Source organism: Hemitrygon akajei, chromosome 9 (assembly GCF_048418815.1).
Source record: "Hemitrygon akajei chromosome 9, sHemAka1.3, whole genome shotgun sequence".
NCBI classification, from domain to species: domain Eukaryota; kingdom Metazoa; phylum Chordata; class Chondrichthyes; order Myliobatiformes; family Dasyatidae; genus Hemitrygon; species Hemitrygon akajei.
Genome location: NC_133132.1, coordinates 142,554,799 through 142,841,079, shown reverse-complemented (window position 1 = coordinate 142,841,079; position 286,281 = coordinate 142,554,799). Strand labels below are relative to the sequence as shown.

Below are 286,281 nucleotides of genomic sequence, written 5' to 3'. Positions count from 1 at the left end.
AAATAATATTAAATAAATAAATGATGTTCCATCTCCTAGTCTCAGTGCCCTGGTCAATGACGAGCAGCCTTGTCTCCTCATTCAATGAACTGTGCATTTATGCATCCAGAACCCTTTGTCCCAGTACACTCCCTTATGCTCTACCATTCATAATGTAAATGCTACACTGATCTGACTTTCAAAAATGCACCATCTGACAAGTATATTGGCAAACCACTTTTGAAGGAAAATTTGCCAAGAACAATCGTGGTGAAGACCATGATTCCCCATGTTATACAACACGGCATGTAATAATGATGATGATGATAATTATCATTATCCAAATATTGATAGATTTTGTTCCTCAGAATTCCCTCCTGTAACTTCTCTATAACTGATGTCAGGCTGACTAGCATGTAGTTCTCTAACTTGTCCTTGCTACCCTTTTAAATGACAGAACAACATTCGCCAACTTCCAGCCTTTGGGAATTTCACTAGCTAGTGATAAAGGAAATATCACTGCAAGATTGAAAAAGTCATAGTCCAATGCATAAATGCAGAACCTCAGTAGAACCTCCAACATTGTCGAAAGAGAGAGACTCCACTTGAACACATAGACACCACGAGCTGCCATACTGTCTCCCCCTCTGACAGAAGAGGGATCCCACCAGTGATCAAAAGGCCGGCAGTTGACACATTCACCTGAAAGTTTCAATCTTTCTTGTGTTCTAATCCATGATTAATGGATGCTTCAGTTGGTGAAATGGAGTTGAATGTCTCGAAGTTTCTTCACCTCGAGGGTGTTTGAACTCGTAATCGCTTCCCAGAATCTTCCTGGAGACAGCAAAACACTGGATCACTTAAACAATCTCCAAACTGTAAAAAGTTACGGAGAGAAAGCAGAAGAATAGAGTTTAGAGAGGGAAATAAACCTGCCATGGTTGAATAGGTGAATTCTGCTCCTATGTCATTATGCTCTTAAGAAAACTCCTCCAGCTCACTGGAAGGATAAGCAAGCCAACTTCAGCATCCCAGTCCAATATCCCCAGCAAGCAGGCCCTGGTAACTCTCAATTGGCTGCTGGGACTGACTATGTAATTTGCTTAAATGACTGGAGACTTCTGAAACAGAAACACTCTATGGTGGGAGGAAATTACTACAAAGATTGAGAGAAATATTCATGGATGTGCTCAATGCTTTCATGAGGGTACAACAACCCACTGACTCATGGGAACATTTAGCTCGGATATATTAAAAGTGGAGAAGGTTTATTCAGGTTGGCATGAACAAATGGAGGATCAGACTCGATGGGCTAAATGACAATATTCTGCTTATATGATCTTATATTATTGAGGGCCTTGATGCTGTGCGCCTGTAATGCTTGGCAGCCCTGCATAAACAGTGTAACCTTGCAAAGTACACGCAAGCTCACACCATCTGTCACCTCCTGGCTGACCTGTGGAAGGGTCTGAGGTTCCTACATTGGCTTCTTTTAGCAGTTGAGAACCCTCAAGACCAGAGTGGGAACAAGATATCCCTGATACCAGGAATCAGTCTAAAAAACAGAAAAGAAATAATAATATATTGTGTACTCGTCGAGGCCAAAAGTATGGACTTTAAAGTCTTAATATATACTATGTTTAGTAATCATTCCCTTTAGACCCTGAGAGGCAAGAGGCAGAGCAGAAGCAGGAAGATTAAGGAAAATCATTTCTGATTGGCGAATAGTACTTTTCAGAAAAGCATTTCCTATTGGTTAATTGTGAGATACGTCAGCCAATAAAAGGAATGTAAGCTGTACCAGAGAAGTCATTGAGAATGGGCTGGTGTTTAGAGCCTAAGACACAGGAGCAGATTCAGGACATTTGGTCCATACAGTAGGCTCATGTGGTAAGTTAAGAGGCTTTGGCAAAAAGAATCCCAGGAAGGTTCCTTGAATTTTCTTTTAAATTTTAAGAGTATTCAGGTGGCAGTTAGAGCAGTGACATACTCCTCCTGTAAGATGTGGGAGTCCCAGTGTTCCTGAGAACATCGTCTGTTGGAAGTGTGTCCAGCTGTAACTCCTGACCGACAGCGTGAAGGAGCTGGGTTTGGAACTGGATGCACTCAGGATCCTGTGAGATGCTGAGACTATTGCAGAATTGAGTTTTAGTGAGGTGATCTCACCTGAGGCACAGACAGAAAGTAGCTGGGTGATTGTCAGGAGAAGGCAGATCGTGCAAGAACCCCAGTAGCCATTCCCCTTAAGAACAATAATATTGCCTTTGATACTGATGGTAAGGGGGTGGGGAGGAGCAGTGGTCAGGTGTTTAGCACCAGTACTGTAGCTCTTGGGCACAGCAGGAAAGGTTAAAGGCAACACGTACATGATGCACCATCAATAACTCTCTGAGACGTGAGGCGTGATACCGGCTTTTATTGACTGGAAGAAAGAACAAGCAGTAGTTGACCACCATACTACATCCTGGAGACTGAGGGCCGGGCTCAGGCCTCAATCACCTTTATACCGGGGTCTGTGGGAGGAGCCACGGTCAGTGGGAGGGGCCACAGGAGCAGTCAGTGGGGGCGTGTCCAGACAGGTATATGCAGTTCACCATAGTACAATACGCTGGAGGAACTCAGCAGGTCGGGCAGCATCCGTGGAAACAAGCAGACGGTGAAGGCAGAGCTGACTATAGTAACTGGGAATTCAATTAGTTGGGGGGTGGGGGAGATGAACAAGAGATTCTGTCCCCAAAAAAGGGACTCTATACTGGTGTGTTGCCTCTCTGGAGCCAGGGTCCAGAGGTCACAGAGTGTACAAGAACATACACAAAGGGAGAGGGTGAGCAGCTAGAAATCAGTGAGCAAGCCGACACAAATTTCGTGGGTAGAGAAAGGACTGGGGTACTGCAAAGTGACTATAGAGGGCCAGGGAAGAACTTCAGAAGAAGGACCTTGACAGTAGTTGTTCTGTTTTGTAACTTCAAAACATAAAAACTAATTGGAATAAAAAGACAGGAGTCGAAAATGATGCAAGACTTAGTTTGTGATTACTTTAAATGAGGCAATCACGTATCACATGGTAGTGTCATGATGTATGCAATTCACTTATTTTTACATGTAACCTGTAATGAATTATTTAAATGAACAAGATTGCTTAATTAAACAATATTTGCAATATTACTGCATTGCTAAATGATCACCACTCCTCCCTGCTTAGCTATAAACTCTAGCTCAATGTAGAATTCATCTCAACTACTTACACAGTATACTATATAATGCAGCAACTATATACAGACATCTACAGAATAGTAAATTTTTAAATTGTCCCATACAGACCTAAAGGTTTGATCATTTGGAAGGATTTTTTACCCTGGTGGGATAACGTCTTTCCTTACAAGGGTCACTCTGCCTAGTAGGTGAGTCTTGTGTCTGTGAAACAATCTCAGGGGCCTCCTCATGGTGGCTGTAGGATTTGACTCAGATGGCAGGAAGTGGTTCTGACAGCTCTGTGCACCTTTCTTCTTCCTTTTTCTTCTTCTAGTTTGTACATCTTGATTATGACAAGGTGCATTTATTCACAGGAGTATTCTCTTATTAATCCTTTTATTGCTCCCTTTACAATCTGATCTCCCCTCTTGGTTTCCTCATTCACAACATTATTTGTGGATCTTTCGTTTTTTTGGCCTTCCATTCATCCAGCTGTACCTTTGTCTTTGCATCTTTCGGCCTCTCACTGGAAGTTTATGCCATAACCTTAATGCAGGCTGTGGCCAGAATGAACTCAAGTCATTGAACAGGAATGGAGGTGGCCATTTTGTGAGAATGTCCTTGCGTTTGCCATTCTGTGAACTGTTTGATGAACTGGTTCTTGTTCTGGGATAATTTAATCAGAGCAATTGAATATGGGCACAGAAAGTTTCTGCTAATGATCTGCTAAACCTGGGACCATTCTCAAATAAGAAACTGTTCATTGTGTAAAATGGCAGATTTGCAGAGGTACCGTAATCATCTGGGCCCAGTATCTGAGGCTACGTCCACACTAGACCAGATAATTTTGAAAACGCTGGTTTTGCATAAAAACGATAGGCGTCCACACTATGTGTTTTTGGAAATATCTCTATCCACACTGAAACGGAGATTTCGACGAACCTCCTCCTCCTGCGCATGCGCAGGACATGTCTACCGAAAACAAGCAACATGTTTGGTGTCGAATCTCGCCGTAAAAGTGCGCGTTTGTGTAGTTACAGACTAGAAAAACTTAAAACAACAGGCAGCTGTTGGCTGTCATGCAGGAGAACTTAAAACTAAAAAAAAAACAAATACTGGAGCTGACGGAGGCAACCGACAGGGAGTTCACGGACAGATTGACCCGGCTGACGACGAACATTGAAAAACTGACGAACTCTGTTGCATTAATAAAGCACCTTGTTAAATGTATAAAACATGTCTGCATCAGTGTTATCTTGTATTTCCATAACATGTTACATTAGGCTGTTACACATCTATTGTCAGAGAAGTACTTGCATAAATAGATAAACCACCTTCATACGAGCAAGGACAGAAAACAGGGCAAAGTGAGTACAGTATACTTATTTATTTAGTAAGTTATGGGTCAAAGTATTTGGTGAGTACATTTCTAACTCTTCTGGCTTCAGACTCGTTGCCGTCTGTTCTGAAATTGTTAGGTTGCATTCAAGAAAACAATGAAATAGCACGCTGCCGTCTGATAGCGTTTTCAGAAGTCTCCGGTTACTCTGTCCACACTGATCTGCCTGAGCAGCATTTTCAAAAATATCCAGCCTGGAAAGCGTTTCTGAAAAGCTCCGGTTTCGGGAAAACACTTTCTCGGATATGTTACCTACAAAGGCTGCTGTAGTTGCACCCGTGCTTTCGTCACTTTCATGAATCCTCCGAGTAGCATGGTCGTTCCTTGTTCCAATTTGCTTTCCAACCAGAGGCACATAAGTTGGAGGTTGGCACCAACACCTGCTTTTCCTCCTGTGTACCATGACCTGGCAATTGTTCATGGTGTACAGCATGGAGACATACGTGGCACCATCCAGTACCTTTCTTAATTCACTTTCATTTGACCCTATTGCAGGGGATGTGGCATGCAAATGGTGGATGGATCTCCAATCAAGATGCAGTTATCTCAGCCAATCACACCTCCAAAATGCTGAACCTCCTTTTTTTTAACCACATACAAGCCTAATTTAGCTTATTGGTTGTTGTAGTTCACTGTTACAAATGTTATTCCCACAGGAGTTAACTTTTCTCTAGTATAGGTTCTTAGTTGGATATCTGCAGGCTTCAGTTTAGTACCTTTGAAATACCATTCAAACTCATTTTGTGGAATGACTGAAACAGTCGAGCCAATATCCAATTCCATTTTACAGTAATTAATTTGCCATCACTTCTGGTGTAATCCATAGTGCTTGTCTCTTGATACTTTTCATATTGTAAACCTCAAGACTACTCAGTCCTGTGTCACTCACATCATTATCAGATTTTTCATCGACAGCACATAGATCAGTGCTCTTTTTGAAAATGCGATTTGACTTTTTATCTTTATTCTTCCCCGTGCCGTCCATTTACTTTTGTCTGCCTGGCATGCTCTTTGTAGTATCCTACTTTGTTGCACTTTCTGCAAGTTTCACCTTTAAACCTGCAGTAGTTTGGTGTATGTGAGCCCCTGCCACAAGACGGGTAACACAGTTTGTTTGGCCAGGCTGGCCTTGTCTAGAACGTGGCAACTACAATGTCATTATTTCTCTGACTGTAATTTCCATTGATTTCAATTGCTCTTTTAAATATAAGTTGTGCTTCAGTTAGGAGCCACTTTTGAACGCTTTCTCGTAAGATTCCACAGATTAAACAATCTGGGTGTATCATTGAACTAACAATGCTGAGACAATCTCTTCAATTCTGTCACGTATGCTGAAGTTGCCTCTCCTTTTTGATTCCATTTATGAAATCTAAAGCATTCGGCAATCAACATTGGTTTAGGTTTTAAATGCTCCCACATTACTTTCACGGTATCGGCAAAGTTAATTTCATCTGATTTGGTTGGAGCAGTTAAACTTCTAAGCAAACTGTATGCTTTTCCACCCAATTCTCTCAACAAAACTGGCGTTTGTTTTTCATTGGCTACTTCATTTGCTTCAAAATACAGCTTAACCTGCTCAGTATACTATATCCAGTTATCATTTGTGCAATCAAACACATCTATCTTTCTGATGTAGCCGGCCATTTCTGCTCTTGTGTTTGTGATTTTAATCACCCAGTAATCGCTGTTTATGAACCCAAGAATTCATCCATTTCTGCCTTTTTTAAGACTCTTTCTCTTCCCCTTGTAAAAAAAACCAAACATGTTGTGCTTTTTAGAAATGCAAACTTCTTGCCGTATTTCAACCGGTAGGTAGTCGTCTCGGGTCTGTTTTAAAAGTCCCTTGTCACCACTGTTATGTTTTTTAACATAAAACTATTTGAAAGAAAAACACAGAGCTGGGAAATGCGAGTCGTGGCTTTGTTTTACTTTTAGCGAGGCGCACATTTATGGTGGAGTAATTTTATACAGTGTGCCATGCTCATACTTCTACATATAACCCATAATGAATTGTGTAAACAACAAAGAATGTTTATCAAACAATATATTATATATCAATATTATGGAGGAAATATGAAATATAACAACAGAGGTGAACGGTACATGAGCGACAGGTTACATCTGAACCGGAGGGGGACCAAGATCCTGACAGGCAGATTTGCTAGTTCCGTTGGAGTGGATTTAAACTAGGTTGGCAAGGTCTTGAGGGGAGGGGGTTGGCAGTGGGATCCCAAGTATTAAGCAGGCAAATGCGAGGTAGAAAGTGATGTAGAAGTCAGTGACTGCAGATTAAATAGGCATGACAGACAGGAGAATAGCCAAGAATGACAAAAGTCAATCGCGTTAAAGTGCCTATATTTCACTGCAAGAGGTCTGATAGGTAAGGCGGATGAACTTGGGGCTTGAATGGCTACATGGGAATGTCATATTATAGTCATTATGGAAACATAATAGAGGGAGGGACAGCTTAATGTTCCAGGGGACAGGTTCTTTAAGCAGAATAGAGGCTGAAGAAAGAGGGGAGAGACAGATGCATTTTTAAGTAAGCATAACGTTACTGCAGCAGCGAGAGATGAAATTACTGAAGGATAATCCGGAGAGGCTTTATGGGTAAAGCTGAGGAATAATAAGGGCTTGATCATATCATTTTGATTGTACTATCAACCCCCCAAATAGGCAACAGGAATTAGAAGAACAAATATACAGAGAGATTGTGAGAATAATGAGATTGTCAGATTGTCATAGTAAGAAATTTTCACTTTTCTAATAGAAACAGGCACTCTCCTACTGTAAAGGGCTAAGATGGGGTGGAACTTAAGTGCGTTCAGGAAAATTTTCTTGGGCAATATAAAAAGGAGAGGACAAAACTCAATGGGTAATAGGTCAGATAAAGTGACTGAGGTGTCAGTTTGGGGAGAAGTTCGGAACCAATGACCATCAATCTATTAGCTTTAAAATAGGTATGGGAAGGGACAGCAACACACACAAAGTGCTGGAGGAACTCAGTGGGCAGGTAGCATCTATGGAAATGTGTACTGTCAATGTTTCGGTCTGAGACCCTTCAGCAGGACTAGAGAAAAAAAGATAAGGAGGAGAGTTAAAAGGTGGGGGGACAGCAGGGAGAAACACAAGGGTATAGGTGAAACTGGGAGAGAGAGGGGTGAAATAAGAGCTGGGAAGTGGATTGGTGGAAGAGATACAGGGCTCAAGAAGGGGAAATCTGATAGGGGAGGACAGAAGGCTGGAAGAAAAAAATGGGGAGGAGCACCAGAGGGAGGCAAACATGAGGAAATCTGCAGATGCTGGAAATTCAAGCCACACACACAAAATGCTGGTGGAACACAGCAGGCCAGGCAGCATCTATAGGGAGAAGCACTGTCGATGTTTTGGGCTGAGACCCTTAGTCAGGACTAACTGAAAGGAAAGATAGTAAGAGATTTGAAAGTGGGGGGGGAGGGGGGGAATCCAAAATGATAGGAGAAGACCGGAGGGGGTGGGGTGAAGCTGAGAGCCGGAAAGGTGATTGGCAAAAGGGATACAAAGCTAGAGAAGGGAAAGGATCTTGGGACGGGAGGTCTAAGGAGAAAGAAAGGGGGAGGGGAGCACCGGAGCGAGATGGAGAACAGGCAGAGTGATGGGCAGAAAGAGAGAAAAAAAGGGGGGAGGGAGGAAAAAACTAAATATATCAGGGATGGGGTAAGAAGGGGAGGAGGGGCATTAACAGAAGTTAGAGAAGTCAATGTTCATGCCATCAGGTTGGAGGCTACCCAACCGGTATATAAGGTGTTGTTCCTCCAACCTGAGTGTGGCTTCATCTTGACAGTAGAGGAGGCCATGGACAGACATATCAGAATGGGAATGGGACGTGGAATTAAAATGTGTGGCCACTGGGAGATCCTGCTTTCTCTGACGGACAGAGCATAGGTGTTTAGTGAAATGGTCTCCCAGTCTGCATCGGGTCTCACCAATATATAAAAGACCACACCGAGAGCACTGGAAGCAGTATACCAAACCAGCCGACTCACAGGTGAAGTGTCGCCTCTCCTGGAAGGACAGCCTGTGAAAGAGATGATGGATAGGTTAAAAGGTATGAAGGTAAACAAATTTCCAGGGCCTGAATAGAGAAGCAATTGCAAGAGCCCTGGTTGAGTTATTTGCAACATCATTAGACATGGCAGAGGTGCTACTTGTCTGGAGTGTAATGAATATCATTTCTTTACTTAAGAAGGGTGGCCGGAACTATATGCCAGGTACCCTCATATTTTGTGGTAGGTTACAGGAGAAGGTTCTGAAGGCTAAGATATACATACATTTGGAAAGGCAGGTTGATAGCTTTGTGCATTGGACCTCATGTCTTACAGACTTGATTGAGTATTTTAATGAGGTGAACAAGAAAACTGATTATTTAACTTCCTAAAATGCAACACCATGCAGTTATCCATTCCTCGGTCCACTTACTCAGCTGATCAAGATCCCACTATAATTTTTTATAACCCCCTTCATTGTCCACTATTCAAATTTTCCTGGTCAAGACAACAGGAATGATACGAGACTGTCACGTCCATGCACCATGATGATTTTTTCATAAAGCAGACACTGTCCCTATTCCCCTTATCACTGCTGTTCAGTCCATTCAGTGGATCGTAAAATCCTCAGACTGGAGTTCTGTGTCAGGAGAGTTGGGAGTGAGAAATATCTCTGTGAAACAGAATACACAGTAGTCCCTCTAATAAAGCAATCTTACTCTGAGGTCCTCAATCTTGTTTTCTAATGACTGAACATTAGCCTGCCTCAGCCCCAACCAGATTGAATTTTGTTCTGTCCCAAATGTTGGCACTTCATCCCAGTCAAAGTGGAGGAGCAGTGACACTTCAGTTCAGAAACAGCGGTAGGTGATCAGGGGTAAGTTTCCAGCCACAATAAAAACAGTTGATTCATTCAAATAATTCTGTATTTTGTTTCCATCTGAAGACACAGAAGGTGGCTTTTCCAGCAACTATGTTGACAGACTTGATTGAGTATTTTATTGAGGTGAGCAGGAAAACTGATGAGGGCAAGGCAGTAGACATGGTTTATAGAACTTCAATAAGACCTTTGATAAGGTTCCACATGTAGATTAGATGGCACGGAATCCATGGAGAGCTGGCTAATTGGATACACAATTGGCTTGATGGTAGAAAGCAGAGGATGATGGTAGAAGGTTGTTTTCTCAGACTGGATGCCCATGACTTGTGTTGTGCCTCTGGCTGATGCTGGGCCCATTGATGCCTCTCATCTATAGCAACGATTTAGATAAACATGTATTAGACATGGTTAGCATGTTTGTCCACTAAAATTGGAATAGTGGACAATGAAGGGGGTTATCAAAAATTATAGTGGGATCTTGATCAGCTGAGTAAGTGAACCGAGGAATGGATAACTGCATGGCATTGCATTTTAGAAAGTTAAATCCAGGCATGACTTTCACAGTGAATGACAAGGCCCAGGCGAGTGTTGTAGAACAGGGTCTTTGGAGCGCAGGTACTGTACGTTATTCACTGAAAGTGAAGTCTTAGACAGAGTGGGGAAAAAGACCTGTTAAGGCATACCAGCCTTGAGCAAATGCATTCCGTATAAAAGTTGGGAGGTCTTGGTGCAGTTACTCTGGTAAGGTTGCGCTAGAGGGTTGTGTTCGGTTATCACCAAGCTGCTATAGTTAAGATGTTATCAAATTAAAAAGAGTGCAAAAAATTGTGAGGATGTTGCCAGGATGCAAGGGATGCATGAAGAGGTTTTGACTGGTTAGAACTTTATTTCTCGGAGTGTAGGAGACTAAGAGATGATCTCGTGTAAAATCATGACAGCAGCGCATACAGTAACTGGGTCAAAAGAAGTGGCACTGAAAATGCACCGTTTCCTTCTAATACACCAACTCTCCGGCCCGTCCCAGAGCGGGGAGCCTTCGCAGTCGTCGGACAGCCTGCTGCTGATGGTGGGGATACTGGTGCGGCTCTGCCTCTGTTATGCTTCAATTTAGAGGCTGAATTATGAAGAGAACGCGCTTTTGGTATAAAAGTCGTTTGGTATAGTCTTATCACCCTTTGCTCTCCGCATTGATAGGAGAGAACAACAAAAATCGTTACAAAAAAATCGTGTCAAAGCAGTGCGTGGACGTCGACGGTGACCATCAACCCAGCTGCAATAGATTCAGCCATAACGGCAGCGCACGTCTGGCTGAGCGGAACCAATTCCCTCGTATCTCGTAGCTGGGGGAGCCATTGGGCGCGTTGCACGGGTGGCCATTTCTTCGAGTTGGTTGGTACGCGGCTTGTTTTGGTCCGGTGCGGCCTGGCCTGGCGTGGATTTTGACAGCGTCCCGGAGATGGAGTTCGCCGAGCTGATTAAGACTCCGCGGGTCGATGGTGCCGTCCTTCATCGACCCTTCCAGCCAAGGGTAGAGGGCACACTCTGTCTGACTGGTCACCACCTTATACTCTCGTCCCGACAGGACAACAATGAGGAGCTGTGGCTGCTACTTAGCAATATCGATGTCATCGAGAAGAGGTTGGTCCGTGATTCATTCTGTCGGCGCCTAGCTGGAATCTGTCATCTGTTATGTACCCTTCCCTCCCTTCCCTGTCGCAACCCCCCCCCCCCCCAACACACACACAAACACAAACACAAACACACAGGCAGGAATTAGTTCGACTCAAACAAGGGATACTTTCGTTAAGCTAATCTTAAATCTGGGGTTGATAATTAAACGCCATGTGGAATTGGGTTCCAAATCAGCCTCAATCCTTTGAATAGCCGAACACGGAACGAATGACTGACTCCTGTTTCTGTTTCTTTCTTGCATTTAAGAGACCTCTACCGAAAGGAACGAATCCTGCAAAAGAAGTGTTTTTGTTGCATTAATTCTACCTCACTGTATAATTACTACCTTATTGTGCGATGATTTGATCTGTATGAACAGTATGCACAGGTTTTTCACTGTATCTCGGAATACGAGATAAAAATAAAGCAAATTCACTTTTGACTACATTATTGGGATTTAGAAAATTGCCTACTAAGGTTGCCATTGTTATCCCCCAGGTTTTGAGGAATAAAGCTGAAATATGTTGAGTGCAATTTAAACATAATTCATTGCCTACCATTTCCCAGGAGAAAAGTGGTCTATTGGCAACCTTACACCACTGACTATCTACAGGCCTGTATGTCATCTATAAAATATTTAAGATCAATTCACCAACACGTTTTTGCCTGTACCTCATCAACCCATGTGGTTAACTGTTGGAGTGACACAGCTGATGCACATGTGAAGAAAATGCCTGGCAAGTTTCTTGCTGATGTTGAAGTATTTCCTAATCCTTGCTGTTTGGTTCAAATGAGCTTTATTTCATCGTTGGGGTTCTTTCACTATATACGTTGAAGTTCAAAGTTCTTAAAAGATAGCTTGCCACAATGTTGAATTGATTTAGGTATGTTCCATAGGTGCTGGCAGTGCTGGAAACATTCACAGTGGTGAAGTGGTTTTGAGAAGCTGGTGATGAAACGTATCAGCTCTGGCCTGAGAGGCAACTTGGATGTGCTCCAGTCTGCCTACCGACACCACAGGTCCACAGCAGATGCCATCGCTTTGGCTCTTCACCCAACCCTGGAACATCTGGACAGCAAAGATGCATACATCAGGATGCTCTCTATCGATCGTAGCTCGGCATTTAATACCATCATCCCCTCAAAACTAATCAATAAGCTCCAAGACCTTGGCCTCAATACCTCCTTATGCAATTTGATCTTGGATTTCCTCACTTGTAGACCACAGTAAGTTCAGATTGGCAAAAACATCTTCTCTACAATGTCCATCATCACAGTTGCACCACAGGGCTGGGTACTTAGCCCCCTGCTTTACTCACTTTACACCTATGACTGTGTGGCTAAATACAGCTCCAATGCCATATTCAAGTTTGCTTGTTGTGGGCCATATCAAAGGGGGTGATGAATCAGCATACTGGAGGGAGATTGGAAATTTGGCTGAGTGGTGTAATAACAACTTGCTCAATATCAGCAAGACCATGGAACTGATTGTAGACCTCAGGAGAGTGAAACCAGGGATCCATGAGCCAGTCCTCATCAGAGGTGGAGAGGGTCAGCAACTTTAAATTTCTGGGTGTTACTATTTCAGAGGATTAGTCCTGGACCCAAAATGTAAATGCAATCGCGAAGAAAGCACGACAGCACTTTTACTTCCTTAGGAGTCTGCAGAGATTCAGCATGACATCAAAAACTTTGACAAACTTCCATAGGTGCATAGTGGAGAGTAAATTACTGGCTGCATAATGGCCTGATATGGAAACACCAATGCCCTTGAACAGACAATTCTACAAAAGGTAGTGACTTCAACCTAGTACATCACTGGTAAAGCCCTCCCGATGACTGAGCACAAGTACATGAAATGCTGTTGTAGGAAAACAACATTCATCATCAGAGATCCCCACCACCCAGGCCATATTCTTTTCTCGCAGCTGCCATCAAGTAGAAGTTACAAGAGCCTCAGGACTCACACCACCAGATTCAAGAACAATTACTACCCTATAATGATCCCCTGAACAAAAAGAGATTAACTGCACTCACTTGCCCATCCATCGAGATGATTCCACTTTAAGAGCTCTTTTATCTTGTTATTTCATGTTCTTGTTATGTATTGCTATTTATTTATATCTGCATTTGTGCAGTTTGTTATCTTCCTAAAACTCTGGTTGATCTTTCATTGATAGTCTTCTAGTTACCATTCTGTAGATTTGCTGAGTATGTTCACAGTAAAACTAATTAATTAATTTAAAAATAATTAAGAATTAGTTAATGTACTTGGTGTCATGTTTGTACTCTGATAATAAAAAAATACTTTGAACTGTGTCCTGTGCATAGATTTTAACCTAATTCCTCTTTGTAGTGAATTGGTAAATAAACTGGTTTGTTTTGTCATATGTATTGAAGTAGTGTGGAAAACCTTGTCTTGCATACTGTTCACACAGATTGGGTCACTTCATTCCAAGAGTGTTTCGAAGTACTACAAGATGAACTAGAGTCCAGAATGAAGTGTTATAGTTACTGAGAAAGTCCAGTGCAGGTTCATAACAAGGTAGATTGTGAAGTCAAAAGTCCTTTTTATCATACTAGATAGCTATTCAATAGTCTTGTATAGCAAGATAAAAGCTGTTTCTAAGTCGGGTGATATGTGCTTTTAGGCTTTTGTATCTTCTGATAATGGAAGAGGAGAGAAGCGAGAATGTCCGGGCTGGTGGGGTCTTTGATTATGCTGACTGCTTTACTGAGGCAGTGAGAAGTATAGACAGAGTCCATGGAGGGGAAGCTGGTTTCTGTGATGGGCTGAACCGCGTCAACAGTTCTTTGCAGTTTCTTGCCGTCATAGGTAGAGCAGTTGCATCACTAAAAATTAGTGAGGGCCAAAGGGGATATGTCAGATTTCTTTAGCCTCTTGAGGAAGAAGAGGCATTGGTGAATTTTCTTGGCGTGATGTCGATGAGGTTGGACCTGGACAGGCTACAGATGATGTTCACTCCTAGGAACTTAAAGCTCTTAACCCTCTTGACATCAGTCTTGTTGATGTAAACAGGTGCTATGCACTGCCCCCTCCTGAAGCCAACGACTAGCTCTTTTGTTTTGCTGACATTGAGGAAAAGGTTGTTTTAAAGATACCATGCCACTAGGCTCTCTATCTCCTTCCTGTATCTGACTAACTGTCATTTGAGGTGCAGCTTTTTACGCTGACATCTACAAACTTGTAGATCAAGTTTGAGCAGAATCTGGTCACGCCATTATAAGTGACTTAAGTAGGGGGTTGAGGGTGTAGCCTTGTGGGACACCAATATTGAGGTTAACCATGTAGGGTTGTTGCTGCCTATCCTTACTGACTGCATTCTGTTGGTCAGGAAGTGAAAGATGTAGTTGCAGGAGGTGTGGTTGAGTCCCAGGTCTAGGCGTTTGAAGATGAGTTTACTTGGAATTATAGTATTGTAGGCAGAGCCATAGTCAATAATCAAGTTTATTCTAGGTGTCTACTGCCCAGGTGCTCTAAGATGACTGTTGTGCCAGAGAGACAGCAGTAGGTGAATTGTAACAAGTCAAGGCTGAAAGCAGGTGTGAACCTCAGATTGAAGCTGGGAGAGGTTAACACAATGGTGACTGTGGATTCAGGTGCGTTGGAGGCTGTCAGGATGGGTGGTGATCCTCTTCTGTTCAAAACATGTTTATTGAAACAATTATTTTTGTCTATCAACAAATCTTGAATTTTAAACGTAAAAAAAAAATGAAACCGGTATTTTCATCTGTAGTAGACCTTTGGCAAATCTTTCCAGTTTTGCCTCCAGCCCATTGCTTTATTCATGTTCCTCGATTTACGCTTATACAGTGCACATAAACTGTGTAATGTGTATCTACACTATCTGAAAATCTATAAATTTTTCATTGAATGTCACTTTTGGAAAGATGCATTTTAAAAGTGGATAGTGACATATGTCTTGCTCCTTTTTTTTCAGAAGCAATTTCTTTGCCTAATCTAATTTTAGTTCAGGCTTGAGAGTCCTGACCTAAAATCACAATTGCTCTGCCACTTTTCCCTATATTATAGATAGCGTACACAAGGAGCAGTGCGACAGATAAGTGGATGATATTGGTATGTAAGGTCACTAACATTGTTCAAAATAAATCTTGCAGTCTTTAATTCTAGAACCAAGGATACTAGTGCTCTTGAGATCTAATAGCTAAAAATACATTATTTAAGAACAGTGAAAAATTACAAGAAGTTTTTTTTCTAGTAAATGTGTATGTTTATCTTTAGGTTTATAGGAACATTGGGTACCATTACAATTAAATGTAAAGATCTCCGTATTATCCAACTGGACATTCCTGGCATGGATGAATGTTTAAACATTGCTAGTTCTATTGAGGTGAGATTTATTCTTATTTTTGTGTTCCAATTATTATTGATACCTTATTTCTCTGATATGATTTTATATAAAGGATTAGTTTTAGTACCTGTAGTTTTAGTGGTCAATGTAGTATGTATTTGATGAAAGATATTATTTCTTTCTGGTTCAACGTTTACCTTGAATCTAACTTCAGCTCACCCTTATTGCTATTATTAAATATTTCATGGTCTGTTTTAAGTCTGTTTAAGTAATGGCCTCAATATTATGGATAGATTTGGTTAAAATTTGAATGTACCAAATTGGATTGGGAAAGCTGAAGCTTTTTCATTTTGGATTTGAGTGGCTTAGATTCATTGATCTTGCTATAATTTAGATTTCAAGTTCCACTCAATAATATTAAATTGGACTCTGACATTTCATGAGAGTGATAATGTGAGCAACAATTAAGAGTTAAAGAATACACTAATTGAATATACTGGAAAATGAAGATATTCAATAGTTGTACAAGTATTTACAAAGTTTTCTGTGGATAAGTAGTTAAAATATTCCAAATGAGTAGAAATCCAATGTTGCAAAAAGAACTTCCAAGTTCTGTTTAACATCTGTACTATTCATTGATCCTACCATAACAGGGCATCTATTATGTTGCCTTAATTGTCACAGCACTTCTGTTCCAACTTTCTTCCAATACTTCACCTGTCACCAAAACACAGAAAAATCAAAATTCTTTTGTAGCTGAAAAATTATGGTACTGTAGCCTTCTGGCTTTTATTAAATTTTTGAGGGCAGTCAATCTGTGTTAACGTCAATACAAAATACTTAGCATCAACGCAATAGAACTTTTAAGTTGGGTAGGTTGTTCATATGGATACCTGCATGATAGTTTTTAAAAGGAATTGTGTAAGCATATTGAGGTTAAAAAATAAGTTGGATATGGTTGAAGAACTAGATACTGCTTTGAAAATTGATAGGCTAGTGATTTTACTGGATTGACGGACTAGTTTGCTCATTTTCATTGTTAAAATGATGCAAGTACAGTATTAAATTCCATTTTGTAATTCTAAGGCCATAGAGAATTGTTCTTGCTTTTGTGGGAATTGATGCAAATTAGTTAAATGTGTCAGTCCTGAAAAGGGAAAATAACTTTGAAGGTGCTGACTATCATTTTTAACTGACGATTGTCTCCTACCCTCTCTTAAGTATTCACTCTGAAAATGTAAGAAGATTTCTCCCATTTCCTATCTGCATGCCTCTGTTTTTGGACACTATTCCATCTTCTTTTGGAGCAGCACTTCAGGCAGAACATTCTAGACCAGAGGTGTCGAACTCAATTGCACATGGGGCCAAAACTCAAAGCACACTTTAGGTCGCGGGCCGAACAGGATAAACATTTATTGAACACACTAAAACTAAACATTTTTTGAACATAAATATGAATAAAAACAGACAGGAATATTATTCCAGAAAAAATAAACTAAAACTTTAAATAACTTAAATATTTTGCTCTCCATAAAAATATCTCCTGTCAGTATTATACAAGTTAGAAATATGAGCATGCTGCAAAAAAAACCCTGAAAATATAAATAAAATTTGTGCTTTTCAGCAAAAGTTAAAACAACAACAAATCAAAACACTCAGTTTTCTTTGCTCTTATGCCATTTTGTCAGAGCTGGATGCTTGGCATCTTTTCTTGGCAATAAGTTCGTTTAGGTTTGGTGCAAGGTTCTGTGTTGTGGAGATTCTCAGGATGGACTGCAGGTGTTCATCAGTGAGACGACTCCTGTGTGATGTTTTGTTAATCTTCATCACTGAAAAAAGCTTCTCACACAGATATGTGCTACCAAACATGCACAAGGTTCGAGCCGCATGTAGACGGAGCTGAGGCATTGCTTCAGGAATGGAGCGAATAAACTGTACGGGCCCTGCAGTGTCGTACTTTGCCTTTAGTGTCCCATTACACTGCAGCTCTATCAGCTCCATCTGAATCTGTACAGGTGCAGTTTCCACGTCGACGGCAAATGGGTTGCGAAGCAGCTCGAAATTAATTTTTTGTGCTTCAAAGTCACCAAAGCGCCGTGTGAACTCAGTGCGAAGTGCGCTCAGTTTATCAGCAAAGTGCGCATTTGGGAACATCATTGCGCCGACCTGGTTCAACATTACTTGGCAACAGGGAAAATGAGGCAAGTTGCACTGGTGCATTTGTGTCTCCCATAAGAGCAGCTTCACTTGAAATGCCTTCACTGCATCAGACATGTCAGTGATCATGCGGTCACGTCCCTGGAGCTGAAGGTTTAAGACGCTGAGATGTGTTGTTATGTCAGCCAGAAACGCCAACTCACATTTCCACTTTTCATCCCGCAAAACTGTGGAGTCTTTTCCTTTACTGTCCATGAACTGACAGATTTCCTTGTTGAGCTTAAAAACTCTATTGAGAACTTTTCCCCGACTCAGCCAACGCACCTGTGTATGATAAGGAATGTCGGCAAACTCTGAATCTATTTCCCGCATAAAAGACTGAAATTGCCGGTGATTTAAACCTTTAGCTCGGATAAAGTTTACGGCTTGTGTTACAGTGCTCATTACATGTTCCATCTTTAGGACTTTACCACACAGCGTTTCTTGGTGTATGATGCAGTGATATGTTGTTAACTCACCAGTACAGTTCTCCTCCTGCATCTTTACCCGCATCCTTCCCACTAGTCCACTTTTTTCACCGCACATTGTCGGTGCTCCATCTGTTGTAAGTCCAATAAGTTTGTCCCAGGGCAATTTCATGTCGGTTACACTTTGACATACATTTTCAAAAATGTCTTTTTCTGTCGTTGTCCCGTGCATCGATTTAATGTTCAATATTTCCTCTGTAACGCACAAATTGGAGTCCACTCCTCGGATGAAGATAGCCAGCTGTGCAGTGTCCGTCATATCAGCACTTTCATCCACAGCAAGCGAGTATGCAATAAATGGGTTGCTTCTTTCAATCAACTGTGTTCTTAAATCAGTGGCTATCTCACAAACTATACTCAGCAACCCATCGGTTTTGAAATACTCTTTTTTCAGAATCAACTTTTCTCTTCGCCATTGTTAGGGGTTAGCTTTGACTTCAGAATAGCAACAGACGCTTGACGCGGGAATGTTCCCGGGTAGCCTATCGGCAGCTGTTGCGCTGCATTATGGGATCTGTAGTTTGTGTGTTATCAGCGCTTCATATCGCCGGGCCATTAATAATTAAAATAATAGATCTATCTAAAATGATCTCGCGGGCCTTGTGTTTGACACCTATGTTCTAGACCCTAAGGTCTTGCTTTGTAAAGAAAAATAAATCTTCATGTCACTTTGAGCTTACTTGTCAATCACTTTTATTCTGGTTTTTGACCCAAACACCACTAGGAGCAGATGCTCTATATTCACTTTTTTAATGATTTTAAATTTAGGTACTGCTGCTATAATATAATAACAAGAATTAGATATGTGCCATATGTATAAGCAATGGTGAATAAGGTAACACTATTTAACACAATCATTATTACAGTGGAGTAAGTAGCATTACAGAGGCATGAGAAGTACTGGCCAAAGTTAATTGAAAGGAGACACTAGCAGAGATAACTTACTTAAGCCCATCACCTGTACTGGAGCATAACCGCCGACAGCAGCTCGATGGAGTTCTCTGTCCTGGGCCAGTGTTTCAAGTTCTCCCCAGGTGTAGCCTATCTTCTTGATGTATCTTTCCTCTCCCAGGGATGAGGTCTTCGGAACATCTGTTGAGGTTTCTGTAGCACTGGGTTTTATGGGATGGGGTTGCTAGCCCCATGCAAACCTTCCTCCTTTCGTAGCTGGGCTTGGGACCATACATAGTGAAGTTAGCAAAACAGCAATGGCTGGAGTTTCTGAGAGCGATTCAGAGGGTATAGGTTTGGAGGTGGCATGGTTCCGGAGGATTGGAAAGCTGCAAATGTTACACCACTCTTTATACAGGAAAGGAGGCAGAAGAAATGAAATTATAGGCCAGTTAGCCTGTCTTCAGTGGTTGGAAGGTATTGGAGTCCATTATTGAGAGTGAGGTTTTGGGGTACTTGGAAGCAAGTGATAAAATAGGCCAAAGTCAGCAAGGTTTTCAGGAGGGAAATCTTGTCCAACAGATCTGTTGGAATTCTTTGAGGAAATAACGGGCAGGATAGACAAAGGAGAGTCAGTGGATGTTTACTTGGATTTTCAGAAGGCCCTTGACAGGGTGCCACACTTGAGGCTACTAGCATGGATAAAGCAGTGGCTGATTGGCAGGAGGCAAAGAGTGAGAATAAAGCATGTGGACCTTTTCTGGTTAATAGTGGTGTCCTGTAGGGGTCAGTGGTGGAACCACTTCTTTTCACATTGTATGTCAATGATTTAAATGATGGAATTGATAGCTTTATGGCCAAGATTGCAGATGATACGAAGATGGTTTGAGGAGTGGGTAGTGTTGAAGAAGCAGGTAGTCTGCAGAAGGACTTAGACTGATTAGCAGAATGGTCAGAGAAGCAGCAGATGGAATACAGTGTAGGGAACTGTATGGTCATGCATTTAGCGAAAGGAATAAAAGCAAGGGTTATTTTCTAAACGGGGAGAAGTTAGAGGTGCGAAGTGACTTGAGAGACCTTGTGCAGATTCCTAAAGGTTTACTTGCAGGTTGAGCCAGTGATACAAAAGGGAAATGCAATGTTAGCATTCATTTTTAGAGGACTAGAATATAAAAACATAATTTTGATTGAGTTGAGAGTTACTTTGGAAACTGACAAACATCGAAAAAGTTGTCTGGGAGGTGGGAACAGTTTTGGAGAAAAGCACCTTTTTCCCATGTAACCGCCCCACAGTAATCTGACAGCACTGTCTCTTAAAAACATGGGCTGCTAGTTTCACCACGGGAGGCCATTGATAACTGACCAGGATTTGTTTCAGCTAACTCTTGTGTGAGGATGCTTTATCAAACAATCAGACATACAATTATATTTAGCTTACAGTAACAAGATAAACTCGCAATTAAAAAAAATGCTTTTATTTTTAAAAAAATCTTGCAGGAAAAAAATAACTTCTTAAAATTGTGGATCTCAAGCTCTAGCCTCCAACTTTGTTTTTCTCATTTGTTGTAACGTGGTTTCCTATAACATAAAGTTTTTTAGGAATGCAACTATCACATCCTTGAAGTCTTTCGCTCTGCTTTTCACAGTTCATTGTGCTCCTGAGAACTGAAAATTATGCCCTATGAAGTGGTAGTGACCTTCCCATCAATACTTGGGGATCTCCATAACATAATTCCCCACAATCTGGAGGAAAACAACCTTTGAATACGGCTTTGCCAGCTTTTTTTGTCTGTACTGCTGCAGTACATTGACTTTTGCCTTGATAACAAGGTTATTACATGAAACCTTTTTGGATGTCTTTTGGAGGTTCTTGTATGCTTCATTATATGCAAACATCAAGTCCTTGTATGTCATATTTTCCTCTTCATCTTTATCTAATTTTGATTCACCTTTTACCAAACCTATGCTGGCTTTCTGTAACAATTTCACACTTCTACAAATATCTGCTATTTCCATCCCTGAGTATTCTTTCCTAAACACTCCCTAGCACGTACATTAAACTGATCAGTGGCAACCACGTTTATCCCTGTCACCCTTGTGTTACAGCAGAGTGTGGGAGGGGTGGCGTTTGGTTCCTAGAAAACAGTCCATGTTCTGTAATTTTAGGTAATGTGAAACTGTAGTATCTGTGCATGCATCATTAAATAAGTTGCAAAGTTGTCTTTATGTACTTTTTATGGCACATAACTAAGCATGAACTTTATTCAAAACCTCATATTTTTGAATTCTCTGAAGGTGGATTTGTTACACTAGTAGGCTAATGCAGTGCTTTCCTGTACCTTTTTAAAAGAAGTGTCTTAGTTTTTACGGTTTTCCAGTCATTAAATACCTTGACCATATAGATGTCCAGAAGATAATTTCTGTAACAGCCTTCCTCTCTCTCCCTACTTATTCCTAGTTTGTCTGTATTCACTTTTCCAATACTCTTAATGATCTTGGCCCTCCTGTCATTCAGGATGCAGTTTGCTTAGAACTGGTGTTTTATCCACAAGTGCATCAGGCCTTTCCAGGATCATTTTTTTATCAATTTTTCTACCTCCTTGTACTATTTGAATTGCAGTTTCTTTTACTCAGTCTCTGGTATTATCATCATCATGCCGATGTTAAGCAATCACTCGAGCAGTGCAGTGATTAGAAAACAAGGGACAGCTTACCTCGATGCCTTTCTAATCATTCTCGGGGACATCGGTCAGGGTTGTTTGAAGAAATCTCTGCCCCATTATCATCAATATATCACCTGCAGCACACTCGACCACTGTTATACTATGATTAGGAATGCTTACCGTCCGTTCCTTAGACCACGTTTCAGAAAATCTGTCCTACCTGTATACAGGCCGTGGATAAAGAGCAAGACTCCAGAGATAACAGGTGCTCACAGGAGGCAGAGAATTGGCTGTGGGATTGTGGACTGGGCCATGTACAAGGACTTGTCAGATGATCTGAACAAATCTGCCATGGTTGACACGGAGTTTACAGAAGCAGTCGTGGACGAGTGTGTCCCCACAAAGTCCTGGATGAACCAAGAGATCTGCAATCTGCTGAGGGTTATTCGGGTTTAATGACCAAGTAAAATACAACAGGTCCAGGTACGACCTCTGGAAAGCCATCCCATGTGTGAAATAGCAATTTCAGTCAAACTTGAATCACTGAAGAACGCTCAACAACTTTGGCAGGGCATGGCTGTTACACCTCCTCCAAAGTGAAAACAATCGACAGAGGTAACAGGAACATTGCAGTGCCAGATGAGCTCAGTGGTTTTTATGCTCGCATTGACTGTCAAAGCATGAAGAATATTCATAAACCACGGTCCCCAATGACCTTGTGATTTCAGTCTCTGAGGTTGATGTGAAAACATCCTTCAGGAGGGTGAACCTACAGAAAGCACCTGGACAGGGCTCCTGGCCAAGGACTCCAGACCCATGCTGATCAGCTGGCTGAGTGTTCACTGATATCTTTAACCTCTCACTTCGGCAATCTGAGGTGCTCATCTGCCTCATTGACTATTGACTTCATAACAGTTTACGTTCACTGTGATGAAATTTAAGAGACTATTAGACAGGTATATGGAGGAATTTAAGATGGAGATTATATGGGAGGCAGGGTTTAAGCATCAGCCCAACATTGTGGGCTGAAGGGCCTGTACTTTGCTGTACTGTTCTGTGCTCTGTGTTCTATGTTTGAGAGATTGGGATGAAACATATCAGCTCCTGCAGAGGAGTGACTTGGATCTGCTCCAATTTGCCTACTATCACAATAGGTCAACAACAGATGCCATTTCATTGGCTCTTCACTCAACCCTGGAATAGCAGGACAGTGAAGGTGCATACATCAGGATGCTCTTCATTGAATACCACTCTGCATTTAATGCTGTCATCCCCTCAAAACTAATCAATAAGCTCCAAGACCTAGGCCTCAATATCTCCTAGTGCTGCTGAATCCTTGATTTCCTCATTTGCAGACCCTAGTCATTTTGGATTGGTAACAGCCTCTCCTCCAAATAGCAGTCAGCACAGGTGCACCATGAAGTTGTGTCCTTCATCCCCTGCTCTACTTGCTTTATACTTAGGACTGAGAGGCTAAGCACAGTCCAGTGCCACAAGTTTGCAGGCAATACCACTGCCGCTGGCTGAATCAAATCAGCATTTAGGAGGGAGATTAAAATCTGGCTGAGTGCTGCCACAACAACAAACTCTCACTCAATAAAAGACTAAGAAGCTGATTATTGACTACAGGTGGAAAAAACTGGAGGTCCATGAGCCAGTCCTCATCAGGGGATCAGAGGTGGAGAGAGGTCAGCAATTTAAAATTCATCAGTGTTATCATTTCAGAGGATCTGTCCTGGGTCTGGCACGTAAGTGCAATTATGAAGTAAGTTCAAGCTGCAACGCCTAGGGCTATCAGCTTGTGTTTGTCTAGGGGAAAATCCGTCCTCCTGCCAAACTGTGTCTCCTGTTTGCGTAGATGTTGTGTAATGCACACTGGCACAAACTCGCACACACAATATCAGACAGCACACAATGTACATTTTACAGAGTACACTTTGTAAATCTTACTGGAACTAGGTAATTAATAGCTATACAATATAAAAATAAAAGAAAAAGGCGCCAAAACTTATCGGAGTTCAATCAATTCATGCACGATCGTTGGAGCTCAATTATCGAAGCCTTTGGTCCACCATTCGATCTTCCTCGATCTGCCGCCTGCGACCACCCTCAGTGGTCGACCAGAGCGGGTCCAGCACATCCTTCCTCTTCGGTTCTCCTCCCGAAAAGCCCGCCACTGACTCCAGGTCCCCACACCTACAGATAGAATAACGTTGCTTCCATTGTTTAGTTCCTCCGTTATCAATAATTATAACCCAAACATTTCAACTAAACAGAGCATTACCTTATCAGTTACCCACAAAGAAGCCATTTCATTATAACGCTATAGAGAAGCCATTTTAAATATGCAGTTAATAGTTAACATTACAGTTAACTTTGCATTAGAAGTTTGTAAAGATTTGGCATGTCATTTAAAACTTTGTCAAACTTGCGGAATATGCAGTGGAGAGTATATTGACTGGTTGCATCACTGCCTGGTATAAACACCAATGGACTTGAATGGAAAATCCTACAAAAAGTAGTGGATGTGGCCTAGTCCATCACGGGTAAAACCTTCCCGCCATTGTGCACTGTTGCAGGAAAGCAGTATCTATCATCAGAGACCCTCACCATCTAGGCCATGCACTCTTCTCAGTATTCATCAGGAAGGAGACACATGAGTCTCAGGACCCACACCACCAAATTCAGGAACAGTTATTATCCCTTAACTATCAGGCTCTCGAACCAGAGGGGATAATTTCACTCAGCCCAACACTAAACTGTTCCCACAGTCGATGGACTCACTTTCTCATGTTCTTGATAATTATTTTTGCTTGTTTGTTTATTTATTTATTATTATTTTAGATAGATGCTTTATTGATCCCAAAGGAAATTACAGTGTCACAGTAGCATTACAAGTGTACAGATATATAAATATTAGAAGACAAATAGAGAGACTAAAAAATAAGTTACCTCAAACAGTCTAACGGGAGAAGGTCATCACTTCCCCAGCTATAGGTTGACTCATTATAGAGCCTAATGGCTGAGGGTAAGAATGACCTCATATAGCAGTGCAGTTGTCTTACTAAGAAAGTTTTCCTCTGCTCAGCCAAGTTGGCATACAGAGGGTGAGAAACATTTTCCAGAATTGCCAGGATTTTCCGGAGGGTCCTTTGTTAGCCTCCAGTGTGTCCAGTTTGACTCCTATAACAGATCTACCCTTTCTAATTATTATTGAGCGTGTTGGCATCACTTGTGTTGATGCCATTGCCCCAGCACACAGCCTCTTTCTTGGTGCTCCACTCATCCAGGTGCACCCCCAGCTACTTGTAGGTCCTCACCATCAGGGAACAGTGCAGGCTTAGTCCTCCTAAAGTCTTCCTAAATTTTGCAAGGAGGAATGGGCAAACCTTGTTCCATTACATTGTACAAAGCTAATAGAGACTTGTTCAAAAAGACCACTGGCTGTAATGGCTGTGAGAAGTGGTTCAACTAAGTACTGTGTAAAGGGGGATGAATGCTTTTGAAGTTCTGACATTCCAATTTTGAATTTTTACTTTTTCATGCTTTACAATTTTCCCCATTTTTTTGTGCTCTGCTGTGGGGGAAAAAAGAACATGTGATTCACAAATAAAAAATTCTCAGTTAAATTGACCAAAATCCCTGGTTATTGTACTCATTTATGTTAGCAAAAGGTTAGGGGCTGAATGCTTTTACAGAACATTGTAGATGCTGCCTTTCTTGCTGAATTCTCCAGAATTTTGTGTGTTACTCTGGAATATAGAATACTTAAGCAGGTAAAACAACAAAGCAGAGTATTGGTTAAAAGTGAGGCTGCTGAATGCTGGTGTACATAGCTATCATTATGCTTGAACAAGTAATACAGAAAGTTTGCCTAAAGTTAACATATCTTGCATAGTAATAGGGAGTAGAATAGGTTGTTGCAAGGTGAGTGCCTTCAAGATTGAGAAATTTTGTTGCAGTTATACAGAGTGCTAGTAGGACCATACCTGGAATACTATGGACAATTTTACTCTCTTTTATAAGGGTAAATATACTGAACTGGCAGCAGTTCAGAGAGGGTTCTTTGAGTTTCCTGGGACAAAGGCTTTAGCTTGCGAAGGAGGGCTGAGAAGGTTTGCTACACTCCATGGAGTTTAGGAGAATGAGTGGAAATTCTGTTAAAATTGCGAAGGTTTGAAAACGAGTTTGGCAGGATTGATTCTGAGAGTGTTTTCTGTAGGTGTTCAGCTAGGAGACAAAGTTTGAGAATAAGGAGTTGCCCATTTAAGATGAACATGGAGCATAGAACAGACAGCACAGTGCATTCTCTTCAGCCCACAATGCTCTACTAATCTTTCAATGTAATCCTTTGTATGCTTAGTCTTCCTAAAGTCCATCACCATCTCCTTTGTCTTCCTGATGTTGAGCTGCAGATGATTCAGCTTGTACCATTTGACAAAGTCCTCCACCAGGGCCCTGTATTCATCCTCCCATCCTCCATTTAAGCACCCAACTATTGCTGAGTCATCAGAGAATTTCTGCAGATGACTTGGCTCGGTGTTGTATCTAAAGTCCAAGGTGTACAGGGTAAACAGGAAGGGAGCCAATACAGTCCCTCATGGGACCCCTGTGCTGCTTATAGCCATTTCTGAGGCCGCACTAACTGTTAGGTAGTCCGTTATCCAGGATGCAATAGAAGTGCCAACTTGTATTGAACGGAGTTTTACCCCCAGTAATGAGGACTGGATGGCATTGAAGGCACCTGAGAAATCAAAAACCATGATCCTCACAGTGCTGCCCTGCTTATCCAAATGGCTCTGTTCAGCAGATAGATGAGAGCATTGTCGACTCTAGTGTGATCTGGTAGACAAACTGCAGGGGATCGAGGGCTGATCTGACTAGGGGTCAGAGGAGAGCCAGCACCAGCCTCTCTAGGATCTCCATGATATGTGAGGTCAGAGCCACTGGACTAGTCATTCAAGATTTTGGTTGGCCCTTCTTGGGTACTGGGACCACACATGATGTTTTCCACATAGTCGGGACCCTTTCCAGGCTGAGAGTCACACACATCCCTCCCCACAGATCTCCCACCTGGTACTTATCCCTGCAAGCGTAAGTGCTACACCTGTCCCTACACCTCCTCTCTTACCACCATTCGGGGCCCCAAGCAGTCCTTCCAGGTGAGGCAACACTTCACTTGTGAGTCTGTTGGGGTCATCTATTGTATCCAGTGCTCCCGGTGCGGCCTCCTCTACATCGGCGAGACCTGACGCAGATTGGGGGACTGCTTCATCGAGCACCTCAGCTCCGTCCGCCACAACAGACAGGATCTCCCGGTTGCCACCCACTTCAACTCTACTTCACATTCCCATTCAGATATGCCCAACCATGGCCTCTTAACTGCCATGATGAGGCCAAACTCAGGTTGGAGGAGCAACACCTCATATACCGTCTGGGTAGTCTCCAGCCCCTTGGTATGAACATCGAATTCTCCAACTTCCGGTAATTCCCTCCCTCTCCCTTCCCCCATCCCAGTTTCACTATGTCTCCTCTTCTAGCTGCCTATCACCTCTCTCACAATTCTGCCTTCTTCTACTACCCATAGTGCTTTCCCCTTAGATTCCTTCTTCACCTCTCCTGCCTACCCCCCCTGCTTCCCCTCCCCACCCCTTGATCTTTCCTCTGATTGGTTTTTCACCTGGCACCTGCCAGCCCACCTTCCCCCCACCTTCTTTATAGGGCCCCTGCCCCCTCCTTCATCAGTCCTGACGAACGGTCTCGGCTGAAAACGTTGACTGCTCTTTTCCGTGGATGCTGCCCAAACTGCTGAGTTCCTCCAGCTTGTTGTACATGTTGATCTCTAATTATGGAGTTTCCCTAAAACTACTACACTCCTTTTCTTCCCCCCCCCCCCCACTGTAGAATGAGCTGCCCACGCAGGCAGTGCATGCAAGCTAGATTTCAACATTTAAGGGAATTTTGGATAGGTACATGGAGGGTAGGGGAATGGAGAACTATGGTCCATGTTGCAGATCGATGAGAGTAGACAGCATAAGTGGTTTGGCATGGACTGGATGGGTTGAAGGTTTTGTTTCTATGACTCTTCCCTTCTAAGCCACAGAGACAGACTCCGCGCTGGAGATCAGGTTGCTGTGACTTTCCCCGGTGGATCATTCTCATCCCTGCCCCACCCCCACCCCAAAGTAATCAAAATGGTATACTTATTATTGAGGGAATGACCATAGGGGTGCTCTGCACTGGCTGCCTATTGCTTTTCCCTCTCCTGAGGGTTACCCAGGTACCTGCCTCCTGCAAATGACTACCTCACTGTATCTCCTATCACCATCTATCATTTTTCCGTATGAGTCAAAGCTTATCCAACTGCAGCTCCAGTTCCTTCTTAACACAGTCTCTAAGGAGCTACAGCATGGTGCACTGTGTGCAGATGTAGATATAAGAGAGACTGGAGTTCTTCAAAAGTTCTCATATCTCACACACGTTATGATTGCAGCCTGTCGAAAAGTCCCAAAAGCACCCAAACAGTTTTTAAACCTCAAAGTACACTGCAGATGCTGTGGTCAAATCAACACGTACAAAAGCTGAATTAACTCAGCAGGTCAGGCAGCATCCGTTGTTTTTAAAACTTGCACCGTGTCATCAGTGAACAACTTCTCATGATGTTTATAGCCCATTGAAATTTACTTAGACCTTTGATGCAAACTAATTTTCCATTTCAGTATTTGATCAGCCCCAAATGCCTCGCAATCTTTTCCTGTTGATGTGCATTTGGAGTATACCTTTTATATTTGCTGATGGCCCTTTTCTATGCTGGCTTTATTTCTCATTTCCTTTTCTTGCCACTAACATACCACTGACTCTGGACACATTCTCAGTGCACTAGTTATGTACTAACAGGACAAAAAAAACTAACTAGAAATTTACTTAAAACCTTCGCCTGTGCTCACCCAAGCGTGCTCTTACCTCAGCATTGTGAGCTGAAGCCTGACCACTCTAACAGTGTCCTTTCACACAATGACCACTCTGCTTACACATTGCTTTTGTTTATTAGCCCTTGTGGAGTGCCTGAATTGTTAATGATTGCAGCCTACTGAACAGTCCCAAAAGCACCTAAACTCTTTTTAAACCTCAAATTGTGTCACCAATGAACAACTTCTCACAGTGATCTTAGCCCATTTAAATTTACTTTGAAATTTGATGATGATTGATGCAAGGTGCTTAAAATCTTATTGCGTCCTTTGTTTTTCAAACTAATCTTCCATTTTGGTGTCTGATCAGCCCCAAATACTTCACAACCTTTTCCTGTTGATGTGCATTTAGAGTATTTCTACATTTCCTTTTAAATTTGCTGACTGCCCTTTTCTGTGCTTGCTTTATCTCTCATTTCCTTTTCTTTTCACTTCCTCTCCTCTGCTTTCTACATACTGCATTTGGTTGTATGTTAACAACCTGTCATATGTTATTGTTTTCTGCCTCATCTTACGTTTTGTCATCATGGCTTCTAATTTCCTTTCTATTCTCCCTTATAAAAATTTAACTAGACTGTACTTGGAACACCACTTACAGTTATGTTATTATTCAATTACATTTTTACCTGCTAGGCTGATTCTAATTACCCAGACCAGGTCTATTCATATTGAAATTGGCCCTTCTTCAAATGACTACCTTTACTTTGGAGTGATCTGCAGCTGAACATATAGTTATACTAATAAAAACATAATTACTCTTTCTAGATGTTTCTCTACAGATACTTGTTCCACAAAATCTAGTCCATGTTTAGCCAGAAATGTACTGATGAACATGGATCCATCATATAAATATAATTGCGAAGAAAGCATGACAGCACTTCTACTTCCTCAGGAGTCTGCGGAGGTTTGGCATGTCATCAAAAACGTTCGCAAACTTCTATAGATGTGTCGTGGAAAGTGCGTTGACTGGTTGTATTATGGCCTGGTATGGGAACACCGATGCCTTTGAGCGAAAATCCTGCAGAAGGTAGTGGATTGACCCAGTTCATCAAGGGTAAAAACATCCAAACCATTGAGCACATCTACATGAAACATTGCTATAGAAAAGCAGCATCCATCATCAAAGATCCTCACCACTCAGGCCATGCTCTTTTCTCACTGCTGGCATCAGGTAGAAGGTGCAGTTACCTCAGGACTTGCATTGCCTGGTTCAAGAACAGTTACTACCCCTCAACCATCAGGATCTTGAACAATAACTACACTCATTTAAGGACTCTTTTATCTTGTTATTTCATGCTCTTTATTTATTGCTATTTATTTATATCTGCTTTTTTACAGTTATTTTACAATTCACAGTTACTGTTCTGTAGATTTGCTTAGTATGCCTGCAGAAAAAGAATCTCAAGATTGTGGTGACATATATGTACTTTGATTAAAAAATTTGCTTTGAACGTTGAAGGAAGTTCCTATAAGCTTCTTCAGAAACTCACCATCTTAACCCATATATTATTGCATATTTCTGCAATTTCCTTGCATATTGGTCCCTCAAAATTCCTGGAAAATATTTTAAGTAAATTTTTGCTATGTGGAATGCAAATGGTTGATTTGGTATTGTTTATTTACCAAAAATGAATGGAAAGTAGCACACTGTACATGTAGCAGAAGTAGTCTGTAAGTCAGACACAAATGCAAACATCAGTGATGTAGTAACAAAAATTTATAAATCAAATAATGTTAAGTCAAAGAGTACTCTTATCCCAGAGTGTAAAAGAACATTTTGTAATAACTCTAATCAGATTGATTTTACATTTGGTTGTTCCAAGGCACCTTGTCTCTCAAACCCTTCAATAATCTTGATGAAAACAGAATGTCCTTTCCTTTTCTTTGATCTTTTTGAATTGCCTTGTATTGAGGAATATCTAAAACATATTCCTGGCCTTGGATCTGTTACTGCCACAGGATTATAATCCCACATAGTTAATTGCAATTGCAATTCATCAGCCTTACTAAATACACTTAGTATTTATAAACTTGACTTCTTGTGGTTCTGCTATAGTGCAATTTTTGTCACTCATCCCTATTTGCCCAGTTTTTCTTTTTTCTGTGTTGTCTTCTGGCAAATTAGTTTAAAATAGCTCTATAGCACTACCAAACCTTGTGGCAAGGATATTGGTCTTGGGGCCAATGTGTAATCTGTCTTGATGAAGCAGATCCCTTCTCAATGGTCTGCATCCCAGGTATCTAAAGCCTTCCTGCACCATTTTTGGAGCCATGCAATTATCAGGGTGCTCTTTCTACTTTTAAACCTGTTTGCATGTAGTGTATGATTAATACCTTTTGACCTTGTGCTTTCCTTAGTCCAGTTCTTTATTCTGTCGGTGACGTTAATACTGACATAGACCATGACTCATGTCTGATCATTCACTTCCACCAGTATTTTGAGTAAGTATTTAGTGAAGTGTTTACTTTTGGCACCAAGGTTAGTTTAGATCCATTGGGCCAAAGGGTCTGTTTCCATGCAGTATAACTGTATGACTCAAATCCTGTTGACCACCCACCTGTGTAGGACATCATTGAAAGAGTGTTTATGTATTTTAAGCTGTTTGGAATCACTTTGTGGAAATGCTTCCTTAATTTTGAAACTTCTGCTCCTTTTCTGTATGGTTGGTGCTATGGTCTTGACTCTGGCTTTACTTTGGACAAAATACTCTGTATTTGATAACTTTGGGATCTCTTGAATTATCAGCTAACTTGCCTGTCTTATTTCCTTCTTTGTCTGATTTTTGACCTACAGGATAAGCATCGCCTTAATTGTGCAGTTCATATTGGACTGCACTGACACCAGCTACTGTTCAAATTTTAAAACTATGAATTCCCTCCTTAAAGTTGCACAAGACAGATTGAAGTATCTTGGAGTTCCCACATGGTGCAAGTTATGCACTCCATGAATCTGAGAGGCTGTGCTATGTCTCTATTAAATTGACTCAACTAATAGAGAAAATACTAAAGTGCCTTTACCATTATATGCCTTATTATTTTACATGCTGTGAAAGTTTTTTTTTTAAAGTGCTTCTTTAAACTCTGCAGCACCTCTGCTTTCCAATTTCCTTTCAAGTTCTTGCACTCCTGTCAAATTCACTTTGTCTCTGTCTCCCAAAACTCTTTCCAATTCACTTAGCCTCTGTTCGCAAGTTTGATTTATTGTGACTAAATCTACACATAGATGCTTTTACTTATAGGGAAAGTTAATTGGAGAATTTTTTCAAAGAATCTTAATTTATTCCTGGTATTTCGACATTACAGTCATGTCCAGTATTCATTGCTTCTCTCAGATTCTGCTCCATAGATGGTACTGGACAGCCTCTTGATAGCAGGAATACCAAGAAGTCCAAGTCAGAGCCATGGTATATCCATCCACATGATGCCCATCTAGGCTGCAGATTCAAAGGAAGCAGGAAAGTTATAACCTTCTCTAAAGAAACAGGATTGTATTCTTGTCCTTTGGAAAAATAATCAATTTTTAAAAAGACTTTATCTTGATTATATCTTGACTAGTTAAACGACCCTTCAAAATTGGGTAGATAATTCTACAGAAGGCTGCTAATGAAGATAGAATTATCACCAACAGATGTGGAATTAAAGAGAACCTTTCAAAAGATTGACCAGGCAATGTTTTAGGGGGTATACCTCAAATTCAGAGGTAAATCTATCAGGCAGATTGATTGAATATGTAATACGAATATTTCATGTTTTGCTGACAATTATATTTTATGAAAATGTTAAACTTCATAAACCATGGAGAGTAAGGTAATTTAATTTTATGATTAACCCTTGAATTCAGTTTGCTTTATAACAATATTTTTATGGAGAACTAGTTGGTGTATAGTTTTACTTGGCATATAGCAAGTTATTCTTGGGATCGGTTCGTAATACTGCCTTTCTGACTGAGATATTTATCAATATCTCAGTCAGAAAGGGATTAGTTGGTAGGGATTAGTTTTAAGTTCCAAGTGCTCCTATCACATTTTGTCACACTGTAACCTTATCCTTTCAATCTTTCTGAATTATGGAGGACAGCATGTGTATAAATGTCTCTCTCCAGCAGACTTCATCATGATTATCGTGACTCCAGTATTTCTACTATTTTTTAATGTTTCTTAATTATACATATGATTTTTTAATGTTCTATCGCTGAGCAGCAGTGAACCCTTTGATTGGCCTATCATAGTTCTCTTTGGGAACTAGTTGACTTGATCAGCATTTCAGATTTGGCTATTGCACTTAATAATTTTTTTAGAAGTCCCAAATATCTTTGTTCAAGATATTTACAGGCTTGGAGTTTTTATTGTTCTATACTTGAGTTTGTCGTCTACTTGTATTATTGTGTAAAGCTGTTGGCATCTGATTAGGGCAGAGATTCCCAACCTGGGGTCCTTGGATCCCTTGGTTAATGGTAAGGATCCATGGCATCACAAAGGGTGGGAATATTACAGAAGTCCTGTGAGTTGTCAGGATCACTTAGAGAGATTTCTGGATGTTTAGGATAGAATGTGTATTTGTCAAAAATGTGTGTGCTTCTTAGGCTATTTTACACGTCCTAATGCTTTTTGAAAATTGGTGTTTCCAGCATCTAAGTTGAACAGAGAAAATAAAATGTATAATCAAGACCCAAACTATAAACCCCATTTCCAGAAAAGTTGAGATATTTTCCAAAACGCAATAAAAACAAAAATCTGTGATACGTTAATTCACGTGAACCTTTATTTAACTGACAAAAGTACAAAGAAAAGATTTTCATTAGTTTTACTGACCAACTTAATTGTATTTTGTAAATATACACAAATTTAGAATTTGATGGCTGCAACACACTCAACAAAAGTTGGGACAGAGTTAAAATAAAATTGAAAAGTGCACAGAATATTCAAGTAACACCGGTTTGGAAGACTCCACATTAAGCAGGCTAATTGGTAGCAGGTGAGGTATCATGACTGGGTATAAAAGTAGCATCCATCAAAGGCTCAGTCTTTACAAGCAAGGATGGGTCGTGGCTCACCCCTTTGTGCCAAAATTCGTGAGAGAATTGTTAGTCAGTTCAAAAGGAATATTTCTCAATGCAAGATTGCAGAGAATTTAGGTCTGTCAACATCTACAGTACATAATATTGTGAAAAGATTCAGAGAATTCAGAGATATCTCAGTGCGTAAAGGACAAGGTCGGAAACCACTGTTGAATGCGAGTGATCTTCGAGCCCTCAGGCGGCACTGCCTAAGAAACCGTCATGCTACTGTGACAATTATAGCCACCTGGGCTCAGGAGTACTTTGGAAAACCATTGTCACTTAACAGTCCATCGCTGCATCCAGAAATGCAACTTGAAACTGTATTATGCAAGGAGGAAGCCATACATCAACTCTATGCAGAAACGCTGGCGAGTTCTCTGGGCCCGAGCTCATCTCAGATGGACCGATAGACTGTGGAACCGTGTGCTGTGGTCAGATGAGTCCGCATTTCAGCTAGTTTTCGGAAAAAACGGGCGTCGAGTTCTCCGTGCCAAAGATGAAAACGACCATCCTGATTGTTATCAGCGAAAGGTGCAAAAGCCAGCATCTGTGATGGTATGGGGGTGTATCAGTGCCCACGGCATGGGTGAGTTGCATGGATGTGAAGGTACTGTTGACTCTGAGGCGTATATTAGGATTTTAGAGAGACATATATTGCCATCAAGGCGACGTCTCTTCCCGGGACATCCATGCTTATTTCAGCAGGACAATGCCAGACCACATTCTGCATGGACTACAACAGCGTGGCTTTGTAGACACAGAGTGCGTGTGCTTGATTGGCCTGCTGCCAGTCCAGATCTATCTCCTATTGAAAATGTATGGCGCATCATGAAGAGGAGAATCAGACAACGGAGACCACGGACTGTTGAGCAGCTGAAGTCATATCAAGCAAAAATGGACAAAATTTCCAATTGCAAATCTACTACAATTAGTATCCTCAGTTCCAAAACGATTAAAAAGTGTTATTAAAAGGAAAGGTGATGTAACACAATGGTAAACATGCCTCTGTCCCAACTTTTGTTAAGTGTGTTGCAACCATCAAATTCTAAATTTGTGTATGTTTACAAAATACATTTAAGTTGGTCAGTAAAACTATTGAAAATCTTTTCTTTGTACTTTTGTCAGTTAAATAAAGGTTCACGTGAATTAACATATCACAGATTTTTGTTTTTATTGCATTTTGGAAAATATCCCAACTTTTCTGGAAATGGGGTTTGTAAATGGCTTCAGGAACTTTTTAAAAAAAAATAATGCCTGAGTTGTGAAAGAGACAAACTTACAGAAATTTTCAACAAGTCATTAGGCATATTTCTTTCTATACTGGTGAGGGGTAAACAACCTAAAATACATAAACACTCTTTCAATAAAGAGCCTCAAAGATGGGTGGTCAACAAGATTAGATCACAGGAACAGTCCTGGCCCAAGTGGTCTATGCTGACCAAGATACTCCGTCTAAGTTCCTTGCTGTAAGACACAGACCCTGTTGTATCAATAAGCTCTGGGCCTGGACCCCATTGACACATTTTGGCCTGTACCTGACCTTTCCAAATTGGCTCGGTGCTTAGATCAATCAAACCTTGCTCAGGTGGACTGGCCCTGAATCTGCTCCGACTTTGCTCTGTCTGCCCCGACTTCTCGAGCGCGCCTCGACCTAGCCTCAGCTTTGTTTTGCATCCACGTGCGTCAACCCTCAACTTAGCCTCGCTTTTGCTCGCCTCTTCATTGAGTTCATTCACCATATTTTTTTTTTTTACAGAGAAGGTGTTATTAATGAAGTATTTGGCTGTATTTCTTGTTTTGTTAACCACCAGTAAAATGTCACTCGCCTTCAGCAGCACCATCTTAAACCAATGTATAAAAAAATGAAACCATTCCCAATATCCTTTGCTCCCATCAGAATTACAAGCTGGCTCTCAGTTCCAGATTGACAGATACAGTACTGTGCATAAGTCTTAGCCACATAGATATAGCTAGGGTGACTATGTGGCTAAGACTTTTGCACAGTATTATATCCAAGTTGGTGCCCATGACATTAGCATGACTGTGAGCAGGGCATAAAAATGCTTCATGAGGATAAGCTGTATAAGTAGACATCATCATGGAAGATGAAATATAAATTAAGGTCATCCACTTTGGTGCAGAAAACAGAAAAAGGGAATTTTTTGAATGCTGATGATTTTGGAAATATCGATGTTCAAGAAGACTTGGGTATTCTTGAATGAAGCTCACTGAATGGAAATGCAGTAAGGAGTCAAAATGCCTTTTGTTCTGAGAGGATTTGAGTGTAGGAGTAAAGAGATGCTACTGTGATTACATAGAGCTTCAGTGGACATTGTCGACAGAGTATTGCGAGCAATTTTGGTTTACTTTTTTTTAAAGACAGGATGTCATGGAAGAAGTGCAATAAAAATTCCCCAGAATGTTCATTTTATCAACATGTGGACTTTGCTACCAGCAGAGAGAACACATTAGATCTGGTTTACAGTAACATCCATGGGCTTTCAAGGCTGCCCTGGCCTGCCATGCTCCCACCTTGGATACTCTGATCTCTTATCTGTTATGCTAATTCCTGCATACAGACTACTGCCAAAATGAGTCAAACCAGTGCACAAAGAAATCAGGATCTGGCCAGTAGGATCAGCTTCAACATTACAGGACAGTTTTGAAAGCATGGACTGGAGTATGTTCAGAGAGGTGGCTAGCTATGATCAACATAGATGAACATACAGGATCTGTGACCGGTTCTATAGTGAAGTGCATCAAAGATGTCACTGTCATTAACTCCTTAACCATTTGGTCCAGTCTGAAGCCGTGGCTGACAGCAGAGGCACTGCTGAAAGAACAGGATGCTGCCTTCAGTTTGGGTGACAGGATATCTCTCGGATCAGTAAGAGCTGTGCTCTACGTGTCATCAGGAAGGTGAAACTCTCACTCGGTTCAGTGCACAGTGGAGTAAACGTCTCATCCCACCACTGCCTATAAGGAATTTAAACATTCTCCCTGTGACTGCGTGGGTTTCCTCTCACACAAAGACCATTTGGTAGGTTAATTGGTCTTGACAATTGTCCCCTGATTAGGCTAGGATTAAATTGAGTATTTGCTGGCCAGTGCATCTAGAAGGGCCTATTCTGCTCTGTACTCCAATAAATAAATTTAAAAAATTTCCAGTCTTTTCTGTGATACCAGGGACACGTGGTGAATGTGGCAGGACATCCAGACCAACAGACTATAAGACCGCACTGTGCTTCATTTACTGCAATGCCCCTCTTCCTGATAAGTTGAATGTCTACTACGCACAGTTTGATGCATTGAATGATGTGCCGGCTAGGAAGATGCATCTTCCTTGAGGAGCGGGCACTCTGTCTGACCACTGCTGATGTGAGGAGGACCATAGTTAGGGTCAACCATGCAAAGCTGCGGGACTTAACAACGTACCTGGTCACGTACTGAGAGATTGTGCAGCTCAGCTAGCAGATATGCTCACAGACATCTTGAACAACTCTCTGAAACAATTCAATCTCCTTGCAGGCTTCAAGGCTGCCACCATCATCCCTGTGCCCAGTAGGTTAATGGTAACATGCTTAACGACTGCTGTTCAGTGGCACTGACCTCAGTAATAATGAAGTGCTTGGAGCAGCTGGTCATGAACTGCATTAAATCCTGCCTTCCCATTGCATTGGACCTTTACCAGTTTGCATATCACCTGATATGTATTCACAGACGTACAATAGCCCCTGCCCTCTACTCAGGCTTGTCCCTTTTAGAAAATAGTGTTTAGCATTCCAGATGATTATGCCTCAGAAGCTGTTTTTATTGAGTCTCAGCAATTCTCTCTATAACTGGAACTTGGGATTGTTGACTGAGAGATCTCGTACAGTCCATGTTGGCAGTAACATCTCTGCATGCTTAGTCTGCTGTTGTGCGCAGTGTTGGCGCACGACTGTAATGTTAGATCCATCTTTCACCACATCATTAAGTTCAGAGATGAAACAGCAGTGGTTGGCCTCATCAGCAACAATGATGAGTCAGCATATAGAGAGAAGGTATAGCAGCTTGTAGATTAGTGTGAACACAACAACGTGGACAAAACTAAAGAGATTATTGTGGACTTCAGCACTGCTCCCTACTGCACATCAATGGCTCCTCTGTGGAGAGAGTCGATGTACCAAGTTTTTTGAAGTGCACATCATGGGTGATCTTAACTGGTCCCTGAACTCCACGTCTTTAGTCGAGAAAGCAGGGAGATTGAGGGAGTGAGTCTTCCCACCCCCATTTTAACCATATTCTCCAGGAGCAGCATTGAGAGTATCCTGACCTAGTATGGAATTGCAAGGCTGGTGTGACTGCAAGACCCTGTAATAGATTGTGAGGACTGTTGAGAGAATCATCAGTGTCTCTCTCCACACCCCCATCCAAGACAGGGCCCTCAGCATCGTCAAGGGCCCCTTCCATCTGTCCCACAATCTCTTTGACCTCCTACTATCAGGCAGAAGGTACCACAGTACAAGAACAAGGACTGTTTGACTGGGCAACAGCTTCTTCCCACAGGCTGTGAGACATCTACCCTGCTAGTACTCTGTTCACATTATTTATGACAGTGCTAGTAACAGTAATACAATAATATAAGTGAATATGTATTTAACTGTGCGTCATATATGTACTTTATGTCAACTTCTACATCTACAGAATACTTCTATTTGTCTGTGAATATTATTTTATGTGCTGTATGTGATAAATGTACTGCGTTCTGCACGTTGGTCCCTGAGGAGAACTTGAATGCATTATGCCTGTATTCTGCTGAATTTAGAAAAATAAGTGAAGATGCTGTTGAAATTTACAAACTGTTTAGAGCTTGAAGTTAAAAACTAGAGCAGTCTCAGAATGAGGGGTAGGTCACTTAGCAAAGGGAAAGAGGAATTATTTCTTTATCCCAGACGAATGTGAAAGCCGAGTCATTTGGATCATTCAAAACAAAAGAATGTTCAATTCAGGATTTTTTTTAAGTGATTTTTTTGATGCATTTGTTCAATTCAGAATTCTATGACACAAAGCAGACCATTCATCCCCCTAAGGCTGTGCATTAATCCTAATTCCATGTATTCTGTCCCTATACCGTTAATTTGGGGTGCCATAGTAGTGTAGCGGTTACTGTAATACTATTACAGCTTGTGGCATTCTGGTGTCATCTGTAAGCAAGCTAGTGCGTTCCTTCCCATGTACGTGTGGGTTTCCCCTGGATTCTCCAGTTTCCTCCTGCCATCCAAAGATGTACTGGTTAGTAGGTTAATTGGTCATTGTAAATTGTCCTGTGACTAGGCCAGGGTTAAATCGGTGGGTTGTTGGGTGGGATGGCTCTAAGGATCAAAGTGCCTATTCTGCACTGTATCCCAAAATAAAAATAATAACTATTACCCCCCCCCCCCACCCTCCATGTTCTACCATTTGCCTAAGCACTAGTGACTGATTAAATTGCCAGCCCGCATTTCTTTGGGATGTGGGAAGAAACCAAAGTATAGAAAGCCTATATGGTTACATGTGTTACATTAAACTTTAGATGGGCGACACATAAGATCAGAATTGAACACTGGGTCTTGGCAACTTGATCACTATGTGCATTCCTCCAGTTGTGTCTCTCCTTTCTGGGCTGTGTGTCTGTATCAGAGGCTGGCTGTTTTGCTGCTGTTGTTGTGTTTTGTTGTCATTGCTTGAATCACTCTGCTGCACATCGTGTGTATGCCATGTTGATGCCAGAATGTTTGGTGACACTTGCAGACTGCCCCCAGCACATCCTTAGGTTGTTTTGGTTATTAACGCAAACAAGGTATTTCACTGTACATTTTGATGTACATGTGATAAATAAATAAATCTGAATCTGAAGGAGTGTTGATGTGTGACAGAGTGAGCAGGGCAGCACGTGGTATGGATGGCCTTAGTCTAAAAAGTCCACGTTTCCATGAAAACATAATTCAGTTGGTTTGTATGTGTTAAAATAAATGTGTTAAAGCAAAAAGTAAAGGCATTACTTTGTTAAAGATAACTTTCTAGTACGACAATCTCTGTACATGTATATTTCAATAAAATCTTAATTTGGAACGAGTTGATGTTGATACAACAAAAATTATTGCTCTGTTTTATGTTGCTTTATCCAGGCAAACGACTAATCTGAGCAACAAAGCAACATCAGTCTTTTGTTTATCCTTTGGTTTTTAAGATGAGTTTAGCATACTTCAATTTTAGAAAATATTATTGCCAAATGCAGTGAATTAATCTTACCTTCTTCATTTTCTGTGGACAGCCCCAGGGATTTGGCAAGGAGCAGGCTCATCTGACAGGATCGTCTTTAATTTAAGACCAGTTCTGAATGATTATCCCTGTGTATTTCCTAAAACAAGAGGTTGCCTTGCATGAAATCCAACTGAATGGTCGTGAGGGAAGATTATATGTGAAAATAGAATAGCAACAGCAGTACGTGAGCCATTTTTTTAAAAATCAGAAATTTGTGAGTATTATATGATTTAAAGTAATAGACTTTAAAATATTGATATTGGTTACTAAGAAACTCAATTCCTTGTCATGCTGGGCTAGGATATCAGCTGGCCTGGAATCATTTTCAGGTTGGTGCTCATGGAGATCAGTGCTGAGGCCTGGCATGGATATAATGGGCTGAATAGTCTCTTGTAACATAATTTCTATGATAATGCTTTGGTTGCAAGTGCTTAGGCTTTGCTGCCAATAGAAAGAAAAGTGTGAAAGTTATCAGGACACAGGCTATTAAGAGAGAGGTTAAGTGAGTAGACAGAACATCAACAGATGGAATATGGAATATATTCCTGCAGATGCTGGAAATCCAGAATAACACATACAAAATGCTAGAGGAACTTGGCAGATCAGCCATCATCTATGGAGAGGAATAAAGAGTCAAGATTTGGAGCCAAGACACTTCATCAACTTGTTATTCCTCTTCATACGGTGCCCTGAAAATTTATTCAGTCCCTACAACTATTTTAACATTTTAGTATCTCCTTTTCTAAATTTAAAATGCATTGATGTGGGATTTTTTTTGAGCCAATCTACAAAACATCATGTCAAATCAAAAGAAAAATTCCAAAACCTGTCAACAATTTTTAAAATTAAAAACCAAAATTGTGAGGCTGAAAAAGTATTCGTCCCCTTTGTAATTACTACATTAACTTTCCTCAGATGCAATGTTGTATATTATCTTACCAACTCACCCACTTGGTTGATAAACAACATTGGAGGATTTTCAATGCATTCATAAGAATAAATACCTCCTCTCTGTGTAAGATCCAACAGCATGGTAAATTTTCAACAGACCAAACCAAAATGAAGACGAAAGGGCATTTAAGACAAAACAGGGAAATGATAATAGAAAAGCACAAATCTGTGGAAGGGTACATGACCATCTGAAAGTCACTGAACATACCTTGGAGCTCAGTGCAGTTTATCTTGAAGAAGTGGGAAAAAATATGAAAGTACAGAGATACTTCCTAGGTCAGGCCATCCCTCTAAAATTTAGTCATTGGAGAAGAATTGTACTTGTAAGAGAGGCTACTGTGACGCAACAGTCATTCTGAGTGAGCTGCGGAAGTCAGTGGCCACAACTGGAGAAGTTCATGGCTCCAAAATCTCTAAGGCTTTCCTCAAAAAGGGTATTTATTTATGGAATATTGGCAAGAAAGACGTCCTGGCGTAAAAAAAGTGGTATCTTTGCCCGTAAAGGTTTTACAAAGCGTTGCTTAGAAGATACTGTAAAGATGTGAAAAAGGTCTTGTGGTTGGTTGAGACTAAATGGAACTTTTTTCCCTCAATACTAAATGGTACATGTAGCATAAATCTAATGCTGCACATCAGCCAGGTAACACCATCCTGACTGTAAAGTGTGGTGGAGGTAGCATGATGCAATGGGGATGCTTTTCAGCAGTAAGGACTGGAAGTCAGGTCAGGATTGATTGGAAAATGAATGCTGATAAATACAGAGAGATCCTGGATAAAAACCTGTTTGCTTCTGCCAGAAAGCTTAAACTGGGGAGGAAGTTCATCTTTCAGCATCATTCTACCACCACTCCCCAACTAAGCTGGCACAGCTTAAGCAATTTTACAAGGAGGAATAGGCAAACCTTGTTCCATCACATTGTACAAACCTAATAGAGACTTATTCAAAAAGACCACTGGCTGTAATAGCTGTGAGAAGTGGTTCAACTAAGTACTGAGCAAAGGGGGATGAATAAAAACACAAAAATACAACTGCAGATGCTGTGGATCAAAGAATACGTACACGACGCTGGAAGAACTCAGCAGGTCAGGCAGCATCTGTGAGAAAAGAGTAGCCAACGTTTTGGGCCGAGACCCTTCATCAGGAATGGGGGGGGGGGGGGGGAGAGGGCCGAAGCCTAGTAATAGAGATAGGGGAGGGGGAAGGGCTAGAGGCGCCAGGTGGAGAACCAGTCAGAGGAAGGATAAAGGGGGGAGGGGATAAGCATGAAAGAACTGTAGAGATAAAGGAGCAGAAAGTTGAAAGGGGAGAGGGGCAGAGAGGGACCTAGGATGGGGGGAGGGGGAGGGGGATGAATACTTTTGAAGTTTTGACATTTCAATTTTGAATTTTTACTTTTTCGTGCTTTACAATTTTCCTATTTTTTTTGTGCACTACTGTCTACATGTGATTCACAAATAAAAAATTCTCAGTTAAATTGACCAAAATCCCTGGTCGTAGTACTCATTGATGTTAGCAAAGGGTTAGGGGCTGAATGCTTTTACAAAACATTGTAGATGATGCCTTTTTTGCTGAATTCTCCAGAATTTTGTGTGTGTTACTCTGGAATATGGAATACTTAAGCAGGTAAAACAACAAAGCAGAGTATTGGTTAAAAGTGAGACTGCTGAATACTGTCATAGCTATCATTATCCTTGAACAAGTAATACAGAAAGTTTGCCTATAGTTAACATATCTTGCATAATAATAGGGAGTAGAATAGGTTGTTGCAAGGTGAGTGCCTTCAAGATTGAGAAATTTTGTTGCAGTTATACAGAGTGCTAGTAGGACCATACCTGGAATACTATGGACAATTTTACTCTCTTTTATCAGGGTAAATATACTGAACTGGCAGCAGTTCAGAGAGGGTTCTTTGAGTTTCCTGGGACGAAGTCTTTAGCTTGCGAAGGAGGGCTGAGAAGGTTTGCTACACTCCATGGAGTTTAGGAGAATGAGTGGAAATTCTGTTGAAATTGTGAAGGTTTGAAAAAGGGTTTGGCAGGATTGATTCTGAGAGTGTTTTCTGTAGGGTGGGCGTGTTCAGCTAGGAGACAAAGTTTGAGAATAAGGAGTTGCCTATTTAAGATGAACAAGGAGCATAGAGCAGACAGCACAGTGCATTCTCTTCAGCCCACAATGCTCTACTAATCTTTCAATGTAATCCTTTGTCATGAAGATGAGGAATTTCTTGATGATAAGGATGTTGCCAGGATGCAAGGGACTGTGTTATAGGGAGAGGTTGGACTGGCTAAGACTTTTTCATTGGAATATAGGAGACTGTGAGGTGTTCTTATAGAGTCATAGATGTGATGTATGCAGTCAGTCCTTCTCAAGAGTTGGGGAACCAAGAATTGGAGGGCTTAGGTTTAAGATGAGGGGGAAATATTTAATAGGGACTTGAGGGTTGACTTTTACACACAGGATGGCATGTATATGGAATGAGCTGCCCAGGGAAGTGGCTGAGGTAGGTACAATAAAAATTGTCGAAAAACAGTCAGACAGGTACATGGATAGGAAAACTTTAAAAGGTTCTGGGCCAAACATGGGCAAATGAAACAAGTTTGTATGGGTCATCTTCGTCAACATAGAGCAGCTGAGCTGAAAGGCCTGTTTTAATACTGTATGATTCTGACTCCAATAAATATTTCAAATTCTCTAACCCAGAGTGCTGGAGAGCCAGATTCATTGACTGTATTTAAGGATAAATTAGACATTCTTGTCTATGCATTAGGCTAGGTTTATGGGATCAGGTAGAAAATTGGACCTTTGTCTTATTGAATGACTCAGCAGACTTGAGGGGCACGTGGCTTCCAAATCAAATTAAATTTATGAAATATATCTTTTTTTTAGGGAAAGTGTGATTGGTCCAAGCTAAAGGAGACTTAACCTGTTTTTATCATAATATGTAATAAACTTATTTCATTGTCAGTGTCTGGCAACAATCAAAATTAGCAAGTTATGTTAGTGAAGCATTAACAAGAATTAAGTTTTGTGGTTTGAAGTACCTTGTCTAGATGGCTCAATTGCAAACTCATTTGCCTTAGCATTGTAGAATGTTGTGATTTTTTTATACATTTAAGGTAATTATTTACTCCCACTTCCATTCAAAGGGATCGCTGCAGTATTTAAGTTGCATGAGTCAGATGAGATATTAAGCAGGTTACAATTAAGTAGACATGATGGTTAATAAATAACTAACACCAATGTTATCTTTAATGCAAGATCAGGTCACCAGAGAAATGTTATCAAAAGATGTAGCAGGTATTTTAACATTTTATTTAGAGATACAGCACAGTATCCGGTCCTTCTGGCCCAACAAGCCTCACCGCCCGATTACGTGATGCTTCTAACCCGTATGAATTTGGGATGTGGGAGGAAATCCACATGGTCAGGGGAAAATGCACAAACTCCTTAGAGACAGTAGTGGGAATTAAACCCCAGTCACTGGCACTGGAATAGCGTTACACGAACTGCTACGCTACCGCGCTGCCCACAGTGTATCACATGTTGATATTGCATAACTAGGGCTGTGGATTGGGCTTTAAACTAAATAGTAGGGGTTGAGGTTCAACAGATTAGAGAAGTATGAATAAAGTAAAAAAGAAAAGTGTGGATAAAGATAGAGTAAAAGCAAAAGATTAAAAAAAGAAAAAAGTAAAAGTGGAGTGAAGAAAAGTTAAGTGCAAAAGAGTAAAAGATTACAAGATTTTAAAAGCGCCATGAGTGTAAGGGCACTTTATTTGAATGCCTTTGATATTTGAAACAAGGTCAGTGAACTTGTAGCACAAATCAGTACAAAGTAGTATGAGTAAGTGGCCATTACAGAGACATTGTTGCCAGGGTGGAGAGGATTGGGAAATAAATATCTAAGGATATCAGGTAATATGGAAGGATAGGCAGGAAGGTAAGGGAGGTGAGATAGCACTTATTAAAGATGAGATAGTGAGAGACAATATAAGATCTAAGGAGCAGAATTTTGAATCCATCTAGGTAGAGATTAGGAATATTAAAGGGAAAAAAGTCGCTGGTGGAAGTTGTCTATCATCCACCGAATAATAACATTACAATGGCACAGGCAATAAACAGAGAAATAAATATCTGAGGCACGTACCAATGGAATGGCAGTTATCATGGGGGACTTTAATTTGGGTTACAGATTGGGTGAATCAAGTTGGTCGAGGCAGTCTTGAGGAGGATTTCATAGAATGCATCCATGATGACTTTCTTGAACAGCATGTTACTAACCCTACAAGGGCACATGCTATCTTAGATCTGGTCCTTTGACAGACAGACAGACATACTTTATTGATCCCGAGGGAAATTGGGTTTTGTTACAGTCGCACCAACCAAGAATAGTGTAGAAATATCGCAATATAAAACCATAAATAATTAAATAATAATAAGTAAATTATGCCAAGTGGAAATAAGTTCAGGACCAGCCTATTGGCTCACAATGTCTGACACTCCAAGGGAGGAGTTGTAAAGTTTGATGGCCACAGGCAGGAATGACTTCCTATGACGCTCAGTGTTGCATCTCGGTGGAATGAGTCTCTGGCTGAATGAACTCCTGTGCCTAACCAGTACATTATGGAGTGGATGGGAGACATTGTCCAAGATGGCATGCAACTTGGACAGCATCCTCTTTTCAATCACCACCATCAGAGAGTCCAGTTCCACCCCCACAACATCACTGGCCTTATGAATGAGTTTGTTGATTCTGTTGGTGTCTGCTACCCTCAGCCTGCTGCCCCAGCACACAACAGCAAACATGATAGCACTGGCCACCACAGACTCGTAGAACATCCTCAGCATCGTCCGGCAGATGTTAAAGGATCTCAGTCTCCTCAGGAAGTAGAGATGGCTCTGACCCTTCTTGTAGACAGCTTCAGTGTTCTTTGACCAGTCCAGTTTATTGTCAATTCGTATCCCCAGGTATTTGTAATCCTCCACCATGTCCACACTGACCCCTTGGATGGAAACGGGTCACCAGTGCCTTAGCCCTCCTCAGGTCCACCACCGGCTCCTTAGTCTTTTTCACGTTAAGCTGCAGATGATTCTGCTCACACCATGTGACAAAGCTTCCCACCGTAGCCCTGTACTCAGCATCATCTCCCTTGCTGATGCATCCAACTATGGCAGAGTCATCAGAAAACTTCTGAAGATGGCAAGACTCTGTGCAGTAGTTGAAGTCCGAGGTGTAGATGGTGAACAGAAAGGGAGACAGGACAGTCCCCCGTGGAGCCCCAGTGCTGCTGACCACTCTGTCTGACACACAGTGTTGAAAACGCATGTACTGTGGTCTGCCAGTCAGGTAATCAATAATCCATGACACCAGGGAAGCATCCACCTGCATCACTGTCGGCTTCTCACCCAGCAGAGCAGGGTGCAATGAGACAGTTAAAATTAGCAATCTTGTAGTTGGGAATCCTCTTGGAAAGAGTGATCACAGTATGATTGAGTTTTTCATACAAATGGAAGGTGCAGTAGTTTGATCTAAGACCAAAGTATTATGCCTAAACAGTGAAGATTACAATGGGATGAGGGAGGGTTTGGCTAGTGTAGACTGGGAACGGCAATATGGTGAGATAGTTGAACAATGGAAGACTTTGAAAGAGATTTTGCATGGGGCTCAGCAAAAGTATATCCCAGTTAAAAGCAAGGACAGTAAGGGTGGGGAGAGCCAGCCTTGGATAACTGAGGAAATAAAAGAAGGCACCAAACTAAAAGCTCTTGCATACAAAGTCACCAAGAGTAGTGGGAAACTGGAAGATTAGGAAAACTTTAAAAAGCAACAACGAACCACAAAGCGAGCGATAAAGAATGGAACGATAGGCTATGAAAATAAACTAGTACAAAATATAAAAACAGATAGTAAAAGTTTTTATAATTATACTAAGCGGAAAACGGTGGCTAAAGTGATCATAAGCCCCTTGGAGGACGAGAAAGGGGAATTGATATTGGGTAATGAGGAAATGGCACAGGCCTTGAATTTTGTGTCAGTCTTCAGGGCAGAGGGCACGTCTAATATGCCAAAGCGAGATGTTATGGATGTGATGGGAGGTGAGGACCTCAATACAATAGCTATCACTGAAGAGGTAGTGCTGAGCAAACTTGTGGGCCTGAAGATAGATAAGTCCTCTGGTCCTGATGGAATGCATCCCAACATATTGAAAGAAATGGCAGAAGTTATAGCGAGGCTTTGGTGATAATTTACCAAAATTCTCTGGACAGGACCTGGCAGATTGGAAGACAATGAATGTCATGCTACTGTTCAAAAAAAGGATGTAGGCAAAAGGCAGGTAACAATAGACCAGTTAGTTAAACATCTATAGTTGAGAAAATGCTTGAAGCTATCATTAAAGAAGTAATAGCAAAGCATGTGAAAAGAAATGGATCCATCGAGCAGATGCAGCATGGATTCGGCAAAGGCAGGTCCTGTTTGACAAACTTACTGGAGTTCTTTGAAGATATAATGAGCGCAGTAGATAGAGGGGAACAGATGGACGTTATTTACTTGGATTTTCAGCAGGCGTTTGATAAGGTGCTATATAAAAGACTTATCCATAAGATAAGGATGCATAGAGTTGTGAGTGATGTATTAGCCTGGATAGCGGATTGGTTACCTAATAGAAAGCAGAGAGTTGGAATACATGGGTGCTAACATGGTTGGCAATCAGTGGTGAGCAGTGTACTGGGCTGCAACTGTTCATGACGTATGTTAACGATCTGGAAAAGGGGACCGAGTGTAATGTGATGTGTAATGTTCAATGATGATACTACATTGAGTGAAAAAGTTGTACAACAGATACGGAGAGTCTGCAGAGAGATATAGATAGGCTAAGTGAGTGAAGAGGGGTTTGGCAGATGCTGGTAAATGTGAAATCATCCACTTTGGAAGCAAAAATGAAAGAGCGGATTATTATTTAAATGGTAAAATTTGCAGCTTGATGGGCCAGATGGGCCTGCTCTTATTTCTTATGTTCTTACATTAGGTCAGAAGGCCACAGATAAACAATGCTTCAGTCTTAAATGTGGAAAGCTAAATGGGCAGAGGTTAAGGGAAAGGATTCCAAGATTAAATATCTGAAAGCGTGGCCGCTTATAGTGGGATAATTCAAATGTGGAGTGATCATTCAACCAGACTTAGAAAAATGTTGTTATCTTGGGTTCAGAATTGGAATTTTTTTTTTTTTTAGAGAAAACAATCTAAAAACTGGAATGAGAACTCTAAATTTGAAGCTTTTTTAACTGAGGAGGAAGAAGTGGTCAAGTGTTTTTGCTCGTGATAATTTGTAGCAAGATGGCGATGGTGAACCATGGCGACATTCTGCAAGATTCGTACAATACTTCTAAATTACCTCGAATTATTCTCACTGCAATCTGCAGCGTGCAAATATCCTTTAAGCTCAAATTAATGATCTACAGATTTCACAATCTTCTGAAAGATTCAGAACCAATCAGGTATGGCACCTTTAAGTGGATGAAGATTCATCGTCACAGTAAGAAGGAAGGGGGATTCCAAGCCATACTGAAATACAGAGGGGTAAGATCCCCTTTACCCAGCATTTTCTTAGCAAATGTGCAGTTGCTGGAGAACAAAACTGAGGACCTGAGGGCAAGATTGCTGTTATCGGAGGGAAGTGAGAGACTGTTGTGTCCTATGGTTGAATGAGAAGTAGCTTCCTCCTAGCACACCAGACAGTCGATAAGACCCAAAGGCTTCTTGATTTACAAATGGACCAAACTGCTGATTTGGAAAAGGCAAAAGGTGAAGGTGTGTGTATTGTGTTAAAAACTCAATGGTGGCTTCAATTAGACCAGTGCCCATGAAGAATGTGGTAACCTGCCTCAATAACTATCATGTAGTAGCACTTATATCCACAATGATATAAACAGAGGTTATTGATTAAACATATTAACTCCTGTCAGAGATGTGACTTGGATCCAGTCCAATTTGCCTACAGGAGCAATGGGTCCACAGCAGATGTCATCTCATTGGCTCTTCACTCAACTCTGGATATTTAAACAGCAAAGATGCTCTTTAGGATCATCAGGATGCTCTACTCACTTTACACTTATGACTGTGTGGTCATACTTATGTCAGCTTATGACTTATGACACTTATGTCAGCAAGGCAGAGAAGCTGATTGTTGTCTTCAGGAGCAGGAAACAAGAGATCCATGAGCCAGTCTTCATCAGTGGTGGAGAGGGTCATCAACTTCAAATTCTTCAATGTTATTTCGGAGGGCCAGTCCTGGGCAAATACGAAGAAAGCACGGCAGTGCCTCTACTTTCATAAGAATCTGTATAGATTTGGCATCACATCTAAAACTTTGACAAACTTCTATAGATGTGTAGTGAAGAGTATATGGACTGGCAGCATCACACCCACAGGTTCCCACAACCTAAAAACTCACTTTCAAGGATTCTTTACTCATGTTCTTGATAGTTATTGACTTTTTTTTTCTTATTATTTATTTCTTTTTGTACTCGCACAGTTTGTTGTTTTTTGCACACTGGTTGAACACCCAGTTGGTGCAGTATTTCATTGATTCTATCAAGGTCATTATTCTATTATGGAGTATGCCGCAAGAAGATGAGTTGTATGTTGTGACATGGATATATACTTTGAAATTTACTTTGAACTTTTAAACTTGAAGTTTCAAACTAAGTGCAATCAGAAAATATTTTCTAGGTGGAATCAGTACAGGTAAGTGGGCTGAAACTCAACCCTGTGAGAAAACTCTTGGTATGCTCTTCATTCTTTGGTTTCTTGTTCCTACTTGCTAACAAATGAAGGCAGGGTATTTGGTGTTGAAATGCAGCAGCTGGCTTGCAAACTTCAGGGCTCATTGGCTAGGCCTCAGTTCCTGGTTAACCTGTAGTGACATCTGTGGAGATAATGCAAGTGTTCTAAGTGTACCTAAACAAAAAGCTTGTAGAGAATGGAATAGAATTGTAAGCTTTGTGTACAACTGTTTATTAAAAAAATGTTGCAAAAATGTTATGGAATTATTTTGCTGATTGAATTTGTGATTTTTTTTTTCCTCTTATTTTCCTTTATTCAGGCATTATCCACTCTGGATTCCACTACATTAATGTATCCTTTCTTTTTTCGACCGATGTTTGAGGTCTTAGAAGATGGATGGCATTCCTTTCTTCCAGAGCACGAATTCACTTTGCTTTCTGCAATGGTGAGTCCACACTGTCAAAAGAAAATTGGTTGCAAATTCAGTGTATATATATACTCAGCAGGTCAGGCAGCATCCGTTGAAAGAAGCAGTCAATGTTTCGGGTCGAGACCCTTTGTCAGGACTAAAGAAGGAGGGGGCAGGGGCCCTATAAAGAAGGTGGGGGGAGGGTGGAAAACCAATCAGAGGAAAGATCAAGGGGTGGGGGAGGGGAAGCACGGAGGGGATAGGCAGGAGAGGTGAAGAAGGAATCTAAGGGGAAAGCACTATGGGTAGTAGAAGAAGGCAGAGTCATGAGAGGTGATAGGCAGCTAGAAGAGGAGACAGAGTGAAGGTGGAATGGGGGAAGGGAGAGGGAGGGAATTACCGCAAGTTGGAGAATTCGATGTTCATACCAAGGGGCTGGAGACTACCCAGACGATATATGAGATGTTGTTCCTCCAACCGAAGTTTGGCCTCATCATGGCAGTAGAGGAAGCCATGTATGGACATATCCAAATGGGAATGTGAAGCAGAGTTGAAGTGGGTGGCAACAAGGAGCCCTGAATGGTGGTAAGAGATGAGGTGTAGGGACAGGTGTAGCACTTACGCTTGCAGGGATAAGTGCCAGGTGGGAGATCTGTGGGGAGGGACGTGTGGACCAGGCAGTCGCGGAGGGAACGATCCCTGCGAAAAGCAGAGGGGTAGAGAGGGAAAGATGTCCTTAGTGGTGGAGTCCTGTTGAAGGTGGCGGAAGTTGCGGAGAATGATGTGCTGGATACGGAGGCTGGTGGGGTGGTAGGTGAGGACAAGGGGGACACGGTCCCTGTTGTGGTGACTGGAGGATGGGGTGAGGGCCGAAGTGTGGGAAATGGAGGAGATGAGCTGTCCACTGACGTCTTCTATAAACCCACTGACTCCCATAACTACCTTGATTATACCTCTTCCCACCCTGCCAAATGCAAACATTCTATTCCCTATTCCCAGTTCCTCCATCTCAGCCGCATCTGCTCCAAGGATGAGGCTTTCCGTTCCAGGACATCCCAAATGTCCTCTTTCTTTAAGAATCGTGGTTTCCCTTCTGCCGTCATCAAAGATGCCCTTACCCGCATCGCCTCCATTTCCCGCACATCGGCCCTCACCCCATTGCAGTCATTTGAGGTACCACCATATAAATTTGAGAAAATTGTCATTCTCAACTATTGTTTATTCTCTGCTAGCTGCTAAGTTGGCTTTTATGTAATTATAACCAGCTGAACAAAGTCTGTAAAAATTGTCCCGGATTTATTATAGATTCGTTAAGAATTTATTTATCACCAGTGAAAGATGTAAATTTCCTGGTCACTATCAGAATATTTATATATTCAAAAAACTATTGTACTAACTGAGGATTGTTCATTCTATTTATTCAATAGTGAATAAACAGAGGTCAAAGATGTCTGGAAATCTTAAGCAAAGAATGTAGAAATGTATAGCAAAGCTGGTATAAGATGTTGGTCCATTGTGGAAGATGAAAATTGGCAAAGACATGGTGGATTGAGTTTTTGGGTTCTAGGACCTTGTGGACGAAGATGATGGTTTGGCTCTTGGACAGAGCTGGCTAGAGAGTCAGCTGAATAACTAGACTAATGTGGAAATGAATAACAGGTATTTGGACTGATGTGGAAAAAAATTATTGTGAGGATCTTCCCTTGAAAGAATGAGAGCAGCATGTATTCTGTAGGCAGTAGTAAATACAATAACTGGCCAAAGGCATTTGAGTTAGGAGATGTGAGTGAGATATTGAGATGGAAAATAAAGAAAGACTTAAAATGGAATCCAGTTCCAGGCCATTTTATTGGATCAAAAGAAATTTAAGTGCTTTCACTGTCATTTCAGCATTTACCTGGCTGTCTGGCTCAGACAAAAAAGATGCTCCAAAAATGCCTGAATTGCACATGCCCTGCTATGAAGCTGTGTTATAAAATCCATGCTGCCAAATATGGAAAGAGAATTCTTCTGTCCAGCTATTCTGTATGCCTTAAATAGATTAAACTTTGCTGTCTTCTGAAAACATACATTCTCAAACAGTTTTGTTTGCACTCAGCATGCTATTATAAGCAGTTAGTCATGAAATTTGTTGTTTTTAGCAAGAAATAAGATCTTGGGAATAGAACAGGATCTTCTCTTTGTTGGATTGTCCAAGTTTGGTTTGATTCTTTATTTTGAAAAAACATTATTACATTTGGGTTAAGGAAAATCCTGTACAATATTTAAGCTATAAATAATATTAATTTTTCTACATGAATTCAAAGCTGTTTCTTTGAAATCATGCATTCGTCAAAAAAATCACTGCGAAATGTAAGATTATATAATCTTTCAAAAATACAAAAAGTCTGCTGTGAATCTCCTTAAGTGTTTCAAATGAATTGTTTAATTTGAAAATGAGCATTTTGATTTTAAAAATAACTTTGCTCTTTCTAATATCAGACTGATGAATGGCGACTTAGTTACATTAACAAAGATTTCGCTGTCTGCCCGTCCTACCCTCCCATTGTCACGGTGCCAAAGTCAATTGATGATGAGGTTCTGAAAAAGGTTGCTACGTTTCGTCAAGGTGGTCGCTTCCCTGTCCTCAGCTACTATCATAAAAAGAATGGAATGGTGAGCATCTAAGATGGTTGTAGCTTTTGTATAGAAAAGCAAGCTTGAAAGCACACAAGGTGCTGTCATTTTCTAACTATACTTAACTATATTCTTGCATCTATCCACAGACTTGGGATCTGCAAACATTTCCTATTTTCATAAGATAATGTCTCACTGAGAGAAGTTTTCTTTAATCTGATTTCCAAATTGCTTTCATAAGTTCCCTTGACTTACTCCAGGCAAGTGTTTACTGTATTGCTGAATATATTGTATTTTAGCCTAAGCTGTTTTAAATTTTACCCGTTATTACAAATTCTTTAAATATATGAAACCAGTCATCTATTTATGGAGTTTCTTAACTAATTCTAATTAATTAAACATTTGACTTTTCTAAAGATGTTTGCAGTTAGAAGCATTCCAAATTACAGTGCAGTACAAAATCAATATTTTATGTTCTGCTACTATTAGTGTGCACCTCCTTTACATCTGTCATTGCGAGGTAGGGAAAAGGCTGAAGAACAGGACCTCCAAGGTAGTAATCTGAATTACTCTCCATACTACGTACAAATGAATGAGTGGCTGAGGAACTGGTGCAGAGAACAGGGTTTCAGATTTCTGGATCATCGAGATCTCTTCTGAGGAAGGTATGACTTGTACAAAAAAGACAGGTTACACTTGAACCTGAGGGGGACTGATATCCTTGCGTGTAGATTTGCTAGAGCTGGTGTGGAGGGTTTAAACTAATTTGATGGGGGATGAGAACTGGAGTGATAGGGCTGAGGATGGAGATGTTGGTATACGTCTCGATGCAGTGTGTAGTGAGTCTGTGAGGAAGGACAGGCAGATGACAGGGCAAAATTGCATTCAGTGGGATGAGATGAACTGTGACCTGGAGGCAAAATAATAATAAGTATACCATTTTGGATACAGTTGAGGGGGGGCAACCTGCCAGGGAGGGAGGCGGCGGAAGGAGCCACACTGACCAGCTTCTGGAAGGGTAAGGGAGAGGAGTGCAGTTGTGATAGTGGATTAAAGGAATAGGCACAAGATTAGGTGGACGTGATAGAGACACACGGATAGTTTGTTGCCTCCCAGGTGCCAGGATCAAAGACTTCTCAGATGGGTCTGTGACATTCTAAAGGAGGAGGGTGAGCAGCCAGAAGTCGTGGTACATATTAGCACCAGTTAAAAAGGTAGAAATAATGAGGAGGTCCTGAAGAGAGAATTTAGCAAGCCAGGTAGAAAGCTGAAAAGCAGGACATCCAGGGTAGCAGACTCAGGGTTGCTGTCTGTGCCATGTGCTAGTGAGGACAAGAATAGGATGAGTTAGCAGATAAATGCGTGGCTGACAAAATTTGAACACCGGGATGGTATGTTGCCTCCCAGGCGCTCAGTATGAAGATTAGTGGAGTGGCAGGTAGGGTGTTGAGGAAAGAGGTAGGCTGCAGAAGGACTTAGATCGATTTAGTGAATGGGCAAGAAAGTGACAAATGAAATACAATGTTGGAAGATGCATGGTCATGCACTTTGGTAGCAGAGATAAATGAGCAGAGTATTTTCTAAACAGGGAGAAAATCCAAAAATCTGAAATGCAAAGGGACTTTGGAGTCCTTGTGTAGAACGCCCTAAGGGTTAACTTGCAGGTTGAGTCAGTCGTGACGAAGGCAAATGCAATGTTAGCATTCATTTCCAGAGGTCTAGAGCACAAGAGCTGTAGTGTGATGCTGAGACTTTATAAGGCACTGGTGAGGCCTCAGTTTTGGGCTTATGAACAGTTTTGGGCTCCTTATCCAAGAAGTGAAATGCTGGCATTGGAGCGGCTTCAGAGGAGGTTCACAAAAATGGTTCCGGCAATGAAAGGGTTTTCACATGAAGAATGTTATGATGGCTCTGGGCCTGTACCCACTGGAATTTCGAAGGCTGAGGTGGGATCTCTTCTTTCTTTCTTTTTAAATCTTTTTATTAATTTTTAAGCAAACATAAATGAAACATGAATACAAAGTGTTTGAGAGTACATGGTTAATAGTTTAAGTAGACATCCAAATATATAATAATCAATATATATAGCCTCCCAAACTCAGTATTTATGAACAAAAGAAATAAAAAGAAAAAAAAAACCAAAAAAAGAGAAGGAAAAAAAACACTAACCAACATGGGCCATTGCGTAATGTTAGATATATACAGTAATGCCAATAACTCCGAACCTCCATCCAAATAATTAAGGATGATAAAAGTGAGGTTTAGGAAAAGACAATTTAACTCATATGAAAATGTTGAATAAATGGTCTCCAAGTTTCTTCAAATTTAACTGAAGGATCAAAAACAACACTTCTAATTTTTTCTAAGCTCAAACAAGAGATAGTTTGAGAAAACCACTGAAATATAGTTGGAGGATTAATTTCTTTCCAATTCAATAAAATAGATCTTCTAGCCATTAATGTAACAAATGCAATCATTCGTCGAGATGAAGAGGATAAACGACTATTATCCACCACTGGTAAACCAAAAATTGCAGTAATAGGATGTGGTTGGAAATTGATATTCAGAACTCTTGAAATAATACTGAAAATATCTTTCCAGTAATTTTGCAAACAAGGGCAAGACGAAAACATATGGGTCAATGAAGCAACATCAGAATGACATCTGTCACAGGTTGGATTAACATGAGAATAAAATCGAGCAAGTTTATCCTTAGACATATGAGCTCTATGTACAACCTTAAATTGTATTAGGGCATGTTTAGCACAAATAGAGGACGAATTGACTAATAGTACAATTTTCTCCCACTGCTCAGTGAATATAAGACAATGAAGTTCTTCTTCCCATTCCTTCTTAATTTTTTCTGATACTTCTGGCTGTATTTTCATGATCATATTATAAATGACAGCTACTAAACCCTTTTGACAAGGATTCAGAGTTAAAATTCTTTCCATAATGTCCAATGGACATAGTTTCGGAAAAGACTGTAACTCATTAACAAAAAAATTCTAACTTGCAAATATCTAAAAAAATGGGTTTTAGGTAAATTATATTTATTAGATAGCTGTTCAAAGGACATAAAGCTATCATCCAAAAACAAATCACGAAAACATGTTATACCTTTTGTTTTCCATAAAAGAAAAGCTTGATCCATAAAAGAGGGCCGAAAAAAATAGTTAGATATTATAGGGCATGATAAAATAAACTTATTCAAACCAAAAAATTTACGAAACCAAATTCGCAATGTGTATTTGACTATAGGATTAGTTATTTGTTTATTCAATTTAGATAAAGAAAAAGGAAGTGAAAATCCTAAAATTGAAAACAATGAAAAGTCTTGTACAGATTTACATTCCAAATTTACCCATTGTGGGCAAGCAGCTATAGTCGATTCTTGTGTCCAAAATATTAAATATCGTATATTAACTGCCCAATAGTAAAATCTCAAGTTCGACAAAGCCAAACCGTCCTCCTTCTTAGGCTTCTGTAAATATTTTTTGCCTAGTCTAGGATTTTTATTCTGCCACAGATAGGAAGATATTTTGGAGTCAATAATATCAAAAAAAGATTTAGGAATAAAAATTGGTAATGCTTGAAATAAATATAAGAATTTGGGTAATACCATCATCTTAATAGCATTAATTCAACCAACCAATGACCAAGATAGTGGAGACCACCTGGTAGCAAGTTGCTTAATTTGGTCAATTAAGGGTAAAAAATTAGCTTTAAATAAATCTTTATATTTTTAGTAATTTTAATACCTAAATAAGTAAAATAATCTGTAACAACTTTAAATGGTAAATGTTTATAAATTGGAACTTGCATATTTAATGGAAATAATTCGCTCTTATTAAAATTCAATTTATAACCAGAAAAGTTACTAAACTGAGCAAGCAAGGACGAAATAGCAGGAATAGATCTCTCAGGGTCAGATATGTATAGTAACAAATCATCAGCATATAATGATAACTTATACGTCCCCTCCCCACAAGTAATACCCAAAATATTGGGTGATTCATGAATGGCTATAGCCAGAGGTTCCAAAGCAATGTCAAATAGTAAAGGACTTAAAGGACAACCTTGCCTTGTACCACGGAATAACTGAAAAAAAAGGAGATCTTTGATTATTGGTAAAAACCGAAGCCAAGGGTTTATAGTATATTAATTTAATCCATGATATAAATTTTGAACTAAAATTAAAATGCTGCAACGTATTAAATAAATATGGCCATTCAACTCTATCAAATGCTTTTTCAGCATCTAAAGAAATGACACATTCTGGTATTTTGGGTGAAGGAGTATAAATAATATTAATTAATTTTCTAATGTTAAAAGATAAATAGCGATTTTTAATAAATCCAGTCTGATCTTCAGAAATGATTCGAGGTAATATATTTTCTAATCTAGTAGCCAAAATTTTACTAAAAATCTTAAAATCCATATTCAGCAAGGATATAGGCCGATAGGATGCACATTCAATAGGGTCTTTATCTTTTTTAAGAATTAAAGAAATAGAGGCTTCATAAAAAGATTGTGGCAATTTGCCTATAATTAACGCATCTTTAAAAATTTTACAAAGCCAAGGAGAAAGTATAGAGGAAAAGAATTTTAAAAATTCTGCAGTATAACCATCTGGACCTGAAGCTTTACCGGAATTCATTGAAAAAATAGCCTTTTTAATTTCAGTTTCCGTAATAGGTGTATCTAAGAATACACTATCCTCTACTGTTAATTTTGGAATATTCAATTTCCTTAAAAATTCATCTATTATAGAAGAATCCTCAGCAAATTCTGATTGATATAAGGAATTATAAAAATCTTGAAAGGCTTTATTTATCTCTTTATGATCGATCGTCAGAGTGCCATCTTGTTTACGAATCCTAGTAATCTGTCGTTTAACCGATGCAGTTTTCAATTGATTAGCCAATAATTTGCCAGACTTATCTCCATGTACATAAAACTGGGTTCTAGATTTAATTGAGGTGGGATCTCAATGAAACCTTTTGAATGTTGAAAGGCCTAGACAGAGTAGATATGGAAAGGGTATTTCCCATGGTGAGGGAGTCTAAAACGAGAGCACAGCCTCAGGATAGAGGGGTGTCCATTTAAAGTTGTGGAGAGTTTTCTTTAGCCAGAGGGAGTTGAATTTGTGGAATTTGTTACCACAGGCAGCTGTGGAAGCTAGGTATTTTCTACGGTGGAGATTGATAGATTCATGATTGGCCACAGCATCAAAGGTTACAGAGAGAAGGCCGAGAAGTGGAGCTGAGGAAGGGGAACAGAAAAATATCAGCCATGATTAAATGGTGGAGCAGGTTCAATTAAAACCTATCGAATATTGAAAGAATATTCTTGTGAATGTGGAGAGGATGCTTACTATAGTAGTTGAGTCTAGGACCAGAAGACACTGCCTCGAAATAGAGGGCATCCATTTAGGACAGAGATGAGAAGGAATTTCTTTAGGCAAAAGTTAGTGAATCTGTAGAGGCCAGGTCATTGAGTATATTTAAAGAAAAAGTTGATAGGTTCTTGGTTAACTAAGGCATCAAAAGTTAGGGGGAGAAGGCAAGAGAACAGTTTTGAGAGGGATGATCAATCAACCATGATGGAATAGTGGAGCAGAATCGATGGGCAAATGGCAATATTCTGCTCTGGGGTCTTATGATCTCTTCCAGTATACTTTTCCAGATTATACACCATTCTATGATTGAATTCTTTCCAGCATATTTATCACTTGTGTAAAATGTAGTTTGTTAGTTAGACCTTTATGTGCTAAGTAGTTTTATCTAGGTTGCTAAAAAATTGTTCAGGCACGTATCAGATTTTCGGAAATTAAAACTTGATTTCAAAGTCTCTGATATGAGAAGTCATGACAATGGAACACATTGTGTTTGCTCAACAGAAGCTAGGTGTATTCACCTTTTAAAAGATATGTGCACTTCAACAATTACTGCACTTGTGAAGTTCCATAAATGTTTCATCTGACTGAACTTTAGTATTCAGTAGTTAAGTTAAATTAAGAATTATCAATCTTACAAAATGTTTGTAAATCCATTCTAATTATAGTTAATGCTAAAATTTGAAGTAAGTTCCAGTGTTGTTACAAGAATATTGGATTTCACAAGCCCCTTGGTCCAACCTAGATTTTGTTTTACGAGATGATGTCTAAAGCCTCTTGTAGGTTTTATCGTCAGTTATTGATCAGACTAATAACTTGGGCAATAAATATAAGATGATCAAGCTGTGATGCCTACTGCCTTTTTATCTTCTTTCTTGCTTTCCACACAGCCACTTTAGTACTTGCCTAGAATTCATTTATTTATCTGCTTATTTTGTCAGTGATATCTTGATTTGTTTTTCCTGTCTCCAGTGTTCAATCGTTTATCTGTTAAAGTTAACTGGATAAATTTACGTTAAGTTTGAATTTGAGTAAGAACTCAGTATTGCAATTGTATTAGGTTTAAAATGAACTCCAGAGCATTTTAATGTGAAATACAGGTTGATCTTTTGCAAAATTATTTAGGAAACTGTAAATTTTTAATGTAAAAGCTTTACATTACATTTTATGTTTTTAATGTAATGTAAGATCCCTGTTTTCAGGGATTGATCTTTGAACCTGGATGAGTATGCTGTAATTGTTACTGACTTCATTAAAACCTGTGTGGATGAGTGTGTGCCTACAAAGACTTACTGTACGTTCAATTCCTAAATGGACATTGAACCTTTGAACACTACCTCACTTTTTTAATATGTTTTTGCACAAATTTTAATCTATTCAATATACATATACTGTAATTGATCTATAATTATTTTTTCTCTTCTATGTTATGTATTGCATTGAACTGCTGCTGCTAAGTTAACAAATTTCACGTCACATGCTGGTGATAATAAACCTGATTCTGATTCTGAAAGCTTGAAAAGAAATGTAATTCCATTATTGCTGGGGGGGTTTTCGCTAAGTGCTCTGCAGGCTAGGAGCTGGACTGTTGGTTCAGCAAACATTAAGCAAGAAGAATGAGGATGCTTTCTCTTGCTGAGAATTGTGAAGAATTTTTGCCTCCAGATATTAATTGGATAGCTGGTCTGCAAAGGGCAGATAATACTTCTGCCCAGAATCAGCAAAAGCCCACTTAAATAGACAAGAATTGAAGAGCTGTTGTCTGTGCAGAGGGGTAGGGCTGTGCAGTTTCCATACAGATTAGTGGGAGAGTTCCTTTGTGGAATGAATGCCAAACTTAATGGGGAGCAACTACGTGACCCTGTTATGTCTAAGTCTCCGTTTCCAAATACTGTACTTCCAGAACTTGCATCACAGTCATTCATCTGGTTGTGCCATTATTTGCCTAAACTCCAAGCTCTGAAATTTCCACCCTAAATCTCCCTAACTTTGTTTTCTTTTTTGGTCCTTAAAGCTTGTTTATTTAACCAAGATGTTCATCTGCTGTCCAAAGAGACATTTAGAGAGGTACATGAATAGGTTGGTGAATTTGAGGAATTTCTTACCACAGGCAGCTGTGGACGCCAGGTTGTTGGGTGTATTTAAGGCAGAGCCTGAAAGTTTCTTGATTGGACATGATATCAGAGGTTACAGGGAGAACGCTGGGATGGGGCTGAGGAGAGGAGAAAAAAGGATCACTCATGATTGAATGGCAGAGCAGACTCAATAGGCCAAATGGCCAAATTCTGAGCCTATGTCTTGTGGTCTTAAATATCTCCTCTAATAAAAAGGATGTACTAAGCAGGTCAGGGAACACTTGTAGTGTGAGAAACAGGAATTTCTTATGCTTAGACTTTCATCAGAACAAGGAAAAGTTAGAAATTAATAATATTAACTTGCTGAAAAATCAAGAGGGGTGGCGAGAATATAAGGAATGTCATAGGTGTTGTAGATTCTGTATGTTTAATAATCTGTGAATGCAGCAAAGCTCAGATATTTCCAAACTTTCAGTTTTGGTTCCTTGCACAAGAGGATTGTTGTTCTTTACTTCATGGCTATCAGTGTCAAAGAGTTCAAATATGCAGTTAAAGAGGGAGGACTGAGAACACTAAATAAAGGAAATGTCTCTGAACAATTCTAACTTAAGCAGATTAAGTGTTTAATAATTGCAGGTTTTCTCAGAATCTTTCATTTTAAAATTTGAATTTGTAAGAAGTTTTAAGTATTTAAGTAATTGCTTTAAAATTTTTGCTTTATAAATCAGGAGAATATCATATTTCTTTTGATTTCAGCAGAATTTTGATCTGTAGACCACTCAGAAATCCTTTTTTAAACAAATATATCAAACACTCAGTTTTCAGTGACCCTTAAGTAAAACTTCCCTTGTTAAACTGCAGGAGACTCATTTCAAAAGTTTTTTTATTTCTGCAGGATACTTGCTAAGGTTATATCTGATTCAATTATTAACAGTGATTTAGTTGTTCTAAGCAATTGGGTTAGTTTCCTTCAGACGATTTTATTTCTGTTTTCTTTTGATCTTACTCCTCATTAACATAAACCTGAAATTGAAAAGTGGAAATGCAGTGTAAACGTTCAGGATGAAGAGAGTACCAGACTAAAGACCATGTATTCCTGTAACCTCTGAATCATATATATTAAGAAGAGAATATTGAAAAATGCATGCAAAGAAGCACCTCCATTTTTCAAGTAACTCAAACTCTGAAAAAATAATTTAAGGGAACAAAATACAGTATAAGTCTCAAAGAAAGTAGAAGTGCTTAAGTATCAGGAGATAAAATAACTGTTTATTGCAACACTGAGTACTCTCAGTTTAATTATACACATTATAAATTTATATAATTACATGCAATACAACTACAGCTTCTTAGCCTGGGGCAAATCCATTGTGATGAACTGGAATGTAGTCACCGGCAGAAATTGATAGATGGGTAGAGCATGAAAATAGCATCATCACATTTGCAGAACAGCAGTGTTATTAGCAGTGCTGTAATTACGATGTGCTATCATAACAATAAGAAGTCACATTTAAAATTAGTTACAAAGTCATAGTTATAGAGCTGGACACTTCACAACGTGATCAAGATGTTTGTCTGAGCTAATTTCTTTTAGATTCTTTTTTCTTCATGTACTTGTCTAAATGTCTTTTAAATACTGTAATTTTACCTGCTTCTGCTTCTTCTCCCTAGCAGCTTATTCCACACAGCTATCATCCTCTATGTGGAACCCTTGGGTTCCTTTCAAAATTTTCTCCCTCAACACTGTTCAAAGTTCAAAGTAAATGTATTACCTAAGTATGTATGTATATATATATATATATATATATATACATACAGCCCTGAGATACATTTTTTTGTAGAAATTCACAGTAAGTACAAGAAGCACAATAAAACTAATGAAGACCGCATCCAACAGGACGAGAAACAACTAATGTGCATAAGACAATAACTGTGCAAAATGTGCAAAAAGAACAAAAAGTTCGATCCATGCTGTGTATTGACAAACCCTAAGGTCTTACTGACGTATCTGACATGTCTTGAGTTAGCTATGTCTCTGTGAAACACAGAACACAGCAATCCTTCATTTCCCTCTAATGCAGCATTCATGCCATTAGCAACTCATTCATGTTCTTCAGTGACTTTATGTTTGCTATTAAGATACAGGCAAGAGGATTTTTTATACCCCAGTGTTTCAGTCTGGCTTGGAGTCTTCCCCCTCCTAAGATCATAAGATACAGGAGCAGAATTGAGCCTTTTGGCCCATCAAGTCTGTTCCACCATTTCATCATGGCTGATCCATTTTCCCTCAGCCCAATCTCATGCCTCCTCCCTGTATCCCTTCATGCCCTGCCCAATCAAGAATCTATCAACCTCTGCCTTAAATATACATAAAAACTTGACCTTGGCAGCTGGCCGTGGCAAAGAATTCCACAGCTTCACAACTCTCTGGCTAATGAAATTCCTCTTCATTTCTGTTCCAACAGGGCGCCCCTCTATTCTGAGGCTGTGTCCTCTGGATTTAGACTCTCCCACCATAGATAACATTTTCTCCACATCCACTCTATCAAGGCCTGCCACCCTTCATGGTTCTGAATTCTAGTGAATATAGGCCCAGAATCATCAAACGCACTTCATATGACAATCTGGAATTATTTTCATGAACCTCCTTTGACCCTTCTCCAGTTTCAGCATGGGGATGAATAAAGTATCTGGGGAAATTCAACTTTTTTTTTTCCAATGTCCCATACACTTGTTGTAGCAAAACTAATTACATACAATACTTAACTCAGTAAAAAATATGATATGCATCTAAATCACTATCTCAAAAAGCATTAATAATAGCTTTTAAAAAGTCCTGGCGGTAGAATTGTAAAGCCTAATGGCATTGGGGAGTATTAACCTCTTCACCCTGTCTGAGGAGCATTGCATCGATAGTAACCTGTCGCTGAAACTGCTTCTCTGTCTCTGGATGGTGCTATGTAGAGGATGTTCAGAGTTTTCCATAATTGACCGTAGCCTACTCAGCGCCCTTCGCTCAGCTACCGATGTTAAACTCTCCAGCACTTTGCCCACGACAGAGCCCGCCTTCCTTACCAGCTTATTAAGACGTGAGGCGTCCCTCTTCTTAATGCTTCCTCCCCAACACGCCACCACAAAGAAGAGGGCGCTCTCCACAACTGACCTATAGAACATCTTCAGCATCTCACTACAGACATTGAATGACGCCAACCTTCTAAGGAAGTACAGTCGACTCTGTGCCTTCCTGCACAAGGCATCTGTGTTGGCAGTCCAGTCTAGCTTCTCGTCTAACTGTACTCCCAGATACTTGTAGGTCTTAACCTGCTCCACACATTCTCCATTAATGATCACTGGCTCCATATGAGGTCTAGATCTCCTAAAGTCCACCACCATCTCCTTGGTCTTGGTGATATTGAGACGCAGGTAGTTTGAGTTGCACCATATCACAAAGTTACTCAGAGTGCCATGCTTTTGATGTTTCGGAAAGGACAGGGTGGGGGCGTGGCACTGTTGATCAGAAATAGTATCATGATTGCAGAAAAGGAGGAAGATGGAGGGATTGTCTACCAAGCCCCAGTGGGTGGAAATTAGAAACAGGAAGGGGTCAGTCACTCTACTGGCTGTTTTTTATAGACCACCCAATAGTAACAGAGACATCGAGGAGCAGATAGGGAGGCAGATTCTGGAAAGGTGTAATAATAACAGGGTTGTCGTGGTGGGAGATTTTAATTTTCCAAATATCAATTGGCATCTCCCTAGGGTGAAGGGTTTAGATAGGGTGGAGTTTGTTAGGTGTGTTCAGGAAGGTTTCCTGACACAATATGTAGATAAGCCTACAAGAGGAGAGGCTGTACTTGATCTGGTATTGGGAAATGAACCTGGTCAGGTGTCAGATCTCTCAGTGGGTGAGCATTTTGGAGATAGTGATCACAATTCTATCTCCTTTACCATAGCATTGGAGAGGGATAGGAACAGACTAGATAAGAAAGGCAGGAACTTGGAAGCATAAATTGTGAACAGATATTCTCAGGGAAATGTACGGCAGAAATGTGGCAAATGTTCAGGGGATATTTGTGTGGCGTTCTGCACAGATACATTTCAAAGAGACAGGGAAATGTAGTGTCGTAGGGTACAGGAACCGTGGTGTACGAATGCTGTTGTAAATCTAGTCAAGAAGAAACAAAAAGCTTACGAAAGGTTAAAAAAAACTAGGTAATGATAAAAATTTAGAAGATTATAAGACTAGCAGGAAGGAGCTCAAGAATGAAATTAGGAGAGCCAGAAGGGGCCATGAGAAGGCCTTGGCGGACAGCACTAAGGAAAACCCCAAGGCATTCTACAAGTATGTGAAAAGCAAGAGGATAAGACGTGAGAGAATAGGACCAATCAAGTGTGACAGTGGAAAAGTGTGTATGGAACTGGAGGAGATAGCAGAGATACTTAATGAGTACTTTGCTTCAGTATTCACTTCAGAAAAGGATCTTGGCGATTATAGGGATGACTTACAGCAGACTGAAAAGCTTGAGTATATAGATATTAAGAAAGAGGATGTGCTGGAACTTTTGGAAAGCATCCAGTTGGACAAGTCACCGGGACCGGATGAGATCTACCCAGGCTACTGTGGGAGGGGAGGGAGGAGATTGCTGATCCTCTGGCGATGATCTTTGCATCATCATTGGGGATAGGAGAGGTTCGGAGGATTGGAGGGTTGTGGGTGGTGTTCCCTTCTTCAAGAAAGGGAGTAGAGATAGCTCAGGACATTATAGACCAGTGATTCTTAATTCAGTGGTTGGTAAAATTGATGGAAAAGATCCTCTGAGAGGCAGGATTTATGAACATTTGGGGAGGAATAATATGATCAGGAATAGTCAGCATGGCTTTGTCAAAGGCAGGTCATGCTTTACGATCCTGATTGAATTTTTTGAGGATGTGACTAAACACATTGAAGGTAGAGCAGTAGATGTAGTGTATATGGATTTCAGCAAAGCATTTGACAAGGTACCCTGTGCAAGGCTTATTGAGAAAGTAAAGAGGCATGGGATCCAAGGGGATATTGCTTTGTGGATTCAGAATTGGCTTGCCCACGGCAGATAAAGAGTGGTTGTAGACGGGTCATATTCTGCATGGAGATCAGTCACCAGTGGTGTGCCTCAGGGATCTGTTCTGGGACCCCTTCTCTTTATGATTTTTATAAATGACCTGGATGAGGGATGGGTTAGTAAATTTGCTGATGACACAAAGATTGGGGGTATTGTGGATAGTGTGGAGGGTTGTCAGAGGTTACAACGGGACATCGATAGGAAGCAAAACAGGGCTGAGAATTGGCAGATGGAGTTCAACCAAGATAAGTGTGAGGTGGTTCATTTTGGTAGGTCAAATATGATTTCAAAATATAGTATTAATGGTAAGACACTTGGCACTAGAGGATCAGTGGGATCTTGCGGTCTGAATCCATAGGAAACTCAAAGCTGCTACAGAGGTTGACTCTGTGGTTAAGAAGGCATGTGATGCATTGGCCTTCATCAACCGGGATTGTGTTTTGGAGCTGAAAGGTAATGTTACAGCTATATAGGACCCTGGTCAGACCCCACTTGGAACACTGTGCTAATTTGTTGTCGCCTCACTACAGGAGGGATGTGGAAACCGTAGAAATAATGCAGTGGAGATCTACAAGGATGTTGCCTGGATTGGGAAGCGTGCCTTATGAGAATAGGTTGAGTTAACTTGGCCTTTTTTGCATGGAGTGACGGAGGATGAGAGGTGACCTGATAGAAGTGTATAAGATGATGAGAGGCATTGGTCAAGTGGATAGTCAGAGACTTTTTCCCAGGGCTGAAATGGCTAGCATGAGAGCACACAGTTTTAAGGTGCTTGGATGTAGGTACAGAGGAGATATCAGGGGTAAGTTTTTTACGCAGAGAGTGGTGAGTGCATGGAATGTGCTGCCAGTGACAGTGGTGGAGGCGGAAACGATAGGGTCTTTTAAGAGACTCCTTGATTGCTACATGGAGCTTAGAAAAATAGAGGGCTATGGGTAACCCTAGGTAATTTATAAAGTATGGGCAAGTTCGGCACAGCATTGTGGGCCGAAGGGCCTGTATTGTGCTGTAGGTTTTCAATGTTTTATCCTTTCTAAGATAAGGAGCCCAGAACTGCTGAAAATACACCAAGTGAGGCCTCACTAGTGCTTTCTGAAATCTCAGCATTATATCCTTGCTTTTATATTCTAGTCCTCTTGAAATGAATGCTAACATTGCATTTACCTTCTTCAACTCAGACTTGATCTGCAAATTAACCTTTAGGGAATCTTGCACAAGGAATCCCAAATCCATTTGTACTTTGGCTTTTTGTATTTTCTCTCCATTTAGAAAACAGTCAACCCTTTCATTTCTTCTACCATAACCATACACTTCCCAATACTATATTCCATCTGCCATTTCTTTGCCCATTCTCCTAAAATGTCTAAGTCCTTCTGTGGCCTCTCTACTTCCTTAAAAACTACCAGCTCCTCCATCTATCTTCATATCTTTTGCAAACTTTGCAACAAATCCATCAATTCCATCATCCAAATCACAGACAATATAACCTAAATTGAATCAGTCCCAACACAGCTCCCTGTGGAACATTACTAATTATCGGCAGGTAGCCAGAAATGAAGCCCTTTATTCCCACTCTGTGCCTCCTCCCTCTCTTATGGCTATGGTGATGTAACTTGCAGAACAAGCAGCGTTGAGAATTAAATCCACCGAGTCCTTCATCAGATCGTAAAATGGCTAGTTCATTAAGTATGCTACTTAAAGGGAAATTATATCCTGTAGATTGCAGTGAGAGTAGTTCAGAAGAGTATATTTGGACCCACAAACATGAGAAAATCTGCAGATGCTGGAAATCCAAAGCAATACACACAGGATCTCAGCAGGCCAGGCAGCAACTATGAAAAAGAGTAAACAGTCAGTGTTTTGGACGGAGACCCTTCATCAGGACTATATATTTAGAAGTTTTTTAAGCTGCCTGCAAAGTGGTGCCATTTTTCACCAGCACCATTGTTTTTGACTCCCCTACTCCAGGGTGAAAAAAAAAGATAGTGACAATCCACTTTATCTACACCCCTCATGATTTGATACACCTCTGTAAGGTCACCCCTCACCCTTTTATGCCTCACGGAAACAGCAGTCTCTCCTTGTAGCTCAAGCCCTCCAGTCCTGGCAATAATTGAAATTTAATGCTCTCCAAAATCTGTGCAATTGTAGTTAGTCCTATCATTGCACTATTTTCTACCTACATGAGAATTTTTTTAAAATACACTGAAATTTTCTTGAAGACATTTTTGGGGAATTCCTTAACTATCATGTCTGGCTTAGTATGACATGTTTGATTGCAGTGAGAAGTGCATCAGCTTGGTGGAAGCATCTGATAATGTCTGTCTTATGTAAGTGCCTTTAGTCTCTTTGGAAGCTCAGTTTTCAAGTGGAGGGTTATGTCTGCCAAACTTGCAATTTTAATTTTGCAGCCAAAAATACACAGTGAAAGATGATACTGCTAGAAATATTTAATCTAGTGGCAGATTGTATTGCCATGTTGGCTTTGCAAAGTGTCTGCAAAGCCCGTGAGAGAAATTTATATTTTGCTACGCAGCTGTTTACATCTATTTCTCTGTTTAGAGTTCATATTTCATTGTCTATAAAATTTTAATTTCAAATTGAAATGTGTGTTTGTGAATAATAAATTTTGTAGGACCAAGAACCAATTCTCCAGGGTTAGAAATGGGATTTTACAGTAGTCATCTAATTTTAAAATTTGAAATTCTCATTTGCTTACACTCCAGCAAATGACATAGGAGTGGCTATGACAGAAAACAACAGGTTATTTTATTGGGAAGAGTTGAGAAAAAACAGTTGTGGTTAGATTACATGGTAAAAATATAAACAATCAGTTACCTGTGCAGGGAAATATTACATTAAGACTTTTTCAGGTTTTTACTTTGGAAATAGCTACAGTTTTCAAGTGAAGGAGCTTCAAATGCTGGGAGCTAATTGGATAAGGGTACACATATGCAGTTAAGTAGCCATTTAAAAGTTGCAGTAACACAAGAGATTCTGTAGATGCTGGAAATCTTGAGGAACATACACAAAATGCTGGTGGAACTCAACAGGTCAGAAAGTATCTATGAAAATGAATAAACAGTCGGCATTTCGGGCCAAGACCCTTCATCTGGACTGGAAAGGAAAGGGAAGGCACCAGAATAAAAAGGTGGAGGGAGGGGAAGGAGGGTAGTTAGAAGGTGATAGGTGAAGCCAAGTGGGTGGGAAAGGTAAAGGGCTGGAGATGAAGGAATCTGATAGGTAAGGAACTGAACCATAGGAAAAAGGAAGGAGGGAGGGATACTGAGGGGTGGGGGGTTGATAGGCAGGTGAGCAGAAGAGGTAGGAAACCAGAGTGGAGAATAGAAGAGGGAGGGGGAGGAAATAAGTACTAGAGAGAGAAATCGATGTTCAATGCCATCAATTTGGAGGCTACCTAGACAGAATGTGAGGTGTTGCTCCTCCACATTGTGACAGAAGAAGAGGCCATAGACTGACATGTTGGAATGGGGATAGGAATTAAAGTGGCTGGCCACTGGGAAATTCAGCTTTTGGTGGATGGAGCGGAGGTGCTCGTCAAAACGGTCCCTTTGGGTCTCACCAATGTATAGGAGGCCACATCGAAAGCACTGGACACAACACTAACAGATTTGCAGGCAAAGTGTTGCCTCACCTGAGGCAATTCATTGGAGGTAAGGGGGAAGGTGTAGCCTTTCTGTTGCTTGTAGGGATATGTGCCAGGATGGAGATCAGTGGGGAGGGATGAATGGGCAAGACAATCATGGAGGATGCACTCCCTGCAGAAAGCAGAGAGTTGGTGGGGGTTGGGGGAGGGAAGATGAAGACGATTTTGGTGGTAGGATCCCGCTGAAGATGGGTGGAAGTTGTGGGAAATGATGTGTTGTATGTGGAGGCTCATGGGGTGGTAGGTGAGGACGAGGAACTCCATCCTTGTTAAAGCAGCAGAAAGTTGCACTATCATTTTAACATTTTCCCCAATGGATAGAGGTAATTTGTGGGAGAGGAAATGGACTGACTGCAGTGGTAGCTGAGGGCAAAAAAAAATGAAGTGGAGATATAAAGATAGAAGTGTGTGGATTGGAAGAAGTAGGACAAAAAATAGATTGGCTGCAACCAAATAGGAAGGAAAAGGCTGTGTAGATATAGTAGCAGACACCTTTGCTGTAAAGCTGAGATATTGGGTATTTTTAGGTATTTAGAGCAGAACTTGACATCGGCATTTCTGGGTCACTTGCTGCCATTTGTTTTGCTTCATCAGGATCGTGTCAGTTGCACTTCTAAAAGTTCAGAGTTGACTGCACTCACCCAGCTGGAATGAGAAACTTTTGTCATGAAGGGCTGCTTGTTAATTTGTATTTCAAAGTGCAACTAAACTGGATCTGTAATGTTCTCCCTTAGGATTGCTTCTCAGTATGGGCAAAGGAATGGGTCAGAGATTGGGGTTATAGATTCTTCAAACTGCTGATTTTATTTCTTAATTGTAAATGGTGCATTGAGTTGATAGAATTTCTGGGCACATAATGTATAGCTTTTGAGGAAACAGTTTTGAGGCTTACTTAATTTTCAACTGCAGGTGTTCAGCTAAAATTTTAAAATGATAACCAAGACAAGATGGCAGAAAGTTTCTAATACACTTATTGGGCATTTTAAAATTATATAATGCAATAACTATAGCACCTATATTGGGCTTTAGACAATGAGCACCTTAGGACACTTAGAAGAGTCTCACAGACTGAGAGACCTGACCATTGGAAAATGTCAAGAAATCTGGAGCAATAGCCAGTGGAGAGGGGTCACTTGATTATGGTATGGAAGAACAGTTATTTAAATTCTGTTGGGTGAGAGGAGGTCTCATTTTTTTCTTTCACTTTCATTTTTATTGTGGGGAAGGGGGTGGATTGCATTGGTAGACCATCAACTTCACAAATTTTTGAGAGGCAGTGAAATCAATGTGGCAACATTTTCTTCAGATCATTACACGAACACATTAGAATTAAGAGTAATGAGAACACAGAAATGAGAGGAATTTTTAGGATGGCCACGTAATCACCCTTCTTGAAAATGTGTTGGCTGTGTTGGTGTTAATTCTTGTTGGATGTAGGCCCTTTTTCAATGCTTTGGATATCTGAAACTAAGTACTTATTTAAAAAACATGTCTGAAAACAGATGTTCTGTGGAAACCAAGCCATCCTACTTTAGTCAACCTTGTAGGAAATTTTGGAGAGAGCACGGTGCTTGTGGTAGAGCCTGGCTGTGAAATGTGACTGAAGGATTGTGATCTGTATCAGCATTTGTCTGCTGATGTATTTAGTTAAAAATAACTTTTAATGTTGCAGTGGTGGCTTCATTGAAATGATGAACCACACTAAATAGCAACCTGACATTCATAGATATATGAGTGTTCCTCAGTTACTTTTTTCATAATGTTAGTAAATTTAAAACGGATCAGGAAACATCTGGAATTATTTAAATTGGTCTGTAATTTACAGTGAAATTATCGAGAGGCTACAAAAAATTACAAATGTCAGAGTTTACATGTGCAGTTACTGCTTAAGAATCCAGAATTTGCAGTTAATAGTTCACTACAGCTTCAGAGTATGCAGTGTTGTAATTATGCTTAGTATAGTTGAGAGAAACTGACAAACTTGATTCATGAACTGTGCCTCCTGTTTAAGAGAAAATGCTATCAAATAATGCCTTTTGAATGTGAAGTAATGTAGCTTTTAATGGCATACTAATCATAATTATGGCATAATTACCCTTTTGGCCCTAAAACTCTTTATTAAAAAAAATGTTGATTGTTATTCCCATAGTTTATTTTTAAATTACTTGCTTTTTACAAATCTAGTATTTTTAACCTGACATTTTAGCTTCTCCCTTAATTACTTGATGGTCTCAATTATTTCATTTTCCTCTTAATTACGTTTAAGAAGTCACTTAAAGTTAGTGCTTATTTACTTCTTGCTTTACAGTCTGTGAAACTATAGTGATTAACTATGCAGCCAACATGGCACATTCCAACTTGCATTTACTAAGCAGATTTTGTTAAAATCAATAGCAAGCTTCAGTGCTACTGACTATAAAATCCGAGGTCTCATCATGTATTTTGTTTCATGTGCAGGAAAAATAGTTTCTGCAACACTGGGGCAAATGTATCTTTAACAAATTGAATCAAGTTCATGATTTTACTTCTAATTAACTGTCTTAAAATAAAAAATATTTGTTGAACTATAGCCGGTTTTTCAATTTTTAAATTTATTAATACTTAGGTAATGATGCGCAGCGCACAGCCATTGACTGGAACCAATGGAAGAAGGTGCAAGGAAGATGAAAGATTGATCAATGCCACTCTACGAGCAGGAAAACGTGGTTATATAATTGACACCAGACCACTTACTGCTGCTCAGCAAGCTAGAGCCAAAGGAGGTGGCTTTGAACAGGAGGCACATTATCCTCAGTGGCGACGTATTCACAAGTCCATTGAAAGGTGAGTAAGAGCCACAGCTGTTCACTCTATACTGCTGTCATAAGTGTTTATGTATGGCTTGCAGATGAATGTTCATCTTTTTCTCGAAATATTTAGCGAAAACATTTCAAAATGAAAGCTTAGAATCAAAATCAAATGTTTAATTATATCCAAATTATTTTTGTCTGAATTCCGTTAAAACAAAAGGACCACTAAATAAAGCATTGCCTTCTAAGCTCTGGAAACTAGAATCCACTTGAAGATTTTAATGAAGGAAAATTATGTAATCAGAACAGAATTTCAGCCTGCTTTATTCCATATAGTACATAAGGCATTTAATACTTACAGAAAGTCATTTGATGCATTTGGACCAGAGCATCCTTCGTGCTAGTCCCATTTGCCTTTGTTCAGTCCATAACCCTCCAAGACACTTCCATCCACTTACCTATCCAAATGCCTTGTAAATTTTGCCTTTGCATCCGCCTCAACCACTTTGTCTGGAAGTTCATTCCGGGTACTCTGTACCCTCTTTAAAGAAGCTATCCCTCGGATATCTTTTCAATATCTCCCTGCTTGTATCTGTGTCCTTTAGTTTTGGACTCCACAACCTTGAGGAAAAGACTATGGCTGTCAACTTTATCCATGCTTCTCATAATTTTATGAACTTTTATGAGGTCACCTCTCATCCTCCTATGCTCCAAGGAATAATGATCCAGCATGACCAACCTCTCCCTATAATTCAGGCCCTCTAGTCCAGGCAGCATCCTCTTAAATCTCATGCATGCTTTCCAATTTGAAATGTCTTTCCAAAAACAGTATAACTAAAACTGCTCACGACAATTTGTATAACTGCAACACACTGTCCCTTCTCCTAAACTCAGTGCCCTGACTCATGAAAGCCAGCATGCAAAATGTCCTCTTCGCCACCCTGTCTATTTGCATGGTTGTTTTCAGCGAACTCTGCTCTTGTACTCCCAGGTCCCTCTGTTCCCCAACATTCATCAGTGCCTTTCCATTCACTGAATAGGTCCTACTCAGGTTTGAGAGTGAAAATTGCCTCACAGTTACCCAAGTTGAAATCCATTTGTCATTCCTCAGCCCTTCTCTTTGTAATTGATTGAAAACAGGTTCACTGTCAACAACAGCCTATAATTTAATCTCATTAGTAGCATGATAAATTTTCCATTATACAGAATGAGTTTAAAGGGAGTGTGGGAAACAAAACATGGTGCTTTTAAGGAGCTTGGTTAAAAGGCCTTGGTGTATTTAAAAAGAGTGGGAAGAAGGCCTTGATGAGCCAGATCCCGAACCATTGATATTTTTGCATAATAGCAGAATATTTTTGCAGTATGTATGACATTTAGACTATAGAACCATAAGACATTGGAGCAGAATTAGGCCATTTGGCCCATCAAGTCTGCTCCACCATTCAATCATGGCTGATTTATTATTCCTCTCAATCTCATTCCCCTGCCTTTTCCCCATAATCTTTGATGCCATGACTAATCAAGGACCTATCAAACTCCACTTTAAATATACTCAATGACTGGCTTCCACAGCTGTCTGTGGTAATGAATTCCACAGATTCACCATCCTCTGGCTAAAGAAATTCCTTCTCATCTCTATTCTTCTATCCTGAGGCTGTGCCCTCTGGTTCTAGACTTACCCACTATCGGAAACATCCTCTCCACGTCCATTCTGTCTAAACTGCTCAATATTCAGTTAGTTTCAATGAGATTCCCTCCCCCACCATTGTTCTAAACTTCAGCAGGTATAGGCCCAGAGCTATATAACAGTCCTCATAGGAAAACCCTTTCACTCCTGGAATGATTCTTGTGAACCTCCTCTGGACCCTTTCCAATGCCAGCACATCTTTTCTTAGATAAAGGGCTGCTGCGCAGGTTGACTCTGTGGTTAAGAAAGCATACGGTGCATTGGCCTTCATCAATCATGGGAATGAGTTTAGGAGCCAAGAGGTAATGTTGTAGCTGTATAGGACCCTGGTGAGACCCCACTTGGAGTACTGTGCTCAGTTCTGGTTGCCTCACTATAGGAAGGATGTGGAAACCATAGAAAGGGTGCAGAGGAGATTTACAAGGATGTTGCCTGAATTGGAGAGCATGTCTCATGAGAATAGGTTGAGTGAACTCAGCCTTTTTTCCTTGGAGTGACAGAGGATGAGAGGTGACCAGCTAGAGGTGTATAAGATGATGAGAGGCATTGAATGTGTGGATAGTCAGAGGCTTTTTCTCAGGGCTGAAATGGCTAGCACGAGAGGGCACAATTTTAAGGTGCTTGTAAGCAGGTACAGAGGAGATGTCAGGGTTAAGTTTTTTACGCAGAGTGTGGTGAGTGCATGGAATGGGCTGCCGGCGACAGTGGTTGAGACGGATACAATAGGGTCTTTTTGGAGACTCCTGGACAGGTACATGGAGCTCAGAAAAGTAGAGGGCTATGGGTAACCCTAGATAATTTCTACGGTAAGGACATGTTCGGCACAGCTTTGTGAGCCGAAGGGCCTTTATTGTGCCGAGGGTTTTCTATGTTTCTGAACCTGCTCACAGTTCTCCAAGTGTGGTCTAACCAACGTGTTGTAAACTCTTGTATTCTAACCCTCTCCAAATAGACTGCTAACATTGCATTGGCATTCTTTACCACCCATACAACCTGCACAAGGACTCACAAGTCCCTTTGCACATCTGGTTCTTGGATTTTCTCCCTGTTTAGAAAATAGACTATGCCACCATTTTTCTAGGAAGCTGAGATCCTTCAATGTGTGCAGCAGGATGTTGGAGATCTTTTACCGGTCTGATGTAGTGAGTGCAGTCTTCTGTACAGCTTTATGTTGGGGGAGCAGCATCGGTGCTGATGATGCAAAAAGACTAAATAAACTCATCAAAAAGGCTGGATCTGCCGTTGGCTACAACCCAAACTCTTTGAAGTTAGTGGTGGGGAGGAGGTCACTAAACAAACTGTTATCCATTCTGGACAATCAGGCACATCTTCTCCATGATCTAGTGAATAAGCTGTGGAGCACCCTTACAAACAGGCTTATTCAGCTCCACCATCACAAGAATCATTACAGAAAATCTTTCCTACCAAATGCAATAAGCATATACAGCATTTCATCTCTGTGCGACAGGAGAACATACATCATAGAACAATAGCAAACAAGAGAAAATATCTGTTTTATTATTTCATACATTATTATTGCACAGTACTGCGCATTGGTAAATTATTGTGTACATTACTATTTTTTATTTTTATTATTAATATTAGAATGTTTATTATTATTATTGTTGTTGTTCTACCAAGTACATGACCATACATTTCCCTACACTATATTCCATCTGCCACTTCTTCGCCCATCCTCCCAACCTATCTGTCCTTCCACAGACTCTCTGCTTCCTCAGTACTACTTGCCCCTCTAACCAATCATCTGCAAACTTGGCTACAAAGCCATCAATTCTGTCATCCAAATCATTGACAGATATTGCGAAAAGAAGCAGTCCCAATACCAACCACTGTGGAACACCGCTAGTCACAGCCATTCTGACTCTTTGCCTACTGCCAGTCAGCCGATCTTCTAACCATGCTAGTATCTTTCCTGTAATACTGTGGGCTCTTATTTTGTTAAGCAGCCTCCCGTACAGCAGTTTTTCAAAGGCCTTCTGAAAATCCAAGTAAATAACAACCACTGATTCTCCTTTGTCTATACTGTTCTTCAAAGAATTCCAACAAATTTGTCAGGCAAGATTTTCCCCTTGAGGAAACCGTGCAGATTTTGACTTTATCATGTTGGCAACATTTCATCCTTGATAATGCACTCCAACATCTTCCCAACCACTGAAGTCAAGCTAATTGGTCTGTATTTTCTTTTCTTCTGCCTCCCTCCCTTCATGAAGAGTGGAGTGACATTTGCAATTTTCCAGTCTTTCAGAACCATTCCAGAGTCTCGTCATTCTTGAAAGATTACTAATGCCTCCCCAATCTCCTCAGCTATCTTTGTGGCCCATGTGACTTTTTTACTTTCAGACCTTTCTACTTCTCAAGCACCTTCTCCTTAGTTATAGCAACTACACTCACTGTTGCCCTTGACGCTCCCACATTTCTGGCACACTGTTTGTGTCTTTCACAGTGAAGACTAATGCAAAATACTTACCCACTTTGTCTACCATTTATTTGTCTCCCATTACCACCTTGTTAGCGTCATCTACCAGCAGTCCAATATCCACTCTTGCCTCTCTTTTACTCTTTATGTATCTGAAAAATATTTTGGTAAACTCTTTTATATTATTAGCTAGTTTACCTTCGTATTCCGTAATTTCCTCTTTTTATGGCTTTTTTCGTTGCCTTCTGTTGGTTTCTGAAAACTTCCACATCCACTAACTTTCCACTAATTTTTGCTACATTTTATACCCTTTCTTTTGCTTTAATGTTGTCTTTGACTTCATTTGTCAGCCACAGTTACTTTGTCCTCCCCTTAGAATGACTTCTTCATCTTGGCATCCCATGCCTTTTATATTGTCCAAGGAAACTGCAGCTGTTCTGCCATCATCCCTGCAAATGTCTCTTTACAATACCTTTGGCCAGCTCCTCTCTCATGCTTCTGTCATTCCCTTTACTCTACTGTAATACTGATATATCTGATTTATCTTCTCCCTCTCAAACTGTGGGCTGACTTCTATCACATTATGACCACCATATCCTAAGGGCTCTGTGATCAAATCTGGTTCATTACACAACACCCAATCCAGAAGTGCCTTTCTCCTGGTGAGCTCACACACACTGGATACATTTATGTCTAAAAGATTTCTCACTAGCTGAAGAGAAGACATAAAAGAAAACCAATGGCACGGCTGGTTTAGGAGGAGCACTGTAAACTGCCTGCTGAGCCTTTGAGATTTCCAGATGGTTCTCTGAGTTTGACTGTACTTATTCCAAGCAAAATTCCTCCTTTGCTGCTCAAATGAAACTTGCATTTTTTTTAAAAACCTGGTTACACTTAGTAATAAAAAAGGATGCTTTTGCAGTATTTGAAACCTAGTATTATAGGTTTTCATAGGAGTAGGCCATCTGGCCCATAAAGCCTGCCCCGCCATTCCATTAAATCATGGCTGATCTGTCCGTAAATTCAGCTCCATCTACCTGCCTTTTCCCCCAAACCCTTAATTCCCCTACTATGTAAAAATCTAGCGAACTGTAAATTAAATATATTTAGTGAAGAAGCCTCAACTGCTTCCCTGCGCAGAGAATTCCACAGATTCATCACTCTCTGGAAAAACCAGTTTCTCCTCATATCCGTCCTAAACCTTCTCCCCTCAATGTCCCCTAGTTCTAGTCTCAACTACCAATGGAAACAACTTTCCTACTTCTATCTTATCTATCCCTTTCAAAATTTTGTATGTTTCTATAAGATCCTCTCTCATTCTTCTGAATTCCAGAGAGTATAGTCTCAGGTGACTCAATCGCTCCTCATAGGTTAACCCCTTCATCTCTGGAATCAACCTGGTGAACCTCCTGTGCACTGCCTCCAAAGCCAGTATATCCTGAGCAGAATATAGCATTAATGGTAAGACTCTTGGCAGTCTGGAGGGTCAGAGAGATCTTGGGGTCTGAGTCCATAGGACGCTCAAAGCTGCTGCACAGGTTGACTCTGGTTAAGAAGGTATACAGTGTCTTGGCCTTCATCAATCGTGGGATTGAGTTTAAGAGCCGAGAGGTAATGTTGCAGCTATACAGGACCCTGGTCAGACCCCACTTGGAGTACTGTGCTCAATTCTGTTCGCCTCACTACAGGAAGGATGTGGAAACCATAGAAATAATGCAGAGGAGATTTACAAGGATGTTGCCTGGATTGGGAAGCATGCCTTATGAGAATAGGTTGAGTTAACTTGGCCTTTTTTGCTTGGAGTGAGAGTTGACCTGATAGAAGTGTATAAGATGATGAGAGGCATTGGTCATGTGGATAGTCAGAGGCTTTTTCCCAGGGCTGAAATGGCTAGCATGAGAGGACACAGTGTTAAGGTGCTTGGATGTAGGTACAGAGGAGATATCAGCAGTAAGTTTTTTACGCAGAGAGTGGTGAGTGCGTGGAATGTGCTGCCGGTGACGGTGGTGGAGGCGGAAACGATAGGGTCTTTTAAGAGACTCCTTGATGGCTACATGGAGCTTAGAAAAATAGAGGGCTATGGGTAACCCTAGGTAATTTATAAAGTATGGGCAAGTTCGGCGCAGCATTGTGGGCTGAAGGGCCTGTATTGTGCTATAGGTTTTCAATGTTTTATCCTTTCTAAGATAAGGAGCCCAGAACTGCTGAAAATACACCAAGTGAGGCCTCACTAGTGCTTTCTGAAATCTCAGCATTATATCCTTGCTTTTATGTGGAATGGGCTGCCGGCAGTGGCGGTGGAGGCAGAAACGATAGGGTCTTTTAAGAGACTCCTGGAGCTTAGAAAAATAGAGGGCTATAGGTAAAGCCTAGGTAGTTCTAAGGTAGGGACATGTTCGGCATAGCTTTGTGGGCCGAAGGGCCTGTATTTGCTGTATGTTTTCTATGTTTGTATCCTTTCTCAAGTAAGGAGACCAGAACTGCACACAGTACTCCAGGTGCAGCCTCACCTGAACCCTGTATAGTTGCAACATGACCTCCCTGCTCTTGAATTCAATCCCTCTAGCAATGAAGGCCAACATTCCGTTTGGCTTCTTAATAACCTGTTTTACCTGCAAGCCAACTTTTTGCGATTCATACACAAGCACTCCCAAGTCCCACTGCACAACAGCATGCTGCAATCTTTCACCATTTAAATAATAATCTGCTCTTCTATTATTCCTTCCAAAGTGGATGATCTCACATTTACCAACATTGTATTCCATCTTCCAGACCTTGCCCCACTCACTTAACCTATCTTTTTTAAAATATTATTTATTTATTGTATTTTAGAAATTACAAGAATAAATGTAATAATGAAATGGTAAGAAAAGTGATATTAACCCTCCCCCCTTAACCCTTATCTAAAGAAAAAGAAAAAAAAAGAAAGAAAAGAGAGGAAAGATTGCCTGGATATCGGAGGATCCCCACATATTCCATGGAGTTCAAAATAATTTTGATATTTATTTTCACTTTCCCCAATTACTATAATTCACTTAACCTATCTATATCCCTCTGCAGACTCTCCACCTCCTCTGCAATTTGCTTTTCCACTCAGTTTAGTGTCATCAGTAAATTTTGTTATGCTGTACTCAGTCCCATCTTCCAGATCATCAATGTAAATTGTAAACAGCTGCAGGCCCAGCACCAACCTCTGCGGCACCCCATTCACCAACCTCTGCGGCACCCCATTCACCACTCACCGTCAACTGGATAAACACCCATTTATACCAACTCTCTGCCTTCTATTGGTTAATCAATCCAGTATCCATGCCTATACACTTCCTCTGACTCCGTGCATCAGTATCTTACTTATAAGTCTCTTTTGCGCACCTTATCGAACGCCTTCTGGAAATCCAAGTAGATCCAAGTAAATCCAAGCATCTGTTCCCCTCTATCCACTGCACTCATTATGTCAAAGAACTTCAGTAAGTTTGTCAAACAGGACCTGCCCTTTCTGAATCCATGCTGCGTCTGTCTAATGGAACCACTCATTTCTAAATGTTTCGCTATTTCTTCCTTAATGACATCTTCAAGCATTTTTCCGACTATAGATGTTAAGCTAACTGGCCTGTAGTTGCCTGTCTTTTGGCTACATCCTTTTTTAAAAAGTGGTGTGATATTTGCTGTCTTCCAATGTGCCGGGACCTGTCCAGAGACCAGAGAATTTTGATAAATGTTTACCAACGTGTCTGCTATAACCTCCGCCAATTTCCACAGCACCCTGGGATGATACCCACCAGGACCAGGGGACTTATCTACCTTCAGGCCTTCTAGTTTGCTTATCAATATCTCTTTAGAGACGGTGATTTTATCGAGGTCCTCACCTCCCACTTCGTCCATAACATAATTCGCTGGCATATTAAACACGTCCTCCACCGTGAAGACTGACACAAGATAGTCGTTCAATGCCTCAGCCATTTCCTTATCACCCAATATCAATTTCCCCTTCTCATCTTCCAAAGGACCTATGTTGACTTTAGCCACCCTCTTCCGCTTTATATATTTATAAAAACCTTTGCTATCTGTTTTTATAATTTGTGCTGATTTACTTTCATACTCTATCTTCCCTTTCCTTATTTCTTGTTTAGTTGTTCTTGGTTGCTTTGTGAAGTTTTCTCAATCCTCCAGTCTCCCACTACTCTTTGCAACTTTGTACACGAGCTTTTAATTTGATACTATCTTTTATTTCCTTAGTTATTCAAGGCTGGCTCTCCCCACACTTACTGTCCATACTTTTGACTGGAATATACTTCTGTTGAGCACTGTGAAAAATCTCTTTGCAAGTATTCCACTGTTCCTCAACTGTCCTACCAAATAACCTGTGCTCCCAATCCATATTAGCCAACTCCTCCCTCATCCTGTTGTAGTCTCCCTTGTTCAAGCATAATACACGTTTCAGATCTAACTATTTCATCATCTATGTGCGAAATTCAATCATACTATGATCACTCTTTCCAAGAGGATCCCTGACTACAAGATCATTAATTTTACCTGTCTCATTGCACAGGACTAGATCTAAGACAGCATTAACCAGTAACCAAACCATATCTGCTAAGTATCTGTCGAAAAGTGATGACACTTTTTTTTAATTTAAAATTTAAATTTTAAAACTGCAAAAATAAAGCAACAGGCAATGTATTGCCGATCTGCTCGACCTGCTGAACTCCTCCAGCAGATTATTGCTCCAGTTTCCAACATCAGTAGTCTCTTTATGTTTCCATTGTGCAAAAATAAAGGCTGACACTTACTCCAGCCCTGAAGCCTGGCTAAAATTGTATATTATTGAAAGGGAAAAGTTGGAAGTTCTAATGTCTAGCACTGGTACATGTTAGAGTAGGGTTCTTGCAACAAAAAATGAAACAAGTATAGTGTATCTATATTATTGATTGTTTTGCGACTGTGCAAAAATATTTGGTTGCACAGATAGTTGAAAGCCTTACATGTTGCTGTTATATATCCTAAGTACAAGAATCTTTCATGGTTACATATTCTGTTTCTTTTAATTAGGTACCACATTCTTCAGGAAAGTTTAATTAAACTGGTTGAAGCTTCTAATGACCAATCCCACAACATGGATAGGTGGCTGAGTAAATTGGAGGCTTCTAGCTGGTTGTCACACATAAAAGAAATATTAACCACTGCTTGCCTAGCTGCACAGTGTATTGACAGGTAAGACTTTGTTCACAAAGGCATGGAATGAAACACTCACATCATGCTAGGAACTTACTCCTGCAGTTAATCTGTCTTTGTATTTTCAGCCATTGATTAACACCACAACGTTTTCAAGTGGTGCATTTCAGAGCAGAACTCCTCAGTGGATTAATAGAAACAAAATGTTCCATTTTGGATTTCTGTGCAGATAACCCCATGTCATATTCCTTTTATCATTCTTCCAAGTAAATGGTTCTAAATTGCTTCTGACATGTGTCAGCCTTTTCAGGAAATACTCTTTTCATCTCTTATCTCACTATGTCACAACTACCTTGGCAACAAATTGGACAGCCATAGTAGCTTAATCCTATCCCACCTACTCCAAGAATATCGGGAACTGCAGGACTCCTCCGTCAGTGAGCTGTTGACAGTTGACATGGGAGCTGTGTAGCCTCAGTTGTAGTGAGAACTAGGCCTCAAGCCTCTGGCTGTTGCAGATCATTCGAGAAACGTGTAAGTGCTGCAGCGTGGTTGAGCTCAGCTGGGGCCTGGCCTTGCCCATCAGTCCTGCCCTCTCGTGTTCAAGCACTGGAATGACAGGCTGGAGTGCATGCGTCCGTACATTTCTGGGAGACTATACCATCGATTGGTGGACATTCTCACTTAGGGTCTTGGACTATATATGTTTTTTTCTCCCAGTGAATATGCTTCTTTACTTGATATTTTGAATCATGATATTTGCTATTTTTGAATGTTTATTTGCTATTTTGTATGTCTTGCACCTTGGCTTGTTTCGTTCAGCTATGTCTATGTATGACTTGACTGATCAGTAGGCTTGATTTGATTTCAAACAAGAGAAAGGGTCTCAGCCCAAAACATTGACTGTTCTCTTTTCCATGGATGCTGCCTGGCCTGCTGAGTTCCTCCAGCATTTAGTGTGTGTTGCTTGATTTGATTTGATTCGATGTGGTTTCATTGTTTCTCTTGATTTCACCCATTTTGCTGAGAGCTAAACAAAATTATTTTTCTCTTTCTCAGGTCTGCTATTTGTCTGAAATGTTAACTGTTTGTATTTCTGCTGATGCTATCTGACATGTTTTTCCAGCATTTCCCATTTTCTGTCTTTTTATTGGTTTGTTTTAATCCTACTCATTAAATCCAGCTACCAACAGATCCCACCATCGTACTGCATTTGTTGCACACATCCCTTCTCACCTTCTCTCTGAACGAAAGTTAACTTGCATCTTTGTTTCCTGGTACTGCCAATGCATCGCTGACCTGTACCAGAACCTTTTGTTGTTTCAGATCTTCAGCATCTGCAGTTTTCTTGTTTATAACAAAGCATTTTGATAGCAGACAAACATTTATTATCATGTTTTAATTGGAACTATCGGTTGATAAATTTGCTTATGTCCTATAACTGTTCTTAATACATTACTTTCTCTCGTGATTCTGCTATTTTTCTCATTCTCTTAAGTTATTAGTGCTATTGTTGCTTTCCAATACTGGTTCATCTGCAAAATGTTTAAAAATACACTTTACTACTCCTAACTTAGTTAATTATTCAAAAAATGCCCTGTAGGTTATAATTTGAGTTTATGAAATCCAATACTGAAAGTATCATTTGCATTTCTAGCATCTTGTATAACGTTCAGCTAAGTCTTCTAATATACAGGAAAAAAACTCAAAAAATTCAAAGTGGATCACATTATAGCACATTTATTACTCACTTGTAAGGGAAACTACCTCCAGACATACGATCAGAATCAGGTTTATTATCACCGGCATGTGATGTGAAATTTGTTAACTTAGCAGCAGCAATTCAATGTAGTACATAATCGAGCAGAGAGAGAGAAAAAATAAAAATAATTAAAATAAAACTTAATAAATAAACAAGTAAATCAATTACATGTATTGAGTAGATTTTTAAAAATGTGCAAAAACAGATATATTGTATATTTTTTTAAAAGTATCCACAATTAGCCATTTCTTTGTGTTGGGGAAGGGGACAGGGATAACTTCCTTGCAGGGGTTTAAAAAAAATAGTTGGATGGTCAGTATTCCAGCTTCCAAATGGGTGGGGAGGGGAAGGTGAGAGATACAATATTACCAAGCTAGTCCTTAACCTTTGGCTTGTGCCAAGTTAATTCATTTTATTTCCTTTTTTTTAATCCTTTTTAAAAAATTCTGCAGAACATTCAGAAAGAATTTAAAATATTGCTTGTCACTGCATTCACTTACACAAACACACAAAAAAATGCTTATTTAACTTATCAAAAACATATTTATTGCAAAACATAATGCATTTTTGTTTGTATTTATCACAATGACAAACTATAGAAATATATTTTTCTTTTATGTCTAAATTATGATCTGATTCATCTTAAAATTGTGAGGTTTTTCCTTTTCTTATTTTCATTTTGACAGTTTAATATATTATACTACAATGACAAGGGTTTTTGTAACTTTACTGTTCAGTTATTTTATTTAATAAAAAAGTAATTTAAAAACACAAAAACATTTGAATTTATTTATTTTTTAGTTTCCCCTCCCTGCCCCTTCCTTTCTAAAATGGTGTTTTTCTCATGTATTTTTATGTCAGCCTTGTGCTTACTGCCTTTTCAGTCTTGTTGCCAACGATGGCCTTTATTTTAGGATTTTGGGTCAGCTTCCACAATGCAAGAGACTTAAGAAAGTGCAGATTCAGTACTATAACACAAAAGTGCCTGTTGAATACATTCCAAGCATTGATGTATGCTTTCCGTGTAATTAGTACTTGTATTGATAGGTCCTGCCCTCTTTTAGAGAGAAACAAGCATGACTTGGCACAAAGAGAAATTGAATGTATTTTTTTTCTCAGTTATTCACTATATTTGTTTATTTTTAATGTCTGTTTATACAGAATGCTTTTGTAATGACTGGTTCTGATGTAAACCAGTAAACCCCAATGTTCTTTTTCCAAAAAAAAAAGTGTCCAAGGGTTCAATGTCCATTCAGGAATCAAAGGGGAAGAAGCTGTTCCTGAATCACTGAGTGTGTGCCTTCAGGCTTCTGTACCTCTTACCTGATGGTAACAGTGAGAAAAGGGCATGCCCTGGGTGCTGGAGGTCCTTAACAATGTACGCTGCCTTTCTGAGACACCTCTCCCTAAAGATGTCCTGGGTACTTTGTAGGCTAGTGCCCAAGATGGAGCTGACTGGATTTACAACCTTCTGCAGCTTCTTTCGATCCTGTGCAGCAGCCCCTCCATCCCAGACAGTCATGCAGCCTGTCAGAATGCTCTCCACGGTACAACTATAGAAGATTTTGAGTGTATTTGTTGATATGCCAAATGTTTTCAAACTCATAATGAAGTATAGCCACTGTCTTGCCTTCTTTATGACCACATCAATATGTTGGGACCAGGTTAGATCTTCAGAGATCTTGACACCCAGGAACTTGAAGCTGCTCCCTCTCTCCTCTTCTGATTCCTCTGAGGATTGGTATGTGTTCCTTCGTCTTACCCTTCCTGAAGTTCACAATCAGCTCTTTTGTCTTACTGACGTTGAGTGCCAGGTTGTTGCTGCAGCACCATTCCACCAGTTGGCTTATCTCACTCCTGTACGCCCTCTCATCACCACCTCAGATTCTACCAACAATGGCTGTATTGCCAGCAAATTTGTATTTGGTATTTGAACTATGCCTAGCCACAAGTCACATGTATACAGAGAGTAGAGCAGTGGGATAAGCACACACCCCTGAGGTGCGCTAGTATTGATCGTTAGCAGGAAGGATATGTTATCACCAATCCGCACAGGCTGTGGTCTTCCAGTTAGGAAGTTGAGGATTCAATTGCAGAGGAAGGTACAGAGGCCTAGGTTCTGCAATTTATTAATCAGGATTGTGGGAATGTTGGTATTAAATGCTGAGCTATAGTCGATGAACAGCATCCTGACATAGGTGTTTGTGTTGTCCAAGTGGTCTAAAGCCATGTGGAGAGCCATTGAGATTGTGTCTGCCATTGACCTATTGTGGCGACAGGCAAATTGCAATGGGTCCAGGTCCTTGCTGAGGCAGGAGTTCAGTCTAGTCATGACCAATTTCTGAAAACATTTCATCACTGTCAATGTGAGTGCTACTGGGTGATAGTCATTAAGGCAGCCCACATTATTCTTCGTAGGCACTGGTATAATTGTTGCCTTTTTGAAGCAAGTGGGAACTTCTGCCTGTAGCAGTGAGAGGTTGATAATGTCCTTGAATACTTCTGCAGGTTTTCAGAGCTTTACCGGGTACTCCATCGGGACCTTCTGCCTTGCGAGGGTTCACTCTCTTTAAAGACAGTCTAACATTGGCCTCTGAGACAGTGATCACAGGATCATCAGACGCATCAGGGATCTTCACAGCTGTAGTTGTGTTCTCCCTTTCAGAGCGTGCATAGAAGGCGTTGAGTTCATCTGGTAATGAAGTATCGCTGCCATTCATGCTATTGGGTTTTGCCTTGTAGGAAGTAATGTCTTGCAGTCCCTGCCGGAGTTGCTGTGAACTTCATTTGAAATTGTCTCTTCGCCCCGTTGGATAATAGCTTCAAGCTTGCTGTATATCTCAAACAAAGCACTTTTATACTTTTTACAGAGAAGAGTAATTGGGTTGCTGCATTGCATAACATTCCTCCATTGTCTTATTCTGGCATCTGTTTGTTTGAAACTGTGTCTGTTTATCTCTATTGCCCAAACTTACCGTCATAAAAAAACATGCAGCTTCTTATAAAACACACACACACCTTCCTATTATAAAACATACACACATACAGCTTCTTATCATAAAACACACAAACAGACTTGTAAGTCTTGCATCCAAACCAGCAAAAACACCTTGGGAGTTTGTGGGTTCCATTTTGTCACTTTACATTTTTACAAAAGTGACAAATTCATAAAGACTTCAGGGTTGCAGATATATTTCCAGAATCTGCAGAATTGCCTGTTTATGATTTGAATTTCTCATTTTGTTTGCAATCAATACTAGTAGAGATTAAAATAAAGTTTCAACAGCAGAAACATTTTATTTGGAATTGTAACATTGGGAGAAGTAATTTTTTGGGGTGCTTCATGATCCGTGGAGGTCAAATTTGTATTTTTCTTGAGGTTATTCTTAGTACAACCTTCCTTTTTTCCAAAAAATTCTTTCTGTTCGTCCTGTTTTAGAGAAGGTGCATCTGTATTGGTTCATGGCAGTGAAGGAATTGACTCCACTTTGCAAGTCACCTCTCTTGCCCACATTATCCTAGATCCACAATCAAGAACAATTAATGGATTTGAAGCCTTAATTGAACGTGAATGGTTGCAGGTATGATGGATCTAATTTGGCTACTTTTGCTTATTAATATGGAATTATTGTTTTAAAAGATGTAGCTGCAATGTAAATATGTTTAATATTGTTACTATGATTTGGTTTCAGTTGAAGGAAGTGAGGAAAAGAAGTGGAAGTTAAGTTTGGTGTCATATGTACATACGGTTGCAAGAAAAAGTTTGTGAATCCTTTGCAGTTCCCTGATTTTCTGCATTGATTACTCATAAAATGAGATCTGATCTTCATCTGCTCTATAAAAGACACACAAAAGTTCGGTTACTAACAGAGCCTGCTTTTTTCAAGAAAGATCTGTTTATGTGCATCATGCCTCGATCAAAACAACTTTCAGAGGACCTTAGAAGAAGTATTGTTGAGATGCATAAAGCTGGAAAAGGCTACAAAAGCATTTCTAAAGACCTGAATGTTCATCAGTCCATGTAAGAGAATTTTCTACAAATGGAGAAAATTCAGTACTGTTGCTTCTTGCCTTAGGAATGGACGTCCTGCAAAGATCGCATCAACGGCACAATGTGCATTGCTAAAGGAGGTGGGAAAGAACCCAAAGGTAACAGCAAAAGATCTGCAGAAATCTCTAGAACTTGCTATAGTCTCTGTTCATGTGTCCGCTGTAAGAAAAACACTGAGCTGGAAGGACACCACAGAGGAAACTACTGCTCTCCAAAAAATACTTTGCTGCATGTCTCAAGTTTGCAAAAGACCCCTGGATGTTCCACAATATTATGTGGACTGATGAGACAAAGGTGAACTTTTTGGCAGAAGTACACACCGCTATGGTTGGAGGAAAAAGGCCACTGCACACCAACACCGAAGCCTCATCCCAATTTTTGAAGCATTGTGGAAGGAGCAATGTGGTTTGGAGCCGCTTTGCTGCTGCAGGGCCAGGACAGCTTGCAGTCACTGAGGGTACAACAAATTCAAAATTGCATCAAGACATTTTACAGGAGAATGTCAGGGTAGTGGTCTGACACCTGAAGCTTAATAGAAGTTGGATGATGCAACAAGACAATGATCTGATGCACAAGAGTAAATCAACAACAGAATGGCTTAAGAGGAAGAAAATTTGTGTTTTGGAATGGCCAAGTCAGAGTCCAGACCTTAACCCATTTGAGAGAGCTGTTCATGCAAGATAACCCAGAAGTACTGATGAACTGAAACAGTTTCATATGGCGGAATGGTCTAAAACTCTTCCTCAGCGTTGCACAAGTCTGATAAGCAGCTACAGGAAACATTTGTTGAGTAATTCTACGAGAACCTTATGACCACATTTTATGAGTAATTTGTGCAGAAACCCAGATAATTGCAAAAGTTCACAAGCTTTTCCTTGCAACTGTACATGCAAGCAGAGTTGTAATGAAATATGTTTGCAGCCGCATCGCTTGCACGTAGCATCAGATACAGAGCATTCCTGAGAAAAACATAAATTATGCAAGAATGAGAACAATAGAAACAGACCGAAGTTAGAGCAAATTTTATTATCGGAGTACACAAATGTCACCATATAGTACCCCGAGATTCATTTTCTTGTGGGCATTCACAGTAGGGTGCTACAATAGCATAATGGTTAGCATGACCTTATTACAGCCAGAGTTCCATTCCAGTGCCATCTGTAAGGACTTTGTATATTCTCCCTGTGACCTTGTGGGTTACCTTTGGGTGCTCTGATTTCCTCCCACAGTCCAAAGAAACATCGGAATGATGGCATCAGTGAACCATGGTGATGTTTTGTGGGCTACATACAATACTTCTAAATATACCTCTTTTGAATTGCTCTCACTGCAATCTGCATCATGTTACTCCCTCTTAAGCAATGTACTGTTAAATCAACTTAATGAACTACAGATTTCACAGGAATCTAGATGCGGGGAATATAATTTCAGAATAGTAGGTTGCCATTTTGAGTGTTGTGAATCATTAATTTCTTTCTCCTGGAGAAACAGGGAGGCTGAATCTCTGGATTTGTTTAAAGTTGAGATAGACAGATTCTGTCTATAGTGGAACTGAAGTTATGGAGTTGAGGCTTAGATCAGGTTTCCCATGATCTTATTGAACAACCAGAGGTCATGGTACATATTGGTACCAACGACATAGGTAGGAAAAGAGAGGAAGTCCTGAAAGCACTCTACAGGGAGCGAGAAAGGAAGTTGAGAAGTAGGACCTCAAGGGTAGTCATCTCAGGATTACTGCCTGTGCCATGCAACAGTGAGTATAGGAATAGAGTGAGGTGGAGGATAAATGTGTGGTTGAGGGATTGGAGCAGGGGGCAGGGATTTAGATTTCTGAATCATTGCGACATGTTTTGGGGCAGGAGTGACCTGTACAAAAAGGACGGGTTGCTCTTGAATCGCAGGGGGACCAATATCCTGGCGGGGAGCTTTGCTATTGCTACTAGGGAGAGTTTAAACTAGAATAGCTGGGGGTTGCGAACTAAAGTGAAGAGATGGAGGAAAGAGGCGGTTAGCTCACAAATAGAGAAAGCTTGGAGACAGTGCAGGAGGGAGGATAGGCAGGTGATAGAGAAGGGACGCACTCAGACTGATGGTTTGAGCTGTGTCTATTTTAATGCAAGGAATATTATGAACAAAGCGGATGAGCTTAGAGCGTGGATCAGCACTTGGAGCTATGATGTTGTGGCCATTACAGAGACTTGGATGGCTCGAGCAGGAATGGTTACTTAGAGTGCCAGACTTTAGATGTTTCAGAAAGGACAGGGAGGGAGGCAAAAGAGCGTGTCACTGTTGATCAGAGATAGTGTCATGGCTGCAGAAAAGGAGGAAGACATGGAGGGATTGTCTACAGAGTCTCTGTGCTGGTGGAAGTTAGGAACAGGAAGGGGTCAATACCTCTACTGGGTGTTTTTCATAGACCACCCAATAGTAACAGGGACATCGAGCAGCAGATAGAGAGACAGGTTCTGGAAAGGTGTAGTAGTAACATGGTTGTCGTGGTGGGAGATTTTAATTTTCCAAGTATCAATTGGCATGTCCCTAGAGCGAGGGGTTTAGCTGGGGTGAAGTTATTTAGGTGTGTTCAGGAAGGTTTCTTGACACAATATGTAGATAAGCCTATAAGAGGAGAGGTTGTACTTGATCTGGTATTGGGAAGTGAACCTGGTCAGGTGTCAGGCATCTCAGTGGGAGAGCATTTTGGAGATAGTGATCATAATTCTGTCTCCTTTACCATAGCATTGGAGAGGGATAGGATCAGACAAGTTAGGAAAGCGTTTAATTGGAGTAAGGGGAAATATGAAGCTATCAGGCAAGAACTTGGAAGCATAAATTCGAAACACATGTTCTCAGGGAAATGTACAGAAGAAATGTGGCAAATGTTCAGGGGATATTTGCGAGGAGTTCTGCATAGGTACATTCCAGTGAGAGAGGGAAAGGATGGTAGGGTACAGGAATTGTGGTGTACAAAGGCTGTTGTAAATCTAGTCAAGTAGAAAAGAAAAGCTTACGAAAGGTTCAAAAGACTAGGTAATGATAGAGATCTAGAAGATTATAAGGCTAGCAGGAAGGAGCTTAAGAATGAAATTAGGAGAGCCAGAAGGGGCCATGAGAAGGCCTTGGTGAACAGCATTAAGGAAAACCCCAAGGCATTCTACAAGTAAGTTAAGAGCAAGAGGATAAGACGTGAGAGAATAGGACCAATCAAGTGTGACAGTGTAAATGTGTGTATAGAACCGGAGGAGATAGCAGAGGTACTTAATGAATACTTTGCTTCAGTATTCACTACGGAAAAGGATCTTGGCGATTGTAGGGATGACTTACAGAGGACTGAAAAGCTTGAGCATGTAGATATTAAGAAAGAGGATGTGCTGGAGCTTTTGGAAAGCATTAAGTTGGATAAGTCACCGGGACCGGACATGATGTATCCAGGCTACTGTGGGAGGTGAGGGAGGAGATTGCTGGGCCTCTGGCGATGATCTTTGCATCATCAATGGGGACGGGAGAGGTTCAGAGGATTGGAGGGTTATGGATGTTGTTCCATTAGAACAGGGAGTAGAGATAGCCCAGGAAATTATAGGCCAGTGAGTCTTACTTCACTGGTTGGTAAGTTGCTGGAGAAGATCCTGAGAGGCAGGATTTATGAACATTTGGAGAGGCATAATATGATTAGGAATAGTCAGCATGGCTTTGTCAAAGGCCTTACAAGCCTGATTGAAGTTTTTTGAGGATGTGACTAAACACATTGATGAAGGTAGAGCAGTAGGTGTAGTGTATATGGATTTCAGCAAGGCATTTGACAAGGTACTCCATGTAAGGCTTATTGAGAAAGTAAGCAGGCATGGGATCCAAGGGGACATTACTTTGTAGATCCAGAACTGGCTTGCCCGCAGAAGGCAAAGAGTGGTTGTAGACGGATCGTATTCTGCATGGAGGTCAGTCACCAGTGGTGTGCCTCAGGGATCTGTTCTGGGGCTCCTACTCTTCGTGATTTTTATAAATGACCTGGGTGAGGAAGTGGAGGGATGGGTTAGTAAATTTGCTAACACAAAGGTTGGAGGTGTTGTAGATAGTGTGAAGGGCTATCAGAGGTTACAGCGGGACATTGATAGGATGCAAAACTGGGCTGAGAAGTGGCAGATGGAGTTCAACCCAGATAAGTGTGAGGTGGTTCATTTTGGTAGGTCAAATATGATGACAGAATATAGTATTAATGGTAAGACTCTTGGCAGTGTGGTGGATCAGAGGGATCTTGGGGTCAAAGTCCATAGGACACTCAAAGCTGCTGCGCAGATTGATTTTGTGGTTAAGAAAGCATACGGTGCATTGGCCTTCATCAATCATGAAACTGAGTTTAGGACCCGAGAGGTAATGTTGCAGCTATATAGAACCCTGGTCAGACCCCACTTGGAGTACTGTGCTCAGTTTTGGTCGCCTCACTACAGGAAGGACGTGGAAACCATAGAAAGGGTGCAGAGGATATTTACAAGGATATTGCCTGGATTTGGGAACATGCCTTAGGAGAATAGGTTGAGTAAACTTGGCCTTTTCTCCTTGAAGCGATGGAAGATGAGAGGTGACCTGATAGAGGTGTATAAGATAATGAGAGGCATTGATTGTGTTGATAGTCGGAAGCTTTTTCCCAGGGCTGAAATGGCTAGCACGAGAGGACACTGTTTTAATGTGCCTGGAAGTAGGTACAGAGGAGATGTCAGGGGTATGTTTTTTAATGCAGAGTGGTGATTGCGTGGAATGGGTTGCTAGCAACGGTGGTGGAGGCGGATACGATAGGGTCTTTTAAGAGATTGCTGGACAGGTACATGGAGTTCAGAAAAATAGTGGGCTCGGTGTAACCCTAGGTAATTTTTAAGGTAAGGATATGTTCGGCACAGCTTTGTGGGCCAAAGGGCCTGTATTGTGTTGTAGGTTTTCTATGTTTCTATGAAAGGCAGACCTGATTTGTACTACTACTTTGTTCTCATGAATGTTGGTTGCTCGAGTGAATCTGCAGATGCTGGAAATAAATAAAAACACAAAATGCCGGCAGAACTTGGCTTGATGTCCTTATTACCTTCTGCATTTAAGAGAAGATTTTTTAATACCTGAAATAATTATACTGATATTGCTTATTTGTTTTAGGCTGGCCATCCATTCCAGCAACGGTGTGCTCAGTCTGCCTATTCTAATTCCAAGCAGAAGAATGAAGCTCCTACATTTCTCCTCTTTTTGGATTGCTGCTGGCAGATCCAGCACCAATTTCCATGTTCATTTGAGTTTAATGAACAGTTCCTAATTGTGTTATTTGAACACGCTTATGCCTCCCAATTTGGGACCTTTTTGGGTAACAATGAAAATGAAAGGTGAGTGGCCCTTGAGATGGAAATAATTTGTTGCATTCCTCAAAGAGTAGCTGTTCCCCACAACCTGGAATCATCCCGTTTCCTATTTTCATATATTTCTTTTAACTATGAGAACAAGAAAGTCCAACTTCTCCATTGTTGGTGGCCAAGTGATCAATGTATCTTTGTGGAGTGGGTTTGGCTTTTACAGTTCTCATTTTCACCTTTTGGTTCTCCTTTGTGAATTGTGAGCATTGCTAACATTACATTTATTATCTGTCCTTGACTCTACCTTGAGCTTTGTTGCACATAATCCATTCCTCCCCTGGATGTATTTAAAGTGATTGGATACCACTTTAGTTCAGGCTTCAGAGTTGCAATAATGGCATTCAGTCCATTGGTTTACCGGAGACACTATATTTTAATTCTGATCTGATCATTAATGTGTATGGTTTTCTAAAGTTAACCCAAAATGAGCGTATCTTTGCAGTATTCGGGGTTTTTTTGTAGCAACTAATTAATGTTTTGAGTAGTTTGTTGATAGCTGTAGGTTTTAATGGTAAGTATTTACATTTTGTAGTGGATGCTATATTAACTAAGGCGTGTTAGGCAAATCATTTAAAAGAGTAAGTTATCCTGAGTTTTAATAGGTGTTACCTGTGGTTTAGTTAGTGAAATTTGTTTGGGTTTGAAGTTGGTAAAGAAATTGAACTTGAGTCCCATGAAGGAGAGGATAGCAGTGTCCTTGATGCCATCTTTCAGAGGAGCATGGTTTTCACACAACACTCCCTGATTGCAGTATTGGTAGCGTATTGTTTGGCACAATGCTGGAAATGTAATAGCAACCCAGGTTCGATTCTATCGCCCTCTGTAAGGAATTTGTACAATTCTCCCTTTGACTGTATGGGTTTCTGCTGGGTATTGCTGTTTCCTTCCATGTTCCAAAGACCTACTGTAGTTGGTAGGTTAATTGGACACATGAGTATAATTGAGCAAATTATTATAGTATAGGAGGTCATTTGAATTAGGGAAGTGAAAAGGAATGTAGTGGTAATAAGAAACAGTATACTTGGAGAGACACAATATGTTTATTTCCAGGCACAATTAAGTCTGAAGGCCTTGTTGCTTGGCAGACGCTGGGGTTAAGAACATCTCTGCACTCCCATTTACTGGAGTCCATGTGGGAACAGACTTTATAGTCGAAGGAAGGAAATACTTTTCAAGTGAAGGATCAGCTGTGATCTTATTGAATAGTAAATCAGGCAAATAAAATTAAATCCTTGAACTTGTCAGCATTGAGAAAGGCCATTTCACCCTTTCTCTTTGAGAGAATTCTGCTATCCCATTGCCCTGCCATTATCACCATTCCTTTCTTAAAGCTGTATTATTTTACTGGGGGCACATTCCCTTCCACGTATTTTTTTCACATGATCATCATATTTGAAAACCGTCCATTTTGATTCCTTTTCCAGGTCATTCAATCACAATTAAACTGACCTTGCAACAGAGATAATTAGAATATTATGAATTCAAGATCACAGATCACATCTACTTAAGAAACTTTGGGCAATGTTTTTTTTCTTACAATTGTTACGTACCCCGTAACTGGGTTAACAGACCAGCAGAAATGGAAGGATATGTTGAAGTCTGGTGGTACTGTAACCAAAGGTGTTTATTAGTAAACTAAGCAATACAGTATCAATAATGTAAATATACATATAAAACAGGTTAGCAATAATAAAAACAAGTGTAGGAATAAGAATCAACAGTAAAAAAACAAGCTCTATCAAAGTCTAGGGGTAAATGAATAGTCATAAGGGAATATAGAGTTCAGTTCAGTTCGTGCTGAGGTAGTTGTTGTGTTGCAATTGTTAGAGAGAGAGAGCGCGAGCGAGAGTTGAGCAGCTGCAGCAGGCAAACCTTCTGTCGTCTTGTTCCGTTGTACCGTTGGGGTCATTGGTTATGACCCTTCTGCTCTAGGCTAGACCGTTCTTCAGTGGTGGACTCGTCACCCAGGCCAGGGTGGACACACACACAAGTCCCCACCGGTCTGCCTTCATCCACTGTACACCGGACCGATTCTCCTGAACCGATCTTCTAGGCCCCCACCTTCCTGTGGGTGCACAACACTTTTTCAGTGTCCACTGGTGTGTGTGAGGGTGTCTCCCCAGACCTGTCTTTTATCCCCACTGACGGGGTATTAGCCATTCATCAACTCAATATGTCCATGTCCATCCAACTAGGCCACTCCTGCTATTTCCTCAGGAATGTTAACGAGCAAAGAAGCGTCCTTGTATCGAAAGGTAAATAATCAGTGAAGAAGCCATAATACATAAATCATCCGTCTCTCTCTCTCTCTTATCTGTAGCAGATGCCTCTACCTCTTCTTCATCTCTCTCTCTCATTAGCAGCATAGTTCCCGGGGGGTGGGGGGGGGGGCAGCTCTGGACCCCATTTCCATCAGGTCTGTTGAGCACACATAACACAATGTAGTCTAAGCAGATGAAGTGGTTCTAGTATTTGACTGTAATTTTTCAACAGTTGAAACTAGAAGTATTGGTACAGGTCTAGAGATTTTTAGACAAGCACTATGATAGCGTGTTACTCTTACTAGTAAATGGTATTCCAATAAAAACACTAAATATGTATATGATTCAGTTCTTTGAGTTATTTAGAGAGGAGGAATATGATGAATATTAGCATTTACCATGCTAAATTTTCTCTCTGATTTTGGGTTTTGAAGTTTATTAGGTCAGTGGAAGAAAATGTGATTATTTCCTTCCTCCACAGGGAGTCATTTTTTTTAGAGATTTAGAAGCTGCTATAAAACTAATTTACCTAAAATGTCCAAGAAAATTCTACAACTACAGTAATTATCTAGCAATCCATCAAAAGTAATATTTATTATCTTCATGTGTATGTATCTTCAGCTAAGATCAGTCTCTAATTTTATGACATGATGTCCTGGATTTTGTTAATCCAGCAACAGCACAGGTTGCTGACCTCAAACAGGTGGCTACAGCAATTTTGCATTTGGTTTGGTCTGGACATCCGTTTCTCACATGTCAGTTGCTCTCAGACTTCAGCTCAAGAAATTCACTGACCTGCAGCAGAAGATATTTAAATTGGCTTATCAGGCAATCACATTAAAGAATGCCACATAGTGGAAGGAAACTAAAATGTAGTTATGCATACTATACATAAAGATGGGGAATACATTTAAGATTAAGGTAGAAGCTTTTTAATTTTCATTTTAAATAAAGTTCCAGTTGGCAGTTGAATAAGCTGTCACATCCTCATTTTTAGGTAAGCTTGGTGTTGCCCTCGGCTGGTCTTTCTACACTCCCCTTTGAACCAGGGTTGATCTGTGGACTTGGTAGAGGTAGTAGTGAGGAATTGAAGTATACAGGTTATGGTGGTATTCATTCCTGCTACTTTTGATGGTTAACTATCTTGGATGCCCATTTTTGACCAGCTCCATTCTAAGTCTATTCCATTTGATACAATATCAGTATAACACAATAGAAGAACGTTCTGAGTGTGATGCTGAGACTTTATCTTCACAAAGATTACATGATGATCCCCTCCTCTGTAGATGGATAAATCCATTATAGGTGGAATGAAGTCAAGACGGTTTAACCCTTATGCTGTTTTGCTTGCTATTTGCTACATACCCTGATAGATAACAAAGGTCTTCAGGAGTCGGCCAGTATTGAGTTTGTCAAACCATTCTTTGTAGTAAACAATGCATTTTCATCCCTCTGCTGCTCCATGCTTCCAAGTGTTGTCCAACATGGAACACTGGCTGATTAGTTGAGGAAGGACTGTACCGATAATCAGGAGGTATATGTGCTCATGTTTGGCCTGATGCAGTGAGTCTAGAATCATTATTGAGAACTCTCAAGGCTATTTCTTCCCATAGGGTGGGTAGTCAGTACCTGTTCTCCAGGGCACCAATAGCAAACACAAGAGGGCATATGTACAAAATTAAGGGAAGGAGGTTTAGGGGAGACATCAGGGGTAAGTTTTTTACACAAAGGGTTGTGAGTGCCTGGAATGACTTGCCAGGGATGGTGGTGGAGGCTAAAACATTAGGGGTATTTAAGAACATCTTGGACAGGCACATGGATGAAAGAAAAATGGAGGGTTATGGGGTAGTGTGGGTTTAGTACTTTTTTTTTAAGGATTATATGGGTCGGCACAACATGGAGGGCTGAAGGGCCTGTACTGTGCTGTAGTGTTCTATTGGTGTACCAAATTCTGAGGAATTTCTATGGATTGTTCATCCAGGCTTCCAGATTATTTTTGGTAACTTAAATGCAAGCCATAAGAGATTGTGACAGAGAACAGTTTCAGATGTCAGAGTTAAGATGTGCTGTCTTGCGATATGAGTGAGGTTATGTTGGAACACCAAATAATTTGATTTATGTTACTTGATAAATTAGTAACTAAGTTTATTTAAAGCTAGGTGCTGGTAAATATGAATTTATATTACTTGATTACTTACACAGAAAGATGCTGAAACTTATTTTTCTTTATTGGTCCAGGCGCAAACTGAAGCTTCAGCAGAAAACTGTCTCTCTATGGTCTTGGGTGAATAGACCAAAAGAGCTGGAAAAGTACTTAAACCCTCTCTACGAAGCAAACAGCTTAGTCATCTGGCCTTCAGTGGCACCACAAAGTTTACAGCTTTGGGAAGGTGATTTTATTCTTCTCCAGATTGTGATTTCCTCGGTTTGTTTGTTTTTAAGGATTGCCAACTTCCTGGGAGTGTTCAGTAGATACTCTTACTTTACACACCAACAGTCGTGTTAACACAATATTGTACTGTTATATATATTTCTGATGACTTTGTAGAGGTTAAACATAGTCACTCACTTCTTTATGTACACCCACTTGTTTTAAAGTTAGTTGTATGGCATTGCATTTATTCTGGATTCATTGGGACATAGGATTAAATTTGCTTAATTAGGGTGTTGATATTTGCAAATGTAATACACTTTAAGCAGATTTCTTGCCAGGTTAGTTCATTAATAAGAGTAAATATTAATAATTAATAATTAGTAATACTGTTCTGGTAAACCAGAATCCTGGAGTATCAGTCCAGAAACACATTCAGTTCCCACCATGGACTACTGGTGGTGGCATCCGTCGGTCTCGAGAGACCATGGATCTGCGCCTGGAGTTTCCAGGGCGCAGGCCTGGGCAGGGTTGTATGGGAGACCGGCAGTTGCCCAAGCTGCAGGCCTTCCCCTCTTCACGCCACCGATGTTGTCCAAGGGAAGGGCACTAGGGCCCAAGCAGCTTGGCACCGGTGACGTCAGTGCCTTGCTCAAGGACACAAACACGCTGCCTCAGCTGAGGCTCGAACCAGTGACCTTCAGGTTACTAGGCCCACTAGGCCACGCACCAACACATTACTACATTAAGGATTTTAAATAGTTTGGATTCTTAAAAGTGTATTACCAATGGTAAATTGAAAAATGCTGGAAATTAGAAATACAAACAAAATATGGTAAAAAAAAAACTCAGCAGGCTATCAGCATATATATCTAGCCTTTCTAGAGGAACAGAATAAACTCAGTGCGACCTAAGTGGTTCCACTATCTTCTAGTCTTTTTAAATACTCAGTGGCCACTATATTAGGCATGCCTGGGTACCTGCTCATTAAGGCAAATATCTAATTAGCCAATCACATAGCAGTAACAATGCATAAAAGCCTGAAGGCATGGTCAAGAGGTTCAGTGGTTGTTGAGACCAAACATCAGAATGGAGAAGAAATGTGATCTTTGACCGTGGAATAATTATTGGTGCCAGACAGGATGGTGTGATTATCTCAGAAACTGCTGTTCTCCTGGGATTTTCACATGTAACAGTCACTATAGATTATAGAGAATGGTGTGAAATTAAAAAAGCATCCAGTGAACAATCATTCTGTAGGTAAAAATCCCTTGTTAATGTGAGGGATCAGAGGAGAGTGGCCAGACTGGGAGCAGCCACCAAACAGGAAGGTGACATTAACCACGTGTTACAATAGAGGTGTGCAGAAGAACACGTCAAACCTTGAATTGGATGGGCTACAGCAGCAGTAAAGGAGATGCCTAATAACGTGGCTACTGAGTATTATCAGCAACTAAGTACAGACAGGATTGCTCCTAGATTATAGAATTGCTATCAGCATTATTGTTGCACACAGAGCTGAAAGGATTTAAATAAAGAATTAATTAATTATATCATGGTGCAGAGGTTATATTTTTGATTTACTTTCAATTATCTTCATTGTAATTTACCTGTTAGTTATCACTTGAATTGTATTCTGATGCAGTCCTGGGTCACTAGTAGAAGGTGAGAGAAGCACACCTAATATTAATTGACTTTGTCAGTAATCTACCTTTCAGAGATGTGGCTATCTTGGACAGTATATAGGTGAAATCACCACCCAGTCCTTCAGGAAAGAATGCACTTTTTCATACTGAGATCATTCCCAATTGTTTTGAATGGCATTTCCTGTGTGCTAGAACAGGACAGAATCAAAACAGTTGTAGCAGCTTTCCAAAAGCAGTATCTCAGTGCAGTCTGAAACATTATTAAACAGTGAGGTTGTCAATCTTGGTTTAGCAAGTCCCTTATTAGCAAAGTATAGACACACCCAGGGACAGGCCAGTTGGGAGATGAAAGGCCATTGTAACATCTATCAGTAGTACTGATATCTCGGTAAATTAAGGGGAAAACTGCCATCACTTACAGATCAGTTTATAAGATGAAATCTTTTGCAAATTTTTGTACATTATTCCAAAGTACTCTTGACCAGGTACTCGTTTTATACTACAAGGATATCCAAAATTCTTCCTGCATTCTAACATTCACCATAGCCTAATCAATTTTACTTGCTGGCCTTTAGCTCTATTTTTAAACAATTCAACCTTTTAAGTCCTTTTGTGATCTTGTGGATGAAGCTCTTTCATTTGGTAGAAGACTATCTATCAGATAATCTGGTTAACTCAACAGCAGTATGTTTGCTTCCTCAAGACTGCTCCAATATCAGCCCCTTTGTTTCCTTTGAAATAACAGTTAGTAAAATGCCAGATAACTGAATTGTTTTACTATTTGTGGCCATACATCTCTTTTTGTTAAATCTCCCATGAAGTACCTTGAATGTGTACAATAATTCCACATGGCCAAAGGAAGTGTACATCACCTGCCTGTAGCAGAAGCATCACTAAGATGTGGAAAGGTGTTGTTTAGTCTTTCAGAGAAGGCAGAAAAAAAAGTCTATCCAGATTAAAATGGTTCGGCTCTGTGTAGTCATTTATAGTGTGTACTCTCATGATGTAATTGCTGTAGATATTTGAACCGGAAGTTACAAAGAAGATTGGGTATATCTTAAAGGATATTTATCTAAATTTTCAATTCTAGGTGTATTTCTCCGATGGAATCGTTCGTCAAAATATTTGGATGAGGCCTGGGATGAAATAATTCATATTATTGAGTACAATAAGGATTTACAGGCAAAAGTAAATGCACTTCGACGTCAGTTAGCTGAACTACAAACAGAAGATGGAGAACTTGAAAGTCCTTGAAAAATATTTATCAATTATTGCATTTTACTCAATTGAAAAAAGTAATACTTTGTATATAATGCTGCATATGGTTAATCCTTAAATATATTTAAACATCATGTTATCTACAGGAAGAAGACATTTAGATAAACCCTAACCCTTAGTTACATGGTAATAATTCAGTTGCCCTGAAAACTACTCTTGAGGAGGAATATTTTTCAATATGGTTTTAAAGTAAAATTTGCAAATAGAGCTGCTAACCATCAAGTTTCAGGATAAATTATTTAGATAAATAATGTATAAGTATTTACTAGGCCCTATCCTTACAGAAAGTATGAGCAAATCATTGATTATGGGAACAGTTAAACAATTAAATTATTGAATCAGAAGGATGAATGAATTATGGAAGTATTAACACATTGAGAACTTGTTAAAATAAACCATTGTTTAATTTAAAAATTAACTTTCAGAAGCAGCATCTTTTTAGAGACATATTTTGACATGAGGTAATATGTATCTCAATGGGAGAGTATAATTTAAGGTAGGTAATGTACTTCAGGCTGCAAATCTTTGGCCAATGCAGAGAAAATTACTAATTTGAGTTTGATACTTCTGTTAGCTATTGTGCTTAAATCTATCTCTACTTTGGTTGGGGGAAAAAAATGACTTTTTTGGAAATAATGTTTTCACCAGTTACTGAAACTTACTCATGTAGAAATATTGCACATACTGTATGTCGCAGGTAATGATTTCTGCCAACAGTGCCAGATTGCTATTGATGGATGTTCAGACTCATTTGCTGGATATCATACTAAACTAGGGAACAAATCGGAGGCATTGATGAGCTCTATTCTGATTCTTTTCAATGACAAATAAGATTTTTCAGACTGAGGTGAATTATGTAAATTGTTACTGTAAGTCCATTTATAATGAAATGGTTAGCTTATTTTAATTTGAAATGGAAGAGGACCAAGCTAGCTGCAAAGATGGAAAGTTTTTATATTCAGCAGACGACAATAACAGTAAAATTAGACAACAAAAGTTCCTCTCAAGAATATTAAGAACTGTTCTTCAAAGGGCAAGGCATCAATACATGGATGTAATCTATTTCTGGATTGTGAAACCGTTGTTTGCACTTTATGAAGAATATACTTCAGTTATATCATCATCTGGTGGTAACTTGCTCTATGAAATTAACATAGTAAATGTTAAATGAATTCCAGGACTATTCTAAGTAGAATATCTTCATAAAATTTAGTGGCTGCTTTTTTGTAACAGACCACTAAGTTGCACAATTCAAGTATATCATTTTGCTGAAGAAACTGTAGTTAAGAGGATTTGAAAATACACTATATGCATCATTTCCTGTCTTTAGTTGAACTCGCACTTTAACCTTCCACCTGCAAAGTCGCTGAAATTTTAACCTGCATTTGCTTGTTATTCTTTGCCGTTGTTCCTTTGCAAATTATCATTTGAAATGATCTTGAAGTAATTGTTGCTGATAAAGTTAAGAAATCAATGTAGGAAATCATGACACAATACATCTTTCCATCTCTATGCAAATACTTGTTTAGATACTTTGACAGCTTTTTAAAAGTATAGTACTGTCTTTGTTACACTACATTATAAAAACTGGATATTTTGGAGGGGAACACAAAGTCCAATATATCAGAGATGTCCTTGGAGGTTTTTGAAATTGTTTTGACCGCTATGTCAAATTACTATTTTTCAATATTCTGAAAATAGTGTAATTGAATAAATGCTTATAGTTCTAGAAAGTTTGGATCCAAAAAGTATGAGAGAATATGGTCACATTAGTCGAACAATGAGATACTAATAACATTTTCAAACCTCTTTCTTGTAAAGTGAGTGTTTTTTTATATGTTACAACCCATTACCCTTCAACTTGAAATCCCATCTCATCCAAGAGGGGAAACAGTGGCGTCTTCCTTTGTGGGGCCAGTTCAATTTATGCCAGTTTTGAGCTTACAGTAGAGTCTATGGTCAGGTAACTTTTAAAGTTAGTGTGACTATTGCTGATACAATTTTGCAATATGAACCACATTAAATGTTTTTACAAAATAACTTCACATTCTGCATTTATATTCCATTAAAGATGGATGCATTTCAAGAACAGTTGGGAATATATTTTTTTCCCAGTGGCAACATGATTTTGAAATAGATGATGTGAATGCTAATTCATTTAGATTGTATCAGGAAAGTATGACTTGCTGTTCTGATAGTTGCCTCTTTGACCTTCTGTAGTAGGGACTTCCTTATTAGAGACAGTAGAGAATCTTGAAAAGGGTGTAATTTTTCTCAATAATTAATCTCTCATGGACTGGAGTAATTAGCATTAAAATGTTCTGTCAATGTTTATGGTTATGAAATATTTTATGCTAAAACCAGAAATACTGTTAAATCATTTAATAATACTGTATGACCAATGTAGTGCATGTATATGAAAACAGCTGATTTCAATCTATGATTATGTGATCCAGATGATATGTAGGTGATGCAATAGTTGAAGTTAATGCAACTTCAGTCTTTCTGCAAATTTAACCAGATGTTTACTTGTGTGAACATATAATACATAAGAGGATGAAAATTTTCAAAGTACAATCTATGCTGTGTGAACTGTTATCTTTAATTAAGTACTGTCTAAATTATGCATGCATTGACTTGAAATGTAATTTTTTGGCATTAAATGTTTTAAATACACATGACCCTAGCTGTTGTGTTCATTCATATTTATTTTCAACAAAATCATTTGCGTTATTTTGACATTTTGAAATGAAATTTAAAATCACGATCAGGGGTTACATTTCTTGTTTAAAATTCTGGGTCCCATGACTCCCCAAGTCTATCAGTATGGGAATTCTCAGTCCTATTAATAATTAAACAACTAATTCTTAATTATTGCATTCTGATCTGTAAATCTGATGTACTGTAATTTCAACTATATGGCACTGAAGTTTAAGATGGTCTACAACAAGTTAGACACCTGATTTAACTTGTTCTTCATATGAACTAACGTGCAGGACATATCAACTAACAGGATCACTGAGGACTTAATTTCACTCTGGTTTTGCAGGTTCTGAGCTACCTGATAAGGCCGCTGTGTGAACTACAGACACTTGCACAGATGGGAGAGGTAAGTAATTTAGGAGGTTGTCTTCTGTTTCTGCTACTCACAATGGATTTTGTGTGCTTATGATGCATGGTTTCAGCATTTGTCTCCTCTCAAATGCTTCTCTGCTTTGAGTACTCATTGGCATTAGATTTCCAGAAGTCACAGTAGATGAGGCATTTCTTTGATGATGCTTTGCACATATCCTTGAATCTTCTGCCTGCCTGGCTTTTCTTGACTGAATAAACTATAATGCCTATTATTAACCATGTTATAAAATTAAATGTCTCAAGGTTATACTAAGGAAGAGAAGCAATAACTAAAAGCTTTGTTAATTTAATGCAAAAATTGAATTAATATTTTCATAAGTTATACTGTAATTAGTCATTTTAATATTCTGCTTGTAAATTACAATAGTATTCATTCAATAAGGCCCTCCCTACATTGGCTTTATAGAGTATGCCTCCATCAGATTTCTGAACATTCCTTAAAATTTCACAACGTGTATCAGTGATAATAAACCTGATTTTGATTCTTCTCTCTCCCTCTCACATTGACTAACTCTGCCAGCTGTCATTCGTCAAAAAGGGGAGAGAGAAATGGCAGTGAGACACCAATGGTAACACGAGGTGGAAATGCATGTTATTTAAAGTGTGGGGCTGGGAAACCATCGTTGTGTGTTGGGGGGAAGTAATGTACAGCTTATGGGGAAGGGTGACCCTACGACTCCTGTGAGTGGCAGGTAACAGATGGATGACACTTGCTCCCAGGACTGAAGTAAGTTGTGTTTGCACCTCCCCCAAGTTTAATTGTCATTAAGTACTACAGCACAGAAATGGGTCTTTTAGCCCATCTAGTTCATGCCAAACTGTTTTCTAGCTAGTTCCATCAACACACATGTACCAAAGCCCTCCATATCCCTCCCAGATGTACCTGGCCAAAGTTTCTTAAATGTTGTAATTGAACACACAATCACCACTTCTGCTGGCAGCTCTTCCACATTGGCACCACCCTCTGAATGAAGAGGGCCCTTAAACATTTCACCTTTAACCCTAAACCTATGATACCTAGGTCTGGTCCCATGCAACATCAGTGGGAAAAGCCTGCTTGCATTTATCCTATGTGTACCTCCCTCAAATTTTCCTTATTCTCCTATGACTAGCATTGATTTCTAAGTGTTAACTTTAATTAGTCTAATTTGAAGATAGCACTATGAGAAAAATCCCGAGTGATAAGACATCCCAGATATAAAGGACTATATAATAACACAACATTTCACATCACAAAATGTGGCTATTCAGCCTAATAGATCAGAATCAGGTTTATATTCACTGACTTGTATGACATAAAATTTGTTGTATTGTGATAGCAGCATAGTGCAAAGACATAAAATTACTAAATTACACAATCGATAAATAGCACACAAAAAGAAACAGAATAACAAGAGAGTGTTTATGGGTTTGGGGAAGCATTTAAGAAATCTGATGATAGAAGCTGTTCCTATCTATACTAACCTAAGTGTCCTCTGTGTGTGTTTTTTCTGCCTCCTATATTTACTAGCTTCCTCCTAAATTAACATCAATTAGTCACTTCTCTATGACATCGACTGAGAGACCAACCAGCTCCTGAGTAGTGCTAGTGGTGACTATGCAAAATTAAGGAAAGGAGTCTTTCAAGACCGCAACCTATAGGTGTAATGTTCAATGTCTAGCAAGCGAGACAAGGAAATGCACTGACCTTGAATAGGTGTATTAATAATTTATTTACAAACAAAAATTAGACCAAACATTCAAGTTCCCCAAGTCACACACTACAAAGCTGAATACTCAACAAACATATGTACATTCAAGAAACGTACTTGGTTAAAAGTGCACCCAGAGCATGCTTTCCCAATGGTCTCACCCAAAACAAAGGATGAAGAGAGCAAGCCCCTTCCATGTACTATTTTATATACCCAGTACATTTAAAATTGGACACTAGGCATCTTATCAAATGGGAAAAGCAGCTGCACCTTCTAAACTAACCAATCACAACGGAAGTGGCTTTCAACAATCAGAATAAGGCATGCCCCCACAGGACAATAGGTCCAAACGAAACTTTGGTCTATAGAACAGTCATCCTTCCTTCATCAATGTATGGGGCTGATTTCCAATCAGTAGAGGCCCCAGAGACATCAAACACTTCTTATACATTAACCTTTTCGTCCCAGGATCTTGGCCGGCCTTCACCAATGCATTAATCAGAAAGATGATTTGAAGGACTATCATAAAAAGTAAATTTCTAGGAGAAAAACTTTGCTTATGGAACCTTTGGCATCTGAAGACATGTATGATGAGTGCTGGTTATATTCAAGGTTTGTGAGAGACTAGAATTGGAGGAGTGATGAATTCTTGGAGGTTGTGGAGCTGGGGAAGGTTACAGAACCAGGAGGGAGCTGGGCATAGGGCAAACTAGTGCTGTCATTAATTAGTAATCCAGGTGCCTAAACCAAAGACGCGCTGTGGGATTAGGAATGATGACCACAATACAACACTGAGGTTTTGTATTTTTAAAAAACACCTTATTCATTCATACCCTTCAGGGGAGGCAATGTGCTGTCCTTCTATTCATTCAGCATCAAAACAGGCTCTTCAGCCCACTGTGTCATGTGTTGACCATCAATAATCCTATTTTATTCTCCCCCATCCCATCAATTCTTTACTCCAGAATATAGCAACTCACACATATTTGGAATGTGGGAGGAAATTCATCCAATCACAGGGAGAGTGTGCAAACTCCACACAGACAGCAGCAAAGGTCAGAAATGACTCTCACTGCAGTTGTGAAGCAGTATCAGCTTCAGCTGCATCTCTGCCCTTACCTCGCCTGACTGTGTGACTCCAGACCTATCCCATGTGGCTGATCTTTAACGTCTTGTAAGTGACTTACAGTTGTTTGCTCAAATAGAGAAGCACATCAAATATTTCACTAGCATGGCCAGAGTGACCTACAAAAGGTAGTGGATACAGCCCAGTCCATCACAGGTAAAGCCCTCCCCACCAATGAGCATACTTACAACGAGCACTGCCACAAGAAAGCGTTATCCATCATCAAGGACCCCCACCATCCAGGTCATGCTTTCATCTTGCTGTTGCCATCAGGAAGGTGGTACAGGAGCCTCAAGGCCCACATCAACAGGTTCAGGAAAAGTTTTTACCCCTCAACCATCAGACTGTTGAACCAGAGGGGAGAACTTTACTCACCTTAAAACTGAACTGATTCTTCAACCAATCAAGTCACTTTTAGGGACTCTATAGCTCACATTCTTGATATTTATTATTTATTTATTCTCCTTATTTTGTATTTGCAGTGTTTGTTGTGTTTGCCTTTGTCCTGTGCAGTTTATCATTGATTCTATTGTGTTTCTATTTACTGTGAATGCCCACAAGAAATGACTCTCAGGATCGTATATGGTGACACATATGTACTTTGATAATAAATTTACTTTGAACTTTCAACTTTGAATTGTGGACAACCTACAGTAGGCAACTGAAAGCCCTGAAACAATACCACCAACAATCCTTATGAAAGATTTTAGCATCAAATGGAAGGATAAATGCACTGACACCAGCATACTGAAGGAGGCCAACATGAATGACATATCCACCACAATAAAGCAACACCAACTCCAATGGTTAGGTCATGCCATCCAGACTATTTAACTCACATCTCCCCAAACAGATCCCTGCCCTCGCTGGGCTTCAAGGATAACAACAAAGTCAGCCCAAAGAAATTTAACTTTACATCCAAAAACTGGGAAGATATTGCACACAATAGATATACTTGGAGGAAATCTGTTCAAAGAGGAGCTGTCTTACCTGACAGTGACCTCCACAGTTCTACAGAGAACAAGTAGCAGCTGCAAAAGGAAAAACAACAACCAAAAGACCCAACCACTTTCTCTTGCCCCCAATACACCAGAATATGTGGATCCCAGATAGACCTCCATAGCCACCTGAGGACCCACCAATAGACAACCCCTTTAGAACATCTTACTGTAGTGATTGCACTACACTTCTATCAATAAAGAAATGTCTAATTTGTTCAGAATCCCCCATCAAACCAATATGAAAATATTTTTCTACACACAATTTTATCGAACCTTTTCATGAATTTGAAGATCTCCATCATGTCATCCCTTTATATGGATGATTGGTTCAATGTTTATTCTTCTATCAACATCACAGGCAACAGAAAATCTGGTCCTCATCATAGTGCTCTCTGCAGTGTTACCAGATCAGAGGATCTGTCTATAGGAAATGGATCAGTAAATATAAAATCTTTCACATCAAGGAAATGTTTAGAATACATTCAGCAGTGAAATTTGACACCTCTCTCCATTTTCTGAATCCTTCTATTTTCATCTCAGGAGACAAACTGTCTACTGACATTTACCACAACCCCATTGATTCCCTACATCTCCTCCCACACAGTGTCTTGTAAGTTTCTCAAAATCTGACACATCTTCTCCAAATGAGGCTTTCTATATTCCAATACCAGTTACATCTTCCTTTTGCACTCCTTTCTGTTTATGTTTTTTGCAGGGACCACTATCTCCATGCCTCCCTTGTCTGCTAATCCCTAACTGTCCAACCATCCCCCCCCCGCCCCCTTCCCCTGTATCTGCAGGAGTTGCAGCATATATTCCAACATCGCCTCCCTCACCACCATCCAGGGACCTAAACAGTCCTTCCAGGTCACGGAACGATTCATTTTAAAATAATTTTAAATAAAAAAAAACAGTTGAGCATTTGAATAGCATTTACAGCTATGATTACATTTCATTTCCAGAAAATGGATTGATAAATAAATTTTTTCACACCAAAACGTACATAAAATGCATTTGTATTAGAGCAAGAAAGTCATGGCTTGATCAAATGGAAGTAATGAAATGAAAATCAAACTATGTAGAAAAGCCTTGGCAAGGGATATAACAGACTTGATTGACTGTATCATCAAAATACTTGACAAGAATATGAAAAGTAAAATCAGTTGCTTCCTGCTTGCTAGTAATTTGGAGTTATTACAACATGGAAACAGGTTATTTAAAAACAAGAACCCAACAAACAAAATGTATTGGAATGTATAGCAGAGCTAAATAAAAGAGGTAGAGTTATAGAGCACTACAGCACAGATGCAGGCCTATGGTCTGTGGTGAACTACATATACCTGTCTGGACACGCCCCCTGCTGACTGCTCCTGTGGCTCCTCCCACAGACCCCTGTATAAAGGCGATTGAGGCCTGAGCCCGGCCTCTCAGTCTCCAGGATGTAGTATGGTGGTCAACCACTGCTTGTTCCTTCTTCCAGTCAATAAAAGCCGATATCTCGCCTTTACGTCTCAGAGAGAGTTATTGATGGTGCATCGTGGTCCATCTAGTTTCTACCAGTTTGGTCTTCTGCCTATTGCCATTTACCTGCACCCGGACCATAGCCCTACTTACCCTTTTCATCCATGTACCTATCCAAACTTCTCTTAAAGTTACAATTGACATTGCATTTGCCAATTCTTCTGCCAGCTCGTTCCACGTTTGTACCACCTTCTGAGTGGAGAAGTTTCCCTCAAGTTCCCCTTAAATATTTCACCTGTCATCTCAGCTCCTGTACTCACTGCCCTGATTTATGAAGGACAATGTGCTAAAAGCTTTCTTTACAACCCTATCTACTTATGACCCCTAGTTTAAATTTCACTCAATCTCTGTAAAAGCCTGCAAGCATTCACCCTATCTACACCCCTCATCATTTTTTATGACTATAATATCAAGAAGTGTGAATTCTGCTCTGTTGTTGATCACTCATATTTACTTATTTCCTGCACTTCCGCTATGACCCGGCTCTCCTCCAGACAGATCTACTGTTGAGAGCATACTGACAGGCTGCATCACTGTCTGGTATGGGGGGGGGGGGGGGGGTGAACTGCACAGGACTGAAAGAAGCTGCAGAAGGTTGTAAATTTAGTCAGTGCCATCTTGGGCACCAGCCTACAAAGTACCCAGGACATCTTCAGGGAGAGGTGTCTCAGTAAGGCGGTGTCCATTATTAAGGACCTCCAGCACCCAGGGCATGCCTTTTACTCACAGTTACCATCAGGGAGGAGGTACAGAAGCCTGAAAGCACACACTCAGCGATTCAGGAAAGCTTCTTCCCCTCTGACATCCGATTCCTAAATGGACATTGAATCCTTGGACACTACCTCACCTTTTTTTAATATGCAGTATTTTTGATTTTTGCACGTTTTTAATCTACTCAATATATGTATACTGTAATTGATTTACTTATTTATTATTATTTTATTTATTGTTTTCTCTTCTATATTATGTATTGCATTGAACTGCTGCTGCGAAGTTAACAAATTTCACGTCACGTGCCAGTGATAATAAACCCGATTCTGTTATGTAGAAGTCCTTGTGATTTACCTTCACCTTGTCTGCCATAGCAACCGTGCCTTTTTTTAAGCACTCCTGATTCCCTCTTAAGTGTTCTCTTGCATTTCTTATACTCCTCATGTCTCATTTGTTTCTTGCTGCCTATACCTGCCGTGCACCTCCTCCTTCTTCCTAACCAGGCCTCAATATCCTTTGAAAACCAAGGTCTCCTAAATCTGTTAGCCTTGTCTTTTATTCTGACAGGCACATACAAACACTTTTGAAGGCCTCCCACTTACCAAGTAAACCTTTACCAGAAAACAACCTATCCCAATCTAGGCTTCCCGTCAGAATTAGCCTTTCTCCAATTTAGAATTTCAAACTGAAGACCAGACCTATCCTTATCCATAACTATATTGAAACTAATTATGATCAGTTGCTCTAAAGTGTTCCCCTACACACACTTCTGTAACCTACCCAGTCTTGTTTCCTAAAAGGAGATCCAGTATCACACTCTCTCTAGTTGGGACTTCTGTATATTGATTAAATAAACTTCCCTGAACACACTTGACAATCTCTATCCCCTCCAGTCCTTTAATTGTGTGGAAGTCCCAGACAATATGTGGAAAGTTAAAATCACCTACTATCACAAACTTGTTTCCTTCAACAGTCTACTGTCTCCCTACAACTTTTCTCCCCCAAATCCCACTGACTATTTCTGTGTGTGTGTGTGTGTGTGGGGGGGGGGGGGGTGTCTGTAATATTATCCCAATAGTGTGGTCGTCTCTTTCTAATTCTTCAGTCCACACATTTACCCTCGGCAAACGGAACCTCCAGCCTGTACTGTCAGAGTACTGCTGTTCCATTTTCCCTGATGAGTAATGCCTTCCACTTTAATATATCCCCCTCTATCATGTCAAAAACAACGGAACCCTGGAACATTGAGCTGCTAGTCCTGCCCCTCCTGCAACGGTCTCTAATGGCTACAATATCATAATTCCACGAGCTGGTCCATGCTCTAAGCTCACCTGCCTTGCCTACAATATTACTTGTATTGAAATGGGCACAGTTCAGAACATTAGTCACACTGTGCTCAGCTATCAGTTCCTGTCTTTATGCGCAGGTTTAATATCTACTTTCCTCACAACCTTTCTACTGGAGCCCCATCCCTCCTGCATCTCTCGTTTAAATCTCCTGGAGCAGCACTAACAAAATGTACTGCAAAGATATTGGTCCCCCTCCAGCTCAGGTGCAAACTGTCACATTTGTACATGTCCCACCTTTCCTAATGATCCAAAAATCTGAAGCCTTCCTTCCTGTACCATCTCCTTTAGAATGTATTAAATTGTATTACCTTCCTATTTGTAGCCTCACAAGCACGTGTACGGATACTAATCCAGAGATCACCATTTGGGAGATCCCGTCCTTTAACTTGCACTTAACTCCTTGAACTCACTTTGCAGGATCTCAACACCCTTCTTGCCTGTATCATTTGTGTGATGGAATGGATCATTGTTTGAAAAACATTGGCTGCTGGCAGAGGAGTGATAGCAGTCAGTAGTCAATGGAAAATAGAAGATATAAAATGTGTTCCCCAATAAACAAATGTATGCTCACTTTTACAAAATTACTGCCACATTATTGTCATGTTAACAATTCAGGGGTCATAGTTTTTTTTCAAAGGTTCATCCTGCAATTTAGGGACTTGCCAGTATAAATCTGCACACAACTACACAATGTGCCCTTTTATGTTATTTGTTAATGATTTGGATGATGGAATTGATGGATTTGTTGAAAGATTTGTTGAAAGGTTTGCAGATGATATGCAGATAGTTGGAGGGGCAGGTAGTTTTGAGTAAATAGAGAGGCTACAGAAGGATTTAGACATTTTCAGAGAATGGGCAAAGAAATGGTAGACAGAATACAATGTCAGGAAGTGTATGGTCATGCACTTGCAATGTTGGCATTTATTTCAAGGGGAATAGAAAACAAAAGCAAGGAGATGATGCTGAGCCTTTATAAGACACTGGTCAGGCCACACTTGGAGTATTGTCAAGAGTTTTGGGCAACGTATCTTGGAAAGGATAGAACCATAGAACACTACAGCACAGTACAGGTCCTTCAGCCCTCCATGTTGTGCTGACCCATATAATCCTTAAAAAAAAGTACTAAACCAACACTACCCCATAACCCTCAATTTTTCTTTCATCCATGTGCCTGTCCAAGAGATTCTTAAATACCCCTAATGTTTTAGCCTCCACCACCATCCCTGGCAACTCACAACCCTCTGTGTAAAAAAACTTACCCCTGATGTCTCCCCTAAACTTCCTTCCCTTAATTTTGTACATGTACCCTCTGGTATTTGTTATTGGTGCCCTGGAAAACAGGTACTGACTATCCACCCTATCTATGCCTCTCATAATCTTGTAGACCTCTATCAAGTCCCCTCTCATTCTTCTACACTCCAAAGAGAAAAGTCCCAGCTCTGCTAACCTTGCTTCATATGACTTGTTCTCCAAACCAGGCAACAACCTGGTAAATCTCCTCTGCACCCTCTCCATAGCTTCCACATCCTTCCTATAATGAGGTGACCAGAATTGAACACAATACTCTAAGTGCGGTCTCACCAGAGATTTGTAGAGTTGCAACATGACCTCTCTACTCTTGAACTCAGTGATGTGTTGTCATTGGACAGAGTCCAGAGGAGGTTCACAAGGATGATTCCAGGAATAATGGGGTTAACACATTTTAGGAGCGTTTGGCAGCTTGGGCCTCTACTCACTGGAATTTAGAAGAATGCGGGTGTGGGGGTGGGGGGGTGATCTCATTGAAACCTACCTACTGAATGTTGAAAGGTCTCGATAGAGTGGACGTAGAGAGGATGTTTCCTATGGTGGGGGTATCCAGAACTAGAGGGCGCATCCTCAAAATTGAGGGGCAACCTTTTAGAACACAGGTAAGGAGGTATTTTTTTAGCCAAAGAGTAGTGAATCTGTGGAATGCTCTGCTACATACTGTGGTGGAGGCAAAGTCCATGGGTATATTTAAAGAGAAAGTTGATAGTTTCCTGATTGGTTGTGGCATTAAAGGATATGGTCAAAAGGTGAGAAGGTAGGTGTATAGGGTTGAGTGGGATCTGGGATCAGCCATGATAGAATGGCAGAGCAGACTTGATAGGCTGAATTCTGTTCCTATGTCTTATGGTCTTATAAAAGCAAGGTTGTATTGTTGAGACTTTATGAAAACACTGGTGAAGCCTTATTTGGAGTATTGTGAGCAGTTTTGGGCCCCTTATCTTAGAAAGGATGTGCTGAAACTGGAGAGGATTAAAAAGATTTGTGAAAATGATTCCACGATTGAATGGCTTGTCAGATGAAGAGCATTTGATGGCTCTGGGCCTGTATGTGCTGGAATTCAGAAGAATAAGGGTGACTTCATTGAAACCTATTGAGTAGTGAAAGGGCTTGATAGAGTGGATGTGGAGAGGATGCTTCCTATGCTGGGAGAATCTAAGACCCAAGGACACAGTCTCAGAATACAGGGTGTTCATTTAGAACAGAGATGGAGGAATTTTTTTAGCCAGAGCGTGGTGAATCTGTAAAATTCTTTGCCACGGGCACCTGTGGAGGCCAAGTCTTATTATATATTTAAAACAGAGATTGATAGATTCTTGATTGATTAAAGAATGACAGGATACAGGGAGAAGGCAGAATATAGGGGCTGAGGGGAAAATTGGATCAGCCATGATGAAATGGTGGAGCAGACACGATGGGCCAAATGGCCTAATTCTGTTCCTGTATCTTATGGCCTTATGGTCTATACTGTAACTACTGAATGTTCAAAGTTACTTTTTAATAATCGCATGATTTTATATAGAAATATAGAACGCCAACTGCGCAATGCAGGCCATTCGGCCCACATCATTCTGCCGAACATTTCCTTACCGTAGAAATTACCTAGGCTTACCCATAGCCCTCTATTTTTCTGAGCTCCATGTACCTATCCAGGATTCTCTTAAAAGACCCTATCGTTTCTGCCTCCACCACCGATGCCGGCAGCCCATTCCACGCACTCACCGCTCTCTGAGTAAAAGACTTACCCCTGACATCTCCTCTGTACCTGCTTCCAAGCACCTTATAACTGCCCTCTTGTGCTTGCTATTTCAGCCCTGGGAAAAAGGCCTCTGACTATCCACACAATCAATGCCTGTCATTATCTTGTACAGCTCTATCAGGTCACCTCTCATCCTCCGTCACTCCAAGGAGAAAAGGCCGAGTTCACTCAACCTATTCTCATTAGGCATGCTCCCCAATCCAGGCAACATCCTTGTAAATCTCCTCTGCACCCTTTCTATGGTTTCCATGTCCTTCCTGTAGTGAGGCGACCAGAACTGAGCACAGTACTCCAAATGGGGTCAGACCAGGGTCCTATATAGCTGCAACATTACCTCTCAGCTCTTAAACTCAATCCCATGGTTGATGAAGGCCAATGCACTGTATGCCTTCTTCACCACAGATTCAACCTGCGTAGGAGCTTTGAGTGTCCTATGGACTTGGACCCCAAGATCCCTCTGATCCTCCACACTGTCAAGATTCTTACCATTAATGCTGTATTCAGCCATCATATCTGACCTACCAAAATGGACCAATTCACACTTATCTGGGTTGAACTCCATCTGCCACTTCTCGGCCCAGTTTTGCATCCTATCAATGTTCCGCTGTAACTATCTAGTGTGGATAGCCCTCCACACTATCCATAACATCCCCAACCTTTGTGTCATCAGCTAATTTACTAACCCATCCCTCCACTTCCTCATCCAGGTCATTTATAAAAATCATGAAGAGAAGGGGTCCCAGAACAGATCCCTGAGGCACACCACTGGTCACCAAACTCCATGCAGAATATGACTCTTCTACAACCACTCTTTGCCTTCTGTGGGCAAGCCAGTTCTGGACCCACAAAGCAATGTTCTCTTGGATCCCATGTCTCGTTACTTTCTCAATAAGCCTTGCATGGGGTACCTTGTCAAATGGCTTGCTGAAATCCATATACACTACATCTATGGCTCTACCTTCATCAATGTGTTTAGTTACATCCTCAAAAAACTTCAAACTTAAATCAGCAAACTAATTCCTGAGTTATAAGGAAAGATTGAATAGGTCCCTGGAAGAAGAATGAGGGGATATTTGATAGATGTACATAAAATTATGATGGATATGGATAGAGTGAATGCAAGCAGGCTTTTTCCACTGAGGCTAGGGGAGAAAAAATACAGAGGACATAGGTTAAGGGTGAAGGGAGAAAAGTTTAAAGGAAACATGGGGGGGCTTCTTCACACAGAGAGTGGTGGGAGTGTGGAATGAGCTGCCAGATGAAGTTGTAAATACGGGCTCACTCTTAACATTTAAGAAAAACTTGGACAGGTACATGGATGAGAGGTGTATGGAGGGATATGGGCCAGGTGCAGGTCAGTGGGACTAGACAGAAAAATGGTTCGGCACAGCCAAGAAGGGCCAAAAGGCCTGTTTCTGTGCTGTAATGTTCTATGGTTCTAGTAACTCATTTAAAAAATAAATGATTTTTAGTTTCTGAATCTTCTTCATGTGAAGTTTCAAGAGTTATCAACTTCAAAAATATTACCATTTCAAGTTGTCTTGATGAGCCAGTAATAAATTCCTCCTCTGTTTGATATTTAATAGACATATTAAAATTCTTCACTTGTAACTTTAAATGAGAACATTATTAAGGAACCTAATGGATGGTGGTTTTGTAAGGAAGTGGTGTTGCAAAACCATATTGTTGACTTGAATTGCCAACATTCTCTCTCTAAATGCCGTTGGACTTGTATTTCCTGTATTCTATTTTTTATTTCAGACTTGTATTTGCAGTATTTAACTTTACAGAATGACTTTTTTCTTTATCCTTGTCATTATTTTATTGTCTTAATTATTGAATTAACGTTGTCTTAGTTGTAAGAATATTTAACAATCACCTTTTTCTGTGCTGTAGTACTCTGACCAACTGACTTTTAAATCTGGTGTGATAGTTTCCAATTACATATGGGAAAGACATTTTTCCAAATCTGTAAGCTGTTGTGATAATATTTATATCATAATACAAACATTTTTTTAGAATTTCAAGATCTTGAAGTGATTTAATTTACATGTGTAGATTAGGTACCTCCCCTTTCTTAATCTTGCTCTGTTCCTGAGCCGTTTTACCCCAGCCAAATGCTACCCTTCATTTTGTTAGTGCTGCTAACATTCAAAAGGCTGAATCCCGCATGAATAAAGCCCGGCTCTCCTGCTTTGTTTTCCGCTGGGTTTTATTTGTTTTGACAAATCCAGTCTAAAGTATCTATGGCTGGATTTTCAATCTCTAAAGTTGACATGAAAAAAAATCCGACCTCTCCTACAACCTCTACTTCTTGTCGCATTGCTGAATTGTGTTCACCTCCTCCACTCTGGAATTCTCGCGTGTTTAAAGAGTACATACTGGAATTTTGTGCTTCCGATTCAAGCACGACCCTTTCCTTTCCTGCTATACCACAGGGTTAAAGTTGTGTTGATGACATGCTTTTTCAAGCCGATTAGCTTTATTGGTGCCACGTAGAAAATAAAAGATGTACAGTAGATGGCATTGGGACGGAAAATCAAAGGAACAGGCAACTTCAATGTGGATCATTCTGAGTTTGTAAGATTTTAATCCAACCTTCGGTAAGTTCTCCAAGCGCAGAGCAAATCACTTTCGAGAAGTTCTTAAAATCTTCCTTGATGACGAGTTTGTTAAACTTGGTTTAATATGCAGGTTAATATTACGCTTTTGCGCTGACAGAAACCAGCTACATACCGCGGTCTTTTTCAAACGAATGCTGATTAAAAACATCACGCTTTTCCTCTACCCAACTGCGATGCGAAACGGCATCTCTGTTCATTGTATCTGCACGCAGTCAAATTTATCAGGTCTTGCTCAGCGCAGCGGACCGATTTCCCTGCCGCAGCAGCTGGAATGCAATTTGATACACATGAAAGCAATCTGACAAATCCATCAACCTGCGCCACGTGGGGACCTGCCCCTGGGTTGCTAGGAGACTGCTGGAGCGGATCGAGATCGTCGGACACGGCAAGATGATCGACAGCAATACTCCTACAGCGAGACCAATGGGAATTGAGGCGTCGGCAGCAGTAGCCAATCATAGTTCAGTTGTCGCCCGGTTCTCCGGCATAAAAGAGGCGCGTGAAGGCGGCTGACGCAATCTGAATGGTAAGGCGTGTGGAGGGCGGTTGATCCAGGTAAGATGAAACACCGGGTAATAGGCTGGGCTGTTGCGGGATTAAGAATAACACACATTGTAAACAACTCTTTCCCTGGGTGGGAAAATAAACAAGTGGAAAGACGGAAATCCGAAACATAGTGGCTGGCAGATGGGGCAGCATCCGTGGGGAAGGGAGATACCGTTTTGGGCTTGAGCTGCGCTGGTGTTTCAGCGAGTGAAAGTGCGCCCGGCTCTCACGGCGATGGATGACATGGCAGATCGTGGCAAGTGTGTAACGGACCCTTCACTTCACTCCCTATGGTGCTCGGCTCGGGTTCTGCCGGGGCTCATCCGTAATCATGTTGTGTCCTTGATATCGTGTTCGGCGCACGTGTTTGCCCCCGAGGTTCCCGTCGTTTCGTCCTGTTTAAGTCGCCGGTTATTTTCAAAATCCACTGTTCGGGCATTGAACTGGATGGGCATTGTCATAGGCTGGGATAGGGGGACCTTATCAGTAACTTTATACGTTAAACAACTTCTATCGCAACTAAACTCGGGGGCGTAGACTTTGAAGATCAAGTGAAAGACATGAATGTGTGTGACGCAGGAATATGTGCCTGTAGTGTGGCCATAATGTCAGCAACACGATTCCCTGCCCCCATCCATTCTCGTTATAGAGCAACGCAAAAAAAAATTAACCAGCAGGGCAGCAGCGTCTGTGAGGAGGCATACGGTAAAAGTTTTAGAACGATAAGCAACCTGATGAAAAGTCAACTATCTTAAAATCAATTTTTCTTTACAGAAATGACGTCAAACCTATTTTCTCCTCATGTTTTGAGTTAGATTTCTGGATCTTCAAGCTTGCGATTTTCATTTCGATTAGTACAAATTTGCTTAGGTATGCGTATAAACTGGCCCTTGCAGTGAAGCTTTTTTTTTGAAAAGAGCAATAAATTGTGAGAATGACAAATACTAGTATAGGAGGCTTCATTCTGTGGAATGATACCTACCCTGCAGGATATTGCTGATGCTTATAAAATCACAATTTCTTGGGTCCCACTGACTACCTTGTGCTATTGAAAGATTTTTTTAACATAGAAAATCTACAGCACAATACAGGCCCTTTGGCCCACAAAGCTGTGACGAACATGTCCTTACCTGAGAAATTACTGAGGGTTACCCATAGCCCTCTATTTTTCTGAGCTCCATATACCTGCCCAGGATTCTCTTAAAAGACCACCATTGCCGGCAGGCCATTCGATGCACTCACCACTCACTGCGCTTTAGAAAAAACTTGCCCCATATCTCCTCTGTACCTACTTTCAAGCACCTTAAAACTATGCCCACTCATGCTAGCCATTTCAGCTCTGGGGAAAAAACCTCTGACTATCCTCATGATCAATGCCCCTCATCATTTTATACACCTCTATCAGGTCAGGTCTCATCCTCCGTTGCTTCAAGGAGAAAAGGCAGAGTTCACTCAACCTATTCTCATAAGAAACATCCTTGTAAATCTCCTGTGCACTCTTTTTACGGTTTCCACATCACAGATGAGAATGTGCTGCAGAAACTGCTTTATCTCTTAAAAGTCCAGAAATACTAGCAGAAGTGAGCTGTGAAAGGAATTAGAGGAAAGGTGTTTGAAATGGAAATTTGGTGAAAGCAGAGGGCGAATAGTTGAATTTCAAGACATGCAGAATTATGTAAAAACAGAAATGCTGAAATCATTCAACATGCTTTATGATTGGTTTGTGTTCCCTTGTCTTACCCTTCCTTCAGTCCACAAGTAACTCTTTGATCTTGCTGATGTTGAGTGCAAGGTTGTTGTTGCAACACCACTCAACTAACTGGTATATCACTATTATATGCCCTTTCGCCACCATCTGAAAAATGGTATTGTCAACAAATTTATAGACGGCATTTGAGCTATGCCTAGTCATGGGTGTAGAGGGAGTTGAGTAATGTGCTAAGCACGCATCCCTGAAGTGCAGCAGTTTTAGTTGTCAGTGAGGTGGAGATGTTATTTACAATCTGCACAAATTGTGTACTGAAAGAAATTTAGAATAGATTCTTGTCCAGGATGATATTTCCAATGACTTTGCTTTGTTTACTGAAGTCATTAAAAGGTGTAGGCAAACTGTTGCCAATTATTTCCAGTTTGATCTGGCTGTTTGTATTTTGGCTGAAAAAGTTTTGGAAAAATCAGTATGGTTGTGGGGGTGGGTGGTTTGCATTTTACGCAGTAAAGATTCCAATTTGAAATACTGGTAGCTCAGGTTGGTTTTTTTGTACGTTTGGTTGATCGGCAAGCTTGCAAAATGCTCGCTCACTTTGCCAAGCTCAGTAATCAACCCAACTTCCAAAGGATGCCGTTTTTATAACGTGTGCATGACATAGTTTGATCAGCTTATTTTGGCTTTTCTCCTTAAAATAATTCACTACAACTGGAATCGTATTGCATTAGGAATAATTGGATGACCATTCAAAAAGTCAGGAAAGAGGGCGTAAGATTGCAGTGACGTGTCTTTTCTCAGTTGGCAGTAAAGTGAGGTAAATATTGGTTTTTCTGTAACAAATCATTCATTGACGTTGTTTTCACCTTGAATATTCTTGTATCATTGTTTTTGCAATTTTATTCTGGTCCATTAAATGTTTTCATAATCCTGATTGACAGTTTGTATGCACCATTTATAGCTTACTGATAGTGTAGTTGAATCAAATGGAGGGTTATGTATGCTTTTGCCAGAGATTTTAGTTTTAATGCCCAATTACACAGCCATATGGGAATAAAATTTAATGTAATTAAAGTGGAGATAAACAAGCAAAGGAAAACGTACTGCCTAGATTGTTCTGACTGACAGTACAATTTCAATTTAAAAGCGTAGTCCAAAATCAGATTATTCAAGAAACTCAGTAATTAGAATGTGGAATATAATAAGTAGTTGAGGTAATAGATGTTTAGTGCAGGGGAACCATATTCATTGTGGAAAGGCATGGAAGGGTATAATAATGGATGAAGAGGAGTGGATCCTGTGAAACAGAAACACAAACAAAAACCAGAGTGTTTGAATATCTGAATTTCTGTTGGCAAATTCAAATAGGAGTGTGCTACTGAAGATTATTTTAGAATTTAATGAGCATATTTGGGATAAGTGTCTAGTTACTCATTATTTCTTGTTTAGGTGTGAATGATGCCATTCTTTAGGAACTTGACCAAGATTGCCAAACAGGCACTGCTGAGCAATGGTTGCAGTTGCCAAATTGCTGCTGTGACTGTCAGACCTATGAGCTGGAGCCCCAGACAAGTCAATGTAGATGCTAGCTTTCACTCCGTGTCTTTTGCTGAATCAGATCACCCCCGTGTTCTTATCACTGGTATGTATCTTCAGTCTTTCTGTAGTCATTTGAAATATTTGTGTAAAATGTCTCCATGTACAATTAGCCACTTCAATTTACTTGTTGACACAACCTTATAGGAAAGAAACTCCCAAAGCTCTTTTAAATTAATACAACAAAACAAATTTAAAACTGTACAAGTTTAGATCCATTTTCTAACTTTTTTTCTCCCTAAAGAGCTTTAACTTTCATGGTAGTCAGCACCATCTGACAACTGTATCAAGATTGTTCAGGTATGAATGATAGTTATGAATTCCATTAGGATATTTGACTCTAATATTTTGCAAAGCTACATAATTGATGTGCCAGCTCCTCGTGCGCATTTATGGTATGAGTCACTGAATAAGTGAGGCCAAAGCTCCCCTAGTATTTTGAACATGTCCTAGTGACACTTCAGTGCAGTGGAAGACTTGAAACAGAAATGGCTAAAGTAGTGTCAATGAGCTATTAACTGTACAATTTTAATCAGGTATCTACTGCTGTCATTCTAAGTCTGTAAAATCATGGCCATAGTAAGAGATCAATATCATGGCTAACGGCACTGGCATGTAGAATACTGCTACCAATACAAAATCAAAAGATGAGAGCGGTCACATCTATTTAAATAAAAGCCAATAACATCTTAAATGGCAGGACAGGCTTGAGAGAACTGGTTGTTTTCCTGCTATCTTCCTGTGTTCTTTTTATTGTATGTTTCACATTTAAAATGCAACCATTCATGAAGTGCAAAACAATTGTGCACAAGTCACCATGATGCTTCCCTTGCATTAGATTACTATTATAGAGGGGTTATGCATGTGTTCTTAGTTTTTTTTATTAAAAAAATCATGCGTGTTTGACCAATTTAAAACATTGTATGAAAGTCAGTTTGTTTTCACTGCTCTTGAACAAAGCAGTAGATTTCCAGAATAATTTTCATGTCTTTTCTGACCAACAGGTGTGACTACACGTACTGGTTAAAAAGTTGACTTGTTTACAAAAGACTCATTTGGCATTAAGTAATGTTGGCAACATGACTAGGTTATTATCCCATAGTAATGTTCAAATAATTCTTCTGTATTTGACAAATTAATTGTTGCCCAGCAACCTGTAAAATGTTCACAGCCAAATTATTTGTTATTGTCTGGTTGCTCTGTTGCACTACTGGGCAAATAAAATACTTCTGTTATTAACAATTTAACTAATGGTATTTCAATAGTGTGTTAGCTCATATTTATAGATGTTCTATCAAGATATTGAATGTTTTATGTACTCACTTTTTTTCCACTTGTGTGGGGAAGGGAAAAAAGTGCTCAGCAAAAACATGCTAGGAGTTCCTTTATTATTTATATGTGGTAAACAGGACCAAGCTGGATTTGTGGCATTTGCCTTTCACTTTTGAAAACAGTTCAATATTTCAGCCTGATCCTCATAACATGTTTTGCTTTTCAGGTGGGTTAGGCCAGCTTGGCGTGGGGCTTGCTAAATTGCTCAGGTACGTAACTGTAACAATTACATTTGAATGATAAAAGGACTAAATTATGTATATAACAAATAATTAAATGTCAAAACTGATGTGAGTTGCTCACTTGCAAAATAATGAAAGAATTAACAAAAACTTGTTAAAACCATTGGAAGTTTTATGTGCAAGCAAAGTGTTGTTAAGTATCACTAGTTTGTTGAATACACATTTAGCTTGTAAGTACATATTTTACTCTACCAAGTATGATCTTCCGGGTAGAAAAAAACATTTTAATCCAGATAATTTTTGAGTAGGTGGCAGGAGGGATCTTTGTACTAACTAAGCTTGGGTCTCTTTTGCAACTTCGGTCAAAAAAGTTTCCTAATTCCTTTCACAGGAAACACTTTGGTAAAAACAATGTAATACTATCTGACATCAGAAAACCACCAGATAATGTGTTTCACAGTGGTAAGCACTCAATTATTTAAATTGTTTGTCTTTCAGCAGGAGAAAAATAATGTAAATATTTAGGAATCTTTGTCTTGTTTAGGGCCATTTATATATTCTGATATTTTGGACTACAAGAACCTACGTGAAATTGTTGTCAATAATCGTATTACATGGCTGATTCACTACAGTGCCTTGCTAAGTGCTGTTGGGGAAGCAAATGTACCTCTAGCACGCAGTGTCAATATTACAGGTGAGAAATGTGTGACATTTGTTTGTGCAAAGCTTCCATGTGTATACAATTATTTTTAGTTGCCTAATGAGATTCAGTGTAACTGAAGCCATAATTATGGACATATTTGCCACTCTAATCCTGGGTTTTGCTTTAACATAATAATAATAATACTTCATTAATTGTGATGTTCAGATTTTTAGAAATGCCTTTATTTTGCAGGTCTACACAATGTCTTGGATATTGCAGCTGAACATAATCTTCGCCTGTTTGTTCCCAGTACAATTGGTGCATTTGGGCCAACTTCACCAAGAAATCCAACTCCTGATCTCTGTATACAGCGACCTAGGACTATCTATGGAGTCTCTAAGGTTCATGCAGAGTTAATGGGCGAGGTATGTGGCCTTTCAAGATTGAGTTTTAATTTTTGAAAATAATACTATGTTTGCCCATTTTTAGAAAAAAAATCCTGCTAATAGAATACAAAATGGTTTACTTAATTATTTTACTTGAATCTACTTGCTGTCTGCATCATAAGTCATTCTACAACTGTATTCTAATTGTGACCAGTACAAAAAAAGATCATCGTTGATTCATTAACCTTACAGTATATCTTCCTCCATTGTCCTCTTTCTACTTTACCTTGAAAGTATTGTTGCATGAGCCAGTTTGCCAGAATGATGGTCACAGCTGTACATATAACTTTATCTGTGGCTTGATAATTTTTTTTACTTGATTGAAGAGGCTGGGTTTCTGCGTGAAAAAGGGCTGAGAGGACTCTAATGAGGGTGTGTAAAATTAATAAGGATCTGGAGGTAGATGGAGAGAAATGGTTTCTAGTAGTGGTAAGTCGAGAACAAGAGGAAAACGAATTAAGACCATATGACACAGCAGAATTGGGCCATTCAGCCAGTCAAGTCTGCTCCATCATTCCAATGTGGCAGATGTATATTCCTCTCTGCTCCATTCTCCAGCCTTCTGGTATCTGTTGGCACCCTTATAAAGGAAATTAGTTTCAAAAATAACATGAGCTTTGTGTGGAGCAGGTAATAAGATAATAGAGGTTCATTACTTTTTCCATAAAGACAGTGGATAACTACTCAAGGGGGAAAAATTACAGGCTTTTGGGGAAAAGAGCATTGGGGTTAGCCAGATTTCTTTTGTTATAGGTTCAGTGGGCCGAGTGGTCTCTTACCATGCTATAATCATGTTGGTTTGTTGACCCCCAGCAATTGTCTGTTTTGACTGTTGTGACTAAGTTTAGTCAGCTGCTCATGGATTCTTACTTTTGATTTTACTTGTTGCTTGTAATTTAAAATATCTTGGCCAAAAACTGCATTTGTGAGGAAGCTTTATTTATGGAACTGCATTAGTTTTGAGATACAGTAATTATGGAGAAGGAGAGGACTGATCCTTGAGATTCTAAATTGGATAAAGGCAGATTTTGATGGTATCAAGTGTCGTGGTTTTTCGTGCCTTACAAATGACCAAGAGACGCAGAAGATTCTTCAAGAAAGGTTAAACTTTAATTTGCAAATCAAAGCTGAGACAGTCATTGAGCTAGTCGCTGATTGCCCCCGATCCCCGGACACTGCAGCTTTTATAGCAATCTCTAGTTGCATACTGCACATACTGCACGTACATCATGTCCCTTTTGTTCCTATCAATTGGCTTAATCATGTTTTAATCTACATCTCTTAGCTACCTCTCATTAACACACCATTGTCTTCTACATTCCTAAGATTTCATTCTACTAAATTGAGTACATGCATAGCAAATAACTGACTTCATAGTTAAAGTTTATACTTTTATACTCCAATACAAGAAAGATCTGTCAAGTGTGGTTTGGAATAGGTCGTTTTCAGGCAAAGGGATGCTTAGTAAATGTGAGGTGGATGCTGGTTAAGAAGGAGGCACATATATAGGCAGTTAGGATCAAATGAGGCACTTGAGTTTAAGAAATGCAGGAGAACACTCGAGGGGAAATCAGAAGAACTAAGAGGACATGAGGTATGTAGAAGCAAACTGAAAGGCAACAGTTTGTGTCTGAAATCATGGGCAATTTATTAAAACTGGTGCAACCAGTTGGTACAGCTTTTACAGTTGATGAGATTACCAGTAAAACTACATTTTAATAACAGAATAGTGGCTTCAGGAAGCAACACACGAGGTCCTGATTACAGAAAAAGATGATTATCCAGTCTAACAGCATATCCAATTTTCTATCACAACAATGGGTGTATGCCATAACATAATTAGTGAAGTTCCTGAAACTTGGGTGTTGCTGCTGCATTCCATGTCTCTATTTCTATACTTCCTTGGTTGTTCCGTTATCACATTAGCACGGTCCACATCTGTATTTACTAGTTATTAGCTCTCACTTTCCCCGATAACAAGATAGTTCCAGCAGAGAAAGTGAAAGAGACTCTTAAAAGCTTCTACAGATATACTAACAAAAAAGGTAACGGGGATGGAATTATTCCTCTTGAAGATCGGAGTGCTTATTTAGGAGTGAAGCTGGAGGAGATGTTAAATAGATTTTTTTTTACATCTATATATACTCAGTAGCCATACAGGGTCTATAGGATGAGGCAAAGGACTTGTGAGTTCATGGGCTGAATCCTGATTACAGAAAAGAGGAGGTGCTTGCTGCCTTGCCATAATAGGGTAGATAAATCCACAGGGTCTGATAAAGTGTCCCCTTGAGCTTGTGGGAGGCTAGTGTAGAAATTGCAGGGACAAGGATGAGATGCTGAGGCTTTACAAGGCGTTAGTCAGACCACGTTTGGAATATTGTAAGCAGTTTTTGGCCCCTTGTGTAAGAAAGAATGTGCTGTTATTGGAGAGGTTTCAGAGGAGGTTCACAAGAATGAGCCCACGAATTAAAGGGTTAATGTATGAGAATGCATGTGATGGCCCTGAGCCAGTTCTTAGTAGGGAATTGAAGCATAAGAAATTCCTCCAAAGAATGGAATTAGAAGAATGAGTTTAGAAGCTGAAAGAAATTATTGCTGACTCCACCTAACTCGGCAGTCACCTATTCACCAAATTGACATTAAGTAGATGCTACAAGTCCATTGCCACCAGGACTACGTGTGATCTTTGAAGCTTCTTTCCTTTAGCTGTCTAATTAACAAGTTACCTGACAAGATTTAGAAATAAATTACCGGTAGCAATGGTGCACAGGAAGGGGACAATAAAAGTATGTAGGAATTATTTAGAGCAGTTTTCTGACACTTGTAAGTCATAAATTAGTCAATGCAAATTGTGTGGAAGAAAATTGGAGGGGTTGCAAGAACTTTTAATTGGAGGGGTTGATTGGTTTACTTCATAAGAGTGTAGAAAGAACTGTGTGAACTATGTGAAATGTTTTTTTAAAAAAAGTAACTTGGTTATGTTGGTTACACAGGAATTCTTTGTTTTGCATTGCTTAGGAGGAAGGATTTGATAGTTTAATATTTATACATGGTACATTTAAGTACCACACAATCTTGAGGTAACCAGCTTGTGTGTATTAAGGAAGGTATAGCAGAATAACCTCTAAAACCCCTGTCTCATCCTGTAATTTTGTTTACCTGTTCAATCTCTCAATTCTGAAATATCCTTCATATTTTTCATCTAACATTTAACTTTCTCACATTTACTAATAACTGAAAACATTTGCAAATTGTCACAAGGTATAAACTTTTTAGTGTTTGGAAGATAAACTTAACAAGTATCCTAGATTCCAGAGACCTGTAGCAACAGAAACTGGAATAGTCAGGAGTGCATCCACAGCAGCTTTAATCAAATGTCATACAATATTTCTCACCCTCTGCATGCCACAATGACTGAACGGAGGAGTTTTCTCAGTAATAGACTAAGATATCTGCACTACTCCAAAGAGTTCTATATGAGGTCATTCTTGCCCTTGGCCATTAGGCTCTATAATGAGTCCATCTGTCGCCAGGGAAGTGATGATCCCTTCCTGTAGACTGTGGTAACTTGCTTTTATTATATTCTTTCTACTTCCCTTCTAATATTTATATCTGTGCACTTCTAATGCTACTGTGACACTAATTCCTTTGGGATCAATAAAGTATCCATCTAAATTTCAGAGCTTATTTAATTTTTTTGTACTTGACTAAATACTGATTTTATATGTCTTGTGTGTTTACTCATTAGTACTACCACCATAGGTATGGCCTGGACTTCCGATGTCTGAGGTACCCTGGCATAATTTCGGCAGACACCCAGCCTGGTGGGGGTACAACAGGTTTGTTGATTATGTAGCTTGCACATCGGTGTATATTGTGGAATGCCAATGCTCAAATTATGCGCCATGATGTTAAGAGGGGCGAAAATGAGTTGAAATTTGATAATACTCCACATATCCTATCTGACTTGTTAACTGGTTCCAATATTTTGTCTGTCTTCCAATTTCCAGCATTTGCAGCAATTTTCTGTTGAATGGCAGAGCAGACTCGATGGGCCAAATGGCTTAATTCTGCTCTTATGACTTGTGGTCTTTCTCTTGATTGTTTGACTTCAAGAAAATAGAATGTCATTGGTGAGACAAGTCACTAATTGTCAGAAACCCAGCCTCTGACTTGTTCTCTGAACCACAGTGTTTATTTGGATTATTCAGCTGGAACCTCTGGTCAGCTGTAACATCAAGAAATGTTGGAATATGTCTGTAATCATCCCTTTAAGTTTCAGAGGAAGGTGGTCTTTCAGTACACTACTTCAGTTTTCAAAGAGCTCAAAACAAAATTGAACAACCTGCAATCTTCAGTGACTAACTCCACATCTGAAGGTTGTTTGCAACTCTTGCAGCTGGGATAACTCAATTGTCACCCCAGCTAATGCTGAGTTTGCTCTTGATTTCTAGACTCCTTGATATCACCCCTCATTATATTATATCCTGATTATTATGAGCAGTCAGTCACATCACTCCATTTGAATTCTGCTCTTTACTCAATATTTGTTCAAGTCTGGAGTGGGTGATCCTGGCAAAAGCCAAATTGAGCATTGGTATGCAGACTATTGTCTGTGCCACTTGATAGTGTTGTTTGTTAATTGTTTTGCTAATGATTGAAAACAGAGGAGCAGTGATTAACTAGATTGGAGTAGTACTAACTTTTGTAGATATGGATATATTCTGGCAATTTTCCATGTGGTTGAGTGGGTGTCAACAATATAACTGTGCTTTTACAGCTTAGCTAGAGGTAAAGCTGGTTCTATAAGTTTTCAGCATCACAACCAGGATGTTGCTTGGCCCAAAAGACTTATTTTCATTTGTTGTGAACAGCAAATTAAATTAGCTTACTAGTTAGATGGTGAGGACTTCGGGACAAAACAGAGATATATTGTCCACTACACTTCCGGCAAATTGCTGCAAATATTTTTGGTCTTTAGCAATTGCTTGGTAGACTATACTGTTTGATGATGGGTATGTTCTTAAAGTTCTTCCATCTATCTGGTATAATTGTCACTGGTAATGTTTGTTCTTGATACATGCATGTTGACTATTGTGTTGGGGGCAATCTTATAAAGCAAAATATAAATGTAAGATCCAGGAGTGATTCAGGGACAGCTCCTTCCCCTCAGCCATTTGATTTCTAAATGAACATTGAATACTACCATGTTGTAATTATTGTTTTTGCATTACTATTTTTAATTTAATGTATACTTACTGTTATTTACTTATTCTATATTTATCATGCATTTCATTGTGCTGCTGCTGCTGCTGTTAAGTTAACAAATTTCACGACATACGCCAGTGATATTCAATCTGATTCTGGTAGCGGCAAGTTTAAACTTTTTATATGTTGATTGTGGAGTTACTTGACTTGTGTGTCAGTCTTCCTTTACAGTTTTTAGGTACACCTGGTATGTTTTCCACCATGCTCTTCTACACTGCTTATAAACTGGAATCTGAGTGAATATTACTATTATACTTATCTGTTTACTGTATCGTGAACAATGGCTTCCATTTCCTTTGCATTATTCCAGGTTCCAAGAATCTCTCCTTGGTCTTTTATCCACATTTTGCTTTATAAGATTGTCCACAACATGCATGTATCAAGAACAAACATTACCATTTCTAATGTACTTCACAGCCTAAATGATGAGATGTATTTCAGTTCAACATTATAGAGAAAATAGATATTTTCAGCCACCTAACAGACCTGGCTGTAGGCTGAAACAAATGATGTCCCATGAGAAGCTGCTGTTAATTCTGATAACACTGCCTTCATTAACTTGCCTATTGTTTGAGCAATATACATGCTATTGTTTTTTTTAAAAAAGTTTGAGGCTAACCACTTTCCTAAATGTCCTCAACTTTGAGATGATTGTGTTTAGTTTGCAGTCTTCTGACACACTTCATAGTTTATTTCCAGATCTGTAGGTCTTTTCCTTTCTCAAAAGCTCCCTGTATCTGACCACAAGCTGCTGTGCAAACAGTGCGTCATTTAGTGATGAGGCACAGACCAACTTGTTACACTTTCTGGGACCTCTACTGCTCTTCTCTCCAAAACATTCATTGCTTCTGTGCTTTTTGGTATACAGTGGGATTGAGGATGGTTTAATTTCATTGTCATTGGATGCCATCAGTGAATTACCGGTAATTGAATGAGTCCTTGGTTCACTGTTAAGGAAGTCCATGATTGGAGATTAGGCTTTGCTGTGTCTACTTGGCTGTGCTGGTGCACTCTGCTCTACTCTTTCCCACACCTCTACCTCAGCTCCATTTAATCTTAATTGCAATGTGCAGCCAGAATTTGAAATAAATGAGGCTGTATATTCTTGCATCTCAGATACTGGTAAACCCTTGATTGGGCAGCAGAAAGGAGCATTAATTGTTCTATTACTGTACCAAACAAAGCAGTTTAGGTAAAAGTTAGCTTCAATAAAAGCTCTTCAGAAATCAATTTTTAAAACAAAACTGGGTAAGTTCTTTCAGCAAGACAAAAACACAGGATCTTTTTAATATACAGATATTACTTATTTTTCCCCCATAAACTAAGCATATATTGCTGTCCTAAACTGCCCTCTATTGTTAAGTTGGTGTTGGCCATTTGTTCAATTGCTAAAGGAAATTAATTTGAACCAGTAGTTTGTGAAGTCAGGTTCTGTCTGCGTACAAAAGTTCGACTCTCTCCAATGCAATACTGTGTTTCATTGCTGGAGGATGTTAAATCAAGGCCTTGTCCATTTTTTTTTAAAGGAGAATGTAACATACATAAACAGGGGTTACTTCTACACTCTGTTTCTCCTGCCACCTCTTGGCCAATAATTAGACCTGCACTTATAGTAGTCATTATTAATTTGAAGGAACTCGGACATGCATTCTGCAGCATTTCCAATAAAATGGTGACCACGCTCAAGAGGCAGGAGCTGCAAAGCCCTTTGTGAATGTGCCTTGCTTTCCTCTCCTTTCAGTTCATCTTGCAGTTTAAAAATAGTCAACCCTCATTTTTCAACTATACTTAGTCAATCTTAAGTGGTTTCTGGCCTGCTTTATTTGTCCTGATTTGTAAACTTCCTTAGGTCCTTGCAATGCAAGTGCAGAGTATAAGATTGTCAATCACTATCAGCATGTGTAATTATTGTAATTGTTAATTTGATGGTTTCTATTTCAATAAAAAATGCAGCTATTCTTTAGTAAAATGCTGCAAAACTGCATGGAACCTAGACTTTTTTATTGGGTTTTTCAGAAAAATTATAGGAATATTATGGAGTTCAATGCTCAAATAATTGCATTCAGCTAAGGTTGCAGCAGACATAATATGAAATAGATACACAAAACCTACATACAAGTGACCATATGGCCATTAGCTATTTTTGAACATGGAACACATTGTAAAGCTAAAATTGCTACATAATTTCAGGTTCGCTAGGTTTCCGAAGAAGGCACAGTATGTTTTAGTTATTTTAGGGATTTATTATAAAAGCATTATTTTTGTAGAAACTTCATTTGTAGTGCTTTGTGTTATTTTGTATAATTTTACTGTCATCAATTTTTGTCCTTTGTACCATTTTACTTGTAGTTTCTGAAAAGGTTATACAACATGTGAAACTGAACTTTTACACATTTTAAATGAACCACTACCTTTCTCTTACACTTCTGCCTCTTAATTCCACCTTTTCATTAGTTGAATGCTTCTTGTTCTTCAGTGCTCAATAGTCATTCCATGGTAATCTTAACTGTAAGAAGTAGTAGTAGACGATTCCAACAGGTTAAATCAGATTAGTGAGGCAGGTGTAAGATAGGAACATAGTGAGGGTTTAGTTAAGGAAGTCTTGGAAGGACTTGGCTTGCTAGCAGTCCAAAAAAAGAGGAAACCAGGCTGCTCTTCCCCAGTTGCACATATTACAGAACCCAAATGTACATCCTGGCCCACAGAAGTCAATATGCTGTTTGAAGATTGCATTTAGGACTTCTCTGATTTTTATTTCTGGGAAACAGTTTGGTGCATATTGTACTTGATATACTAAAAAATATTAGGTGGCTATTGCAGTGTAAATGAACACCAAGGAAAAGTGAAACAAAATCACTAGGTGTTTTTTTTAGGAACTTTTCAGAAAAGAAGGTTTTGAGGCTTGTTTTCTACAGGCAGGTGTTTTCAAAGTGCCATAATTTGGAGAGGAAACTATTACTTTTCATTAATTTTGGTTTCTATTCTGCTGAAATTGGAGTTGCAATTTCAACTTGGCAAACTATTCTAAAGAGCTTCACAGCTTTTTCTTGCAAAGGCTTTCTGCATTTCAGTGAAAAAGGCATAAGGGATTCTTGCGTTAATTATCTGGGGCATTGAATATAAGACCAGGGAATTATAGTACAACTTTATAAAAATATTGTCTCATTTTGGAGTATTGTGTGTAGTTCTGGTCACAAAGACATGATTGCAGTGGAGGGGTACAGAGGATATTCACCAAGAAATTGCCTGGCTTGGAGCCCATCTGTTCAGAGTAGTGGGTTTGTTTTCCTTGATGGGAAACTGATAGAGATATATAAAATGATAAAGGGTATGTATACTGTGAATATTTGGAAAGAGTTTTAGAATGGATATGAAAAATATTTTTAGGGTGGTTATTTTCCATAATTTGCCTGAGAAGGATACAGAGGCAGGTATTTACACTAAACTTGGTCCATAGCATTCTATATCTTAACAATTCACATGCTCCTTTAGAAGTATAGAATGCTATGGACCAAGTTCTGAAAATGGGATTAAAGTAGATGGGTACTTTATCATTAGCATGGACATGATAGACTACCTGTTGTGTTGTATGCCTTTAATTCAAGTTTAGAGATATTTTGAAATGTACTTGGATTTACATTCAGAAAAAATTAAGCAGCTTGAGTACAACAGGTAGAGTATTTTACAAAATCAAATCCATACAATAGAGAAGTGTACATGTTTTGCAGTTTAACTGAAGAAAGGTAGCTAGCTTTGCCCAATTACTCTTTATTTTTCAGACTACGCTGTTCAGATTTTTCACGATGGTATAAAAACAGGAAAATTTGAATGCTACCTGAGGCCTGACACAAAGCTCCCCATGATGTATATTGATGACTGTCTGCGTGCAACACTGGAAATCTTAGAAGCACCAGCAGAGCAGCTCAGAATGAGAACCTATAATATCAATGCCATGAGTTTTACTCCTGAAGAGCTGGTAGCTGAAGTCCAAAAGCATCTGACTGACCTGAAGGTTACTTACAAAGTTGATAAAGTACGCCAGGAAATTGGTAAGTCTATGGACAGAACCATCATTGCACAGCCTGTCAAATAACTGGATTGCTTAAGCTTGACAATTTGGTAATTAACTGTACTTTTGCCTATTTTGAAAGTGCCACGCAATTTACCCTTTAATAAAACAGTGCTTTTAGCCTCACTGAAACTCTCAGTACAAAATCTGGGCCAATATTTATCATGGATCAGTGTCTTGCAACAAATTGGTTGTCCGTCACCCCCAGCTGATTCAAGCAAATCAGGGAACTTAGGAGAAAATTCTGAAGGACCATAATCTTCAAGGAAAACCAATGTACCAACTTGCTTTTAGTTTGCTCCGAAGTCTGAGTATATAAAGTACAAATATATAAAGGTTCAAGAAATACTTGGCTTCTAAGAGTTTTTGTACTTCTGAAGTTTGTAGTTTCAGTCCTGTGCTTCAAAAATAGTTTCTATAATGTTTGTCACTTAAAAGATTAATCTTGTTGCATTGGTAAGATATGAATGTTCTAATCTTGTAAGAATTTTACTGATAATAATATCAATAATATTAAAATGTTTAAAAACTATTTCTCTTCTTAGCTGATAGCTGGCCAATGGAATTTGATGACCACAATGCTCGGCAAGACTGGGGCTGGAAGCATGAATATGATCTTCCTGAGCTGGTGTTTACCATGTTGAATTTCAGCACAACTTATAGACAGCTGATGCAAGCAAATTAGGAAATGAAGAGTGAAATTTTTGAAGGACCAGAATTTTCAAGGGGATCCAATGTACATAGAACTTTGTGCAGGAGTTACTTTGTAAAACTTTAATCATTTTGTATAAATATTTCTTTATCTGTACTTGAACTGACCTGACAGCTATGATTTGATGTATATCTTGTGGATAGAAAATTCAATTAATGATTGGTGTTGATAATCTGACTTGACTGGTTCAAAATACATCAATGTTGCTGAAGTGTTTGATCTACAGATAATGCTTTTACCAAAAGTGTCAGCATTTAGGTCAAAATCTTACTTTTATTTAGTTTTTTTATTTAGTTTTATTTCTAAAATTATTTTCATTTTGTGCTGGAATGTGGAGGAAGGAGGTAGTGATTGGGGTAAGGTAAAGTGAAGATGCAGTTAATCTTAAAAAAAAAAAAAAAGCACCTGTCACAAAATCCATGTTTGGGACTTGATCTTGAGCCATTGATAATATTTTAATACTATTGAATGAGTTGAGTTCATGGTTACTTTGGTTGCAGTTTCTTTATTTCTGTTGAAGATATTATTAAAAAAATGTACACTGTTTCCAAAAATGTTGTTTCCAATACTAAAAATGAATGTGTGTGTGTGTACGTACACACGTACACACACACACGAATTTTTGAACTCTGGCCATTGCTTAGAACAATAGTATTTCTCATTACAGTGATCATCAGCAGGTAGTGAACATACTTCTGAATATTCTTGGTGCTGAGGTTGTAATATTCTTGTGTCATTGCATTTCATAACCAACCGTTTTTGCAGTGGCTGCTGAGATGCCTTGGCATGAATTTGCTTGAATTTAGCCAGTGTTTTTTGTTCTAAAGTAGTGAAAGAGGAGCATGAGGATATAAAGGTTGGATACTGGATTCCATTTCTGATGGCAAAGAATCCATAGTTAGCTTTAGTGTAAAATTATGTCTGGTTTTTATCTTGCAAGAAATTAATAAATAATACCTGTATTAAATTTCATTTGAAGTTTAAGAATTTACTGGATTTGCTAATTTATGACAATTCTTAATAAACATAGAAAATGTGACTAAAAAAATCATGCATTTAAATTTGCATTCACAAAACCAATGTTAACAGATATGAGAACAGCAAGAGAAATTAAAATAGAAATATTAGGAAAATAGGATTGTATTATACGGCCCTAAATAAGGGAAATTCATTAGATGTTCAAAAAAACTGCTACACTGGTTTCAGATTACCATCCATTATCATTATACCTTTTTTACTGGAAGAATGCAGTATTCAAATAAAGTAAAGGCATGATGATAATGGTGCTGGGATCTTTGCTGTTCATGATACAGTTAATTGCTTTATTCTTTACATTCACATCTAAGTTATTCTGATGTATGCATGACAAATATATCAATATCAAAACATCAGTGAAATGTGTTTGTTGAAACAAATGAACAAGAATTGTGCTGGGGGCAAGTGTCACTACATTTCCTGCACCAACATACCATGCCATAATGCAGGAGGCTACTGGTCAGTAAGTTCACAGATTACATGAAAATTTGTAGTGTGGATAAGGAAGGAAGGTTATCTAAGGCTAAAGATAATTTGGAAATCTGGGCTGATTATTATATTGATAATCTGATAATTCCGAAGGTTGAGGTGATGCATTTTGGAAGTCTAGTTAGGGGTAGGATGTTACAGTAAACAGGGTACTACAGAATGTTGATGACCAGAGTCCTAAGAATCCAAAGCAGACTTCAACAAAACTGGTGATGTGGGTGGATTGGATGATGAAGACGGCATATAAGATGTCTGACTTCATAGGCAGGGCATGGCATATATGAAATGGGACATTATGCTTCAACTTTATGAAAAAGTTAGATCATCCTGGGCATATTAAGTGCAGTTCTGATCACCGGAATGTTGCCTGGATTGGATGGTTTTAGTTGTAGGGACAGACTACAGAAGTAGGTTTATTTCCCAGGGATGACCTGACAGAATTATGTAAGATTAAGAGGCAGAGATAGGATGGATAATATCTGTAGTAACATGACCAAAGAATAAGAGGAAATAGTTTTAAGGTGAAAGGTTGAAGTTTAAACTAGTTGAAATGGGGAAATGTATTGCCAGAGGTGATGGTGGAATCTTTCAGTTACTGTATTAAATGTACAAGTATGCAAACATAGAATGACCTAATGTGGTTAAATATTAGTGTAGATTTGCAAAAAGGTTGATATAGACAGGTGTCATAAGCACACTTTCAACAAAGCAAAGCTTCAATAGTCACACTAAAAGAGCAACTGTGATTATATTCTGTCCTATAACCTCTGAGATAAACATGCTTGCACAGAGACAAGCACCTCACCATTCAGTAATGAATTTCATGGGCTATTTCACTAACTCCAAAAAGGCAACTAAGTATTATCTTGCTTGTTCAAAGTTAAAAATTGAAAAATATAAATCATGAATAAGTAATTGGGCTTTGAATGCATTGGTGAAATAGTGACAAATACCTCTGACATCCTCAGTCCTGATGCAGGGTCCCAAGTTCAAGTTTATCGTCATCCATAGGTACACAGGTCAATGTGTAATCCATAACATCACCCATTCCTTTGGGTGATGTTATGGATTCCATCCTTCACAGATACTGCTTGACTCATTGGGTTCCTCCAGTAGTTTGTCCTTTGCTCAATATCCACAAGACATAGGAGCATAGTTAGGCTATTTGGCCAATCAAGTCTGCTCCACCATTTATTATCCCCCTCAGCCCCATTCTCCTGCCTTTTCCCTATAACCTCCGACACCCCTGCTAATCAAGAACCCATCAAATTTCCCCTTAAATACACGTAATGACTCGGCCTCCACTGCCACCTGTGACAATGAATTCCACAGGTGCACCACCCTCTGGCCAAATAAATTCCTGGTCATCTCTTTTCTAAAGAGAAATTCTTGTATTCTGAGGCTGTGCCCCCATCTGACTCTATCTGCACCCTTCAATATTAGATAGGTTTCAATGAGATCTCTCATTCTTCTAAACTCAGACCAAGACCCATAAACCATTATTATGTAAATCATAAGAAGGAGCTGAACAACACACACAAAATGCTGATAGAACACAGCAGGCTAGGCAGCATCTATAGGGAGAAGTGCTGTCGACGTTTTGGGCCGAGACCCTTCGTCAGGACTAACTGAAAGGAAAGATAGTAAGAGATTTGAAAGTAGTGGGGGGAGGGGGAAATGCAAAATGATAGGAGAAGACGGGAGGGGGTGGGATGAAGCTAAGAGCTGGAAAGGTGATTGGCGAAAGTGATACAGAGCTGGAGAAGGGAAAGGACCATGGGACGGGAGGCCTCAGGAGAAAGAAAGGAGGAGGGGGGAGCACCAGAGGGAGATGGAGAACAGGAGCTGAAGATGGTTTTGCTACTGGTGTTGCAGTTTACTGAAAGGACACAGGTTGGTAAGTTTATTGGCCACTAAATTGCCCGATATATGGGCGAGTGGGATAATCTCAAGAAAGTTGATTGGAATTTGAGGAAAATAAAATAGAATAAATGTAAGATTGGTGTAAATATATGTCTACTGATTGTCCTGGAACTGGTGGACCAAAGGGGTTGTTTTTTGCTACATGAAATATGGCACATTCAAGATTGTAAGTAATGTGTCACCTTTACTGTTCATATCAAAAACTTACTAAACGTGATGAACTTCAAAGTCATGTTTATTGTCATTCACACAACTACACGTATGCACAGATGCAACAAAGAACTGACAAGCAGCAACATCACATGCACATAGCATCAGATAAAAAAAACACAATGTAGCATTTGCCAGACCTATTAGAATAAACCAGGTACAATATAACCTTTTTAGGGAGATCTGTGCTTCCATTCTGTTGTGGGTTATGAGGTGGCTGATCAGGCTGACGTGGCAACCACAGACTCGGCCATGAGAGGGTTGGAAGTTACCAAGCAAAAGGTCAATAACAAACAAGAGAAAATCAGCAGATGCTGGAAATCCAAGCAACACACACAAAATGCTGGAGAAACTCAGCAGGCCAGGCAGCATCTATGGTAAAGAGTACAGTTGATTTTTCGGGCCAAGACCCTTAAGCAGGACTGGGGAAAAAATGATGAGGATTAGATTTAAAAGGTGGGGGAGGGGTGGGAGAAACACAAGGTGATAGTTGAAACCACGAGAGGGAGGGATGAAATAAAGAGCTGGGAAGTTGATTGGTGAAAAAGATACAGGGCTGGAGAAGGGAGAATCTAATAGGAGAGGACAGGCCATGGATGAAAGAAGAGGGAGGCGAAGGGCTGTCAAGGAGATGAGGTGAGAGAAGGAAAAGGGGATGGGGAATGGTGAAGGAGGTGGGGGGCATTACCAGAGGTTTTGAGAAATCGATGTTCATGCCATCAGGTTGGAGGCTACCCAGACGGAAGTGTGGATTACATTCCTTGATTTCTCTAGTGCCTTTAACACCATCCAGCCCAAGATCTTAAGGCACAAACTAACGGAGATGGGAGTAGACTCTCACATGGTGGATTGGATAGTGGACTACTTGACAGATAGACCTCAGTATGTGCGGTTGGGAGACTGTAGGTCTGACACGGTGGTCAGCAGCACAGGAGCGCCGCAGGGAACCGTACTCTCTCCGGTCCTGTTCACCCTGTACACATCAGACTTCCAATATAACTCGGAGACCTGCCATGTGCAGAAGTTCGCTGATGACACGGCCATAGTGGGGTGTGTCAGGAATGGACAGGAGGAGGAGTATAGGAAACTGCTACAGGACTTTGTGATATGGTGCAACTCAAACTACCTGCGTCTCAATATCACCAAGACCAAGGAGATGGTGGTGGACTTTAGGAGATCTAGGCCTCATATGGAGCCAGTGATCATTAATGGAGAATGTGTGGAGCAGGTTAAGACCTACAAGTATCTGGGAGTACAGTTAGACGAGAAGCTAGACTGGACTGCCAACACAGATGCCTTGTGCAGGAAGGCACAGAGTCGACTGTACTTCCTTAGAAGGTTGGCGTCATTCAATGTCTGTAGTGAGATGCTGAAGATGTTCTATAGGTCAGTTGTGGAGAGCGCCCTCTTCTTTGTGGTGGCGTGTTGGGGAGGAAGCATTAAGAAGAGGGACGCCTCACGTCTTAATAAGCTGGTAAGGAAGGCGGGCTCTGTCGTGGGCAAAGTACTGGAGAGTTTAACATCGGTAGCTGAGCGAAGGGCGCTGAGTAGGCTACGGTCAATTATGGAAAACTCTGAACATCCTCTACATAGCACCATCCAGAGACAGAGAAGCAGTTTCAGCGACAGGTTACTATCGATGCAATGCTCCTCAGACAGGATGAAGAGGTCAATACTCCCCAATGCCATTAGGCTTTACAATTCAACTGCCAGGACTTAAGAACTTTTTAAAAGCTATTATTAATGCTTTTTGAGATAGTGATTTAGATGCATATCATATTTTTTACTGAGTTAAGTATTGTATGTTATTAGTTTTGCTACAACAAGTGTATGGGACATTGGAAAAAAAAGTTGAATTTCCCCACGGGGATGAATAAAGTATCTATCTATCTATCTATAAGGTGTTGTTCCTCCAACCTGAGTGTGGTCTCATCATGACAGTAGAGGAGGCCATGGATACACATATTGGAATGGGAATGGGAAGTGGAATTAAAATGGGTGGCCACTGGGAAAGTCTGCTTTTTCTGGCGGAAAGAGCATAGATGCTCGGTGACACGGTCTCCCAATTTACATTGGGTCTCACTGATATGCAGGAGGCCTCAGCCGGTGCACCAAACACAGTAAATTGCCCCAATTGACTCATGGGTGAATTGGAGCCTCACCTGGAAGGCCATTTGGGGCCCTGAATGGTAGTGAGGCAGAAGGTGTAGAGGTAGATGTAGCACTTGTTCCACATGCAAGGATAAGTGCCAGGAGGGAGATCAGTCGAGAGGAATGAATGGACAAGGGAGTCACTTAGGAAACAATCCCCGTGGAAAGCAGAAAGTGGGTGGGATGGAAAGATGTGTTTGGTGATGGGATCCCATTGGAGATGACAGAAGCTGTAGAGAATTATGTGCTGGATGCGGAAGCTGGTCAGGTGGTACGTGAGGACAAGAGGAACCCTATCCTTGGTAGGGTGGCGGGAGGATGAGGTGAGAGCAGATGTATGGAAGAGATGCAGTTGAGGGCAGCCCCTTTCTTAGAAGAATGAGGACATCTCCTTTGTTCTGGAATGAAAAGCCTCATCCTGAGAGCAGATGCAGCAGAGACAGAGAAATTGAGAGAAGGGGATGGTGTTTTTACAAATAACAGGGTGGAAAGAGGTATAGTCCAGGTAGCTGTGAGAGTCTATGGATTTATAATAGACATCAGTGGTAAAGCTGTCTCCCAAAGATAGAGACAGAGAGTTTGAGAAAGATGAGGGAAGTGTCAGAAATGGACCAAGTAAATTTGAGTGCACGGTGGAAGTTGTAGGCAAAGTGGATGAAGTTGATGAGTTCTGCATGGGTGCAGGAAGTAGCACCAATGCAGCCATCAATGTAGTGTAGGAAATGTAGAGGACGGTCACCAGTGTCGGCTTGGAACATAGACTGTTCCATGTAGCTGACAGAAAGGCAGGCATAGCTGGGACCCATGCAAGTCCCCATGTTTGAAGTAAGTGGGAGGAGCCAAAGGAGAAATTATTAAAAGTGAGGACGTTCTGCCAGATGGAGGAGGGTGGTGGTGGAGGGGAACTGGTGGGTCTAGTGTCCAGAAAGAAATGGAGAGCTTTGAGGCCTTCTTGGTGGGGATGGAAGTGTACAGAAACTGGACATTCATAGCAGAAATAAAATGATGGAGGCCAGGGAATTTGAAATCATTGTGAGGATCCAGAGAGTGTGAAGTGTCATGGATGTCGGTAGGAAGGGACTGAGCTGGGGGGGATAAAACAGTGTTTAGGTTTGCAGATATGAGTTCAGTGAGGCAGGAACAAGTTGAAACAAGGGGTCTAGCTGGACAAACGGAATTGTGGTAGGAGGTAGAAATGGGAGATGCGGGGTGCAGAAACTATGAGGTTGGTGGCAGTGGATGGGAGATCCCAAGAGCTAATAAGATCAGAGATGGTGAGGGGGACAATGGCCTGGTGCTTGCTAGTGGGGTCCTGTTTGAGTAGTAGGTAAGAGGAGGTGTCTGAGAGTTGTCACTGGCCCTCAGCAAGGTAGAGGTCACTATGCCAGACTACTACAGCACCCCCCACCCCCATTATTTGCGGGTTTGATGGTGAGGTTAGGATCAGTGGAGAGCAGAATGGTCAGAAGGAGTGAGGTTGGAATTGGAGAGAGGAGTGTTGAAGTCGAGATGGTTGATGTCTTGTTGGCAGTTGACAATGAAAACTTCCAGAGCTGGCAGAAGACCAGGGGTGGGGTGGCCAGGAAGAGGAGGAGGGATGAAGACGAGAGAAGGGTCATCAGTGTGGAGTAGAGAGTCCTTGCCAAAGTAAACTCAGAGATGGAAGTGGCAGAAGAGTGGTAGAATGGAATGGAAGTGCTAGAGACAGGTTCGGTATTGTCATTTAAAGTAAAATTGGATAGGTATATGGACAGGAAAGGAATGGAGGGTTATGGGCTGAGTGCTGGTCAGTGGGACTAGGTGAGAGTAAGCGTTAGGCACGGACTAGAAGGGCCGAGATGCCTGTTTCCGTACTGTAATTGTTATACGGTTATAAGAAAAGCTCAGCATCACAGCGGGTACAGAACTCACTAATGTGTAGGTGGAGGGGGACAAAGGTGAGGCCCTTACTGAGGACAGAATATTCTGCCTCAGAGAGGGAAAGGTCAGAAGGAATGGTGAAGACCTGGCATGGATGAGAGCTGGGAAGAGCAATATATCACTTGCCTTCTTTATTGTTTCATCTGCATGCTTGCTTTGTGCTCCATGCACAAGAACATCCAGATCCCTCTCCATAATTTGTAGTCTCTTTCCATTTTAGGTAATAGTCTGCTTTTTGAATCTTCCGACCAAAGTGCATTGACCTCACACTTCTCTTCATCAATGGAATGTGTTCTGTTGCCTTCAAATAGAGTGTGTCAATGATGTTTCTCCTTCATGAATGGATGATAAGCAGCAAGGTACTTAAAATGTTTCAGCTCAAGACTAGGATATCTAGATGTATAAAATTCAATTGGCATTACACATAGGCTGCACTTCTGAGTCTGCTGCAGTGCAGTTGCGGCTCAAACAAGACAGGTTTTTTGAAGAACACTAATGTCTCTCACATATATATCCTCATTGAGATTTAAGTCAGATAATTACTCCAGAAGCAACAAACAATCTGTTGGAGGAACACTGTGTTGAGCACCATCTGTGGGAGGAAAGGAATTGCTGATGTTCTGGGTTAAAATCTTGCATTAAGACTCCAGTAGATTATTTGTGTCCAATATGGCAAATGGATCAGCTGTAATGAAATGGTGGAGCAGACTCAATGGGCCAAATGGCCTAATTCTGATCTTAAATCTCATGGTCTTATAAGGAGCCCAAAACTACTCATAATACTCCAAATGTGATCTGATGAATGCCTTATATAGCCTCAACATTATACCCTTGCTTTTACATTCTAGTCCTCTAGAAATGAATGCTAGCATTGCATTTGCCTTCCCCACTACCTTCAGAGAATCCTGTACTAGAACTCCCAAGTCCCTTTGCATCTCTGATTTCTGAATTTGCTTCCAGTTTAGAAAATAATTTACATCTTTATTCCTTCTACTGAAGTGCATGTCCATACATTTCTCTACGCTACACTCCATCTGCTACTTCTTTACCCATTCTCATAATCTGTCCAAGCTCTTCTGAAGACTACCTCAACACTGCCTGCTCTTCTATCTTTGTACCATCTGCAAACTTGGTCACAAAGCCATCAATTCCGTAATCTAGATCATTAACATACAACATGAAAAGAAGTGGTCTCAAAGCTGACCCCTATGGAACAACACTAGTCACTGGCAGTCAACCAGAAAAGGCCCCCTTTATTCCCCCTCTGTCTCTTCTGTCCATGCTGGTGTCTTCACTGGAATACATGGGCTTTTACTTGGTTTAGCAGCCTCACATGTGGCACCTTGAAAATCCATTAAACGATATCCATTGACTCTCCTTTGTCTATCCTGCCTGTTGTTTTCTCAGGGAATCCCAACAGATATGTCAGGTAAGATTTCCCCTTATGGAAACCAAGTGACTTTGGCCTATTTTATCATGTGCCTCCAAGTACCCCGAAACCTCATCCATAATAATGGATTATAACATCTTGCCAATCACTGAAGTCCAGCTAACTGGCCTATAATTTCCTGTCTTTTTCGTCCCTCTCTTCTTAAAGAGTGGAATGTCATTTGCAATTTTCCACTCCTCCAGAACCTTTCCAGAATCTTGTAATTTTTGAAAGATCATTACTAATGCCTCCACAATCTCTTCAGCTACCTTCTTCAGAACCCTGGGGTGTAGTCTATCAGGTCCAGGTGACTTACCTACCTTCAGACCTTTCAGCTTCCCAAGGACTTCTTCTTAGTAATAGTGACTGAAGAAGGTGCTTGGGAAGCTGAATTATCTGAAGTTAGACTTATACACATTATTCCCAGATATTGAGCAAATTCTGTATTTATAGACATCCTCAAGATAAATTTGTTCACGCATTGGAAACTACACAAAAATCTCTCAATATGGCAGCTATACCTCCACAGTCTGGTAATTGAATGGCATCAAAAAAATTGGGCTAATAAGAACAAGTACTAAAATTGGATAGAGAGAGATGAAACTAGTTCTGTTGTTCATATATACAACAGACTTTGAATTTAACAATGTTATAGGAATTCATTCATATGTATGTGTCTGTAAGTTGTATGTTCATAACCCAGAGATGGCTTGTACTCCAGTCACACTGTATTCTTGGAGTTTTGTGAGCTAATATGCTCATATCTTAACTAGTGCTACAGCTTCAAATGCAGCAAACAATCCTTCAGCCCCACCACATAACTCTGTGTAGATCTCTGCAAACTGAAACAACTCTGGAAATTACCAAACACATGGGATAACAGCAATAGTCAGAAGAAATCCAACACCAGCTGATCTGCGAGTAATAAATTATAGTAGAGCTGGTGGGAGTTGCTGTCCAGCCATGCATGTTTAAGAAAGGGCATTAGTTTCAGGGTCAAGTCTGTGAAGTCAGAATTTAGATCCTTAAGACTTTAATTTGTATTAAATTTTTCAACAATTATTTCTTACAGTTTGTGTGGTGAAATAATTCAGTGTAGTGTAACATATTTTATCTTCATTCACTCAGTGTACACTACTGTTAGTTTTCCTTGGATAAAATTACCAACACTGAATGACAGCCAATATGTAAGAGGGCAGGATTACATTCCTCGCTTGCTATTGCACAGTCCGTAGGGGTGGGTACAGAGTTTTGCTATTCAATCATAGCCAAAACATTCTGTGCTTCCCATGGTACATCTGATTTTAGAAAGATCAGCTCTCACGGCTACATATTTAGTTCAGATAAAGGATATTCATATTTACAACATACATTTTCTTTATTTGTTTTGATAGACAAGTTTTATCTAGCAAAGATCAATATGAAAAAGTTTGTGGAATTTTGAAAGGTTGACATAACAGATTAGTATGCTTTTATGTCACATTGAAGAGAACCAGTCGCTAAAGGTCAGAGACAGTGTGCACACAATTCCATGTTGCAATTCAAATAACACCAGTGAACCATTCTGTTGTTTCCTGACAAATGCAGCATATTGTTTACCTCATCAAAAGTAACCTTCTGCAGCTACATAATTGCCACATCATAACGTTTGAAATAAATTGATAATAAAAGTGGAACAGAACTGCACGGTATTTGTGCTCATTTAACCATTATGGATTAATTCAAAGAACAGTAACAGGCAACATCCATACTTTTGCATTCAGGCTGAAAAATAATACAATTCATTCAGGTTCCTTAATATGTGACACCTTGTTAACCTGCATTTTCTGATGCTATCACCTGGGAGTCTGTTGTATTCCTACACACTATTTGGTACAGTAAAGTGTTTGTGGTACAATGAATTATTTGTGGTTATATCGGGATATCAAGACCAACTAAGCTTCTGGTCTATAAAGCTATAGTTCTTCCCTCCTTGCTATATGGAGCAGAGTCTTGGACAACATACAGCAGGCACATAACATCCCTAGAAACTTATTATCAAAGCTGCCTTCGAAAGATTCTGAAAGTTAGCTGGAAGAACAGGTGTACAAACTCCAGCATCCTGGAGGAAGCTAACATTAACTCCATAGCCACAATTGCGACTCAACACTAATTGCAATGATTTGGCCTGACACTCACCTCCCTAAACAACTCCTGTTCAGCCAACTCAAGGATGCAAAGTGCACTCCTGGAGGGCTGAAAAAGTGGTTCAAGGACAAAATCAAGACCCAACTGAGGAAGTGCCACATCAACCTGAACTGATGGGAGAAATTAGCACAGGATGCGGAAAGCTGGAGAAGGACAGTCTATGAGGGGACTGCACAGCTCAAAGAATATTTCCACTGTGCTGGTGAGACTAAGTGGTTTCAATGTAAGGAGAGAATGAGAAAGGCCCAACCAACTACATCCACTACCACTTCAATGACCTACACCGTCCAACACTGCAACAAGACCTGTGGATCATGGATCAGTCTCTTCAGTCATCTCAAGACCCACAAGTGACCAGATCAACCACCAGGAGAAGAGTCATACTTGACTTCAAGTGAGTTGGGGGGGTTGTTATTTGAGTTCCTATCACATCCTTGACAGCTTGAACCAGTCTGGCCATTCTCCTCTGACCTCTCTCATTATCAAGGTGTTTTCACCCACAGAACTGCTGTTCACTGGATGTTTTTTGCTTCTTGCTCCATTCTCTGTAAACACTAAAGACTGTTGTGTGAAAATCCCAGGAGTTCAGCACTTCCTGAGATCCTCAAATCACCCTGTCTGCAATCAATAATCATTGCAAGGTCAAAGCCACTTAACTCACATATCTTCTCCATCCTGATGTTTAGTCTGAACAGCAAATAACCTTGTCGGCATGTCACTGCCACATTACTGGCTGAATAGATACAAGTTGATCACTCATTATCCAAAAATCAAAAAATCAAAAAAACATGTGAAATCCCAAATTTTTTGCGGCACTGACATGACACCACAAATGGAAAATTCCACCAGGTTCCCAGGTGAAATGCAGGTCCCTGCATACCGCGGGTAGTTCTGAGAAGTGACCTCATGTATGCTGAGTGGGGCCCTGTTGCTGCCGTTTTGTTTTCAGCAGTCATCACAGCCAGACCCTTGTGCATTACTCAGTGATTACCATGTGTTTTATGGTTATTCTCTGCTCTGTGCTGCAAAGTTATCTTTGAAAATATTAAAAAGGCTTGCAGTTACGCCTATAAGTAATAGTGAAAGTAAAAAGAGAAGTATTCATGCTTATCTACAACACAGAAAGTCAAGTTCTTGGAAAAACTTGACATTGGTGTATGTGAGAAGCATCTGACAGAGGGGCATTGTGTTAGAACGATTCCCATCCACGACCTGAAGAAATAGGACAAACTGTTAAAGTTCAGTGCTGAAGGTAATGAACAGAAACACATGAAAGGCAAAGCAGGCAGATTAAAAGATAAGAACAGTTCAGAAAATTAGTCAAAGGTGACAGAGCTTTGCAGAGAATTATGGCACTAACAGGGTTAAGACTGTATGTGTAGTGTATGACTGCACAGCAAGGGAACAAACATAGAAATCTACAGCACATTACAGGCCCTTCAGCCCACATTGTTGTGCTGACCATGTAACATACTCTAGAAACTGCCTCAAATTTCCCTATCCTTGATTTTTTTCTAAGCTCCATGTACCTATCCAGGAGTCTCTTAAAAGACCCTATCATATCCGCCTCTACTACTTTTGCTGGCAGTACATTCCACGTACTCACCACTCTGTGTGAAAAACTTACCTCTGACATCCCCCTTGTATCTGCTTCCAAGTACCTTCAAACTGTGCCCTCGTGTGTTAGCCATTTCAGCGCTGGGAAAAAGCCTCTGGCTATCTACACGACTAATGCCTCTCATCTTATACACCTCTATCCAGTCACCTCTAATCCTCCATCGCTCCAAAGAGAAAAGGCCAAGTTCACTCAACCTATGCTCGTAAGGCATGCTCTCCAATGCAGGCAACACCCTGGATGAGGGGAAATGTCATTCTTCAACTGCCTGTTCTCATTATTTTCATGTTGCCATGAATCAATAGTTCCCTTTCCTATCACCCACCATAAAGGAAAGCCAATGCAGACAAAGAGAAACAAGTGAGAAAAAAATTAGAGCCCAATAACCACAAATGCAAAGGGAAACACAGAAACACAATGGTGCAGAAACAGAAAAGTGGCAGTAGTACAAAGACAACTGCCAGGTAAGAGAGACACCACTGCATCTACTGACTTGTCATATTCAAAAAATAAGATGTTGCAGATGCAGGAAATGTGAAATCAAAATACAAAATTCTGAAGATACTGAGCAAGTCAAACAGCATCTGTGAAGAGAAAGAAATAGTTAATGGTTCAGACTGAAAATCTTTCATCATCTGTTTCTCTTCCACAGATGTTATGCCACATGTCGAGTATCTCCAGCATTTCACATTTTTAATTTTAACTCAGTATGTTCTGACATCTAAAGTCGACTAATAATCTATTTATTTATTTAGAGATAGGTCCTTCGAGCCAGGCTGCCCAGTAAACCACCTATTTAACCCTAGCCTAAACATAGGACAATTTACAATGACCAATTAGTCTACTACCTGCTAGGTTTTTGGTTTGAGGAAGGAAACCAGAGCATCTGGAGGAAAAATAATGGTCAGTAAAGGTTCCAGGAAGAAAGGATTCTGTTAAACCAACTATCAAAGAGACGATAACCTGAACTCCATTAGTTCACTTTACAAAAGGCATGCTTAAGAAAATATTCGTATGTTGGAAAATATCCATTGTGGCTGTTATAAACTCCTGATGAAGGATTAACAGGAGCAATTCTGTAGATATTGGAAATCCAGAACAACGCTTACACAAAATTCTGGAGGAACTCAGCAGGTCAGGCAGTATCTATGAAAATAAAAAAGCAAACAAAGCTGTCACAGTTTGGGCCAAGATCCTTCTTTGGGACTGGAAAGGAATGGGGAAGACACCAGAATAAAAATGTGTGGTTTGATGTGTGATGAGCAAACCAGGCTGAGATGGGGTCCAGAGTTGACCCCCCTGTGAACTATGCTGCTAACGAGAGAGAGAGAAGAGGGGGGAGGCCTCCTGCTGCAGATGCTGATAATGAGAGAGCGAGAGCGAGAGAAAATGATTTAGTATTATGGCTTCTTCGATAATTGTTTACTTTTGCTCCAAGGACACTTTTGCCTGCTTGTGTAGATTCCTGCTGAGACAGCAAGGTGGTGCCAGGTGATGGGCGTGATGGACGGCTGTTACCCCAGCAGGGGAGATAAAAAAGCAGGTCTGCTGAGACACGGGCACACGCGCCATGGGACACTGAAAGAGCGTTGTGTACCCACAGGAAGATGGGGGTTTGGAGGATCAATTCGGGGGGAATCGATCAGAGGCTCACAGTGTGTGAAGGCAGACCGATGGGGGCTTGTGTGTTTGTGTCCACCCTCACCTGGGTGACAGGCTCACCACTGAAGAATGGTCTGGCCTGGTACAGAGGGGTCACAGTCGGTGACGACAACAGGACAAGAAGACAACGGAAGGTTTGCCTGCAACTGCATCATCTCTCACTCTCTCTCTCTCTCTCCCCCCCCCCCCAACGGTACAACAGCAACTACCTCGACTTAAACTAAACTGAACTCTGCACCATCATAAGACTATTCATTTACCCCTAGACTTCGATAGAGCTTGGTTTTGATTCCTATTTCCACACTTCTGTATATATCATTGCTAACCTGTTTGATATGTATATTTGCATTTTATAGTACTGTATTACTTAATTTACTAATATACACCTTTAGTTCAGGTAATACCAGACTCCAACGTATTATTCTATTTCTGCTGGTTTGGTAACCCGGTCATAGGGTACGTGACAGCAGGGTGGAGAAGAAGGGCACCAAGGGAAGGTGACAGGTAGGTGACAAGAAGTAAGAGACCAGAGTGGGGAAAAGAAGAACAAGTGAGAGAGACAGAATTTTTTTTATCAGATGGAGAAATCAATATTCACGTCATCAGGTTGGAGGTGACCCAGACAGGTTGCTCCTCAACCCTGAGGGTAGCCTCATTGTGCAGCAAGAGGAGGCCATGGATGGACATGTCAGAATATGAATTAGTGATAACCATTTCCTAGTAAGAGTCTTTTTACCAGCCACCAACAGTATATTCATTAAATACTTATCTCTTTTCAACCATTCTTGAGGTATATATCCAAAATATATGGTCTTACTCTCCAAGGGTATTTCACATTTAAAGATGTCTTGTAGGGCATTGTGTATCCCCCTCCAATACTGCCCTGTTATCAAAAACTATTGGAGGGGGATACAAAATCCTCCTCAGTAAATGTAGAGGAGGCCATATCAGAAGCACTGGACACAATAGATGACCCCAGCAGATTCACAGGTGAAGTGTTGCCTCACCTGGGGCCCTGAATAGGGGTGAGGGGGGAGGTGAGTGGACAGGTGTAGCATTTTGGCTGCTTGCAGGGATGTGCTGTGAGAGAGATTAGTGAGGAGGGACAAATGGACAAGGGAATCATGAAGGGAGTGATCCCTGCAAAAAGTAAAGAGGGTGTTGAGGTAAAGATATGTTTGAGGTAAAGGATCTCTTTGGAGATGGTGGAAGTTGCAAAGAATACTGTGTTGGATGTGGAGGTTCATGGGGTGGTTGGTAAGGGCAAGAGGAACTCTATCATTGTTAAGGCGGCGGGAAGATGGTCAGTGCAAAATTCAGGTTTGGGAAATGGAAGAGATGCGGGTGAGGGCAACATCAATTGTGGAGAAGGGAAACTCCATTCTTAGAAGAGGGAGGACATTTCTGATGTTCTGGAAAGGAAAGCCTCATTCTGGGAACCGATGCGGTGGGGATGAAGGAACTGAGAAAATGAAATAGCATTTTTACAGGAAACAGGGTGGGAAGTGATCCCAACCCGAAACATTAACTACTTATTCCTCTCCATAGATGCTGCCTGACTGGCTGAGTTCTTCGAGCACCTTGTGTGCGTTTCTCATTGTGATCTATTGACTCATTGTCTCTGCATTCACTGATCTTCAATGGCTCAAAACATATTGATTTTAAATTCCTGAAATAAAACAAAGTGTTGCAAATAAGATTCTTGTCCTTAGTTTTCATATCACTTTGACCTTGCTTCTTCTTATCATTGTTAACTTCTTACAACCCTCTGAGATAGTTTTGTTCATGTTTGGGTGAGGCCAAAGACATAAATGTCAGTTTTGATAAAGTGCATTGATTTCAACATTATTTCTCTCTCCACCCGTTATCTGATCCTGCTGTCTGAATCACTGGCAATTTGACAACTCTCTCCATTTTCTGGATCTTTCTGTCCATCTCAGTAGAGAGGCCATCTACTGATATTTGCTACAAATCCATTGTTTCCCACAGATAACTTAACTACATCTCCTCCCACCCAGGTGTCACCCTTTCTCTTAGTTTCTCTAAATCTAGCACATCCATTTTCAAAGTGAGGCTTTCTATTCCTGGACGTCTACTTCCCCCAGAACTGGGAGATTGCTCTGTGATTCATGGATCAATCACTTGCTTTTCATCATTTCCTGTCCACCTGCTCTCACCCCATCTTCCCATGGACAGAACAGAGATAAATCCCCGCTGTCCTCAGATGTTACTCTGGCAGCCTGCAATGGGATTCCATCATGTTTCATCATCCCTTCCCATCCCTTTTTGATTTTTCCAGGGGCCACTATCTCCATGGTGCCAGAATTTGCTAATCCCTAATCATCCAACTCTTCTCTTCCTCCTGTAATCATGGCAGATGCAGCACTTGCTACCGTCAGGGGCCGAAAAAGTACTTCCAGGTCAGGGAAAGATTCATTTTAATATAACAAAAAAGTCAACATCTTGATCATTTTAAAACTAGAAAAAACAGCTAGGCATTTGAAAACATTTGCAGTTATGAATACATTTCATTTCTGTAAAATGGATTGGCAAATACAAACTCCTTCACTTCATTTCCAGAAAACTGATCGGTAAATTCTAACTCTTTCACAACATTTCCAGAAAATGGATTGGTAAATACTAACTTTTACATCAAGGAAATGCATGGAATTCATTTGTCTGTGAGCAAGAGAGTCACAACATGATCAAATGGACTTAAGTTTTATTTCCATTATTTTAAACTGTATTTTTATGTAGAAAGAACTGTGGCAAGTGAGATGACAGACTTAATTGACTGTATATTATATCATCAAAATACTTAACAAAAATATGAAAAGTAAGATTAGTTGCTGCCTGCTGCAACTTGGAGATATTGCAACATGTCGTTATCACATGATCTTTAAAATGGATTGGTAAATGTAAACACTTTCACGTCATGGAAATGTTTGGAATATATTTATACATGAGTAAGAAAGCCAAATATATTCAAGCGGACTTAATTTTCAGATTATTATTTCCATTATTTTGAGCCATATATTATGTAGGAATGTCTGTCTCAAGGGAGCTAACTGATTATTGATTGTATACTATATCATTAAACTACTTGACAAAAATATGAAAAATAAAACCTGTCCATTAGTAATCTGGAGTTATTACAGCATGTTTAAAATAAAGAACCTAACAAAGACAATGCATTAGAATTTATGGAACTAAATGGAAGAGGTAGTGTCAGGAGAACTACAACAAATGTACAGGCCCTTTGATCCATTTAGTCCATGGTCTTCCGCCCAGTTCCGACTATTTGCACCTGGACCACAGTCCTCTGTACCTCTCTCATCCTTATACTAACCAAACTTCTCTTAGAAGTTACAAAAGGCCTTGCATTTACCACTTCAGCTGGCAGCCTGTTCCACACTCTGAGTGATGAAGTTATTTATTTATTGAGATACGGTGTGGGATAGGCCCTTCAGGGCCTTCGAGCCACGCTACTCAGCAATCCCCTGATTTAATCTGAGCCTAATCATGGGACAGTTTTACAATAACCACTTAACCTACAGCCGGTACGTCTTTGGATTGTGACAAGAAACCGGAGCACCAGAAGGAAACCCACACAGTCATGAGAGAGCATACAAACTCCTTACAGACAGTGGTGGGAAATGAACCCGGGTCACTGGAACTTAAAAGTGGCATGCTCACCATAATGTAACAGTGGTTCCACTTAAATATTTCATCTTGCATCCTTGAACTATGAGCTCTAGTTCTAGGTTCACCCACCCTCTGTGGAAAAAGCCTGCAGGCATTCACACTTGTTATACCTCTCATAATTTTTTTTAATCATTCTATAATATCTCCCTTTTTCCAAGTAGTATAACTTGTGCTCTGTGGTCGATGGAGACATACATCATTCACATTTAGTCATTTCCTGTACTTCTGCTCTGATGTCACCTTCTCCCAGAAATTTTTCTGCACTCGTGTCAATAAACTCCTACCCTATTCAACCTTTTCCTATAACTCAAATCCACAAGTCTCAGCAACATCCTTGTAGTTTATTTCCACAGTTTTTCAAATTTATTCTTTCTTTCTTTCTTTTTAAATCTTTTTATTAATTTTAAGAAAAACATAAGTGAAATATGAATACAAAATGTTTGAGAGTACATAATTAATAGTTTAAATAGACAATCAGATATATAATAATCAATATATAAGGCCTCCCAAACTCATAGTATTAATGTAAAAGAATCAAAAAAGAGAAGAATAAAACCCAAAAAAAACGGGAAAAAAAACTAACCAACATGGGCCATTGCATAATGTTAAATACATACAGTAGTGCCGATAACTCCGAACCTCCATCCAAATACTTAAGGATAATAAAAGTAAGGTTTAGGATCAGACCATTTAACTCATATGAAAATGTTGAATAAATGGTCTCCAAGTTTCCTCAAATTTAACTGAAGAATCAAAAACCACGCTTCTAATTTTTTCTAAACTCAAACAAGAGATAGTTTGAGAAAACCACTGAAATACAGTTGGAGGGTTAATTTCTTTCTAATTCAGTAAAATAGATATTCTAGCCATTAATGTAACAAATGCAATCATTCGTTGAGATGAAGCGGATAGACGATTATTATCTATCATTGGTAAACCGAAAATTGCAGTAAAAGGATGCGGTTGGAAATTGATATTTAAAACTCTTGAAATAATATTAAAAATATCTTTCCAATAATTTTGTAAACAAGGACAAGACCAGAACATATGAGTCAATCAAATTTATTGATTAACTTTCCTGTAGGTACTGTAGGTGACCAGAACTACACACAATACTCCAAATTTGGCCTTACCAATATCTTACACAATTTCAACATAACATCCCAATTGCTCTGCTCAATGCCCTGATTAATGATAGGCAATGTGCCAAAAACTCTCTTTAGAACCCGGTCTACCTGTGATGCAACTTTGAACGAACTGGGAATCTGTATTCCCAGGTCCACACCTCAGTACCCTACCATTCATTATGTAACTCCTACCCTGGGTTGTCCCCACAAAGTGCAACACCTCACTCTTGTCTGCATTAAATTCCATCTGCTATTTTTCAGCCCATTTTCCAGCTGGTTCAGATCACGCTGCAAGTTTCGATAGTCTTCCTCATTGTCCACTATGCTCCAATCTTGGTGTCATTTGCTGATCCAATTTACCACACCTGAATCAATTTCATCTGAATCACTAACATAAGTGATAAACAACGTCAAACTCAGCATCGATCCCTGCGGCATACCACTAGTCAGAGGACTCCACTAAGATAGAAAACCATCTACTACTACTCACTGGCTTCTCCTTCTAAGCCAATGTCAAATCCATTGGACTACTTCATCTAACCTTCTGGACTAGCCTCCTATGTGGGAATTTGTTAAAGGCCTTCATAAAGAACTCTTTAAACATGGCTAGCATTGATTTTTAGGTGTTAGCTTTAATTAGTCTAAATTGAACATAGTGCTGTGAGAAAAAGCTGAGTAGCAGAGATCCCAGATATAAGGGATTATATTGTTACACAGCATTTTACATCACTGAAGAAGGCCATTCAGCCTAATAAACAAGAATTAAGTTTATTATCACTGTTTATATGGTATGAAATTTGTTGTTTTGGGGGAGCAGTACAGTGCAAAGACATAAAATTACTATGAATTACAAAGTCAATAAATAGCCCCCAAAAACCCTGAAAATAATAAGTTAGTGTTCATGGCTGCAAGGTCTATTCAGAAATCTACCCCTATCAGAAGAGTTTAATAGCAATTATTTATGATCTGATTACGAAAATACATCTAGGTACATCTGATAAAATTAAGAATGAATGGGAAAGAGAACTTCAGGTATCTTTACCTATAGAGAAATGGGAGAAAATTCTCCAACCAGTTAACACTTCGTCAATGTGTGCTAGACACACTTTGATACAATTTAAGGTGGCTCATAGGGCCCATATGTCCAAGGTAACTTCCTTGACACATATGTTCTGGTTTTGCCCTCTTTTGGAAAAATATTGGAAAGATATGTTTGATATTATTTCAGCAGTTTTGCATATAGATTTACAACCTCATCCTATTACTGCAATTTTTGGATTACCAGTGATGGACTCTAGTCAATTATCCCCTTCAGCTTGCCGTTTGATTGCATTTGTTACATTAATAGCCAGAAAATCCATTTTATTTAAATGAAAAGATTCTAATCCCCTACTATATTTCAATGGTTTTCCTAAATTATAACATGTTTAAACTTGGAAAAAATTAGGAAGTGGCACGATCGACCCTTCGGTTAAATTTGAAGAAACTTGGAGGCCATTTATTCAACATTTTCATATGATGTAAGCTGACCTTTTCCAAATCCTTCTCAATAACTTTTAGTTTGTGTATAGAGGAGCAGAATTAATCACAAATAATGATTTTAAACTGATGAAACATGGCAGCCCAGCTTTTGTTTTGTTTTTATTTTGGTTTTTATTAGTTTAGGGGGACTTTTTTCCTCTTGTAAAAAAATTTTTTTTTTGAATCTTTTTCATGTTTGGTTACTAAGAGATTGGGAGGCTTAGATTACGTATGTTACTCGGAGTCTGTTTCTGTGTACGTTAACTGTTATGAATGTAATCCTAATCTTTTTGTATCATTATCATTGTTATGTTTATCTACTCAAAACTCAATAAAAAAGATTGAGAAAGGACTATTCAGAAATCTGATGGCAGAGGGGAAGAAACCATTTCTACCTATGCTCACATAAGTATACTTTATGTTTCTTTTCCCCTCTTGAACTTACCTATCTTCCATGTAAATCTGTGGTATTTAGATCAATTAGTCACCTCTCTATGAATAAAGGAATTTCTAAATTTCTAATTTGACTATGTGATAGTTATGGCCTCAACTCTCAGAATCCCAAATCCAACCTCTGTAAAAATATTTTCTCTACACCCAATTTCATGGAACCCTTTCATAAGTTTAAAATTCTTCATCAGACCACCTCTCTTTTCTAGAATTATACTACTGAATAGTTCAATTCTCATCTGTCAATCAACAACCAAAAATCTGGCCCTCATCACAGTGCTCTCTGTGGTATTATTATTATTTTAGAGGATCTGTTCTGTGAGCAACACAGAAGTGCCATTACAAACAAGGAACAACAGCACCTCTACATTCTTAGAAGTTTACGCAGATTTTGCACGTTACCTAAAACTTTGACAGATTTCTATACATGCACAATGCAGTGTCCTAATCTGGTTACATCACAGCCAGGTATGGAAACACAAATGCCCAGGAACAAACAAGTCTGCAGAAAGCTGTGGTATAGCCCAGTCTATCATAGGCAAAGCCCTCCCCACCATTGACAGACAGACAGACATACTTAATTGATCCCGAGGGATCATTGAGCACATTTACAAGATGGGCTGCCACGAGAAAGCAGCATCCATCATGAAGGAACCACCATCCAAGCTATGCCCTCTTCTGGTTACTACCATTGGGGTACAGGAGCCTTTAAGTTTCACATGACCAAGTTCAGGTGCAATTATTACACTATAACCACCAGTCTGCTAAACTGGTGTGGATAACTTCACTCAACTCAACCCTTAACTCATGCCACAACCTGCAGACTCAGTTTCAAGGATTCTATAACTCAAGTATTATTTATTTAGTTGCACAATTTGTCTCCTTTTGCACATTGGTTCTTTGTTAATCTTTACTTATGTTTTGTTTTTCATAAATTGTATTGTATTTCCTTCATTTTCCTGAAATGCCAGCAAAAAAAAGAATCTCGAGGTAGTATATGGTGACATATGTACTTTGATAATAGATTTATTTTGACTTTCAACTGCTTCTGAAATTTCTTTCTTGTAAATGATTTTATTTATTCAAGGAACAGGACTTGAATCCAAACTTAGGACAGGTGCAGAGCTACAGCGCGAAAAGTCAACTATCGTTTTGCATCCACAAACGTTGCTTGATCCTCCGAGTTCGTCAAGCAGATTATTTTTTGTCCCAGGTTGGAGAATCTGCATTTTCTTGCACCTCACCTCTGTACCAGCATAGCTGCTGAGTTGATAGGCTGCTCTGCAGCAGCATCTTGTGGCCAAGTGTGGACCTGCATTTAATACTCACTGGTATTGTTTAACTTTATGGTATCACTCTTGATTATCTTTGAAAGTTTGTTAAATTGACATCTACACACAAGAGATGCTACAGGTAAAGACTGACACCCACCTGTGCCCTGAAAATGTGCTGCAAGACTAGTAAGAAAAGTGAATGTGTTGTGTTACAGCCTAACCTGAAAGAATGGATAGATAGATAGATAGATAGATACTTTATTCATCCCCATGGGGAAATTCAACTTTTTTTTCCAATGTCCCATACACTTGTTGTAGCAAAACTAATAACATACAATACTTAACTCAGTAAAAAATATGATATGCATCTAAATCACTATCTCAAAAAGCATTAATAATAGCTTTTAAAAAGTTCTTAAGTCCTGGCGGTTGAATTGTAAAGCCTAATGGCATTGGGGAGTATTGACCTCTTCATCCTGTCTGAGGAGCATTGCATCGATAGTAACCTGTCGCTGAAACTGCTTCTCTGTCTCTGGATGGTGCTATGTAGAGGATGTTCAGATGTTCAGAGATAGATGAAAAGGATAGTCAGAAAGGACAGCACAAGCAGTAAAATTGGGAGGGACAGTTTCAGCTGGGGGAAGGGGAGATTACAAGAATATTCTGAGCATCTGAGCTGGAGGAACATCAAGAGGGAGCTGTGAGAGATTTTGTAGAAATTTTGTAAGTCATGACCTACACTGTAAATTCAGACAAGTGCAAGCTGTTGCATTTTGGTCAGTTAAATCAGGACATGTTAAATGGTTGGACCCAGAAGAGAACTGTAGAACAGAGAGACATAGGGTATAGATACATGGTTCCTGGAAACAGTGACTCAGGTGGACAGGGTGGTGAAGTTATTTGGTAGCATTGGAATACAGCAGTTAGGAACATCATGCTACAAATATCATAAAGTTGTTGATCAGACCATACTTGGGAGTATTGTGTGCAGTCCCAGTTGCACAGCCATAGGAAGGATGCATTAATGCATTATGCTGGAAAGGATGTAGAAAAGATTAACAAGGATGTTACCAGGACTGAAGTGCCAGAGTTATAAGGGATTGGTCTGCTTCTCCTGGAGAATAAGTCGTTGAAGGGTGACTTAACTGGGGTACATAAAATCATTAGGGCAGTAGATAATGCAGATGGTCACAGTCTTTTTTCCATGATAGGGGAATCTAAAACACAAATTTAAGGTAAGAAGGGAAACATTTAAGTGGGAGGGACAACACTGGGATGAGCTGCCAAAGGAAACTGTAAACACAGGTAAAATTACAATGGTTGAAAGACATTTAGACATACATATAGCAGTAGAGAACCTAGAACAATACAGCACAGTACAAGCCTTTCGGCCCACAATGTTGTGCCGACCCTTAAACCCTGCCTCCCATATAACTCTCCACCTTAAATTCCTCTATACCTGTCTAGTAGACTCTTAAATTTCACTAGTGTATCTGCCTCCACCACTGACTCAGGCAGTGCATTCCATGCACCAACCACTCTCTGAGTAAAAAGCCTTCCTCTAATATCCCCCTTGAACTTCCCTCCCCTTACCTTAAAGCCATGTCCTCTTGTATTGAGCAGTGGTGCCCTGGGGAAGAGGCACTGGCTGTCCACTCTATCTATTCCTCTTAATACCCTGTATACCTCTATCATGTTTCCTCTCATCCTCCTTCTCTCCAGAGAGTAAAGCCCTAGCTCCCTTAATCTCTGATCATAATCCATACTCTCTAAACCAGGCAGCATCCTGGTAAATCTCCTCTGTACCCTTTCCAATGCTTCCACATCCTTCCTACAGTGAGGCAACCAGAACTGGAAACAATACTCCAAGTGTGGCCTAACCAGAGTTTTACAGAGCTGCATCATTACCCCGGGACTCTTAAACTCTATCCCTCGACTTATGAAAGCTAACACTCCATAAGCTTTCTTAACTACCCTATCTACCTGTGAGGCAACTTGCAGGGATCTGTGGACATGTACCCCCAGATCCCTCTGCTCCTCCACACTCCCAAGTATCCTGCCATTTACTTTGTACTCTGCCTTGGAGTTTGTCCTTCCAAAGTGTACCACCTCACACTTCTCTGGGTTGAACACCATCTGCCACTTCTCAGCCCACTTTTGCATCCTATCAATGTCTCTCTGCAATCTTTGACAATCCTCAACACTATCCACACCACCACCAACCTTTGTGTCATCTGCAAACTTGCCAACCCACCCTTCTACCCCCACATCCAGGTTGTTAATAAAAATCATGAAAAGTAGAGGACCCAGAACCGATTCTTATGGGACACCATTAGTCACAACTCTCCAATCCGAATGTACTCCCTCCACCACGACCCTCTACTTTCTCCAGGCAAGCCAATTCTGAATCCACCTGGCCAAACTTCCCTGGATCCCATGCCTTCTGACTTTCTGAATAAGCCTACCGTGTGGTACCTTGTCAAATGCCTTACTAAAATCCATGTAGATCACATCCACTGCACTACCCTCATCTATACTGCTTCAACCTACTTCACAATCAATCTAACCCTTCATTCCTACATAGCTCATTGCCCTCCATTTTTCTTACAATGTGCCTATCTCAGAGTTTCTGAAATGTCTCTCTTATATCAGCCTCTACTACCACCCCGGCAGTTCATTCCAGGCACCTATCTCTTATTGTGTAAAAAACCTGCTTCCAAAATCTCCCCTAAATTTTTCTCCGCTCATTTAAATGGATGTCCTCGGATACTATTCCTGCCCTGGCTCTGGGAACATATTGTTGGCTGTCACTCTATCTATGTCTCTCATAATCTTAAATGGTGGTTGTCCATTGTGTCCAACGATGACAGGAAACCTGTGTGAGAGAGTTTTTAACGTGAAAAAGTCTTTGTGCAGGGGCAGTTCCACTCTCTTGACCTCAGAAGTCCAGGTCCAATGGAAAGAACAGTCGTCACAAACTGGGGTCTTCCTTGGATGCAGTGGAGGATAATGGCGCCTTCTGTGCCTTGTCATGCCCTTCGGTCTCCATGGAGTGTTGCAGTACTGCCTTCCTGACCATTGAATCACTGACTATAGATCTCATCTGTCCAGTCCACCGGAGCTGACTTTGCATCCTAGGACAGACATGTCCCTACCTCACCTGGGTATGAGGCCGCTGGATATGTTCACCTGGTTAGTCCACTTGTTGAAGTAGTGTGCTGGAGTGTAGCCGCTGTCGCATGCAAATGGCTACTTTGAGCTACAGGTGAGAGCTGAGTGTCCGGTGGGGACCAAAGGTAAGTGAGCTACCCTGCAACGGACATGACAACAGAGGTGCTGTCCCTCCCTGGGCACCCCTATACATAATTTTAGATATGCCTTTATCAAATCACCTGTCATCTTCGTTTGCTCCAAAGAGAATAGCCCTGGCTCGCTCAACATTTCTGCATAAGGCATGTTCTCTAATCCGGCCAGTATCCTGGTGAGTCTCCTCTGCATCCTCTCTAAAGCTTCTACATCTTTCCTATAATGAGGCAACCACAACAGGGCATAATACGCTGAGAGATCTAACCAGAATTTTGAAGATCTGCAAGATTACCTTGAAGCTTTTGAACTTAATCTCCTGACTAATGAAGGACAGCATATCATATACCTTCTTAACCACCCTATCAACTTGTGCAACAACCTTTGAGGAATCCAGGGACTTTATAGGCCTAAAGGGATAAGGGCCAAATGAACACATGTGGTATTATGGACATCTTGGAGAGCAATAATGAATTGAATGGAAAAAGTCCCCTGCTGTGTGACTCTATGGACGACAGATGCTGAAAGTTGCAAGTCCATCAGCTGATGCACAGAAATTGAGAACATAATGCACAAAATAATCCCAAGTTTGAATTTGGATTGGTTCTACGATATATCATCTTGCTAAACAAAAATGATCCATTTCTTTGGAGATTGCAGAGGTCAATAAAACACATTGATTGGTCATATCTATTAATGCTCACTGTACGCTTATATTTTAACATTCAGAACTATTATAATTAGGTAAGTGATTCTTGACAATATGCTCCAATGTACAACCGGTCCAATGTACAGATTGTTATTCTGAATAGTGTGGAAATTTCATGAGAGAAAAGTAGTGGTGTATGTTATGTATATTAAGTGTATGGTGACGTCAGCGGCGAGCGTGGGGTTTAAAAAGAGGCCCACTTTTAGGAGCGGGCAGCGGAGGGCGTGGGAGCAGAGTGCTGGGCTTTGGCTCAGCGGGCTTCGGCGCAAGGGGACTTCGGTGAGAGGAAATCAGTGAGCCTGAGTATGTGCTTGCTGAGGTAAAAAAGGTAAGGTCAGTAGGTACTTTTTTCATTTATTCTGACTAATCTGGGATCAGGTAATGGGGGAGACAGTTAGAGCAGTGGTGTGCTCCGTATGCAGTATGTGGGAGGTCAGGGTCAACACAGTTGTCCCTGATGACCACACCTGCAATAGGTGCATCCAGCTGCAGCTCCTATCAGACCGAGTTAGGGAATTGGAGCAGGAGCAGGAGCTGGATGAACTACGGATCATTCGGGAGGCAGAGATAGATAAGAGTTATTGGGAGGTAGTCACACCGAAAAGACAGGAGGTAGGCAAATGGGTGACAGTCAAGAGAGGCAGGGGGAGCAGACAGAGAGAGCAGAGCACCCCTGTGGCCGTTCCCATCAACAATAAGTATACCGTTTTGGATACTGCTGGTGGGGATGACCTACCAGGAACAAGTTGCAGTGGTCCTGTCTCTGGCACTGAAGTTGGACCCTTGACTAGGAAGGGGAGGAGGGAAGAGAAGAGAGCGGTAGTGATAGGAGATTCTATAGTCAGGGGGGCGGATAGGAGATTTTGTGGGGAAGATCGGGAGTCTCAGATGGTATGTTGCTTCCCTGGTGCCGGGGTCCGAGACATCTCAGATCGGGTGCAGGTTATTCTTGAGAGGGAGGGCAATAACCCAGATGTTGTGGTCCATGTAGGGACCAACGACGTGGGTAGGATGAGTGAGGGGGTCCTGCGTAGTGAGTTCAGGGAGTTAGGTGCAAAGCTGAAGGGCAGGACCTCCAGGGTAACAATCTCAGGATTGCTACCTGTGCAACGTGCGAGTGAGGCAAGGAACAGAAGGATTATACAGATTAATACGTGGCTGAGAGGATGGTGCAGGAGGGAGGGCTTTAGGTTTTTAGATAATTGAGCTTTGTTCCAGGGAAGGTGGGATCTATTCCAACGGGACGGTTTACACCTGAACTTGGAGCAGTACTAACATTCTTGCAGGAAAATTTGCTAGTGCTTCTTGGGGGGGTTTAAACTAAATTTGCAGGGGACAGGGATCCAGAATGTGAGAGGGGATAGCGAGATGAAGAATAAAGGACAGGTGGGGACTACACGGTTCAGGAATATTAAGTGTGTAGTAGAGAAAGGTGAGGAGGAACAAGTGATAAGGAGGACACATGTACAGAGGGATGGTCTGACAGAACATGGAGTTAAATATGCAGAAAGAATAAGTAAATTTAGGAAGGACAACAAAATTCAAGGGGCGTATAGCCCAATGGGAGTTCGGGGAGCTGGGTTAAGCACAATAGGCAGCGATTTAAACAGAGAGAGGAGAAATGGGCTAAAAATTCTATATCTGAATGCATGAAGTGTCAGAAATAAGACGGATGAGCTTGAAGCTCAGGTGCGACTGGGTAACTATGATGTTATTGGGATAACGGAGACATGGCTGCAGGGAGATCAGACCTGGGAAATGAATGTACAAGGGTATACGTGCTATCGTAGGGACAGAAATGTGGTCAGAGGGGGTGGGGTGGCCCTGTTGGTGAGGAATGAGATTCAGTCCTTTGCAAGGGGGGACATAGGATAAGGAGAAGTAGAGTCTGTGTGGATAGAACTGAGGAACAGTAAGGGCAAAAAGACCCTAACGGGTGTTGTCTACAGGCCACCAAACAGTAGCATGGATATTGGATGCAAGTTGAATAGGGAGTTAACATTGGCATGTGGCAAAGGTAATGTCGCAGTAGTTATGGGGGATTTCAACATGCAGGTGAACTGGGAGAATCAGGTTGGTGCTGGACCCCAGGATAGGGAGTTTGTAGAGTGCCTACGGGATGCATTCTTGGAACAGCTTGTACGAGAGCTGACCAGGGACAAGGCTATTCTGGATTTAGTCTTGTGTAATGAACAGGATTTGATAAGCGATCTTGAAGTAAAGGAGCCATTAGGAGGTAGTGACCATAATATGATAAGTTTTTATCTGCAATTTGAGAAGGATAAGGGCAGATTGGAGGTGTCAGTGTTGCAGTTGAACAAAGGAGACTATGGAGCCATGAGGGAGGAATTGGCCAAAGTTAACTGGACGGATATCCTAGCAGAAAAGACAGTGTTACAGCAATGGCAGGTATTCTTGGGAATAATGCACAAGGTGCAAAATCAGTTCATCCCCTGGAGAAGGAAGGATTCAAAGGTGGGAAAGGGGCCACAGTGGTTGACAAAGGAAGTCAGAGATTGCATAGCATTAAAAAAAAAAGGAAGTATGACAGAGCTAAGGTGAGTGGGAGGACAGATGATTGGGAAATTTTTAAGGAACAACAGAACTTAACTAAAAAGGCAATACGGGGAGAAAAAATGAGGTACGAACACAAGCTAGCCAGGAATATAAAGGAGGATAGCAAAAACATTTTTTTAGGTATGTGAAGAGAAAGAAGATAGTTAAGAACAATGTTGGGCCCTTGAAGAATGAATTGTGTGAAATTGTTATGGGAAACAGAGAAATGGCAGAAGAATTTAATAAGTACTTTAGATCTGTCTTCACTAGGGAAGACACAAGCAATCTCCCAGGTGTATGGATGGGCCAAGGACATAGGGTAACAGAGGAAATGAAACAGATTGACATTAGGAAGGAAATGGTGATGAGTAGACTGATAGGACTGAAGGCTGACAAATCCCCAGGTCCAGATGGTCTGCATCCTAGGGTACTAAAGGAGGTGGCTCTGGAAATTGCGGATGCATTGGTAATCATTTTCCAATGTTCCTTAGATTCAGGATCAGTTCCTGAAGATTGGAGAATGTTATCCCACTTTTTAAGAAAGGAGGGAGGAAGAAAACAGAGAACTATCGTCCTGTCAGCCTAACATCAGTAGTGGGGAAGATGCTAGAGTCCATTATTTATTTTTATTTTTTTTTAGTTTTTCAAAACATTTTACAAATTAAAACCCCAATTCTCAATGAGGAGCATTAATACAGTGCAAAATTAAGCATACAATAACAATATGCTACAAAGGAAGAGAATTTAACAAAAAAGCACCAAAGTTAAAGACAAGTAAGCTTAGTGTCCTCCCCAAGCCCCAGAACACAAGAAAAAAAACAACAACTCCAGACCGACCACAACACAATACAGAGAGTATAAGTCAGGACAGTCAAACTCCCAGACTGTGAATACACTTAGCAACAGAGGATAATAATGCCTACTACCAGAAAAAAAAAGGGAGCTGAAAGCAAGGGACCGAAAAGAAGAAGAAAAAAAGAAAAAAAAACCCTAGTCAAGAGGAAGGTTATGAAAGTACTCGATAAAAGGTCCCCAGACCTTACGGAACTTTAGATCCGAATTAAGAACTGAATAATGAATTTTTTCGAGGTCCAAGCAGGCCATAATGTCGTTAAGCCATTGCGCATGAGTGGGCGGGGCAACATCTCTCCATCTAAGGAGGATGAAGCGTCTCGCCAGGAGAGAGGCAAAGGATAGTATTTGGCATTTGGTCGGACCCAGACATAAATCTGTCTCGCCCCAAAAACCGAACAGAGCAATTAAGGGGTTTGGTTCTAGGTGCTGATTCAGAATACCCGATAATGTAGTGAAGACATCTTTCCAGAATTTCTCCAAGCTAGGACAGAACCAGTACATATGGATGAGACAGGCCACGCCCCTCTTGCATTTATCACAGAGCGGACTAATGCCAGGGTAGAATCGAGATAGTTTAGATTTAGACATATGGGCTCTATGAACAATCTTAAACTGTAAAAGGCAATGGCGAGCACAAAGGGAGGTTGAGTTAACCGATTTGAGAACTGAGTCCCAGCTCTCCTCGGATAAGGAGATATTTAAATCCTGCTCCCAGGCCATTTTAATTTTATCCACAGGGGCCCGTCGTAAGGCTGCTAGTTTATCTCGGATAATTGATATTAAACCTTTACCTAGTGGATTAATGGAAAGAAATAGGTCCATAGCATTTTTCGCAGGCATTTCAGGAAAGTTAGGAATTAAAGGAGCAGTAAAGTGTCGGATTTGGAGATATCTGAAAAAGTGAGCGTTAGGCAGGTTGAACTTAACAGAGAGCTGCTGAAAAGAAGCGAAGCGATTATCAATGAAGAGATCTTCAAAATGTCTAATGCCCTTCCTGTACCAAACATGGAATGCTGAATCGTACGTAATAGGTAAAAAAAGGTGATTATGTGCGACAGGGCTAGAAACGGAAAACCCCTGGAAACCATAGCATTTCCTGAACTGAGCCCATATACGCAAAGTGTGTCTAACAAGAGGATTAGCTATTGATCTGGGCAGACTGCTAGGGAGTGCAGAGCCAAGAAGTGCAGATATAGATAATTCTTTAGTGGAGCTCAACTCCATTGCCACCCAGTTAGGGCACTTGGGTTGACCATGGAAGAAAGACCAGAAGGCAGCACAGCGTATATTAGCTGCCCAGTAATATAAGCGAAAGTTAGGTAAAGCCATGCCACCCTCTTTTTTAGATTTTTGGAGGTGGATTTTATTAATTCCAGAGCGCTTATTCTGCCACAGATATGACAAAATAATAGAGTCTAAGGAATCAAAAAAAGATTTAGGAATAAAAATTGGGATAGATTGAAATAAGTATAAAAATTTGGGGAGAACATACATTTTAACAACATTAATACGACCTACCAAAGACATAGATAGAGGTGACCATTGTACCAGACTCTGTTTTATAGCATATGAAAGATTGACAAAGTTTTCACGAAAGAGATCTTTAAACTTCCTTGTGACTGTAATTCCAAGATAAGTAAATTGATTATGGACTACTTTAAAAGGGAGATCACGAAATATTAGTTCTTGTGCTTCTTTATTAATTGGGAAAAGTTGACTCTTATGTAAATTGAGTTTATAGCCAGAGATCTGGCTAAACTGGTCAAGAAGTGAAAACATTAGAGGTAAGGATGTAGACGGATTTGAGAGAAAGAGTAATAAGTCATCAGCATAGAGAGAAACTTTATGCTCAACACCCCCTCTCCAAATCCCGGTCAATTCAGGACAATTTCGAAATGCTATCGCCAGAGGTTCTATAGCCAAATCAAAGAGAAAGGGACTTAAGGGGCATCCCTGACGGGTGCCACGTTTGAGATTAAATACTTGGGATTTCTGAAAATTAGTTAGAACAGAAGCAGTAGGACACAGGTACAGCAATTGGATCCAAGAGATGAAACTTTGGCCGAGGTCAAATTTTTCGAAGACTGCAAAAAGGTAGTTCCACTCTATACGATCAAATGCTTTCTCCGCATCAAGGGAGATAACACATTCAGGAGTCCCAGTTGGAGCTGAGTATAAAATATTAAATAGACGCCGAATGTTAAAAAAAGGGAGACGGTTTTTAATAAAGCCTGTTTGGTCATCAGAGATAATGGAGGGAATAACGGTTTCTAATCTATGAGCCAACACTTTAGCTAAGATCTTTACATCAACATTGAGCAGAGAGATCGGCCTGTACGAGGAACACTCTGTTGGGTCTTTGCCCTTTTTTAAAAGAAGAATAATAGATGCCTCATTGAAAGAGGGTGGCAATTTGCCGTAATTAAATGAGTCAGATAATACTGAAAGTAACTGAGGAGAAAGAAGTGAAGAGAATGATTTATAAAATTCTACAGGGAACCCATCAGGTCCAAGAGATTTCCCTGAGGACAGTGCAGAAATTGCAAAAGATATTTCTTCTGGTGATATAGGCGCATTGAGTTAGGCTTTGAAATCAGATGAAAGTGAGGGGATATTCAGATTCTGTAAAAATTGATCCACAGAGATATTGTCATTCAGAGATTCAGAGGAATAAAGCCGAGAGTAAAAATTTTTAAATGCGTCATTAATTTCTAAATGATCCGATGTAAAGTCTCCGTTCTCCTTCCGGATCTTTGTAATATGTTGTTTGGCTTTGGAACGCCTCAGCTGATTGGCTAGGAATTTACCAGACTTATCCCCATGAATGTAAAAGCGACTCTTGCTTTCGAGAAGTTGGCGTTCGACAGGTTGAGTGGACAGAAGGTTAAATTTAGTTTGGAGTTCAACGTGCTTCTTGTATAATTCAGGGTTCTTAGTTTGGGCATATATTTGATCCAGATCTTTAATCTGGTTAATGAGGTCTGCTCGATCTGCACGGGATCTTCTGTTTAGATTTGCTGTGTAAGAGATTATTTGACCCCTCAGATATGCTTTCATGGCATCCCAGACAATCTGGGATGGCACTTCAGGTGATGTATTAGTGTTAAAATAAAAGGTTATCTGATCCTTAATAAATTTTACGAAATCATCATCCGATAATAAAGTTGAATCAAACCGCCAGTGTTTATTCCTCTGAGGGAGACCAGGAAAGTTCAGAGAGAGGGTAATTGGGGCATGGTCAGAAATCAGTATACTCTGATAGTCACAAGAGTGGGCAAATGGGATAAGTTGGTTATCGAGTAAGAAATAGTCAATTCTAGTGAAGATGTGAGAAAAAAGAATAATCTCTCTCCATAGGATGGAGGAAACGCCATATATCAGAGATACCAAAATTAGAGAGAAACGATTGAATAGCTAAGGCAGATTTAGTAGGTGATCTGGTAACAGAGGACGATCGGTCCAGCTTAGGATCCAACCAACAGTTGAAGTCACCACCCAGTATAAGAGAGTATGAGTTTAAGTCTGGTAGTGAGGAAAAAAACCGTTCAAAAAAGTTAACATCATCAAAGTTGGGGGCATACAGGTTTGCTAGTGCAACATTAGTGTTATATAGTTTACCAGAAACAATAATAAAACAGCCATTTGTATCAGATATTTTATTATGGAGTTCAAAAGGAATATTTGAGTTAATAAGAATGGAGACTCCCCTAGCTTTAGCGGCAAAGGATGAATGAAAATGCTGACCCGACCACTTTGACAGAAGCCGGGAGTTATCAAAACAACGAATATGAGTTTCTTGAAGGAAAACAATGTCAGCTTTGAGTTGTTTGATATGTGAGAATACCTTCCTCCTTTTAACAGGGTGGTTCAATCCCTTTACATTCCAGCTCACGAATTTAAGTGCACTAGCCATTATGAGTCCATTATTAAAGATGAAATAGTGGCATATCTAGATAGGAGTGATAGGATTGAGCCGAGCCAGCATGGATTTACCAAGGGCAAATCATGCTTGACTAATCTATTGGAGTTTTTCGAGGATGTAACCAGGAAGTTAGACAAGGGAGATCCAGTGGATGTAGTGTACCTTGATTTTCAGAAGGCATTTGATAAGGTCCCACATAGGAGATTGGTGGGTAAAATCAGAGCTCATGGCATTGGGGGGAAGATATTGACATGGATAGAAAACTGGTTGGCAGATAGAAAGCAAAGGGTAACGGTGAATGGGTGTTTCTCGGAATGGCAGGTGGTAACTAGTGGGGTGCCACATGGCTCGGTATTGGGACTACAGCTGTTTACGATTTACATCAACGATTTAGATGAAGGCGTTGAGAATAACATCAGCAAGTTTGCTGACGATACTAAACTGGGTGGCAATGTGACATGTGATGAGGATGTTAGGAGAATTCAGGGTGACTTGGATAGGCTGGGTGAGTGGGCAGATACTTGGCAGATTACGTTTAGTGTGAATAAGTGTGAGGTTATCCACTTTGGGAGTAAGAACAGGAAGGCAGATTATTATCTGAACGGTGTAGAGTTAGGTAAAGGAGAAATACAAAGAGATCTAGGAATCCTTGTTCATCAGTCACTGAAGGTGAATGAGCAAGTGCAGCAGGCAGTGAAGAAGGCTAATGGAATGTTGGCCTTTATTACAAAGAGAATTGAGTACAAAAGCAATGAAATCCTTTTGCATTTGTACAGGGCCCTGGTGAGACCACACCTGGAGTATTGTGTACAGTTTTGGTCTCCAGGGTTAAGGAAGGACATCCTGGCTGTAGAGGAAGTGCAGCGTAGATTCACAAGGTTAATTCCTGGGATGTCCGGACTGTCTTACGCAGAGAGATTAGAGAGACTGGGCTTGTACACGCTGGAATTAAGGAGATTGAGAGGGGATCTGATTGCAACATATAAGATTATTAAGGGATTGGACAAGATAGAGGCAGGAAATACGTTCCAGATGCTGGGAGAGTCCAGTACCAGAGGGCATGGTTTGAGAATAAGGGGTAGGTCATTTAGGACAGAGTTAAGGAAAAACTTCTTCTCCCAGAGAGTTGTGGGGGTCTGGAATGCACTGCCTTGGAAGGCAGTGGAGGCCAATTCTCTGGATGCTTTCAAGGAGGAGCTAGATAGGTATCTTATGGATAGGGGAATCAAGGGATATGGGGACAAGGCAGAAACCGGGTATTGATAGTAGATGATCAGCTATGATCTCAGAATGGCGGTGCAGCCTCGAAGGGCCAAATGGTCTACTTCTGCACCTATTGTCTATTGTGTATATGGTATATATTAAAGATATCATTAAGAAAGATTTTTTTTCAAGTGTGTATAAGGGTTTGTCAAAACTTAAAACACATTCGACTTCATACATTAAAACAAAATGGGAGAAGGAAGGTGGGATAATTATATATGAGGAAGAATGGACAATAATATGGAGGTATCAATGGAAGTGTACCAGTTCACAGAAATGGAGGGAGTTTGGATGGAAAAACTTGATATTTTATCGCACCCTCTCAGAAATCCCATTATGATAGTAACCTCCCTGTTTGCTGGAGAAATTGTGGAAATCAAAATGCAAACTATTATCATATTTTCCGGGAATGCCCCATTATCAAAGACTATTGGAGTGGGATACACAATACCCTACAAGACATCTTGAAATGTGAAATATGCTTAGAAAGTAAGACCATATATTTTGGGTATATACCTTAAGAATGGTTGAAAAGAGATAAGTATTTCATGAATATACTACTGGTGGCTGGTAAAAGGACTCTTACTAGGAAATGGTTATCACAGGAGAGTCCAATCTTAAACGCATGGATGGAAATTACAATGGACATTTACAAAATGGAGAATATAACAGCATCCGTTAATCATAAGTTGGAACAACTTGATTCATACTGGGAAAAATGGTTTAACTACATAACACCTCTTAGGCCTGATTTTATTCTCTCAAATCAATGAATATATTGTAAAAAAAAAGATAATTCCCTACTGGTACATAGTTTTCTCCTTTCGCTTGTTCTTTCCTCTCTTTTCTATAAATGCATACCTCAGATAAATATTACATGGAGATTTGGGATATATGACTATATGATATATATGTACAATATCTGAAATACATCTTACCAAAGTGTTTGTTTAATGATGAACTTCAATAAAAAATAAATTACAAAAAATTCGATATTTTTAAGAACAAATGCATTACTGAATTAGCCACATTCGTTTGTTGAATTTAACGCACACCTCTTCATTCTACCTTGCCTGCGCTGGTCATCGTACCTCTCAATACTACTTCTATTTCCCAGCACTTGGTCCACTCACTGCCTTCAACGTTTTGGTACTTAAAGCGCTCATCCCAATGCTTGTGAAGAACACTTAACCCAACCACCCCCTTCGGCACTGCGTTCCAGATGGGAAAAAAAAAACAAATCCCCTTTAATCTCCTGCCCCTTTCCTTAAATCTATACCATCTTGATTATAGACACCTCTATAGATTTCTCACCATCTACTCCATCCTAACTTTGTATAGCTCAACCAGGCTCCTCCTCAACTTTTTCTACTTTGAAGGAAATCAGACCCCATCAGTGTTTTACTTTAACCTTTGATAGAGAATTTTACTTAGAAGCATTATCCTCATTACTTGCCTTGGTGATACAGGTATTAATATTCAAGGCCACTGCCGTTTTCCCTCTGAGGAGTCAGCGCGTCTCCGTTTGACCCTCCCCGCAGGAGTCGTGGGCACGCGCGGTCACGGGCGCTCTTTTGCGCAGGCGCGGTAGTTTTTGGCTCCTGCTCGGTAGAGAATTAATTCTGGGTTCGGAGGCCCAGGACTGTGGATTGAGCTACTTTTTATATAATGGAGAGACTTCTGGCTGTCTTTTGAATCAGTTTAGCTCCGGACGTTAACGACGAGAGGAGTCGGCCGGCCGGCCGGATGGCGATGCTGGCGGAGCGTAAGTACGGGGCAGCACGTGCGCCGCTGCCGGGTCTCGGCTCGAGCAGCTTCGGGGCGACGGTCCCGTTTCCACCGCCGCCCTGTGCGGGGACTGGCTTTCACCGCAGAGATGCTGCCCCAGTCGCCGAGTTACCCCAACAGGTCTCCCCTTTAGGCTGGCTGAGATCCTGCAGCATTTGTAACTTCCACACGGAGTTACAGGGAACTGATCGGGCGATTTGATTAAGTTAATATGAAATGCTTTAAATGAATAAAAAGTGAGAGAAACCAGGGTGGTCACCTGACGCAAAGCAAGATCGGTAGAATTAGATGGAGAGAGATTTGAGAGTTGTTCGGATAAACCTATATGTCCTTTACTCACACTACCAGGTTCAGAACAGTTCATGACATGAAGGAATACCTGAAGATTGCTCCTTGGGTTACCACCATGATGAGCGCCTGCAGAAAAGCCCTAGAGCTGAGATTATTGGTTAGCAGATGACTTTTTAAAAAAGGATGGGAGTTGGGAAGTGGTCAAATGTGGATCTTGGTGGCTGAAAGTGGTTGCAAGTGCTTGCTTGTGCTTTCACGGTTACTGTTGAAGACATGTATGTATACTGAGCTTCCAAGTCTTTCTAATTGTTGAACTGTCCACAACAACTGGACTGGTGACCTTTGATTTGATTCTGGTGCCGGACACTAAGATTACAGAACCAAAGAACGTAGAACAGCACAGCACTGAACCATTTAGCCTACAATGTTTTGCTGATCTTAATGCCAGTTTATACTAAATGTTCTTTCGTATGTGCCGTCCATATTCCTTCATTTCCTTCATATTGTCTATCTAAGGGCCTCTTAAACTCCGCCACACTGCCAGATTTCACTACTCTCCCGGTAACCTACTGTAGGCACTTACCACTTTTTGGCATTTTTTAAAAACTCTACCATCACATCACCTTTAAGCCTCCCCAGTACACCCAAACTGAAAAGTATGTCTTCTGATGTTTGACACTTCTACACTGGGGAGAAGTCAGTCTATGTCTTTCATAATTTAGAGGGGATTGCTTCAAAATAGGTGGTAGCCTGTTTCTCTATCCCAGAAAGCTGTTGAGACAGACTTTTTGAATCGATTCGAGGCAGAGATTGGCAGACATTTAAATCAGAAGAATCCATGGTGCTGTGGGTAATGTATTTTGACACATATTGAGGATTGGCAGGAAGCATAGTAAGGATAAAATAGACATTGGCATGGGTCGAGTTCAGACTAGGGAACATATACAGATCAGATCATAAATTAGCCCAGCAACCACCCAAATGCACGCAAGAAAAGCTCTATCAAGATTTTGTTCCAAAGAGCAGTGACCAACTGCAACACGGTGGAACTAAAGGATAAAGAGAAACATCTCAACTTTTCACATGAAACAGACACCTGCAGAACTTTGTACAAAGATGCCTACAAGGTTGACAGCGCACCAACCAAGAAGTGACAAAACGGGTTGTCCTTCCATATATTCAAATTATGTTGGAAATTATGACCTAACTAGTTCAAGAACGGTGAATTTCAGTTGTGCACAAGCCAACAGCAACATTGAGGAGAGAACTTTGTAGATGTAACGAATGAACCAAGTTATTAAACAAGACCAGTGTGGTCTACAAAATCCAGTGCATTTACCCTATCTTTACCTCTCATAACTTTGTATACCTTTCTCAAATCTCTCCTCAATCTTCTATGTTCCAAAGACTAAAGTCCTGACCTATTCAATCTTCTTAAAACTCAAGTCCTCCAGTCTTGGCAACATCCTAGTAAATTTTCCCTGTACTCTTTCAACCTTATTTACATCTTTCCTCTAGGTAGGTGACTAAAACTGTAGACATACTCCAAATCAGGCCTCAATAACATCTTATTCAACCTCAACATAACATCCCATCCCCTGTACTCAGTACTTTGAGCTTTACGACCCAATGTTACCACTTTCAATGAATTCTAGACTTGTATTCCCAGATCCCTTTCTCAATGCCTCACTCCTACACTCCTCAATGCCCTACTGTTCACTGTGTAAGACCTACCCTGGTTGGTCCAACTGAAGTGTAACACCTTTTACTGCAGACTCTCACTGTCTTGCTTGCAACTGTCTCTCCAGGTAATGTCAGACAGTCTTGATGATGTTGAGATTGGGTCTCTGTGGTGGCCATACCTTCTGTTGCAGAATTCCTTCTTTTCACTGAAGGTAGTTCTTTATGACCTTGGTCATGTGGTTGGGGTCTTTGTCCTGCTGCAGAATGAAGTTGGGACTGATCAGATGCCTCCCTGATGTGATGGTATTGCATGATGGATAATAATCTGTTTGTACTTACTAGCTTTGAGGATTCAGAATCAGGTTTATTATCACCGGAATGTGACGTGATATTTGTTAACTTAGCAGCAGCAGTTCAATGCAGTATGTAACCTAGCAGAAAAAAAATAAAAATATTAATTCTGACCTGATCACCAACTCCATTTGCAGAAATGTAGCCACAAACCTGCAGGGAACCTCCGCTGTGCTGCAGACACTCAACTATATTGCACTCCAGCTGTTCTGTGGACAAACTGCCTTCTGTTTGGGCCAAAATGTTTAAGTTTTGACTCATCAATTTAGAGCAAGAACTGAAAGCAGTTGTGCTTCCGATTTAGAAGGGGTGCCAATTTGAAGTACCTCTCCTCTGCTGCACTCATTTTCTGTAGCCGACCACTGGCCTTCAATCTTTCCTGTTTTTTTGTGCTTCAGGAGAGCTTGGGTGGCACGTCTTGAAATTCTTATCTGTCACAAAATTTCTGCTTGGGAGAGACCTTGCTGATGCAGGATGTCTTGTGTCTTGTTGCTATGCTCTTGCCATGGTGTAAGAATTGATGATTTAAAGGTTAAACTCACATGTACCATACCTTCACCCTTTGTTCTTCACCCAGTTTGATTCTGCACCCATTTCTATTTCACTTAATCAGTTCAGTTCATTCAGATCATTGATTATTAGCATCTGTTTGTTATCTTTGTTTAATCATGCACTGGGCTATATATCTACAAAGTATTTGAAAAGTATTATTTAATGTTACTTTCTTTAAGCAAAATACGAAGGTTTCTCTGTAAACATTTAACTTTTTGGAAAATGAATATTTGGAAATTTAATATTTACTCTTTTCTACAGACACATTAATGCAGAAGACAAAAAAAAACTGAACATGTGAAACAAAGTTTATATATTTAAAAAAATCCAGGGTGCCTAAGACTTTTGCACAGTACTGTATTTGTGAAGATTCATTCCTTTCACCACAATTGTGTGCACTCACTCATGACTTTACCCACTGTCTTTACTGCCTAGGACAGGAGTGTCAAACTCAAATACACAGTGGGCCAAAATTAAAAAATCGGTACAAGTCGAGGGCCGGACTGGTTCAGCGTTTATTGCAAAACTTATTGAAATGAATTTATTACACATATTAACCTGGAACTAACAAAGCTTAGATTATTGCCTACAAAACCAACATTGAACATTAAATAAATAAAAAATCAGTTGCATTTATCTCTTATGGCTTTATCTGCAGCTTTTCCGGAGTAATTTCTAATGAAAACATTTTTCCACAGGCCAACACTCTGTGATTCACACTAGTCTAAGCCAGATACTTGGCATCTCATCTTGGATGCAAGTTCATCAATGTTTGGAGTCAGGCTCTGAGCTGAGGAAATCCTCAGAATTGAGTGAAGGTGTTCATCAGAAAGAAGACTCCTGTGTGATGTTTTGTTTATCTTCATCAAAGAGAACAGTTGTTCACACAGATATGTGTTGCCAAACATAGAGAGCATTTGAGCAGCTTGGGTACGCAGCTGGGGCATTGTGTCGGGAATGAAACGTAGAAACTGTGCAGCGCCCACCGAGTCATACTTTGCCTTGAGTGTGTCACTACATTGGAGTTCAATCAGCTCCATTTGTATGTTGGTTGGTGCGCATTCCACGTCAGCTGCAAGTGGATTACTGAGCAGTTCAGACCTGCTTTTTTGGGCTTCAAAGTCGGCAAATCGCCGTGTGAAGTCGGCACCAAGTATGCTAAGTTTTTCAGCAAACTTTGCACGTGGGAACACTGCAGTAGAAACCTGCTCTTTCATAGTTTGGCAACACGGAAAATGGCTCAAGTTTTCTTGCTGCATCTGCGTCTCCCACAGGCGCAGCTTGATTTTAAAAGCCCTCACTGCAGCGTACATGTCTGTGATCACACGACCCTGCCCCTGAAGCTGCAGGTTGAGTGCATTGAGATGGCTCGTGATGTCACACAGAAACGCCATTTCACAAAGCAACTTTTTATCCCGGAGCTCTGTTGTGTCTTTCCCTTTGCTTTCCATGAACTGACAGATCTCCTCACGCAACTCGAAACATCTTTTCAGCACTATTCCTTGGCTTAACCATCGCACCTCTGTGTGATAGGGCAAATCATTATATTCTGAACCCAACTCCTCCAGAAACGACTTGAACTCGCGGTGATTCAAACCTTTGGCTCTTATGAAGTTAACTGCTCGTGTTATGGTGCTCATTATATGTTCCATTTTCAAGTCTTTGCCACACAACGATTCCTGGTGTATGATGCAGTGATAACCTGTCAGCTCACCTGCGCCGTTTTCCTCCCGCATCTTCTCCCGGATCCTGCCCACCAATCCACTCTTTTGACCGCACATCGCGGCCGCTCCATCTGTCGTCAGTGTCACAAGTTTATCCCAAGGCAGCCTCATTATATTTACACATCTGGATACCTCTTCAAAGAGATCTTTTCCAGTAGTTGTGCCATGCATTGATCTTAATCCCAAAAGTTCCTCTGTTATACACAGACTTGAGTCCACTCCACAAATGAAAATTGACAATTGGGCAGTATCAGAAGTGTCCCTGCTCTCATCCACAGCAAGGGAATATGCGATGAAATCTCTTCCCTTCCCCACCAGCTGTTGTTGTAGATTGGTGGCAAGCTCACGTACACGGTCAGCAACGGTGTTTCTGCTCAGGCTCACATTTGAAAATGCTTGCCTTTTATCTGGGCACATGAAGTCGCAAACTTTCATCATGCAGTTTTTAACAAATTCTCCCTCGGTAAAGGGCCGGGCTGATTTAGCGATCTCTGCTGCCACAATAAAACTAGCCTTTACAGCGGCCTCACTTTGTGTTTTGGCTTTTGTGAACATAGCCTGCTGTGACGCCAGATTTCTTTTCAACTCTTCTACCTTCTGGAGCTTCTGTTTCTTGTCCAGATGCTTGTATTTGTCGTGGTGTTTCGTTTCATAGTGTCGTCTTATGTTATATTCTTTAATTACAGCCACACCGTCTCCACACACAAGACAAACAGGTTTGCCCTTTATATCTGCGAACATATACTCTGCCTCCCACCTGCCTTGAAAACCCCTGTTTTCAAAGTCCACCTTTCGTTCAGCCATTTTTGAGGTGAGGGATAGCTGAAAGTTGACCACACGTGACTAGCGCCATAAGGATGCTGATGAGAGAGTAAGGCAAGCGTGAGCAATGCACTGGCAGTGCATTGTGGGATTTGTAGTATTAGTGGTGCATGCAATATACCGGCAGGCCAGCTCTAATAGAAAAAAAAATTATTCATTAATGATATTCAGGAAATAAACCAGGGAAACTGAATAAACACTAAAAACCCTGAAAACCTGGTACCTGAATAAACCCAGCATTAGCCATATCATACGCCATAGGCGCTTCGATTACTGGGGCCAGCTTTAATAGTAATTAGATATTATCTCGCGGGCCAAAGATAATTCCACCACGGGCCGGATTTGGCCCGCGGGCCTTGAGTTTGACATATATGGCCTAGGATGACATTAACTCAATCCACATACTGTCCTGACATGGAAGTTCATACAGTAATTGTTTCTTCATTATCATTGGTCAAAATCTTAGTAGAACAATGCCCTAAACAGCAATGTAGATGTACTTTTACCAGAAGGACTGCAGTGATTTAACTAGACAGCTCACTAACACCTATTCAGGTATTTTTCAAAAGGACTTTGTTGATGTAGTTCATATTCAGTAAATGAATAAGGAAACATAGAATTTCTCATACCAAATGATTTGAACTGTTTTCTTTTTAGCCCGTAAGAAGCAGAAGTGGTCTGTGGATCCGAGAAATAACAACTGGAAAAATGATGAATCCAGATTTGGGCTAAAGATGTTGGAGAAAATGGGATGGTCTAAAGGAAAGGTAATTATATTATATCTAAAGGAGAGTGCATGCTCACCCAGGGAAAGTGCAAGCGCCACGTCGCCTCTCCTTTCCCAGTGTTGTGATCGCCGTGAGGTCACTGTCTGACTTGCTAGGCAGGAGGCCAGTGCAAATGGCCTTTCCTACACTACTGCATCCGTAGTGACACCTTCTCATCGGTGCTCCCTGTTTTCACTGAGCTTGCTACGTCATCGCGTGACCGAGTGTCTGGCGGTATAACTGGATGGGTAGGCTGGGCTCATTAGCCTTGGTTGGCAGTCAGCCTAAAAGAAGGACAACTCTGACTCCAAATCCGGGCAGGCGGGGCTTGTCATCCTTGTCAGGCCATTCACCTAGGAGAAGGACACTCCTACGTAACTCCTACCACCCGAGGACCTTGCTGCCATCGTCCCAGCTTGCTAGGCTATGGCAGATGAACCCCGGGTGTAAAGGGTGGGCCCAGTACCACGCACACTGCACTCCACCTAAAAAACCATTGCGCAGGCTGAAGGACACGCCCACATCTACGTAGCCGCTGTGGCCGGGTCTGCCTGTCCCGTATTGGCCTCATCAACCACCAGCGAGCCTGCAGCAGACGTGGGCTGCCCCCTTCCTATATCTGTGTTCGCGAAGCCAAGCCATGATAAAACGAGTCAGGTGTGTAAATTATATATGAGCAATTATATTTCTCTAAGTACAGAGAAATCTGTGTGTTCAACTTTATCTGTCATATGTATGCCCAATTTCTGTTCTGTGCTGAGTTGGCTAAATCATCTGTGGTAATAGTTGAGTTTGTAGTATTGTGCACTTGAATTCATTGCATGATATTACACAGGAGTATAATCCTGTTGTGATCACTGTTTACAAAATAACTCTGCAGAAACATTTTCCATTAAAACCGTTTCATTCTTGAATCCTTAATCCATCATTGCTTCCTTCTTAATTCAGCTACAATTTGTTGATTTGAAATAGTTCTTTTGTGCATTTTTCAGAAATTCCCCAACTTTGTCCCTTACATTGGTGGTTTGGCAGTTTTTAGTAAGATAATTGAAGTTCCTCATTAGAATTTCTTGTATTAGCTTTATTTTGTATTTTGTCAAGTATTTCTAGATGCTTTGTTTCCACTCAGCAGTGTATTGGCTCCTTTTTCCTTTAAGCCAAAAAGCCAAATTATTTAAATTATTCCTCTGAAATGCTACAAAGTCTTAAATCAATAGCTTCTTCTCCATTTTGTTCCCTTCTCAATTTTGCCTAATTTTCATGTAGCCAAGAATAGTCTCCATCTATCCTCTACTGCTTTCGCCACTATATCAAACCACTATTTGGCTTGGAGTTTTCCAACCATATCGAAAGCATTCTAAGCATTTACATCATTCATTCCTGAGTCATGCTGGACTTCTACAGAGTAAACACTAGCTGGAAGAAAATTTAATATTTTCTTCTATTAAATATTAGAAGAAAGCTATTATTTTATATAAGCAAACAGGAGACTTTTGTTTTAACTACTGTTTTAAAAAGTTGAAACCTGATGTCCCAGGTCCTGTATTTATCCCATATGCTGCCTTCACCCTTTCCACCTGTGTTTCCTCTTTCAAGGTCCCTCTGTTCATTATAACTCCTTCGGGCTTCTATCCTTATTTGCTCCTCAAAAATGTATCACTTCACACTTGTCAGGATTACATTCCACCATGCACTGCTCTGTCCAACTTTCCTGTTGGCTTGTATCATGTTTCAGCCTTAGACAATCACCCTTGTTATCTGTAACACCACCAATCTTATTGTGAAAAAATAGCATTCAAAATGAATTATTTTTATTTAGTTTGGAGCTTTTAACTTGCTGGATAATGTAGGGGAAAAGTCAATATTTTGAAGCTATCTGGAGAGACTGTAATGGAGGGAAGTGTCTGTAAACATTATTTGCAAGTTTCTGTAACTATTAATTGAAATATTTCAGGTGTTTATACAGTACCTACAAAAAGTATTTTCTCCCCTACTCACCCTCTAGAAGTTTTCATGTTTTATCAACAGAAAAAGACACTTTCCTGTCATAGTGAAAACAAATGTCTACAACTTGGTCTAAATTTATTACAATTATTAAACAAAATAATTGCATAATTATTCTCCCCCTTCAAGACAGCATTTAGTAGATGCACCTTTGGCAGCAATTACAGCCATGAGTCTGTGTGAATAGGTCTCTATCAGCTTTGCACACCTGGACACTGCAATTTTTTCCCCATTTTTAACAAAACTGCTCAAGCTCTGTCAGATTGCATGGGGATTGTGAGTAAATAACCCCTTTTCAAGTCCAACCGCAAATTCTCAATTTGATTGAGGTCTGTACTCTGACTTGGCCACTCCAGGACATTAACTTTGTTGTTCTTAAGCCATTGCTGTGTAGCTTTGGCTTTGTGCTTGGGGTCATTGCCTTGCTGGAAAACAAATCTCCCAAGTTGCAGTTCTCTTGTAGGCAGCATCAGGGTTTCCTCCAAGATTTCCCTTTATTTTACCCTCTACTTTCACAAGCCTTCCAGGGCCTGCTGCTGTGAAGCATCCCCATGACATGATGCAGCCAGCATGTGCGGTGTTTGGCTTAGTCTGATGGCCAAAAGGCTCAATTTTGGTTTCATCAGACCATAGAACCTTCTAGCTGACTTTGGAGTCTCCCACAGGCCTTCTGGCAAACTCTAGCCAACATTTCATGTGAGTTCTTTTTTCCCTCCAACAGTGGCCACAATCCCATAAAGCTGCGACTGGTGAAGCTTCCTCTTCCTCTGGTTGACAGTCCAACGTAAAGATGCCTTACTGCAGTGGTTCCCAACCTCCAGGCCGTGAAACATGCAGGGGTGCAGCAGTAGGCGGAATGCACCCAGCGCATCTTTAAAAAAAAAAGCCGAAATAAACAAGCCAATCGGCAATCGCCTCTGATCTGGGCCGACATTTATGTGCTGGGCGGCACCTAATTAATTAGCTTGTTTATTTCAGCTTTTTTCTTAAAGATGTGCTGCATGCTTCGCAGCCTGGTATTGGTCCGCGGCCTGGAGGTTGGGGACCGCTGCCTTACTGCCACCAGCTGGACTGGAGTGTGGTGTAGAATGTTGGGAAATAAAAATCCCATTAGTTCTTCATCAAATGAAAACTAAATTACCCCAAAAAGCCCTATGTATTGTCAATAATGAAAGACAATATTGTGAATTGCATAACTTAGTTTTTTAAAACTGTCAGTGCCCAAAGATGGTAATGCAGTTTGCATTTGCTTTTGTTTAACCTTATATGCTTCACATCATAAAGTGTTAAACTGTTTAACAAAACCTACATGCCCTAGTGTTGTTTTTCTTGTCTTACCCCCTTCTCCCATCAATCTAACAGTTTTATGTATTCCGTAAAGCTGTCTCCCCATATGCCATTTTTCCACAAGTCTTGCCATAATCCCCTAATTCTTTGCCCCACCAACCCCTTAGCCTCTGATTTGCTAAGTGGAAGGTCTAGATTCACAGATGAACTTTTAACAGCCTTTTTGTCCAAACGATCAACCCATTCATTCCCCTGAACACCTCTGTGCAGGGACCCATAAGAAGACATGTCGATCAATACTTTGAATATGAAATAAATTTTTTTAGAGCTTCCAGTGGTAAATCTGACCTACTGCTTGAATGACCCATTTTAAGATTGTCAAAACCAAAAAGAATCTGAACAAATTTCCTCCACTCACTGCAAGCCCAAAATACCCAATCAGCTCTGCGGTATATGCTGATTAATGGTTAGTAAGACACTTCTTTATTGTTACCTGTAACACAGGCACAAAAAAACAGCCATACTGACATTTCTTGTTAAATTATCTTTTGATCCATCAGTAAAAATGGTTAACATATTACAATAAATTTCCTTGACATATTGATTCGGAACAAGAAGGCAGCGGGAGAGCACCTAAGGATTTCCAGCGGGAAGACATTTTGAGTTCTCTGGGGAAGAGAGAGGCCAGACTGTGCAGGCGCGTGCCATCAGCCAGTTGAGCGCGAACAGTTTTTTTAAAAAGGCAGTCATATCCAGCGGGCAGCGGAGTGAGAGGCAGCAGAGTGAAAGGGCTTTGGCTCCATGGGCTTCAGCGGTAACGGGATGAGATGAGGCAGTTGTTGATTGCAAAAGGAGGTAGTATGTGTGTGAGGCTGGTTTTCTGTGGTCGGTGTCAGATGTGGGAGGTCCTGGAGTCTCCCGGCGTCCCGGACAGCCACATCTGCACCTGGTGCATCGAGATGCAACTCCTGAGGGACCGTGTTAGGGAACTGGAGCTGCAGCTCGATGACCTTCATCTGGTCAGGGAGAGTGAGGAGGTGATAGAGAGGAGTTACAGACAGGTGGTCACTCTGGGGCCACGGGAAACAGACAAGTGGGTCACAGTCAGGAGGGGGAAGGGGAAGAGTCAGGTACTAGAGAGTACCCCTGTGACTGTACCCCTTGACAATAAGTACGCCTGTTTGAATACTGTTGGGGGGGGGGGGGGGTGGACAGCCTACCTGGGGGAAGCGACAGTGGCCATGCCTCTGGCACAGAGTCTGGCTCTGTGGATCAGATGGGTGCGGAATGAAGAGGAGGGCAGTAGTGATAGGGGACTCTATAGTCAGGGGTTCAGACAGGCGATTCTGTGGACGCAGGAAAGAAACATGGATGATAGTTTGCCTCCTAGGTGCCAGGGTCCGGGATGTTTCTTATCATGTCCAAGATATCCTGCGGTGGGAGGGAGAAGAGCCAGAGGTCGTGGTACATATTGGTACCAATGACATAGGTAGGAAAAGGGAAGAGGTCCTGAAAGAAGACTACAGGGAGTTAGGAAGGAAGTTGAAAAGCAAGACCTCAAAGGTAGTAATCTCGGGATTTCTGCCTGTGCCACGCGACAGTGAGAATAGGAATAGAATGAGGTGGAGGAGCAATGTGTGGCTGAGGGATTGGAGCAGGGGGCAAGGATTCAGATTTCTGGATCATTGGGACCTCTTTTGAGGCGGGTGTGACCTGTACAAACAGGACGGGTTGCACTTGAATCCCAGGGAGACCAATATCCTGGCGGGCAGGTTTGATAGAGCTGTTGGGGAGGGTTTAAACTAGTTTGGCAGGGGAGTGGGAATCAGAGTGCAGGGATTAAGGTAGAAGGACAAGGACATGATGCTAAGAGTTCTGAGTTGATGAGGAAGGACAGGCAGGGGACAGAACGTAATTGCAGCCAGTTAAAGGGGTTGAAATGTGTCTATTTCAATGCTAGGAGTATTGGAAACAAGGAGGATGAACTTAGAGCATGGATTAGTATGTGGAACTATGATGTTGTGGCAGTTACTGAAACTTGGTTGGAGGAAGGGCAGGATTGGATGATGCAGGTCCTGGGGTTCAGGTGTTTTAAAAGGAATAGGATGGGAAGTAGAAAAGTGGGGGGAGTGGCATTGCTGGTCAGGGATAGTATCACGGCTATAGAAAGGGAGGACGCTGCAGAAGGAGTGTCCATGGAGTCAGTCTGGGTGGAAGTCAGAAATAGGAAGGGATCAATCACTGTGCTGGGAGTAGTCTATAGGCCCCCAATTAGCCCTCGGGACACTGAGAAGCAGATAAGCAGGCATATTTTAGAATGGTGCAGGAAATACAGGGTAGTAGTTATGGGTGATTTCAACTTCCCTTGTATTGACTGGCACCTCCTGAGTGCAAGGGGGATAGATGGGGCTGAATTTGTCAGGTGTGTTCAAGAAGGATTCCTGACACAGTATGTGGACCGGCCGATGAGAGGAGAGGCTATTCTGGATCTAGTTCTGGGTAATGAACCTGGTCAGGTGACAGACCTCTTGGCAGGGGTGCATTTTGGTGAGAGTGACCCCAACTCCCTTAGCTTCAGCATAGCTATGGAAAGGGATAAAGTCAGACAAAATGGTAAAGTGCTTAACTGGGGAAGGGCTAACTTTGAAGGGATGAGGCAGGAACTAGCGAGAGTAAATTGGAAACAGATGTTCAAAGGGGAAAGCACAGAAGTAATGTGGGAGAAGTTTAGGGACCACTTGAGCTGGGTTCAGGATAGGTTTGTCCCACTGAGGCAAGGAAAAAATGGTAGGAAAAGGGAACCGTGGCTGACGAAACAGGTGAGGCAACTCGTCAAGAGGAAAAAGGAAGCATATGTTAGATATAAGAAGCAGGAAGTAGATAGATAGATAGATACTTTATTCATCCCCATGGGGAAATTCAACATTTTTTCCAATGTCCCATACACTTATTGTAGCAAAACTAATTACATACAATACTTAACTCAGTAAAAATATGATATGCATCTAAAATCACCCTCTCAAAAAGCATTAATAATAGCTTTTAAAAAGTTCTTAAGTAGTTTACTTAAATACATTGAGTCCTAACCCCGGCACTTTAACATATCTTACTCCTGGCGGTTGAATTGTAAAGCCGAATGGCATTGGGGAGTATTGATCTCTTCATCCTGTCTGAGGAGCATTGCATCGATAGCAACCTGTCGCTGAAACTGCTTCTCTCGAAGGGGGCATGAGAAGGCCTTGGCACATAGGATTAAGGAGAACCACAAGGCATTCTATGCATATGTGAAGAATAGGAGGATGACGAGAACGAAGGTGGGACCGCTAAAGGATAACGAGGGCAACATGTGCCTGGAAGCGGAGGAGGTTGGGGAGGTACCAAATGAATACTTTGCTTCAGTATTCACAAGTGTAAAGGATCTTGATCAGGATGAGGTCAAAGTAGAATGGGCCTGTGTGCTGGACAATATGGAGATTAAGGAAGAAGAAGTGCTGGATCTTCTTAAAAACATTAAGGGCCGGATATGATACACCCCAGGTTGTTGTGGGAATTGAGAGAAGAAATCGCAGGAGCATTAGCTATGATCTTTGAATCTTCTTTGGCTGCAGGGGAAGTGCCGGAGCACTGGAGAATAGCAACTGTAGTTCCCTTGTTTAAAAAAGGTAATAGGGAGAAACCTGGGAACTATAGACTGGTGAGTCTTACATCCGTGGTATGCAAACTACTGGAAAGGATTCTTAAGGATAGGATCTACGAGCATTTGGAGAAGTACAGTCTACTCATGGATAGTCAACATGGTTTTGTGAAGGGAAGATCGTGCCTCACGAGCCTGATTGAGTTTTTGAAGAGGTAACAAATTGATGAGGGTAGGGCAGTGCATGTGGTCTACTTGGACTTTAGCAAAGCATTTGATAAGGTCCCTCATGAGAGACTCATCCAGAAAGTCATGAGGCATGGGATAAGTGGAACCTTGGCTGTTTGGATTAAAAAATTGGCTTAAGGGTAGAAAACAGAGGGTAGTTGTGAAAGGAAAGTATTCTACCTGGAGGTCGGTGACTAGTGGTGTGCCGCAGGGATCTCTTCTGGGACCCCTGCTATTTATGATTTTTATAAATGACCTGGATGTAGAGGCAGAAGGATGGGTGAGTAAGTTTGCGGATGATACGAAGATCGGAGGAGTTGTGGATGGAGCTGTAGGTTGTCGAAGGTTACAAGAGGATATAGACAGGCTGCAGAGTTGGGCAGTAAAATGGCAGATGGAGTTCAATCCGGACAAGTGTGAGGTGATGCATTTTGGAAGGACAAACCAGAAGATTGAGTACAGGATTAATAGTCAGTTACTTAAGAGTGTGGATGAACAAAGGGACCTTGGGGTTCAAATCCATACATCCCTCAAGGTCGCTGTGCAGGTTGATTGGGTAGTTAAGAAGGCCTATGGGTTGCTAGGTTTCATTAATAGGGGAATTGAGTTCAAGAGTAGAGAGGTCATGTTGCAATTCTACAAATCTCTGGTGAGACCGCACTTAAAGTATTGTGTTCAATTCTGGTCACCTCATTATAGGAAGGATGTGGAAGCTATGGAGAGGGTGCAGAGGAAATTTACCAGGATGTTGCCTGGTTTGGAGAACAAGTCATATGAAGCAAGGTTAGCAGAGCTGGGACTTTTCTCTTTGGAGTGTAGAAGAATGAGAGGGGACTTGATAGAGGTCTACAAGATTACGAGAGGCATAGATAGGGTGGATAGTCAGTACCTGTTTCCCAGGGCACCAATAGCAAACACCAGAGGGCATATGTACAAAATTAAGGGAGGGAAGTTTAGGGGAGACATCAGGGATAAGTTTTTTTTACACAGAGGGTTATGAGTGCCTGGAATGACTTGCCAGGGATGGTGGTGGAGGCTAAAACATTAGGGGTATTTAAGAGCCTCTTGGACAGGCACATGGATGAAAGAAAAATCGAGGGTTATAGGGTAGTGTGGGTTTAGTACTTTTATTTTAAGGATTATATGGGTGGGCACAACATGGAGGGCTGAAGGGCCTGTACTGTGCTGTAGTGTTCTATGGTTCTATGATGAATCAACAGACTCTCAGGCATATCAGGGATCCTTGGACTTCATTAAATCATGCAACCTAAAATAATCGGGGGAAAAAACCAAGGTGGGGTTACTGAAAAAGCTACAGCGGGACATATTGTAAAATCTAGCAAACTCATTCATAGTGTGATAAGAATCCAGCCACCCAAAACTAAAAGCACTCTTCTTGTGATGTTCCCAACAGTTTTCCAACACACTAAACGGGGTGATCATTCCTCTGCCCCTTCAAATTAATCCAGTATGTTAACAACTTCAGCCTCTGCAACTATAAGGGTAATTACATTTCAACCAGTAAAAAGCTGAAACAGGGGACGACCTTACTGCACCACAACATAGTCCTAAAGCCTGAGCTTGCATCACATCCAGACATTTTAAATCTGAAGGTGAAGCTGATCCATAATCCACACAGCCATGATCAATTTACAGATCTAATTAAACAAATATAAATGGTCAGATTTTTGTGTAGCACCCCAAGAGTACCCACATAGACACCCAAGGATATTTAATGCCCCTTTACATTTGTCAATTATCTTACTGATATGGTGCTTCCATGTCAGCTTCTTATTCAGCCATATGCCAAGAAGTCTTACCACTAACATTTCTTCAAGAGCTTAACTCTACAATTTCAAATTAAGTGCAGGTCTATTGGTCCTCTTTGTAAAACATACAACTTGTGTTTCAGCTACTGAAAGCTTAAAAGCCCATCTATTTGCCTACTCTATGACCTTCTTAATGGCTAATTGGATCCTAAATACAGTTAAATTGAAATTTCTGCCTCTGATCCATAAAGCTCTTTCATCTGCAAAATGATTTACCCACCCCAGTACCCATGTCAGAGAGAAAAAATATCGTAATAAACTATAAAGTGCTACAAATACTGCCTTGTGGGGTCCCATTCTCTATCTCATAGAAGCCCCAATATACCCTACCTGCATAGACCATCCGAATTAAAAAAGCAAAAATATAGCTTTCCTCTCTCTCCCCCAATTTCCATAATTTAATCAAAAGACCCTCCCTCAATAACATATGCTTTTTCTATATCAAAAAATACTGCTATTACAGATACTTTACCTGTGCTTTCCTAACATCATCTTCCAGATGTAAAACTGAATCCAGTGTCATACTACCCTGCCAAAATCTGCTCTGTTAAAACACTATATCACCTCTTTTATCCCTCCAAAAAATATAATTCAACCACTCTATTGCCATACATTCCATAAGTTTACACAAATGGGGCATTAGTGATATTGATCCGATGGAAGGTTTACCAGGCTTTAGAATAGGCACTACTACTGCCATTTTCCATGAGAAGGGAAGATGGCCTAAAGTCCAAATAAGATTTAAAAATTTTATTATCTTAAGAGTGTTGTTGGCCATATGTTTAAACATGCAATAACATGTCATCCTTTCCTGGAGCTGCCTTACCTGTACTCTAAACAGCTTTCTTAAATTCACACAAAGAGAATATTATCACTAATACTATCATTGCTACAGCTGACTTCCATCTCATCAGAGTATTCACTTAGAGCCTTATTCCTACATTGTTTAGTCTCTTCACTTAAATTATTTTGATTGAGTTGAGGAAAATGATTGAACCAGTAACTGAACCTTCTCTATTTCAGTAACAACCGCATTACCTTCTTTAATCAATACTGGAATGTTAGTAGCCCTATGAATCCCATCCCTCACTCCCATTTTTTTTAATCATTCCCCAACCATCTCCAAGTTTAATATCCCTTCCAATATGACCCCCAGTAAAACTTTTTTTGCAACCTTTCCTCACCACAGCCTGTGCCGTTTTATACTTAATAGGTTACTCAGTGAGTGATACTCCTTAATTTTCCTGAACTCCTTATTTCTCTCCCTGATTGCCTCTGCACATTCTCAGTCCACCATGGTACTGATTTTCTCCTATTAATGCCCTTTTGAATAGGATTGACTTCCACCACAGTTTGATAAATAATGTGACATAACCTTCTATTGCATAAATCCACATCATCCACAACATTCAGCCCAGACAGATGCTCATCACGTAAAACCTCAAACTTCTCCCAATTTGCTTTACCAAAATTCCACCTCCTAAAAGCAGCCTCCTGACCCCTATTCAAATCCAAACCCAAGCTTATGAATATAGGAAAATGATTGCCTCGCCCCCCCCCCCCCCCCGGTGTTTCCTCTCCCATGACATCCTTCTCGCTCTCCAGCCAGAATGTTTGAAACTAAACTGTAATCTATAACAGTTTCAGAATGATTATGAACATTAAATCTCGTACCTCTCCCATCATTAAGACACAAAAGATGTGAAATATCTAAAATTTCTTCTACAGTCAAATCATTACTATTACTCTGTGAACAGCTTCACAGTGACGTGTGTTTAAAATCCTCACACCATACAACCCTTGGTGAGCTAGAACTGCATCTGCTTTCCAACAAATCAATCAAAAGCTTTCCACAAGCGCTGTAAAAACTCACCACTTTACTGCCCTACTTCCCACATAACGCCAGCTATACCCAGATACTTTTCAACAGCTTTCACAATAATTTTAATTTCCTCAGTACGACTAGATGTCTGAGCAGTACAATTTAGTAAGTCCACATCACAAGCGTCATGTTATCAACTAGTAAAGTATTTTTAGTATGAAGTGGACATATAGCCTCTGATCACATTCTATTTGCTGACTGGTAAAACTTTATCAACATTCAGTTTAACTTTTGTAAGGCCTCTGCAAAAGACACACCTAACTGTACTTTAACCCTGTTGAACTTCAGTTGCCTTCTTAAAGCATTTAGCATCCTCTATAAGCTACACTATGTCCTCATCTGCAATTACATTAAAACTTTATACCTTCACAATCTTCGTACTTTAATTTCCCCACCACAGTTACTACATTTTAATTTACCACAACATGCCTGCATAATACCAATCCCTCCCCGACCCCGATTCAGTCCAGCAGTTGGATCTTCCAGATACAGGTGTATTTTTACTACAATCAGTTGAAAGCCTTGACTGCACACAGGTGATCTCCATTTAACTACCGTAGATTCCGGATTTAAGCCGCTACTTTTTTCCCACATTTTGAACAGCTTTGAACTTTGCGGCCAATAATCCGAAGCGGCTAATGCAAGGTTTTTTTCATGCCGCCTCGTAAACATTTTGCCTCGTAACAGTAGACCAATAAAATTGATGAGTAGTTCACAGAGGTCCAATGAAATTGTACGATAAATCAAGCGCACTTTCACAATTAAATTATTGTAAATCAGTCATTTGTACTCACCCTCATCAACATGGAAAACACTGTGCTACCTACCCTACTTAGTTTAAACTATATTTGTTTTCTGTACTACATCGCGGGATGCTATGACGACACACCCGGTTTCGCGGTGTCTTGTGGGAAAATGCCGTTTGCGATGAAACGGAAAGGAGGGGGGGAGCGGATTCCGCGAGCGGCTTTGGATCTGAGCGAACTCTGCTTTTAAATGCCGTTTGCGATGAAACGGAAAGGAGGGGGGGAGCGGCATTACGCGAGCGGCTTTGGATCCGAGCGAACTCTGCTTTTAAGTTAAAGGTATCAATAACTTTTCCTGGTAGGCTGCAGTATATATATTTTTTACCAGTCGTTAGGAGATATTGGAATGTTGTTCAGTAAAGAAGTATACGCAACGTATATTTAAAAGTAGCCGCGTACGGGCACGGTTCGAAAAAAAGCATTTGCAATATGTATTTGTTTTTGTTACCATATGGATTTAATTAAAAGTTAAAAAAATCCTCACGTGTAATATCTTTCTGTGTAAATATCTCATATTACAACGTGGGACACCTGCGGCCGAAAATCCGGTGCGGCCTAAAATCCGGTGCGGCCTTTACATTTAAAAAAATGATTTTATTTCTAAAATTAGTGCCAGCGGCTAAAAATCAGGTGCGCTCTGTAGTCCGGAATCTACGGTAATTATGTGACTTCTAAAAGAAATTGGCTGCACCAGTGATGATTTAGTGTGTCATATTAAAGGGGGTGAATCATTATGTGATCAGTTATTCTGTGTTTTATATTTGTAATTAATTTAAATCACTTTGTAGAGATCTGTTTTCACTTTGACATGAAATAATCTTTTTCTATTGATCAGTATCAAAAAGAAGCCGAATTAAATCCACTGTGATTAAATGTTGTGAAACAATAAATCATGAAAACTTCCAAGGGGGGTGGTGGGTGAATACCAAGGAAAACAATTAAAATTAGATGTGGGCTTTTCATACATTTAATTTACAAAAAGTGGCTCATTTTATTTATTTTCTTTCAGGGACTTGGAGCTCATGAACAAGGGGAAACTGAAAACATTAAAGTCCAAATCAAGAACAACAAAATGGGTTTAGGAGCAACCCAGAATCATGAAGTGAGCTTTCTGATATTACACAAATTTAGTCCAATTATTGAATGCGTGAAATTTCTGGTTGCTATTAATCGAGAATGAAGTGCTACTTAAGTATATAAATATCTTGAATATCTTCTAATCTAAAATGTAGAAAGAAAATCACCTTTTTTTTCAGCAACTGATTCTTTTGATATCTGCTATAAAATCACTTTTAATTTGTGAGCGCCAACAGATTCAAATGTTTCACTCAAATTTTCAAGTGATTGGCATCACTTGTATAACTTATAAGTGGTCAGTTATTTTAATAATTTGCCTAAGATTTTGACTCTGGAATTGTGGCTACTTTATATTTGCTGTGGAGAGCATTGAGAGGCTTAAAACATGAAATTTTCATTGATGTAGTTTTGATTTTCTGTCTGGAAAATTATTCACCTGCTTAAAACATAAGTGAAGGTTGCAATGAGGTTCCAGAAGTATAATTGAGAAAAATAATTTTTCTTTATTGAATAAAATTATTCTGACATAAAAGAAAGATCCATGCTCTGGCTCTAGGATGATGCCTAATGAGAGGTAGCTTTCCTACCCACCTTTCTGCACGTGCTGCATTTCAAAATGGGAGATGCTGAAAGATAAGTTTTCCAGAGTTTTTAGTCAATCACAAAACATTTCCTTTGAGGTTGACATCAAAAAGAATATTCCCTCAGTAATGGGAACTTCGTCTTTTCTCAGTTAGCATGATGTCATAGCTGCCCGACAGCTGTGAAATCACCAAATTGCTGAGCAGCCAGTCTCATGGTATACCTGGAAGCAAAAAGTGCAAATTTTAATTGATTTTTGAAACATTATACAGAATACTAAATATAATAAGTGTAGGGAACTATGGTTTTCAAGAGATATTTTGTCCCTGGTTAAGAGAAAAAAGGAGGTACATAGAAGTTATGGGCAAGTAGGAACAAATGAGGTTCTTATGGAGTACAAGAAATACCAGAGAACCATTGAACACTACAGCACAGTACAGGCACTTCAGCCCTCCATGTTGTGCTGACCAATGTAATCCTTAAAAAAAAGTACCAAACCCACACTACCCCATTTACTCTATTTTTCATTCATCCATGTGCCCAAACTTTTGCATACATAAAGGCTTTGCATAGATACAGGCTTCAACATGAGACTGCAGATGCTGGAATCTGGAGCAAAGAACTGAGCTGCTGGAGGAAGTTAGTGGGTTAGGCATCATCAGTGCAGGGAAATGGACGGTTGATATTCCACTATTCGTTCCTAGTTCCATTGGCTTATAGGTTGACGCTCATCAAGCTACTTGCTATATATGGTGAGAGTTTTTTTTTCCATCACCTTTTCAGTTAGTGGCTTTTAGACTCGCGTTACTCTGTCAGTTAATTTATGTACACAAATTAATTGTCCTTGCTGCTAGACACAATGTTTCATATATGGGAGTGGAAAAAGCAATGGCAAGATTCCATGGTGCGCAGGATTGTGCTGTAACTATTCTATCTTTCTATGAATAGTGAAGATTTTGCTTATTGGGTCTAGATATTGATGAAATGTATCAACTAAAATATTCCTTTCTGTTGGTATATTGTTTAAGCTGTGTTTTACTTGATCTTTCTTTATTTCGCATTTCTGCTATTATCTATGTGCATTTAACTAATAAATGATAAAAACATTAACTGAAACCTTTTACTTTTGATTAGGATAACTGGATTGCACATCAAGATGAATTTAATGAGCTCTTATCTAAACTAAATGATTGCCATGGACAGAATGGTAAGTGCTGTAGTGTTTAGTTTGATAGTACTTGTTTCTGTTTAAAATCACTGATACAGTTGACGTGATGCGGGCTGATATTTTGCTTTCTGTACTCGGATGCATTTGATAGGAGCTGTTGACAAATCTCCCTAGGTTGTACTCTGTCTTTGTTATTGCAGTTACATTGTACTTTCTGTGAGGAAAAATTATTTCTTTAAGATGAAAACTGCTGAATTTGTTTTGCAGTGTTTGTCAGATCATGCTGCAATATTTTGTGACCTCACGTCTAACAGTGACCCAAAACTACCCCCCATTATTCCCATTCTTTTACTGTTTTGGGGGATAGAAAGCATGATATCTATTTCAGTTGCACCTTTAGTACATATTTTGAAGGCCTACTTCAAAGATTTGAGAAGTCTTTTAAATATTCACAAAATTGGTGAAAGAGAAAGCTTGATGTTGTGCATACTTTATCTCAAACTAATGCATGTGGTTATGGTACAGTGACAATCATGTTGGTGTAAAGTATTTGTCACTAGAGGGTACTGTTGTCTAATTTTTATTGCTTTCTGTGATTAAAACTTCCACAACTTTTAGAAGAATTGCGTCAGGCAAATCTGCGGCATTGTGATACCTTGCTCAAGAAATGTTTTCACATCTAGTTCTTGTATTGAAACTTTACTTGAGGATGCAACTGGAGTGCCATTTGTGCAAGTTTCATTGCTGTATTTTCTCAAACTCAAGATTCCTTGCTGTGCATAAACTTGATTTATATATACTTAATTATAGTGTGTTTTTATTTTTTTGTGTCTAATCTGACTGGATGTCATTGCCTTTTTTTAAGCTTAGTTCACCAAAATCAATTATTATTTTCTAAAAATAAGTTTTTATTTGCTTTCTTACTGTCTGCTGTGCTGAAAATTAATAAATTACAGTGCACTTTTAGAAATTTCAACACAATTTGCTTTTGTTGTATTATTTAGTATAATGAGTATGTGATTCCCAGTATCCACCTCTCTCCCTCTGAGCCACACCACCCAGCAAACCCCCAACTCAATCCTAGCCTCATCATGGGACAATTTACAATGAGCAATTAACCTACCAGCTGGCACATCTTTGGACTGTGGAAGGAAACCAGAGCACACAGAGGAAACGCATGCTGGTAGATTGTGGGAACTCCTGACGGGCAGCGGCAGGAATTGAACCCAGGTTACTGGAACTGAAAGTGTTGTGCTAATCACTGTGCCACCATGCTGCCCCAAGTATTAAAACAGTATCTTGTTTTGCTAAGATTGACAGATTGCTCTCTTTTGCCTATTGGAGTGAAAAAAATCTTACACTTTCCTTGTTTGTCAATCATTATAAAATATATATTGTACCTGATTAGTTTGGCATTCTTGAACCTGGAGTCTGGACAGTCACAAATACGTATTTGGTACATACTGTACTTAGAAAAAGACATCCACCAGACTGCATGTTGCCCTGATGGGAATCTGTTGTGAACCTCTGCTTTTTGCTGGGTTGGCAGTTTGGTCCGAGACCACCTTCAGAACTGGAAATGAAGGGGAAAGAAGCCAGACTAAGAAGGTGGGGGAAGGGGATGGGGTATAAGCTGGAAGGTGACAGGTGAACCTGGGTGAGGGGGATAGTAGGTGGGTGGGGGAGGGGTTTGAAGAGAGAAGCTAGGGAGTGATAGGTGGAAAGATAAAGTACTGAAGAAGGAGGAGTCTGATAGGAGTAGAGAGTGGACCATGGGAGAAAGGGAAGAAAGGGGCATCAGCGGGAGGTGATAGGCGGGTGTCAAAAAGGGAAGGGGAGCCAAAATGTGGAATGGTAAAACAAATGGGGGAGGGGAAGAAATTAACAGAAGTTTGAGAGAATGTTATATCTGGTGTTGCTCTTCCAACCTGAGAGTGGTCTGATTGTGGCAAAAGAGAAGGCCATAGAATGACATGTGGGAATAAGGATTGGAATTAACATGGTTGGCCTCCGAGAGATCCTGCTTTTTCTTTTCCAGCTCCAGCATTGCCAAAGAAGTTCATTATAATCCAGGCAAAACAGCTCAGTTGATTTGTGTTTCATTTGCCATCCAAAACCCTCATTATTGGTGGATTGTGACTATACCTTATGCACCTATGAAAGGCAGAGACATTACTTACCAATGTTATTTCAAAAACAGCTTCCAAACCTGTAGCTTTTACTGCCAAGAGGATAAGGTTAAAGGCACATGGGAATGCCATCAATTGCAGGTTCTCCTGTAAGGCACATTAATATCTTAACTTGAAAACATTGTTGCTGGTTCTAAATCCTGGATCGCCCTACCTAATACCATTGAGAATACCATAAACAGAAGAAACAGACTAACCACCATCACCTCATCAGCATTTAGGGATGGACAACAAATGGCCTTAACAGTGATGCCCATATCTTAAAAATTTCTATTTTTGGATATCCTTACAATATTGCAATTATCTGCTTAGTGTTGCCTCTTCTTAATGATTACTCCAGTATCTATTAACATCAAAAGATAAGTTTATTGGATTCACTCATTTGTACTCCAGCCAGACTTTGAGGAAGAAATGAGCCATGGGGTAAAGAGGTCCCAGGATATGCTGACTGAAATGTAAAGTCCTGGGGAAATAGATAGATAGATACTTTATTCATCCCCATGGGGAAATTCAACATTTTTTCCAATGTCCCATACACTTATTGTAGCAAAACTAATTGCATACAATACTTAACTCAGTAAAAATATGATATGCATCTAAAATCACCCTCTCAAAAAGCATTAATAATAGCTTTTAAAAAGTTCTTAAGTAGTTTACTTAAATATATTGAGTCCTAACCCCGGCACTTTAACATATCTTACTCCTGGCGGTTGAATTGTAAAGCCGAATGGCATTGGGGAGTATTGATCTCTTCATCCTGTCTGAGGAGAATCTATTATGACATTCACAGGAAAGTGGAAAATAAGGTGCAACTGGAATTTCCTCTTACAGATTTCATGTAGACAACACTTTGTTTCCTTTTGGATGGAATTGGTTCTCAGAAATAACTATCTGATCCCTTTTCCCTTGTGATACCTGCGATGCAGTTCAATGAAATTAGGGATATCCATGGAATTATTTTTGAATTCATGGAGAAATGTCAATGGTGTTTTCATGTATTGAACAGTATGTGATGCGGTTAAATCATTAATTGTCTGATGTTTGTATTACCACCATAACATTTAGATTTCACCTCCCTTTTGATTATATACCAATTCTTGATGCATTTTAGGTCAATATGACATTAGTCTTTGCTGTGAACTTCATCATGTTCTGACAAGTAGTTTGCATCAACTCGGGTAGATACTGTCACACTTGGGCATTCCATCAGATTATTTTTAACTACAGCCACTGGAAACATTCACAAACTGTTGAAGGCGGCTGTCCCACTATTTCTACTGATTATCTGGCATTTGGGCATTTTGTTAAAATTAATGCTCCATAGAATTTCAATACTGCATTTTATTTTAGTGAATTGTTTGAAATGACTTCAGAATACAGTGCTAACATCACTGGTGATTTTCCTAATAGTTACAAAATAGGTTGTCACTGGTGCACTGATTTTTTTTAGAGGACAGTAGGCTGATTCTCAAAATCTAATGTAGGCATGTCATGCTTTCTTGTCATGCTACTATTGTAGCCTGAAATTTTCAGCCTCTGATGAAATTAGTTGCTTCTTTCAAAGTATAAAATTATTACACTCGACACTTTTGTTCTGCAAGAGTAATGCCTTAAACTTGCAGAGGATACTTCTACAACATTTTTTTCCTGCTATTAATAAGGCATAATATGTTAGTATTCTTCACAGATTTTCTCATCAAAAATTAGTCAGGGTGGCAAAGCAGTGCAGCTGGTCAAACCATTGCCTTGTAGCCTCAGCAACTGCAATTCAATCTGACCTCCGATACTGTTTGTGTGAACTTCGTACATTCTGCAAGTTTTGCAGGCAGATGGGAGGAGGTGTTTTAAATGGTTCAGCACAGATCAGATGGGCCAAAAGGCCTTTGTGCTGTACTTTTCTATGACTCCCCATAATTGTGTGGGTTTCCTCTTACATCCCCAAAATGTGCAGATTAGTATGTTTATTGAATAATGTAACTTGGCCTAGTGTGGAAGTGAGTAGAATAAAATGCATAAGGGTAGGAATTGATTTTTAGGTTTTGGTATAATATGGTTTTTGTAGTAGCAGTAGGGAGGCTATTAATAACAATTATGGTTAAAGGGTAAGCTAAACAACTTCCTTATCACAAGGATTTAAATGCAGAAATCGGAAAATCATTGTATTTTTCCTACTAATTTAACACCTTGGCTGGATTAATATCATACTTTCACTATTCAATGCAAGATGGATATGATACAAGAAACACTGCTTCTTCATTCAGGGATAGGTGATTTTTAATGCTGTTAAGTATTAATTGCATCAGATAACTTCTCCAGTACTGAATATTTTATTTTATAAGGGCCAGATCTCATGTGCTGAGTGTTTAATTATTGTTGGAGATTTAGTTTTGCCTTTCTATATTTCATCTCTCTCATAGAGTCATAGAAAAATACAGCACATAAGCAGGCACTTCAGCCCATTAGTTCATGCTGAACCACTTAAACTATTTACGCCTATTTACCTGCATCCGGACCATAGCCCTCCATACCCCTACCATCCATGTACCTATCCAAACCTCTCTTAAGCATTAAAATCAAGCTTGCATGCACCATTTTCACTGGCAGCTCGTTCCACACTCTCATGATGCTCTGAATAAACAAATTTCCCCTCATGTTCCCCTTAAACTTTTCACCTTTCACCCTAAGCCCATCATTACCTCTAGCTGTAGTCCCACCCAACCTCAGTGGTAAAAGCTTGCTTGCATTTACCCTATTTATACCCCTCATAATTTTGTGTACTCTTATCAAATCTCCCCTCAATCTTCTACATTCCAAGGAATAAAGTCCTAACCTAGTTAATCTTTCCTGATAAGTTGGATCCTCCAGTCTTGGCAACATCTTTGTAAATTTTATCTGTACACTTTCAACCTTATTTACATCTTTGCTGTAGGTAGGTGACCAAAACTGCACAGAATACTGCAAATTAGGCCTTACCAATGTCTTGGGCAACTTCAAGATAACATCTCCTGTACGCAGTACTTTGATTTATGAAGGCCAGTGTGGCACAGGCTTTCTTTATGACCCTCTCAATCTGTGCCACCACTTTCAATTAATTATGGACCTGTATTCCCAGATTGCTCTGTTCGGTGCCCTGCCTCTCACCATGCAAAACCTACATTGGTTGGTCCTCCCAGGTGCAACACTACACTTGTCTGTGTTAAATTCCATCAGACATTTTTCAGCTGACCCAGATCCTGATGCAAGCTCTGATAGTCTTCCTCACTGTCCACTACTCCTTGAAACTTGGGTGTCATTTGCAAATTTGCTGATCCAGTTTTCATTATTGTAGAGATTATTCATATAGTTGATAAACAATAATGGACCCGACACCAGTCCCTGTGGTACTTCACTAGTCACAGGCCTCAGTTCAGAGAGACAACCATTTTCTACTACTCTCTGGCTTCTCCCACAAAGCCAATGTCTAATTCAATTCACTACCTCCTTCTGAATGCCGAGCGACTGAACCTTCTTAACCAACTTTCCATGTGAGACTTTGTGAAGTGCCTTGCTAAAGTCCATGTACACAACTTCCACTGCCTTGCCTTCATCAACTTTTCTGATAACTTCCTCAGAAAGCTCTAGGATGTGAGGTGAGGACCTCTGTCAGTCAGAATATTGTGTCCCAGCTGTCTAGATATGCAAGCCTAAGCAATACAAAATGGAGAGCAAGCTATTGCACATGTAGCAAGCTCACCCTCTCCATGCATCTGATGTATCCAAAGGACCGGCAGAGACCGATAGTTTGGTACTAGCTGCATTGGAGGAGTTTCTAGACAGCATTGAACTCAATGTAGGACTGCCTTAGGGAATCCAGCTCTGGATTTTCCCTCTGGGTTTACTCCTGAAGCCTTCCCCGTGAGTGGGTATCTCTGGGGTTTGAGATGAGAATTTTTCTTCTCCTAGATGAGCCAGGAGCAGGACTTGGTTGTCAGAGGCTATTTGAGGTGCACACCATTGGGAGCATTTAATAGGTAGTGGAAGCTTGACCCCATTACACCCCTGCCTGTGACAAGGAGCCAAACAGATAGCTTAAACACAACCTAGCATGCACGAAGCTATGCTAACTATCCCTAATCATCCCATGTCTATCCAAATACTCATGTATCTGGTCCCTTGGAATAGTTTTCAATAACCTTCGCACTACTGATGTCAGGCTGACTGGCCTGTAACTTCCTGGTTTGCTTTTAGATCCTTCCTTAAATGGTGGAACAACATTAGGTATCCTCTGATACCTCACTTGTCCCTAAGTATGATTTAAATATCTCCGTTAGGGTCCCTGTGATTTCTGCTGTAGCCCCTTGCAGTGCCCAAGGGAGCACCTTGTCAGGCCCTGGAGATTTATCCACCCTAATTTGCCTCAAAACAGAAAATGCCTCCTCCTCTAATCTGTATAGAGTCCATGATCTCACTGTTGCTTTACCTCACTTCTGCAGACTCTATGTCCATCTCCCAAGTAAATACAGATGCAAAAAATCCATTCAAGATCTCTCCCCCCCCCCCCCCCCCCCCCATTTCTTTTGGCTCCGTGCAGAGATTACTATTCTGATCTTCCAGAGGGACAATTTTGTCCCTTGCAATCTTTTTGTTCTTACTATATCTGTAGATTCCCTTAGGTTTCTCCTTCACCTTGTCTGCTAGGGCAACCTCATGCCCTCTTGATTTCTTTCTTAAGTGCCCACTTGCATTTCTTACACTCCATAAGTTCCTCAGTTGTTCCCACCTGCCTATACCTGCCCTTTTTTTCTTAACCAGGGCCTCAATATCTCTTGAAAACCAAGGTTCCCTAGACTTGTTATGTTAACCTTTTATTCTTACAGGCACATATAAACACTGTATTGTCAAAATAACATTTCTGAAGACTGCACAAGTGAATCTGCAGATGCTGGAAATAAATAAAAACACAAAATGCTGGCAGAACTCAGCAGGCCAGACAGCATCTATGGGAGGAGGTAGTGACAATGTTTCGGGCTGAAACCCTTCATCAGGAGTGAATATTTCTGAAGGCTTCCCATTTACCAAGTATACTTTTGCCAGGAAACAGCCTGTCCCAATCCACACTTGCCAGATCATTTCTGATACCATCAGAAGTGGCCTTTCTCCAATTTTGAATCTCAACCCATGAACCAGACCTATCTTTTTCCATATTTAATTTGAAACTAATGGCATTATGATTACTTGATACAGTGTTCCCCTATACAAACTTATGTAATCTGTCCTGTCTCATTCCCTAATAGCACATCACGTATAGCACACTCTTTCGTTGGGTCTTCTGTGTACTGATTAATGAAACTTTGCTGAAAACATTTGACAAGCTGTTTCCCATCTGGTCCTTTCACAGAATGGGAGTCCCAGTTAATATGTAGAAAGTTAAAATCACCTACTATCACTGTCTTGTGTTTCTTGCAACAATCTGTGATCTCTCCACTAATTTGTGGACTGTGGACTGTTGGGTGATCTATAATATAGCCCCATTAACACGGTCATATCTTTCTTATTCCTCAGTTCCATTTATAAAAGCTCACTGAACAGGTTTTCCAGTGTGTCCTGACCTAACACTGCCATGACATTTTCCCTGACCAGTAACGCCACCCCTCTCCCTTTAATCCCTCCCACTCTGTCACGTCTAATAACAGAACCGTGGAATATTGAGCTACCAGTCGTGCCCCTCCTGCAACCAAGTCTCACTAATGGCTACAGTATCATAATTCCAGGTGTTGATCCATGCCCTGAGACCATTTGCCTTTCCTACTATACCTCTTGCTTTGAAATACATGAGCCAGTAATCATTGGAGGATCTGAGGTGGAGAGGGTCAGTAGCTTTCAATTCCTGAGTGTCACTATCTCAGAGGACCTGTCCTGGACCCATCATATAAATATAACTGCAAAGAAAGCATGACAGCGCCTCTTCTTCCTCGGGAGTCTGCAGAGATTTAGCATGTCATCAAAAACCTTAGCAAACTTCTATAGATGTGTGGTGAAAAATGTGCTGACTGGCTGAATAACTGCCTGGTATGGGAACACCAATGCCTTTGAGCAGAAAATCCTACAAAAATTAGTGGATTTGGCCCAATACATCATAGGTAAAACCGTCCCAACCCTTGAGCATATCTACATGAAATGCTGTCATAGTAAAACAGCATCCATTATCAAAGATCCTCAGTACCCAGGCTGTGCTCTTTTCTCACTACTACCATCAGGTAGACGGTACAAGTGCTTCAGGGCTCGCTTCACCAGGTTCAAGAACTCCTCAGCCATCAGGCTCTTGACTGAAAGGGGATAACTACGCTCATTTAAGGACTCATATCTTGTTATTTATTGTTATTTATTTATATCTGCATTTGCACAGTTTTTCATTGATCCTGTTTACAGTTACTATTCTATAGATTTGCTAAGTATGCTCACTGAAAAAGAATCTCAGGGTTGTATGTGGTGACATCTATGTACTCTGATAATAAAATTTGCTTTGAACTCATAACATTAGTAGCATGATGCTCAACCTTTTGATTCCTGACTTTGAGGCCTTAACGACGTCTTTTTCAACAACCTCTCCCCTATCTGTTCTGGTACTCGGGCTCTGTCATCTCATTTGTTTCCTTTCATGTTTTCTGTGCATTATTTGACATTATGGTGAATATTTAATTTTTATTAAAAGGCAAAATCTTTATTTATCTTGTAATTTCAAAATTGTAAAATATCTGAAGGTACTTAACATTTCTGATGGAGAGCCAACCTACGACAGGGTATTGGATGTTGCTGGGGATAGAGCTATGTCAGCTGTAAAATGTGCTATTTTTATTCATTTTTAAACATCTGGTGCATTCAGAAAATTGAAATTATTACAATATTAGAACATTATAAATAACAAAATTATATGAACAAACGTTATAGACTATTAATTACATTAAACTAAAGAAAAATAATGAAAGCTCAATTCTAACTTGAATTGCTAGGGTTTTGGATCCTGTGCTACGTCCTAATGATGAATCCAGCATAATGCTGGGGATTCTTGACAACACCATTACCTGCAGATTGATAGTGTGTAGAGTCTTTAGGCAGAGGTAGCTGATAAATTCACCTTTCCAAATTTATCAGTCCTCTAGACTTCACAATGAATGTGTACAAATTAGGTTCTTGCTTTCAGTTTCTTCACCCAGAAGTAGATGGTTCAACAGGAACGGTTAGAAGAAGACAGCATTATCTGGCTAACCAAAATATGAATAGTTAATCAGATATAGATTTGTTGAGATTATTGTCAGTTTTGAAATTCATTTGTAGTTCACAGAAATTGTATATGATGTTTCCCGTTTGGATTAAGGCTATGAGTTATATAGTGCCTGGTTTCTCATCTTTAATAATTTTTACTAAGAAGCACAACAGAACTACTACTCTGAAATCAGATGGTGGAAAATTGTGGATATAGCATTGATTGAAAGCAAACATATATTGCATGTACTGAACTGCCTTTTAAGACAGTTGTACAGTATATTAAAATTAATTAGTTTTTTGTCATTGATCATGGACCTGATTAAAATAATTGGTACTTTACCCATGTGTCATCCCAACCATCATGGATGTATAGTAAAACATAATTTCATGAAGTAAAGTTCTCTGTGCCTTTGCCTTGATTCCAACATTATAGTAATATCAATTTACTCTAGTGGTGGTCTTATTTCTGATTAAATATTATGAGCTTTTGTTTTTAATAGGATCATCAGTGGCTGAGAATAAAACAGTATTCAGCCTTGAAGCGAAATCTAAATCTTCCAAGAAACGAGTCCACTACCAGAAATATACCAAAGGTGAGTTGCAGCACTTTGTATGCAGTATTGAATAGTTGATATTAATTCTTAACCAAATTTTGACATTCATAATTTTAACAGCATGGTATTTACTTGTTAGGTGGATGATTTGTGTGTGCTGTTGTAACTGACTGCACTGACACATAGGGCTGTAATTGGAAGATATAAGAAAGCTTTATTCGACACAGCAGAGCTGGAGAGAATCTAGTTCTCCTGTCCTGACACAATTGTTTTATACTTTTGAACACAAAGTGCACTACAAATTAACTACACTTTCAATGCCTGTAATTACCTACTTAACGTTAAGCTTTTAAATGTAGATGGATAACTTTCCAAGATTGCATATTTATGATGGTAGAATATCCCAACTAGTAGAACCCCTTGGAATGTTTGAATACCTTTTGCTAATCCAAAAACTTCTGAACAGAAACCCCAGACATTCAAAATATATCTCATCTATTTTAGTGTTATGAAAGGGGTCCCAGAATACAAAACTAGCCATAATGTTGAGGATAAGGCTTGAAAATTCCAAATTTTGTTATTTCAAATAATTATAAATACTTTTGAATAAAATTAATTTCTGTATTGGGTAAATATAAATACATAACAAAAATAACTGAAAAGTAAAGGATTTATATTTAATGACATTTTTTGTATTCATGTGAACCTTACTTTATCACCTGTTGTTTTTTTCCCCCATTGAAATCTGTGAAGAAAAAATTCAGCTTGGACATCTTTCCAAGCAGAATTCTCTATTAAAATAAGTGGCAATCTTGCAACACTTTTCCTAGAAAAATGTAAAGCATACAAGAGCTGCTAAAAAAGACATGTTTTCTGAAGCAATTAATTTTCCCCTATCAACGCTACTTTGATGCTTAATTAGTGGGCAGAAGTGGATGGATACAAGTCATAAACAACCAGATGGAGTATATTTCATAAATGTATAGTTTGACATGAGAATAGTGATATAGTCTCTGAAGAAGCTTCTCCTCATTTTTTGAGACCGATAAATCATTTCATGCTATCTATGGTTTTGGATTGCTATTTTGTGCTCAGCTGTAATCTCAATGAGAAAAATCAAATCATTCATTCAATCCAACTAATAAGTCAAAGCTCCATAGTACTGCTGTGCCGATGGGGATCCATATTTCCAATTTTCCCTCAAGGGATTCTCCTCAACAATGGAGTAGTCAGCTCCAGAAATATTAACTTTAAGCTTGTGGTTGCCTATGGTTTGTTAGAAAAGTATAGTTAGATTGATGTGCCATTAGTTTCCTTCTGCTTTACACAAGTTGGATTTAAGATGGAAAAATTTGCTAAAGCCTCTTCAATCTCGTTCTGTGATAGAGTTCCTTGATCATGTTATTAGACTGTGAAGGCATTTCTTTAACACTTCTGCATAATAATTAGCAGCTATTAAAGCTTATACTGTTCACAATGATTATTTTCAGAATTAGAACTGAAACTATGATTCATTCACTTGAGTCTCATGTCCACATTCTGGCACTCTTAAGTTGTGATTGCAAGAATGGAAGCAGTTTAGTTCATCTCACCATCGCTGTTCTTTAGCTTGAGAGGGCTAATGCTGTGTCTTGACCCAAAACGTCAACTACAGATGCTGCCTATCTCATTGAATTTTTCCAGCAGTTTGTATTTTGCTCCAGATTACAGCATTCGCAGTCTGTTGGAGAGCAGAGGTTTCCTCAGTGGTGTCCTTCCATGAACACCATTCTTGTTCAGTGTTTTTCTTACAGTGAACACATGAGCAGAGACTTTAACAAGTTCTAGAGATTTCTACAGGGCTTTGGCTGTTACCCTTGGGTTCTTTTTCACCTCCTTTAGCATTGTACATTGTGCTCTTGGTGTGATCTTTGCAGGATGCCAATCCTAGGGGGAGTAGTAACAGTACTGAGTTTCCTCCATTTGTTGATAATTTCTCTTAGTGTGGACTGGTGAAGATTCAGGTCTTTTGAAATGCTTTTGTAGCCTTTTCCACCTTCATGTGTCTCTACGGATCTGCTTCTAGCGTCCTCAAAGTTGTTTTGATCAAGGTGTGGTGCACATAAACAGATCTTTCTTGAGAAGAGCAGGCTCTGTCAGTAACATGACTTTGTGTGTCTCTTTTTTAGAGGGTAGAGCACCCCTACAACCCACACCTCCAATCTCATCTCATTGATGGAAACACCTGTCTCCAAATAGCTTTTGTGGAATGCTCCAGAGATTCATACTTTTTCCAACAAATACATGTAATATTGGATCATTTTCCTCAAAAAATAAATGAACAAGTATAATGTATTATTTTGTTAGTCTTCTGGTTGATTAGATTGCTTTTATGTTGATGTTGCAGTAAGCTCTACCCAGTATGCAGAATAATATCCTTTTCTCCAATTCCGAAGTTAAGAACAATAAGTTAGAATAGAGAAAAAAAAGTTGTTTTGTTCATTAAACACTGTAACCCAGCAAATCATGTTACATGCCAGTACAGTGTTCACAATATTATAACTCCAGTATACAACAGAAGCTTTCAAGTGTATGCTTGTAGAAATTATAATTTTTTTGGAGCTTCAAATGTTGATAGCTCAAGTGTTAGAATAATCTAAGATTGTGCTCAAATAAGGTGATTATGGCCCATTACATTTGGTAGAGTTTTGGTTAATTCGGTTGAGTTTGAGCATGTTTTGCATAATATCTAATCATCACCTTTTTTCTTTGCAATTGGATAATAGGAAAGGATCTCTCTTCTCGAAGTGCCATTGATCTTGCCTGCGTATTTGGAAAACGGCTCAAGCAAATTAAAGAATCGGGAGATGATGAAAAGAGAACAGAGGTGAGGCTTTTACATGTATTTACTTATTATAACTAATTGAACTAAAATGTGAAATAGAGTAGGATTGTTTATTTCTATTTGTCTTTTGTTTGCTCTTTATTGAAAAACTATTTGCAGGCACATTTAGTACTTAGTAATTCATTAGAGACTTGCAAATGTATCTGAATTGGAAGTGCATGTTGTGAAATTGGTTATGAAGTGTGTGATAAATTATATAAGTGTTAAGCAATGATTGTATAACTTTAAACATTAAAGAGAAGAGGTAACTTAAAAAGAGAAACCAGCTGTTATTAATTTGTAGTTAATATGCAGAAATCTGAAAGCAGTGTACTTGAACACAGTTGTTGGACTTAAATCTTAAAATGTGTGGGAAGCAAAACGAGTGTCATTAGACTAGTTGTTTTATTAAAAAGGAAAAATACTTGTGCAGATTTGACTGTGTGAATGACCAGTGTCTCTGCTATGTAATTAGATTTTAGTGAAGTACTTTCTTGTGGGGTGGGGGAAGCAAATCATGGAAGTAATTTCGGTGTTCATCTATTCAGGTCTTATTTTTATTTGTATTAAAGACAAACAGAACCTCTTGTATTTAAGTATGTTTTGAATATTATTACACATTTCAGAAACATGCAGTTTTCTCAGAAGCTGATAAAAAGTTTGAAAATATTGAATTGAAATTATAGTTGCACCTCCCGAAATGCACAGTGCCAGAAACAAATTTCCACATTTTTAAATTATTTTTGCTCCTGTGTTTGTGTAGAATGAGAAAATACAAAGTACTGCTTCCATTGCTTTCTATCAAATTGAACATCCTGAAGCTTTAGGATTTTTTTCCCATTTGGTTCAGACACTATTTCCTTCCTCTTACAGCTGTGTTTCCTGATGTGGCCTTATCACTGCAGAAAATGATATAGGATAGACAGGAGCTTGGCATACACCAGTCACAAACTTTGCAACTAAACAATATGTTCCTGCAAAAAGATTGAGTCTGGGAAGGGACTCACTTCTTAGATTTGGGTGCACTGAGTTCATTTGATTCAAACTGTTTGACTATGATGCCTTGATGTAACTCAAGAAATGCAGTGCATCTTATCGCTCTGAACCATATGATTCTTTGGAAGAATGCAAGCAAAATTTAACACTGAGCAGAGATGAAGTGTGTTTTTTTTTAGAAACAAAAACAAGCAAATGAGACTAATATTTCCAAGACTGTTCCACTTTATCATATTAATTGTTTCAGTGAAATACTGTTAATAATACAAACTAATTACAATCTCAATAAGCACTAAATTCCAGCTGTATTGTGTATAATTGAGAAGGTATTCCATTGGGCACCATGGTAGCATAGCAGTTAGCGCAACTCTGTAAACACAAAATACACTGCAGATGCTGGGGTCAAAGCAACACACACAGCATGCTGGAGGAACTCAGCAGGTTGGGCAGCATCTGTGGAAATGAACAGTCGTTTCGGACCAACTGGAGTGTAGTGCAACTCTGTTACAGCTTGGGGTGTTCTGGAGTTCAGAGTTCAGTTCTGGAGCTGTTCTGTGAGGAGTCTCTGTGCTTCGAGTACAGGAGCAGGGTGGTTCTACTGCAGTTGTACAAGGCCTTGGTGAGACCACAGCTGGAGTATTGTGTGCAGTTTTGGTCCCTTACTCTGAGGAAAGACAATCTTGCCATAGAGGGAGTACAAAGAAGGTTCACCAGATTGATTCCTGGGATGACAGGACTTTCATATGAAGAAAGACTGGATCAACTGGGCTTATACTTGCTGGAATTTAGAAGATTGAGGGGGGATCTTATTGGAACGTACAAAATTCTAAAGGGATTGGACAGGCTAGATGCAGGAAGATTGTTTCCGATGTTGGGGAAGTCCAGAACAAAGGGTCACAGTTTAAGGATAAAGGGGAAGCCTTTTAGGACCGTGATGAGGAGAAACTTCACACAGAGAGTGGTGAATCTGTGGAATTCTTTGCCACAGGAAACAGTTGAGGCCAGTTCATTGTCTATACTTAAGAGGGAGTTAGATATGGCCCTTGTGGGTAAAGGGATCAGGGGCTATGGAGAGAAGGCAAGTACAGGGTTCTGAGTTGAATGATCAGCCATGATCAGACTGAATGGCGGTGCAGGCTCGAAGGGCTGAATGGCCTACTCCTACACCTATTTTCTATGTTTCTATGTTTCTTCCCCATGAAAGGCATGGGTTTTGCCTGGGTGCTCCAATTTTCTCCCACAATGCAAAGATATATCATGTAGATTAATTGGTTGTTGTAAATTTCCCCCTGATTAGATTAGGGTTAATCGGGGTTAAAAAGGCTAAAAGGACCTACTCCATGCTCTACCACTAAATAAATAAATGTCAGCTCTGGCCAGTTGTATGAATTGTTTAATTGTGGTTATATTTCATGACTTCAGTTGAAACCTCTACCTGACATGGTTGAAATTTCACTGAGTAAAATCACATTATGGTGATTCGATTTCTTTATCAAGAAGTAAAATAATTGAAGCTGAAGCTTTTGTCTTTCTTCTTCTATTTATGTAGTGCCATGCAATTTTTATCCTCAAGTGCTTGTTTGTTAAATAGGTAATCCTGAAATGGATATTATATTTTGTTTACATAACATACAGTATATTTTTGTTTGTATCTTAATATTTCTGATTTGAAGTATTTCTTCCTTTAATGTGATATATGAAAGTACAGTTCAGCTGGCACTAATATGGGAGTTTAAAGATGCTAGGAACTTTGAGGATTAATGAGTCTAGAGAATGGCGTACTGACCTCTACCTGGCCGAGGCACAGCGACAACTCTCTGATACCTCCTCTTATTTACCTCTTGATCATGACCCCACTAAGGAGCACCAGGCCTCTGTCTCCTATACCATCACCAACCTTATCAGCTCTGGGGATCTCCCATCCACTGCCACCAACCTCATAGTTCCCACACCCCGCACTTCCCGTTTCTATCTCCTACCCAAGATCCACAAACCTGCCTGTCCAGGTAGACCTATTGTCTCAGCTTGCTTCTGCCCCACTGAACTCATTTCTGCATACCTTGACACTGTTTTATCCCCCCTTGTTCAATCTCTTCCCACCTATGTTTGTGACACTTCTCACGCTTTGCATTTTTTCAATGATTTTAAGTTCCCTGGCCCCCACTGCCTTATTTTCACCATGGATGTCCAGTCCCTATATACCTCCATCCCCCACCAGGACGGTCTCAAAGCTCTTCGCTTTTTGGATTCCAGACCTAACCAATTCCCCTCTACCACCACTCTCCTCCGTCTAGTGGAATTAGTCCTTACGCTCAATAATTTCTCCTTTGGCTCCTCCCACTTCCTCCAAACCAAGGGTGTAGCCATGGGCACCCGCATGGGTCCCAGTTATGCCTGCCTTTTTGTTGGCTTTGTGGAACAGTCGATGTTCCAAGTCTATACGGGTATCTGTCCCCCCCTTTTCCTTCGCTACATTGACGACTGCATTGGCGCTGCCTCCTGCACGCATGCTGAGCTCGTTGACTTCATTAACTTTGCCTCCAACTTTCACCCTGCCCTCAAATTTACCTGGTCCATTTCTGACACCTCCCTCCCCTTTCTTGATCTTTCTGTCTCCATCTCTGGAGATGGCTTATCTACTGATACCTACTATAAGCCTACAGACTCTCACAGCTACCTGGACTATTCCTCTTCCCACCGTCTCTTGCAAAAATGCTATCCCTTTCTCACAATTCCTCCGTCTCTGCCGCATCTGCTCTCAGGATGAGGCTTTTCATTCCAGGACGAAGGAGATGTCTTCCTTTTTTAAACAAAGGGGCTTCCCTTCTTCCACCATCAACTCTGCTCTCAAATGCATCTCTCCCATTTCCCACACATCTGCCCTTACCCCATCCACCTGCCATCCCATTCAGGATTGGGTTCCCCTTGTCCTCACCTACCACCCCACCAGCCTCCAGCTCCAACGTATAATTCTCCGTAACTTCCGCCACCTCCAACGGGATCCCACTACCAAGCACATCTTTCCCTCCACCCCCCCCCCCCCCATCCCTTCCCACCGATCTCCCTCCTGGCACTTATCCTTGTAAGCAGAACAAGTGCTACACCTGCCCTTACACTTCCTCCCTCACCACCATTCAGGGCCCCAGACAGTCCTTCCAGGTGAGGCGACACTTCACCTGTGAGTCGGCTGGTGTGGTATACTGCTTCCAGTGCTCCCGGTGTGGCCATTTATATATTGGTGAGACCCGACGCAGACTGGGAGACCGTTTCGCTGAACATCTACGCTCGGTCCGCCAGAGAAAGCAGGATCTCCCAGTGGCCACACATTTTAATTCCACGTCCCATTCCCATTCTGATATGTCTATCCATGGCCTCCTCTACTGTCAAAATGAAGCCACACTCAGGTTGGAGGAACAACACCTTATATACCAGCCGGGTAGCCTCCAACCTGATGGCATGAACGTTGACTTCTCTAACTTCTGTTAATGCCCCTCCTCCCCTTCTTACCCCATCCCTGACATTTTTAGTTGTTTTTTTTTCTTTCTCTCTGCCCATCACTCTGCCTGTTCTCCATCTCCCTCTGGTGCTTCCCCCCCCCCCCCCACTTTCTCCCGAGGCCTCCCGTCCCATGATCCTTTGCCTTCTTCAGCTGTTAGTTTCATTCCACCCCCTCCGGTCTTCTCCTATCATTTCGTATTTCCCCCACCCCCCATTACTTTCAAATCTCTTAGTATCTTTCCTTTCAGTTAGTCCTGACGAAGGGTCTCGGCCCGAAACGTCGACTGTGCTTCTCCTTATAGATGCTGCCTGGCCTGCTGTGTTCCACCAGCATTTTGTGTGTTGTTTGAATTTCCAGCATCTGCAGATTTCCTCGTGTTTGCTAGAGAATGTTGTTTATCTGCAAAGACAATATAGCTAAGTACAAATTTGTTCTTGTTAAATGGCAACCAGTTTCATCAAGGAAAGACCCAGACTTCGAAACATTGGCCTTCTTCCGTCTATCAGTCATCCTGTTTAATATTAATTGACTGATCACTGATGAGAACTGAAACATGGATCCTTTTTGATGGACTCTATTATCCATTTTAAACAAATCTGGTAATCTTTTTTCATTTTGAATCTTGAATAGCATTCCTGATTTTCCTTGTTTGTTCATTTGTTATGTTGTTGCTGCCCATCCTCTGCTCACCAGTCTACTTCAGCATAACTTATCATGCAATTTCATGCAATTTTCATGCAATCTTATTTTTACGTAAGTTGGTGATATTTGTTGACTGATAGAATGGTGTTTTTGTGTCCAAACACTTTAAGGTAACTCTACAATGGAAGTACAAGAGGTAATTTATTTTAACAGTAGTTTTCAATGACATGATTTTCTTACCAGTCTTATTACTTTTGATTGACTGCACCTGACTTGGTTACTTTTTTTGTTTAATATATTACAATCACTTCTATTCTGTTAGTGGTGGATAGGTAGTACTGAAATAACAATTGACCATGGTGCTCAATCTTCTGACTCTCCTGAAAACTAATAGGGGTTGCACTTAGTGATTGATCAGTTCATTGGTAAGGGAGTCATGCAGGTGAAACCTATTGTTAAAACAAACGAAGCCCTGTACTTCCCTTATTTATTCACTTAAAATGTTTTGACAACAAAAATAACACCATGTATTCTATTAATTATCAAGCATTACCAATTTTTATAAGACTGTATGAAAATCGGCTTCTTAACAGTAAATTATATTGAAGCAGGGTGTATTGGAGGTCAAATAACCATTGACTCATGACTCTATAATTGAGTCAATAAAAGATGATAATAAAAAAAATCCTAGCAGGTGATAACTTCATTGCATAATAGGGTATGAAATTCATCTTGGTTCTTCAGGCATCTAGTTTTATTGTGCAAAAGCAGTAAAAGCTGATATTTGGCTGTGCTAAATCTTGCATTGGATGGTTCAGTTTGAAAAATAGCAGCTTTTGTTTTCAGAGTCTGTTACTGGAGGAATCAGAAAAATCATCTGCAGCGCTTCCATTCTATTTGCAAGAGTTCGTATAAAGAGCAGTAACTGGACAACTTGGAGCCTCTTGACCAAGATTTAAAAGTAGTGAAATTAAATGGAAAGCGTCTTTGCAGAATTTCAAATTTCCCACAATCGTATCATTAAATTGAAATATGTGATTCCTGCCGATCAGAATAAGGTTTAATATCACAGACACATGTTGTGAGACTTGTTTTGTGGCAGCAGTATGATGCAATACATTTTATTAAGTTATAATTACAATAAGAAATATCTTTAAAAAAATAAATTAAGTATTGCAAAATGAGAGCAAAAATAGTGATGTAGTATTCATGGGTTGGTTCATGGTTCTTTCAGAAATCTGATGGTGGAGGGGAAGAAGCTGTTCCTAAAATGTTGAGTGTGGCCTTCAGGCTCCTATACCTGCTCCCTGATGGTAACCATGAGAAGAGGGCATGTCCTGGGTGATTGGGGTCCTTCGTGACGGATGTCACCTTTTTGAGGTGTCCTGGATGCTGGAGAGGCTGCTGGCCATGATGGAGCTGGCTGAGTGTGCATCTGTCTGCAGCCTTTTCTGACCTTGTTCAGTGGTCCCTCGAGCCAGATGGTCTTGCAAACAGTTAGTATGCTCTCCATGGTCCAATTGTAGTAATTTGCTGGAGGCTTCAGTGACATATCAAATTTCCTCAAACTCTTCATGAAATACAGCTACTGATGTGACTTCTTTGTAATTGTAGAAATATGTTGGGCCTAAGACATCTTCAGAGATGTTGACACCCAGGAGATTGAAACTACTCTCCCTTTAAACTGCTGATCCCTCGATGATGACTGGTATATGTTGCCTTGACTTCCCCTTCCAGAAGTCCTTAATCAATTCCTTGGTCTTACTGACCTTGAGTGCAAGGCTGTAGTTGCTTCAACACTCAACACTCAATAGCTCTGACTACTGTATGCCTCCTCAGCACCATCTGAAATTATGCCAACAACAGTTGTGTCATCAGCAAATTTATAGATGGTGTTACTTAGCCACATAGTTATGGGTGTAGAGAGAGAAGAGCAGCGAGTTAAGCACACATCCTTGAGGTGCAACAATGTTGATTGTCAGCAAGGAGGAGATGTTATTTCCAATCCGTACAGACCGTGGTATCCAGGTGAGGAAATTAAGGAATCAGTTGTTTCAAAAGTTTCAAAGTTACATTTAAGGTCAGAAAAATGTATACAATATACATCCTGAAATTCTTTTTCTTTGCAACCATCCACGAGAACAGAGGAGTCCCCCAGAGAATGAATGGCAGTTAAGTGTTAGAACCTCAATGGCCCCCCCCAACTCTACCCCCCACGCATAAGCAGTTGCAAAGCAACGATCCCCTTCCCCCACCAGCAAAAAAAAGCATTGGCACAACTCCCTCTGAGCACTGAAGCATCAATAAAGACAAAAAATTGCAATACCCCAAAGACTACTCATTCACCTGATAATTCAACATACCACAGGCTCGCTCCCTCCTTTATAAGGGAAAAAGAGGGATCCCCGTTTCACAGTGAGAGGGGAGACATAACAAACAACTCGCTGATTTATGATGTTAAAAGTCTGTTGCATTGCTTTTTCCGAGCTCTGTGCCCAAAGAACTCAAACAGCCAGCTTGCTGCTTTTGTTCTTCCCTGTACTCCCACAACACATCAGGCAGTGGCACTGACCTCGAGTCCACCCACCTCCAGAGCCACGATATCCTGGAACCCTGACGGCGCGCTAATCTTCTAGGTCACATCTATGGTATATCGAATAGCTGCCAGTCATGAGACCCCGAGAGCAGGTCCCATTCCCGCAAAAAAAACGAAGTCCGTATGTAACTCCAGGTCAGGGTCTTCAAAAGAACCCTGAAAAGGAAAAATAGAGATGTTAAAGATAGAAATGGAGCTGCTTCTGAAGATTCAAGCAAAGGAGTTGTCGTTAGGTGCCATCACCTCCTAAGCTCCCTTAGGAGGGACCATTTAGCCTGTTGTGTGTTTGTATGCCACCTCTCTGAAAGAGATATCCAAACTAGAAAATTTCTTCCCAACCTTGCAAAAGTTTGATTCCCTTGTGTGTTTTTATGTAATTGAATTTTGCCACCCTGGGAAGAAACTCTTTTGATTTTAATTCTGTGGCCTCCAGATATAAACTGGAAAAGAAAACTCTACATTTATCTCATTTCTGCGATTAATTACCCATATACTAAAATATTGTGCTCAGTATTGGTTTCAATCATATTTTTGAGATTTAACGTGGATCTGAAATTAACTAATAGACTATAGCAACATTGAGATGATATCTGTGTTGAATTCAATTGACTTTATTACATACATTCTTCCTATACATGAGGAGTAATAATCTTTGTTACGTCTCCGTCTAAATGTGCGATTATAGTAATTTAAAATAAATATATGCATTATGTACAACAGGATAGTCAATATAACATAGAAATATAGTTGTGTCAGTCTGATGGCCTGGTGGGAGAAGCTGACCCAGAGCCTGTTGGTCCTGGCTCTTATGCTGCGGTACTGTTTCCCGGATGGTAGCAGCTGGAACAGTTTGTGGTTGGGGTGACTCGGGTCCCCAATGATCCTTCGAGCCCTTTTTTACACACCTGTCCTGAGTAGAGGGAAGTACACATCTACAGATGTGCTGGGCTGTCCGCACCACTCTCTGCAGAGTCCTGTGATTGAGGGAAAGTACAGTGACGCAGCCAGTCAGGATGCTCTCAATTGTGCCCCTATAGAAAGAATTTGAGGAGGCAATACCAAACTTCTTCAACCGTCTGAGCTGAAAGAGGCGCTGTTGTGCCTTTTTCATCACACAGCTGGTATGTACAGACCTCATGAGATCCTTGGTGATGTTTATGCTGAGGAACTTAAAGCTGTTCACCCTCTCAACCCCAGATCCATTGATGTCAGTAGGGGTTAGCATGTCTTCATTCCTCCTGTAGTCCACAACCAGCTCCTTTGTTTTGTGACATTTGAGGGAGAGGTTGTTCTCATGACACCACTGTGTCAGGATGATGACTTCTCTGTAGGCTGCCTCATTATTATTTGAGATTAGGCCAATCAGTGTAGTGTCGTCTGCAAATTTAATTAGCTGATTGGAGCTGTGGGTGGCGACACAGTCATGGGTGTTCAGAGAGTAAAGGAGGGTGGTTAGTACACAGCCCTGAGGGACACCTGTGCTGCGGGTCAGAGGGGTAGAGGTGAGGGAGCCCACTCTTACCACCTGGCGGCGACCTGTCAGGAAGTCCAGGATCCAACTACACAAGGCAGGATGAGGGCTGAGGTCTCTGAACTTCTTGTCGAGCCTGGAGGGAATTATGGTGTTGAATGCTGAACTGTAGACCAAGAACAGCATTCTAACATGAGCATCTTTCTGCTCTAGATGTGTAAGGACAGCGTGTAGAGCAGTGGCTATTGCATCATCTGTTGAGCGGTTCTGTCGGTAGGCGAGTTGTAGGGGGTCCAGTGTGGGTGGCAGCATGTTGCAAATGTAGTCCTTGACCAGCTACTCAAACATTTACTTGTTATTGAGGTGATTGCAACAGGATGCCAGTCGTTCAGACTCTGGTGCTGTTAATCATTTTTCAGTGGCTTTGAGATTTTTTACTGCTGCTTCCTCAGGAGCAATTTAGGAATGCTGGAAGCTGTTTGCTCCTCAGTGCAGTTCTAAAATAGTCAAGGTTTGGATCAAATTTGGCACGTTCTTCCGTCAACGACTGAGTTTAACAACTGATACTTGTTTCAGCTTAATTTTTCGTCCTCTCCTCTAATCAAGAATATTTAATGTTTTTAATTCTTCTGCTGCTGCCTCAATGAGGTAAATAAAAACAGCTGAGGTTCAAACAAACAAAAATCTTTTATTGAACATTTAAATGAAAAACAATGTTGGGTTATGTGACACTTTTCATTTTGATTTTGTAGTTAATGTGAGATGCACAGATGTTTACTAAGGTGATGTTGTAGAAAAACTATAGTAAGCTATTTAAAAATGGCACCACAGGAAATGTCCACTTTAGCCTTTATTGTTATTGAAGTAAATTGCAAAATATTTGACAAATACATCTACACCTTATTTAAATAGACATCCCCTTTAAATTGTATGTGATATCCTTGCAGGGATTTTCAAATTCAATAACAAGTTTAACTGAAACAAAAGGAAAGAAGGAAGCAAAGAGTTGTGATAATAAAGTGTTATGTTTTTATTTTTAATTTCTATACAAGCCCTATAAATGTGAGGAATTCAGCTGTGCATTTTTACAATAAGTCATGCTAGCTTCCTATTTATTGTAAGAGGATTTATTACTCTGACTAGTGATTTATAGTTTTGGTGGGAAAATGGAACATCAGTAAAATACTTTAAGCAAAATGTAAGAAAATTCCATATTTTAAAAAAAAACTGATTATGATATCTAATGCACATACAAATGCCTTAATAATTGGTATTTAAAATAATTTTCCAATCACTTGACTTTTGCATATTTCATTTTCTTTAAGAATTGAATGCAACATTTTTTAAGATTCCACTTGATCTTGGATCATTATATTAGCTGGCTGTTTATAAGAAATTAAGTTATACATTCCTCTGCAAACCTCTTCCTGCTTTGCCCTTGCAGTTTTATGAAGCAGCTGCTAGAGTTATACTATAGAATCCAAACATTGCTCTCTCATTGTTTTGCAGTGATCTACAATAGTCACACTGTTTTTTCTGCCAAGAGGCGTTTTGTGGAGGTTTGTGTGAATAAATCATTTGCTGCATCAGTATTGCTATGGTATGCACTTAGAAGGATTCAGTTTAGTTAAACTTCCAAAAATGTTGATGAACACTGAAATTTATGTGCTTCTATTAATGTTATGGTAGAAATTATTATTGCAGTGGTGGAATTAATGAACCTATTAAAGAAAGGGCATCTGATACATATTGATATTGAAAGCTATAGAAGTGCTCCAAGGGTTGTCAAATAATTAAGAATTCTCCATGCACAGAACAAAGTGGTTACCCATTCATTGCGTAAATAAAGCAAAATTGACACCTAACTTTGAGAAATATTGTTTCATGGCCTTGGTAGGTAATACTGAAGCATGGTATTATGCATGTGTCATTGGTGCTATTATAATGACCTCTCTTCCATCAATATATCTGTACTTGAGCAAAATTACTCATTTCTTTTTTACTTTCCATTTTTAAGTTATTCTTTCAGTATAGTTGTTCCCTATTGCATAGAGTCCTTTCCAATCAAATTGAGCAGGAAATAGTTGTACAAATGAGTAATAAAATTTAGCTCTGTATGAATGAGAAGATCTTGCTGAACATTTCTAGGTTATGGCAGAGTACTGTTTGAGTACGAACATAAGCTACGAAGCAAGATCGCAAAGATCAGAAGATACCTGCAGCTCTGCATCAACCAGTAAATCCATCCTGCCAGACTTCTAAACGCTTATTTGTATGTGCAGGCTGTACATATGTTGAGGGTTCATAAGCTGGGGAAGTCATGTAATAACTTTTACTGGAAGCTTATCAAATAATGTTCTTTAGATAAGAAATCTACATATACTTCTGTGTGGTTAGCAGTCTGTATTTCTTGGTAAGGTAGTGGTACAGTTAATAACATTTTGAATATGATTTGAGTACCCACCATATTATCAGTCATTCCATTGGCAAATTATAGTTAGATTACTTTTTGTGAAGGTTGGATGAAGAGCAATTTTTGTTTGCATCCACATAGAATTTGTAAGAGATTTCACATCATTTTATCTTTTTTCTGTTTATTTCTAGTCTTGTACAAAATTGATTTGATATATTTCAATTGAGTAATACTGCAGGTACTGAGCAATTTAGTGAGCAGCTTGATGATAGACATACTTTTTCATTAGCAGTTCAGACACAATTGAAGGAGAGCCAGAACCAGGTAGTTTTGACAAAGGTGGCCTTCAACTTTGACTGTTCCTGTGTCAATTTTTTGGTCCAAGTGGCGATAAAATATTATTAACAATCCTTTTTCCATTGTCTTTCGATCTCCGGTTATAAAGTAAATCAAGTTTAGTTTTTATTTATGGATAGAATAGTGAAAGGTGTACAGGTGTCCCCATTCTTCGAACGTTCGCTTTACGACACATTACTGTTACGAAAGACCTACATTAGTTACCTGTTTTCACTAACAGAAGGTGTAATCACTGTTACGATAAAAGGCAGCGCGTGCCCCGGGCAGCCAAGCTCCTCCCCCGGAACTGCCTTCTAGCCGGCATTGCTTAAACACAAGCCTGTTAGCATCTGTGCTTTATATCGATTTATTTTGTACATCCGTTAGCAAGATGAGTTCTAAGGTATCGGAAAAGCCTAAAAGACCTCATAAAGGTGTTACACTTAGCGTAAAACTAGACATGATTAAGCGTTTCGATCGTGGTGAACGAAGTAAGGACAAAGTGAGTTTGGCTTGTGGAAATTGACGAAGATGATGTTGGAGAGGTTTTGGCATCCCATGACCAAGAACTGACAGATGAAGAGCTGATGCAATTGGAAGAGGAAAGGATAACAATCGAAACTGAAGGTGAAGCAACTGCGTGAGATTTTCACTGCGATTGACAACACTGGAATGATTGCAAGAAAGTAAGACTTTAATTTTGAAAGGGTATGTAGGTTTAGGGCTTACTTGCAGGATGGTTTGAGTGCTTACAAAGAACTGTGTGATAGAAAAATGTGCGAGTCTAAGCAGTCAGGTATACCGTCGTTTTTCAAGCCTTCCACATCAGCCACAGCAGACGACGAACCTCGACCTTTGACATTGAGGCAGACAGACATAGAAGATGACCTGCCTGCCCTGATGGAAACAGACAACGATAAGATGACACCCCAGTGTCCCACCACCCCAGCCTCTGACGTCTCAGCCTAACACACCATCATCAGTGTGCTCACTGTCTTCCCGATTCCGGTATGTGAAACTACACTGTACATACATTATTTCTACTTTATGTAGGCTGTGTATTTTTATGTGTTATTTGGCATGATTTGGCACCTTCATAGCTTAAAGGTCACTGGAGAGAGTGCTTCTGCCGAGAGCGCTTGCGTGAGATTTTTTGCTACAGTGGACAATGCTGCAATGATTGCAGAAAGTATTTCTACTTTATATAGGCTGTGTATTTATCATACTATTTCTGCTTTTACTATATGTTACTGTTATTTTAGGTTTTATGTGTTATTTGGCATGATTTGGTAGGTTATTTTTGGGTCTGGGAGCGCTCACAAATTTTTCCCATATATAAATAAATGGTAATCGCTTCTTCACTTTATAACATCACGGCTTATGAACTGTTTCGTAGGTACGCCCTACCTTCGGATGGCGGGGGAAACCTGTATTATAACTGGTGATGCAATAAAAATAAAAGTGTGTTTTCGAGATTACAACCATGTAGATATTATTATTTTTAAATTGATACTTAATGGAATTAAAACACTTGATGTGTTCTTTCATTATTGAAATATAAACAAAAGGGATTACCCTCGGAGTACCTAGGAAGCCTCCAGAATTTGTTTTTTCCCATTATTAGCTCATTTAAAAACAAATGATTACCAGTTAATCCACAAAGAATGCACTATTTGTCCGTGCCAGTAGCTAGTATGATCAGGATTGATTAGTTGAGGAAAATACAAGAATGGATTGCTCCCTACTCTACATGGCCTCCTCTACTGCCATGATGAGGCCAAACTTAGGTTGGAGGAGCAACACCTCATATACTGTCTAGGTAGTCTCCAGCCCCTTGGTATGAACATCGAATTCTTCAACTTCTGGTAATTCCCACCCTCTCCCTTCCACCATCCCACTTTAGCTCTGCCTCCTCTTCTAGCTGCCTATCACCTCTCTCATGATTCTGTCTTCTTCTACTACCCATAGTGCTTTCCCCTTACATTTCTTCTTCACCTCTCCTGCCTACCCCCTCCCTGCTTCCCCTCCCCCACCCCTTGATCTTTCTTCTGATTGGTTTTTCACCTGGCACCTTCTTTATAGGGCCCCTGCCCCCTCCTCCTTCAGTCTTGATGAAGAGTCTCGGCCCAAAACGTTGACTGCTCATTTCAATGGATACTGCCCAACCTGCTGAGTTCATCCAGCTTTTGTACGTGTTGGATTGCTACCTAATATTGTGTTTTTAGCATTTTTTTACATTTGCAAAGATGAGTTTAATCTTTTTTTTAAAAAAGGACTTAGTGCTTTCCTGGTGTATATGTAGCATAAACTCTTCTTGGGCTTCCAAGCAGGTCCACATTTTGATGATAAACTCCGCCATCTTATGAAATCCCTGAAGACGATGGCGGAGTTTGTCATCAGAACATCGGTTAAAATTGACATCTAGACCTGGCTAGAAGCCTGGCAAGAGATTTATTCATGAATTTAGTCGGTTGAATTTCCGGTACAGATTGACTTGAGCAGTAGAGGGTGCTATTTCCTCAATTCAGATTTATTATCACCAGCGTGATGTAAAATTCAAGGGATTTACAAACAAAGTGAAGTTGCAAAACCATAACTTAGTTTCTTACTGCTGTTCCAAATCACAATCAGATTTTCTGTCACTGATAAAAGATGTGATTTTTTTAAAAAAATTGTGGTACCAGTGCAGGTATAACAAATTACCTTGCTATTTCTCTTTCACACTATTTTTATGGCAACTTATAGTAGTGTTCATAGTCTGTTCAGAAATCTGATGGAAGAGAGGAAGAATCTATTCCTGAAACATTGTGTGGGTCTTCAGGTTCCTGTACCCAATTCCCACTGGTTGTAATGAGAAGGCATGTACCATGTGGGGTGGTGAGGGTCCTTAATGATGATTACTGCCTTCTTGAGACACTGACTTTTGAAGATGTCCTAGATGGTGGGCAGGGTTGTGCCCTTGATAGAGCTGACTGTGTCTACAACCCTTAAAGCCTCTTGTGATTGTGTGCATTGACATTTATGTACCAGTTGGTGATGCAAGCAGTGAGAATGCACACTACATCTAGCAAAATTTGCTAGAGTCCTTGGTAACATACTAAATCTACTCAAATTCTCAATGAAGTAAAGCCACTGGTGCTCCTTTGTCGTAATTGTCTCAATATTGTTGACCTCAGAATAGATTCTGAGATAATTGACACCCAGGACTTGAAGCTGCCTTTTTACTGCTGACCTCTTGACTGGCGTGTGTTCTCCCAAATTGTAATCAATAAGCAGCAAGCTAATGCAGGTATTGCTTTTGTCCATCAGGACTGTTGGTGGCCTCCTTTATTGCCTCTGTTTTATAGATAAGTTTATAAAGCTACAAATAATATTACATTACACAAGTAAAACAATATGCTTGAAGATGTATATTTTAGCATTTGAAAGTGGTGTTGACCATAGTATCAGCAACATATTACATACCGTAGATTCCGGATTATAAGCCGCTACTTTTTTCCCACATTTTGAACAGCTTTGAACTCTGCGGCCTATAATCCAGAGCGGCTAATACATGGTTTTTTTTTCATGCCGCCTCGTAAACATTTTGCCTCGTAACAGTAGACCAATAAAATTGATGAGTAGTTCACAGAGGTCCAATGAAATTGTACGATAAATCAAGCGCACTTTCACAATTAAATTATTGTAAATCAGTCATTTGTACTCACCCTCATCAACATGGAAAATACTCGAAGCAAGACCCGAGCGCGTCAGACCCAATTAGACCCGATCGCAATGCGCAAGCGTCAGACCCGATTAGACCCGAGCGCATTGCGCAAGCGTCAGACCCGATTAGACCCGAGCGCATTGCGCAAGCGTCAGACCCGATTAGACCCGATCGCAATGCGCAAGCGTCAGACCCGATTAGACCCGATCGCAATGCGCAAGCGTCAGACCCGATTAGACCCGAGCGCATTGCGCAAGCGCGTAAGACCCGATTAGACCCGATCGCATTGCGCAAGCGTGTCAGACCCGATTAGACCCGATCGCATTGCGCAAGCGTCAGACCCGATTAGACCCGATCGCATTGCGCAAGCGTGTCAGACCCGATTAGACCCGATCGCATTGCGCAAGCGTGTCAGACCCGATTAGACCCGATCGCATTGCGCAAGCGTCAGATCCGATTAGACCCGATCGCAATGCGCAAGCGTCAGACCCGATTAGACCCGATCGCAATGCGCAAGCGTCAGACCCGATTAGACCCGATCGCATTGCGCAAGCGTGTCAGACCCGATTAGACCCGATCGCATTGCGCAAGCGTGTCAGACCCGATTAGACCCGATCGCAATGCGCAAGCGTCAGACCCGATTAGACCTGATCGCATTGCGCAAGCGTCAGACCCGATTAGACCCGATCGAAAACGCTGCTTTTAAGTTAAAGTCGATCAATAACTTTTCCTGGTAGGCTGCAATATATATATTTTTACCAGTCGCTAGGAGATATTGGAATGTTGTTCGTGCTGTTCAGTAAAAAAGTATATGCAACGTAATTTGTGTTACCGATACGTATGTATATTTAAAAGTAGCGGTGCGGCCTAAAATCCGGTGCGGCCTTTACAATTAAAAAATTGATTTTATTTCTAAAATTAGAGCCTGCGGCTAATAATCAGGTGCGCTCTGTAGTCCGGAATCTACGGTATATACAAATCTCCATGAAAAATGAAACATTCTTGAACATTACTGATTATTAGTTTGGAATAGTTCACTTATTTAGTAACTGCTGGTTTAAAAAACTGACGAGTCTGATGGCCCTGGCAAGAAAATTAGACAAACAGATACTGGAAATGGGAAACCAAAAGAGAATCTGCTGAGCATGTACCATACCCTTGCCATTAGTAAGGCGTGATGCAAATAAAGAACCTTTAATATGATTTTAACCACTTCAATAGAATATCAAGTCACCCAGTCTCACCTTTTCAGGGGTATTCCCTGTGTTCTATTCATTCTCCTCCCTTGTCTTTCCTGTTAACTTGTTTTCTTTATTTTGCAGGATTGATAAAAGGTTGTAGACCTAAAATATTAACTGTTTTCCTTCACACAAATGCCACCTGACCTAACTGTTTCTAGCATTTTGTGTTTATATTAGCCATGGCAAGCAGCAACTGTATCTTGTCTGGCAAAGGTGGACTCACCTATGACAAGTTATTTAAACAATGACATGTCAGATTTCATGTATTGACTATTTGATTGAGATGCTAGTTGAACTTTGGTACAGCAAAGAGCCAAAACTTTCAGTGGAGAAAGGAAAATTTCATAAGGGGAAGTTGAGTGAACATGCACCCATCTTCATTATTAGGTAAACATTAACTACTCAGAAAACCAGTGGTGAATGGCATTCTTAAAGTTAGCTTATTTGGTATTGATCAAAGAAGTTAAGAATAGCATCATGGAGGAAACAATTTAAAGTGTTATCAACAGAGCCAGTTGGGCTGGGTGTGGGTGGTGAAGGGTAGTTGTCATTTGTAATCTGCTGCTTTTGTGATGTTTTCTTGTTAGTATTTGCAGTATCTAGAAACAGTGCAGCAGCCTGTTCATATAATAGTCATAAATATTTCTTATTTATGTCCTCCTACAAACAGTACTCCTTCCTACACAAGCACTCTAGCTTCTTAGAAATTATAAACTTCTTTCAAAGTTTTGTCATCTACCTTTTCTTAAATGTTTGTGGTTCTGTTTATTGGGAGGGATGAATTAATTTGTTCTGTTTATCTGCAGTCTTAAGTGCAAGTTTGGTCATAAGAAAAGTTACAGAAACATAGAAACATTGAAAATAGGTGCAGGAGTAGGCCATTCGGCCCTTCAAGCCTGCACCGCCATTCAGTATGATCATGGCTGATCGTCCAACTCAGAACCCTGTACCTGCTTTCTCTCCATACCCCCTGATCCCTTTAGCCACAAGGGCCATATCTAACTTCCTCTTAAATATAGCCAATGAACCGGCCTCAACTGTTTCCTGTGGCAGAGAATTCCACAGATTCACCACTCTCTGTGTGAAGAAGTTTTTCCTCATCTTGGTCCTAAAAGGCTTCCCCTTTATCCTTAAACTGTGACCCCGCGTTCTGGACTTCCCCAACATTGGAAACAATCTTCCTGCATCTAGCCTGTCCAATCCCTTTAGAATTTTATACGTTTCAATAAGATCCCCCCTCAATCTTCTAAATTCCAGTGAGTATAAGCCTAGTCAATCCAGTCTTTCTTCATGTGAAAGTCCTGCCATCCCAGGAATCAATCTGGTGAACCTTCTTTGTACTCCCTCTATGGCAAGAATGTCTTTCATCAGATTAGGGGACCAAAACTGCACACAATACTCTAGGTGCGGTCTCACCAAGGCCTTGTACAACTGCAGTAGAACCTCCCTGCTCCTGTACTCAAATCCTTTTGCTATGAATGCCAACATACCATTTGCCTTTTTCACCGCCTGCTGTACCTGCATGCCCACCTTCAATGACTGGTGTACAATGACACCCAGGTCTCGTTGCACCTCCCCTTTTCCTAATCGGCCACCATTCAGATAATAATTTGTTTTCCTGTTCTTGCAACCAAAGTGGATAACCTCACATTTATCCACATTAAATTGCATCTGCCATGAATTTGCCCACTCACCTAACCTATCCAAGTCACCCTGCATCCTCTTAGCATCCTCCTCACAGCTAACACCGCCGCCCAGCTTCGTGTCATCTGCAAACTTGGAGATGCTGCATTTAATTCCCTCGTCTAAATCATTAATATATATTGTAAACAACTGGGGTCCTAGCACTGAGCCTTGCGGTACCCCACTAGTCACTGCCTGCCATTCTGAAAAGGTCCCGTTTACTCCCACTCTTTGCTTCCTGTCTGCCAACCAATTCTCTATCCACATCAATACCATACCCCCAATACCGTGTGCTTTAAGTTTGCACACTAATCTCCTGTGTGGGACCTTGTCAAAAGCCTTTTGAAAATCTAAATATACCACATCCACTGGCTCTCCCCTATCCACTCTACTAGTTACATCTTCAAAAAATTCTATAAGATTCATCAGACATGATTTTCCTTTCACAAATCAATGCTGACTTTGTCCGATGATTTCACCTCTTTCCAAATGTGCTGTTATCACATCTTTGATAACCAACTCTAGCATTTTCCCCACCACCGATGTCAGACTAACCAGTCTATAATTCCCCGGTTTTTCTCTGCCTTTTTTAAAAAGTGGGGTTACATTAGCCACCCTCCAATCCTCAGGAACTAATCCAGAATCTAAAGAGTTTTGAAAAATTATCACTAATGCATCCACTATTTCTGCAGACTATCTGGCCCTGGGGATTTATCTGCCTTTAATCCCTTCAATTTACCTAACACCACTTCCCTACTAACATGTATTTCCCTCAGTTCCTCCATCTCACTAGACCTTCGGTCCCCTACTATTTCCGGAAGATTATTTATGTCCTCCTTAGTGAAGACAGAACCAAAGTAGTTATTCAATTGGTCTGCTATGTCTTTGTTCCCTATGATCAGTTCACCTGTTTCTGACTGTAAGGGACCTACATTTGTCTTGACCAATCTTTTTCTTTTCACATATCTATAAAAGCTTTTACAGTCAGTTTTTATGTTCCCTGCCAGCTTTCTCTCATAATCTTTTTTCCCTTTCCTAATTAAGTCCTTTGTCCTCCTCTGCTGGTCTCTGAATTTCTCCTAGTCCTCAGGTGTGCCGCTTTTTTTTGGGCTAATTTATATGTTTCTTCTTTGGACTTGATACTATCCCTAATTTCCCTTGTCAGCCATGGGTGCACTACCTTCCCTGGTTTATTCTTTTGCCAAACTGGGATGAACAATTGTTGTAGTTCATCCATGCGATCTTTAAATGCTTGTCATTGCATATCCACCGTCAACCCTTGAAGTATAATTTGCCAGTCTATCTTAGCTAATTCACGTCTCATACCTTCAAAGTTACCCTTCTTTAAGTTCAGAACCTTTGTTTCTGAATTAACTATGTCACTCTCCATCTTAATGAAGAATTCCACCATATTATGATCACTCTTACCCAAGGGGCCTCGCACGACAAGATTGCTAATTAACCCTTCCTCATTGCTCAGTACCCAATCTAGAATGGTCTGCTCTCTAGTTGGTTCCTCGACATGTTGGTTCAGAAAACCATCCCGCATACATTCCAAGAAATCCTCTTCCTCAGCACCCTTACCAATTTGGTTCACCCAATCTATATGTAGATTGAAGTCACCCATTATAACTACTGTTCCTTTATTGCACGCATTTCTAATTTCCTGTTTAATGCCATCCCCAACCTCACTACTACTGTTAGGTGGCCTGTACACAACTCCCACCAGCGTTTTCTGCCCCTTAGTGTTATGGAGCTCTACCCATATCGATTCCACATCCTCCAGGCTAATGTCCTTCCTTTCTATTGCGTTAATCTCCTCTCTAACCAGCAATGCTACCCCACCTCCTTATCTTTCCTGTCTATCCCTCCTGAATATTGAATATCCCTGGATGTTGAGCTCCCATCCTTGGTCACCCTGGAGCCATGTCTCTGTGATCCCAACTATATCATATTCATTAATAACTATCTGCACATTCAATTCATCCACCTTGTTACGAATGCTCCTCGCATTGACACACAAAGCCTTCAGGCTTGTTTTTACAACACTCTTAGCCCTTATACAATTATGTTGAAAAGTGGCCCTTTTCGCTTTTTGCCCTGGATTTGCCTGCCTGCCACTTTTACTTTTCGCCTTACTACTTTTTGCTTCTACCCACATTTTACACCCCTCTGTCTCTCTGCTCTTGTTCCCATCCCCCTGCCACATTAGTTTAAATCCTCTTGAACAGCAGTAGCAAACGCTCCCCCTAGGACATTAGTTCCAGTCCAGCCCAGGTGCAGACCGTCCTGTTTATACCGGTCCCACCTCCCCCAGAACTGGTTCCAATGCCCCAGAAATTTGAATCCCTCCCCCTTGCACCATTTTTCAAGCCACGTATTCATCTGAAATATCCTCCTATTTCTACTCTGACTAGCATGTGGCACTGATAATAATCCAGAGATTATTACCTTTGTGGTCCTACTTTTTAGTTTATCTCCTAACTCCCTAAATTCACCTTGTAGGACCTCATCCCGTTTTTTACCTATATTGTTGGTACCTATGTGCACCACGACCACTGGCTGTTCACCCTCCCATTCCAGAATGTCCTGCAGCCGCTCAGAGACATCCTTGACCCTTGCACCAGGGAGGCAACATACCATCCTGGAGTCTCGTTTGCGGCCGCAGAAATGCCTATCTATTCCCCTTACAATCGAATCCCCTATCACTATAGCTCTCCCACTCCTTTTCCTTCCCTCCTGTGCCGCAGAGCCACCCATGGTGCAATGAACTCAGCTGCTGCTGCCTTCCCCTGATGAGACATCTCCCCCAACAGTATCCAAAACAGTATATCTGTTTAGGAGGGAGTTGACCCCAGGGGACTGCTGCACTACCTGCTACTGCTACGCTGTCTAGTGGCCACCCCTTCCCTTACTGCCTGTGTAGCCTTTACCTGCGGTGTGGCCAACTCACTAAACGTGCTATTCATGACTTTCTCAGCATCGTGGATGCTCCAGTATGAATCCAACTGCAGCTCCAGACGCTCAATGCGGTCTGCCAGAAGCTGCAGCTGGACACACTTCTTGCACACATAGTCATCAGGGACACTGGAAGTATCCCTGATTTCCCACATGCTGCAGGATGAACAAACCACGGGGCTGATCTCAGCTGCCATGACCTACCCAATACTTGCCTCAACTTTTGAAACTTTCTCCTTTGAAAGGAACTTACCCGGCCTTACCTCACTTGGAGTGAAGCTCGTCCTCAGCCTCTGCTCTCCGAAGCCTCTCGAGACAAAGCCTTCCTACTCTGTCTCCCTCTACTCCGTCGCCCGCTCCGTCTACTGTTCTCTTTAAATACTCCCGCTGCCTCACGGTCTGACTTACACGTGCTTGTGCAGTCGTGCCCCCGTTAAACTGCTGAAGAAAATGCTAGGTGAAGTGGTGGGAGAGAGTCTGCCGAAGCAATATTCAGTTATACTGAGCAATGTGGCAAATGCTTGAAGCAGTCACTGAAATTGGCTGACATTCTGGACTTAACAGTGCCTTGCATTAAACCAATTACATCAACTGACTGTTTCTAGGTGTACTTTTTTCCTCTTTTTACTTTTAGTCCTTGCTGCTGCTCATGCATTGGCATTTCCTGTCCAAACTCCCACTGAGACAGTGTCATTAACTGTGCCCTCCCCTCACATTTTGCTGCAATGGTTAGCAGCATTGTGACATTGGCAAACATTGAAATGCTTCACTTCCTTTTTCTTCATAGTGTGAGGATCATACCTGAACTTTTTATGGTTTCTACTCTATAGTAACAAAGATTCACAGGAGATGACTGATCTACATTTGAAAACCTAGGAAAAACCCACTTTTAATCGGACAGTTGAGGCAGTTTTTGGCAGAGACTTGCCCTAGGTACTTGCTCCTTGGGGCTTTGTTAAGCTCCACTGCAGAGCTGAAGGGAGAGGCTTTGATTTATCGGCAACCCTTTGTTCCGTCAGTTTATCCGACCAGAAAGCAGAGTTGGCTGTAACGTGTCACCATTAGAGACTGAACATTAGCTGAAATAAACCATCCTGCTCCCTTTGAAAAATGTCCCGTGATTGGTTAATTAATCAGTCAAAGGGGAATGACATGGCGCTTGGCTTGAGGGACCAGGCTGAAGAGGTAAACCAGTCTATTGATAAATGGTTTGTTCCCAAATTCATATATCACAAATACTTAGTAATTTTTTTTACCTGGGTTTGTGTGAAGGCAGATTGCAGATGCTTTCTCCCTTTTGCTGTAGTTATTAAATTACCGCTACAGTGAACTGCAGGTACGGCAGGAAGACCGATGCCACACTTCCACTAAGCTAGTGTTCAAACTTCATAATTTGTAGTTAACTAACAAATGCATTTATTGAGAGTGTGATGGTACCTTGAATGAGATGGCTTTAAATTATTGATTGTTACAATTTTCAATGACTTTAGTTATCCATCCTTTAAACTATCTAAAATATTCATAAGTGCTATTGGTTTAGATGTGTTATCTCCTGAAGCAAACAAATGTGACATCTGTAAATTTTAAAGCTTAGATATACTGCCAGTTTTATTGAGCAGCTTGTGATATTTGTGAAAGGAAATTTATCAGTTCACTTAATTTGTTCACCTTACTATTTCATTTTTCCCTGTAATCTAACTTGACATTGGTTTTGATTCATAAAAACAATACCACATTTTCAAATTATCAATTTTGTTGGTTTATAGTTTGTTTTTAAATGGAATATCTTTTAAGTAGCCGTATTTCAACCTGTCAAAGATGAATTTTTTTTAAAGAAGAGTTTCTTCAATTTACAAATGTTTTGTTTGGAGAGGAATGTTAGAATTTTTTGGAGTGGCAGTAAAAATGCTGCATTATAGATTATGAATCCAAGTAAAGCAGTAATTGATCATAGCTCCAAATATAGGACTGGAATAGGTTGATGTATATGTTGGGGGGATTGGTCTGAATCTGTCTTTTTGAACTACTAATATAAAAAATATTCCCTGTCAAGACAATAAAGGTATCGTTCTTCCATATAATCCTAAAAAATGGGAATGCGAGTAAGTCAGCAGTGCAGCAGTACCTGGAGTAAATCAATTTCTGGAGTGAAATAACCAGGAGCTTGGTGATTGCAGACCTTCAAAATAATTCTTAAGGAAAATTATGTGCAAGTAGATTGTTATCTTAATTGCTGTTAATAAAGATATAATACTAACACACTGTCTTTAAATTTTTAATCTGCTAGTGGAAAGGGTTTTAGCTTTATAATCTTTGAATTTCCCCTCTCTACTGCTGTGACCTCTACTGGTCCCATAACCCAGAGATGAAACCTGCCAGAAATACTTGGCAGGTCAGGCAGTACTTACTAGAGAGAAAGCCTCACAGACTTTTTTTTAGCAGAAAGGTAAATCTGTGATGATATTGATGAAAGTTTATCAACCTGAAGTGTTAACTCTGTTCCTCTTTCTATAGACTCTGTATAACCAGCTTAGTTTGCATTTCATATTTCTGAAATTTGTACTTTTTTTTGCTTTAAAATCCTTGGATGTTTGTTGAATTCTATTCTTTGGTACATACTGATTTCCTTTGGCCTGTCATTGTTGAACAGTATGAAATAAACTGATTGCACCAACAGTAAATCTAATTTACGAAGAATAGTATATTTTGATGAGATGCATGTATAAGTGCATGTATGCACAGGTGCAATGAAAAATTTACTACCACATTTACTGGCAGATGACATCATGAATAAAGCATTAGCTTAACTTAAATTTTAGTTACAAGAAAACAACAAACAAAGCAACACACAAATTGCTGGAGGAACTCAGCAGGTCAGGCAACTTCTATGGAAATGAACAAACAGTCAAAGTTTCAAGCTGATATCCTTCTTCTGGACTGGAAAGGAAGGGGGAAGACTCCAGAATAAAATGGTGGGAAGAAGGGGAAGGAGGATAGCTGGAAGGCAATAGATGAAGTCAGATGGGTAGGAAAGATAAAGGGCTGGAGATGAAGGAATCTGATAGCAGACGAGAGTGGCCATAGAAGAAAAGGAAGGGGGAGGTGATTGATAGGCGATAGCCAACAAAAACAAAGTCCATTTTAGTGCAAGGTGGACTCAGTGTTGCTAAACTGTATTAATTAGGGTCTTGGCAGTTAGTTCAAGAGAACCAAATTGTTGTTCTTGAACTTGCTGGTGTGGTATTTCAGTCTTGTATCTCCTGCTCAATGGCAGCCAGGATAGTGGGGATCTTTATTGATAGTTGTTGCTGCTTTGGGTCAGCACCTCCTGTCAATACAATCTATGGTGGGGAGGGTTGTGCCAGTGATTTATCAGGCAGAGACCACTACATTTTTTTGCATTCTTGCTTATTTGAATTGCTGTATCAGATAATAATGCAACCAGTCAGGATACTTTCTACAGTATATCTGTTCTAAAGGAGATAGGAGAGCAGCAGGAAGCCTTCCATAGAACCATAGAACACTACGGCACAGTACAGGCCCTTCAGCCCTCCAAGTTGTGCTGACCCATATAATCCTTTTTTTAAAAAAAGTACTAAACCCACACTACCCCATAACCCTCGATTTTTCTTTCATCCATGTGCCTGTCCAAGAGGCTCTTAAATACCCCTAATGTTTTAGCCTCCACCACCATCCCTGGCAAGTCATTCCAGGCACTCACAACCCTCTGTGTAAAAAATAAATAAATAAATTAAAATTCCCCTGATGTCTCCCCTAAACTTCCCTCCCTTAATTTTGTACATATGCCCTCTGGTGTTTGCTATTGGTGCCCTGGGAAACAGGTGCTGACTATCCACCCTATCTAAGCCTCTCGTAATCTTGTAGACCTCTATCAAGTCCCCTCTCATTCTTCTACGCTCCAAAGAGAAAAGTCCCAGCTCTGCTAACCTTGCTTCATATGACTTGTTCTCCAAACCAGGCAACATCCTGGTAAATTTCCTCTGCACCCTCTCCATAGCTTCCACATCCTTCCTATAATGAGGTAACCAGAATTGAACACAATACTATAAGTGCGGTCTCTCCAGAGATTTGTAGAGTTGCAACATGACCTCTCTACTCTTGAACTCAATCCCCCTGTTAATGAAACCTAGCATCCCATAGGCCTTCTTAACTACCCTATCAACTTGTGCAGCGACCTTGAGGGATGTATGGATTTGAACCCCAAGGTCCCTTTGTTCATCCAGACTCTTAAGTAAATGACTATTAATCCTGTACTCAGTCTTCTGGTTTGTCCTTCCAAAATGCATCACCTCACACTTGTCCGGATTGAACTCCATCTGCCATTTTTCTGCCCAACTCTGCAGCTTGTCTATATCCTCTTGTAACCTTCGACCACCTACAGCTCCATCCACAACTCCTCCAATATTCGTGTCATCCGCAAACTTACTCACCCATCCTTCCACCTCTACGTCCAGGTCGCTTATAAAAATCATAAATAGCAGGGGTCCCAGGACAGATCCCTGCGGCACACCACTAGTCACTGACCTCCAGGCAGAATACTTTCCTTCCACAACTACCCTCTGCTTTCTTCCTTTAAGCTAATTTTTTTATCCAGTCAAGGTTCTACTTATCCCATGCCTCATGACTTTCTGGATGAGTCTCTCATGAGGGACCTTGTCAAATGCTTTGCTAAAGTCCATGTAGACCACATGCACTGCCCTACCCTCATCAATTTGTTTTGTTACCTCTTCAAAAAAACTCAATCAGGCTCGTGAGGCACAATCTTCCCTTCACAAAGCCATGTTGATTATCCATGAATATACTGTACTTCTCCAAATGCTCATAGATCCTATCCTTAGGAATCATTTCCAGTAGTTTGCAGACCACCGATGTAAAACTCACCGGTCTATAGTTCCCAGGTGTCTCCCTATTACCTTTTTTAAACAAGGGAACTACATTTGCCATTCTCCAGTCCTCCAGCACTTCCCCTGCAGCAAAAGAGGATTCAAAGATCATAGCTAATGCTCCTGCGATCTCTTCTCTCAATTCCCACAACAACCTGGGGTGTATCATATCCGGCCCTGGGGATTTATCAATCTTAATGTTTTTAAGAAGATCCAACACTCCTTCTTCCTTAATCTCCACATTGTCCAGCACACAGGCCCGCTCTACTTTGACCTCATCCTAATCAAGATCCTTTTCACTTTTGAATACTGAAGCAAAGTATTCATTTGGGACCTCCCCAACCTCCTCCGCCTCCAGGCACATGTTGCCCTCTTTATCCTTTAGCAGTCCCACCTTTGTTCTCGTCATCCTCCTATTCTTCACATATGCATAGAACGCCTTGGAATTCTCCTTAATTCTACATACCAAGGCCTTCTCATGCCCCCTTCAAGCTCTCCTAAGTCATTTCTTTAGCTCCTTCCTGGCTACCCTATATTTCTCATAAGCCCCTACTACTTCCTGCTTTTTATATCTAACATATGCTTCCTTTTTCTTCTTGATGAGTTGCCTCACATGTTTCGTCAGCCACGGTTCCCTTTTTCTACCGTTTTTTCCTTGCCTCAGTGCTGGGATTAAATTGAATTCTGTTTGCCACCATTCTATCTGCAGTCCCGGTTTGATGCTAATTTTTCCCCCAGCACCTCATTGGAAGAGTGGGTCCCATTCCAGATCAGTTTGATACAACTCCTGTTCTTCCCTCTTCACCTGTTCTGGATGATGGTGACTAAAGTCTAACATTAACTAGAATCAGATTTAGAACAACATGAAGAGCATGAGTCACACTGGATGGGATTTAAATCTAGGGGGAACTGCAGACCCAAAGCAAAAGCAGCTCCCAACAGTTCTTAAGGAAGCACCGGAAACATGGTGCTGGTTTGGGATCACTGGCTGGAGAGCAGCTGGCAAATTAAACTTGGAATCAGCAGTCAGCAGAATCAGGGTTCCAGAGGTCAAATCTGAGCATTGGAAAGGTCAAGTCTTTGCTATACCTCTTCCCCTGAGTTACATTCCACCCCCTCCCACTTAACCTTTCTACTGTCTCTCCTCTCTCTTGCATGCTCTCTATTTCCCATTAGCCCTGACCCATCCCTCCTGCTCAATTTCCTGTGATTCTATCCACTTGATTCACACTACAGTATAATACTAAAGCAGTTTTAAAATTGTGTTCTTTTAAGATAAGTATGTGAGATTATTGCATTTTGTTCTAATCATGCGCATTAATGCACACTGTTTTCATTGCAAAATAAACTGATGTTTAAAAAGGTTCAGGCATATTCCAGAGCACAAATTTTCAACATTATAACTGGGGATTAAAGCAATTTTCAGCAACTCTGTACTGTGAGGCGAACAGTAACTGTAGCATTAACAGTGAAAATAATGTTGATAAGTCAAACAGATGTGTGATTGTAATAATTTTTAGCTTTGTTTTCATAGAAATAAATAGCTAAATGGTACTTAGGAATTCTCCTGCCATGCATTTTAATTATATAATTGCATTTAAACTAACCAGGTTAACTATTTAGTGCAGAATAAATTTTGCATCATCCTGTCCTTTCAAAAGCATTGGCACAATGCATTTTACTTTATTCCTTTGCACATTATAAGTTTGAATCGCTCAGGGTTTCAGGCATGTTCTAGGTGACTCTGCATTGGGAGACCAAATGTGGTTTATGGGAATGCTTTCCAAAGCACCTTTCTTCAGTATACAAGCATGATCCCAAGTTTCCAGTTACCAGCCACTTTACTGTCCCACTTCCACTGAATTCTGGTGAAGTGGGACAGTGAAGTGGCTGGTAACTGGAAACTTGGGATCATGCATGAGATAAATCGCTCGCTGTAAGATGCATGGGTTCTGACCTACTCTGGTGGTGGGTGATTCAGCAATGATAATGTCTTTAATGTTGACAATACATGGTAAGTTTCTTGTTGAAGGTTATTGCTAGAACACAAAATGCTAGGAACTCAAAAAGTCGGGGAGCAACTATTGAGAGGAATAAACAGTCCACATTTTAGGCTGAGGCCTTTCATCAGGACTAGCTGGATCTAAATCCTTGTGAGCACATTGTTGGAGCACCGTTACCCTTACCACAGAACCTGAAGCAGTTCAAGGTGGCAGTTCACTTTTCAATGCTGACTTTGCCTGCAATGGATCTTGAAAATGAGTGGAGGACAGCAAGAATAAACAACTTGTTTAGTACTATGACTTTCCTGTTCACTGAAATGGATAAATAACTGTTTTATTAGTGTACTGTTACATAGGTCATTGTGACAGCTAACTTTCTACACAAGCGAAGCCACTTAAACTAGGAGATAAATCAGCAGAATTTATAATCTAACATTGTGTAAATTAATTCATGATCTTCAAAGTCTTATCAGGTGTGTTGATGTTTTCACACGTTATAGCAAATGCTGATGCACAGATATTTTCTGCCACTGGAATTACCTGTACAACTACTTGACAGATGATTCAGTTTTTTAAAAAATGGAAAATAATTACTCATCAAAAGTAGGGTTATCTAAGTTTAACTGGTGAGAGAAATATGAGTGCAAATTTAATTATTTTTGACAGTGTAAAACTTGTGGTTAAGTCATTCTGGCCTTGTGATCTTGTTGAATGCAGAAATGTCAAGCATTTAATCTTTGACATGGCTTGGGTTACTTATCAAATTTCAGCAACTTGGAGCAAAAGAAGATGAATTTATCTGACTAATGGGATTTTACTGCACGTGCTTACTATCCAGGCTTTTGAGCTCACGTGTACAAGGAACCTGAGCACATAATCTAGAATGACATTTCAGTGCTGTGCTGAGATGTTGGATGTCTTGTTCATTGGACAACTTAAACCACTGTGACGATATGTTTTACAAAGCTGCCTATGTAACTTGTTTTCAGTAGCTTTCAAAAGCTGGTCAAAATTTAATCCTAACAAGTGCAAGGTTAATGCATTTTGTGAAGTTAAATAGAGGCAGGACACACATTAAATGGTTGGGCATCAAGGAATGTTGATGCAGGGGAACCTAATGTTCAAGTCTATAGTTCTGTGAAAGGGGCAATGCAGATAGATAGTGAAGGAGGAGTATGTATGGCAGGCTTGCTTTCATAGGTCAGGACATGGAGTATAAAAGTTGAGACATTAGGTTACAATTTTACATTATCTGAAGTTGTTTAATTTTTAAATTTTCATTTACTGTAACATACTGACTAATTACGTCTTCCAGTGATTCACATGCCAGGGATATGTGCCACATGTCCCCTTCAAACAAATTTCACTAGGAAAGGCTGGCTGAGTGGCAGGAGAAGTGTCTAGGATACTGTGATGATAGCTGCTTCAAAACACGGTATGTTGGATCAAACAACAGTAACTTTTACCATCTGCTCCTTTAGATTTGGAGTATTATATGCATTTCTGATGCCACAGTATATATGGTTACACTGGAGAGGGTACAGAGCCATTTTGCCAGGAATTTGCCCAGATTGGAGATTATGGAGAGAGATGAGAAAGGCTGGGTTTATTTCACTGAGGGGTGACCTGATAGAGGTACAGTATATAAAATAAGAAACATAGGCAAGTCCATAATCTTTTCCCACCTTGGAGTGCAAAAAATAAGGGGACCAAGTGGTTGATATTGCTGTCAGAGGAGCAAGGTGGAGTCAGATAACATCACTTTGCTTAGAGGCATTTATAGCTGCAAGAAAACATTTGTGAACCCTTTGCAATTACTTGGGCTTTCTGCATTCATTACTCAACATGTGGTCTGATTTTCATCTAAGTGAAGACACACGAACAATAGCACTTTTCATGTCTTTATTGAACACATTGTTTAATTATTCACAGTCTAGGCTGGAAAATGTTTGTGCACCCTTGTATTTAAGAACTGGTAGAACCTCCTTTAGCACAATAACTTCCCAAATGTTTCCTGTAGCTGCTGATCAGACTTGTGCAATGGCGAGAAATAATTTTAAACTATTCTTGCAAACAAACCTTTCAGTTCATCAATATGCATGGGATACCTTGCATGAACAGCCCTCTTCAGGTCATGCCACAGCATTTCAATTAAATTAAGGTCTTGACTTTGACTTGGCTATTCCAAAACATGGATTTTCTTCTTTTTAAACTACAGGTGTCCTCCGCTTTACGAATGTTCGCTCTACACCACTTCGCTTTTACAAAAGACCTACATTAGTAACCTGTTTTCACATTACAAAGAGGATTTTCGGTTTTACGGAAATTTTTCCCATATAAATGAATGGTTCTTCGCTTTACGCCATTTTGGCTTAAGAAAGGTTTCATAGGACCGCTCTACTTTTGTAAAGGGCGGGGGGGGACACACCTGTATTCTGTTGCTGATATACTCTTGTATTTTGGATCATTGTCTTGTTGCATCATCCAACTTCAATGAAGTTTCAGGTGGCAGACCGCTACTCTGACATTCTCCTTTTAAATGTCTTTGATACTGTTTCGAATTCATTGTGTCCTCAATGATTGCAAACTGTCCAGGTCCTGAGACAGCAAAGCACTCCAAACCATGATGCTCCTTCCACCGTGCTTTACAGTTGGGATGAGGATTTGATGTTGGTTTACAGTGCCCTTTTTCATCCAAACATAGCTGAGTACATTTCTGCAAAAAGTTGAACTTCTGTCTTTATCTGTCTGCTGAACATTGACCCAGAAGCATTGTGGAACATCCAGGTGGTTTTTTTCAAAGTTGAGACATGCAGCAAGGGCTTTTTTTTTGAGCAGGGGTTTCTTCCGTGGTGTCTATTCTTGTTCAGTGTTTTTCTTATGGTGGATGCACGAACAGAGACTTCAGCAAGTTCTGGAGATTTCTGCAGGTCTTGTGCTATTGGGTGACCTTCGTGACCATTGCACGTTGTACTTTTGGTTTGATCTTCGCAGGACACCCACTTCTAGGGAGAGTACCAACAGTACTGAATTTCCTCTATTTACTGTGGAACACTCAAATCTTTAAAAATGCTTCTGTAGCCTTTTCCAGCGTCATGCATCTTTATAATTCTTCCAAGTCCTGTGAAAGTTGTTTTGATCAAGGCATGGTGCAAATAAACAGATCTTTCTTAAGAGCAAGCTCTCTCAGTAACCTGACTCTGTTTTTTTATAAGGCAGGGTAACTCTACAACACACACCTCCAATCTCATCTCATTGATTGGAACACCTGACTACAAATAGCTTTTATGGAAGGCGTTACCACAGAGGTTCACATACTTTTTTGAACCTAGACTGTGATTGTTTAAATTGTGTACTCAGTATTGATGAGAAGTAGTACAATTGTTTGTGTGTTACTAGTTTAGAGTTTGCATTAGTCCATATTGTGACCTGGTTGAAGATCCAGACCACATTTTGAGCAATTAATGCAGAAAACCAGGTAATCGCAAAGGGTTCACAAACTTTTTCTTGCATCTATAGAAAGGGACTTAACATGCAGCCCTAATGCAAGTAAACAAGATTAGTATAACTGTCCAGACTGACTGACAAGGAATTTGGTCCATTTATGTGTCTATAACACTGTCTTGGATATCCAGTAGCAAGTAGCTGAGCTTGTAACTCCGCAAAGCATTTCAGGCATATGAAAGATACAAGGAAGACAGTGAAGCTGTAGTCTCCATATGCCTTGAGACTACAGCTCCATCAGCACAACAAAGCAGGGTACTTATATTATTCACTTTCTTCCCTATGGCTCCAATAAGTACCCTCTACTAACATCCTGCAACAAGTCAGCTTCTGACCTGTTTTTTTTTAAGGAAGCTTCATTACCAGCTCAGTAAAACATTATTGCCATTGTGGTTTAAATTATTTTGCAATGGACAAATCCTCCCAAACCCCTAACATCTCCTTCTTGGATAATGAGCCTAAAAGGTACATGGAAGCGACACTCTTTCCTAAGGCACTTGCCATCCTGATTTGTAAATTTATTACCAATCATTCATCAATAGAATCAGCATCTGAGAAGTCCTTACCTAACAAAGTGTATTGTTCATGAGGACTGTACCTAGAAGACATCTCACCACCAAATGCATTTAAAAATAGGCTTTGAAAGCTGGTGGCTTCAACATGTCACTAATTATTTAAAAGAACCAGAAGTAGATTTAAATGCATGTTAGTATATGTACAATCTGATACAATGGAAAATCTTTGTTATATTTTATTACAAAATGTTCTAAAGAAAATCAAAATTACAAAAACTAAACATGCACTTGACCATGTAAGATGTAACTGACTACTGAAGCTTTGTGACTGGCTATCAAATCTATCCATACTATCCTTTGGCCATAACAATATTTGTATGTCAGTATCACACACTTACAGATACTGATTGCAACATCTCAGCAGTAAACCCAACCATGTTCCTTAGGCACAAGTGACAAGTCCTACTAGCAACACCTCCTTATATACCCTCTCAAGTGAGCAGGGTGTGGGTGGGGCTTAATGCTTGGCCCTGATTGGTTGGATTTGAATTGCCCATTACTGATTGGTTAGCTTGAATTGACCTTGTTCTGGCTGCTCGATTTTTTTTTTTTATATTTTAGGCCAAATCCTCGTTAGGAATGTGTGGTCCCAGACTGGAGATATTTCTACATTCTTAGAACCTGCATTTAGGCCCCCCCACATGCTCTATCGCTAGTGATTTCCTAAGCTTTCTCTTGTAGGCATTCTCTTCTTTGCCAGGTATGTTGGCTTCATCAAACCTTGGTCTACATGAGTATGCTGGGCAGTGTTCAGCGATCCTACTTCCTTCTGCCCTCAAGTTTTTAAAAGGCATTCTTATGTTCTGCTATCCTGGTCTTCAGTGGCCTTGCAGTCTCACCAAAGTATACTTTTTGGCATGGTGTTAGAGGTATTTAGTACACAACTCCTTGGTACAGTTCTTCAGGTCTTCTAGGTGCCACTTTGCTTATACTTTTTCTAAATAAGTCCTCACTTTTTGCTGTTAACTGGACAACATATTTTTGGCAAATTCATCTTAGCTTTTCAGTTAAGCTGCTACAATATGGTACAGTAACCTTCCTACCGTGAGGTTGTTTGCTATAACAACTGCTAAACACCTGATAGCTGATGTATTAACAAGCGTGGAATGCATCACACACTGGAGATGGAGCCACGAACTTCATCTCAGTTGTAGCCACTGACTTCTGCAGCTCCCTCAGAGTAACCTCTCTTAAAAGTGTCATTCTTTTCTGGCGACTAGGTTTGAAGGGGTGGCCTTGTGGCTGTTATTTTGTATTTTTTCCACTTTTCCACAATGGTCTGCACTGAGCTCCAAGGTATGCTCAGAGCCTTTGTGCCTTTCCCCAGATTTGTGCTTTTCTATTATCATTTCCATGACATTCCTTGAATTTTTTTTTATTGTCATTTTGTTTTGGTCTGTTGAAAATCTACCATACTATTGGACCTTATGGAGAAAGGGGCTATTTATTCAGATGATCCTCCCAATTTGCAATATCAATATCAATAAATTGGGTGAGCTGGTAAGGTAACGTACAATATTGCATTTGAGGAAAGTCAGATTAATAATTACAAAGGGAATGAATACCCTTTCAGCCTCACAATTTTGGTTTTTAATTTTTAGTAAGTTGTTGACGGGTTTTGAATTTTTTTCTTTTGATTTGACATGTTTTGTAGATTAGCTGCTGAAAAAATCACGTCAACAATATTTTATATTTAGAAAGTGAGATATTAAAATGTGAAAATATTGATGGGGCTGAATACTTTTTCAAACCACTAAAATATGGAGGAACAGAGGAAGTGAAGGACGGGGGCAAATTTAATTCTTTGGGGAGTTCCTTAAAAGTCCATAAATACCGAAATGAACCACTTCACACTTATCTAGGTTGAACTCCATCTGCCACTTCTTAGCCCAGTTTTGCATCCTATCAATGTCCCGCTGTAACCTCTGACAGCCCTCCACACTATCCACAACACCTCCAACCTTTGTGTCATCAGCAAACTTACTAACCCATCCCTCCACTTCCTCATACAGATCATTTATAAAAATCACGAAGAGTATGGGTCCTAGAACAGATAAAATAAAAAATAAGTTACCTCAAATGGTCTAAGAGGAGGGAGTTGTCCCTCACCTGGTGATAGGTTGACTCGTTATAGAGCTTAATGGCCGAGGGTAAGAATGACCTCATATTGTGCATTTTAGAGCAGCACAGTTCTCTTAGTCTGTTAGGTTCAATAGTACAGCTAATGTCAGAGAAATGTGTACAATATACATCCTGAAATTATTTTTCTTCGCAAATATCCAAAAAACAGAGGAGTGCCCCAAAGAATGAATGACAGTTAAAATGTTTGAACCCCAGAACCCCTCCCCCCCCCCGGCTCTCCCCTCCCACCAGCAAAAAAGCGTCAGCGCCCTCCACCAAGCAATCAAAAGTGCAGCAAAGCATCAGTAAAGACAGAAATATGCAGTACCACAAGACTACTTGTTCAGCTAGTAATTTGACATACCACAGGCGCTCTCTCTCCCTGATAACAGAAAAAGAGGCGTCCCTGTTTCACAGCAAGAGGGGAGACCTAAAAAACAACTCGCTGATTTATGATGTTAAAACTCTGTTGCGTAGCTTTTTCTGAGCTTTGTGGCCAGAGAGTCAGCCCCAGGTCTTCGGACACACAGCTCACGGCAGCTAACCCCCTGATCCTGATGTTCTGAGTTCTCCCACGGCACCTCATTGACAGGCACTGGCTTCGAATTCACCCATCTGTAGAGCCACGAAAATCCAGCCGCATCCTTGGGATATCAACAAACAGGTTCCATTCCTGCAAAGAACTGACGTCAGGGTCTTCAAAAGAACCCTGAAAAGGAAAACGAAGAGATATCAAAGCTAGAAATAGCTGTTTCCGAAGATGCAAGCAAAGGAGTCACTGTTTAGTGCCAGCTTGAACATGACCCAGACAAGGTGGCATGCAGAGGGTGAGAAACATTTTCCAGAATTACTGGGATTTTCCATAGGGTCCTTTATTCTACCAGAGCGCCCAGTGTGTCAGTTTGACTCCTAGCTTCTGACGGCTCAGTCAGCCGCAGGAACAGCCCACAATGACGAGTTTTCTCGCAGGTTGGCGACGCTTGTTTAAAAGTACAGAAAGGACAAGTGAGGTGGCCATTGCTGGGAGTAGGGCAGCAGTGAGAATGTCAGGCTTTGGCTCAAAAGAGGCGTTAGCTCTGGGTATGTTTCTGTTAAGGGTTTCTCTTTTTTCTTTCCTCTTGCACTACCTAGCACAGTAAATGACTATTGTGTGTTTTTCATCCTGGATGTTGGGAATCCTGGGACTATGTCTGCGTAAAGTTCATCTGGCTGCAGCTCCTTGAAGACCGTGTTAGGGATCTGGATCAGAGTTACAGGGAAGTTGTCACCCCAAAGTTGCAGGAGGCAAGTAGCTGGGTGACTCTCAGGAGAAATGGAAATGTGAATAGGCAGTTAGTGCAGAGTACCCTTGAGGCCATTCCCCTCAATAATAGTTTACCGTTTTGGATACTGTTTGGGTGAAGACCTCCCAGGGGAATGCCACAGAGACCAGGTTACTGGCACTGAGCTTGGATCCGTGGTACAGAAGGGAAAGAGGGAGAAAATGGAGCAGTAGTGATAAGGGACTCAATAGTCAGGGGAGTAGACAAGAGATTTTGTGGAGGTGAATGGGGCACCCGAATGGTATGTTGCTTCCCAGGTGCCAGGGTCAGGGATGGCTCAGATCGCGTTCACAACATTTTGGAGAGAGAGGGAGTGCAGCCAGATGTCCAGGTACATATTGGCACCAATGACATAGGAAGGGAAAGAAAAGAGGTCCTGAAAAGAGTATTTCGAGAGCTAGGTAGAAAGCTGAGAAGCTGGACCTCCTGGGTAGTAACTTCTGGATTGCTGCCTGTGCTATGCACCAGTGAGGATAGGAACAGGATTATTTGGCAGATTAATGCGTGTCTGAGAAGCTGGTGCAAGGGTCAGGGCTTCAGGTTCTTGGATCATTGGGATCTGTACTGCGGAGGTATAACCTGTTCAAAAGTGACAGGTTGCACCTGAACCCAAAGGGAACCAAAATTCTCTTTGGGCAGGTTTGTTGGAGCTGTTGGGGAGGGTTTATACTAATTTGGCAGGGGGGTGGGAACCACAGTGAAGGGACTCAGGATATGACGGATGGTAAAAAAACAAAGATAGTGTGCAGTCAGTCTGTCAGGAAGAGCAGGCAGATGATAGGACATAATTGCAGCCAGTAGGGTGAGTATCTGTGCATTAGGGATGCAGAATCAAAAAGGGTAGCAAAAACAGTACTCAAAGTGTTCTCTTTCAATGCACGGAGTATAGTAAATAAAGTGAATGATCTTGTTGCAATTGTACAGATTGTCGGGTATGATGTTGTGGCTGAAGGATGGTTGCAGTTGGGAGCTGAATGTCCAAAGTTACATATTGTATTGGAGGGATAGGAAGGTAGGCAATGGGGATGGCATGGCTCTGCTGGTAACGAATGGCATCAAATCAGTAGAAAGATGTGACATAGGGTCAGAAGATGTTGAATCCTTGTGCATTGGGTTAAGAAACTGCAAGGGTAAAAGGACCCTAATGGCAATTATATACAGGCTGGGATGTGGACCACAGATTACAACAGGAAATAGAAAAAGTGTGTCAAAAGGGCAATGTTATGATAGTCATGGAGATTTCAACATGCAAGTTGATTGGGAAAATCAAGTTGGAAATGGATCTCAAGAGAGTGAGTTTGTTGAATGCCCACAAGATGTCTTTTCAGAGCAGTTTGTCATTGAGCCTACTTGGGGATCAGCTATGCAGGATTTGGTCTTATATAATGAACCGGAGGTGATTAGGGAGCTTAAGGTAAAAGAGCCCTGAGGAGGCATGTGAAATTTGATAGGGAGAAAGTAGAGTATGATGTAGTGGTATTTCAGTGGAGTAAAGGAAGATTGGTGGAGGGGCAGGTAGTGTTGAGGAAACAGGTAGGTTGTAGAAGGATTTAAACAGATTAGGAGAATGGGCAAGAGAGTGGCAAATGAAATACAGTGTTGGAAAATGTATGGTCATGCACTTAGAAGAAATAAATGTGCAGACTATTTTCTAAATGGGTTGAAAATTCAAAAATCTGCGATGCAAAGGGACTTTGGGGTCCTTGTGCAGAACACCCTAAAGGTTAACTTGCAGATTAAGAGTCGGTGGTGAGGAAGGCAAATGCAATGTTAGCATTCATTTCAAGAGGTCTAGAATACAAGAGTGGGAATGTGATGGTGAGGCTTTATAAGGCACTGGTGAGGTGTCATTTCGAGTATTGTGAACCGTTTTGGGTTCCTTATGTAAGAAAATGTGCTGGCATTGGAGAGGGTTCAGAGGAGGTTCACAAGGATGATTCTGTGAATGAAAGGGTTATATGAGGAACATTTGATGGCTCTGAGTCTGTACTAGCTGGAATTTGGAAAGTTGAGGGGAGGGGCTGTCATTGAAACCTTTCGAATGTTAAAAGGCCTAGACAGAGTAGATGTGGAAAGGATGTTTCCCATGGTGGAGGAGATCAGTACAAGACAGCACAGTCTCAGGATAGATGGGCGTCCATTTAAAACAGAAATGCAGAGAAATTTCTTTAGTCAGTGGGTGGTGAATTTGTGGAATTTATTACCACAGACAGCTGTGGAGGCCTGGTCATTAGTTGTATTTAAGACAAAGCTTGATAGGTTCTTGATTAGACCCGGCATCAAGGGTCACAGAGAGAAGGCTGGGGAGGGGGAAAAGGGATCAGCCGTGATTGAATGGCGGAGCAGACTCGATGGGCCAAATGGCCTTAATTCTGCACCTCTGTCTTACAGTCTTATGGTCTTGTAACAGAGCCTTTCTAATCAGTATGTTAAGCTAGTTGGCATTACTTGTGTTGATGCCATTGCCCCAGCACACCACCACATAAAAGATTGTGACAACTGAGTTACCAGCAGTAAAGAATAATTTACCTGAATATCTTTTGGGATTTGGGATGAAATCAGGGCATATTGAGGAAACCTGTCCAGTCAAAGAGAGCATGAAAGTGCTGCGTAGACAGCACCTGATGTCAAGATCACACTCAGGTCCTTGGAGCTGGGAGGCAGCAGCACCACTGCTATCTTGTATATGAGGAAGTCTATAAACATTAACTATCATGGTGAAAGTTCACAATCTTTGTGGAAAACATGTCTGAAATCCTTTAATACAAGTGCTGCTACGATGAATATTGCAATGCTGATCCAGTTGACATGTTTATTGGCTTTGTAGTTTATAAAACAGATTTCAGTTAGTTCAGAGTTTGAGTGGATTTTGAAATCTGTGACCTTGCTGTGACAGGGAAGAATAATTGCTGAATGTGATGAATTATGTCGTTGCTCTGTACATTGATTTATGTAATTTTTCTATAAATTTGTATTTGTGTGTCAATATTTTGATGCATGTCTGATGAATTGTTCAGTCGGGTGTTCCATTGCTTTGCATTTCAAAATGGATCCTTGCACAGGAAACTGCAGCTTTTATACCAACATGCAATTATTTATACTGAGCACTTGCATTTTTTATCTCTATAGGTTGGCAAATCTATAGATTTGTATTCATGAAATGTGGGGGGTGGGGAGAAGTAAAAGTAAAATGTTGTATGGTGGTTCTTTCTAATCTAAATTGTGGTTTGGTGCTGCTAGTCTAGAAAATCTGTAAGTATTACTTTCAGCCAAGACAAAAATGAGAACAATTAACCGTAGAATTATTATTTTATCATTTCTGTGCAAATATTTTTGAGTGTTTTGAGAAATAAACTTCTATGATTCTATATCTGAGATCTGAGAAAAATCTTCAGATATTGTGTAATTTTCTTATTTAAAATTATTTAGTATTCCAAAAAAAAACTTGCCAATGTCCCTATATTCAGGCATTTAACCTTATTGGGTGAACAAATTGAAAAGCTACCATTTATTTGTTTAATAAGTTTTGCATGTTTTCATTAAAGCTTCACGTGAATTTGATTTTTTTTAAAAGTTGATCATAGAATTTTGACTTTAAATAAACAAAAGTTGTCATCTTGATGCACTCAGTCTAAGTTGTTCCAGTAGATTTTACACCAAGTTGCAGTCGCTTTTAACTTTAATTGTTTTATAGATCTCTAGGGAATTTTATGAGAGTAAAAAGATGTTTTTTTTTTAATGTTGGGGAATTTAGCTCCTGCCTGGATGTAGTTATCATAATTGATCTTACAGCTTTTATTATCATTTCAGAATCAATCAACAGATGTAGAGCTTTGCGTAGTTTTTGATTATTCCCATTAAAAATCCATTGATTTGACCAATTTTCATCATCTTTTCCACCCTACTTTCTTTTCTTTGTTTGGTCCATTGCTATTGCATTGTTGCATGTGAGAGGAGCCAAAAGAGTACAAGTTGATGTATTACTGATATAATCAGGTTTCCAGCGGCAATATTAGCAATACTTCAATTGTATGAATGTTTGTGGTCCTTGCAGAAAAGTTGTAAAACTATGTTAACTGCATTATTGTCACCAACATCCAAGTATTTTTGCACAGATCAAGACATGACCTACTGGAGTGTAGCCAATTGTCTGTTTTCATAGCAATGCTCAGAAAAGCTAATCTAATTCACTGCATTTAGTTTAAAGTTTATGGCAAGTAACTTACTGATTACATGTACCGAAAATTAATTTGTAACTAGTAATTCAGATAAACTAGTGATGAAATAGCTGCCTTCACATTGAAGGAAACTGTGGACAATTTGGATGTCTGTCATTGCTGTTGGTGACCAGGCTATTTTTGACAATTAATACTTCATATGTTAACTGGGCTGTGAATTTTTTGATACACATTGATTACTGTGGACCTTCACCACTCCACTTCTGTAAATTGTAATTACTGTTTGATCAGTATACCTTAGTTACAGAATTTAGAAGGAATGTTTGGCAAGGGTCAGTATTTTTTGTGACTTTTTTCGAGCTGTCATGTCAGAACTACCTAAACATGTAAATAGAACATTTTTATTTAAAAATTAGAGTCCCTATCTTCATATATTCAAAAATAAGTTATTTTTAGGTACTACCTTAATCAGTCACCCTTAATTTCATTTGGTATTGTTAATTTGCATGTTTCTTCTATTTTAAGTGGATTTCTGACAGTAGATGCAGAGTTTGAGGATTGCCACCAAAGGTATGAAATGTCAATTTGGGAGAGTTGGAGAACACTGAAGGTTTGAGGCTCGTCCTAAATTTCAACCTCGAATTGGTATAATGCTTCAGTACAATATTGAAGGTGTGCTGCAATGGATGAGTGATAAAAGGATGCTCCCTTGGCATGCTTGTGGTTGTAAGCAAACCACGAGCACACTGTGAAAAGCATACTGTGCCCCTACTGGCTTTTAACCAACACTTAAAAAAAGCTATTTTTTGCTACTCAGAAAAGCTAGTTTGTATTTGGAGAGATCTTTCTGTGTGCAGATGTCTGGATAATACCAGTCACTGCATTTCAAAAGGGCTTTGAAGTCCTTCTAGTTAGGTCAAGATGCCAAATAAATGTAGGAACAGGTAATTTCTGATGATCTGCTATTGTATTATTTAGAAATTGTGATTGTTCAGCACCTGCCTCATCTTGTTTTTTTAAAACAGCAAAGGTTTCTAAAGTTTGTATATGGGAAGGGTAAGATGAAAGAACACATACCAATCCTCATAGAGGAATTAGAAGTAGAGACAGTGAGCAGCTTCAAGTTCCTGGGTGTCAAGATCTCTGAGGATCTAACCTGGCTCCAACATATTGATGTAGTCATAAAGAAGGCAAGACAGCGGCTATACTTCATTAGGAGTTTGAAGAGATTTGTAATGTCAACAAATACACTCAAAAATTTCTATAGTTGTACCGTGGAGAGCATTCAGACAGGCTGCATCACTGTCTGGTATGCAGGGGCTACTGCACAGGACCAAAAGAAACTGCAGAAAGTTGTAAATCTAGTCAGCTCCATCTTGGGTACTAGCTTACAAAGTACCCAGGACATCTTTAGGGAGCGATGTCTCAGAAAGGCAGCGTCCATTATTAAAGACCTTCAGCACCCAAGGCATGTCCTTTTCTCACTGTTACCATCAGGGTAGGAGGTACAGAAGCCTGAAGGCACACACTCAGTGATTCAGGAACAGCTTCTTCCCCTCTGCCTTCCCCACTACCTCACTTTTTTTTAATATACAGTAATTCTATTTTTGCACATTTTTAAATAATCTATTCAATATATGTAATTGATGTACTTGTTTATTTAATATTATGTTTTATTTATTACTAGTTTTTTCTCTCTCTCTGCTAGATTATATATTGCATTGAACTGCTGCTGCTAAGTTAACAAATTTCACGTCACATGCCGGTGTTAGTAAACCTGATTCTGATCTTCTGGTTTTTCATGGTTTCCAACAGAACAGAGGGACATGGAACTTTTGAACTTTCCCACATTCCTTTTCAACTCATCAGGGCCCAGTTCCCATGCTTTAATCACGCTCTGGAATCCAGTTCTGAATCAGAATCAAGTTTATTGTCATTGTCATATGTAACATCAAACTTGTTGCCTTGTGGCAGCAGTACAGTACAAATACATAAAATTACTATAAATTACAAAATAAGTAAATAATGCATTAAAGAAAGGAACAATGAGATAATATTCATGGACCATTCAGAAATCTGATGACCTGAGGGGAAGAAACTGTTCCTGAAACATTGAGTGTGGGTCTTCAGACTCCTAAATCTTCTCCCTAACAGTAGTAACAAGAGCAGCGACGTATCCCGGGCAGTGAAGGTAGTTGATGATGGATGCCACCTTCTTGAGGCATCACCTCATGATGATGTCCTGAATGGTGGATAGGGGTGATGGGGTGGTAAATTGGATTAGTAAGTATGCAGATGATACTAAGGTAGGTGGCATTGTGGATAATAAAGTAGGTTTTCAAAGCTTGCAGAGAGATCTAGGCCAGTTAGAAGAGTGGGCTGAACGATGGCAGATGGAGTTTAATGCTGATAAATGTGAGGTGCTACATTTTGGTAGGAATAATCCAAATAGGACATAAATCGTAAATGGTAGGGCGTTGAAGAATGCAGTAGAACAGAGTGATCTAGGAATAATGGTGCATAGTACCCTGAAGGTGGAATCTCATGTGGATAGGGTGGTGAAGAAAGCTTTTGGTATGCTGGCCTTTATAAATCAGAGTATAGGAGTTGGGATGTAATGTTAAAATTGTACAAGGCATTGGTAAGGTCGAATTTGGAGTATTGTGTACAGTTCTGGTCACCGAATTATAGGAAAGATATCAACAAAATAGAGAGAGTACAGAGTAGATTTACCAGAATGTTACCTGGGTTTCAGCACCTAAGTTACAGGGAAAGGCTGAACAAGTTAGGTCTTTATTCTTTGGAGTGTAGAAGGTTGATGGGGGACTTGATAGAGGTATTTAAAATAATGAGGGGGATAGATCGAGTTGACGTGGATAGGCTTTTTCCATTGAGAGTAGGGGAGATTCAAACAAGAGGACATGATTTGAGAGTTAGGGGGCAGAAGTTTAAGGGTAGCACGAGGGGGAATTTCTTTACTCAGAGAGTGGTAGCTGTGTGGAGTGAGCTTCCAGTAGAAGTGGTAGAGGCAGGTTCGGTATTGTCATTTAAAGTAAAATTGGATAGGTATATGGACAGGAAATGAATGGAGGGTTATGGGCTGAGTGCGGGCCAGTGGGACTAGGTGAATGTAAGCATCGGCACGGACTAGAAAGGCCGAGATGGCCTGTTTCTGTGCTGTAATTGTTATATGGTTACATGAGTTAGTGCTGGCTGAATCTGCAACCCTCTGCAGCTTCTTATGATCTTGTGCATTGGAGCCCTATCAAGCCACTGGTACGCTTTCATGTTTGTATCAATGTGTGGACTCAGGGCAGATCATCTTGAGATGCTGACATCCAGGATCTTAAGATTGCTTATCTTTTCCATTGTTAACCCCTCAGTGAAGACTAGTGAGTATTCTTCTGGAGTCCACGATCAGTTCCTCAGCTCATGTGAGATTGTTGTAATGACACCACTGAATCAACTGTGGTATTTGAGCTGTGCTTTACCACATGATAATTGATGTAGAGAGAGTAGAGCAGTGAGCTAAGCACTGCATCCTTGAGGTGTCTCTGTGTTGATTGTCAGTGAGGAGGAGGTGTCATCTCTGATCCCTACTGACTGGTCTTCCAATGATGAGGACTTGGATCTAATTGCAGAGTGAGGTACAGAGGCTCAGGTTTAAAAGCTTGATGGTTAATATTCAGGGGATCATGTTTTTGAATGCCGAGGATCATGTTTTTAATTGGCAATCTGACTTGTGTTATGTTGTTGTGTAAGTGCTCCAAAGCAGAGTGGAAAACCAGTGAAAGTGCATCTGCTGTAGACCTTGTTGTGGCATTAGGTGGATTACATACTCCCTTTAAACACCAGTGCCTTGCTTCCCACATTTTATCTAAACGCTGCAGAGCCCCGTCTCATATATTTTCTTTGAACTTACTGATGCCTTGACTCCCATGCTTCTTTTAAAGACACCTGATCTGTTCAGACACTGTTTTAAGTTAATGGAATACGGTTTCTCATTTTTAACTCAATTTTTTAAAAGATACATTCCTATACTTTCAAAATTCATAGGGCCCCAGGTTCCCTCAGTAATGTTCTGGAGTTTGAGGAAGGATTCCTTGTAGTTTGGAAAAAAAATGTATGAATTTAGAAATCTCTTAGAAGCATGGAGAATTGAATTGAGTTGCACTCAACTACACTAATCCCCAACTCAGAATGGGTGATTTCCTTAGAGGAAAAGTAATGAATATGATGCAGTCACATCCAGTTTAAAACCAGAATAACATGGCTCTTAAATTTTTAAACATAGGCACAACTAATCTCCTGTCACATTCAACTGATTTATCCAGTGTTTAACTGGGTTTAACATCTGAAATAATTGATCAAGTTACATCATACAATTTAGGTTTGTCATAATGAATGTGGAAAGTTTAAATATGGAGAAGAGAATCTTTTGTGTTATTTTAGGGAGGGACCGATCAATCAGGTCATCTCACTCTTAAAAGAGCAGCAGAGATCAGCTGGGTCGGTGCTTGCAATTTTAAGCATGAATTAATTAAAAAGGGTGTGTCCATTATTGCGAAGAAAAGTGTGTACAGGTTTCTCCCGCTATTTGAAGGTAGAACGTTACTATGAAACGGTTCGTAAGCTGGAATGTCGTAAAGTGAAGAAGCAATTACCATTTATTTATCTGGGAAAAATCTGTGAGCGTTCGCCGTCCCAAAAAATAACCTACCAAATCATACCAAATAACACATAAAAACTAAAATAATAGTAATATATAGTAAAAGCAGGAATGATCTGATAAATTCACAGCCTATATAAAGCAGGAATACTTTTCTGCAATCATTGCAGCACTGTCCACTGCAGCAAAAATCTCATGCAAGCGCTCTCAGCAAAAAGACTCGGCGCAAGCGCTCTTGGCAGAAACACTCTTTCCAGTGACCTTTAAGCTACGAAGCTGCCAAATCATACCAGATAACACATAAAAATACACAGCCTATATGAAGTAGAAATAATGTATGCACAGTGTAGTTTCACATACTGGAATCGGGAAGACAGCGAGCACACTGAAGATGCTGTGTTAGGCTGAGTCGTCGGAGGTTGGGATGGTGGGAGACTGGGGTGTCATCTCATCATTGTCTGTTTCCATCAGGCCAGGCAGGTCACCTTCTTCTGTGTCTGCCTGCCTCGATGTCGAAGGTCGAGATTCGTCATCTGCTGTGGCTGATGTGGAAGGCTTGAAAAACGACAGTGTGCTTGACTGCTTAGCCTCATGCATTTTTCTATCATACAGTTCTTTGTAAGCACTCAAACCATCCTGTAAATATGCCCTAAGCCTACGTACCCTTTCAAGATTAAAGTCATACTTTTCTGCAATCATTGCAGCGTTGTCAATCACAGCAAAGAATCTCACGCAATTGCTTCATGTTCAGTCCCTGGACGACTTCACTTTCGGTCCATTTGCTACTGCATTTGGTTTCAATTGTTATCTTTTTCTCTTCATCAGCTCTTCACCTGTCAGTTCTTGGTCATGGGATGCCAAAACCTCTTCAACATCATCTTCATCAACTTCCACAAACCCAGCATCCTTAGCCAAACTCACTATGTCCTTACCTCGTTCACCACGATCGAAACACTTAATTATGTCTAGTTTTACGCTGTGTGACACCTTTACGTGCTCTTTTAGGCTTTTCCAATACCTTAGAACTCATCTTGCTGACGGATGCACAAAATGAATTGACATAAGGCACAGTTGCTCACAGGCACGTGTTTAAGCAATGGCATCTTGAATGTAGTTCCGGGGGAGGAGCTTGGCTGCTCGGGATGCGCGCTGCCTTTTTTCATAACAGTGAAAACACTCTCTGTTAGCGAAAACAAATAACTAAGGTAGGTCTTTCGTAACAGCGAGGTGTCATACAGCGAACGTTTGAAAAACGGGGGGCACCTGTATTCATTTCTGTGATAGATTGGACTGTCTTATATAATATATCCTAAAGAAGCCATGGGGATAATCAAGATAATTTAGCACTTGTATTTTGGGAAGACAAATGAAGATAGGATTTTCACAGTGAAATGTAGGCCTCTGGGGAGTGTTATAGACCAGAGGAACCTAGGAATACAGGTAGATGACAATACACAATGCTGGAGGAACGCAGCAGGTCAGGCAGCATCAATGGAAAGAATGTTTCGGGTTGAGACCCTTCATCCGAACTGGAAAAAAAGATTAGAAGTCAGAATAAGAAGATGGAGGAGGGGAGGAAGCAGTACAAGCTGATAGGTGAAATATGGAGAAAGGGAAGGGAGTAAAGAGCTTGGAAGTTGATTGATGAAAGAGATAAAGGACTGGAGGAGGGAGGAATCTGATGGGAGACGGTAGAAGACCATGGAAGAAAGGGAAGAAGGAGGAGCCTCGGGGGGCGGGTGATGTGCAGATAAGGAAAAAGGTGAGAGAGGGAAACAGGAATGGGGAATAGTGAGGAGGCGGGACAAATCAATGATTGGGTACAAATGCAGACAGAGCAAAGAGTTACCGGTATATTGTACCACAGAGGCAAAATTCAAAAGGACAAACATTATAGGACTGAAGGTGCTGTATTTAAATGCACGTAGCATTCGGAATAAGGTGGACGAACTCGTGGCACAATTAGAGTAAAGTTGGCCTGACCTCAGTAGGTGGGAAGCTGTTCGAGTAAATTGTTAAGGATCAGGTTATGGAGTTACATGGAGACTAATGATAAAATAAGTCCAAATCAGCATGGTTTCTGTAAAGGGAAATCTTGCCTGACAAATCTGTTACGAGTTCTTCAAGGAAGTAACAAGCTGCGTGGACAAAGAGGCGGTGGATGTCATTTACTTAGATTTTCTGAAGGCGTTTGATAAGTTGCCACATATAAGATAAACTGCTGGCGCTGCAGGAAAGACACTGGCATGGATAGCGGAATGGCTGACAGGCAGGAGGCAGCGAGTGGGAATAAAAGAGGCCTTTTCTGGTTGGCTGCCAGTGACTAGTGGTGTTCCTTAGGGGTCAGTATTGAGTCCACTACTTGTTTGCCAGTGATTTAGATAATGGAGTTGATGGCTTTGTGGGAAAGTTTGCAGTTGATATGAAGATAGGTGGAGCAGTAGATAGTGCTGAGGAAGGAATGCAATTGCAGCAGGACTTGGACAAATTGGAAGAATGGGCAAAGAAGTGGCAGATGGAATACAGTGTTGGGAAATGTATGATGATGTATTTTCGTGAAAGGAACAACAGTGCATACTATTATCTAAATGGGAAGAAGGTTCAAACATCAGAGGTGCAGAGGAGTCTCGACCTGAAACGTCAACTATTTATTCCTTTCCATTGATGCTGCCTGGCCTGCTGAGTACCTCCAACATTTTGTGTGTCTTGCCTTGGATTTCCAGCACCTGCAGATTTTCTCATGTTTGTATGGTTCTTTGAGGTGGTGAAGCAGCTTTGATAAGCTGTCCTCCATCTATTTGGGCACTGAGTATAAAAGTTGAGATGCTATGTAGCAGTGCACAAGATGCTGGTGAGGTCTCATTTGGAATATCGCGTTCAGTTTTCGTCATCCCACTGTAAGTAAGCTTTCATTAAGCTGTCAAGAATGCAAAGGAGCTTTAATGGGGCCTGCCGGAACAGATTGGGACTTCCTTCATTAGAGCATTAGGAGAATGTGGGAATGATCTTATGGAGGTGCATAAAATCATGAGGTATGAATGTGTAGTCAGAATATGGAATTAACTGCCAGAGGAAGTGGTTGAGGCAGGTACATTAACAACATTTGAACAGTCCATAGATAGCAAAGGATTAGAAAGATATGGGTAAATGAGACTAGCTTGAATGGGAATGTTGGTTGGCATGGACCAGTTGGGCCAAATGGCTTGCTTTCATGCTGTGTGAAGCTATGACTCTTGCCTGTTTCCCATAACTCTTTGTTTCATAGTTAATACTGTTTTGTTTCGGTGATCCTCTGGATATATATAAAGATTTTAGCAATTATTTTCTTAAATGTGAAGCTCTGGTGAATAGACTTTTCTTGGAGATGGCCATTGCCTCTGTTTCATGTTGTTGATTTTGTTCATTACGTATGACTTGTAAGTTCAATCTTGAATAGAATTACGTACTAATTTATTAATGTAATGCTACATTTTTCATTCATTGGTGTACATAATTTCCAAAATCAGGGATGATCATGGTTGATTGAGTTTAAAAATTAGTGAGTCCCAGTTCAGTCCTGAGGAACTTCTGTAGTGATGTCTTTGGAGATTCCCACTGTCTTCTGTTTTGTTTGGCTTTTCTGGAGGTGAATACCTATGGGTTTCAGATTCTGGCAGAATCCAAAGCAAGCACCTTTGGGCAGGTTATTAGTGAGTAGGTGCTATTTGGTACTGCCGTCGATGTTATCATTTGTCATTTTACTCAAGGATACAATTCTGTCTGTTAGCTACTGAATTATTCACCATGTAACATGTAACACCATTGCTTTTGGGATTGTGTAGGTTTGTCTGCTCCATTTTATTTCTGCTGTTGGAATAAGTAATCATTGAAATTTTAACATGCAAAGTGTATAAAACGTGTTTGCTTTTGTTTAAAAAAACCTTCTCAACTTAAATACATTCTTTAGCATCAGGACTTTCCTGAAGGTCTTGGCTTTTTAAGTACACACCCAACTGCTCTTTTCAAATGTGATGAGCATTACTACATCCACTAACCTGCTAGATATTAAGTTAACAGTGTGCAAAAACTAAAATAAAAGTTGGAATGCATAGATGAGATGAGGTGAGAGTTGGGGATAAAAATCAATCTTTTTTTTGTTATATCTTTCTAGATTCCTAGTGCAAAACAGCTCAGATACAGTTCCTTTAACGCAATGAATCCATGCTGACTGTGGTGCCCACCCAGTTTCTTGCATCTGGCCCATACCTCTCCAAGCCCCACCCCTCCATCAAAGTTCAAAGTAAATTTATTATCGAAGTATGTATACTATATACAACCTTTAGATTCATTTTCTTGCAGGTGCCCACTGGGAAACAAAGATGTACAATAGAGTCCATGAAAAACCCCACACAACATTGGCAATTATGCAAATAGTTGGTGGTGAAGGGTGGTATGGTTGGGTCAGGATTTGGGGTATGGGGTCAGGTCAAGGACCGAGTAAGTGGGGAATCATTGCTCCCAATGCAAACCTTGGGAGAATGTTGCGTTCAGGGCATAATCAAGGGTTGGGTGGAAGGAATCTTGGTAGTTGGCCGTGATTAGGGTTTTGGAAAATTGTCAGGATGTGACTGCTGCATGGAATAGTGTGCATATTAGAGAACTGAAAGCAAAGGTAATGCTTTAGAATTTGCTTTTATAACATATCTGTCAGTTGTTTTATGTCTTTGTTAATAGTGTTAACTTTAATTTGTTGTTGGCCCTGATGTCTCTGAATTAGAAAATTAGGTACTTAAGCACGAAGACTTATCTAATGAGCACATAATCTATGTTGACATTGAAGTGTAGTAACCAAATTCATGCTGAACTGTTTAATGTTGTCTTTTGGATGAGAATTTCAACTGGTCTAAATTAAAATTTGTAATAAATTATTTCATTTAATAGTAATAAACTGTATATAGTTCAGATATTGTGATACCAAAGCCATGATCTGCCATCTGAAAGTGCTACCCTCTATCTTTACAGAAGCTGGTCATTTGATCAGGAGCTTTACATTTCTTTTTAATGATGTCTGCCTTCAAATATCATTTTGTTATCAACCAGGATTGTAGAAACTTTCAGCATCAGCAGTATTTGGGTCAATAAATTCATGATATTTGTTGCTAAGTTTAAGAACAGAAATACCTCCGCATGTTTTCTGCAGTGGATGGTATCAGAGTTGAGTTAAACTATGCAGTAATCTTGCCAGTGCACATTTTTGTTTCAGAAAAAGTAAAATACTTGAAAGATTCTCAAAGGTCATTCCAGTGCAGAGGGAGTGAACTGGCTATATGCATGAGCAATTCAGGTAGTCTCTTCTCCCACCTACAAATTCTTTAAAGTACTTATGAACTCTGCTTCCACCACTATTTTTAGAAGTGTATTCATTCTATACCTAAACTACTTGCTGAATTTACTTACTGTAAAATAACTTGCATTACTTTTTATTCATTTGAAACTCACCGTTATGTCACCCAGTCTTTTATCCCTCCACGAAAGGAAGAACTTCAGCAAGGCCTTCGACAGGATCTGCTGCCGCACTATTTATTTATTTATTTTTATATTAACATAGTATTTATTAATATTTGCACTGTACCTCTGCCATAAAACAAATGTCAAAAATAAAACTGAAGATCTTACATGGCTGTTCTGGAAAGTTAGGAAGCATGGAACCCAGGTAGTGCTAGTTGAGTGGATTCAACATTGGCTTGGCAGTAGGAAGCAGAGGATGGTGGTGAAAGTTGTTTCTCTGAATGGAGACCAGTGACCTGTGGTGTTCTGTAGGGGTTGGGACCCTTATTACAGGCAGTCCCCGAGTTATAAACGTCAGACTTATGAACAACTTGTACTCACGAACTGAGGAAGGAGAACGCAGTCCACCATTTTAAGTTGGATCACGATGCCGTCTGCCATTTTAAGTCGTTGCCATTGACACTGTGTTGAGTGTGTAACTTTGTATTTGGCTTAAATTTTTCTTAGCAAGATTCACCCTGACCCCTCCCCCCCCCTTTCCAGTCAGCACCACCCCACTTGGCCCACTTAACCTGTGTGGTGGACTCTGGAACCCAGGGAATCGAGTGTGGTGGACTTTAGGACCCAGTGGAGCTCAGGGCCCGCCTCCCGTAGTGTTTCTGTTCTGTTGACGGAAACCGATCACGATTTAAAATAAAGTCGAAATAATAAAGCGATCAGAAAGAGGTGAAACACCATTGGTCATTGGAAAAGCGTTAGGCTACAGTCAGTCAATGATCAAAACAATTTTGAAGGATAAAGTGAGAATAATGGAGCGTGTGAAAGGCCCTGCCCCGATGAAAACTCCAATTATTACTAAACAACACAGTGGTTTAATTATTTAAATACATACATTTCTTATATGTATAGAAAGGTAAAATATATGCTATATACTAAGACAAACGTTTGACTGACGCTGAATAATACTGGATGTACCTGTTCCGACTTATGTACAAATCCGACTTAAAGACGGACTCAGGAACAGAACTCGCTCATAACCCGGGTACTGCCTGTATTCATTATTTATATAGATTATTTCAATACAAATGACTAAGACTTGTTCTATAAGTTTGTGAATATCAAAATTAGGAAGTATTGTTGATGTTGAAGAAGGTTATCCTAGATTAAAGAGGAATTTTGATCAGTTAGTGATCTGGTCTGAGGAGTGGCAAATGGATTTCATTACAGATAAGTGTGAGTTGATGCATTTTGGAAAGTGAAACCAACACAGGACTTGTACAATGAATAGTGGGGCACTAGGAAGTGTAATGTAATAGAGGGATCTAGGAGTACCAATACACAATTCATTTAATGCAGTGAAAAAGGCCTTTAGCACACTGGCCTTCAGTCAGGATATTGATTATAGGAGTTGGGACATTATGTTGTTGTTGCACAATTTTCTCTGCCAGTAAGTGCCTGGCAGTGGTGTGTTTTAATTACGTAACTTGTTTATCAAAATTCGGAAGAATAAAGGGAAATGTGTTCTTTTTCCATTCTAGTCTATTGGTATTCACTTTCCTGATACATCACCGGTTTATGGTATTGGCCCCTCCCTTGTAAACCATTGTTTCCAATTGTAAAACATAATTCCAGGTGCTAAGGCATACATTTTATTTCATTGCCTGCCAGTGTTTTTAAATGAATATGCCATGTGTTCAGATATGGTGTTCATAAACGCACCTTCTCATTCCTCAAACCACTGAATTGTTGGTTTTATCTAAATCTAATAATTTATCTGAATACTTAATTTCATTTTATTCAATTTATCATGAATGCAAAACATAATGAAAGACAACAGGCATTTAATTAATGCTTTAAAATGCTAAAACATCAAATTCATGAACTTTGAATGAGAATCAAGACGTAGGTTAAATTTCATGGCAGAACAATGCTATATGAGCATGCTTGAAGGTAAAATTTCCAAACTGGCACTGGTTTGTCAACACACAGAAAATACTGGAGAAACTCAGCAAGTCAGGCAACATCGGGGGAGCGTTATATAAGATAAGATTGGGAAGTGCCACAACTTTGTGTTTCTCTGTTGGACTCTATAGAACACATCTATCTATCTATGTTTGTCTGGCTCTGTCTGTCTATGTCTTTTCAGCCTTTTGAGCTGAGTCACTGCCCCCGATTTAATCCTAACCTAATCATGGGGTAATTTACAATGACCAATTCACCCATCAATTAGTACATCTTTGGATTGTGGGTGGAAACTGGAGCACCTGGAGGAAATCCATGTGGTCGCAGGCTGTGTGGGAATTGAACCCAGGTCACTGGTACTGCAAAGCGTTGTGCTAACCGTTACAATACTGTGCCGTCCCAGATTTAGTCTGCTGCCTGCCTTAATGGGAGGTAAAGCTCAGTGGTAAGCTTTATTTACTGTAGCCCTGCCTTCTTGCTTCTAGTTCTGATGTCCAAAAGAAGGGAAGGACCCACAAATTAGTGAATATAATTTAACACACTGCTTAAATTATAATCCAGGTTGTATCCTGCAGCACAGTACAATCCCTATGTTGCTCCTCCATCTTAGATAGCCCCTTGGGCTTAAGGATGACCTGTTGGTATACTGACGGTGAGCTGAAGATGAGGCCAGTGTGACATGCAGATTCTCCTGGCTGCTGAGGTTGATTAAGTGTATAGTTTGCTTATGCTTTCAGGCAGTGCTTTGCAGATTTCAACCTACCCCTTGGTGGAAGATCTCCTCCAAACCTCTTCTGTTCACCTACTCTAACCCCAAATTTATGACTATAGTTTTTAAACACCTCTGGTATGGGAAAGTTTCTCATAATCTCCACTGTTTATACTTAACTTTGTATACCCTTTCATATCCTCTCTCAGCCTGCTCTGCTCCAAGAAGAACTTGGGCTATCCAGTTCTGTGCTGGTGTCCCAAGCTTCTTTACATATATGGACATGGTACTGTTTGATCAGCTTATAAATGTGTAGATCATGCATCAGATTGCAATCAATAGTAAAAATATTATGCAAGTCCACGTGCTATTAATATGTCAGATATGCTGTACGCTTAATGTGTTATTTTGTTTTCACTGAATACAATATCACTGATGAGCTTTCTCGGCTATGACATAAGCGTGATTGGATCATAAAAGGCTATTGGTGATGTTCACTGCTAAGAACTTAACTCTCAACCCTCTCGACTTTAGCGCCATTGACATAAACAGGACTGTGCACACCTCCTTGCTGGAAGTCAACTATCATTTGATTTGCCAATACTGGTGGAAAGGTGATTATAATATCACTAGGCTCTCTAACTCCACATGATGTCACCAGTCTATCTCCTTCCTGTGCTCATCGTTATTTGAGATGCGCCTCCAATGGTGGTATCATCAGCACATTTGCAGGTGGAGATAGAGCAAAGTTAGGCCATGCAGTCATGAACACACAGGGAGTGAAGTAGGGGGCTGGAGACAGCCTTGGGTGATGCCAGTGTTAAGAATAATCATGGCAAAGATAACTGCTATCTTTCCTTACTATGGCAGTCTGTTGGAGAGGAAGTCAAGCAACCAACTGCAAAGCAAGGAGTTAAGTCCACATTTAGGTGTTTGTAGATGAGTTTGCTTGGAATTATAGGAATAAAGGTAGAATTGTACTCAATAAACAACTGCCTAATTTAAGGGGTCTCTACTGTCTAGACGCTTGAGATGAGTGTAACGCCATGGAAATAGTGTCAACTGTAGAACTGTTTTGGCGGTAGATAATTTGCATATGGTTGGAAGCTGGAGGTAATGATTGCAATGACCAGCCTCTTGAAGTACTGTACTTCAATGATGGTAGATGTCAGAACCACCGAGTAGTAGTCATTCAAGTACATTACTTTGTTTTTACATAGAAACATAGAAAACCTACAACACAATACAGGCCCTTCAGCCCACAAAGTTGTGCCAAACATGTCCCTACCTTAGAAATTACTAGGCTTACCCATCGCCCTCTATTTTTCTAAGCTCCATGTACCTGTCCAAAAGTCTCTTAAAAGACCCTATCGTATCTGCCTCCGCCATCGTTGCCGGCAGCCCATTCCACGCACTCACCACTCACTGTGTGTAAAAGAAAAACAACTTACCCCTGACATCTCCTCTGTACCTACTCCCCAGCACCTTAAACCCATGTCCTCTTGTGGCAACCATTTCAGCTCTTGGAAAAAGGCTCTGACTATCCACACGATCAATGCCTCTCATCATTTTATACACCTCTATCAGGTCACCTCTCATCCTTTGTTGCTCCAAGGAGAAAAGGCTGAGTTCACTCAACCTATTCTCATAATGCATGTTCCCCAATCCAGGCAACATCCTTGTAAATCTCCTCTGCACCCTTTCTATGGCTTCCACATCCTCCTTGTAGTGAGGCAACCAGAACTAAGCACAGTACTTCAGGTGGGGTCTGACCAGGGTCTATATAGCTGCAACATTATATCTCAGCTCCTAAATTCAATTCCACAATTAATGAAGGCCGATACACCGTATGCCTTTTTTTTTGTAATTTATTTTTTTATTGAAGTTCATCATCAAACAAACATTTCCATAAGATGTATTTCAGATATTGTACATATATATCGTATAGTCATATATGCCGCAAATCTCCACAAAATATTTATCTGAGGTATACATTTATAGAAAAGAGAGGAAAGAAAGAACAAGCGAAAGGAGAAAACTATGTACAAGTAGGGAGTGATCTTTATTTTACAACATGTTCATTAATTAGTGAGAATAGAATCAGACCTATGAGGTGTTATGTAGTTAAAACATTTTCCCCAGTATGAATCAAATTGTTCCAACTTATGATTAACAGATGCTGTTATCTTCTCCATTTTGTAAATGTCCATTGTAATTTCCATCCATGCATTTAAGGTTGGGCTCTCCTGTGTTAACCATTTCCTAGTAAGAGTCTTTTTACCAGCCACCAACAGTATATTCATTAAATATTTATCTCTTTTCAACCATTCTTGAGGTATATACCCAAAATATATGGTCTTACTTTCTAAGGGTATTTCACATTTAAAGATGTTTTGTAGGGCATTGTGTATCCCACTCCAATAGTCTTTGATAATGGGGCATTCCCAGAAAATATGATAATAGTTTGCATTTTGATTTCCACAATTTCTCCAGCAAACAGGGAGGTTACTATCATAATGGGATTTCTGAGAGGGTGTAATAAAATATCTTATCAAGTTTTTCCATCCAAACTCCCTCCATTTCTGTGAACTGGTACATTTCCATTGACACCTCCATATTATTGTCCATTCTTCCTCAGATATAATTATCCCTCTTTCCTTCTCCCATTTTGTTTTAATGTATGAAGTCGAATGTGTTTTAAGATTTGACAAACCCTTATACCCACTTGAAATGAATCTACTACCGTTATCTGAATTATATGCTTTTCTAAATAGCTCTATCAAACATGTACTTGCCTTGGTTACATTTTTAACCGTCCTATTAACATATTGTCGCATCTGTAAATACCGATAGATGTTTTTCTAATAAGTGTTTCTCTTCAAGCATTTCAAAACTGAACAGTGTTCCTTCTTTCATTATATTGCAAAGAACTGTTATTCCTTTAGCTGTCCAGTCCTTAAATCTAGCATCCAGTTTATTCAGTGTAAAATCTGAGTCATATGCACACCATTTAAGAATTGCAATATCTCCCTCTAGTTTATATTCTTTTATAATAGTTTTTCATATTTTAAGAGTCCATTTCACCCATGGGTTATCAATAGTATTTATGTACCTTTGTAGGTTGTTATCAGTAATAATTGCCTGTATGGGGATGGGAAGTAACTGCTCCTCAATGTTTTTCCATTGAGCGTCATATGATGGGTTGCACCAACACAACACAGCTCTCAACTGTGCTGCAAAATAATAATCTCTTAAAAGAAGGTAGGCCCCATTCTCACCCCCCCCCCCCCCTTTTCCTTGGCTAATTGTAAAGTTTTGAGATGAACTCTGGGCCTTTTACCTTGCCAAATATATCTTGATAGCATCTTGTTCCATTCATTGAATTGATTTTTGATTCATCTCTATTGGTAGGGTTTGAAAGAGATATAATAGTCTGGGCAGTATATTCATTTTAATAGATTCAATCCTTGAACTGAAACTAAAAAAAGGAATTAGCTTCCATCTTGTTATATCTTCCTTAATTTTTTTATATATAGGCTGATAATTGCATTCTGATAATTTTGTCAAATCTTTTGGCATAATGATGCCCAAATATTTGAAAGAGTCTGTTTGTCATGCCCAGGGATATCTACTTTCAATTTCTCTTGGTGGGCTATAGTTATATGAAAGTAATTGAGTTTTATCTATGTTGATCTTGTATCCTGATAATTGACCATATTGTTCAAAGGATTGCATCAATTTAGGTAAAGAGTATGTTGGTTGCCCTAGATAGATCAAAATGTCATCCGCGTAACAAGCCAATTTATGCTCTGTCCCTTTAATAATAATTCCCTTTATATCTTCATTTTGTCTGATGTATTGAGCTAATGGTTCCCGACATAATGCGAAGAGTAGCTGTAACCATGAACAACCCTGTCTCGTGCCCCTTTCTAGGGTAAGACTATTTGATAAATATCCATTGATTTTAATCCTAGCAGTAGGGTTGTCATATAGTGCCTGTATAGTTTTAATAATTGTGTCATGGAAACCAAGTCTATGTAAAACTGTGTAAAGAAAATTCAAATTAACTGAATCAAATGCCTTTACAGCGTCCATGCTTATCACTATTGCTTCGATTTTATTTTTTTCTATATGATCCATAATGTGAAGTGTCCTTCGTATATTGTCTTGTGTTTGGTGGTGTTGTATAAAACCTGTCTTGATCTTTATGTATCAGTATGGGTAGAAACTCTTCTAAACGTTTGGCCATGATCTATAATCTAAATAATCTATAATCTACATTAAGAACGGATATTGGTCTAAATGACCCACTTTCCGTTTTATCCTTGCCTTCTTTCGGTATAGCTGAAATTATCGTTTCCTTCCAGCTGGGTGGCACTTGTGCCTTTTTTAGAGCCCAGTTCAGTGTAGGGAGTAAGACAGGAATTGACTCATTTTTAAACTCTTTGTACCACTCTGCTGTCTACCCATCTGATCCTGGTGACTTGCTTAATTTAAGCCTACTAATTGCAGCTTTTAGTTCAACTTCAGCTTCAGTTATGTCAGCAGTTCTATTTTGTTCTTCGCTTAAAGTGGGTAACTAGAGAATTCAGGAAGGTGTCAATTTGGATTATGCTTCCCCCTGAACTTTGGAATATATAGTTTTGTAAAACACTTCAAAAACTTCTTGAATTTCACTTTTTATTTTAATCATTTTTGTTCTTAGATTCCTAATTCTATGAATTGTATTTTCTGCTATCCTTTTTTTCTAGTTTCCATGCCAGTATTTTCATAGACTTAGATCCACTTTCATAATGTCTCTGTTTCAGAAACATTAAATATTTCCTGATTTCTTGCATAGTTAAACTATTAATTTTATTCCTAGTTTTTAAAATTTCCTCTAATGTAACCTGTGCCAAATTAAATTTGTGGGTTTTTTTCTAGTTCCTTCAGCCTGTTTTGTAATTCCTTTAATGTTTTATTCCTTATTTTTTTCTTATATGAAGATATCACTATAATTTTCCCTCTTAAAACAGCCTTCAGAGTATCGCATAGAATGGGAGGTGAAACCTCTCCATTATCATTGAATTTTAAGTAAAGAAATTCCTTTTTTAATTTGTTCCTTAAAGTAAGGATCATTGAGTAGACTTGAATTTAGTTTCCAAATAGTATTCTTCGGTTGTAGGTCAAAATCAACAGATAAATATATTGGTGCATGGTCACTTATATTTATTGTCCCAATTCCACAGGTGTTTATTTTGTCTTTGTCTTTTCCAAATGTTATGAGATAGTCTATTCTTGTATATACAGAATGGGGGGCAGAATAATGAGTGTAATCTCTTCTGTTGGGGAAAAGGTTCCTCCATATATCAATTAGACCAACATCCTCAAAAAGTGTATTAACTTTCTTATGTAAGGATTTTGTTTCATAGGTTTTTCTATTGAAAGAGTCTAACTTTGGTTGTAATTGTAAATTTAATTTTCTCCCACATATCAGGAGACCTTCTGTTTCTGTTACCATAATATTAGTAATTTTCTGAAAGAAACCAATATCACTTCCTGGGGGTGTGTATATATTCAATAGAGTAACTGAATTTCCATCTATAATCCCCCTTACCAGAATATATCTGCCCTCCTTATCTCCCATTTCGAATACTTTTCAAAATTCAGCTTGTTTGAGATAAGAATAGCAACTCCTCTCCAATGTCCTGATTTGTATGAGGAGAAAAACAAATTAGTGAAGCCCATTCTCTTTAGTTTTCCATGCTCATTATCACTTAAGTGAGTTTCCTGTAAATATACTACATGGGTTTGTTCTTTTTTCATTTTGGATAGAATTCTACCACGTTTGATTGGATTTAACAGCCCATTGACATTAAAAGAAATGAATTTTACTTTGTCCTTAGCCATATGTATTTATCTGTCAGTATATCATTGAAATTAGTAGAATAAAGCTTAATCGATCTACTCCCTGAACAATTAAGAACCAAGAAACGCGAATAATAATTTTTTAAAAGGCAACGAAGGTGTGAATTCAAGGCTGAGATCTCTAGTAGATGACTCTAGGTTGAGCTAGAGGAAATGTCTAGCTGTGGGGGATAGACCTTCCTACCTGTGAGTTGAGGGCCCCCATTGCAGTACCCATAAAAATAAGTAAACAATTCTATGTCCATTACACAGAAGAGATTTCCCTGTGTATTCCTCCCATATATATATTCTCATTTAGGTGGGGAAAAAGGAGTGAATGAATGAATAAAAAAGAATAATTAATATAAAATCCACATTATAATAAGTATTTCTTGAGATAGGTATATCACCGTCTATTTTTGCTTGCATTTAGCTTCTCAACACTTTTAAAGTTAGCCAAACCTTATGGCTCTTCTGGAGGGGGTGAGGGCTGTCTTCGGAAAACCCAGTCTCTTCCTGATATATTTCTCTCGCACTATTTCCCAAGCAGAGCAGGATAATTGCTCAGCCAGGCTTTCCCTTGATCACGCTGATGGGCAACCCTCTGGCCTTCATGTCTGTCGTCGCCTCTTCCACTGTCTGATACAGTTGCCTCCCGTCTTTATAAAACACCCGCAGTTTAGCAGGGTACGGAGTTTGGAATCTAATCTTTCCTTGCTTTAATATTCGCTTTACTTCAGAGTATTCTTTATGCCTCTGCAGGACTATCGGGTGGTAATCTTGATCGAAACTTATTAATTTCCCATCCAAAAGCACCCTCTTGTTACCCCAGACCCTTTGTAGAATCTCCGCCTTGGTATTGTATCGAAGGAATCTAATTACTATTGAGTATGACTTATCTTCTCTGTTTCCGGTAGGCCGCGGAGCGAGCGTACGATGCACCCTCTCAGTCTCAAGCTCCAGCGCGTCCTGCAGCAACTTTCATACAAACTCCGTCATAGACAAACCCTCCACTCCTTCGGGAACATTGTATATCCTGATATTTTTCCGTCGTGATCTTCCCTCCAGGTCAATCAGTTTACTTTCTTGTTGATTTGATATTTTTATCTTCTTACTTAGTATCTGTTCCACATTTTGTACGCGATCTTCCACCTTCTCAATTTGTGTCTCTTCCACCACTATTTTTTGACTGACGTTGGCAAGCTCTGACAATAATTAGAGCACTAGAAAATTCAGCTGCTGTTTTATATCTTTTTGGAACTCCCGTATCTCTTCCAGAATTTTGATCAAATTTGCCGCTTCGCCTGAATGAGGCCCATCGTTGGCCTTGCTACCATGCATTCAGGTAGGAGAGCCGCTCACTGCACCACTTTTGTCCACAGGCTCCGCAGTGATGCTTTCTTTTTCCCCAGTCTTGCTCCCCTTATCAATTCAGATATTTTCAAAAGATCTTATATTTGATGGATTAATGGGGCAAAATATGTGTTTTTACAGAGGAGCTATTGACTTAAGCTGCCATTCTGGGTGATGACATCACCGGAACCCTCACCGTATGCTGCCTTAATCACAAAGTCAACCTGCGCAGCTGCTTTGAGCATCCTATGGACTCGGACCCCAAGATCCCTCTGATCCTCCATGCTGCCAAGAGTCTTACCATTAATACTATATTCTGCCATCATCTTTGACCTACCAAAATGAACTACTTCACACTTATCTGGGTTGAACTCCATCTGCCACTTCTCAGTCCAGTTTTGCATCTTATCAATGTCTCACTGTAACCTCTGACAGCCCTCCACACTATCCACAACACCTCCAACCTTTGAGTTATCAGCAAACTTATTAACCCACCCCTCCACTTCCTTATCTAGGTCATTTATAAAAATCATGAAGAGTAAGGGACCTCGCCCTGAGGCACACCACTGGTCACCGACCTCCATGCAGAATATGACCCTTCTACAACCACTCTTTGCCTTCTGTGGGCAAGCCAGTTCTGGATCCACAAAGCAATGTCCCCTTGGATTCTATGCCTCCTTACTTTCTCATTAAGCCTTGCATGGGGTACCTTATCAAATGCCTTGCTGAAATCCATATACACTACATCTACTGCTATACCTTTAACAATGTGTTTAGTCACATCCTCAAAAAATTCAATCAGGCTCGTAAGGCACAACCTGCCCTTGACAGAGCCATGCTGACTACTCCTAATCATATTATACCTCTCTAAATGTTCATAAATCCTGCCTCTCAGGATCTTCTCCATCAACTTACCAACCATTGAAGTAAGTCTCACTGGTCTATAATTTCCTGGACTGTCTGTACTCCCTTTCTTGAATAATGGAACAACATCCGCAACCCTCCAGTCCTCCAGAACTTCTGCCCTCCCCACTGATGATTCAGAGATCATTGTCAGAGGCTCAGCAATCTCCCTCGCCTCCCACAGTGTTCTGGGGTACATCTCATCCAGTCCTGGCGAATTAGCCAACTTGATGCTTTTCAAAAGCTCCAGCACATCCTCTTCCTTAATATCTACATGCTCAAGCTTTACAGTCCACTGCAAGTCATCACTACAATCACTAAGATCCTTTTCCATAGTGAGTATTGAATTAAAGTATTCATTAAGTACCTCTGCTATTTCCTCTGGTTCCATGCACACTTTCCCACTGTCACACTTGATAGGTCCTATTCTTTGAAGTCTTATCCTCTTGTTCTTCACATACTTGTCGAATGCCTTGGGGTTTTCCTTAATCCTGCCGGCAAAGGCCTTCTCATGGCCCCTTCTGGCTCTCCTAATTTCTTTATTAAGCTCCTTCCTGTTAGCCTTATAATCTTCTAAATCTCTAACATTACCTAGATCTCTGAACCTTTTGTAAGGTTTTCCTTTCTTCTTGACTAGATTTGTTACAGCCTTTATACACCATGGTTCCTGTACCTTACCATAACTTCCCTATCTCATTGGAATATACCTATGCAGAACTCCACACAAATATCCCCTGAACATTTGCCACATTTCCTGCTGATAGCCTCATCATTCCCGTTACTCCAATTAAACGCTTTTCTAACTTGGCTGTTCCTATTTCTCTCCAATGCTATTGTAAAGGAGAGATCAGTATCTCTAAAATGCTCTCCCACTGAGAGAACTGACACTTGACCAGGTTCATTTCCCAATACCAGATCAAGTACAGCCTCTCCTCTTGTACGCTTATCTACATATTGTGTCAAGAAACCTTCCTGAACACACCTAAAAATCTCCACCCCATCTAAACCCATTGCTCTAGGGTGATGCCAATCGATATTTGGGAAATTAAAATCTCCCATCACGACAACTGTGTAATTATTACACCTTTCCAGGTTCTGTTTCCCTGTCTGCACCTCGATATCTCTGTTACTATTGGGCGGCCTATAAAAAACACCCAGTAAAGTTATTGACCCCTTCCTGTTCCTAACCTCTACCCACAGAGATTCCATAGACAATCCCTCCATGACATCCACCTTTTCTGCAGCGTGACACTATCTCTGATCAATTATGCCATACCCCCACCTCTTTTGCCTCCCTCCCTGTCTTTTCTGAAACATGTAAAACCTGGCACTTGAAGTAACCATTCCTGTCCCTGAGCCATCCAAGTCTCTGTAACAGCCACCACATCATATCTTCCAGTACTGATCCACGCTCTAAGCTCATCCGCTTTGTTCACAATACGCGTCCGTCTGCGCGCGTTCTTTCTTTATCACCTGCCTATCCTCCCTCACACACTGTCTCTTCAGTTCAGTTCCCATCCCCCAACAATTCTAGTTTAAACTCTCCCCAATAGCCTTGGCATACCTCCCTGCCAGTATATTGGTCCCCCTGGGATTCAAGTGCAACCCTTTCTTTTTGTACATGTCACACCTGCACCAAAAAGGGTCCCAATGATCCAGAAATCTGAATCCCTGCCCCCTGCTCCAATCCCTCAGCCACATATTTATCCTCCGCCTCATTCTACTCCTATACTCACTATCGCGTGGCACAGGCAGTAATTCAGAGATTACTACCTTGGCAGTCCTGCTTCCTAACTCCCTGTAGTCTTTTTTCAGGACCTATTCCCTTTTCATGTCATTGGTACCAATATGTAACACGACTTCTGGCTGTTCTCCCTCCCTTTGCAGGATATCTTTGATGCAATCTGAAACATCCCAGACCCTGGCACCTGGGAGGCAAACTACCATCCGAGTTTCTTTCCTGCGTCCACAGAGTTGCCTGCCTGACCCCCTAACTATAGAGTCCTCTAACACTACTCCCTTCCTCTTCCTTTCCGTACCCATCTGATCCACAGGGCCAGACTCTGTACCAGAGGCGTGGCCACTGTTACTTCCCCCAGGTAGGCTGCCCCCCCCCCCCCCAAACAGTACTCAATCAGGAGTACTTATTGCCAAGGCATACAGTCACAGTGGTACTCTCTAGTACCTGACTCTTCCCCTTCCCCCTCCTGACTGTGTCCCACTTATCTGTCTCCCGTGGCCCCGGTGTGACCACCTGCCTATAACTCCTTTCTATCACTTCCTTACTCTCCCTGACCAGACGAAGGTCATCGAGCTGCATCTCCAGTTGTCTAACTCGGTCCCTTAGGAGCTGCAGCTTGACACACCGGATATGGCCATCCAGGAGGCTGGGAGACTCCAGGACCTCCCGCTTCTGACACTGAGCACAGAAAACTGACCTCACACATATATGGCTTCCTTTCTGCAATTAACACGGTTAAACCTACCTTGCCTCGTCTCGTTACTGCCAAAGCCCTCTCACTCCACTGCCCACTGGATATGGTGGTCTTCTTTTTAAATCTTTCCCACTCTACTGGCTGACATCACGAGCCTGCACAGTCTTGCCTCTCTTTTACCCTGAGTAGTAAAACTGCCTTCGCTCCTGAAATCCTTATCCGTTTACTCACAGCCTTCTTGCTCCGAATGAAAAACTGTTGAAGATTCCTTGCTTTTTTAAACCTTTCCCACTCTACTGGCTGATGTCATACGCCTGCACAGTCTTGCCTCTCTCTTACCCGGAGTAGTAAAACTGCCTTCCGTCCAGAAATCCTTAGCCGTTCACTCGCAGCCTTCTTGCTCCGAATCCAGTGTGCAAACAAGTGCAAATGCCTTCACGGCTGATCTGCGCAGGATCTAAAGGGATGCCAATCAGACCAGATGCTTTCTGCCGGTTTACTCTCTTTGCAACGGTAATTGTGGGTTCAGGTGCTTTGAAGCTGTCAGGACATTCCAATTCACTTCAATTCAAAACATGCATAGAATATGTTAAAGCTCATCGGGAAGGGATGTGCTGTTGTTGGTGACGCTGCCTAACTTTGTTTTGAGCCTGTTATGGTGTATAAGCCCTGCCACCACTGATGGCTGGTCTTGTACTCTATTTTGGACTGGTATTGCCTCTTGATTTCTTATAAAGGTCACAGTCATCTGTTTTGACTGCTGCAGTCGTAGACTTCAATAGGGAGTGCATCTCCTGGTTCATCCATGGTTTCCACTTTGGGAACCTCTGACGGCCCTCCACACTATCCACAACACCTCCAACCTTTGTGTCATCAGCAGATTTACTAACCCATCCCTCCACTTCCTCATCAGGTCATTCATAAAAATCATGAAGAGTAGGGATCTGAGAACAGATCCCTGAGGACTCCACTGGTCACCGACCTCCATGCAGAATTTGGCTTGTCTACAATCACTCTTTGCCTTCTGTGGGCAAGCCAATTCACATTTTATCTTTATGACACAGCAGTGGTGTTCAATTGTATTTGTTTTTGTTTTTTAAAAAAGTTGTTTCAGGATTTGAGGCCAGATATTTCTGACAGTTTTATTCTATGGAAGACAATGGTGACTGCGGGTTTAAGTGCTTTGGAGGCTGTCATTCTATTTGTTTTGTTCAAAACACATATAGAAAGCTTAATCTCATCAGGCAGGGTTGCATTATTGTTAGTGATGCTACCCTATATCGTGTTGAAGCGCGTATAGCATTTAAGCCCTGTCACAACTAGCTGCTGGTCTGGGACTTGCTTTTGGACTGATATTGTCTCTTGGTATTCCCAATAGCTTTACGGAGGTTTCAATTTCTTGTATAAGCCAGGGGCTTCTGATTTGAATGCCACAATCTCCCACTTCATGAAGGGTGTCATTCTGGGTGCTGTTGTTATCTTTTCTTTTACCACTGATTGTTTCAGAAGCTGTATTATTTTCATCTCTTCAGTTATGGATTGTACCATTCTGAAGTTTGTCAGCAAATCTGATCAGAAGTCTGACTTAATCTGGTTAGTTGAAATCATGGTGAAAGGCCTTTTCTTGACTTGCCAGCAAATCATGTCTTGGATCCAAAAAGATTTTAAGGAAGGCAGGTTTTAAATATTGAAATCTGGAACTTGTCTGCATCTTAATCTTCTGTAATTGCTAGAAATATCCTAATGTCACAGTTGCATAAATGTTCCATGTGCACATTTACAGTGAGGTTCACGGTAATTATATCTTTTGAATTGCCTACTTAGGTTTCCCAACTGTTCAATGATACTTTAAATACCCCACATTCATCAGTCAGGAATTTGTTTAACAAGGGGGAGGCATTCAGCTACCAGTCTCCATGCCCTGGTAGCTCTGTGTTCAGTGGACCGCAAGTCTCAGCATTCCCATAAATTCAGGTATATGCTACCGGAGTTACTATATCAGAGATCAAAACAACTACTGTTGTGTAACTAATGCCAAAGAGCTTTTTTGGCTTGCGTTCCACTTCTGTGTTGTACTAACTTTTTGGCCTGTTGTATACATCTCACTGGTAATGGAGTTTTAAAAACTTCTTCCTGTTTTTTATCCCTGAATGTAACTTCTTAAAGTGCATTTTATCTAGTAGTCTTCTTAATTTAATATTGTAAAAGCTATTCAAGTTTGTAGTATTTCTATACCAGTGGTGTGTTTTTGTGTTATGTAGATAATCATGAAAAACCACAAGTCCCTAACTTAATAATCATACGATAGAGCTCTGCTGTTCAATCTTAGAACAAAGAGACAATGTACAAAAAAATCACAATTGAAGTGGAACAGTCATGATGAAGCTCTCATATTTAGTTGCAAAATTGTTGAATTCTGTATTCAGCACAAGTGCTCCAAGTGGTTTGATTTTAAAGAGATGCATTTGTTATTTCTGAAACCAGCCTTGTTGGAAAAATAATTATATGTGTGATACTTGCTTATAGATTAGATTTATGGAATTTGAGCAATTTGCATAGGCAAGGCGTAGTGATGAGTGTGCTTTTACAGGTGGAACTCGAGAATATGCACAGTGATTTATGGATTCTGGAGCTGGATGGCCATGAAGAAAAGCATAGAGGCAGATGTTTAAATATTTTACAGTAATACAAATTACATTTAATCCTTTGGAAAATTATGAAAATGAACAATCATATGGTAATATACTGTAGTTGAGCATATTGGATTTGTTTCCAACAACTACAGCAACTGTCCATGCTATGACTCTGAGTTTGCACCTGTTATAGACTGATTTTGGTTTTACCAGGGCCTTTTGTGTTAGGAGGTTGGTATTACAACTTTGGACTGACCTAGCTCAGCAAAAGAATGGTATCGCTAGAACTTTTGAATAGAAGGATGAGTGACAAGTAGGGATGAACAAATCCATGGTCACTGTCTTGGAAAATACTCCTGTTGTAGAAAATATGAGAGAGAAAGCTATGCCTGGAAATTTTTATATCTTTCTAACATTGAAAGTAATGGATCAAATTTTTGCTGAGGTATTTCTCCAACATTCTGTTTTGTCTCTGAACTAACAGTTGAAAGCAGTATAAATTTCAGTGCATTGTCACTAGATTTAATTTTTTAAGTTGATTAATATTTCCAATATAGACCATAAGACATAGGAGCTGAATTGGGCCTTTGGCCCATCGAGACTGTTTCGCCATTCAATCATGGGGCTGATCCTTTTTTTATCCTCCGCTTCCTGAACCCCACTCTCTGGCCTTCTCCCCCATAATCTTTGATGCCATGTCCAACAAGAATATAGATGAGAAAATGGAAATATTCACAATATGTTCTAATTCTGGATGATAAAAAAAAATGGTAGTTTTGTGAAGTGTCATTTAATCACACTAATGGGAGAATGTGTTAAATACAACATCCCTGGGTCAAATGTGCCCGGACACTGAGTAGGAGTGAAGACAGAACCAACCTGACCATCTGATACTTTGCTCACCAGGTAACAGGCCTCAGCTCTACTCTTGTTGTGCAGGGGAAAGAGAGATGGGCAGATGGGCTAGGAGCAAGGTCTCTGAGCCATAGAGAGCTCCTTTGCTTAAATATTTGGTGTGAATTGCTTCATGTTCAACTATAGACTTTACACCAGAAAGATCCCTCCTTCCTCTGTTGTTTTGTGTTCTCTAACCATGCTTATACATTACTCACACCCACAAGCTTAATTTTTTCATGCAACATCTTATGAAATGCATTAAGAAAATCCAATTACACTACATCTTTGTTCCCCTTATCTACAGTGCTTACATGACCTCAAAAATCGTAAGTATCTACAGTATGTTGATTCTGCCTAATCATGCTCTTTTGTAAGTTAGAATTTGAATAGTTATGGATGCCAGAACTTTTCTGACAACAGACATAAGGGAAGTTGGTCTACAGTTCTTCTGTGTCCTTTCACTTCCTTTAATAGTGATTTTGCATTTGCAAGTTTAGCAGGATTTAGGGATCTGGAATTCATTCACTGAAGCTTGCAGTATTCTTATTAATTCACTGTACCTGACAAATTACATTTTTTTTAAATAAATATTATTTATTTATTGAATTTTAGAAATTACAAGAATAAATGTAATAATAAGATAGTAAGAAAAATGATATTAACCCTCCCCCCTTAACCCTTATCTAAAGAAAGAGAAAAAAAAAGAAAGAAAAGAGAAGAAAGATTGCCTGGATATCGGAGGATCCCCACATGTTCCATGGAGTTCAAAATAATTTTGATATTTATTTTCACTTTCCCCAATTACTATAATTTTGTCTTCAAAGGACCTATGTATCTAATCCTATCTTTCGTAAGAATGGTGACCAAATTTTCAAAAATATCTCATATTAGGTCCTGTCAGGTTTAATCCTATTTAATTTTCAAAATCAAAAATCAAATCATTTAATTATCACTCCAATCCATACATACAATTGCAAGAAAATATTGTGACATCTTTGCAATTACCTGGTTTTCTGCATTAATTACTCATAAAATGTGGTCTCATCTTCGTCCAAGTCACAATAATAGACAGACATAATCTACCTAAACAAACAACACAACCAATTGTACTTCTTTTTGTCAATACTGAGTACCCCATTTAAACAATCAGTCTAGTTTCAAAAAAGTATGGAACCTTTGGAGTAATGCCTTCTGCAAAAGCTACTTGGAGTCCGGTGTTCCAATGAGATGAGATTAGAGGTGTGAGTTGTAGAGGCGCCCTGCCCTATATAATAAAAATGACAAAGTCGGGTTACTGACACAGCCTGCTCTACTCAAGAAAGATCTGTTTATGTGCACCATGCTTTGATCAGGACAACTTTCAAAGGACCTTAGAAGAATTGTAGAGATGCATAAAGCTGAAAAAGGCTGCAAAAACATTCCTAAAGACCTGAGTGTTCAGCAGTCCACAGTAAGAGAAATTGCCTACGAACAGAGGAAATTCAGTACCTTTGGTACTACCCCTAGGAGTGGGTGTCCTGTAAAGATCACTCCAAGAGCACAATGTGCAATTATTGAAGGAGGTGAAAAAGAACCCAAGGGTAACAGCATAATACCTGCAGAAATCTCTCGAACTTGCTGAAGTCCCTGTTCATGTGTCCACGATAAGAAAAACACTGAACAAGAATGGTATTCATGGAAGAACACCATGGAGGAAATCACTGTTCTCCAAAAATAATATGCTGTATGTCTCAAGTTTGCAAAAGACCACCTGAATATTCCACAACACTTATGTGACAATATATTGCAGACAGATGAGAAAAAAGTTAAACTTTTTGGCAGAAATGCACACCACTATGCACGCCAACATCAATACCTCAACCCAAATGTGAAGCATGGTGAAGGAGGATCATGATTTGGGTCTGCTTTGTGTTTTGGAATGGCCAAGTGAGAGTCCAGACCTTAACATAACGTAACTGGGATGCTGTGGCATGACTTGAAGAGGGCTGTTCATGCAAAGTATCACAGAAATATTGATAAAATGAAACAGTTTTGTGTGGAGAAATGGTGTAAAATTCCTCCTTGCAGTTGTGCAAGTCTGATCAGCAGCTACAGAAAACATTTGGTGGAGGTTATTGCGGCTAAAGGTTCTACTATTTATTAAATACAAGGGCTAACATACATTTTCCAGCCTGGGCTGTGAATGATTAAACAATGTGTTCAATAAAGACATGAAAAGTACAATTGTTTGTGTGTATTAATTTAGGCAGATTGTGTTTGTCTATTACTGTCACTTAGATGAAGATCAGACCACATTTTATGAGTAATTAATGCAGAAAACCAGGTAATTGCAAAGGGTTCACAGAGTTTTCCTTGCAACTGTGGGTACAATTGGACAAGACAGTGTTCCTCTGGGGCCAAGGTGCAAAACATTCAAAATAGCAAGCAAAGATTCAAAGGTTGCGAGTAACATAATTCAAATATCAAGCAAAGAAGCATATTCACTCAAAAATAAAAATACAGTCCAAGACCCTGAGCAACAGTGTCTAGTAATTGATGGTATCGTCTCCCAGCAGTGTACAGAAGCATGCAATCCAGCCTGTCATTCTACCACTCAAACATGGGAGGGCAGCACCAGTGGGCGAGGCCATGCTGTAGCAGTTCCATGTCTTTTTTAAAGTTTTATTATTTATTCCTCATTATTACTATGTTTGAAATTATATTTTGCCTTCCGCTTTGAAAATGAACCCAAAGTGTTTGTTTAATGCCTTGGCCATTTTTTTATTTCCTGTTACAGCCTTTCCTGCTAAGACCATAAGTTATTGGAGCAGAATTAGGCCATTTGGCCCATCGAGCCGACTCTGCCATTCCATCATGGTCGATTTATTATCCCCATCAATCTCATTTTCCTGCCTTCTCACTGCAACCTTTTACGCCCTTACTAATCAAGAACCTATCAACCTCTGCTTTATTTGACTGAGAAAACCCTAGTCGTTTTAAAATATTCAATGTTTGTCTATTTTAACTGATTATATTTGTAGATTTCCTGATTTTATATATACACCATACACTTCGTGAACTAATTATACTTTAGTTCCCCTTGGTTTGGTACACTTCTTTATATTCCTTTGTTATACTGATTTTGGCTGAATTTTAGTGGATGAATGTAAAAACTGAATGAATGAAAAGTATAGGTTTAGGCCATAATCTTTTTACCGATCCCATTCAAAACGTTTATTCAGGATATCTCTGTCTTGTTAAGATAGACTGAAGCCAATGAAGTCTACTCTTTTGAGAGTAGTCATGCATTAGCCTGTGATTAAATTAATGCATTTATCTATGCATTCACTCATTCAGCCTGATGTGGGCAATCAGCATTTTTAGTGCATCATGCAGTGCACTATGTCCTAAAATGTTTACCTTTGGGATCATAGCTGATTAACAATGTGTGTTGGTAAAACTAAAGAAAAAAGTTAAATGTAAATTGTTTGCCAAATGTATCATACTTTCCCACTACCTTAATTTGTTTAAGTTCAGGTTTAATTGTTATTCAGCCATGCACATGAATACAGCCAAACGTAACAGTGTTCCTCTGGTGCTAACAGTCATAGTGCAAGGCACATATTGCACAGTGTATGATTATTATGATAGCAGAAAAACTAAGTCATAAAAATATAGCTCAGGTCCCTGTGAGTCATGGCCTGTAGATTCTGATGGTACATGGGATGTTGTTTCTGCAAGAAAAAGCACACAGCTGTCCTCATTATGCGCTCATGCAGCTGCAGGTGAATGCAATCCAGTTCATCTTACACCAAGCAAACACTGGAGGGCAGCATCGATGGCAGGGGCCAGCCCGCAACAAAGTACAGACTTCAAACCTGCCCACCACATCACTTCTAGCGATACCCCCGTCCTGGGTGGCTACAATAGGTGACCCGCGGCATGAGGACCTGCTCCACACTATGGATCAGACCCTCAGCTGCTATACATCAACACTGTGTTTTAACATAAATCTATGTTTATGCCTGAAATGTGGCTTTGCTTTCATGCTTGATTAGAAGTGCATATAAGACCATAAGATATAGAAGCAGAATTTAGGCCATTTGGCCGTTGAAACTGCTCTGCATTTCATCATGGCTGATCCATTTTTTCTCTTAGCTCCAATCTCCTGCCTTCTCTCCATATCTTTTCATGCCCTGATCAATCAAGAATCTATAAACTTCTGCCTTAAATATACATAAAGACTTGGCTTCCACAGCTGCTTGTGGCAAAGAATTCCACAGGTTCACCACTCTCTGGCTAAAGAAGTTCGTACATTCTAAAAGGATGCTCCTCTAATCTGTGGCTTGTCCTCTGGTCTTAGACTCTCCCACCACAGAAAACATCCTCTCCACATTCACTCTATCAAGGTCTTTCACCATTTGATAGGTTTCAATGAGGTCACCTCTCATTGTTCTGAGTTCCAGTGAGTCGAGGGGATTTTAACTTGAAAGTGGATTGGGAAAGCCAGGTCAGTACTAGACTTGAAGAGAGAAAATTTGTAGAATGTTTAAAGGCTGTTCAGAACAGATTGTTGTTGAGCCCACTAGGGGATCTGCTGTGCTGGATTGGATGTTGTGCAATGCAGAGATGCAAAGGGACTTGGGAGTCCTTGTGCAGGATACCCTAAAGGTTAACCTCCAGGTTGAGTCGGTTGTGCAAAATGCGAATGCAATGTTGGCATTCATTTCTAGAGGTATAGAATATAAGAGCAGGGATGTGATGTAAGGTACTCGTGAGACCACACTTGGATTATTGTGTGCAGTTTTGGGCTCCTTATTTTAGAAAGGATATACTGACATTCACCAACTGGTGACGTAGTGGCATCAGTGCTGGAAGCTCCTGAGTTCGAATCCAGCCAGCTTCCATGCACGCTTTCCACCTGTGCTGGGTTAAGCATCAAGCTAGCAACTCGCTCTCGTAAAAAATAAATTGCCTGCTACAGAAACATCAACAGCAAAAAAGTTGATGGCTTATGCTCTCTCATGAGTTGAAAGGCAATTTCTTCTTCTTTCTATACTGACATTGGAGAGGGTTCAGAGAAGATTCACAAGAATGATTCCAGGAATGAGCTGGTTACCGTATGAGAAGCGTCTGGCAGCTCTTGGGCTGTATTCCCTGGAGTTCAGGAGAATGAGTAGGGATCTCATTGAAACATTCCGAATGTTAAAGGGCCTGAACAGATTAGATATGGCAAAGTTATTTCCCATGGTAGGGGAGTCTAGGACAAGAGGGCATGACTTCAGGTTTGAAGGTCGTTCATTTAGAACAGAGATGTGGAGAAATTACTTCAGTCAGAGCGTGGTAAATCTGTGGAATTTGTTGCCACGAGCAGCTGTGGAGACCAAGTCATTTGGTGTATTTGAGGCAGAGTTAGATAGGTTCTTGATTAGCTGGGGCATCAAAGGGTATGGGGAGAAGGCAGGGGAGTGAGGATGACTGGAAGAATTGGATCACCCCATGATTGAATTGGGGAGAAGACTTGATGGGCTGAATGGCCTACTTCTATATCTTATGGTCTTACATATGCTTAAGATCACAAACTTGAATGCTTTATTGCAAAAATGTTATGTTCGACACTTGTAGCAACATCTTGAGACTGAAAAGTAAAGATGTGCGGTGTGAAGTTGCTACAATCACCCAACTCTATAAATTCATGCAATATTCATCTAATACACAATTGTTTAGAGTTACAGACAAAATTAGGGTGTTCACTTCAGCCGAACTACCGTTGTTATATGTTGAATCTTAAGCAATTCATGGCTCTGAAGATTGTTTGGGTAATACATGCCAGTTGTTATCTCTCCTTCCTTCCTTGTATAATACTATTAACTTTTCTACCTTCCAATTCACTGGGATTATTTATGGTCATTCAGAACTTTGAAGATCAACTAATGTATCCACTGTATCAACTAATGCCTCTATTACCTTTTAAAAGTAATAAGATGTAAGTTCTAGGATTTCTATTTTTTAGTGAAATTACAGGTGCAAAATATAGTGGATTCCAGTTAATTATTTAATCGGGGCAGCTGCTTATTTGGGACTCTGTGCCACTTAATTGGGACAGGAGACGGTTACCAAACAGTTTCTAACTAGCATCAGTTACATGCACTTGTGCAGCCATTAGACTCTACACTATGTTTAGAGTGAACAGTTCTTTAAGTTGTCAGAAGTGTGTGTTTCTGTTCAAAAAGTGGTGATTTATGTTCTGTCATTCATTCTTTGGGGCACTCCTGTTTTCATGGATGTTTGCGAAGAAGGATTTCAGATGTGTATTGTACACATTTCTCTGACATGAAATGTACCTATTGAATCTATTGATAAGCAGAAAGACAATTCAGAATTGTTTTTCTCACTCTGGTTTCAAGCATTGAGGCTCAGAGATGCCAGGAAAGGCCAGGAGTGAAAATAAAATGATTTCATTACTTAAAGTTAAGAACGACAAAGAATTTGAAGGCATTGGCAACCATCTTGAATATTATAAGGAAAATTAGGATTCGGAAGATGCAGTTGTCAAAAGCATTGTATAAAGGCAGTCAATTTATCTACATTAGGTGTGTGCACTGATTTTTTTCATTTACAGTCAATCAAAAAAGCATGAATGAATTCCTTTGAAAACTATTAGGAACTAATACAGCTTTACAATACTGTGGTAGTTTTGGTAGTGTTCTAATTTGTTATGCATTTTATTTTAAATACATAATTTGTTACTGTCTTTTTTATACCTTTTTAACTATTTCCACGAAACTGGCTAATTGGGGAAACCATTTAATTGGGCACTGTGTACTGGTCCCAATTAACTGAAATCCTCTCTACTTGTTTACTGTCTCAAACACTTCCTCATTCCCCAGTATAGCCACTATAATCTCAGTCTGTAAGGGACCTTTGCACATACCAGTAAGTTTGTAAAGTCACAAAAAGTTCAGATTAAGGTCATGATCTTTGGACAAGCCTTTGATGCAAATGTGTGATTTTACCCTTTCCCATACTTGCTCACCTAATGCAATTAGGATGTATCTAAATATCACAACATAGCAGTTTTTCTTATGTCAATTGGAACATAATCAGTGAAAAATGTTGTTCCTATAAATGTACATCAAGCAAAGTGTTTATCATGGGGCTAATAAGACATTTTGCTCATGGACAAGTGGGGGTTTGTAGTCACTGCTACCTGGTGGCCAATAAAGGCTGATTTATACTTGTGCGTCACATCGCCGTAGGTATCGCGTACCCTACACAGTACCTATGCCATACCCGACACCGTAGGGTGATGTGCACCTCTCCAGAAAAGTTTACTCACATGTCGCGGCAATGCGGACTGGAACAACTGTGATTGGTCGGCTTGGTAGCATCGCATTTCCTCCTACACATTTCCGGTTGCTTTTTCTCCGCCATGTCTGTAGGCTGTGTATACACCAATGCGAAATAGATTAAACAAATCGTCAAATCTACCTGTTGACATGTAAAACTGTTTGAACTGCAGTTCCTTGTCCTTGTCTTTCACGAAGAAACTCAACACAATGGCATAGAAACCCCACCGCCAACTAGCGTTTTGGCGCACACCAACGCATGCTTGCTATGGCGTAGAGCGATGCAGAAGTGAAAATCAGGGTTACGGCGTAGGCTGTGGCGTAGCCCATATACACAAGTATAAATCAGCCTTAAGTGTGAGTTAATGGGCAGAGGAGAGCTGTTAAGTACCAATATTAAAGAGCAGAAATGTGAATTGGTTTCTCTATGCTAGCCTGTGTTTAGGACTGTCACTCTTGAGTCACATCAAAACAAGTTTCATATGTATTATGAAAGCCTACAAATTTAAGTGTCACCCATAGGATAGTATGACGTGCATGCACAAATAAAAATGATGATGCTGTGCTCATGTCTACTGTCATCTATGTAGGAGTACTGTGAAACAGAAGGACCCAGCATAGAAATTGCATAACTTGTGCAAAATCTGCAATTTAATCACATTTAATTTTTTATTGTAGTTGGATTGTTTAGTGCAGGAAGGCTTGCAACATACAATCCAGCATCTCATCATGCTTGAGCAACACAAATAGTTTGCTGAACACAACCAGCCTGTCTAATTACCTTTTTACAAGCTTTAACTTTTGCTCTTCCAACCCTACCAATACTTTTAAACACATGCAAAAGCAGAGCTTAAGCACTAACTTCTTTCCATGCAGGAGGAGCTATTCTTAATTGTTAACCATTTCTTTTCCACAACATTACCTGACCTGCTGAATGTTTCCACTATTTAAAATTTACTTGGACTCCCATTATAATTAATTGTTTATGGTGAAATAACAAATCTGAGTTAATTTTTTCCTGCATGTGCCATTTATAGAGGTTCCTGTAAATGGATTGAATGTTGTGGGAATCGTAATACGTCTATAGTAATTATTTATGGATCTTCTATTTAGATGAAACAAGCAGTATCTGTATTTTTTAACAATATGTGGTTGTTTTTCAGGACAATGCCAATATATCAGCCCCAAAAACTGATGATGACTCAGAGCTCAAAGTTGAAACCAATACTGTGACCAGCTCCCTTACAATGCAGGAGTATTTTGCTAGTAGGATGGCACAGCGTAAAAACTGTAAAATGGTACAAGAGATCAAACAAGCCACTGATGCCCAGGAACTTGTAGGACATGAAATTCTGTCCAATGAAGAAGTGATAATTAAATCCAAAAAGAAAAAACGGAAGAAAAGCATTGAGAAGATTTGTAACTTTGATGATCCATCCATATCCAAAAAACAAACAAGAGATGGAGACCGAGAGATAAATAATGGATTGGCAGAAGACAGTCAAGTTAAAGAAAAGCCTCGGTCCAAAAAGTCAAAAAAGAAAGTAAAATAAAAAAATGAAACACCCAGTCTTTTAAGCAGACTATTTGCCTGTAGAAGAAGCTGAATTGTTGGAAATTCAGTTTGTTTAACACACAATGTGTTATAAAGCAGAATCTGCTGAAATACATTTTATAATAAAAAGCATCTTAAAATTTTGTTTTATTAATTGCAAAACAACATAATAAAATGCTGAGAGACTACTTAAGGATTTTGTTATGTTTGCGGAGTAGACATGATGGGCCAAATGGCCTAATTCTGCTTCTATATCTTACGGTCTTAATGATTCTATGTTCTCAGTTAAATGACATTGGTAATGAAGAAGTTAGTATTTTTTAAAAAATCAAAATATGGTTCTATTTATACATTTTAGAAATGCACCAAATAATATATGGTGCGGATATTACAAGTACTAATTATTTTATATTACTCGCCTTTGACCTTCAGTCAGAGGTTCCTACTTATGGTGAAGACATTGCAGATGTTTAGATGCACCCTCCACACAATATTATCAAGAACTTCAAAAGGTGTTTAAATTTTCAATATGCATTACTGCAAGTTAAGAGCATAAATTTGGAAAATATTCATTTAGTAGAAAGTAAAGTTCAAAGTAAATTATCATCATATACAACCCTGAGATTTATTTTCTTGCAGGCATTCTTAGTAAATACAAATAGAATCTGTGAAAGATTACACATAAGATGGACATCCAATGTGGAAAAGCCACCAAATTGCAAAAAAACCCCAAAATAGTAAGTACTGTACTGTCATGGGTCTGTGGACTGAGAGTGGGAAGGGGGCAAGGAGAGGGGAATCATGATAGGGAAAAGGAGAAGGGGGAGGAGAGGAAGTGGAAAGCACCAGAGAGACATTCTGTAATGATTAATAAACCAGTTGTTTGGAATTAAATTACCTTGTCTGGCGTTTCAGGGCTGGGTGTGTCTGCATCTGTGCCACTTTTCTGTCACCTTTCCCACACCCTTTTTAAGGTGCTTCACCCTTGCCATTCCCAATATCCTTTGCTCTACCAGATTTACAAATTTGTTTTCTGCTCCACATTGACAAGTACAGTTCTGTGCAAAAGTCTTAGATACCCTAGCTGTAAATAAGCAATAAATATCAAAACATAAGATGAAGAGTTCCTGAAAGTGAGTCAATAGTTTGTGGGAACAGTTCAGTGTTGGGTTGAGTCAACCGCCACCCCCACTTCAAGAGCCTGATGGGTAGGGAGTAATAACTTCCTGAACCAAGTGGTATTTGCCCTGAGGTTCCTTAACCTCCTTCCTGATGGCAGCAATGAGAATACAGCATGACCTTGATGGTTGGGGTCCTGAAACAGTGCTCCATGTAGATTCACGAGAATAATTACGGGAATGAAAGGGTTAATGTATGAAGAGCATTTGATAGCTCTGGGCCTGTACTTGATGGAGTTTAGAAGAATGAAGGGGGATCTCATTGAAACCTACCAAATATTTGAAGGCCTAGATAGAGTGGATTTGGAGAGGATGTTTCCTATAGTGGAAGAGTCTAGAAGAGGCACAGCCTCAGAATAGAAGGATATCCATTAAGTATTTAACCAAAGTAACTATTCATAAGACATGTGCCAGGATTATAATAGGGCATTGGTAGAGCTGCCAGAAAGCCTTGGCATAATTCCAAGGGTCATGGAGGAGTCCTGCACCAACTTGGCATCAGACTGTATGTGTGACTTTAAATCCATCCTTTCTAGCAGAGAACCAGTTACTAAACATCATGTGGCATCTGATAACTTGACATCTCAGTTTCTACTGCAGCACAAGCAGCTCCAAAATTCTGAACAATGATGTGCAACATCAGAATCCTATCACTACAACTGATTGCCTTGCTGACTAAGAGCACCTTGTGAGTTCCTGCAGTGGTCCAGCAATGTGCTCTCCCTTAGTTCACTAGGATTACTGAAACTTTCCATTGGACAATGGCAGTAACTCTGGATCATAAGCCTTCTAAACTTAAAAAAAATAGAACATTATCCTCTCATTTCTGCTAATGCCTCTTCTATCAATGTGAATGTGGGGAATTCCTCCCCATATCAAGGTAGACAGGGCCTGCTTTTTAGGTTCACAGCTGCTCCTGAGGTTGTATACAGTCCACTACTGCATTATCAAGGCCTTTAGACAATTTGCTAACAATGTGAAAATTAACAAGGTACAGGTGTCCCCCGCTTTACTAATCTTCGCTTTACGCCACTTCGCTTTTACAAAAGACCTACATTAGTAACCTGCTTTTGCATTACCAAAAGGATTTTCGCTTATACGAAAATTTTTCCCATATAAATGAATGGTTCTTCGCTTTACGCCATTTTGGCTTAAGAAAGGTTTCATAGGAACACTACCTTTGTAAGGGGGGGCACCTGTACTTAGCGAAAAAAAAGGTCTAATTCAATCTGAGTAGCTATGCCAATACATCAGCAAAGTAACAGTGTTAGCAACAGTGCTATGTATGAGCTCTTCTCATCAATAACTAAAGTTTTGCTAGTCAACCAGGCTCCAGACTTTCACAGTCTTGGTCCGCACAGGATGGGCCAAGAACTAAATTCTTGAGTTAAAATGACATCATTGCCCTTCGTATCAAGACAGCACCTGACTAAGTGTGGCATGTAGCAGCAGGAAATAAACTTCAGGCAGCGGTCAGTTAATCTTTTGAGTTAAGACCCTTCACCTGGACTGGGAGAGTAGAGGGGGAGATAGCTAGTATAAAGAGGGAGTTGGGATGGAGCAGGAGCTGGCAAGTGGTAGGTGGATCCTTGGCAAGGGGAAAGGTGTAAATAATGATGAAGGAAACCAAGATTTGCAGATGATGGCATCTGAGAACAAAGGAAATTGAAGCATAGGACAAGGCAGTGGGTGTACAGATAGGAACAGTGGGGATGGGGAACCCAGGGGAAGGAGTATGTGGGTAATGAGCAGATGAAGGAATAAGTAGCCATGGGTACAAAGGGAAAAGGACTAGATGGGTGCTCCCCCACAAAAAGGAGTTTGACTCCAACCTGTCCCTTAAACCTAGACCTTCCTCAGCAGCATGCAGTTTTCAGAAGCTCAGTATATTTCCTGTCCATTTTGCTTCAATGTGTTTTCCTAACTTATGGCTCAAAGGCTACAGTTCTTTCCATTAGGAAAGCAAGTTAGCATGAGGAGGCAGGAAATAGAGTGTGAGTTACAATCAGATTAGCATGATCTCACTGGATGACAGAACAGGCTTGAGTGGATGAGTGACCTATTCCTGCTCGTACATTCATAAATAAGAGGCAATGTACCATGTTTTTTTTTTACCCTGTATTGGCGTATTATCATAGTAATCCTGCTCATAACAAATGAAAATCAGTAGAAAAATCTGGACAACTAAACATCAATCTGCAAAGTTTGGTAATTGAGGTACTGAATATTACAATTTCCACATTTTGCTGTACAGTTTATAGTTTAATACTCTGATAGCACAAAGGCATGATGCATGACAGATAAAATGAGGAGCGCACACTGAAGAAAAAGAAATCACGTATTACAGCATTTAGATCTCCTTTAGGTTCTTGCAAAGAGCACTGCAGTTAATGAAGTACCTTTAAGTGCTGTTACCGTCTAATTTAGGGAATGAAACAGTAAATGCTGAATAAGATCCCAAGAACTACAGTACAATAAATACTAAATATCTTTTCTCAATACTGTTGAGAAAGAAATTGGCTAACAGACCAATGGAAGCACAGTACTAAAGACTTCGTCTTTGAGGTAGTATTACACCAACTCAGTAGAGCAGCAAGTGCAATAAAATATAAAATACCATGAATTGAATAAAATTAGGAGTAATAACACTCAAACATTGTAGCAATAAACAATTTGCTGAAAGATCTCAATGGGTCAAGCAGCATCTGTGGGAGGAAATAACACCATTTCAGGTTAAAAATGTGCATTAATGCATATGTGGGATTTCAACCTGAAATGTTAACAATTCCAACCCCCCAACACCACCACAGATGCTGCTCAGCTGATGAGTCCCTCCAGCAGATTGCATGTTGCTCCATATTCTACATCTGCAGTTGCACATCTTTTACAAGATTTTGCCTCCACTTGTTAATTTAGCATCTAATAAAATTATGAACTAAGAGCATTGTGTGGGAATGTTGCTCTGATACACTGAAAAAGTAGAAGTGGCAACTTAACATTTTGGGGGTTGAAAATATAAGGTGTGATGGATTGGGGGGGCTGATGCAACAGAGGAGTTGGCATTGCAATATTAACTGGTTTTTACTAATTCATTAATCAATGATGTTCAAAGTTACCATGGCCTGCAAGAGAATTTTTTTAGATGATTGCCAATCTGAGCACACATCTTGAAAGAGTTCACCACTCTTGACTGGATCTTACAAACAAACAGGCGAGGGATGTACAAGAGACCAGTCAACGGGAGGTAGAGAAACAGATACATAGAGGATTGCAAAATATCAGGCTGATATTAGCTGGGATCACCTCAGTGTAAAAGGCAAGGAGATTAAATTTTCTACGAGTGGTGGAGAGGTTTTTAAGCAGGTATATCAATATTCCTATTAGAAAAGGGGCAAGATTGGATCTAATCTAACTGGGAATGCAGTGGACCAGTAGAGGCAGAGCAATTCAGAGGCAGTGACCATTACTCTTAAATTTTAGGGAGCTATGAGGTCAAGGGCTGAATTGGGGTGAAGATGATTTCAGGATGATATGCCAGGACTGGGTTAAAAGCAGAATGGGAGCAACTACTTGTAGGCAAGTCTATATGCATACAGTGGGAATACTGTGTTTCAAAAACGTAATATTGTGAGTTAAGGGCAGCTATAGGGGTGAAACAATTTCAAGGAACCCTGGATTTAAAGAGATATTGGATAAAATAGTTGCTTATAGCGGGTGTAGATTACTGAAAACAGATGCGGCCTAACAGAAGTATAGCAAACAAAGCGGGGTTATTATAGGGGCAAAGAGTCAATGCAAAGTGGCCCTGGTGACTGAGATTAAGGGAAACACTAAAACATTTGAAAAGTACCTTAAGGACTAGAAGGTAACTAGGGAGAAAGGAGATCCAATTAGGTATCAAAAAGGCAATCTGGAGCCAGAGGAGAAAAGTGAGATCTTGAATGAATACTTTTCATCTGTATTCACAATCAAGAAGGATATTCTAGTGGAAGAATATGGAATGCTATGACAAATTACTGTTTGAAAGGATGTTCAGATGTTTTCAAAGTTCAAAGGAAGTTTATTATCAAAGTACATTCATGTCACCATATATGACCTGAGATTCACTTTCTTGCGGGCATACTCAATAAATCCAATAACCATTATAGAATCAATGAATGACCGCGCCAACAGGGTGGACAACCAGTATGCAAAATACAAACTGTGCAGATATAAAAAGAAATTGTAATAATAATAAATAAATAAGCAATAAATATTGAGAACACAAGATTAAGAGTCCTTGATAGTGTGTCTAGAGGTTGTGGGAATATTTCAGTGATTGGACACAATGAGATATATCCCAGCTGCTACGTGAGGCAAAGGAGTAGATTACTGAGGCTCAAAAATAAATTTTCTGAACTTCTCTAGCCACAGAATAGATATCACATGACTGCAGGGCCACATAAGTACGGTAACTTTACATAAGCAAGGAGAAAGGGATAAATCAGGTAACGACAGATTGGTGAACCTATCATCAATAACCAAAATTTATTGGAAGAAAATCCGAAGGATGGAATAAATCTTCTTGGAGAGAGAGGATTGATCAGAAATAATCTGCAGTTTTGTTAAGGGATGATCCAGCTTGACAAATTTGATTGAATATCTCAAGGAGGTGACTAAATATGTGGGAGTGAGTTTTGAAGATGAAGTAGCCAACACAGACTTCAATACGGCCTTTGACAAGATCCCTCTTGGGAATCTAGTGCATTTGCCAAATTGAGTCTGAAATTGCTTGGTAATTAAGGGCAGCAGGTGGTGGTTGAGAGTAGTTTTTGCAATTGGATGCTTGTGGCCAATGATGTAGGTTCATAGAATTATACAGTACTTTGCAAAAGTCTTAGGCACATACATATAGTTAGGGTGCCTAAAACTTTTGCACAACCATGGCTGACAAAGGAAGTTAAAGACTGCATAAAAGCCAAGGAAAGGGCATATAAGGTAGCAAAATTGAGCGGGAAGTTGGATGATTGTGGAACTTTTAAAATCCAACAAAAGGCAACTAAAAAGGTTTTAAGAAGGGAAAAGATTAAATATGATGACAATACAAAGCAGGATACCAAAAGTTTCCTGAAAAGTTTTTTTCAGTCATATAAAGAGTAGAAGGAAGGTGAGAGTTGATATTGGACCACTGGAAAATGATGCTAGTGCGGTAGAAATGGGAGACAAAGAAATGGCAGATGAACTTAATGGGTACTTTGCATCTATCTTATTGTGGAAGACATTGGCTGTGTGGCAGAGATCTGTGAGTGTCAGGGAGCAGGAGTGAGTGCCATTACTATTACAAAGGAAATAGTGTGAGCCAATTTCAAATGTCTTAAGGTTGGATAGGTCATCTGGACCAGGTGGACTACATCCCATAGTCCTGAGAGAGGTAGCTGAAGAGATAGCAGATGCATTGGTCATGATCTTTCAAGAATAACTGGAGTTTGGCATGGTCCTGGAGGACTGGAAGATTGCAAATGTCACTCCGCTCTTTAAGAAAAAGGCAAAATAAAGGAAATTATAGGCCAGTTAGCCTAATTTCAGTGGTTGGGAAAGTTTTGGAGTCTATTATTAAGGACGCGGTTTCAATGTATTTGGGACTAATGATAAAATAAGTCAAAGTCAGCATGGTTTCTGTGCAGGGAGATTTTCCCTGATAAAGAATCCTGATGAAGGGTCTCGCCCCGAAACATTGGCTACTCTTTTCTCACGGATGCTGCCTGACCTGCTGAGTTCTTCTAGCGTTGTGTACGTATTCTTTGATCCACAGCATCTGCAGTTGTATTTTTGTGTTTTGATTCGTCTTCCCTGATAAATCTTTTAGAACTCTTTAAGGAAGTAACAAGCAGGGTGGACAAAGGAGAGGTGGTGGATGTCATTTACTTGGATTTT

General features: G+C 40.2%; 3 protein-coding genes across 5 annotated transcripts; all 3 read left to right on the top strand.

The window, feature by feature from the left end:
* The first annotated feature begins 10,553 nt into the window (after positions 1 to 10,553).
* Positions 10,554 to 102,545, top strand: mtmr9 (myotubularin related protein 9). Of its 2 annotated transcripts, none has more exons than XM_073057164.1 (10): positions 10,554 to 11,113; positions 15,411 to 15,519; positions 50,087 to 50,212; positions 52,739 to 52,831; positions 71,637 to 71,854; positions 80,994 to 81,155; positions 86,318 to 86,459; positions 92,066 to 92,286; positions 96,813 to 96,964; positions 99,682 to 102,545. In XM_073057164.1, the coding sequence occupies exons 1-10, from the start codon at positions 10,932 to 10,934 to the stop codon at positions 99,843 to 99,845; spliced, it is 1,569 nt and encodes a 522-aa protein (XP_072913265.1). In that variant the 5' UTR covers positions 10,554 to 10,931; the 3' UTR covers positions 99,846 to 102,545. The 2 variants fall into 2 exon arrangements, with proteins under 2 accessions (XP_072913265.1, XP_072913264.1); XM_073057163.1 differs by having other exon boundaries at positions 10,562 to 11,113; positions 52,658 to 52,831.
* Positions 102,546 to 116,558: 14,013 nt separating this feature from the next.
* tdh (L-threonine dehydrogenase) lies at positions 116,559 to 133,565 on the top strand. 2 transcript variants are annotated; one of them, XM_073057161.1, is made up of 10 exons: positions 116,611 to 116,649; positions 119,077 to 119,162; positions 119,795 to 119,987; positions 121,440 to 121,482; positions 121,847 to 121,917; positions 122,000 to 122,149; positions 122,351 to 122,523; positions 126,293 to 126,383; positions 131,592 to 131,861; positions 132,427 to 133,565. In XM_073057161.1, the coding sequence occupies exons 3-10, from the start codon at positions 119,801 to 119,803 to the stop codon at positions 132,564 to 132,566; spliced, it is 1,125 nt and encodes a 374-aa protein (XP_072913262.1). In that variant the 5' UTR covers positions 116,611 to 116,649; positions 119,077 to 119,162; positions 119,795 to 119,800; the 3' UTR covers positions 132,567 to 133,565. The 2 variants fall into 2 exon arrangements, with proteins under 2 accessions (XP_072913261.1, XP_072913262.1); XM_073057160.1 differs by lacking the exon at positions 119,077 to 119,162 and having other exon boundaries at positions 116,559 to 116,649.
* A 35,907-nt stretch (positions 133,566 to 169,472) lies between these two features.
* Positions 169,473 to 279,378, top strand: pinx1 (PIN2 (TERF1) interacting telomerase inhibitor 1). The gene is made up of 7 exons (XM_073057165.1): positions 169,473 to 169,664; positions 175,768 to 175,877; positions 188,557 to 188,649; positions 190,341 to 190,413; positions 200,309 to 200,401; positions 203,128 to 203,228; positions 278,799 to 279,378. Exons 1-7 carry the CDS (start codon positions 169,646 to 169,648, stop codon positions 279,186 to 279,188), a joined length of 879 nt encoding a protein of 292 aa, XP_072913266.1. The 5' UTR covers positions 169,473 to 169,645; the 3' UTR covers positions 279,189 to 279,378.
* The last annotated feature ends 6,903 nt before the right edge of the window (positions 279,379 to 286,281 follow it).

What these genes read in the sequence shown, in the direction of transcription:
- mtmr9 (XM_073057163.1), top strand. Translation starts at nt 10,932, where the DNA reads ATGGAGTTCGCCGAGCTGATTAAGACTCCGCGGGTCGATGGTGCCGTC. An exon ending in ATCATAAAAAGAATGGAATG is followed by an intron (nt 52,832 to 71,636) that starts GTGAGCATCTAA and finishes ATTAATACTTAG; the next exon opens with GTAATGATGCGCAGCGCACA. An exon ending in ATTCACAAGTCCATTGAAAG is followed by an intron (nt 71,855 to 80,993) that starts GTGAGTAAGAGC and finishes TCTTTTAATTAG; the next exon opens with GTACCACATTCTTCAGGAAA.
- tdh (XM_073057160.1), top strand. Translation starts at nt 119,801, where the DNA reads ATGATGCCATTCTTTAGGAACTTGACCAAGATTGCCAAACAGGCACTG. An exon ending in GGGCTTGCTAAATTGCTCAG is followed by an intron (nt 121,483 to 121,846) that starts GTACGTAACTGT and finishes TTCCTTTCACAG; the next exon opens with GAAACACTTTGGTAAAAACA. An exon ending in AGATAATGTGTTTCACAGTG is followed by an intron (nt 121,918 to 121,999) that starts GTAAGCACTCAA and finishes TGTCTTGTTTAG; the next exon opens with GGCCATTTATATATTCTGAT.
- pinx1 (XM_073057165.1), top strand. An exon ending in TGGGATGGTCTAAAGGAAAG is followed by an intron (nt 175,878 to 188,556) that starts GTAATTATATTA and finishes ATTTTCTTTCAG; the next exon opens with GGACTTGGAGCTCATGAACA. An exon ending in GAGCAACCCAGAATCATGAA is followed by an intron (nt 188,650 to 190,340) that starts GTGAGCTTTCTG and finishes ACTTTTGATTAG; the next exon opens with GATAACTGGATTGCACATCA.